Source organism: Kogia breviceps, chromosome 1, assembly GCF_026419965.1.
Source record: "Kogia breviceps isolate mKogBre1 chromosome 1, mKogBre1 haplotype 1, whole genome shotgun sequence".
Taxonomy (NCBI): Eukaryota; Metazoa; Chordata; class Mammalia; order Artiodactyla; family Physeteridae; genus Kogia; species Kogia breviceps.
In genome coordinates this window covers 21,206,716-21,450,508 of record NC_081310.1, presented here as the reverse complement: position 1 = coordinate 21,450,508, position 243,793 = coordinate 21,206,716, and the positions used below count along the sequence as shown (strand labels likewise).

At 40.5% G+C, this 243,793-nt stretch overlaps 3 protein-coding genes and 2 pseudogenes across 14 annotated transcripts; 3 read left to right on the top strand and 2 right to left on the bottom strand.

Moving 5' to 3' along the window:
* The first annotated feature begins 326 nt into the window (after positions 1 to 326).
* NVL (nuclear VCP like) lies at positions 327 to 111,331 on the top strand. 9 transcript variants are annotated; one of them, XR_010839523.1, is made up of 24 exons: positions 561 to 666; positions 4,294 to 4,367; positions 6,078 to 6,130; positions 6,217 to 6,316; positions 9,875 to 9,932; positions 10,904 to 11,176; positions 13,696 to 13,828; positions 14,023 to 14,099; positions 14,629 to 14,763; positions 16,201 to 16,302; positions 19,624 to 19,741; positions 25,110 to 25,254; positions 38,078 to 38,342; positions 40,479 to 40,697; positions 41,508 to 41,612; positions 47,031 to 47,093; positions 52,215 to 52,334; positions 55,744 to 55,843; positions 72,104 to 72,210; positions 85,318 to 85,394; positions 88,074 to 88,162; positions 89,213 to 89,283; positions 101,948 to 102,096; positions 110,076 to 111,331. XR_010839523.1 is itself a non-coding variant. In XM_059069352.2 (23 exons), the coding sequence occupies exons 1-23, from the start codon at positions 610 to 612 to the stop codon at positions 101,990 to 101,992; spliced, it is 2,586 nt and encodes an 861-aa protein (XP_058925335.1). In that variant the 5' UTR covers positions 327 to 609; the 3' UTR covers positions 101,993 to 104,288. The 9 variants fall into 9 exon arrangements, 8 of the variants coding, with proteins under 8 accessions (XP_058925335.1, XP_058925345.1, XP_066884430.1 ...); XM_059069352.2 differs by lacking the exon at positions 110,076 to 111,331 and having other exon boundaries at positions 327 to 666; positions 101,948 to 104,288; XM_059069362.2 differs by lacking the exon at positions 110,076 to 111,331 and having other exon boundaries at positions 330 to 666; positions 38,078 to 38,327; positions 101,948 to 104,490.
* Positions 68,261 to 69,199, top strand: LOC131759968 (serine/arginine-rich splicing factor 3-like; annotated as a pseudogene).
* A 9,133-nt stretch (positions 111,332 to 120,464) lies between the features above and the next one.
* Positions 120,465 to 128,525, top strand: LOC136793472 (large ribosomal subunit protein P1-like; annotated as a pseudogene).
* A 54-nt stretch (positions 128,526 to 128,579) lies between these two features.
* On the bottom strand, positions 128,580 to 138,048 carry DEGS1 (delta 4-desaturase, sphingolipid 1). 2 transcript variants are annotated; one of them, XM_067028312.1, is made up of 4 exons: positions 137,558 to 137,789; positions 131,678 to 132,420; positions 130,924 to 130,949; positions 128,580 to 129,093 (listed from the first exon to the last, which is right to left on the bottom strand). In XM_067028312.1, the coding sequence occupies exons 1-3, from the start codon at positions 137,637 to 137,639 to the stop codon at positions 130,944 to 130,946; spliced, it is 831 nt and encodes a 276-aa protein (XP_066884413.1). In that variant the 5' UTR covers positions 137,640 to 137,789; the 3' UTR covers positions 128,580 to 129,093; positions 130,924 to 130,943. The 2 variants fall into 2 exon arrangements, with proteins under 2 accessions (XP_066884413.1, XP_058925473.1); XM_059069490.2 differs by lacking the exon at positions 130,924 to 130,949 and having other exon boundaries at positions 137,558 to 138,048.
* A 15,330-nt stretch (positions 138,049 to 153,378) lies between these two features.
* Positions 153,379 to 183,574, bottom strand: FBXO28 (F-box protein 28). Of its 3 annotated transcripts, XM_059069477.2 has the most exons (5): positions 183,260 to 183,574; positions 173,061 to 173,170; positions 169,278 to 169,416; positions 159,795 to 159,990; positions 153,379 to 158,059 (listed from the first exon to the last, which is right to left on the bottom strand). In XM_059069477.2, the coding sequence occupies exons 1-5, from the start codon at positions 183,524 to 183,526 to the stop codon at positions 157,665 to 157,667; spliced, it is 1,107 nt and encodes a 368-aa protein (XP_058925460.1). In that variant the 5' UTR covers positions 183,527 to 183,574; the 3' UTR covers positions 153,379 to 157,664. The 3 variants fall into 3 exon arrangements, with proteins under 3 accessions (XP_058925460.1, XP_066884399.1, XP_066884406.1); XM_067028298.1 differs by lacking the exon at positions 159,795 to 159,990; XM_067028305.1 differs by lacking the exons at positions 153,379 to 158,059; positions 159,795 to 159,990 and adding an exon at positions 165,895 to 167,905.
* Positions 183,575 to 243,793: the final 60,219 nt, after the last annotated feature.

Genomic DNA, 243,793 nt, shown 5'->3' with positions numbered 1-243,793 from the left:
ATGGTTTGGTTATCTGGGTAAGCTAATCTTTCCTTCTCTTTAGACACCAAGCCCCTTTGTCGGGTCTCAGTAATGCGCGTCACTGGGTGGGAAGGCAAGCAGCAGGGTGGCGGTGTGTTTTTATCCTGATCTAATCGTCCCAAGTATCTAGTTTTTGTTTTGTTAAGATTCTAAGTCAAGATTAACTTTACATTCGCAAACCGTACGCCTGGAACGCCTAGAATCTCTCAAGCGAAACCCTCTACAAACAGATGGGGAGGGGGGGACCAGCCGCCCGCACGAACCTCCCCGCAGCCGCCTATGCGCGTCGCCGCACAGATGGGAACAATAAAGTTGAGCGTGTTCAAACGGGTCCTTGTCATCCAGGGCCTCTCGGACAAGCCTGTAAAATAATCCTAGAAACTCCCTACTGCTTTCAAGTCTTCTCCGTGTGTTTTCGGTAGTTTTTTTTTCATCACTCGCTATACAAAACTCCTGAGGGGAACGGCACGGGCTAGGCCGGCTTGGGGAGCATTTCTGGGGGAAGCTGGCCCGGCGGTCGCCGCGGGCAGCCTCAGGGAGGCCCTCGGGTCACGTAAAGCCCGGGCTGCGGCGACGGAAGCAGAAGCGATGAAGCCCAGGCCTGCGAGGTTTGTGGATAATAAGCTGAAGCAGCGCGTCGTCCAGGTGTGTATCCTGAACGGCCATTCCTCACAGTGGTGCGCGTTCGGTGCCCAGGGTCACCACAGGCCCCTACTCGAGGGGCGCCCAGCGCGAACCCGATTAGCCGCCTGCTCCAGTCTAGGTGCGGGCGTGGGGCTGTTGACAACTCCACTTCTTCGCGAGCGGTTCAAGGCCTTCCCTTCTCACCGTGGGTGGGTGGGTGGAGGGGGGCGGGTTCACAGAGCAGCCCAAGACCGTGAGAGGCTGCGGCTTGATGGGGCCCTGCCGGGGTCTGCTTGACCTCAGTGCAGATCAGCAAGGAGAGTGCAGATGGCCTTTGAGTTTAAATCTTCTTGTCTTGTGAAGTAGGGACGGAAACATTCTTCGAAAGCCTGTGTGGACGAAGCGCTTTGGGTGCCATAAAGAATACGTTAATTTCCATTCTCAGGAAACTTGGGGTCAGGTTGAGACACAGTAAAAACAGGTACTCTGGATTTGACTTTATAATGGGCACTTTATCTACTGTTTTTTTTTTTTTCATTTTCATAATCACCAGTGGAATGCATTGTGTGGTAAATGTCTTGGAATGGTACAGTCAGCACGCAGTCTTAGTTAGAAAGAGACACGGATACTTTAAGAGGTATATACTCTCCTTGTGTCTCTTTTACTTTTCCGGCCACTGTACTACCTCCTTTTTGGATCTGTCTCTTCCTACCATCTGTTGGAAGTGCCTTTGAACCCCTGTGCGCTTACCTTCTCTTTCGTTATCCTCGTACTTCTCTCTTATCCATCCACACTTCTAGGTGATCTCATGCAGTCTAGTCCTTTAAATACTATTTACACATTCATGACTTCTAAATTTATATTATAATTCAATGCAGATTTTATCTTGAATTCCAGATTGATATATCCAGCTGCCTGCTCAACATCTCCTCTTGAGTGTCTGATATTTCAACTTAGTGTGTCCAAACTAAACTTTTGATACTCTCCTTCAAACCTGTCCTTTCTTAGTGTTCTTTATTTCAGTAAATAACATCCATTTGTTAAGGCCAAAAACCTTAAGACTCATTCTGACTTTTGCTTCCTGTAACCAGTTAATCAGCAACCTATTTGGCTTTACCTTCAAAATATACTTCAAACCTAAGCACTTTTTACTATCTCCTCCAACATCCTAGTCCAGACCACACTCCCTATTAGAGTATTGCAGTAGCCTCCTAAGTGATCGCTCTGATTCTGGTTTTACTTAAAGTCTGTTCCCCAGAGAGCAGCCAGGGAGATCCTTTTAGAGGGAAAATTGGAGTTTGCCAGGGCCCTGCTCAAAACCCTTCGGTGGACTTTCAGACATTTGGAGTAAAATCCATCCTAAATAGCCCTATGTACTTTGGCCCCATCTACCTTTTTGTCCCTTTTGATCTCTCCCTTGATTACACTGTCCTATATACACGGACCTTCTCAAACTTGCCAAGCACAGGACTTTTGCTGTGCAGTTCACTCAGTCTCAGTGACTGTTCCTCTGGATGTTTGCACAGCTTGCTCCTTCACTTTATTCAGGTCTCTGAGCAGTGACTCCTAATGGCTAAACCCAGTGGCCTCTTCTCAATCCTTGCCACACTTGACTGCTCTTCAGCATTTGACATTAGCAGTTTTCCTCTCTTGCTTTTACTTTGGTTCGTTATAAAAGTAATAGGTTCTTATGGTTTAAAATAAAAGGAACTGGAGGGTATAAAATGAAAAGAAAGAATTCCTTTCATTGCCACTCCATTTCTCCACAGATAATCAGGGAGAGTTTCTATTGTATCTTTCTTAAAATTTGTATGCATATATGCACTTATAGATGTATTAATTTTTTAAAAATCATACACATGGGCTCATCTGCATCTATTCTGCTACTTGCTTGTTTCACTCAGCAGTATGTTTTAGACATCTTCCTACAAGTAGTACACTTGTCTCCTTTTAACTAGCGTATTAGTTATCTATTGCTGTATAACAAATTACTCTAAGACTTAGCAGATTAAAGTGTTTATAGTTCTGTTGCGTTTTGATTTGCAGTGGGTATGAGATATACATGTATATGTATAATTCAAGATTAACTGTGGTAAATGACAGCATGTCATAGGAGTTCAGAGAAGGGGAAGATTAACAAGAACGGACCACCTTTGGATACCTAGTCTCTTGTCATTGGAGGCATTTATGCAGAGACTGTTTTTATGTGTTAGGGATCCTTGAGAAGAAATTGCTGTATGAAATGGGGAACCTAGACTGGATAACTAGCAAGTAGTGAAACTTGGGAGTTGATGGTTAGACATTCCAGGTTTGAAATCTGGCGGTATAACTTATGTGCTGGTGAGCAAGTAACTAACCTTTTAAAGCCTCCTATAAAATGGGGGGAGATTGACATCTACCTCATAGCATTGTGAATACTAAAAGAGATAATGTGTAAAAGGCCCCTAGAACAGGTTTACCAGGCCCTTAGTTTCTTAGTAATTTTTTTCACGATGCTCCTAGGCCCAAAGTAATATCTAATGGGTTTGTTTATTAAGTAGTTAGGTTCAAGCAACTTAATAACTATTTAGTCCAAATAACTTACTAGCTTTTTGAACAAATAATACGAAAAGTGCAAGGAAAGTTAATGCATTTGTATTTCATTCTTAAAATAACCACAGTTATTTACTAGTGGGATTTGTGAGTCCACTGGGCACAGCACAACTTCTCATACCTTGCGATCAGATTGACACTGCGCCTCTCATTTCGTGTTACACCTTGATTTTTTCTTTTCTTAAATTAATTAATTAATTAATTAATTAATTAATTTACTTTGGCCACGTCGGGTCTTCGTTGCTGCGCGTGGGCTTTCTCTAGTTGCAGCGAGCGGCGGCCACTCTTCGTTGGCAGTGCGCGGGCTTCTCATTGCGGTGGCTTCTCTTGTTGTGGAGCACGGCCACTTTGATTTTTATTACAGCAAATGCTTAAAAAGCCAGTTTTGCAAAGATATGACATCGTCAAAAGGTGATTTAATATTGCAGCTGTGAATTGTCTCAGGCTGGTACAGCGGACCCTGGAACAAACCGGGGGTGTGGTGCTGACCACCTCCCCCCGCCCACCCCTACTCAGTTGAAAATCTGTGTATAAGTGTGCACTTGGCCCTCCATGTGTGGTTCTGCGTTGGCATATTCAGCCAGCCCTGGGTCACCCAGTACTGTAATACGTATTTATTGAAAAAAATCTGCTGTAAGTGGACTGGTGCAGTTCAAACCCGTGCTGTTCAAGGGGCAACTGCCTGCACTGTTGGACAGATACCGAATATTACTGTGTTCCCTCAAATTTAAAATATCCCTCGGTGCTCTCACAAGTTGAGTGCTTTGTTCTGGTATATTTGGGAACCTAGGGTATAAGAAGCCCTCACCTACTTACTGACTTATAGCTATACTAGTTATTGTTGTTGTGTTGTCATAGTGATTAATAATGTTAATTAAATTCTTTGGTTCAGATTTGGTAATTATTTGGTGATTTTTATTTATATTTCCAGTATACTTTATTAATGGAGAGTTTACATTAACGTAGGACATGTTTGAGTAGCTCAGTCGCTTACTTGTCAATTAAAATCACTGAGTTTGAACTATTGTCTTGTATTTATCATGTTTTCTGTTTTAGTACCTCACCAGTAACAGATGTGGCAAATATGTGGACACCGGAGTCTTAGCATCCGATTTACAAAGAATGTACAGGTAAAGAAATGTAGTCTCCAGATTCTTGCTTTTCTTTCCTACCATTTTTAAAGTTTACATCCTGCCTAAATTTCCAACCGATATTAATAGCCGCTGGCAGTAGTTCACCAGTCCATACGTTTAGAATTCAGTTTATCTATACAAACATTTATCAAGCACTTGTGATATGTAAGGAGCCATCCTTCTGGCTAAGGAAAATGGCTGCTTCTTATGTTTTAGCACCCGACTCTCTGGTCAGGAGTATTAGTGCTTTTCCTGCTTCATTAAAAAATTAAAACCATTAGGCATGATCTCCCTCAGTCTCCTGACTATCTAAAAATGTGTCACCTGAGCAGTCTTTCCACTGAAGATTAAATCCTCCTTTTGTGCCTCTAATCCCACTTCTGCTGTGTTGCCTCTCTAATTGTCTCTGCTTTGTGTATCTCACTGTTTCTATTTTCTTGACTTCCTTGGTCTGTATATTAGTTTGCTAAGGCTGCTATAAGAAAGTACCACAGAGTAGGTGGCTTGAAGAACAGAAGTTTTATTCCCTAATGTTGTGGAGGCTCCAAGTGCATGATCTAGGCATTGTCAGGATTGGTTTCTTTTGAGCTCTCTCCCTGGCTTACAGATGGCTGTGTTCTCGCTGTGTCTTTACATGGTCTTTCCTCTGTGTGTGTCTGTATACTAATCTCTTATCTTATAAAGACACCAGTCATGTTGGATTAGGGCCCACCCATATGACTTCATTTTACCTTACTCACCTCTTAAAAGGCCATGTCTCCAAATGCACCCACATCCTGAGGTACTGGGGGTTAGGACTTAAACATACGAATTTTGGAGGGACAGAGTTCAGCCCATAACACTCTGCCCTCTTGCCCCCCAAATTCATGTCTTTATTGTTTGCAAATATACTCCCTCCATCCCAGCGGCCCTGGAAGTCTTAACCAATTTCAACATCAACTCTAAATCCACAGTCTCATCTGAATATTGTCTAACTCAGGTAGGAGTGTGACTGGAAGTATGATTCCTCCTGAGGCGAAATTCCTCTCCAGCTGTGAACTTGTGAAGTCAGACAACAAGTTACCTGTTCCCAAAATATGATGATGGGACAGGCATACGATAGACATTCTCATTCCAGAGCAGGGAAATTGGGAAGAAGGAGGGGGTCATGGTCTCGAGGAAGTCCGAAACCTAGCAGGGGAAATTCCACTAGACTTTAAGAATAATCCTCTTTGACTCAGTGCTCTGTCCTGTGGGCTCACTGGGATGAATTCCCTGCCATTTGGAACCGAGTGGGCGACAGTGCCTCTCCCTGCACCTGTGTCCTCCGGGCGCATGGTATCAGTGGCCACCCTGCCACCTTCGGAGCCTCCTTTGTAGTCATTCTTTCCTTTTTTTGAAGGATAAATGTGTTCGCAGCTGCATTCCTCTTCTGGCCTGCCCTGTGGAATCCAAGAAGTCCAATGGCCTTCCTTCATTTCATCCCTTCTCTGTCTTCTTCAGTACAAGCTGGCAATGTTGCTGCTGCTATAACCCTATTTCTAATCAAGAAAAATTATAATTGTAAAAATATAAGCTCAGAAGTTGTTTGAAAATAGGTTTATGGTCAGTGTGAATACAGTGACATAATTATATATTCATGCAAATTTATGTTCTCAATTTAGATTGAGCTTAATAGGAAAATATTGGTGGAGACCACTGTACTAAACTTCTGGTTATGTTTTTCAGTATAGACTATGGTCGAAGAAAAAGAAATGCTTTTAGGATTCAGGTAGAAAAAGGTGAGTCTTTTAGTGTTAGAGCTGCATTATTAATAAAGTCACAGAAGGAATTGTTTTAGCTCATGGCATTTTTCTTTTTTTTTCAGTATTTAGCATAATTAGTAGTGAGAAGGAACTTAAGGATCTACCCGAATTAGAAGATGAACATCTGGCTAAAAGAGCAAGACACGGTGAAGAGGATAATGAGTAAGGATTATAGAATGGAGGGGTTTTTTCTAAAACATGAACCTGATCACGTTATATTCCTACCTGTAAAGCTTCAGCGGCTCTTCATTGCCGTTGAGGCCCGGCCTAATACTTACCTGTCCAGACTTTTACCTCAGACTGCTGAATACTCACTGTTCCCCAGAGCGCTCACCTTCTTGCTTTGTGCCTTTGTGTGGGTGGTTTTCTGTAGCTGGAGTGTTCATTACCCCTTTATGAACTTTCATTCAGCCTTCAAGAGTTAGCTGTCTTTTGGGGGGCGGGTGGTTATAACATCTTTATTGGAGTACAATTGCTTTACAATGGTGTGTTAGTTTCTGCAAGAGTCAGCTTTCAAAAGGCTATGTTATTGCCTTTTCACGCCTTTTTGGAATCCTCCTTTCTCAGCATTTCCTTAACTCCTAGTTATAGATATTTAGTGTAGTGCTTCTATCATATGATATTGAGAGTATTTGTTAACGTGTTTGCATTACTAACAGAACTGTCTCGTTAGCTCTGTTTTTCTCTGCCCTAATACAATGCCACGTACTTAAAAATGCAAATTAATTTTGTGTTTAAGAAGTAATATTGTTGAGTTTTTTATGACTATTTTGCAGTAAAATTGACGAACAGTAGTAAGCTGTACTTTTTTTTAAGTTCCTTTTCTCATTTTTTTAAAATTTATTTATTTATTTTTGGCTGCTCTGGGTCTTGGTTGCTGCACATGGGCTTTCTCTAGTTGAGGCGAGTAGGGGCTACTCTTCGTCGCAGCGCACGGGCTTCTCATTGCAGTGGCTTCTCTTGTTGCGGAGCACGGGCTCTAGGTGCGTGAGCTTCAGTAGTTGTGGCTCGCGGGCTCTAGAGCGCAGGCTCAGTAGTTGTGGCGCATGGGCTTAGTTGCTCCGAGGCATGTGTGATCTTCCCAGACCAGGCCTCAAACCCGTGTCCCCTGCATTGGCAGGCAGATTCTTAACCACTGCGCCACCAGGGAAGTCCTAAGCTGTACATTTTTAAAGTGTACAATTTGTTGGGTTTTGACATATGTATATACTCATTAAACCATCACCATAAGCAAGTTACTGAACATATCCAACCTCACAGGTTTTTTTTTGCCCACTTGCAATTCTCCTTACATCCCTGTTCTGAGACAGCCGTTGATTTGCTTTCTGTCACTATATGTTTACATTTTCTAGAATTTTATATAAATGGAATCGTAGACTATGTACTTAAAAAATTTGGATTCTTTCAGGATAATGATTTTGAGGTTTATCAATGTTGTGTTTATCAATATTTCATTGCTTTTTATTGCTCTGTATGTATGCATAGGCCACTATTTTTTTACCCATCTCCCTGCATTTGGACAGTTGGGTTCTTTCCACTTTTTGGTTATTACAAATAAAGCTACTGTGATAACATGTCCAGGAATTTGTGTGGAAAGTGTTTTCATTTCCCTTGGTAAATACCTGAGAGTGGAATATCTGAGTCACCTGGGAACTGCATATTTAACTTTATAAGAAACTGCCAGACTGTTTCCAAAGTGTTTGTGCCATTTTACCTTTATATCAGTAGTCTGTGAGAGTTCCACTAGTTCCACATATTACCAACATTTGGTATGGTCAGTTTTTAACTTTAGATAGTCTGTAAGTATGATGTTAGCTGTAGGTTTTTTTAATAGGTGCCCTTTTCAGGTTGAGAAAATTTCCTAATATTCCTAGTTTGCTCAGAGTTTTTATCATGAATGGGTATAACATTTGTCTAATGCTTTTTATGCAGGTATTGAAAGATTTTATTATTGGTTTTTCCCCTTATTAATTTGGTGAATTACATTGATTTTTGAGTGTTAAGCCAGTCTTGCATTCTTGGGATAAACCCTACTTGGTTCTAATACAGTATGCTTTTTATATATTTAAATATTTTTAAAATAAATTTATTTATTTATTTTTTGGCTGCATTGGGTCTTCGTTGCTGTGAGTGGGCTTTCTCATTGCAGCAGGCAGGGCCTACTCTTCGTCGTGGTGCACGTGCTTCTCATTGCGGTGGCTTCTCTTATTGCGGAGCATGGGCTCTAGGCGTGCGGGCTTCAGTAGTCGTGGCATGCGGGCTCAGTAGTTGTGGCGAAGGGGCTTAGTTGCTCCATGGCATGTAGTATCTTCCCAGACCAGGTATCAAACCTGGGCCCCCTGCATTGGGAGCACGAAGTCTTATCCACTGTGCCACCAGGGAAGTCCTGATTTTTGCCAGTTTTATGGGCAAAAAAATTGATTGTATTATTTTTATTTGTAATAGTTTTGAAAACTAGTGAGGTTAAGTTTTTTGATTGTTTCATGTTTCCTTTGTGAATTTCTTGTTTATGGGCTTTATCTCTCATTTGAAAGCTATTTGAATTTTCCTTATTAGTTGTCAGAGCTCTTTGTGTAAAATAGCACCTCTTTTTATATGTATTACAAATGCTTGTCACAGTTTGCCATTTGCCTTTTATTTTTGTTTATGGCATCTTTTAATTAGAGGAGTTTTGCATCTTTACCTAGTCAAGTCTTTTTACCTATTTCTTTATGGTTTATGCTGATGTACTTAGAAAGACCTCTTATCACAAGAGTGTATAGAATAATTACCTATACATTTTTCTTGTGTCTTTATGGTATTTCATTTAACTCTTTATAATTAATTTTGTTAACATAATTAATTTCGTTTGTAGGGCATGAATTGTAGGGCAAAACAGTTTTTTTTCCAAGTACTTGAATAATCCACCTTTTTTAACTTATTAGAAATGCCCCAGATTATACTAATTGAATTTAATGAATAACAAAAGAATTCATGTCTTAATTATAAAGGTGGGAGTAAAATTTATATAAATCTTTTTACTTAGGAAAAGTCCATTTCTTGTTTATTTTCTAAAGAAACTACATTAAATACTAACAGAGTCCTCTGGTTAGTTGAAGCTATTAGATATCAGCTGTCAGTTATAATGAACTGAGATTGCAACTTCAGTTTGTAGTTACTAGGATTTATACTTGTTTTTGGCCGTATTATATGAAAAACTCTTTGTACCTTCATTTCTCATGAATGGACTTGGAGAAGTTGCATTTGGTTACATGCCTTGGTCCAGTTGAATTTGTTACTCAAACTGCTTTATCATGGCTTGCTGGAATATTTCTTCTATTGGCATCTCACGTTCCTAAATGAGACCCTTGGATCTGATGGGAATTTGTATGTCACTTTGCTAGAATAAAGATAACCACAATTTATTAAGCATTTACTATGTGCTAAGGACTTTGCAAGCTTTCATTTAATCCTCTGTTAAGCCAGTGAGAGACATTGTTTATTATCTCCATTTTATAGATAAGGAAGCTGAGGCTCAGAGAGGTTCAGTAGAAGCTAGTAACTTCTAGAAGCTAGAAGCTAGTAAAGCTGGATTTTGAATCCAGATTTCTCTAATTCCAAAGCCTGGACCCTCACTACCATAGTATTTTGCCTCAGTATATTTTTTTTGTTTTGGGAAGTAATTTTTTTAGGATGTGGGAGAAAAGCCTTTACAATGTTTCTTTTCTTCTTTTTACCGAGATATACTGAAAGCTGTTCTGATGATGATTCAAATATGGAAGATTACCCAGATCCACAGGTAAGTCAGATATTTAATGCACCAACTTTGATTTTTAAAAAATCATTATGAATCCTTCTTAGAAAAGATCAGTAAGGAATAGAAAAAGAGACTGAACATCTTCATCAGTAAATAATTGAGTATTTCTGTGTACAGCCTTGATGAACCCTTGGATTGGCCATCCTTCCATTATTTGCATGTATAGCCTATTATATAGTGGAAAGAAGGGAAGAGAATGGCCAGAAATATGGGCAGACAAGAAGAGAAAGGGCAATTAATAGTAAAAATGGAGAAGAGAATACCTTTTCTGCCAAAGAGCTGGCATTACCAATAAATAGGCTTGGATTAAAGGGAAGTATGGGGGCTTCCCTGGAGGCGCGGTGGTTGAGAGCCCGCCTGCCGATGCAGGGGACACGGGTTCGTGCCCTGGTCCGGGAGGATCCCACATGCCGCAGAGCAGCTGGGCCCGTGAGCCATGGCCGCTGAGCCTGCGCGTCCGGAGCCTATGCTCTGCAACGGGAGAGGCTGCAACAATGAGAGGCCCGTGTACCACACAAAAAAAAAGGGGGCGGGGGGAAGTATGGGAATAATATGTGAAATTATTTATAATTTTCTTTTTTTTCCGTTGATAATTCAGCTTTTGAATTTATTAACAAAGTCATGATGATACTGTTATATTTGATCCAGTTTTGAATTGATATTTGATCCAACTCATTTTCATACTTCTATTATATTTTTTAAAAACAACCATTCTTATTTGGTTTTATTTAACTGCTAATTATGAATTTGTACATTAACTTGGAGTGGAGGGGGTACATCTTTTTGAATAGTAAATGTTTGTGAATTATCCTATTGTAAACACCTGTATTTTCTGACTGTAGTTGTTTTGAGAAGAGGTGTTGAGAGGAAGATGTAGAAAGCTTCTTAATATAGGTAATCAAACTTTCATGAGTGCCTATTGAGTAATTTATGCTAAAATCATGTTTCTACAGTCAGCAAATCAGATGAACAGTTCCCTGCTCTCCTTATATCGGAAAGGAAATCCTGATTCTGTTTCAAGTACTCCTGAGCTGGAGCAAAGAGAAACCACCATTTCAACACCACGGATAACTTCCAAAACAGGCTCCCTTCCTTTGAAGACCCCTGCCAGAGGTTCTGAAGGAGGATGGTTTATTGACAAAACCCCGAGTGGGAAGAAAGACAGTTTTTTCTCAGACCTATCAGATGAGAAAAGTAATGATAAGAAGCCGATCTCTGAGATAGAGGTATTTTTATAGTGGAATTTTAGCCCCATGTAGTTGGAGTACATTACACCCTTTTCACTGAACTTAATATCAGGGAGATTCTTTTGTTTTGTAAAAGACTTAGGAACTTTGAGATACATGTAGAATTTGATCACTTCCCACTACCGTCATCATTTTCATCCTAGTTCAAGCCTCTACTCTTTCTTTCCTTAACTATTGAAATAACCTTCCAACTAGAGTCTGCTTCCATTATTGTTCCCCTAGTTTATTCTTCACACAGAGATAACTTTTTTAAAAGTTAAGTCCGATCATTGTCATTCTTTTATTAAAAACTCTCCAGTGGCTTCATTCATTCTACAGTCAGAGATCTTGCAGTTGCCAGGAAAGCCCTGTATGATTTGGCTGTCCTGCTGCCCTTCTCCCCCACCTCCCAGCTTTGCTTCAGCCACAGCTGGGCTGTTTCTAGAATATACCAACGAGGGGACTTCCACGGTGGCGCAGTGGTTAAGAATCCGCCTGCCAATGCAGGGGGCATGGGTTCGAGCCCTGCTCCAGAAAGATCCCACATGCCACGGAGCAGCTAAGCTCGTGCACCACAACTACTGAGCTTGTGCTCTAGAGCCCACAAGCCACAACTACTGAAGCCCGTGTGCCTAGAGCCCATGCTCTGCAACAAGAGAAGCCACCACAATGAGAAGCCTGCAACAAAGAGTAGCCCCCGCTTGCCACAGCTAGAGGAAGTCTGCGCACGGTGACAAAGACCCAGTGCAGCCATAAATAAATAAATAAATAAATAAATTTATTTTTTAAAAAAGAAAGAATATACCAAACCTTCTCTCACTTGGGGCATTCATACTTGCATTTTCTGTTTAGAACATCTTTCCTGAGATTCCTGTGGCTCACTCCATCATTTTTCACATCTCTTTTCACATGTAATCTTCGCAGAAAGGCCTTCCCTGACATGTAACCTAACACATCATTGGATACTGTTTCCTAACCCTGCTTTATTTCTTTTTTCTTTTTAAGTACTTAAAAAATTACTTTTTAATCCCTTGAGGGATCTGACATAAGTGGATACACTATGAAAATGGACAAAATAAGTAGACACTTTAAAAAAATCTTTTTAAATTGAAATCTACCATATATAAAGAAAAGTAAAGCTTGATGGATTATCACAAAGCGAGCACAATTGGACATCATTCTTTTTTTTTTTTTAAATTTATTTATTTATGTTGGCTGCACTGGGTCTTAGTTACAGCATGTGGGATCTTTAGTTGTGGCACGCGGACTTCTTAGTTGCGGCATGCGTGCAGGATCTAGTTCCCCGATCAGGGATTGAACTCGGGGCCCCCTGCACTGGGAGCGTGGAGTCTTACCCACTGGACCACCAGGGAAGTCCCCGGGACACCATTCCTACCTGATTCTTTTAATGCATGGCAGAGAGGGGGTTTAAGGTAATCTGTCTCCCAGTAGAGTGGCTGTGTGTGCTCTGGGGCTTGCTGTCCATTGTGGGAGATGTTAGCTACATGTGGCTGTTGAGCCTTTGAAATGCAGTTAGTGCAAATGAGGAACTGAGTTTTTAATTTAAATTTAAAAACTAATAGTTCAGTTATTAGAAAACTTCTAAGTATACTTAGAATAACTTCTACTTTGCAGCTGTAAATTTTATAAAATCTAAATACAAATCAAGTATTTCCCATGAAAATTTAGTGTCTGACTTGAGATGTGCAGTAAGCAAGAAGTATCCATTGGACTTTGACAACTTACTACAAAAACAATGTAAAACATCTCAATTTTTATACTGACTATATGTTGAAATAATAATGGCTTGAATATATTTGGTTAAATAAAATAGATTATTATTTTCCCCCAAAAATTATTTTCCCTTGTTTCATTTTTCCTTTTTTAAATGTGGCTACTAGAATATTTAAAATTACATATGTGGATGGTATTATGTTTCTGTTGGATGATGCTGCTCTAAGTGGTTTTCAAGCACCAAGCCCTTTCATTTGGCAAAACCTCTCCCCTCCCCTTTTGAATTATTAGTGGGCCTTTTCCAAATCTATTTACTTTAATCATTTGCCTCTAAAGAACATTATTATAATTGGCAAGGTCACAGGAAAAGCTTGACCCTTATGTTGAATTATACTCTTTTATGGCTGTCAGAGCAGCTCTGTCTTCATATTTAATTTAGTGATTGATCAGACATCAAATGAACACCAACTATGTAAAAGGTTCAGTGAGGAATAAAAGATGAATGTTAGTGTCTTAACTTTAGAAGCACGCAATTCAGTGACGGAGACATAGGTGAGTCACTCAGATACAAGGCAGACTGTGGTAGGCTGTACTACGGTTGCAAATTTAGTGTTCTGAGTGTGAAGAAGAGATTAATTCTAATTAGAAGAATTTGGAAAGGAGGTTTTCAAATGTTAGGATATAAACTGAGCATTAAGGCTATGGAAAAGGACATCCCCAGTATATATTGGCATTATAATTTCAAGCATGGCACATTTAAATTTCCTTCTCCATCCCACCCCCAGAATTCAAAAGATTCTTCTCTTCTGGAGAGTAATAAAAAAAGAAAAGGCAGGCTAAACAGCAAAAGAGGCAAAAGGAAGAAAGAAGATCTTCAGGAAGTAGATGGAGAAATAGAGGGTGTCCTGCAAAAGAAAGGTGAGACGCCAGTCTTGTGGGTGGTGGCAGCTGTGTTTGCTCTGAGAGAGGCATTGCGATTCCAAGCTGTTTTGCATGGGGGACCTTCTGTGTGCAGAGACATTTACTAGACTTCTTTACTTAAAGATTATTCAATATAGTTCTGATTTGCTGCTGAATCACTAATCCTTTCACCTCCTTTTTTTGTTTACCAGCTAAAGCCAGGGGGCTAGAATTGCAGATCTCCAAGGTGAAGTTTGAAGATTTTGGAGGCAATGATACGACATTAAAAGTTAGTTCAAATTCAGAATTTCTACCTTTGATGGATATGGCCAATCAGTTATTCAAACAAAGCCTTTCTCTTTTTATCTAATAGGAACTGAGTATAGAAAAGGAAGCCAGGAAGGTGAGAAGGGCAAGCCTGGCTGTACCCTTCAGGGTAGTGAGGGATAAAAGAAACATGTCTTCAACTTTTTTCACCATTTTAATTACAGTGTACATAAGATACATGCTCTATAAGGAGTATTACTTTAACAGTTGTAATAGTTACTATTTTTTGGTGTTTGTTTCAGTTACAGTCTAGTTACTATTCACTGTATTTGCAAGGTAGATATTATTACAGCTTAGGAAATGGAAGCCCAGAGAGGTATTGCTAAAGTCACAGGACAGGTACTAGAGCTGGGATTCAATCTCAGGTGTAAGCCTAAAGCCTGTTTTCTGTCTACTGTACTTTGCTACTCCAAAGAGTAGGTCCTTTCATTCCACATTGATTCTTTCTCTTTGGGGCTATGAAGGACATGTTCCTCTTTATTCCCTAACAGGAGGTCTGCAAGATGCTCATACACATGCGTCACCCAGAGGTATACCACCACCTGGGCGTCGTACCCCCACGCGGAGTTCTTCTTCATGGACCACCCGGCTGTGGGAAGACATTGCTTGCACATGCAGTTGCTGGGGTGAGGTTTGCTGACACTTGCTTGCTTTTGTTATTTTTGTTGTTACTCGTTTTTATTTTTTCTCTTTGGTCAACTTGAACCAGACTTGGCATATTCTCAGGAGGACTGATCCTTTCTTCATTGTTTTACCTCTTTTCATGCTGCTCTTTGTGAGATGCTGTTTTCTCTTAATATATCCAGTTATTTATATGGCAGGGGGGTTGGGTGGGAAGCAAAATAATACAGCTGTAAGCAACTCTTTTTTTAACACATAGTTTACATTTTAGTCACTTCTCTTTCTCTTTAAGCCAGTGGTTCTCAAGAGCAGTAAAATAAGAAAACTGAGGATTGTATTTTCCATATAACTAAATATTCAGAATTTCCATTCAGAGTCATGATTTTATCCTTTTTAGTGTTAAAATATCTTTTCTAAAATGGTGATAATAGATACTCACTTGGCAAAATAAAAAGCAATCTTAATTTTAGTCCCATCAGATTACTTGGAAACTGTTGGATGGTAAAATGCGAAATGTCCAAGTAACTTCAGTTTGAAGAATAGCATACTATGCCAATCGTTAACAGATAGTGCTCTATGAAAGCAAATTATTTTTATAGGAGAACTTGATTGATTTGCCTCATTTATTCATTTGTTGAATAAATCTTTTGTGTGACTGCTGCATGCCAGATGTTGAAATATAGTGATAAGTAAAACAAACTTGGTTTTTATCTTTAAGGAGTTTTTCGATCAAATATGAGAGACAGACATTAAACAGTCTTTCACACAAATAAATGTTGCTCATGGTTACAATTACAGTGAGTGAGTGGGAGACAGAAGTGCAGAATGCTATGTGGTATGTTGTTGGTATGTTGTCTTAAGCCAAGTTAAGAGTTAGAGTCAAAGAGAATATCATTGAGGAAGTGAAATTTCAAGATAGCCAGAAGAATAGTAGGGTTTAGGCAGGGTTGCTGCCATTTGTATTGGTGGAACAGTGATGGTTTCTCTTCCTTTGCTTTAAGAACCTGCCTCCTCTGACTAGTAACTGGCTACTTCTGTGGGTTCAGGGCGGGAGAAACGCCAGTGGGGTGTGTGGGCGACCACTGTGTCACATCCCCCTGCTGTTTCCTTTCCAGCAGATAAATAACAGATGAAGTTGTTTTGGCTCAGCTCTAAGTGGGGGCAAACGTATTTCTTAAGATTCAAGACCCTTTATTCAGAAGAGATAATAACAGTTTTATAGTGATATCTACAGAGTAAAAACAAGTAGAAGGTATCCAATCAAAGTGTTGGATTAAATTTTAGATTTTTAAGTAATGTTTTTCATTGGACCAACACAAGATGAGGTTCCTCAGAAAACTGGTCATTTAAAAACTGTAATTTTGAGAGGGCGACTGAGTGAGGAAAAAGTAGGGAAGTGAAAATTTGACAATTTGGTCATTCTTTTATATATTTGTGCATAGGAACTTGACCTTCCAATATTGAAAGTAGCTGCTACAGAGATTGTATCTGGAGTATCTGGAGAATCAGAACAGAAGCTGAGAGAACTATTTGAACAAGCTGTGGTGAGTCAGCTAACGGCTCTAATTTTAGGTTTTCAAATCGTATAAGGCTGCATGGAAGACGCTGTTTTCTCTAATGCTGGTATTTGTTAACCTGTTCACTGGCCATTCTTTTCTGAACATGGTAGTTTGTTACTCATGGTGGCTAAATGTTTAAAGTAGATTGACTAACATAGACTGTTGGATAAAGTAATCTGTTTAATCTGAAAATAACGTAATTGGTTAGAAGTTCTGGGCTGTCATACCCAATAGCGATATGCTGAAAGGAGATTATCTTTGTGATATTTTTTTCACTTTTACTTTCCTTAACTTAGGTTTGACCGAACAACCTGTAAGCAGTGTGAACATTTTTAACATTTAAGGGTTATCACGTTATAAAAGTACCCATGGACATGTCAGGATAAACTCTTCTCTATTTGTATAATTGAAGCTGTGAAAAGAAAATTCTGTTACCAGAGAAATTACAGATTGGATTTTATTCTTATTATAATTCATGTTATTAAAATTTGGATGCTTAAGAACTTGTGAGGAAGATGACATTTGTATCCCATTAAAGTTTTATCTTCAGTATAGTGTTATGGTTACATGTACTTTCAAGTCAGAAACATGGGTTCAGATCCTTATGCCACCACATACTAATTGTGTAATCCTGGGCAAGAGATTTAACCACTCTAACCCTTAGTTTCCTTACGAGTAAACTGTTAATAATACTACTCAAATCTCATGGGGTTGTTGATTGTATTAAATGAGAGGGTTCATATAAAATCTTTAATGTAGTGTTTAGCACACAGCAAAAGCCAAAAATGTTAGCTATGACATGCTCACTTGAGCAGTCGCTAGTCATCACTGGTTGAAAACTAAAAAATAGTAAAAAGTTTAATTTTATGTTGTCACCATTTGCACCCCAATTATATAGGGGCTGGTGGACATGGCCAGTGCATCTGAAATGCAAAGCTGATGTGAAATTAGAAGAGAAAGTATATTTTATCAGTACTTGAAACTTTTTTTAAATAGCAAGAATGTGGCAAAATTCATTACCTAGTCCAAGCTAGTATTGTTTGCTGCTGTAGGCCAGTAAATGGAGAGACAAGTTGTTGGAGCAAGGAATAGAGACTTTATTTGGAAAGCCGGCCAGCGGAGAAGAAGGCTTCTTTTATTCTAAAACGGGGAAGAGGTAAAGTCCTGGTTCTGGTCAGACTCCAGAAGGGATGTGTTAGTTTTTTCCTTCCTGCAGTTATTCACACAGGTGAGCCTGGTCAGGATGTTTCCTGTGAGCTAAACATAGACTGGCATTGGAAAAGCTGTGGATGCACAAAGAAGATGCAGAGGAAGGGTGGGAAGGGTACTGTGCAGAGCAAAGCTAAATTCTTTCAGGTGTTACCTGTTTTCCAAAATGAGCTTGATTTAATTGTTAATTGGCATACAGCTAGAAGACAAGAAATAACTTTCATGTTTATGGTAAACACAGTGATGAATGAGGATAAAAGAGACAAAGGGCAAAATTAGGTTGTTAGCTGTGTGTTTATATCTTTCTCGGAACCAGTACTGAGCTGGTACTATGCCTAACAGCAGATGCTCAGTAAATGTATGGTCTAGCTCCCCTGTTTCCTGGACCCCCTGTTTCCTAATGAAAGTCAGTACAATAAGATATGTGTGGATCAGAGAGCAAAAAGGTAAAATCGGATCAAATGGTTCTGTGTTGAAAACTTTATTCTTGCTTCAGGCTAAATTCTGATGACCATCATTTATTCTTTTTTCCTTTTTTTCTCATTCAGTTTTCCAGAACATTGACAAATACTATTGCCCTTGCTTTCTGAGACCTTTGCTGTCTATAACTTTACTCTTTCATGAATGGGGTAATGTGTCGAGCAGTCAGAGGTTCTCCTTTGCAAACATTATCATGAAGAGGATTGGAAAGAGAGGCAGCTAGTGGCAGGCCAAATTTCTTTCCCGTTAAAATTCAGTGGTTCACACACTTTTTAGATACTTTAGCCAGGCTGACAGTCTGACTCTTAGCATGATCAGAGTCGCTCCTAACTAAATAACTAAGGATGAGCTGTGCTTTAGATTGTAAATCTACATCTTTTTATTTAAATTTCTCATTTTAACTGATTCTTAATCTGTTTGTTTTTTATTGTGGTAAAATACATTTAACATAAAATGTGCCATTTTAAACATTTTTACAGTTTGGTGGCATTAAGCACACTCATATTGTTATGTGACCATCACCCCCATCCATCTCCAGAACTTTCCATCTTCCCAAGCTGAAACTCTGTACCCAGTAATCACTAACTTCATTTTCCCCGGCCCCTAGCCCCTGGCAACTGCTGTGCTGCTATCTGCCTCTGTGAATTTGACTATTCCAGGTACTTGTTGCTTATATTGTATCTTAACTTACTCTCTCTGAACTCTATCTAGTTTATGTTTAAAGAAAGACTGAAGGTGATCGTTGTCCACACTGAATGTATTGGAACTTTACCCTCCTTTCTTACTCAATGTAGTCTTCAAACTAAGCCTCTGGTAGTTTCAGTTTGGGATGATGAAAACAACGTAAATGTATTTAATGCCACTAAACCATACACTTAAAATGGTTAAGATGGGGCTTCCCTGGTGGCTCAGCGGTTGAGAGTCCGCCTGCCGATGCAGGGGACCCGGGTTCGTGCCCCGGTCCGGGAAGATCCCACATGCCGTGGAGCGGCTGGGCCCGTGAGCCATGGCCGCTGAGCCTGGGCGTCCGGAGCCTGTGCTCCGCAACGGGAGAGGCCACAACAGTGAGAGGCTCGCGTACCGCAAAAAAATAAAAAATAAAATGGTTAAGATGGTACCACAATGAAAAAAATAAAAACAAAGCCTCTGGCGCTTCTTAAATTCCTCATATAGCAGATTCTAGGGAAAAGCTTGGATATTTTTATGTTGGTAGGAACATTCATGAAACGTTTGTAGTGAACTTAGTTTTTCTAGTTTAAAATTTATAAACTTACTATTTTTAAATTTCAGAACATAGCAAATGTGCCTAATTTACAAAAGAATTTCAGTAGTTTTATCATCACAGAACATGGATTGATGAGAAGACTATAATATGGATTGATAAGAAGACTATAAATGTATTATCCTATATGTAGTCTCTTACTGTTCTCTTTTAATCCTCTCACTTCTCCTAAGTCAGATAAAAATCAGAAGTAAATCACTGTGAACTGCCTTCTTTAGGGTTATTCTTTTGGTGAAAGATCCTTGAAGTTTAAGACTGAAAAAAGTGTATATACTTAACCATGCTGCAGTATAGGGATATATTTATGATTGTCTTTTTGTGATTCTTATTTCTAGTCAAATGCACCATGTATCCTTTTTATTGATGAAATTGATGCTATTACCCCCAAAAGAGAAGTTGCTTCAAAAGATATGGAACGAAGAATTGTAGCCCAGCTCCTAACCTGCATGGACGGTCAGTTTGAAATAATGAATTCATTTTAAGAGAATGAATTTTCTTTTTTAGTGTAAGATGTGAAGATATGAAACATTCAAGTAGCATAAAACTCAGAGTAAAAACAGAAATCTTTTTCTTTTCATAAAAGATTGCATCATTAATTTTTGGAGTATATCTTACAGTTATTTTTAATGCATTTACACACATGTATAAATACAGTAACATTGTTTTGCTTTTTACAATACTCTGATTGCACCATACACACTATTCTATAACCTGTTTGTATCTTAATATTTCTTGGAAATGTTGCCATTTTAATGCATTTATATCTACCTCTTTTTAATTGCTACTTGGTATCCTTTAGGATAAGTTTATCATATTGTACTTAAATATTTCCATTTTGATGGATATTCAAGTTGTTTTGGTTTTTGCTTTACAACAAGTTGTAGGGAATATCCTTAAATGGGCCTTTTTGGTACACATGTATTTTTCTAAGACAAAGCAATGGTTAAAGAGTGTACATTTAAAATTTTTATAGGAAATGGCAAATTGCCTTCCAAAAAGACTTTGCCATTTACATCTTTACTGGCACTATACGAGAGTCACTCTTTCTCCAGATCCTTCACAACATTGAATTGTTTTAATTTTTGCCAGTCTGAGGGATGAAAATTGGTATCTTTGTTGTAATGTGCATTTCCCTGATTACCATTGGTGTAGATATCTTTCCATACTTTTTTGGCTATTCACATTATTTCCAAATCCCTTTTCTCATCCTTTTCCCATTGTTCTATTGAATTTTTTAAAAATGTTGAGTGAATATTATATTTTAATATATTATGGAGACAAATCTTTTGTTAAATATATTGCAGTTACTTCCTATCTGTAATTTGTTTTTCAATTTTTTTTAATGGTTTTTGGATACAAATTTGGAGGAAAGGACTCAGCATGAGTAGAACTTTTGGAACTAAATCTTACCTACTGTGAAATAGCATGTTTTATGTACATAAGAAAATTTGAAGTAATACATATTTTGCATTCCTTGGGATGCTAGGTTATAGATTGCTTATTCTGCTGTTTTATTTTTATGTAAAATTTTCTTGCCATGTTTTAAGGACTGTGTTCTTTTTTTTAAATATCTGCATCAGTTCTTTTTTTAAAAAATTAATTTATTCATTTATTTATTTTTGGCTGTGTTGGGTCTTCATTGCTGCATGCAGGCTTTCTCTAGTTGCGGCAAGTGGGGGCTACTCTTCGTTGCGGTGTGCGGGCTTCTCATTGCAGTGGCTTCTCTTGTGGAGCACGGACTCTAGATGCGTAGGCTTTGGTAGTTGTGGCATGCGGGCTCAGTAGTTATGACTTGCAGGCTCTAGAGCGTGGGCTCAGTAGTTGTGGCAAACAGGCTTACTTGCTCCGTGGCATGTGGGATCTTCCCAGACCAGGGCTCGAACCCGTGTCCCCTGCACTGGCAGGCGGATTCTTAACCACTGCGCCACCAGGGAAGTCCCAGGACTGTGTTCTGAATTATCATTATTTTATTGAAGCTAATTTATTATCAGTTATAAGATATACCATTATTTTATGTACCTCTGAGAAGGAAAATGGCAAAACACCAAAGTATGACATAATGCTTATCCCATTGATAGTATAAGCATTCTGATTTCAGAGATATTAAAATGTGGAAAAATGAACAAGTACAGGAATTAAGCAGACTACTTATTATTAGAACATTACTGAAAGCCCTGTTAGTTGGGATTTTTGGTGTGTCTATGTGTGTGTTTTAGGTTTCCCCTTTATAAACCAAAATAGGGAAAACAGTAAATAATTCAACTTACATAGTCATCCTTTTACTGAACTGAACTTGGATCTAGTTGCCCAATGCCCAGCAAAGCCAATTTACTGACACTGGGTTGTGGTGAAGGAAAGAACAGTGTTTATTGCAGGGCACCAAGCAAGGAGAGTAGGCAGCTAATGCTTAAAAGTCCCGAACTCCTGATGCTTTCAGGCAAGGTTTTTTAAAGGCGACATTAGGGGTGCGGGTCGCAGGGTACATGATCAGCTCCTGGGCATTTTTCTGATTGGTTGGTGGAGAGGTAACAGGGTAATGTTTCGGGAATTTTAATCACTAGCCAGTCTGGGGGCTCTGTGCTTGTGGTCAGCATGTAGTCACCATCCTCCACTGGGCGGAGGGTCTTCGTTTCTGTAGAACCACTGAGAGGTATGCGTCAGATTGTTATCTATATATTCCTTCTGGAGGAACTAGGAGCCCTGTGAGTCTGTTGTTGTAATTGTTAGCTGCTTGAGTTCACTTTTTAGAATTCTGGGAAGACCAGACAAGAAGCAGATGACACAGAGGGGCTTGTACGCAGGACGGCTCTGCAGAGTCGTGCTCGGTCTCAGTTCTCACTTTTCTTTGATACTCCTTAATCCTGAGGGGAGCGGGTGGGACAAGAAAGGGAATAAAGTTTTGGATAGAGATGTTAATCATAAACTTGGTGGAGGAACTCAGTTTTACGGGGACTTCTTTCTTTCTCTCTCCCCAAATAGCTTGTACCATGTGGTCATATTTTTCCCTACGGTTGGAGAACTTTTCTTTGTAAAACCTTATTATTAAATCAGGGTTTATAAATCTGAAATTGTAAGAAGTTAACACTTTTAGATAAATTAATATGAACAAGATAATTAAGGAGACCACTTAAAAAAAGCTAATGTCACCTAATTTTAAAAACTTAAACTCAGACATAATTCTAATTATTAAGAGCTGCGAAGGATCTTAAAATATCATTTGTTTATGAGGAAACTGATGCACAGAGAGCTAAGGGCCAGATGCATACAGTGAGTCATTAGCAAAGCATAGGCCAGAATCCAGATGTTTATTTATACATATGCAATTAATGAGCTACCACAAATACTTTATTTATGAGAGCTATTGTCCCAGAAGCATGTTAACTAGTTTTTGTTTTTGTTTTTTTTACTCTGTGTAAAAACAAGTAAAACTTCATTTTTTTAGTAATCAGAACTTCATACTTTTGCCTAATGTAACTTCAATTTAAAATGATCAGATCCTCTAAAAGTGAGAAAAAGAGTGGGATTTATCTTGTAGTAGGTGGCCAATCCTAGCTAAGGTCTGATTTTTATCTTTCTAGCTTTTGAAACAGCACTTGTGTTACTAAGTATTGACTTCCTGTGGAAGGATATTTTCATTACTGAAGATTTAACAGATTTCCATGATTGTTCTTGTTGAATTATGTTATTAACCCTTGCTGTGTTCAGAGCATATCACCAAGACTGTAGTGTCTGAGCAACGTGAACTAGAAAAAGGAGGCAGACTCCTACCCTTGGTCATTGTTTTAGCTGTGAGACTGAAAGCATCCCTGAATCAGCAGTGGAACAGCTTTGGCTCTATACCAGCATTAGTGCAGGAAGGGTTCAGCATAGGAACATCTTCCTGTGACTGCAAGTTTGTAGCTCGTGGTGCTACATCAATTCTGAGGTGTCACCTCGTTTTCTGTAAAGTAGTTCTGCTTGTTCAGGGATCTCCTCTTGTAGCATGAGTGTCTTTTTTTAGCTGATTCCTTTTATTCAGTTTTCAAAAAGTATTAAAGAGCTTTCTTGTCTTGCTCAAACGTATGCCTTATGCCTCTTTTCTTTTCAATCCAAATTTATCCGAAGAATAGTCACTGCCAGTTAAATGTTTCTATTTCAGTTCTATTCTGTAACCCCACCCCTACAATTGTCTGTCTGCCTCTACCATTCCACTGAAACAATCATAGAAAACTCGTTGATGATCACTGGTGGCCACATCTTTTGGTTTGCTCTTAGCCCTCACCCCTCTGAACCCAGCTCTTACAGTTGTTATCTGAGGGGTAGGGATTGTATCTAGAGTAGTTCCTGGCACGGGGCAAGCACCCCGTGAGTGTTACCAGTGGTGGTTGAGAGCATTTGATACTGTGATCACCTTGTCCTTGTTGTTATTATCACGCTTGGCTTGAGTAACACTCTGTCCTTCTGTTCTCTGACAACTCCCTACTGCTTTCCTTTACTTACTTGCCTCCTTTTCTCCATCCCTTAAAGAAAGATACGTCCCATAGGTTTTACACTTGATCTTCTTTTCTTCTTGCCCTCCCCACTTCCCGACTAACTCCTGTTCAATGCATTGAAAAACTGTCAAATTACATCTCTAACCTTCATTTCTGATAGGCTTGCAACCCATCTTCACAGCCACCTGTCAGAATCTTGAAGGTGACTGTACCACGTCCCCTCACACTCGGTGTGTCCAGAGCTCCACTGGCTTCCCCTGTGGCCCTTTCTGCATGTCTGACCTCCCTCCTGTATTCCACATTTCAGTTAACAGCATCCAAACTGAGTTGTCTTTGTCTCTTCCTTCTCTTCCGCCTTCACATTGAATCATTTGCTTAGTGCTTTTAATTCTATCTACAACTTGGACCTTAAATTGGGCTTTTTGTTTTCATCTCCTGTGTTCCTGCCTTCACTCGTCTCTCACCTGATTATTGTATTCAAATCACAACAAACTGTTTTTGCATTTATTCCTCTTTACTCGATTCAAAATTATTAGTTATCTTTCTAAAACATAAATCTTACCAGAGGAACCTTTCATGGCTTCCTGTTGGCAAAAGAATATACTCTAAATTCCTCACAACTTGGCTGATAGAAGACTTAGTTACCTGTGAGGGGGTGTAACCTCAGACTCTCTGCTAGTCACCCCTGGTTCAGTTGAGAGAAATAATACTTGTGGAAAATACACTTTAGGCCCTGCATTCTGTCCATTAATAAAAATCTGTATCTGGATTAGGCCAGAGCAACTGGAGACTATATTGTATTCCCCCATCTCAGTGCTGTGAGTCTGTTTTGAGATACACACTACTCTGTCTTGCCAAGACTCCCTATTGGTAGACCACTCACCTTGCCTTAACATGCCACACCTGTTTGTACCTCTGTGCTTCTCGCTCATTCCATTTCTTCCATGTAAAATTTCATTACCCTATGTTTCAGCTTATCAATATTCTATTTACCCTTCAAGCCTTTTCTGGAATGTTACCTCTTCCCTAAGTTCTCCCTGATTCCTCAGTCTGAATTCATAATATCTTCCACCATATCACTGTGGTGCTTTGTTTATGCTTACTGAGCTTCAAATAGATTGAGCTGCTTGAGGACAAAGTTTGTATTTTCCTCACATCTTTCCCATACTAGACATTTAGTGAATGTTAGTTTTATATACATACACATATATATATATATATATATATATATATATTGCTGTCAGTGTGTAATACTCTCTCTCTAACCACGTAAATGACTTGTGTAAGCATTATTATCCTTAATGTCAAGTGTCTTGTTCACCACTCATCCTGTGTCTGGTTCTTACTAGATCTGAATACCATGGCTGCTACAGCTCAGGTCCTAGTCATCGGAGCTACTAACCGACCAGACTCCTTAGACCCTGCTTTGAGACGTGCAGGAAGGTTCGACCGAGAGATATGCCTAGGTATCCCAGATGAAGCATCCAGGGAAAGGTATACTTTTAGAGAATGAAGTTTATATGCCACTACATCATCTGAACTAAATGCTTTGAAAATGAGGGGTGAGAAATACCATGTAGCCTTTTCTTTCTCTCTCTCTTTATGTGTCAGTGAAATTGATTTGGAAAGGAAAAAGCCCACATTAAATTAATGCTTAAGAAAACAATTTACTCATTAATACGGCAATTGTTTCAGGCTGCTTTTTTCAGTAGTGATATTGGACTTATGTATCCATATTCATTCATCTGGTCTTATTAACAGTGTCTTGTGTTTTTTAGGTGGCCAGTCAGCCTAGGGCGAGTGTCTAGAGCTATGGAATAGTGCTCACTGGTCCGAGTTTAACAAGTATTTTATTTTATTTTATTTTTATTTATTTATTTATTTATTTATTTATTTATTTATTTTGCTTTGGGAACAATGGGTTTATTTGAGGTGAATTCACAATGCCTTCACTTAAAGTAAGATTCTGGACTTCATTATGAGCTTCTGTATACCATGTATGAACACAGAAAACCTTTAGAGAGCTCTTCTCTAATGATCTTCACCCAAAAATACATGCCACAATTTTCAAAAACAGCACACGTACAATTGTTGGGGTTTTTATGTTACCCTTATAAGATTTGTTTGTGTGATACACTAAACGTATATATTTTAATGACAATAGAGGAAGCAGATTATTACTGGCATTAAAGTACAACCATTTCTAGACGGTTTTAAATGCCACAGAGTCCCCTGGTTAAAATGTAAAGCTGCACAGCTTGCCTATGTCATCTTTATGATAAAGTTAAAACAGCAAGAGGATTTAACTTTCACTCTACATTTTACTGCCAGGTTTTTATTTAGATCAAGTATCGCTGCAGCATTCTGACCAGCCCAGATTTAGCAGCAAATGGCAGGAATCATATAAAATGCAATTTTTTTTTTAACAAAGTGCTTTTCTAAGATATACATACATATATAAATAGGTACAAAATAAAGTGTCAACATTAAAAAGCTCAACTATTTAAAAGCTTTTACCTATTTAACTTAAGTAGTACATATAAAACACTGAAATGCAAGGATATGGAATCTACTAAACAGATTCAAAGTCTTTTTTTGAAATGCAAGACCAAAAAATCAAATTCTGGTTTGCAGACAAGAAAAAGGTATAAAAAACCAGAATTCCTAACAGAGCAGCTAAAAAGGGGCAATTTTATAAACCTCATCAGCTGAATCTCTATCATGAAGTGATTTTTCACCTGATTGCAAAACTGCCATATTTTGGAACATGTTTCAATTTCCCAGACACATTCTGTCAAAACTTCATATACCGCCAAGTTACAAACCTGTGCTTTGCCTTCTCCCACCTAAAAATGAAAAACTTTAAACAATAAACTTACATTCTATTAAACCATTAGATCTAAGCTTATCTGTTTAGTGTGAATGCACTAACCAGGTACATTTCCACCAAGCACACAGGGTAATCTTGTGCATCACAGTTCAGCTAAGGTGTTAAGACAATCCTTCTTGGAGTTTCTTTTTCATAATGTCAAAGAAGCATGAAAGCAACATTGCTCACTTGTTACTGTGTGTTTTAGAATCAAACAAACCTTTATAAGCTATAGCTTCATGTGCTATCACTTACAAATGGGAAAGTGTGGTGGGGAGGGAGAAAATAACAGGAAAGGAAACACACTGTATAGACAAAATATAATTAAAAATAAATTCTCCAAGGGGTAATGGAGAAATAGTTGGAGAAATAGATACTTTCCCAGCAGCTAGGTCGGAAATTTTTGGTATTTTTTTTCTGGCTAAATAGGATTTTTTTTAAGGTATAACTTTTAAGCTATCAGTTTTCATTGTTCAAAACACAAGATATGAAAATAAAACAGTAAGAGAGACAGGACGGAAAGATCTGTAGGGAAGGTTTATAACGTTGCCTTGACATAAGAAATTTCTCATCAAAAGGTAAAGCTTTAACATAGTTAAAACACTGACTAATGAAGCTGTTTTATGTGAACAAAAAAGAGCACCTAAAAACTAAATGTGTTAATATTTCTCAGTTCTAGAAACTATAGAAGAAGAATAAGTCACATGTTAAGTTTGAAGTAACAAGTATTTTAACTTGTTGCACTAATCTGCCTAAGGTCACAGGTTCCCTGACAAATAATTAAATGGTAGCCAGAGAGTTGAAAGCTGACTGTTTGCTCTAGGACCAACCTTTCCTAGTAATCGGGGTTGAATGTCCATAGAGCAAAGAAACGTCCACCAATATCTCAGTAACAAAAATATCTCGGGAGGCACTGTTCAGGCAATGGAGTAAAGAAAATCTAGTAATGTGCTGAAATACCGGTTTTGTTTTGTTTTTAGCTGAGTTGGGTCTTCGTTGCTGCGCACAGACTTTTTCTAGTTGCGGTGAGCAGGGGCTACTCTCCATTATGGTGCGTGGGCTTCTAATCGTGGTGGCTTCTCGGATTCTTAATTACTGCGCCACCAGGGAAGCCCTGAAATACCGTATTTATAATGACTTTTGGCTTAAGTTAATGACACTAAATTGCTGTACAGGATCGCCAGTGGCTTTTAGAGGAAGTGGTATGTAGTGAAAGGATAGTTATGGGGACAGTGGAGAAGGGAGGAGATGAAGGACAGGAGACTTCATGAATGCAGGACATAAAAGTGATCAGAAGACACTTTGGACAGGAGAAAGCATTCGGAAGGAACAGGTCATCCTTACCTTCTTCCCAGTGATTAATGTGACTTCAGCTTTTGATTCATTGGCGTTTTCTTCTTCAGCTGTTGTATTCAGTGTCATCTATAGGTATGCTCATTGCATTCTCACATATATAATCTTTAAATAGTTACTCAACCATTCACGTTTCTTTGCTAACATGTTTATACCCACAGCAAAATAATATTATTTAGTATTTAAGTTGTTTGTATTTATTCAGCAAACATGTATTTAGTATACAGTATATGTATATACCACTGGGGTAGGTAATTTGAGGATATAAAAAATTGTAAGTCCTTGCTTTCATGATGCTTACAGTACAGAAAGAGAAATAAGGCCTGTATCCTTTATCAAGCCTTTTTTTGATTAAGTGCCAAACTTAATGGTAGAGACATAGACACAGTAGAGCCCATCATCCCTGCTAGATAAAATCCTTTGTCCATTGATCACTATTCCATCATCAACAAAGTTCTTAAAGGGCTTTTCTAGATAGCCATATTTTGAAAATTTTCAAGCCTACAGAAAGGTTGAAAAATAATACAATAAATATCTGTATGTCCTTTAGCTGAATTTACCACTTGTTAACATTTTACCATATTTAACTCTGTATATAAAAACATCATATATTTGTATGTGTGTGTATATATCTTTATTTTTTTTTGCCAGCCCATTTGAAGGATAGTTGAAGACATCATGACACTTTAGCTGTAAATACTTCTTTTGTGTAACTCTCATACCATTTTCCATACTAAAGAAATTTAACACTGAGAATAATATTATTTAATACACAATCTATTCTGATTTTTCCAGTTGCCCCAAAACTGTCCATTGTACCTTTAATCTTTCATTTTGTTTAGCTTTTTTTTTTTACCCTAGATTCAATAAAGAGCAAACCTGCTATGTAGTTGGCATGTCCCTTTAATCTCCTTTAATCTGCCTTTTTGGGGAGAGAGTACTTTCATGACATCGACATTTTTTAATTGTCTAGATAAGTCTTTTGTAGATCACTCTACAACTTAAATTTATCTGATTGCTTTTTCATGATTAGATTCGGGTTAAATATTTTGAGCAAGAATACTACATTTGTGGTGAGGTGTCTCAGAACATTTCAGGAAGTTCGTAGTGTCAGTTTGTATCGTTGTTGATGTTAAATTTGATCACTTGAAAAATTTGTCAGAGTTCTCTATAAAGGTACCTTTTCTTTTGTACTTAATAAATAAAATCCATCTATTTCTAGTATCTACAGTTATTTATGATTGCCTTTTGTCGGTTTGTTCAAACTCCATTTTAGATTCAGGAAGTAAATTCTGTAGGCATACATTGGTGTTTTATGTAAGCTGTAATGGTCTAGCTAAGTCTTAGACGGCTAGGGGAAGAGTTATTTCTGAGACTGAAGAGGAGTGTTAAATGTTTACTATGTTTAAGGGCAATTGGGAAGAGCAAGGTCAAGCCTGAAAGAAGATAGCTCTTGAATATAATTATGAGGTAGAATTTTTTAAGGAAGACAATTTTTACTTTTTTAAAAATTTTTTTGTGGTAAAAGAACACATACGAACTTTGCTATTTTAACCATTTTTAAGAGTACAGTTCGGTAGTGTTATATGTACTCACATTGTAGTGACTCTCTAGAACTTTTTCTGTCTTACAAGACTGAAACTCCATACCCATTAAACACTAATTTCCCCTCCTAAGGAAGTGTATCTCTCTTTTTCTTTCTTTTTTTAATAGTTTTTAGAAATTAGTTAATTAATTTATATTGGCTGTGCTGGGTCTTTGTTGTGGCTCTCAGGCTCTTTGTTGCAGCTCACAGGCTTCTCTACTTGCAGTGCGCGGGCTCAGTAGTTGTGGTGTGTGGGCTTAGTTGCCGTATGTGGGATCTTAAGTTCCCCGACCAGGAATTGAACCCGGGCCCGCTGCATTGGGAGCGCAGAGTCTAAACCACCTGGGAAGTCCCAGAAGAGTATTTCTGATTGAGTCTTTGACAAAGGCAGAATACAGTTTTCTTATTTTTATACTTTTGTCTAGCTCTGAAGGCAGAAGCAAACTAGTTATATTATTATATGCAGATGTTAATGAGTTAAATTCTAAGATGGGGAAATTATATGAATAGAATTAATATATTAATAGAATTATATCAGTGTTTATTTTATCAATAATTCTTAGGAAGTCATTAATTGAAGAAATATTTAAGCACCTGTTGTTTACCAAGGAGACACAGTGGTTGGCATTTCAGTCACCACTTTATATAATCAGAAGTGTGATGAGTACAGAAAGACAAAGACAGGTCTTACAGAGGATATATCAGGCAAAGCTAACATGGTCTGGAGGTTCTTTTTTTTTTTTAATTTAATGTTTTTTAAATTTGTTGTTTATTTGGTTGCACCTGGTCTTAGTTGTGGCATGGGGGATCTAGTTCCCTGACCAGGGATCGAACCCGGGCCCCCTGCATTGGGAGGGTGGAGTCTTAGCCACTGGACCACCAGGGAAGTCCCCATCTGGCGGTTCTTCAAGGCTTCTCTGAGGAAGCTGAGACTCAAAGAATAAATAGTGGGCTTCCCTGGTGGCGCAGTGGTTGAGAATCCGCCTGCCGATGCAGGGGACGCCGGTTCGTGCCCCGGTCCGGGAAGATCCCACATGCCGCCGAGCGGCTGGGCCCGTGAGCCACGGCCGCTGAGCCTGCGCGTCCGGAGCCTGTGCTCCGCAACGGGAGAGGCCACAACAGTGAGAGGCCCGCGTACCACAAAAAAAAAAAAAAAAAAAAAAAAAGAATAAATAGCAATTAACTGATCACATGGTGAGAGTGATGACAGTATTGGTAGGAATAGCATGTGTAAAAAGGCCCTAAGGTGACTGAGAGCTCAGTGTGTCCAGGGGACTGGAAGAAGAATGTGGCTATAGAAATAGAGACAGGATGTGGAAAGGCTGCAGAGGTGTACAGAATCCAGCTCACAGATACCTTGGTAAGGGTTTTGGACTTATTCTGTAAGTGGTAGGAAGCAATTAAGTTAAGCAGGACAGGGATGGAAACAGATTTTTGTTTTGAGAAGGTCACTGTAGCTGCAGTGTGAATAAGGAATGACAGGAGAGCAAGATGGGTTGTGGTAGCCCAGTGAGGAAGCTGTTGTGACATCCAGGGGCGGTGGTGGGTGGGCCTAAAGAGGTGGGAGTGCAAGTACAGATAAATGGAGACATTTAGGAAGTAGAATCAATAAGTTATGTTTATCAATAGAATATATGTGTGGAGAGATGGGGGCTATGAACAAGAGGGAAATATTCCTAAATTTCTCGCTTAAGCACCTGATGGTTTTCAGGTGCTTAAGGGGTGGGAAATACTGGAGGATAAGCAGATTTTAGAAGAGGATTTGGGGATAGATGGAGTTTAGAGGCAATTGCAGGATGTCCAAGTAGAGATGTCAAGTTGGCAATTGGACAAATGAGTCTGGATCTCCACAGAAGCCAACATTTAGGAATCATCAATGTATTGATGGCAGTTGAAGTTAAGAATGTAGATGAGATTGTCCAGAGAGAGTGTGAAGAGAACATGTCAGAGGTTCTGGGACAGGCCCGAAGAGGCTAACAGGCTCAGGATGTAGGAAGAGCAGCCAGGAGCATTGGGAAATTGAAGAGAAAGTTGCGTAATGGAAGCCAAGAGAAGTCTATGTTTCCAGAGGGAGGAATGAGAGGTCCAGGGAGGGAGGGCTGAAGAAGTGTCTTTGAATTGAGCAGCCTAGAGGTCACCAGTAACCTTAACAAAAAGCTGTTTGAGTGGAATGGTAGAGGTAAACTCCAGGTTGGAATGGTTGAGGAGTAAAGGGAACCTGAAAAAGCGAGAGCAGCAGACTTCCACAGTTCGCTCAGGAGAGTCTGCAGCGAGGGAGAAGGCAGAAGGTGGTGGCTTCATGAGGGGGTAATGGGGTGTCTAGAGAGGACTTTTCTAAGGTGGGAGAAGCTTGAGTGGTGTCTTTACGGGTTGATGGGAAGGAGAAATGGGAGGATCAGAGAGTCAGAGCTTATGTATCGGTGCTGGCCTTAGCACGAGGGCTAATTTGTTGACGTGATAGTAAAGGGAGAAAGAACAGATATGCAGGCAAGAAGGATTATCAGTTTGGTCCTGGAAAATTGAGAGTGTTGTCTCTATGAATTAAAAAGTGAGATCTTCTGATGAAAGTGAGACTACGATGGTTAGGTTAGAGGTTTGAGGAGGATGAAGGTCTGAAATTACTTCCTTGGCTAATTTGAGATGAACTGGCTATAGGGTAACAGGATTTTCAGGCAGTGTTTAGGATTGGGGTATGGAATGGTACCAGTAGGGCTGGTTTAATGATTTTTTTTCCCATAGCAGTGCTCAACAGTCTAGGTTCAGGCACAGAGAAAGCAGAGATTTAGAATTTAGATTAAGAAAGAAAAAAGAGAGTATGGACTCTTAAATTGTAAAAATAGGACTATTTGATGAGGCGGTGGTGAATCCAAGAACCTACTGAGGTTTGAAAACAGGTGTGTGGGAGACTGAGCGAAGAGGAGATGCTGGAGCTAGTGATTTCAGAGGTGGGACAGATCCAGGTGCTGATAAGGTCCAGGGCATGACGGTCCATGAAGTGGAGAAGAGGGCAGAGACAGGTGAGACAGTGGTGCAGAGGCCTTCAGTAGGTGCCGGAACTTTGAGTCACTGAAGGAAATTATCTGGGAATCCCAGCGCTGCCCATATGTCCTGTGCTTTTTTCTAGATGTTTAACGTTTCCCAGCTTTAGTTTATTTATCTGAAATACAGTAATAATAACAAGACCTTACTTGATCTGTAAAATGATAATAATACTTTAACTTAAAGGCTTCTCATAAGAATTGCATCAGTGGACCTAGCACATTTGGCACATAGCAAGAAAAGAAGTTTTTGAGGTAGCTATTGGTATTTTTCTGAACTTTAAAAGCATTTTATTATGTAAAATGTGTACACAGAAAGAGTCTAATATAATTGTTTTGGTTTCTATTCTTGCCAAAAAAAGCATCCCCAAGTTTATTTTTATTGTTTCTCACCATTTCTGTGGATAAAGAATTCAGAGAGGCTCAGCCAGCTGGTTATGTCTCAGGCTCTCCCGTGGCTGCAGAGACTCTAGCTGGAGCTAGAACATGTGGAGGATTAGGGCAGCGGGGCTGTGCTTGTCTGCCTACTTAGCTCTCTGTATACCTATCATTTGATCTTGTCTGTTCTTGCCTCCTGCCCCCCCAACCCCTTTCTCGTCTTCTCCGCTGAAGGCCTCTCATGTGGCACCCTTTACAGGATAGTGTGGGCTTGCTCAGAGTCGGGCAGCCTCAGGGTGCAAGGGTTCTTCCATGGCAGGTTAGGGCTGCAGCATGAGGATTGCAGGAAACAGGCTGAAGTGACACTGCTGTTCATTTTATGTTATGTTTCGTTATGCTGTGTTATAGTTGTGCTGGGTCTTAGTTGCGGCTCATGGGCTCCTGAGTTGCAGCTCACCGGTTCCTTAGTCATGGCATGCAAACTCTTAGTTGCAGCATGCATGTGAGATCTGGTTCCCTGACCAGGGATGGAACCCGGGCCCCCTGCATTGGGAGCTTGGGCAGCACTGCTGTTCTTGACCTCAGGATTTGTAAAACATTACATCAGGGCTTCCCTGGTGGCGCAGTGGTTGAGAGTCCGCCTGCCGATGCGGGGGACGCGGGTTCGTGCCCCGGTCCGGGAGGATCCCGCGTGCCGCGGAGCGGCTGGGCCCGTGAGCCGTGGCTGCTGGGCCTGCGCGTCCGGAGCCTGTGCTCCGCGACGGGAGAGGCCACGACAGTGAGAGGCCCGCGTACCACAAAAAATAATAATAATAAAAAAAAAAAAAAAAAATACATTACATCAAAAGGAGGAGAAAACAGCAGTCAAAACCAGCCACTCTTAACACACCCCAGCCAGTCCAGGAAGAGGCAGGTCCTGGGAGCAAGGCTCTCCATCCTCCAGTCACCAGTCCACCCAGGGCCATGCCAGAGGGGCAGCTTGGACTCGGACACTGAGGTCTAAGCTCTTTCTACAGCAGATCTTCTAGCCTTGGAAGTGAGGTCACATAACGTCAATTCCACTATTCTTTATTAGTTGATTGCTCACTCAGGTCAGCCCAGATTCGAGAAGAGGAGTCATAGCCCCACCTCCCACTGAGAGGAGGGTTGAGAATTTACAAACATGCTTAAGAATGGTCACAATAATGAACCCCCATGTTTTTATCACCCAGTTTCAATAATTATCAACATTTTCACAGTCTTATTTTATTTATCCTCCACTTTTTTTTTCTTGGAGTGTTTTAATGCAAATCCCAGGCATTATATCATTTCAGCTATAAATACGTCCATATCTAATGAATAAAGACTTTTTATTTAGCATTACACAATGCCTTTATATACCTAACAAATAATAATTTATCTGACATCCAATCGTGTTCATATATTTGTAGTATGTAGTTGTATTATGAAGTTTGACTATATCCATGCTTAGCATTTTCATTTCTCATCTTTATAAGTATTGTTCCTATATGAGGATCACATTTCATTTATTCACCTTTGTAACTTTTCTGAAATTCATAATTGCCAAATTTTTTTCATTTGCTAGCCCTCTTACAATTTTTTCTGCACTGTTTCCTCCAAGTTTTTTTTTTTTTTCTTTGTGTATGTATATGTCTGTATATGTGTTTGTTTGGGTCTGTATATTATACTGCAGTGAGAAAGGCTATCTTTATAAGGTCGTAATAACAGGACCTGGCATGTGGTAAGTCTTGACAGTTGAGAGCTGTTACTATTACTATTTCTATGCTGGCAGCTTAAGAGAGGCTAATTGCATGTGTGCAGTACAGGCTACTTTGTGGAAATGTGAGTGCTATTGTAAAACAGTCATATGACCAGCTAACTTTTGAGCTAGAAAACTCCAAATATCTATTTCTGTAGATTCTTGCTGTTGAACCACTTCAGATTTTTCAGAAAAAGATCTTCAGACAACACCGTGGGGCTGTCCGTCTAGCTGCTGGTCTTCTGACAGGGGCAGGGGCAGGAGGTTGGGCGACTGGACACAGACTTTGACCTTTTTTTCTGACAGAGTTGATCTAACTGTTGTCCACAAACCTGGGGCTTCCCTCTCCTGGTTCAGTTTCACCTGCTGGTTGACAGGGTGGAGGGTATGTTGGGTCTTCAGACTTCTTATGCAGATTTTCAGATAAGTTCTGTGCTTTGGCTCCCTGCTGTTGCCCTAATTTCTGTAGTTTAACATTTTGGTGCCTCTGGTTCATGGTCTTTGAGGTTCCACCAGACAAATATATTTCCTTCTCAATAGCGCACCTCTCTGCAAAATGTTAATTTTGACTTTGTGCCCTCTGCAGGGCCATTTACCATTCTCCACAAGTTTCTTCATAAATTTTGGTTCAAGATTACAGATAGTCAAGTATTTGTTAGTCTATACTGATAGAAATAAATGATTGAATAAATAAATGGGTGAGAATAGGCAAGTCTCTGATGCAAAAGAATTTCAAATAATTTGTGTGGTTGCATTGCCCTGAAGGAGGTGGAGTACAGATCCCTATTTCTTAAATGTGAGCCAGGCATAAGTGACTTACTTACAGAGAGTGTAGTATGGAAAGGGAGGGAAGAGTAACTTCAAAGTGAAAACCCTTTCAAACACTGTCTCAAACCTGATAGTCAAGGTTCACATCTACAACAATAAGTCGTGTTGACAGTATGTATCTTTGATAACGATATAATGAGAATGTCACTTTACCTCTGTGGTCTTCTTCCCGAAAATGATTTACCCTAGTCTAATCGTGACAAAAATATCAGACCAATCCCAGTTGAAGGACATTGTACAAAATACTGGGCCAGTAATCCTGAAAATTTTCCTTAATGACAGGAGAGGTGTATGAGGTGTACAGAGAGGTCTCTGAACTATCTTTGCACTAATTCTATAAATCTAAAACTTTATAAAATAAAAGGTTTATTTTGTTTTAATTAGTTAAAACTCATCCCATTTACAGTCAAATATATTATTAAACCTGAGTTTTTATTCTGGGAATTCCTAATACTTGAATTTTTATAGGGATTTGTAGTTCTTAGGGCACCAGCTAGAGCTGACATGGAGAGACCCATGTTGGGTGGCCTTTCTCTTCTTTGGTAGTAAAATATGCATATATCAGCACCCCCCCACACACAAATATCTGTTTCCTTCAGTATCTCATCAGTGTAGATACCTGTCTTTATTATAGAGCCATACTGAAGCCTAAAGCCTGAGACAAGTGTTGATAGCTTTTTAAGGACCTCATGGAGATAAAGACTGATCCTCTTGTTGCATATTCTTTGCCGTACTTCCAGGATAGGATGCGGGGAGGTTGGGGAGAGGGAGTAGAGTACAGATAATTTCCTACGTTCTTTGACCATGGAGTTTGTGTTCCTGTTTGTTGTTCTTGTCTTGTTTGTTTGTTTTTGTTTTGGAGGTGGGGTGGGGAGTAAATATTGCTGAAACACTTTTACTCAACTGTGTTGAAACTTGAAATCTCTTAATGGTTATTTTCTCCTCCTGTGGAGTTTCCATAGTATGATGACCAAAATTACATTTTTTCAGGAGTATACTATAACTGAAAAAAGGATGATATTTATTTTATCTTAGCTAGTTTTCTTAACATTCTAAATTTCTTAGTATTCTTATGCATAGCAGCAAATCAGGTCTGTATCTTTAGGAAGTAGTTCTATAATGGGACTTCTTCTTGGCTCCTATTGTTTACAGTATCAAAGTGAATTATTTTTCATTTGTCAGAAATGTTTATCTGCTTCTATTCTATTCACTTACATGATCCCAAGTGACATTTGTATAGTAACTTATTCTCCAGTAACTTGACATTTGAAAATATTAGTCTCCTACAAATTTGGAAATTTCAAAATATATTTCCTTGTCGAAGTTAATTTATAATATCAAAATATATAAATAATAACAACGAACATTTATTGGGCACTTATTGTGGATCAGTCACTGTTCTAGGATCTTTGCATGTATTCACTTAACATCCCTACTATAAGTGCTACTGTAATATATATTTAACAAATGGAAAAACTGGAGCACAAAAATGAAATAACAGAGAGTGGCAGAGCTGGCATTCAAACTCAAGTGGTCTGGCATCAGACCTTTTTTTTTTTTTTTGGCTGCCTTGGGTCTTAGTTGTGGCATGTGGGATCTTTTGTTGCAGCGTGCAGGCTTCTCTTTAGTTGTGATGCATAAGCTTCTCTCTGGTTGTGGCGTGTGGGCTCTCTAGTTGTGGTGCATGGGCTCAGTAGTTGTGATGCACGGGCTTAGTTGCTCCACGGCATGTGGGATCTTAGTTCCCTGACCAGGGATCGAACTGGCGTTCTCTGCATTGCAAGATGGATTCTTAACCACTGGACCATCAGGGAAGCCCCTGGCATCAGATGTTTTGTCCTGAATATCTTTACTGCTTTTTAAGTTTTATTCAGTAAATCTTACCAGAAATTGTTTAAGATATTCCTTTAATAATAATAATTATCCAGAGTCCATAGTTCATTGACACATACCATGTTGCCAGTTCAGTTGAGCAAAATTTTTCACACATACAGTACAAAGGATGAGCAGTAAATAAAGATGAAGTTGGAGAAATAACTGTCCTAATATAAAATTGGATATTAAAGTTTGTATCAGCATAACTTTTCATGATGAATAAAATTAATGGTTGATTTTGAGTTTAGAGACTTTTTTATTGCTGGCAGATGTCCATTTAAACTACTCTAAAAGTAGAATTTACCTTATATCCTTGTACATCATTTGTCTTATTTCCTCTGTAATATTGTAAAATTCTTAAAGGCAGAATACTTTTTAAAAACCAATTTTTTATTCTTCACAGAATTTAATATAGTTTCTTAAAAACAGATATGTGTATACATTAGCCCCTATTGAGATAAGGTGGGATATATTATAGCGATTTAGCATTTGCTGAATGAGTGAGCTATTTGATCTTATTACCTGTTATGATACCATTGACAGAGAGGAAAGGCTTCAAATAAATATATTCCGTGACTTGTTTTTACTAATAGGTTAGGAATCTGAATTTCTTTTCCTTGTCTTTTCTACAGAATACTTCAAACTTTGTGCAGAAAACTAAGACTTCCCGAAACTTTTCATTTTCGTCACTTAGCACACCTAACGCCGGGCTTCGTTGGTGCTGACCTGATGGCGCTCTGCCGAGAGGCAGCCATGTGTGCAGTCAACAGGGTCTTAATGAAGCTGCAGGAGCAGCACAAGAAAAATCCTGAGGTTGAAGGTTTGCCCTCTGAAGGAGGCCAGGAAGAAAGGATTGGAGCTGGACCCACTTCTAAAACACAGGTGCTTTCTCTACAGGTACCATAAACTGTCATTTAAACATTTTTATTATTATTATTTTTTTTTTTTTTCCTGGTACGCGGACCTCTCACTGTTGTGGCCTCTCCCGCTGCGGAGCACAGGCTCCGGACGCGCAGGCTCAGCGGCCATGGCTCACAGGCCCAGCCGCTCCACGGCACGTGGGATCTTCCCGGACCGGGGCACGAACCCGTGTCCCCTGCATTGGCAGGCAGACCCTCAACCACTGCGCCACCAGGGAAGCCCTAAACATTTTTAATATGTGTTATCTTATAAGCAGGCAAGTGTCAATATAGTTGAGGTTGGGCTTCCAAATGTTTAGGGCTTCCCTGGTGCAGGGGACGCGGGTTCGTGCCCCGGTCCGGGAAGATCCCACGTGCCGCGGAGCGGCTGGGCCCGTGAGCCATGGCCGCTGAGCCTGCGCGTCCGGAGCCTGTGCTCCGCAGCGGGAGAGGCCACAACAGTGAGAGGCCCGCGTACCAGGAAAAAAAAAAAAAAAAAAAAAAAATATATATATATATATATATATATATATAGTTGAGGTTTATGATTTTCTGTTTCATTGGCATTGTATCTTTAGAGTAATTATCAGTTATACCCAGAGTGTCAAAAGTACAAGTTGGTTTACTTTTTTCAGTTGATTCTGAATAAATTCCTTTTACAATAATGATTACGAAATCTACAGCAGGTGTTGGCAAACTATGGCCCACCTGCTCACTGCCTGTTTTTGTAAATTACAGTTATATTAGAGCACAGCCATGCTCCTTTATTTTATTTTTTAATACTTTTTTTTTTCTTCTTGGTTGTGCCAGGTCTTAGTTGCGGCTCACGGGCTCCTCAGTTGTGGCATGCGAACTCTTAGTTATGGCAGGCATGTGGGATCTAGTTCCCGGACCAGGATCCAACCCGGGCCCCCTGCATTGAAGCACAGAGTCTTAACCACTGTGCCACCGGAGAGGTCCCCATGCTCCTTTATTGACACGGAGTCTTTTTCTACTTTCACACTTCACAGCAGAATTCGCATAGATGTCCATACAGCAGAGACCACATGGCCCATAAAGCCTTTGGTGTTTACTTTAATTCTTGACAGAAAATATTTTCTAGCTCTTAAGAGAACATTGGCATTGTTGTATTTCCAGGTTACCTTTTGGTTTGATATACTAAGATATTCTGCTGATACAACCATATCTTTGTCCCTAGCTGCAAATGGTGCTGGAGGACAGTGCTGAGAATGTGAGAGGGACATTTATTATCCAAGATCTGTTAAAATTTTGAGTTTTGTGAGTCATGAAAACTCAGTATGTAGCATTTTATTGCTGGCACAGGGCGCTTTTACATATTATATAACTTGCTCCATGTAACTTTGTTAAGTAAATATCATTACTTTTCCCATTTCATAATCAAAGAAACTAAGCTTAAGAGATTGTGACTTGCCCAAAGCCACACGGCCTCTACTTTCCAGAGCAGAAACTTAGATCCAGGTCTTTTGTTTTCAAATCATTTGTTTGTTCCGTACTCATTTGCAACCACAATGATATCTGTTAAAAATAATAGTAAACTCATTCCTTTTATAATATTGCATATAAATTAGACTTTTATAAGTTGAATTATTCAGTTACTTTTTACACCTGTCCTTCCATATTCCTCGCAAAGCAAGAAATCTGCCTTTGAAGTACAAGATTCACTCGTACTAGGAAAATTGCCTGCTTTCTATTTAGTTGATAAACAATCAAGGAGCCGTATTATGAAATTAAACTGCCACCAGAGTAACTTTGTTTTAATTTCATCAAAATTCAGCTGTTTCATGAATATTTGTAAATGAAGAATGGAAATAACATGATTGTTGAAATGAATATTTGCCAACTGCTTATGTTTGCTATAGCTAGCCCTAGCAGAGTAACTAAAAATCATTCTTCTATATTTGATGATCGTCGATGTATCTTTGCTTGACTAAATCAAATGGTCCATTTGGAGCAAAATAAATGACCTATGTCAATGGAGAAAATTATTATAATGCATAGAAGTTCGTGTAGTTTACAGAAATATTGCAGTAATAATTTTTTTAAGTACAAACAATAATGTTTTCAACAAACTTTGTGGTTTTTCATTTTCTCCCCCTCATTTGTTCCCTTTCAGGATGAATTGCAAAGGCTCTTGGCGTTGCTAAGGAACCGAGATCCCCTCTCAGAGGAGCAGCTGCAAGGGCTGTGCCTTGAGTTGAATGATTTCATTGTTGCTCTATCCTCTGTCCAACCCTCTGCTAAAAGGGAAGGCTTTGTCACTGTCCCTAATGTGACATGGGCAGATATTGGTGCCCTGGAAGACATTAGAGAGGAGCTCACCATGGCAATATTGGTAGGCATATCTGCCGCTAACTGTTGTTGGTGTGTGTGATGGGTAAACAACCATGTGTGTGTACTAGGTTGTATGTCTAAATTGGCTTAACTATATGTTTTCTTTTATCTGTTGTATTATTATTAAACCCCCAATGATGGTTTTTCATTCTTCTGAGATCTGCTGTAGATTTTTTCTTTTGGTTGTGCTTGAATTCTATGGCAGTGAGTTTAAAGAAGAAAACATTTTAGGTTTTAACCAAGAGTAAATTATTTGAGAAATACTTTCTGAACTTGATCATGTTTATAAGGGTCAAAGCAGTTTTAATGCCCGTGAAACTTTGGATTTTCATTTACTCTTACTTTTCCACTTCCCTGAACATTTCATGGTTCATTAATGATGTATGATCCATTTAGAGGTGGGTAACTACTGAAAGAGAAAATACGTGGAGATGATAGTGAACAGGTGTCTCTTGCTTTTGATTACATAGAGTACCGCTGCTTCTGATTTCTTAAAGGGGGCCATTGCTTAAAATCTTTATAACCTAGAAATCTAGGTACGTTTTCTAAAAACTGAGTTTAAAATGTTGAAATACTGTATCTAAAATGTTTTCAGAACTTACATTTAAGTATGAATTTTTCAAGAGCAGGGATTTTACATTTATCACCATTTACCTCATGCTTGTAACAGAGGTAAGCACTCTATGCCAGGCACTGTTCTTATCTTCAGGCCTCACAATTAGTGTTGAAAATAGGCATCTAGAGATGATTTGAATATGCAGTAGAAAGTGGACATTTGTGACAGATTGCTGTTGGGATTTTTTTTTTCCAGGCACCAGTACGTAACCCAGATCAGTTCAAAGCTCTTGGGTTGGTAACTCCAGCCGGAGTCCTCCTTGCTGGTCCCCCTGGCTGTGGGAAAACTCTGCTGGCAAAGGTATGGAATAATTCAACTGCATGTATTTTATTTCTTACTGTCAGTTAGGATAACATGAATTTAACTTTAAATGTTAGTGAGATATTTTTGCATATTTTCTATTAGAATTTCATTTTGGAAAGACAGTTTTCTTCAGGAAATTTTCCCACTTTTATTTTAATTACACAAGGTATGTATATCATTGAAAATTTGAAAAAGAAAATTTTTAATCAACCATAACCCCATCGATTTTAACATAGAAATTTTCATTTTTCTGTGTATTATATTCTAAGTTTTTAATGAACATTATTGCATAGTTGTAGTTTGTAGCTGACCTTGTTTCCTGCTTTGGTATAGTTATTATTTATAAGTTAAGTATTTTCCTCTATGTTCCTTATTACAAATGTTATTTTGAAAAATTAGTTTTTTACAATAGAAAATATAGATAAGCAAAAGGGAAAAGCATTATTTATAATCCTCTCACTATTGCTTACTAGTAAACACTGTTTCATTTTGTTGTTAGTCCTTCCAGATGTTCTTTTGTACATATATATCAAGATAATATGAATAACTTTTATACATATATTTACAACTATAAGGTGTGGTTTTTTTGTTTTGTTTTTTTTTTTGTGGTACGCGGGCCTCTCACTGTTGTGGCCTCTCCCGTTGTGGAGCATGGGCTCCGGATGCACAGGCTCAGTGGCCATGGCTCACGGGCCCAGCCGCTCCGTGGCATGTGGGATCTTCCCGGACCGGGACACGAACCCGTGTCCCCTGCATCGGCAGGCGGACTCGCAACCACTGCTCCACCAGGGAAGCCCCAACTATAAGGTTTTTAAACATGCGTTTCTCACTTATCAATATTTCTTGAACATCTTCCCATGTCAGTATATACAGATACACATTGGTATTTTTAATGCCTGCGTAGTATTCTACCATAAAGATACTCTATAATTTATAGAAATGATTCCCCTATTAAAACAACACTGCATGAAACAGTCCTGTGCTTACATTTTTGTACCTTGATGGGTAATTTTAATAGAATGCATTCCTAAATAAGTTTTTAATAAAAGAATGCATGTATTTAAAGCTTTTGATCCATTACCACTCAGTCAAAATGATCCATTACCCAGTTACACTTGATCCATTACCAAAGTGTCTTCCAAAAAGTTTGTACCAGTTTCATCCCTATAGGGTATGAGTGTCCATTTCCCCAACACCCCAAATTAGCAATAGCCATTAACATTGTTTTTAATATTTAACAATCTAGTAGGTAAAAATGGTTATCTTACAGTTTTTAAGTTATGTTTTAAAAGTTACCAGTGGGCTTTTTTTTTTTTTTTTTTTTTCGGTATGTGGGCCTCTCACTGTTGTGGCCTCTCCCGTTGTGGAGCACAGGCTCCGGACGCGCAGGCCTAGCGGCCATGGCTCACGGGCTTAGTTGCTCCGCGGCATGTGGGATCTTCCCGGACCAGGGCACGAACCCGTGTCCCCCGCATCGGCAGGCGGATTCTCAACCACTGCGCCACCAGGGAAGCCCACCAGTGGGCTTTTAAAAATAATTTGTGTTTATTGGCTTTTTTCTTTATGAATTGTCTGTTTGTATCTTTTGTTTTCCTAACATGCTTGTGATTTTCTTATTTATAATCACTCTTCATATAGTAAGATCTGTTATATTTGTAGTTTGTCAGTGTTTTTGGCATTCTTACTTTATTGATCATAGTTTTGACACTTTTTTTTTTCATATTTATGTGGGCAAATTTCTCAGTCTTTTGGGGTTTTTTCCTTTGGAATCATGCTTACTAGAACCATTTTTCTTGTCTGTATCTTATATTAGTTATCATTTTTAATGTCTGTATAATATTCCATCTATAATTTACTTAACCCTTATCAACTTTTTAAAATATTTGGATTACTTGTAAATAAGAAATCAAAATTAATGGCATTTTTAATAAGTTTCACAGCAGCCGAATAATCTGTGGCTCCTCAGTAAATACCAAATATCCAAAGTGCCATTTTTCCATGCATATATATACATATATAATATACATGTAAATTTTAAAAAATTTTTTACTTATATTACTAAATTTCCTTGCTTATTGCTTTCAGTACTCTTACAAGGCATTGCCGTAAGGGAGTTTGGGAACAAAGGAGGGAAAGGAGAACACCACAGTTGCTGGTCTATGTTTTTTCACAACAGTTTTAGAAAACCGTAGCCAGAAAGAAGGTCCTGCAAGCTAATATGTGAATTCACTAGGTGGATGCAGTTCCCTTGCCTGAATGCCTTGTAATGTTTGCTTGTCTTTTAGTTATATCTGCCTTTGACTAGTTCTGCTTGCATCAGAAAGGAGATCGCTTAGATCATTTGAAATCCCTAAATAATGTTAAGGCATCATAGATCAAATTTTTCCTCTTCTTCCCACCCCCCGCCTCCCCAAATTGCCAACATTTTGGTCCCTCTCTGTTCAGTCAGATTTCTGGTATCTGACCATTTAGAGCAGGGACTCTTACCTAGGACTCCATGGATGGACTTCAACAGCTCACTGGATCCATGGGCCCAGGCAGTATATTATGAGCATATGTGTTTTTTCCAGGGAGAGAGTTCACACTTTTATTAGATTCTTCAAGAGATTCATGACTATATGCCCTAGAATCTAGAAGTAATAGAAAATGTCCTGGAATGGCAGAAGCAAAGTGTTACTGGAGTAAAGTTATGGAACCACTTATCAGTCAGAACCTGGCAACCTAGAATTGGTTATAAAATTAAGATTTTGGATGACCTTGGTTGTTTTGTTTACTCATGATAACAATAACATAATGAAAATTTTCTAAGCACTAGCACATACTATATAAATAGCATCAAGTAAAGGCATGGGATTGCTGGGGGCCAGCACACTGAAAATTGGTGACTAATAAGAAGGAAACTGGAAAGAGAACAGTAAAAATCATTTAGTCATCTGCAACTATATAGTATGGAAACAAACAGCTCCTAACACTGAGTACAAGATTCAGGATGATATCCATGAAAAAAATTAAATTATATTCACTGTATTTCATTTATCAATAGAAGACAAAAGATTTCTGATAATTTCAGGAACTCTGTTGGGTGTTTTAATGGGTGAAATCTTAGTTATCTCGCATATGGATGTTGAAAACCTAATGTAGATGAGTCATGCTTTATTAGATGTGTATCCTGACTCTACTTAGAGCTTGAGAGGTAGGAAAGCTAAGAAATTGGCAGCCAGAAAGACAGAGATTTCGAGATGTGGATAAGCTACATAGTGAGCAGTTTTTGCCTGGCAGAGCCTGCATGCGTTCATTTGTCCAACCAGTAGTTGTTGAGCTACATACACTTTGCCAGAACTTGTGCAAGGTGCTAGGGATGAACTAATGAACATGACACCTACTCTGATGGAATTTACTGTCTGTCTTGAAGAGGCAGGCAGTAAACAAAACAATAAAATTGCACATTCAGCTAAGTTATGATGGAAATAAACTGTTGTGGCTATTTTAGGTTTGGTATTCAGGGGATGGTGATATTTAACAGAGTCCTGAAGGACTAGATAGCCACATGAAGAGGCAGGGAAAGAAGGGGAAGAGTCTTCCAGATAGAGGGAACAGCAGTTGCAAAATCCCTGAAGTGGGAAAGGGCTGGGTGAATTCGAGAACCAGAGAACGATATAGTGGCTGGACTAAGAAGAAACTGTCATGTCGCAAAATATAGGCTTGCAAGCCATGGTGAATATTTCAATTTGTACTTGAAAATAAATGAGAAACATAGTAAAGCTATATGATCTCATTTACATTTTTAAAAACTATTTTATTGGATTATAGTTGATTTACAGTGTTGTGTTAGTTTCAAGTGTACAGCAAAGTGAATCAGTTATATTTATATATATAACCACTCTTTTTTTTTTTAGATTCTTTTCCCATATAGGCCATTACAGAGTATTGAGTTCCCTGTGCTATACAGCAGGTTCTTATTAGTTATCTATTTTATATATAGTAGTGTGTATATGTCAGCCCCAATCTCCCAATTTATCCCTCCCCCCCTCATTTACATTTTTGAGTTAAGTGGAGAGTGGATTGGAGGACAGCAAGAGAGAGAGGAAGCCAGTTAGGGTTTTTTTGGTTTGGTTTGGTTTGGGTTTTTTGCATGTCCAGACAATAGGTTATGCTGGTCTGGATGAGGATTGTAGTATAGTGGAGAAATAGGAAGTATCAGACTCACCTACATTTTAGCATTAGAGCTAATAGAACTTACAGATGGATTGGCTGACCTGACAAGACAAGAGATCAAGGGGAGACACTGTGGTTTTGGCTTAGAAAATAAATTTACTGAGATAGGGAGAAAAACAGTTTGGGGTATGGGATTTGAGGAGAGTTGGGAGAAATTCAGGAGTCTTGCTTTGGAAACGATAGATTTGAAATTCCTATGAGATCCAAATGGGAAAAGAAAAAAAGAGGGCTTCCCTGGTGGTGCAGTGGTTAAGAATCTGCCTGCCAATGCAGGGGACACGGGTTCGAGCCCTGGTCTGGGAAGATCCCACATGCCATGGAGCAACTAGGCCCGTGAGCCACAACTACTGAGCCTGCACGTCTGGAGCCTGTGCTCTGCAACAAGAGAGGCCACGATAGTGAGAAGCCTGCACACCGCGATGAAGAGTGGACCCCGCTTGCCGCAACTAGAGAATGCCCTCGCACAGAAACGAAGACCCAACACAGCCAAAAATTAAATAAATAAATAAATAAATAAATACTTTTTAAAAAAAAAATCCAAGGGGAGATGCTGAGGAATGTGTTGGACATAAATCTTGAGCTCAGGCATCAGGTTCTAAGAATAGTAAAGAACTTTATTCCCTGATCATTTTGAAGTTGTGAGTGATTTTATTCGGGTTTCATCTCTACATTCTCAGTGTAATTTTTGTATTCTTCTACACATATAACCATATATTTCTCCTTTGTTATCTTCTTTGGCTTTCAGCCATGCAGTTTAATCTTTATTTATTAAACAAAATAACCTGTAAATACTGTAAAGACTGATACCGATGCTTTTGACTTCTAGTTTATGAATGAATGAATGAATGATTGCTCTCATTGGGCACGGCATTTGTTTATACAGAGATTATGATTTCACTAGGATTCCAAGCTAGGACTACAAATATACTTACGTATACCATGTTTATGTAAACAAAACATTTACATAAATGTTTCAAGTCATTTCCATCTGATTTCTAGTCTGTGGGAAGTTTTAGGTTCACATTTACTTCCTTTGATTTTCTTTTTATTCCCATTTGTCTCCTCTCCTTCTAATGAGAAAGAGGCAGCTATAAAAAGGGGGAACTAGAGTATAAACCACAAAAAGTCCTTGCATTATCACAAATGATTGTTCTTATTATTTTATTATATGTTTGTCTTGTGTCTTTTTTCTCTTACTAGGCCGTTGCAAATGAGTCTGGGTTAAATTTTATATCTGTCAAGGGGCCTGAGTTACTAAATATGGTAAGTTGATGTGGCATTAACCATTATTTTTGATTAGGAAAAGTAATGGTCATTCAAATTACAGGGTCCTCAGATCATTGAAACAGTCGGGTTTTTTGGTAAAATCACTGCAATAGGAGTGAAGAGATTGAGCTTTGCTCTCCTGTACTATTTACTGTGTATAAATGCTTTCTTAATTAAGTCTGTTAACCTCTGAGCCTAAGGTTTCTCACCAGCAAAATGGAAATAATCGAAATAGTCAACATTTAAAGTGTTAACTCTGAATTTGTCAAGCCCTTTATATATATATTATTCTTCAACAGCCCTCTGAGAGACAAATTGTTGTTTTCTCTGATTCACAGATGAGGAAACTTAAGTTTGGAGGGATCATGTAACTTGGCCAGTGTCCAACAGCTTGGGGATAGTGGAGCTGACATTTGATCTGCTTTCCTTGTCCTGTTGTTGTATAGCTCAAATGAGTTAAGGATTAGTTTCAAAAAAATACTTAGGGGGGAAGAAATCACTAAACTACTATATAATAACTTCTTTCTGCATTTAAGCAGCTTATATCTTAAATTTAAGAGACTTTTAATTTCTTATTTCTTGTTCATGCCTATGAAGAGCAAAATGCCATTCCATAATATTCAAAGAAGAAATGAAAGTGGTATCATTTGTTTTAAAAGGCTTTTTCAATTTATCCACCCTCTAATATTTTTGTTTCCTATTAAATATGTTACTTTGCTCCTAAAACAAGGATTTATACTTTTATCTTTACTCTTCTTACACTTCATTTTGGCTTTCTAGTGGACGAGGTACTCAAAATAAGTGCTGAGGGGAAGGGATTGATGGTGGGTGAAGGGTGAGGCTGGAAAAAAAGTAATAGCCAGGCAGTGCAGGGCCTTCATACCAAGCTAGAGTCAGAATGTTACCTTTAGAATATTAGAGAGCTAACAGAGTGTAACATTTTTTTAAAGAGTGTGATATTTTTAAAATTTTAGTATGAAATATTTCAAGCATATAAGAAGTTATAAAGAGTAATATAATGACCCCTCCATGTATCTAACATCCAGCCTTAAAAAAAAAAAAAAAACAATATATACTCGAAGCCCCCTGCAAACCTTCCCTAATCATGTCCTCCATTCTCTTTCCCATAGAATTTACTGTAATCCTGAATTTGGTGTTTACTAATTCTATACACTTTTTTCTACATATACTGTATATGTTATATATTTATCCCTAAATAACATGTAGTATTATTTTACATGTTTCAAAAAATAAGTTTATGAGAATTGGAAATGTGAACACCTACTGGACATTTTATATTAAGAAAATAACTTTTAAGTGTGATAATGATGTAGTTATGTTAAAACCATTATCTTTGGACTTCCCTGGCGGCTCAGTGGTTAAGAATCCACCTGCCAACGCAGGGGACACAGATGCGAGCCCTGCTCCGGGAAGATCCCACGTGCCACGGAGCAACTAAGCCCCGTGTGCCACAACTACTGAGCCTGTGCTCTAGAGCCTGCGAGCCACAACTACTGAGCCCGCATGCCACAGTTACTGCAGCCCACGCGCCTAGAACCCATGCTCTGCAACAAGAGAAGCCTCTGCAATGAGAAGCCCACACATCACAACAAAGAGTAGCCCCCGCTCACCGCAACTAAAGAAAGCCTGCACACAGCAACGAAGACCCAACGCAGCCATAAATAAATAAATTTATAAATGATGGGATTTTAAAAATATATATTTTTTAAAAACCATTATCGGGCTTCCCTGGTGGCGCAGTGGTTGAGAATCCGCCTGCCGATGCAGGGGACACGGGTTCGTGCCCCGGTCCGGGAAGATCCCACATGCAGCGGAGTGGCTGGGTCCGTGAGCCATGGCCATTGAGCCTGTGCATCCGGAGCCTGTGCTCCGCAACGGGAAAGGCCACAACAGTGAGAGGCCCGCGTACCACCAAAAAAACCCCCAAAAAACAAAAAAACCATTATCTTTTAGAGACAGTGAAATATTTACAAATAAAGTTATGATGTCTGGGCTTTCCATCAAAATATCAAGTAGAAAGAAAAGTGGACAGAGTATAGATGAAGCAAGGTTGATCATGAATTGAGCTGATAATAATGAAGCAGGGTGATGGGTATATCTGGGGTTTATTAAACTATTAAATCTGCTTTTATTATATGTTTGGAACTCCTTTTATAAATGGTAAAGCAAAAACAAAGCCACATTATATAAATGGTATGTGTTCTTTTGTAACTTGATTTTATTGTTATTTTTGTTGAACATTATATTTATAATATTTATCTTTGGTGATATATTAACCTCTAGTTATTAATTCTCTGTGCGATAGTCCATTGAATGAGTATAACCACACTTTTTAAAAAATCAGTTTTTTTCTTTTTTTAAAAAAACAATATTTATTTATTTATTTGGTTGCACCAGGTGTTAGTTGCGGCAGGCGGGCTGCTTAGTTGCTGCTTGCCGGTTCCTTAGTTGTGGCATGTGAACTCTTAGTTGCAGCGTGCATGTGGGATCTAGTTCCCTGACCAGGGATCGAACCCGGGCCCCCTGCACTGGGAGCGCGGAGTCTTAACCACTGTGCCACCAGGGAAGTCCCTTAAAAACATCAGTTTTTTTCTTGATTTATGTTTAGGTTGAACATTATATACATATATCCTTAGCATATTTGTGAGAGATTTTCGCCCTAAGGTATGTACTCAGCAGTAGAATTGCTGTATCTTATACAGTATATACACTTTCAAAGATATTAAGTATTGCCCACTTTTTTCCCAAAGTGGTTGTTATTGAGTTTTACTTTCACCAGCAGTGAATGAAAGTTACTTATATTTTTGCCAGTCTGATGAGTATGAAATTTTATCTCATTGTCATCTGGTTTGTTTTTTAGAGGTAAATGTGGGAAGAGGTCTGTGGAAGAGTCCAGAATGACTCTGAGAGATTAGGTGATCTAATGAGGAAGATAGACATCTTGGGGTTAGAAAATGAGTTTGCTCTAGGACATGTTAGATTTAAAGAGCCATTTGGAGGGATTCAGCAAACTATAGGAAATGTGAATGTGGAGCTCTGAAGAGATTTTGAGAGTAAGTATCACCTAAATGGCACCTAAAACCTAGGGAATGGGTAGGGTTGAGTAGTATTGTAAGGTGGTCTCTGACAGAACCTTGGAAGACACCAACATTTACGGGCCAGGGAAGGAAAAGCTGGCAAAGCAGAGTGTTCCAAAGGTGGAGGATGCCCAAGACTTTCTAAGCCTGAAAACCTAGGGAAGGTAATTTTTTTCCACCTGTCAATATAACCAAACAATAGAAAAGAAATTGAAAGTAGGACTCTGGGTTTAGCAATTAGACTGTCACTAGTGACTTTAGGGAAAATATTTTCAATAATTATGTTTGCAAAAGCCAGATTATAATGGTTGAAAACTGATGGCAAATAAGGAATTAATAAGTATCGGATCCTTACTTGAAATAGTTCTTAAAGGCCAAGGTAGTGGGAATTTTAATCATTGTTACCTTTCTTAAGATGAATTGATTTTAATCTGTTCTTTTGAAACTTTAGGTTTACCTTCCCCTAAATTAAATTTCCTTTTACTTAGTCATTTTGGTTAGCTGTATCCAAAGTCCCTTTGCCGGCTGTATTGATTCTTCTCTTTCATCCCTGTTTGAAACTCTCTGTCCCAACCCACTGATATCTTTTCTTTAAAAATATCTACTGAATGTCTTTTCAGCATTCCAAATATAATTTTTGCTGATTTAGATTTTTCAGAAAACTAAATAAGTCTGCTGCATTTGTACACTGAGCAGGATGTTATGATCAGAGAAAAATTTGAAACTGTCAGGACTTCTGCTTTCCAAGGACTTTATGATGTAATATAGTGAAGGTAGAATAGCTCAGAAGTTATAATAGTAGGAAGTGCTGTAAGAACAAAGAAGAGAGGTTGGTGGGAAGAAAGATTAGTGATCTTGATCTAGAATGCAAGAGCTGTTTTAGAGGTAGGTTGGAGAAGCAGTTCAAGTGAGAGAAGCAGAATAAGCAAAAGTACAAAGAAAAGTTACAGGACAGATCTGAGGAAAAGAAGTTCTACTCAAATAGAAAATAAAAATACTTTAATCATTGTCATCTGTGATGTATTCTGTGCCTTAATTACTTTATTATGACCATATAGTCATAAAATAACATAAAAGATAACCTTATGATATAATTGGCACTGTAAAGATATTTTCAGATTGCCTTATTTAGCAGCACTATTAGAAAGTTTTTCTTAGTTAACTAATTTGAAATTTTACAAGAACAATTTCTTGTGCTTAGCTGAAAGTAAAGCTGTATTTTTACATATAACTTATTATATTAATTAGTCCTAATGTTATAGCTGCTTGTGAATTGCTTTGTATTTTGATTTTACCATACATTATGCATTATGAAACCTGGTAGATGTCTGACTGGCTCACTTTGCCTCATCTGATGCTGTATGACCGTTAGCTCTTCCTTTAGCAAGATGACTTGTGTAGAAACGACAGTAGAACAGTAAATTGTTTTGTTCACATTTAAAATACTGTTGAATTAATGAAAATTACTGCTGGGTATTTTATATGCATAAAGCTTTGATCCGTTCTAAAATACCATAAAATTATGGAATTTTTTTGAGCTAGAAGAGACCTTTAATTCTATTTAGTCTTCATTTTATAAATGAGGAAATTTATAATAAGCTTAAGTAATAGCTAATCTTATTAAGTTGAACCACATATAACTGGCTATTTTTATTTTATTTTATTTTATTTATATATTTATTTATTTTTTTTGCGGCACGCGGGCCTCTCACCGTTGTGGCCTCTCCCGTTGCGGAGCACAGGCTCCAGACGTGCAGGCTCAGTAATTGTGGCTCACGGGCGCAGCCGCTCGGCGGCATGTGAGATCTTCCCGGGCTGGGGCACGAACCCGCGTCCCCTGCATTGGCAGGCGGACTCTCAACCACTGCGCCACCAGGGAAGCCCTAACTGGCTATTTTTGACCTAATACTTTTTGGACTCTGACATATAAATGTCATTTAAAACTAGTACTACTATAATTTGGCCCAAACTCCAAAGTTGAAACATCTCTACATTTTATTTCCTTTCTGTATATGGCTAGTATGTTGGTGAAAGCGAGCGCGCTGTGCGACAGGTTTTTCAGCGAGCCAAGAATTCAGCACCCTGCGTGATATTCTTTGATGAAGTGGATGCCTTATGTCCTCGAAGATCAGTCCGAGAGGTAGGTATCATACTTTAATCATTACAGATTTTTTTTAAGCACCATAAACCTTTTGTAAGTTCTATGTGAAGTTCAAATAGCTCTTATAAAGTCATTCATTGAGAACACTGAGACTCTTTAAGTGAAGAAACATAGTAATTTGAAAACAGGGCCTAGGGATAACAATTGTATTTTTATTAGCCTCTGTATCCATTTTTCTTTCTGTGTATTATTTTGGTTGCACATATCTGATTCACACAAATGAGTTTTTGGGAATGGAAGTGATTATTAGTTTTGGATAGCCTGCCTTGTAATCGTATGATTCTCTTCAGAGTTCTTGGAGAAAATATAATTTAAGACATCATGCACTCAAAGTAGGGTCAGATGATATGCTTTAAGACACAGCACCATTTCTGTCTGGGGAAGATACAACTTGGTGTGCATTAAAGACCACTTGCATTACTACACTGAGTCACCATTCTTAGAAATTTTGGTACAGTGATTGCCTGGAAAACAGTTACCAGGAATACTATGACTATGTTTGAGTCGTAGTGAAGCATAATATAAAGAATATATTTAAAATATATATAACCTTTTGAAGAGGATAGCAAAGACTGTGTAGTAAGTACATTTATTACAAGATGATTGAGGAAATGATTATATTTCATATGTGATTTGTTTTCACATAGTTACTCTGTGTTCTTGGGTTGTGAAACATTTATTAGGTGCCTCGTTTTGCTTAAAATTCCCAGCATTCAGAAGTTGCAAAATAAAACTTGACTAGGGTAAGGGTGCTTCATATCATAGCAATTTTGTTTCCTCACCCAGCAGTCAGTGGTATCACAGGAAATCCTTATTACAGTCTTATCTCTGATAGTGATGTCAGTGGCCAGGGCAGAGATCCTTCCCTGGTTCTCCTGCCAGCCATCACGTTCCAAAATCTAATGTGGGATCCAGAGCAAAGTCCTACACACTATATCCAGCTGGTGGGGGCATGGTATGCTCTGGATTTTACTCCCTTTTATTCCCTTTTGCTGTGAATTAAACCCTTTGTTCATTGACAGCCCATTTCATTGGTTTGCATCTCTCTGTTATCAAGTGGTAATTTAAATTAGGAGGAGTTCATTGAGGTATATGCAGTCAACTCCTTGCCCTCAGAGAAGTCTGCATTCTTATGAACTACATTTCTAACTTCTAGGTTATCTCTCTCGGCTGTCAGCTACCACACATCTCTGTAATCAGATATATGTGTTTTGCTTTAACATTTTCACCTGAAGGGGATTCTGAAAATATTTTAAAATTGAACGTATTTTTTTTTAATGATGCAAGTTATTCATGAATACATGCTTGTGAAAAATGCAAATAAATCCAAGTATAAAGAGAGTCAAGTCTTTCTTCCAATTCTCCTCCCTGTTACTCTTCTTGGAGGTTACTTCTGCTGACAGTTTAGTGTTTTGCATTTGTGGTCTATAACTTTTTCTTAAGCTTAAAAACATGTATGATTTAAACTTATTTTTTAATATAAATGTGGTCATTCTATCTGACACTTTACCCATGTACTTAATAACTTATTTTGTAATTATTGAATAAATATTCCACAGTCTGGATAGGGAAGAATTAATTCAACAATTCCCCTGTTTTGGACATTTACAATGTTTCCAGTTGTTTCCCTTATAAACACAACTGTGTTAAACATTCTTATCACATGTTTTTGTACACATGTGGGAATATGTGAGAGTTTTAGAAGTAGAATTTCTGGGTAGAAGATGTATACAAATATTTTGAAAGCTAACACAGTCATTCTTCGCAAAAACTACCAGTTACATATACCTACCAACTAAAAATAACCCTTTTCTACACCTTTGTCAACAATGTATAATACCCATCTTTTTATTTTTCTCAATTTTATTGGCCAAACATGATGTTAAATTTTAGTATTCATGTCTCTGACCCTTTTGCTGTTGAAATGTTTTTCTGTGCTCACTTTGGCAGCACATACACTGAAAATAAAATGTTTCCCCGCTTTTTTTTAAGATTTATTTTTTTTATGTGGACCGTTTTTAAAGTCTCGATTTATTGAATTTGTTACAGTATTGCTTCTGTTTCATGTTTTGGTTTTTTGGCCCCAAGCACGTGGGATCTTAGCTCCCGCACCAGGGATTGAACCCACACCCCCTGCATTGGAAGGCAAAGTCTTAACCACTGGACCGCCAGGGAAGTCCTGTCTTCCCCTTTTTTTGTTGTTAATTTATAAGAGCTTTTTTATATGTGATGGAAATTAGTCTATTGTCCGATTATGTGTGTTGGTACTATTTTTCCCAGTTTTATCACTTATCTTTTTTTATTATATAAAATTTTATATATAGTAAAGTCTATCAGCCTTTTCCTGAATTGCTTGTGAGGTTTTTGTCTTGCTTAGGTAGGACAGTGTTTTGGGGTTTTTTTGTTTTTTTTGTTTTTTTAAAACCAGTACTTCTTTATTTTTTTGAGTCGTGATTATAATTCTTTTAACCTCCTAACTGTTAATACTGTGTCTCCAAGGGGTGATAATAAGGTGCACCAAATTTTTTTTCTGGAGAAATCAGTATGTTAAACTCATTACCACCTCTGTACATAAAATTTATGTTGAAGAAAGGCAATTAATGACAAAAAAAAGCACAGCACCACTTTTCTCATTTCCTACATTGTGCATTTTTTAAATTTCTGCATTTAAGGGATAAACATCCCTCTATTCACCAACTCCCTGCACGTCTTAGATATTGCCCTGAGGTAGTTCAGCTTGGTACTGCATGCTTCAAGGAAAAGAGAAAAGGCCTCAGTGTCCCAGCTGAAAGCTCTGGAATATCCAGTATCCTGGGGAGTCTGATCTGGCATTCAAAAGCTGAGTCTAGATTTGCCCAAAGGGAAATTCATTGTGGCTATTAGATCTTTTTTTTTTAATGTATTTTATTGAAGTATAATTGATTTACAATGTGTTAATTTCTACTGTACAGCAAATTGATTCAGTTAGACACATATATTCTTTTTCATATTCATTTCCATTATGGTTTATCACAGGATACTGAATATAATTCTCAGCTCTTAGATCTTTGAATAGCTCAGAGGCATAAGACTGTGGGATCAGCTAAGCCTGAGATTGAATTTCATCTCTACACTTATGTAGCTTTGAGACCTTTGACAAACAGCCTTTCTAAGCCTCAGTTTCCTCATCTGAATTGTGGATGATAGCAGGATTGCTGGGGAAGCACACTGATGAGAACATGTTTTGAACAGTGCTTAGATACAGTGACTTCTCAGGAAATAATTGTTATTTCTTTTGACAAAAGCTTTCATTCAAGTTAGCAAATGTATTATTTTGCATGGAAAAAAATAACGGTGATGTATTTTTCTTTTATTGGGAGCTGATGTAGCTGTATTTATTTGTTTTTAGACAGGGGCAAGTGTCCGGGTGGTAAATCAGCTACTTACAGAGATGGATGGTCTGGAAACACGTCAGCAGGTTTTCATTATGGCAGCCACTAACAGACCAGGTAAGAAAGAAGAATATAAAACAGATGAGTCTAAAATCTTACAGCGTTTACAAACAATATAATTTATATACGTCCTAGTAAAGGAAGAGTAAGTTTGGGAAATCCCTTTTTGGTTCATAAGTTGGAATAAAACCTTAGAAAGCTTTTATGTAAGCCATAGTATTTAAAAAAAAAAGCAGTATAACATTATTGCTTGGATTCTATGAGATTTTTTTTCTGTGTTGGTGCGTAGAAAATTGTCTTGTTAGCAGAGAACCCTTGTAACATACACTTTTGACCACAAAGTATTATCAGAATTTATGTCCTATGGTTTCTCTCAAGCTTATAGGAGACAAGAACCAGTCTCTTTTTCACTGTATCTGAAGGTTAAAGATAGGTTTTTAAGGTTTTATACTGGAAGCATGTCCATATACCTGCACTTAACTATTTTTTTTGGTTTTTTTTGTTTGTTTGTTTGTTTGTTTTATGCTGTACGCGGGCCTCTCACTGCTGTGGCCTCTCCGTTGCGGAGCACAGGCTCCGGACGCGCAGGCTCAGCGGCCATGGCTCACGGGCCCAGCCGCTCTGTGGCGTGTGGGATCTTCCCGGACCGGGGCACGAACCCGTGTCCCCTGCATCGGCAGGTGGACCTTCAACCACTGCGCCACCAGGGAAGCCCTTAACTATTTTTAAAAATTGTTAAAAAGCCTAAGTAGTAGTGAGGGATTTAGAAAAAGTCTCAAAACTTCAAAAGTACCGAAGGTGACTTTTACTTTGCGTCCTCACTTCTCTTCATATTGTTTAATACTTTGCCATCCATATGAGCCGCTGTATCATAGCTGCTCCTGCATTGATATTTGTGTTAACTATGTCTACCGGCAATGACTTGGGACTTTAATTGCTTAAATGGATTTTTCAGTTTTCAAGCTGATGTAATTTTTCTTGTAAGTTAGTACAGATACTAAAACCTTCATAAATTATATACCATTTCATTTTAAAATGAAAAATCGAAAGGTTTGAATTAGACTATTATCTTTGAGTTAGAAATACTCTGAGTTAGGCAGAACTGGTTTTGAGTCCTGGCTCTAGCACTTCATATCTTACTAACTGTTCTCTTTCAATCCTAACTAGTGTATACCAACTGAGTAGATTATAATTCAGGTCTGACACTAACCACCTGAAGTTAATGTCAGAACCTTCAGGTTAAGACTGCCCTGCTTCAGATGCCAGATGCAAGTAGTGTCTCCAGGACACATGCACTTCTGACCAGCCTGCTACAAACTTGGGGATTCCCATCACCCCTTTCAGGTTCAATCTTTTGCTAAAAAGACTAACAAAATGAAGAAAAGCACTGTACTTACAATTACAGTTTATTATAAAGGGTACACTTAGGGCTGGGTCTCAGAGGGAGTGCAGAGCTTCCATGCCCTCTCTCCATGGAGTCAGGACACATCACCCTCCTGGCACATCACTGTGCTCATCAGCGAGGAATCTCCCTCGAGTTTGATGTCCAGAGTTTTTATTGGGATTTTGTTATGTATCCATGATTGATTGACTCATTGGCCATGTGATTGAACCCAGTCTCCAGCCCCGACCTACCTCCCCAGATGTCTGGCTCCAAGTTCCAACCCTCTAATCAGATGGTAAGTCATTCTGGTAACCAGCCCCATCCTGAAGTTATCTGCAGGGCCAGCCTTGAGTCATCTCATTAGCACAACAAAGACACTCCTGTTACTCAGAAAGCTCTACCAGGAACCAGGGGCAAAGACCAAATGTATTTATTCCTTATTATGCCACATTAATCCTGGGCATGTATTACTTCATCTTGCTAACCAGTACTTCTTCATCTATAAAATGAGGATAATACCTAATAGGCAGTATTGTCCCAAAGCTTAAGTGATATTGGTAATGTATCTATCGTAGTGCGGGGCAAGTAGCTGCTTAGTATTATTATCATTATCATGCGCACTTTGGGTATTAGCAGTCATTAGTCCATAAAATCAGAGAGTCATCCTAGAAGGAACCTTGAAGGTCTGTCAGATTTGGACAGAATCACATCCTACCTTTCCTGAGCAGCTGGATTTTTCTAGCAGATTTCAAGAAGACAGTCTTTGGTGTGCTCTAATAACCTATTCTTTCTTTAACTGTACTAACCATTTTTCATAATTGTTTATTGTAAACACTCTTACCTTTTAGTTTAATCTCTGTAGATTAGAAAATAGCAGGTCCTTCAGTGTTACTCAAATAATAGGTCCTTCAATGTTACTGCTAGGTTTTACTTAAATCCTTTCCTTCGAAAGGGTTCAGGTACATTACCTTTCCTCATGGGTTTTTTTTTTTTTCCTCTGATCTCTTTATTCATCTTTGAATTCCTTAGGATTCTCCAGATTCTCCTTAGTTGTAAAACCCAGAACTGAGTACAGTAGCCTCTTGAGTTTAGCCGGTGAATGACAGGATGAATGTGGTGCCTCTGTTTTGTTCTTTCCGGTGTTCTTGAGTATTGTCTTCCTCTCCGCTGTACCTCACCCATCCCTTTCTCCCCATAACAAGCCCCATTACGTTGAGGATCCACATAAATTTTAAAATAGAAGTTTTAGCTATTTTCATTTATATTGATGCCTATTTGGCAGTTCTGTTCCATTGTATTCTGTCCTGTGACGTTTTGTTTGATTGTTTATAACTTGGATTCTGCTCAGCTTTAAGTAACCCCTTCTTGCCTGATGTCCTGGTCATCTCTTGCTGCGTGGTGAACTGCTGTGATACTTAGTGGCTTAAAATCACCGTTTTTGCATTGTTCATAATTTTGTAGGTCAGGAATTCAGGGAGGGCTTGTCCAGGTGGTTCATCTCTGATCCACATGGCACCAGCAGGCATGGCTGGCTGGGCCCGAGGATCCCCTTTCAAGGTCACTTGTTTACTCACATGTCTGGTGCTTCGGAGTGCCTCAGCATTCTGCACACCCCCTCCCCCGGCCCCTCCCCACCACCAGCTGTCATCTTCCAAGGCCTCTCCATGTGGCTTGGCTTCCATTAGAATGGTTCTCTGAGTACTCACGTTTCTTACTTGACAGCTGGATTCCAGGAGGTTAAGGTGGAAGCTGCCATTCCTTTGAAGGCAAGGCCCAGCACAGACAAATTCTCTTGGTCAGGGCAGTGACAGGAAGGGCCAGATTCAAAAGGAGAGAAGTTGAAATGTAAAAAAAAAGGGGAGTTATCTTTAATCCTTCTTATGTATATTTTTCTTTCATCACATTCTTTGTTTTATGGTTCAAGTTATACATTCCGCCTTACAGTTTGTTGTTGTAGGTCAGTCATATCAGTATAATTTGCCTTAGTCTCTCAGATTTACTCCTTCACTCATCAGATATTTATTGAATTTTTATTATATGCCTGGTCCTACTGAGCTTTGGGAATTCAAAAGTTAACAATTCAGAAAAATTCTTTGCCTGCATGTATTCTGATTTGGGGCTGGGGAACAGGGGGTAAATAATAGACAATCAAATAAATAAAATAGAACAGGGTAAGAGGATGGAGAATGACTGGTGTTTGGGGAGAGGAATGCTAATTTAGATATCATAGTCCGGGAAAGCTTCTTCTTCAGAAGTAATGTCAGCATGCACCCAAATAATGTGAAGTATCAAGCCATGCAAAAATCTGGGAGAAGGCATTCCAGGTAGAGAACAAACAATAAGTATCAAGGCCCTGAAGTGAGAACAAGTTTGGAGAACCAGCAAGAAGGCCAGTGCATCTAGAGTGAAAAGAGTTGTGGGGCAGTGATGGAGAAGTGCAAGGGGCCTTTTAGGCCACAGTAAGGGGTGTGGATTTTATTCTGCCATGAAGGATTTTTTTAAATTTATTTATTTATTTATTTATTTATTGGCTGCATTGGGTCTTCATTGCTGTGCACGGGCTTTCTCTAGTTGCGGCAGGCAGGGGCCACTCTTCGTTGTGGTGTGCGGGCTTCTCATTGTGGTTTCTTCTCTTTGTTGCAGAGCACGGACTCTAGGCATAACACGGGCTGCAGTAGCTGTGGCTCGCGGCCTCTAGAGCTCAGGCTCAGTAGTTGTGGTGCACGGGCTTAGTTGCTCCACGAAATGTGGGGTCTTCCCGGACCACCTGTGTCCCCTGCATTGGCAGGCGGATTCTTAACCACTGCGCCACCAGGGAAGTCCCATGAACGTTTTTTGAGTGGGGGAGTGAAGTGATCTGATTTTCTTTTTCTTTTTATAAAATATGTGACTTTTTTTTTTACTTTGTATTTTGAAACAATTATAAATTCACAAGAAATTAGAAAAATAATGCACAGAAGTTCCATGTACCCAGTTTAACTCAATTGTTACATTTTACATAACTATGGTACAAAATCAAAACCAGGAAATAGACATTTGTGTAATTTGTCTATTTTTTGCCATTTTAGCACACGTGTAGATTCATGTGATCACCACTACAGTCAGTACAAGAACTATTCCATCACCACAAAGGTGTCCCTCATGCTATCCTTTATAGTAACAACCACCTCTCTCCCACCATGTCTAACTCAGGGCAACCGCTAATGTGTTCCCCATCTCTATAATTGTGTCACTTTAAGAATTTTATATAAAAGTAATCATACAAAATGTGACCTTTTAGGTTGGCTTTATTCACCTTATTCTTACGCCCTTGAAATCTGTTCAAATTCTTATGTGTATCAATAGATTGTTCCTTTTCAGTACTGGGTAGTATTCTGTGGTGTGGAGGTTCTAGTTTGTTTAACCATCCTCTTCTGGGGGCATTATGATCGTTTCCAGTTTTTGACTGTTTCATATAAAGCTACTCTGAACATCTACATATAGGTTCTTATGTGGACATAAGGTTTCATTTCTTTGGGATAGATGCCCAGGAGCATGATTGCTGGGTCATATGTTAAGTATATGTTCAGTTTTTTAAAGAGGTTGTCAGAGTCTTCCTGAGTGGCTATAATTTCTATCAGTAATGCTAAGGGAGATTCAGTTTCTTTGCATCTTTGCTGGTATTTTGTATTGTCACTGTTTTTATTTTATCTTTTCCAAGAGATGTATAGTGATATCTCATCATGGTTTTATTTGTATTTCTCTGATGGCTGATAAGAACTTCTTTTCATGTGTTTCTTTGCCATTCTTGTATCTTCTTCAGTGAATTGTCTCTTTGTGTCCTTTGCCCATTTTCTAAAAATGGAATGTATTGTTGAGTTTTGAGAGTTCTCTATATATTCTAGATGTGAGTCCTTTGTCAGATATGTAATTTGCAACTTTTTGTCCCAGTCTGTGTCTTGTCTTTTCATCTTCTTAATCGTAGAGATCCAAATTATTAATATTTACTTTTATATATTACACTCTGTGGACCATGTCTAAAATCTGGTTTTCAAAACTATGTCCCAAAGATTTTCTCCACTGTTTTCTTCTAAAAATTTTATGGTTTTAAGTCTTACATTTAAACCTATGATCTGTCTTTAGGTAACATTTATGTGAGGCTCAAAGTTTAGGTCAAGGGGTTTTTTTCCTATGGGTATCCACTTGCTCCACCATCGTTCACTGAAAAGACTATTGTACCTTTTTCAAAAATCAGTTGGTAAATACTAGCAATGAACAATTGGAGTTTGAAATTAAAAACACAATACCATTTATATCTGCACCAAAAAGAAAGAAAGAAACAGAGACAGACAGACTTAGACTTAGGTATAAATCTAACCAAGTATGTATAAGATCTATATGAGGCAAACCTTGACTCGCTGATGGAAGAAATCAAAGAAGAGCTGAATAAATGGAAAGATATTCCTTGTATATGATAGGAAAACGCAGTACTGTCAAGACGTCACTCTTCCCAATTTGTTTTGTAGATTCAAAGCTATCCTAGTCAAAATCTGATCGAGTTTTTTTTGTGAATATCAACAAATATTCTGAAGTTTATATGGAAAGGCAAAAGACCCAGAAGAGCCACCACAGTATTGAAGGAGAGAATAGAGTTGGAGGACTGACACTGCCCAACTTCAAGACTTACCATAAAGCTACAGTAGTCAAGAGAGTGTAGGGGACTTCCCTGATGGCCTAATGGTTAGCATTCTAGGCTTTCACTGCTGTGACCTGGGTTAAGTCCCTGCTCGGGGAACTGACATCCCACAAGCTGTGTGGGGCAGGCAAAAAAAAAAGTGATTTATTTAAAAAAACGAAAAAAGTGTAATATTGATGAAAGAATAAGGTAAATAAATCAATGGAACAAAACAGAGGCCAGAAATAGACCCGCACAAATACGTCGACTGATCTTTGACAAAGGAGCAAAGGCAACACAACGGAGAAAGGACAATCTTTTCAACAAATGGTGCTGCAACAACTGCACACTCACATGCCAAAAAAAAAAAAAATCTAGACACAGACCTTACACCTTTTACAAAAATTAACCAGAAATGGTGTTCTTAACCTTGGGGATCTGTGGTTAGAATTTAGGGGGTCTGTGAACCTGAATGTGAAAAACTTTGATCTCAGTTTCACCAACCCCTAACTGAAATTTAGCATCTCCATGGCAACAAGCCCAAGTAGTGTCTGTAGCTGTCAACCAGTAAAGTCATAGCTATTTCTCTATCACCTTACAATCTTTGCAGATATCACAGAATACCCATATTACCCATTATACCCATGTCACTCCAAAATTACAATTCTATCAGACCTGCTGCTTATGGTCTGCCTGAGTCCAAATAATCATAATTATCGTGTGAGTACTTGTATTCCAACCACTGCAGTGAGTGCTTCCCATGTTCTGTCAGGTAATCCTCACAGTAAAGCTCACAGTAATTAGTAGATTCTAATTAGTTTGCCACCAGATAAGTTAGCAGTGGCAAAACCAAGATTTGACCCTGAGGCACCCACCAAATTATATTTTCTTGAAAGCACAAGTTCATTTCCTCTACATTCTGTACCATAGTCACCTCTGCATACTGAAGTTTGTTTTGTTATGTCTCAGATTTTGAACGGTGTTTGTTTTGTGTGACACGGCTCTGGTAAAGACAGACTCCATAAGAGAATGGCCATAGTAAGCCTCGAGGTTGTGGATCCAGTTGGTGAATGGCATGAAGAAGAAAAACCCACACAGGGAGATATCAGTTAAACATCAGATGACACCGAAAAGCTTATAACAAAAACTGTTGGTCCTCTGCGCCCCCCAGCCCCCATCCCAGAGGCTTCTACTGGTAAAATCCTTGAGCTATTTTTTTTTGCCGTGTTTCCTCCATATTTTCAAATAATATGCTCATACTGCTATGTCTTATCAATTTCACACACTACCCATTAACTTCTTTTCAACGTATGAAGATTCATTATCTTACATTCACCCTTTCTCCACACACATAGCCCAGCCCACCATCACTGCCACACCATGCACACCATGTGTTTTTGCCACTCCAGCCTCCCAATATTATAATATAGATTTATTACAACTTTTGGTTAAATCACTAGTCAACACTTACATTACCGTGACTTTGAAAACATTTCTCTCCGCTGACCCAAGAATCACACTGTGATTAGGTTTCCTTCTCCTAAAACCTTTTTATTCTTAGATGTAGTAACCGTCATTTTTTTCTTTTGCTTTGTTTTCTGTGTTCCCATTCTTTATCAACTATGTTATACATCAGTCAGTATTTTTTATCTAGATGATGTATCTATTCCATTTGACGTTTTGTTTGTTTTTGGAGACCTCCCTTCTGGAGGTTTCTATCCTCATGCTCCAATCTGGACTGGTGCCATCCAGGTCTGATTTAAATGGCTGTCATTTCAGGACTTCCCTTTCCTGCTTTCCTTTGTTTTGCACTGTTTCTGATCTTATGTTTGTCTCTTGGTTTACTCTTTCATTTTTCTAGAGCTTATCTTTCAGTGGCTTTCTTAAGAAAGGTCATGTAGGAGGTAAATTTTTTTTGAATTATTATATATGTGAAAATATCTTTATTCTAGTCTCATTATTGATTGGTAGCCTGGCTGGATATAGAATTTTGAGTTGAAAATTTTGTTTTTTTGTAATTTGTAGGCATTGCTTTTTTTCTTTTAAAAGTTCTATGTCATTCTGATCCTTTTTTTTTTTTTTTTTTTTTTTTTTTTTTGCGGTACGCGGGCCTCTCACTGCTGTGGCCTCTCCCATTGCGGAGCACAGGCTCCGGACGCGCAGGCTCAGCGGCCATGGCTCACGGGCCCAGCCGCTCCGCGGCATGTGGGATCTTCCCAGACTGGGGCACGAACCCGTGTCCCCTGCATCGGCAGGCGGACTCTCAACCACTGCGCCACCAGGGAAGCCCCATTCTGATCCTTTTTATGTGACTTTTTTGTTTGTTTCACTTGTATGCTTCACACTTAGTGGGTTTTAAACCTCTTGAATTGATCTACTAGAACTCTTCACATATTTTCCATCTCTGTCTTTATCCTTTTTCCCTAATTTTTTGAGGTACTGATTTTTAGGAAGTAAATTAAAATCCTGTCCTCTCACCATTCTACCTCTGGTTGTTCTGAGGAACTGTGACAGCCTTCTTCTAATGTGTGGTATACCAAAGACCATACCCTGTTCTGGAACTAAACCAGTTCCCTGTGCTCAGCCAAAGGAGATGGAGCTCCTGGCGCAAATTACATCTTGAGCACAGATGCCCTAAATTTAACTCTCCTGTACACATCTTTGCATTGCATTCTTCAGATACCAAGTCCTGTAAAGGATGTTCTCATTTGAGGAACAGTTCCCACTTAACCCCTGTCTAGCTGGTTAAAAACACTCCTGAGCAGCACGCATAGGTTATGTAACCCAAATGGCCACACTAGCTTATTACTTTTTCTTCTATTGAGTAGGTGTCTGTTTCTTACCAGTAGCAATTCAGTATCTAGAATGAGTTTCTGCTCTCCATATATGGTGCAGTCCAAAAAATAAATAAGTAAATTATGATGTGTAAGCTTCTTCTAGGCAAGGAGTAAGTCTGCAGTCTTATATTTGAGAGAGAACTTCAGGTTCAGGGTTTCTACCTATTGTAAGCCCACAGTTATTTGTCAGATGAAAGAGTGGGTGACTTAAAAGAAGATACTGATTTTATTATAGTAAGATATTCAGCCACTTAAGTACCAAGTCAAATGCAATGCTCCCTTACCTATTTATTCTGAATGGCCTTGGATTATGGTTGAATGCTTCTTGAAGGCAGTTGAACAATGACTTGGTGCCATGGTCAAGCCAGTATATCTTGCCCTTTGGTAAGTACTGCCCTTATAAAATTAACATAGGCCCTGGCATTACTTCTGCTGATATACAGGTACCCTGGTGCATCCTAGAACTCAGTAAATATTTGTTTATGAATCATAAGAAGAGATCTACTTTTGATTCATGAAGCCTGTCTGATCTTATGATTTTTATTTCACTGGACATACTGATAATCTCTTTAGTCTGAGGATCTAATTTTTAAAAAAAACAGCTTTATTTAGATATGTGGTATACCATAAATTTTCCCCGTTTTAAGTATACAATTCAGTGGTTTTGCATATATTACAGAGTTGTGCAGCCATACCAATAATCTAATTTTAGAACATTTCCATCACCCTAAGAAGAAAATCTGTGTCTCTTAGCAGTCACTCCCTATTCTTCCCCCACTGCCAGCCCTAGGCAGCCACTAGTGTACTTTCGGTCTCTGTAGATTTCCCTATTCTGGATGTTTTATGTAAATGGAATCATACAGTATGTGGGCTATTGTATCTAGCTTCCTTCACTCAGCATGCCTTCAAGTTTCATCCATGGTATAGAATGTATCAGTACTTCATTCCTTTTTATTGCTGGATAATATTCCAGTGTATGGATATACCACATACTATTTATTCACCAGTTGATGGACATTTAGGTTGTTTGTACTTTTTAGCTATTATGATAATGCTGCTATGAACATTCATGTACAAGTTTTTGTTTGGATATATGTTATAATTTATCTTAGGCAGATACCCAAGAGTGGAATTGCTGGGTCATATGGTAACTCTGTGTTTACCATTTTGAGAAACTGCCAAATTCTTTTCCGAAATGTCTGAATCGTTTTATATTCGCACTAGTAATTGTGACAAGGCAGGGTATGAGGCTTCCAATTTCTCCACATCCTCACCAACACCTGTTATCGTTTGTCTTTTTTATTATAGCCATGTAGTAGATGTGAGGAACTATTTCATTGTAGTTTGATTTGCATTCCCCTGATAATTAATGATGCTGAACATCTTTTCTTTTGCTTGTTGGCTGTTTATATATCTTCTTTGGAGAAATGTCTGTTTGAATCCTTCCCCCAGTTAATTGGGTTAATGCCTTCTTGTCATTGAGTAGTAAGATTTCTTTATTTATTCTAGATACAAGTCCATAATCAGATATGTGATTAACATATATATTTTCTCCCAATCTGTGAGTTCTGTTTACTTTCTTGATGGTATCATTTGAAGAACAAAAGTTTTAAATTGATAAAGTTCAATTTATTTTTTTATTTTTTTAATCATATGTACTTTTGATGTCATACCTAAGAAATCACTGCGCGTAACCCAGGATCATGTTTTCTTACAAGAGTTTTAAACTTTTAGTGCTCACATTTAGGTCTTTGGTCCACTTTGAGTTAATTTTTTGTATGTTGTGAAGAAGGTGTCTATTCTTCCTTTTGTGTGTGGATAGTCACGTGTCTCAGCATCCTATGTTGCAAAACTGATCTTTTCCCCATAGAATTGTCTTGGCACCATTGTTGAAAATTGAGGGTCCATTTGTAACAAAATACTGTTTCCTAAAGTTGAAGGTTGCTACCGTTAGCTCTTAAATTTTAGCGTTTTTTTGGTACTTAATAGAATAGTAGCTGCTTTTTAATCAGCAGATCTGAGGGAGAGTTCCTCCTCTTCAGGCATCTGTCTCATTTGTAAGTGAATGGATTTTGTCCTTATCTTTGGAATTGTTGGTGACTTCTTCATTGCAAAGATAAGAATTGTTATCTTGAGTCTTCCACCTAAAATTCTGACACAATTAGGTAGGGAACCACTTAGGAAGCTGTAAAAATAATCTAAGTGCTGCAAGATGCTTTGAACCAGGTGACACCTGGGAATGTAGAAGGAATCTGAATATACTGTGTCATACAGTTGACAGGATTTGCTAATGGATTGGATATAGATGTGGGGGAATGGAATCAAACATGACTCCAAGTTTTAGGCCTGAAAAACTGGAAGGATGAGTTGCCATTAACCAAGGTGGGAAGAACAATGGTAGGGCCCTGTTTGGGGAGGTGATGGGAAAAGATCTGTATCTCAGTCTTAAGTGTTTAAGATGCCTGTTAGTGAAACAGAATTGTTGAGTATGAGCCAGCTTTTCTTTGAGAAAAGATGTAATACATAGAATTTTGTAAGAGCTTTTGGTGGAGCATAGTTTAAATCATCTAACACATATATACACACACACACACTTTATGGTGTATAGATTACTCAGGATGCTTTTTACTGTAAATAAAATAAGTAAATAATTTCTTAAAATAGTAAACAACAAAATACTAAATGTGATGTTGTCAGAGAATTTAAATGATTTCAAAAGTCCTAAACTAAGAATGCTTTCTAAGTACAGTTGGGATTCTTTATATCAAGCTTTATTTGGGGGCATGCAGATCTGGCTTTAAGATCTCTGTTTGTATATTTAGTATAAAAGATGTTTTCACAGCATGGTATTGGCATAGACATAGACATATAGATCATTGGATAGTAGAATTTAAAAATGTTTCCACAAATATCTGGACAATTGATTTTTTTTTTTTTTATAGAGCACAAAGGCAATACAGTGGAAAGAGGATAGCCTTTCAATAGTGCTGGAACAGTTGGATATCCATATGCAAGAAAAATGAACTGTAATCCCTATCTTTTGCCATATGCAAAAATTAACCCAAATGAATCAAAGACCAATGAAAACCCAAAGCTATAAAACTGCTGGAAGAAAACACAGGAGAAAGTTTTTTCTATCTTGGATTAAGCAAAGATTTCTTAGATGGATAAACTGAACTGCTTTTCAAAAGATGCCACTAAGAGAATACAGAGACAAACCACAGACTGAGAGAAAATACTTGCAAAGTATATTATTTGTTAAAGAATATATAATGAACTCAACAACAACAAAAAAGACATTAAAAATAGGCAAAAGATTTGTACAGACACCTCACCGCAGAAAGTATACAGGTGGCAAATAAACACATGAAAAGGTGCTCAGCATCGTTAGTCATCAAGGAAATGCAAATTAAAGCCTCAGTGAGATATCACTGCAAACCTTAGAATGACTGACTAAAATGAAAAAGACTAACTATAGGCCATTTCATGGACGCTGGGTTTGCGAGAGCATCTGCGGGTGCCCGGCGGGAGGGGACCAGAAGGACCCAGGTGAGGGTGTGTGGATTTGAGCCTCCATGTTTCTAGCCCAGGATCTCGAAATGCATCATGATTTCTGTCCATTAGACTATAAACTTTATGTAGGTAATCTTAGAAACAATGGTAGTGACCGAATTGGAACAAACTTTTGGCTATTGTGGACCCATCCAAAGTGTGTAGGTTGCTAGAAACCCTCCTGGCTTTGCTTTTGTTGAATTTGAACATCCCAGAGAGGCAGAGCTAGATGGGAGAACACTCTGTGGCTGCCGAGTAAGACTGGAACTGTTGAATGGTGAAAAGAGAAGTCGAAATCTTGGCCCACCTCCTTCTTGGGGTGGTCACCCTCAAGATGATGATGATGATGATGATGATGATGATTTATTTAATTTATTTTTGGCTGCATTGGGTCTTTGTTGCTGCAGGCAGGCTTTCTCTAGTTGGGGTGAGCGGGGGCTACTCTGTTGCAGTGCGCAGGCTTCTCAGTGCGGCGGCTTCTCTTGCTGTAGAGCACAGGCTCTAGGCGCGTGGGCTTCAGTAGTTGTGGCACATGGGCTCAGTAGTTGTGGCTCGTGGGCTCTAGAGTGCAGGCTTAGTAGTTGTGCTGCATGGGCCTAGTTGCTCTGCGGCATGTGGGATCCTCCTGGACCAGGGCTCGAACCTGTGTCCCCTGCATTGGCAGGTGGATTCTTAACCACTGTGCCACCAGGGAAGTCCCTCAAGATGATTATTGAAGGAGGAGGCCTCCCTTGCCACAGAGCCACAGATCTCCAAGACAGAGAACCTTCTTCTACAGCTGGAGCAGGTCCCTTTCTAGAGATAGGAGAAGAGAGAGAAATCGCCATCCTGGGAGAGAAGTCACAAGCTGTCCCGAACTTTCTCTAGGTCTTGTAGCCGATCTAGGTCAAATGAAAGGAAGTAGAAGACCAGTTTGCAAGAGGAGTGTTGTACAGGAAATAACTTCATTTGACAGGAGTATGTACAGAAAATTCAAGTTTTGTTTGAGAATTCATAAGCTTGGTGCATTTCTTTTTAAATAAATTTATTTATTTTCGGCTGCATTGGGTCTTTGTTGCTGCACACGGGCTTTCTCTAGCTGTGGCAAGTGGGGGCTACTCTTCGTTGTGATGTGCGGACTTATTGCGGTGGCTTCTGTTTTGCAGAACACAGGCTCTAGGCACGCAGGCTCAGTAGTTGTGGCTCGCGGGTTCTAGAGCGCAGGCTCAGTAGTTGTGGCACACAGGCTTAGTTGCTCCATGGCATGTGGGATCTTCCCAGACCAGGGCTCAGACTCGTGTCCCCTGCATTGGCAGGCGGATTCTTAACACTGCACCACCAGGGAAGTCCAAGCTTGGTGCATTTTTAAGATGTTTTAGCTGTTCACATTTGTCCGTCTGTTGGCACAGTGACGCATAAAGTTGTAATTCTCTATGGTTTGAAATGGACTATATGAGGCATGTAATATCAAGAATTGTTACTTTACAATGTTCCCTTAAGCAAAATTGAATTTGCTTTGAATTTTAGTCTTGCGTAGACTGATAATAAATCTTCAACTCCTGCCCAGCTAAAGTATGATGTTTAATATTATGGAAACAAAACTGACAAAAATTGAAAAGACTTTTTCCATAGCTGGGATATGGTATGCAGCTGTAGTTAAGCAAGCAGTCTTTAAAACCTGCTGTGAACACAAGCCAGCAGGTAAAAATTAAAGCTGCACCCTTAAACTAGATTAGAGGTTTAAAAATTCCACTAGTGTTCACACTGGACAAGAGGTTGTCCAGTTGGTGTAGAATCGAAGAAGTTTCAAGAAATTAGTTTACTTTTGCTTTAGGTCTGAAGTTCCTTCTGTGATTGCTGTATATGAATACATAGCTCTTTGTAACATTATTTATTTGGAAATTTGAGACTATTTAAGATACCAATGTCCTGCCAGTTTAAGGGTACATTGTAGAGCTGAACTCTGAGTTGCTGTGCAAGATTTTTTTTCATGCTATCATTTGTTACATGTTTTGTGAGAATCCTTGGGATTAAAGTTTTGGTTACAAATTGTTGTTTAACCTGAAAGCCTGGTTTTCCTTGCAAAACTAAAATTTGAGCTTGGTACCAAGTCCAAGTATAACATTCCTATTGGAAGCCATACTTATATTTTCTTGTAAAGTACTTCTGAAAATAAAATATTAGCATAACTGTAATAGGTGAACCCACCATTACCATAGTTCTTGTCCCGTAGAAGGCAGTTGGTTACACAAATCTTATTTTGTAAGAAACACAGTTGTGGCTTTTGAAGTGAAGGGAGTTTTTGGTTGTCCACCTAAGTGATGATACATTTTTAGGAGTAGAAGCCAGTTCAAAGTCCATGATATTCAGTGATCACCATTTTAAGGTAGAGCCACCTAATACATTATAATCCATAGTTGCCCGTTAAAAAAAAAAGGCTTTTATCATTAGCATGAAAGCTTTACACAAAGCTTTAAAAATTGCTTCCAGGGGCTTCCCTGGTGGCGCAGTGGTTGAGAATCCGCCTGCCGATGCAGGGGACACGGGTTCGTGCCCCGGTCCAGGAAGATCCCACATGACGCGGAGCGGATGGGCCCGTGAGCCATGGCCGCTGAGCCTGCGCGTCTGGAGCCTGTGCTCCACAACGGGAGAGTCCACAACAGTGAGAGGCCCGCGTACCGCCAAAAAAAAAAAAAAAAATTGCTTCCATTTTATATAATTTGAGGTGTTTCATGGGAATTCTAAGTTGATCCATCATGATGTAAAATTCACTATATGGTTCAAATGTAAGTGCAGAATTGAATATGGAGGCATGCATAACCTTGCTCTTAGAAATCTAGAGGAGGTGTAATTTCAAATTTTTGTGCCATTAGATTAAATCATAATGCAGCAACAACGACAAAAGACTATACTAAGTATTGACAAGGATATGGAGGATCTTGAACTCTCATATACTACTGCTGTCGGGAATGTTAAATGGTACAACTCATTTGCAAAACAGTTTGTTGATTTTTAAAAGTTAAATGTACACCTACAGGGTGTTATAGCCGTACTGCTTTGCATCCCACACTTAGGTATTTACTAAAGAGAGATGAAAGCACATACAAAGACTTGTACTTGAGCGTTCATAGTAGCTCTGTTTGTAGTAGTTCAAAACTAGAAACAAACCAAATGTTTGTCAACAGAAGAACTAAAAAACAAATGTGGCATACCCATACAATGGAATGCTGCTCAGCAATAAAAAAGAATTAAGTACTAATACAAATAACAACCTAGGTGAATCTCAAAGTAAGTATGTTGAGTAAAAGAAAGCTGAAAGTATATGCTGTATGATAAAGTGCAAAGGTTTCCTGAGACCAGAATTTTGAGAACCTTTGCCCTGTAGAGTCAGGTGACCCTTAGGCGTGTCACACGCATGAGGGTGCAAGTGTTAGGCCTCAATCTGCAGTGAGAAGTAGGAGTTGAGAGAATTGAATATGTATGTTAGGAAGATAACCTTGGCAGCATTCTAAGGGGTCCCAGAGAGGGGAAGTTTAGAAATAGGACCAGTTAGGGGGGCATTACATTTGGCCTTGACTTAGGGTCTGGGTAGTGGGAGGTGGACTCCATAGAACTGATAGAATGTATCTCCAGTAAGAGGGAAGGGAGAAACCTGCCTGGTATTTGTGGGGGCAGGTGGGGGTCATCATCTGAGATTGAGAATCCTGAAGGAAAAGCAGGTTTGGGGCGGGAAGGAGGCAGGTGGACTTCACTTTCTTAAGGATGAGCAGAATCTTTTAACTGTAAAAAAGTCTAAATTATCAACTTTTTCTCTTAAAAATGTACTCTTCCTAGCTCTCATGTGAATTATGTTTTGTAAAAGATTCTGTTTCATTTATTTAAGCCTTTTTCCTTCCTCCCTTTGTCTCTAGATATCATTGACCCTGCAATCCTGCGCCCAGGCCGCCTGGACAAAACACTCTTTGTGGGTTTGCCACCTGCAGCAGATCGTCTCGCCATCTTAAAAACTATCACAAAAGTGAGTAAAGGAAATGGTATATTTTTGTGTATGTTTCTTGCATTTTAAATACAGATAACTAATCATTTAGGGTGCCTAATCACTGTCTTTTCTGTAGCTTTAAATATTTGCCCAGCCTATAAGATCTTTGTTACTTTAAAGGAATTGTTCTCAGAGCATATTTGAAATGGAATGGAAGCTTTTGGAGATGAAAAGTAAATAGATATAGGCCCATTTTAAGTATCCAGAGAAAAATTGAGTTTTGAAGCCACAACGTTGAATTCTGTCCTCCATGTTGGAATATGCCAACTTTTAAGATGCTTGTACAGTATTGACTTTGCTCTTTTTATAAAAATCATAAGCAGTGCATACAAAATACAAAGAAGAATGCAGATCACCTAAACTGAACTACTGCAGAATAATCTGCATTAACATTTAGTGCAGACATCTTTATACATAATGGGTTGTTGGATGGGTGGATGGTTGAGCGAATGAGAAGGAGGAAGGGGAATAAATTTAACACATTATTTAAATAAAGTTAAATTTATTTGAAATTTAACAGAAAACAAAACTAAAGGAATTATTGAACTTCCAAGTACACGTTTCATTTTAGATGGCACCAGTTTAATTTCTGCTGTGAAAAGTTAGATAATTAGCATTCTTGTATTTCCCTTTTTCCACTTACCAGCTTTTGTTCCCAGTATATTTTTTATTTGCCCAGTGTCATCAAGTTTATGTTCTGTTCTAGAATCATACTCTTAGTTTCACATTTAAATAGATAAGTACTCACAACCAGCACTTTTGCCACAGCTTTTATGTTATCTAGTTTATTTCATTTTGTCATTTGGTTGCCTGTATTTCCTCATCAGGTTTATTCCATTTATTAATAGTTTATTCAACTGTATTCCTCAAGTTCTTTTCATGATTAAGAATGTCTGTCTGTTGTCTTTATAATTAAATGATATATTAGCTTTATACTTAAATGATATATTAAAGGATATAATTTTTCCTTGGTCACACAGTCTTTCTGGTCTTTGTAGAAACTGCAGCATGATTTGGGGCATTGAATGTGTTTGTAAAATGTCTGAGGTCAGTCTGATCTTTGTTTTCTCTTTGGTAGGTGACTTGCTTTTTCTGCTTGGATCCCTGAAAAATTCTTTATCTTTGAAGTTTAATAACTGAAATAAGATATGTCCCTGTCAATTTTTTGTTGTTGCTGGTGGTGGTGATAGTGGGGTTTTATATTGAGTAGTGAAGAACTAAAGTCTGGTGTGCCTTTTTATTTTGTAGGTGCAATTCTTCCTTCATTCCAGGGAAATGTTTCTGTGTTTTATGTATGAATACTTTTTCTGTATCATTTGTTGGATTTATTTCTTCAAGGTCACTGATTATTCTTATATTAGATACCCTTTGTCTTCCGTATCTTTTGTCTACTTGCTTTATTTTTTATTTATTTACTTTTTAAATTAATTTATTTATTTAATTTTATTTTTGGCTGCGTTGGGTCTTCATTGCTGCGTACAGGCTTTCTCCAGTTACGGCGAGCTGGGGCTACTCTTCGTTGTGGTGCGCAGGCTTCTCATTGTGGTGGCCTCTCCCGCCGCAGAGCATGGGCTCCAGGCACATGGGCTCAGTAGCTGTGGCTCGTGGGCTCTAGAGTGCAGGCTCAGTAGTTGTGGCGCAGCGGCTCAGCTGCTCCGCGGCATGTGGGATCTTCCCGGATCAGGGCTCGAACCCACGTCCCCCGCGTTGGCAAGAGGACTCTTAACCACTGCGCCACCAGGGAAACCCCTGTCTACTTGCTTTAATTTGTCTTTTTCTACTGCACTCACTGTGATTAAACTTGAAGTCTTCTCTTTTTTTCCTTTTTTCCTTCCTTTCATTGGAACTCCCAAGTTCATGAAATGAACTTGATGGTTACATCATCCATACCTTCTCTTTGTCCCAATGTAGAGTGAATGAGTTCTCTCATCACCTTCTCACTTTACCTGGAACTAGTTTTCCTACACTTCACACATTACAATTTGAGGTCTGGTTAATTGCTTTCTGTTCACATTGTTATAGCATGAGGGGTGGGAAAGAGCGCTAAGCTGGTACGGATTTGACCATTATAAGGAAGCCTGAACTTATTCTCTTCTGAAAGAGACCCTGTGAAATGCCTGATGCCTGGACCTGCTCTCTTCATGCAGAGCGTGTCTCACTCCCATGTGCTTGTGCCCCCAGTGCTGCGCAGCTCCTGGGCAATGGCATACCTTGGCGGTTCTTCCTGGTTCTGCTGAAATCCCCTGATAGTATATCTGAAAGTTTGTGTTTAGCTTTTCCCAGGGATATCAGCTCCAAAGACTGCTTTTCTCCAGATTGGAATCTTAATGGACATTCATAAGATTTTGTTAGCTTCTTTCCTCAGAGCTGCTTCCCAGGAATGGAGGCCTAATTACTAGCCACTCCAGAATGATCTCTTTCCTTGGAACCCACTTTTCAACATGTACAACATAAGGTTTACCCCCTTTCTTTATTTGGTTGCCACTGGTAAATTTTTAAACTTAACTTTTTTTTTTAGTATTTTCTTTCTGTGTTGGCAAAGGAAGATTCTGTGTTCCTACTTCACTGGGCCACCCTTACTTAAAAGTGCATAGAGCAGTGTTCATAACTGTCTCCCGCAGGAGGGGGAACAGGAGGATAATCAGCTCTGCGGGTTAACAAGACCCCACTGACAGCAGTACGGAAGCCAGCTTGGAGCAAGGTGAAAGTAAAGGTTGTAAGATGAGGCATGCCATAACTAAGGCAGTATCAGGGGAATAGCAAAGAGGACATAGATGTGGGGACTATGTAAAGGTTTTAATTAACAGGACATTGGATTAACTATAGAGTTAGGGGGGTAAAGAAAAAGGAAGAGGACTTCTCAGCTTGAGCAGCTGCATAGATGGTGGTGTCTCTCAACATGAGAGGCTTAGGAATGAGGGGCTGGTGTTATCTGAGTTTCAGGTGCTTGGGCACCATCCAAGGGGGCGCACGCAGCAGGATGCTAGTCCTGCGGTTGCGAGTTCAGGGGAGCCCTCTGGCTGCGTGGTCATCAGCACATAGCCGGTGGTCAGAGCCATGAAAACACATTGCTTTAGTTCAGTGGCTCTCAACCTAGGGCAGTTTTACCATAACCAACAACCCATCTCACCCCAAGGGCAATGTCTCGGGACATTTGTTGATCACCAAAGCAAGGGAGTGATGGTGCTACTGGACATCCTACAACGTACAAAACAGCCCTACAGCAAAGAGTTTTCCAACTCAAAATATCAATAATGCCAAAGTTAAGAACCCCTTCTTTAGTTATACGTACTTGTTTCTTTGTATCAATCAAGCTTGATAATGAATGCATCAAGGCATTTCTCTCCCTTTCCTTGGCTCTCTCGTTAGAGACTATGATAGTGAGATTTTGTTTGCTTTGGTTAATGTCTCTTTAGATCTTCCACCCATTTTTTGTTTGGGTTGTTTGTTTTTTTTGATACTGAGCTTCATGAGCTGTCTGTATATTTTGGAGAGTAATCCCTTGTCGGTTGCTTCATTTGCAAATATTTTCTCCCATTCTGAGGGTTGTCTTTTTGTTGTGTTTACGGTTTCCTTTGCTGTGCAAAAGCTTTTATGTTTAGTTAGATTTGTTTATTTTTGTTTTTATTTCCATTACTCTAGGAGGTGGATCAAAAAAGATCTTACTGCAATTTATCTCAAAGAGTGTTCTACCTGTGTTTTCCTCTAAGAGTTTTATAGTGTCCAGCCTTCCATTTAGGTCTTTAATCTATTTTGAGTTTATTTTTGTGTATGGTGTTAGGGAGTGTTCTGATTTCATTCTTTTACATGTAACTGTCCAGTTTTCCTAGGACCACTTATTGAAGAGACTGTCTTCTCCATTGTATATTCTTGCCTCCTTTGTCATAGATTAGGTGACCGTAGGTACGTGGGTTTATCTCTGGGCTTTCTGTCCTGTTCCATGGATCTGTATTTCTATTTTTGTGCCAGTACCATATTGTTTTGATTGCTTTGGTAAACCTATGTGTGTATGTATACACACACAAGCACATTTATACAATCCTAATTAGTTTCTGTAAATTTCTTAAAGTTCTAATGATATAATGATGATACTTTCACACTTGCCTGTGGGAGATCACTGATTAAAGACAAAGATTGGAGTAATAATTCATGAGGTATTTGGTGTTGAGGGCCTTACAGATTTGGACCCAGAATAATGACTGGCTCATTCTTCCAGACGTATGTCATCCACTGTATGATACTCAGCACCGTGGAACAACTTTACACTTCCTTCATCTAGAATTTCAGCGCTGTTTGCTAAAATTGTTAGCTCTTGGACTCAGGGGTAAAGGCCCTACTTCAAAGATAAAATTATTAGGAAAATAAGGTACTAGAATATTAACCTAAATGAATGATCTTCTGGTCAGTCAACAAGTATTTATTGTAAACTAAATATATCCCTGGTTGTGTGTATACTATGGGGAGACTAAGACACATAAGACATAGTCCTTACATATAAGGAGCTCTTCTTCTAGATGAAAAGATAATATGAATGTTTGTAAAACAACACAGGCATATTAATTCGTTCCTGAGAAAGGGAGAAAAATGAAGGCAACTGAGTAACCTAAAGATTTCAACTATATAAAGAAATATAAAGGAAAAAGTCAAGAAGAAAACATAGCAAAATATGAACAGTGCTTGCCTCTTGGGGATGGGCTTACAGGTTACTTCTCAGTGCCCTCCAGTCAGAGACCAGCAACACTTGGAGTTGAGCAAGCAGGGCGTGTTTCTCTTTGAAGTGAGGGAGGACCCGCACCACAGAGAACTGTGGGGCATCTCAGTAAGAGGATGTTAGAAAGGACTTCAGTGATTTGTGTTTGTGTTAGGTTTGGGAAGAGTTGAAGGGGCTTTGCTCTGAATTGCTTTCAAAAACCAGGCATTATTTTGTGATTGAGGGTCTTAACAAATCTTACCAAGAAGGAAGACTAGACCAAGGCTAAGGCTGTGATTGGTAAAGAAGCAGCTGTCATTTACATTAGCCGGGACAGGCAGTGTTTGACTCTGTGGTTTGGACAGTGTTCACGTTTTATCTGTGTTCAGACATGATTGTGCGGGAACCTTGTTTTTCTCTTGATCCATCCTGGTCACGGAGTGGCCTTCTCTGATGTTGATGTTCTGTGAAATTGTTTATGTTCAACAGGAGAGCACCACTGCCTTGCTGTGAGGGCCCAGCCGGCTCGTAGCAACACCAAAGCCCACTTGCTGGATGTCCGGGCCTGCTTGTCTCTGTCTCAGTGGCTTTATATTTCCAAATTTTCTATCATGAGCATATATGCATATAGCAGGGGGAGGGGTACGGAGAATGTTTTGTGGGTTGTTTTTTTTTTAAACAAAAACATAAATGTTGAGGTTAAGGAGGAAGGGCCTAGAATTAGATAGAAAGGCCCTTTGGGCAGCCTCCATGCACAAAGTTGTGACTATAGAAAGAAAAACCAGAAAAAGACATTTTGATAAAAATCTATTTGATTTTAAAAGCAACTTTTGTGAGATTGTGGTTTAGACTGTTACATAGTCAGTTCTCAGCATCTGTCTATGCTGAAGGCAAAGGAGGGCTTTTGGCTGTTTATTCTTAGACTGTACTTTTGCAGCGGTTATGGGCATGTCGTGTTCTCAGACCCGCTCCAGAGGAAGGGACCCGCACTGGCCTGAGTCACAGTGCACTTTCTGTTGCCCTCTGAGGAGAGCTGCTTGCACTGCATTTCACATCCTTATCTTACCTTTTCCCTCCAGAGGCCTTGAATGTTTTTGCTCAAAGATCTTTGTTGATGGCTAAAGCTAAAGCAGGGTAGAGGGAGAGGAAGCAGAATCTCTAATTTCAGGGCAGAGTCCACAAGGCAGACCTGCTGCCCGTGGTAGTCTTTACAAAGACTCAGCCAGAAGTGAGAAAAATTGGCCTTTATAATGTTTTGGTTTTTTGTTTGTTTTTTTTTTGCCGTACGCGGGCCTCTCTCCGCTGTGGCCTCTCCCGTTGCGGAGCACAGGCTCCGGACGCGCAGGCGCAGCGGCCATGGCTCACGGGCCCAGCCGCTCCGCGGCATGTGGGATCCTCCCGGACCGGGGCACGAACCCGCGTCCCCTGCATCGGCAGGCGGACTCTCAACCACTGCGCCACCAGGGAAGCCCTATAATGTTTAATAAACCTTTCTATTTCAAAGTTTGCTGGCTTTTTACTTGAATTCCCCAGATTGTTTTATATATACTATTTCCTCTTTTTCCAATTAATACTTGAAATATTTTGGGGAGATTAGAATAAAATTCTTTAGTCTTGGTCCTAAAAATCTAAAGATCTGTGGCTCAGAGCAACTTCTCAGTATCTTTTGGGGTCTAAGTTTCTTAAGAGAAAAACGAGCAATGACATACTACTTTTTTATATATTCTATTTGGTGTTTCTGGTAATGATGTGGTAATAAGAGGTTTATCACTAAAAACCCCTTGGACAAGTAGAACTTTTTTTTTCTTAATTTCTGTTTCTTCCTATAAATGTCATTAAAACTTACCCTTATCTCAGAAAGCCAGAAAGGTTATTTGATGTCTGCCAAGTGCTTTGAGGTAATATGCAGTCTTTAAAATAGTGATAGGGCTTCCCTGGTGGCGCAGTGGTTGAGAATCCGCCTGCCGATGCAGGAGATGCGGGTTCATGCCCTGGTCCGGGAAGATCCCACATGTCGCGGAGCAACTAAGCCCGTGAGCCATGGCCGCTAGGCCTGCGCGTCCGGAGCCTGTGCTCCGCAATGGGAGAGGCCACAACAGTGAGAGGCCCGCGTACCGCAAAAAATAAATAAATAAAATAAAATAGTGATAAAAATTCCACTAAGAGACCCAAAATTCTCAATGTTTTTTAAAATGTGCCCCATAAGACTAAAACATATAACATCTCACCAAGAAACATATCTGTTAAATTTTCATGAGCTAAGATAAGAATATCTGATATAATAAAACGTGATATTTATTAAGCACTTAACTGTGTTCTACGTACTTTACAAATATGAATATGCTTAATCCTTGCAACTGCCTTTTGAACTGTTTGAATTGAATATTTAAATATTCAAATGAGTATTATTTCCATTTTACTGATGAGCAAACTTTATCTCCCAAAAACAGGATACAAAGATGTGTGGGGTTTTTTTTTTATTTTATTGAAGAAATATAGTTGATTTACAATGTTGTGTTAGTTTCTGCTACACAGCAAAGTGATTCAGTTTTTTATATATTTAAAAGAATATATATATATATTCTTTTTCGTATTCTTTTCCATTATGGTTTATCACAGGATATTGAATATAATTCCCTGTGCTATACAGTAGGACCTTGTTGTTTATCCATTCTGTATATAATAGTTTGCATCTGCTAATCCCAAACTCCCAATCCATCACTCCCCCACCCCACCCTTGGCAACCACAAGTCTATTCTCTATGTCTGTGAGTCTGTTTCTGTTTCATAGATAAGTTCATTTGTGTCATATTTTAGATTCCACATACAAGTGATATCATATGGTATTTATCTTTCTTTTTCTGACTTCACGTAGTATGATAATCTCTGGGTCCATCCATGTTGCTGCAGATGGCATTATTTCATTCTTTTTTATGGCTGAGTAGTTTTCTGTTGTATATATGTACCACATCTTCTTTATCCATTCATTTGTCAGTGGACATGTAGGTTGTTTCCATGTCTTGGCTGTTGTGAATAGTGCTGCTATAAATGTAGGGGCGCATGTATCTTTTTGAATTAGAGTTTTATCCAGATATATGCCCAGGAGTGGGATTGCTGGATCATATGGCAACACCATTTTTAATTTTTTGAGGAACTCCATACTGTTTTCCATAGTGGCTGCACCAATTTAACATTCCCACCAACAGTGTAGGAGGGTTCCCTTTTCTCCACACCCTCTCCAGTATTTGTTATTTGTAACGTTTTTAGTGATGGCCATTCTGACCGTTGTGAGGTGGTACCTCATTGTAGTTTTGATTTGCATTTAGAGATGTGTGTTTTCTATGTATATATTCAAAGACTGGCAAGAAATTGCAAAGTAACAGTCACCATGTTATGGTGGTACAATTATGTTAATTTTCCTCTTTATTTGTTTTCCACTCAACTATATGAATAAAAATCATTGCTGATTCCAGACTCTGTTATGTGCTATAAGAATAGATTTCTGTGACTCAATATAGATGTAATTTTTTTTTTTTTTTTTTTTTTTTTTTTTTTTGCATTACGCGGGCCTCTCACTGTTGTGGTCTCTCCCGTTGTGGAGCACAGGCTCCGGACGCGCAGGCTCAGCGGCCATGGCTCACGCGCCCAGCCGCTCTGCAGCATGCAGGATCTTCCAGGTCTGGGGCATGAACCCGTGTCCCCAGCATCGCCAGGCGGACTCTCAACCACTGCGCCACCAAGGAAGCCCTAGATGTAATTATTGAAATAACATAAAAGTCGTAGCACATCTTGAATTTTTTTTTTTTTTTTTTTTTCGGTGCGCAGGCTTCTCACTGCTGTGGCCTCTCCTGCTGCAGAGCACAGGCTCCGGACACACAGGCTCAGCGGCCATGGCTCACGGGCCTAGTCGCTGTGTGGCACGTGGGATCTTCCCTGACCGGGGCACAAACCCGTGTCCCCTGCATTGGCAGGCGGACTCTCAACCACTGCGCCACCAGGGAAGCCCCTTGAATTACTTTTTGAACCTGAGTTTTCCATAATGTATAATGCTTAATCAGAATTATAGGATTAAACATCAGAATAATAGTGTAAATGGGTCATAACTTCCCTTTTTTAAAATTATGGTAAGAGGACTTCCCTGGTGGTGCAGTGGTTAAAAATCCACCTGCCAATGCAGGGGACACGGTTTCAAGCCCTGGTCCAGAAAGATCCCACATGGCACGGAGCAACTCAGCCACAACTGCTGAGCCTGCGCTCTAGAGCCCACGAGCCACAACTACTGAGCCCACACATCACAGCTACTGAAGCCCACACGCCTAGAGCCAGCCCGTGCTTCGCAACAAGAGAAGCCACCACAGTGATAAGCCCTCACACCGCAACAAAAAGTAGCCCCTGCTCACCACAACTAGAGAAAGCCCACGCACAGCAACGAAGACCCAATGCTGCCAAAAATAAAGAAAGAAAGAAAATAAATTTTTTAAAAATAAATTAAAAAGATAAATAAATCACAGTAGGATATGTCTAACTTAAATTTACCATTTTAACCATTTTTAAGTGGACAGTTCTTTGACATTAGTGCATTCACATTGTTGTGTGCAGTCATCACCACTGTCCATCTCCAGAACTCTTCATTTTGCAGCCTGAAAATCTGTACCCACTAAACAGTAAGTCCCCATTCCCCATTCCCCATTTCTTTTCTAATTCTAAGAACTAGAAAATTTCTGAGAATCTAAATTTCTAAGAATTAATTATTTTTCTAAAATATTACTTTTAGATAAGCATTTGTTTATTGTGTTCCTTTACATACTGAGCTTTCTCAAAAGATTTAACTTAAAGAGTGCCCTAAATATGGCATGTTGGCAGTTGCTCCCCATATGCAGTTGTGAGAAAAATTTCTCCTCTGGGTTCTGATAAAGAAGACACTCAGTTGTGATAGACGTTTTTGCCAATATCCCTATCATAAACACAATAATAAGCCTTTCAGGACTGAAGCTGGTGGTTCTCCTAATGTAAGCTGCGGACATAACTAAAAGCCAGTTCATTAAAAACAACTTCATGAAAGGTCAAAGAAATGCACTTCGAGGATGTTTGAGCCTTTATGAAAGTCCAGCTTGACCCAAGAATAGAATTTAGATATTGAGAAGTATGAAAGAATTATCTTCAGGCAGTCCTCCATGAATCAATTTCTTACGATAGAGCTTTTGATTAAAACAGGACAGTAGGGACTTCCCTGGTAGCACAGCGGTTAAGAATCCACCTGCCAATGCAGGGGCATGGGTTCGGTCCCTGGTCTGGGAAGATCCCACCTTCCGCAGAGCAACTAAGCCCGTGCACCACAACTACTGAGCCTGCACTCTAGAGCCTACGAGCCACACTACTGAGCCCACGTGCCACAACTACTGAAGCCCATATGCTCTAGGGCCAGAGAGTCGCAACTACTGAGCCCAAGTGCCTCAACTACTGAAGCCCGCATGCCTAGAGCCTGTGCTCCGCAACAAGAGGAGCCCCCTCTTGCCACAACTAGAGAAAGCCCGCATGCAGCAACGAAGACCCAACACAGCCAAAAATAAATTTTAAAAAACAAACAGGACAGTGGTAGTTTGAGGTAAAGTTCTCTAGCAGCACAGGGAACATCCATGTGCTGGGTGACCATCTAGGTAGGGTTGATAGTGCCTTCCTTCCTCCCTTCCTTCCTTTCTCATTGCGGTGGCTTCTCTTGTTGTGGAGCATGGGCTCTAGGTGCGTGAGCTTCAGTAGTTGTGGCACATGGGCTCAGTAGTTGTGGCTCATGGGCTCTAGAGCGCAGGTTCAGTAGTTGTTGCACACGGGCTTAGTTGCCCCGTGCATGTGAGATCCTCCCAGGCCAGGGCCCGAACCCGTGTCCCCTGCATTGGCAGGCGGATTCTTAACCACTGTGCCACCAGGGAAGCCCTAATAGTTTTTTAAGAACATTAAGAATCTCAAAAGGGTTCATGCCTTATGAGGTAACCTCTTGCCCCACCCCCTACCTCCTCCTACTGGTTGATTGAGGGACTCAACAGGGCAGTATCCTCAGGCTTTCCCACTTCCGATGTAGCTTGCAAAGTCCAAACATTTCTTTTCTCCATCATGATAAATCCTTATTACCTGTTCATCATCACTATTTAAACAAGATTTCCCCTCCCGCTCCCACTTCCCCTGCCAAATATAGCACCAAATATCTCTACTTGGGGCTTCCCTGGTGGCGCAGTGGTTGAGAGTCCGCCTGCCGATGCAGGGGACACGGGTTCGTGCCCCAGTCCGGGAAGATCCCACATGCCGCGGAGCATCTGGGCCTGTGAGCCATGGCCACTGAGCCTGCGCGTCCGGAGCCTGTGCTCCGCAACGGGAGAGGCCACAGCAGTGAGAGGCCCGCGTACCACAAAAAAAAAAAAAAAAAAAAAAAAAAACCAAATATCTCTACTTATCTGGAGATAAGATACTGAGTTTTGGGGGGAATTCCCTGGCGGTCCAGTGGTTAGGACTTAGTGCTGTGAACCCGGGTTCAACAAGATGTGTGGCCAAAAATAAAAATTTTTTTAAATTAAAAAAAAAAGATGCTGGGTTTTTTAAATTACAAAAATACACAATAAAGATTTGGGGCCTTACCAAATGTCCATTCAGTTGCAGATTTGAACTTCAGAACTCAAGTTTTTAAATTCCTGGTTCAGTGTTATTTCCACTTTTCAGACCTTTTTATTAAAGTATAATAATGCACATACAGAAAAATAGACATATCATTAAATGTCCAACTTCATGTGTTTTTATAAACAAAACCTTCAAGAAAGAATATTAGCAGTTAATTTCATGGAGACAGGAAGTAGAGTGGTGGCTGCCAGGGGCTGGCGGTGGGGAGTAGGGGAGGCGAGGGTTGTCCCTTAACACAAGCAAATGTCTACTTTGGGAAGGTGGCTGATTATGTTTTAGATTGATGATTGCTCAGTAATGTGAATGTAATTAATGCCACTAAACTATACATTTTTAAATGGTTAAAATGATAAATTTTGTTACATAAATTTTACCATAGTAAAAGAGGGAACGTTACCAGAGCCACAGAAGCTGGCGTCCTGCTTCCTTCAGGCACTGCCCACCTCTACCCGCACAAGGTTAACTGACGAGATTGAGGGAAACTTAGGGATCACGCAGTCTGACTGTCTAGTTTTACACAGAACTAGAGGGAGAAAAGAAAAAAAGCACAAAGATTGTTTCCTAAGGTCACACAGAAAGTTTATTTTCCCATGTTTATTTCGCAGGTCACAGTGGATTGAATGGAAACATAACTTATTTCTTGAACCTGTGTTAGATGAACATTTGCATTTTATCAAATAATAGCAGCTAGCAGATGTACAGTTTATTAAATTCTTAAACATGCCCAGCTGGGAGGACATGAGAGGACACCCTCTGAGCATGGACCAGACAGAAGCCGGTGATAGCTCAAGGTGCCGGGTCATCTGACCCTCTGCTTTGGAGCACCTGCCGAGCTAATATTTACACCTAAGGCTTAATGACATATGTTTATTTACTTTTTTCCTGTGTGTTTCTTCTTAAACTGTTTTTTCCATGTAATATTTGCTACCAAGGAAAAACAATATGCAATGTAGATTTAAGTTATGAATCAGAATAATAAAGCAAATACTCACAAACCTACCATCTTGACAATGTCCTATACTTTAAGTCACTAAGAACTGTTTTGTTTGCCTCTGCAGTTTAAGTCACTAAAAATGTTATTAAATATGTACTGTATGCGTGCAAGGTACCGTGTTAAGTGTTGTTGGAATTCTAAGGCTGTTCTGATACTTGTCCTTTCTAGCGTCTCTTGGTATGAGCTGAAGGGGAATTGGCACCGAAGTCAGGGTTGGGTTTTAGATAAAGGGTTAGGGAAGGACACATCGAGCACAGAGGGCTTTTGGCTTTTTTTTGTAGAGCAGTTTGCTGATTTGATTGTTCTCTCCTGGCCACGTTCAATGTTATTTCTCCCTTCCTAGACAGGCTCACACCAAAACTAAGCACATATGCACATCAAAACTAATCCGCTTATGTACTTGCCATATTTAATCAGGCAAAGGCAATGTGATTCTTCACCTTTGGAAAGATTGAGGGTGGTGGGTTTTGATCTTGGTGTTTTGTTTTTGCTATAGTACTTACAGATTCTTCAGACGTCACCAGCATAAATTGTTTGCCTTCAGCTTTCCCAAGTTTGGGATCTACTTCTTAACCTCATTTCTCAAAATTGAAATTCGTAAAAATCTGTTACACTAGTCTGGGAGTCAGTTACATTCATTTAGTCAAGCAGCCATTACTATTTATTTAGAACCTATTATGTGGGAAAATACAGATCTTTAAAGCCTCAGTGAAAGTGGATTTTTCTCTCTTACTCAGAATGGCACCAAACCCCCACTGGATGCAGATGTAAATTTGGAAGCAGTTGCTGGTGACCTTCGCTGTGATTGCTATACGTGAGTATCTCCATCTCCACAATCAGTTAACTCTCTGAGGCTCAGTTTTCTCATGTGCAAAATGAGGGAGAATGATGTTGGGAGGATTAAATTAGGAATCCTGTGAAGCACCCAGTGTCTGGCTTTTCCTCCTCCTTCCTTCTTAGAGGAGGGACTGCCCATTTTGAGGCTCTGAGGAGTTCCCAGGAGTCAGGGGAATCCTCTCATAGGTTCACTCTTGCTACTCAGCTACCCGGACCACCACCACTGCCTTTCACAAATTGTCTCTGTCGTTCCAGAATATTAAAGCAGACATTTCATTACCAGCTGCCAAATTATCGAGGTGCTTCAGCATTTAAAAGAAAGTAATCTACAAGTTTTTCAAGCCTCAGAATGCATTTTTCACAGCACACCTGTTAATATTCACACAGCCTGTAGTAAAAGGAGGAGGTCAAATATTTCTGCCTTCAGCTTTCATGTGTGTGTGGTGGTTGTTGTTTTTGTTGTTTCCTTCATGTGTTTTTAAGTAAATTTGTTAACTTCCCTAGTTTTGGTTCACAGGGAAGAAAATGAAATTCACGTTGGACTAACAGGGGACATCTCTCCCTCTGGCTTATTTTAAAAACCCTGTTGATTGTCCACAATATACTAGCGTGTTCATGATATTCCTCTAGGTCAAGGTCAAATAATGTGCTTTCTGAAGCTAAGTCAATCAAGGAAAGCAGTGTTTTAATCTCTGAGGTCTTCAGGAGTCTGTTATTCAGCAGTGTAAATTTATATCCAAGGAACATAGCCACCGGTACTGATATAGGCACTCAGTTCTTTCCAGTTCTGGTTAAAGAATTTCACATAACCGTCTCTCTCTCTTTTAAAAGAAAATAAATTTATTTATTTATTTATTTATACATTCATTTTTGGCTGCGTTGGGTCTTCATTGCTGTGCACGGTCTTTCTCTAGTTGCGGCGAGCGGGGGCTCCTCTTCATTGCGGCGCGTGGGCTTCTCATCGCGTTGGCTTCTCTTGTTGCAGAGCATGGGCTCTAGGCGCACGGGCTCAGTAGTTGTGGCGCACGGGCTTAGTTGCTCCATGACATGTGGGATCTTCCTGGACTGGGGCACGAACCCGTGTCGGCTGCATTGGCAGGCGGATTCTTAACCACTGCGCCACCAGGGAAGCCCGGCAGGCAGATTCTTAACCACTGTACCACCAGGGAAGCCCACATAACCGTCTCTTATTAAGATGATTCCACTTGAAACCGTGCTGGTCATTTTTAGGGCATGTGGCCAGGATCCAAAGTTTAATGTCCAGTTTTTTCATATATGAACATCTAAGGATCTGAGTCTTGATCTTTGTTCTGCCACCCCAACCACAACGCGCCTGAGAGATTTGCCGCACTCTGGTCAGGACCCTGGGCTCAGTTAAGAAAGTAGTGACTGTCTCAGTGAAAGCGAAATGGTCCCCCAGGCCGTGGTGGTGAGGGCCGTATGTAAAAGCCCTACCTTACCTTTAAGGAGAATGTCTCTCTTCCCCTCATTGGGAATCAAATGCATTCCACTCTATAATTAATGAACTTACTGCTAAAGAAAATAAGACTTAAGTGAGTAGTTTACATGTTGGAGTGCTAAAATCTGAAAAGAGTTTCAGTTGGTAGCAGAGGCAGTTTTGATGGCAGAACTTACCCTGGGCCAAATCTTCTGGATTATACCACGTAAGGAGTCAGTTAATAAATGGGTTAGGCTTAAAGTTGAATGTTGTATGTTTTGAGTTTAATGCCACTGTCTTCACAGTTTGAAAGGCAGTATAATCCTGCAGTCTTCAGCTGCTTGTTACATTATTGGTTAATGTGTGTGATTATTAAATAATGTTACAAACCTAATAGGTAACCAACAGAAAGATTGGATTCAGTTAATAATTTAAACTCTGTGGGTCTTTAATTTTATTAGTTATGCGGATTGTCGCATTATATGTTAAATGTTTGTCTAGAAATGAGGTTTTTATCCCCCAATTCAAAATCTTTCTCAAAGCATCTGTAAGAATCCTGTTAAAGATGTAATGTATTGAAACACCAGTCAGCCCCAATGTCTTTCATTGAACTCGAGAGCCATACTGACTCAGCATATTACACAGAAGCATTAAATGAAGGTTTGTTAGTTCTTGTCATATTTTAAGTAATTTATGATGTGTCCATTCAGCTTGAGCCTGAATCAAGTGCATCAAAGACTTTTTAGCCTTTGTATTTTCCTTTTTTGAACTAAGGGTCATAAATGATCTTTTATATAAGCTTAGTTTAGACATTAGGTAATATACTAATGGTATATACTGGTAATGGGCCAGTTAGCACTTTAGCATGGACCTTGTGAATGAAAATTTTACAATAAATAATGTATAAGTTGCTTTCTACTGACTGGTTGTTTTAGACTTTTTATATTATCATTAGTATCTATAGTGATTAGCATGGGAATATTTATGGTTCATTGCATTGTTTCCTTCATAATTTCCTTTCTTCTGAAAGTTAGAAATATTTTAGGTGAAAGCTAAAAGCTCTTTCCTACTGACCATGATCAGTTTATCCCACCTTTATTGGTTAGTGTCTTTCCTGATTGTTTAATATGTGACTTAAAAAGAAATTGCTGTCAGACTTTTTTCTGGGCTTTTGCAGTGTCTAAGAATAAATGAATACGAACAGTTCTTTTATTACAGGGGTGCAGATCTCTCTGCTTTGGTACGGGAGGCTTCTATCTGTGCCTTGAAGCAGGAAATGGCAAGACAGAAAAGTGGAAGTGAAAAAGGTACAGTTCTCTACAGAATCTCTCAGTCCTAGTTAATTATGACTCTGGATACCTAAAATCACTGTTAACCTGGAAAATGTCCATTTTCTAGCATCTGTCATCTGTGATATTAAAATGGGGAGATACTGGTCAGAGGTTACAAGCTTCCTGCTACAAGATGAATAAGTTCTGAGGATCCAGTGTACTAATTAGCAATACTATGTTATATACAGTTAACCCTTGAACAACATGTGTTTGAACTGTGCAGATCCACTTACATGTGGATTCTTTTCAGTAAATATGTAGTAAAGCACTACACAATGCACACTCAGCTGAATCCGCAGATAATGGAACCACAGATTCGGAGGGCCAACTTTAACATTATATGCAGATTTTTGACTGAGGGTCGCCACTCCTAACCCTGGCATTATTCAAGGGTCAGCTGTACTTGAAAGTTGTTCAGAAAGTAGATCTTAAAAATTACCACCACAAAAATAAAAAAGCTATCATGAGGGGATAGAGGTGTTAACTAACCCTACTGTGATAACTGTTTTGCAATATATTCACCCATCATATCATCACGTTGTACTCCTTAAACTTAAATGTATTATATGCCAACAATATCTCAATAAAGCTGGGAGAAAAACGAAGTAACAAAACACATGATCTGTTTTCTTTAAAGGATAAGAATCTTTCTCTAATTAATTCTGGAGAAAGTACTTTTTGGTATAATTTGTTCCATAATAAACTGTTTTGATTGCTGGGGGAAAAAAGATTACAAATTAAAAGATTACACTTTTTAATATAGGATATTATAAACATTACATGTTTATGTAAAATTAAATGTGGTCAGGTATATGTAAATTAAATTAAAATTAAAAAGTGTCTAAAAACTCTTGAGCACAATATATCTGGCTTGAATATTGTTCTGAAAAAGAGTAGAACCAGTGTTATCATTAATTTCCTCAGTGTTCCCCTTGAATGCTTAGAAGTCTCTCAAGAGAAATTAAGTTGTAAATCACAATTAGCATACTGTACCCAGATATGTATATTTATGCATTTGCTCCACAGGTGAACTCAAGATTAGTCAGAAGCACTTTGAAGAAGCTTTCAAGAAAGTGAAGTCATCTGTATCAAAAGAGGTAAGCAATGCTCTTAAAGGTATAAGAGAAAAGCGACTAGAATTGAGAGTAGTAGGTATGTGAACTCATGAAAACGAGCAAAACAGTTGCCTCTGTGAGAGTGTTCTTGAGACACTGTAATGTTGAATGTTTTTAGAGACTAAACACAAAGAGAAAATGACCTCTTGTGTCTGTTTCCACAAGCTCAGAATTTTTAATCAGTCTCATTCAAGTATTATTGGAACTGCTTCACCCATTTAAACAAATAATTTCTTATCTTCTTCAACCTAAGCTACCCAGACTAAGCACTATAGACTTACCTGTAGTTTCAGGAGACTAAAAATACCTTCACCATAAGGTCAGAGAAGGGTTAAAAATCACTGTGACTTGTCCTTACAAACAATACTAGATTTTCCCATATTTATTTCTTACTGTGTTGAGGTATTCTGTTTGTAATAAGTTCAATATATCCTATTAAGTGAAGTCAGGTTACTATGACACTTACAAAGAGAGCAACAAAATATCCAACCCTAAGAAATGCATAAATTGAAAACTGTTGTGATAAGTTTTGTTCACTTGGGTATCTTGTGTTTCTGAAACTCCTAGAATGTGCCTTAGCCACAAGATCCTGTTTATTAACTACACTAAAAATTCCTTTAAATCGTTTGCCATTTATTACCGCAGGCTCAGTGTTTATGACTACTCATTGAAAACACTTAAGTCCAAGTTCAAACACTTACTGGGTTGGCCAAAAAAGTTCGTTCGGGTTTTTCCTTAACATCTTACAGAAAAACCGGAACAAACTTTTTTGGCCAACCCAATATATGCAATGGGTTGCTTTGTTCCAGTGCCTCCGGTCTTGGTGTAAATGCTCTAAGTTAGTTGACCATCTTATCACTTTTAACTAAAATAATCAGTTAAGGGGTTTGGGCTGGTGGTGGTATCTTTTAGGCCTATGACTTACTTCTTTTTCTGCTAGAGTAAAGTCAAGTCTGCTGAACTTGGACTGGGTCTTCTACCATATTTGGAGAAACGAAAGTCTGCTTTGACCTCTCAGGCATTTTTGTATACTAGAGGAAATGTTTTTATTTTATTGAATATCTTTGAATAAGATAATCTTATTAATTAAAATCAGAAACAGTTTTATAGTTAATCTTACTGGAAGTTTTCATTCTGATCAACAAGAGAGTACTGATATGTGTCCTTCCAAAGATTTAGTCATTAAAAAGTATCTTTTTTAATTGAAATTGTTTCTTATCTACAGCCAAGTTTTGAGGCTTTTCAAGAATTAGGACATACTGACATAGCTTCACATTTGGCACTCTCATCCTGTAACCTTACTTTTTTAAATTGAAATTTAATTTACCTATGTAAAATGCACAAGTACGGTTCTGTCAGTTTGGGCAAACGTAACCAGCACTACAATCAATATAGAGGACGTTTTACACTTCAGAAAGTCCCTTGTGTTCTTTTGTAGTTGTCAGTCTCTTTCTAAACGCTGCTCTAGGTAACCCCTGAGCTGACTTCTGTCGTCATGCTCAAACTTTGCCTGTTTTAGAACGTTATGTAAATGCAGTCGTACAATATATACTCATTTGTCCGGCTTCTTTTGCTCCGTGTAGCGTTTTAGAGACTCATCCACTTTGCTCTGGTTTTCACTAGCTTGATCTATCCTCTTGCTGAGTAGTTTCCCGTTACATGAATATACCACAATTTGCTTATTCTTTCCCCTGTTGGTGGACACTTCAGTTGTTTCCAGTTTTTGGCTTTTATGGATAATGGTGCTCTGAATGTGGGGGGGGGGGGGGGGCTGGGGAAACATGTGTTTTTATTTATCTTGAGTAAATAACCAAGAGAGGGGATTTCCTTGGTGGTCCAGTGGCTAAGACTATGCTCCCAATCCAGGGGGCCCCAGTTCGATCCCTGGTCAGGGAACTAGATCCCTCATGCCCCAACTAAGACCCGATGCAGCCAAATAAATAAATAAATACATATTAAAGGAAAAAAATGACCAGGAGAGGAATTGGTGGGTCTTATGGTGAATTTATGTTTATAGAGAACTGCCAACCTTCTTTCCAAAGTGACTGTAATACCGTTTTACATTTTATGAGAGTTCTGGTTGGCTCACAGTCTCACCAGCACTTGAATATTTTCAGTCTTTTAATTTTAGCCATTCTGCTGGATGTGGAATAGTATCCTTTTGTGGTCTAAATGTGTGTTTCTCTAATGACTAAAATGTTGAGCATTTTTTCGTATGCTTATTGGTCATTTGGATATCTTATTTTGTGTCCTCATCTTTTGCTCTTAAAAAGTTGAGTTGGGAGGGCTTCCCTGGTGGCGCAGTGGTTGAGAGTCCGCCTGCCGATGCAGGAGACACGGGTTCGTGCCCTGGTCCGGGAAGATCCCACATGCTGCGGAGCGACTGAGCCCGTGAGCCATGGCCGCTGAGCCTGTGCGTCCGGAGCCTGTGCTCCGCAACGGGAGAGGCCACAACAGTGAGAGGCCCGCGTACCGCAAAAAAAAAAAAAAAAAAAAAAAGTTGAGTTGGGGGCTTCCCCGGTGGTGCAGTGGTTGAGAGTCTGCTTGCCAATGCAGGAGACGCGGGTTCGTGCCCCAGTCCGGGAAGATCCCACGTGCCGCGGAGCGGCTGGGCCCGTGAGCCATGGCCACTGAGCCTGTGCATCCGGAAAAAAAAAAAAAAAAAATTGAGTTGTTTCCTTATTATTAAGGAAACAACTATTATTCCTTATTAAACTAAATTCTTAGTTTATCTTAGGTAGAAGCCTTTATCAGATATGCATACTGAGGATATTTTCTCCTAACCTGTTGTTCACTTTTTTGTTTTCTAAAGGCATCTTTTGAAGAGCAGTTTTTAATTTAGATGAAGTTCAATTTATCTTTTTTCTTTTTTTTATAATTTGTGTTCTTCTGTCATAAGAAGTCTTGACTATGCTAAGTTTGCAAAAATGTTCTCCTTTGCTTTTTTTCTAGTAGTTTAATAGTTTCTGCTTTATAACAAAGTGAATCAGCTATACATATACATACATCCCCATATCTCCTCCCTCTTGTGTCTCCCTCCCACCCTCCCTATCCCACCACTCTAGGTGGTCACAACATCAAGTGGTTTTTATATATTGACCTGGGATAGCTCCTCATTTGTCACTGTTTTACTTTCTTTACCTCTAAAAAGATCACTTCAGTTTTCTAGAAACTTGTTTGTGTTTGCTTGCTGTAATTTTTTTTTAACATCTTTATTGGAGTATAATTCCTTTACAGTGGTGTGTTCATTTCTGTTTTATAACAAAGTGAATCAGTTATACATATACATATGTCCCCAGATCTCTTCCCTCTTGCGTCTCCCTCCCTATCCCACCCCTCTAGGTGGTCACAAAGCACCGAGCTGATCTCCCTGTGCTATGCGGCTGCTTCCCACTAGCTATCTGTTTTACGTTTGGTAGTGTATATATGTCAGTGCCACTCTCACTTTCCCCCTCCCCATATCCTCAAGTCCATTCTCTAGTAGGTCTGTGTCTTTATTCCCGTCTTACCCCTAGGTTCTTCATGACCTTTTTTTTTTTTTTTTTCATTAGATTCCATATATATGGGTTAGCATACGGTATTTGTTTTTCTCCTTCTGACTTCATGCTCTCCTGCCAGGTAAATCATTCCTACCAGCTGGTGACTTCTCTTTCCCCGAAGCACTTGGCTCCCTGGTGCCACATGGTTGTTAATTTGAGGTTGGACAACAATGGCATGTGAAGTGGATTCTGTGTCCAGCAATTGACTGACATTATAGTAGGGTGTAGTTTAGTTAGAGGCCAAATGCAGAACTGTGTCACCTGACCCAGTAAATCCTTGGTAAGCAGTTGAGGGTGGAAAGTGAACACATGATCAAATATTCTGTCTCTGAGTCTCTACCTGTATTCTTCATTCATTCCCACTTCATTGGTACCAAACTTTTAGGCTCCATCTGAAGATACATGCCCTGTCCTAGTTTCTGGTGAGAGAAAAGCCCTATTGTGGTCCTAAGAAGACTTAATAGACTGGTAATTTGTTGTGACAGATATCCCAACAAAGAAGATTGAACTCTTTTTGCCAGTTGCTTCTCAGTCACTGTTAATTCTCTCCCCTCTGTGAGGTCAAATTCTCTTTTCCAACATGTGTCACTTCATAGACCTATGAAGCATAACTTATTTTGCTGGTTTGGTTTTTTTCAGTAATAACTGCTCACCACAGACCTGAGGCTAGGCTAACTATTAATAAATGTTGAGACCTTGAGATTATTTTCCCAGCTACTATCTCAAATTATAGCCTTTTCACTCTGCCTACTGTGGCATTGTTCAGATGTCAGGAAGGAAACCTCACTCAAACATGAATTATAATTTTTTTTTCCTCCTCTATTAAAGCCACACCATAGAAACTCTCCTGTTTTATTAACTCGTCATTTTAGAGTTTTTCACACCCACTGGCCAGAACACATTGATTCTCTTCTTCACACTCAGGATTATATAGTTTATCCATTTGCTTGATCAAGTCTGTCACTTTGACATTTATGAGAGAAAAGCTTCCCAAGTATAGTCCCCCTTGCCTCTGGCTGTGTATTGAGTTGCCTAAGATCCCATCCATCCATAAACATCACATACCTACTGTACATATGCCAGTCTCTGTGCTAGACTCACAAGATATAGTTAAAATCACATAAGACGTGGATTAGGAACCATTTTGAGCAATTAAGGGTTGTATGGTAAGCACTACCATAGATGTATACATAGAATACGTATTAACCTGGTCACTCAATTCTGTTAATGCTAGAAAATTGTTTGCAAGCAGCTTTTGCTTTGAAGGTATCAACTACAGTTTGACAAAGGCCATATGACTGATTTTATTTAAAAACTGGACCTATAATTTCACACACGGTAGAATTTCTTTTATCCTCTTAGGAACATTCCTTGGAAGGCTACATGTATGTCCTAGTGATGCTACTTGATTCTAATATATTCTCTTTAATATTTTTGGTGATCATAAATCTTTAAGTATTTGATCTCTGGAAACTACACTAGTGAATAAGAAGGTATAACTTCTCTTTTGGATGTAGGCATGGTATGAATTTTGAATAAATGATGAAAGAGACAGATGACCAAGCTGATTATTACTTTGTTTGATCTTTTAAAAAAATAAGGCACAACATTAAGGTAAAGAGACTACTTTCCTTGTTTGGCATTTTAACTGGCCCTTATGAAATTATTACTTATGAAACTAACAGTGGTTGCTTGTGGGAAGAGAAACTGAGTAACTGGAGGACAGAGGTGTGAAAGTTGACCTTTCATCCTGTTTGAATTTTGAACCACGTGAATGTATTACCTATCTTTAAAAATTATATACTTAAAAAATAAATTTAAAAGATCTGTAAGACCGAAATAGTAATAATAGTTATCTCTGGAAATTAAGGATTAATTTTTATTTTTTTTTCTGATCTGTATTTTCTTTCTATTTCTACAAAAATATTGTTTTATAACTTAAAATGTTATTTTATTATTAACAAAGGAATTGCTGGGCTTCCCTGGTGGTACAGTGGTTGAGAGTCCGCCTGCCGATGCAGGGGACGCGGGTTCGTGCCCCAGTCCGGGAGGATCCCACATGCCGTGGAGCAGCTGGGCCCGTGAGCCATGGCCTCTGGACCTGCATGTCCGGAGCCTGTGCTCCGCAACAGGAGAGGCCGCAGCAGTGAAGAGGCCCGTGTACAGCCAAAAAAATCAGGCTATAAGCAAAGCAAGCTTAAAATGTCTTTACTATACATATATTATTTAGCAGTGGTGTTGAAATACAGAGGCCCTTTTATCCTATTTCAGAGTTAATTCAGCATTTCACTAATACCTATTTTCTGTTCACCTTTGACACGGTTTGAGAGGTACTTGAGGGGTGTTGGTCCAGTGTTTAGGACTTGGTGCTTTCACTGCCAAGGGCCTGGGTTCGATCGCTGGTCAGGGAACTAAGATCCAGGAAGCCATGTGGTGCAGCCAAAAAAAAGGAGAGAGAGAGTGGTGCTTGAAAAATCACTGAAATAAGTATATAGACATTATTTTTTTTAATTCATCTTCCAAACCAGAGGTAACCTTCCTGCAGTCAGAAAAGGTTTTCCTTCTTGAATGGTGTATTTGCCCTTTCTCTGTTTCAGTGTTCTGATTTGTTAGAGAGAGATAACATCTGTTCTGCCTTTGTCATGGGATTATCATTAGAATAAAATATAATGGTGGTAAACTCATTTTTTAAAAAGTCAAAAACATAATACATGTAAAGGAATATATTACTGCTAATTTCCATGCATTTAGCTTGCAATTTCTGTAAATGTTTTTAAACTCTCCACTCCTCCATACCTTCCCTCAAGTCTTACTTGCATCATGCTAGAAGAGAGAACACTGTGATCAGACTTGAGTGCTGTTCCCTTGGCAGTACAAGACGATCTTGTTGATTTGATTTTCCCCAGTCTAGTAGACAGAGAAGAAACCATCAGTGCTACGGCCACTTGGTATTATTCAAAATTATTTCAATGGCTCTGCTCTTGGCCTTTTTATTTTAATTTTCCTTGCTTTGTTTTTGAAACCAGACAGAGGCGACCTAAAGTTGATATTGAAAAATAAGCAAACTGAAGAGCCAGGAAAACTCCAGAAAGATCAAGCTGGGGGTGGGGCCTAAAAAACCACTAATGTGTTTTCTTTTTTTTTCTTTAACATCGTTATTGGAGTATAATTGCTTTATAATGGTGTGTTAGTTTCTGCTTTACAACAAAGTGAATCAGTTATACATATGTTCCCATATCTCTTCCCTCTTGCGTCTCCCTCCCTCTCACCCTCCCTATCCCACCCCTCTAGGTGGTCACAAACCATCTAGCTGATCTCCCTGCGCCATGCGGCTGCTTCCCACTAGCTATGCACCCTACGTTTGGTAGTGTATATATGTCCATGCCACTCTCTCACTTTGTCCCGGCTTACTCTTCCCCCGCCCCATATCCTCAAGTCCATGCTCTAGTAGGTCTGTGTTTTATTCCTGTCCTACCCCTAGGCTCTTCATGACATTTTTTTTTCTTAGATTCCATATATATGTGTTAGCATATGGTATTTGTTTTTCTCCTTCTGACTTACTTCACTCTGTATGACAGACTCCAAGTCCATCCACCTCACTACAAATAACTCAGTTTTGTTTCTTTTTATGGCTGAGTAATATTCCATTGTATATATGTGCCACATCTTCTTTATCCATTCATCTGTTGATGGACACTTAGGTTGCTTCCATGTCCTGGCTATTGTAAATAGAGCTGCAATGAACATTTTGGTACATGACTCTTTTTGAATTATGGTTTTTTCAGGGTATATGCCCAGTAGTGGGATTGCTGTCTCGTATGGTAGTTGTATTTGTAGTTTTTTAAGGAACCTCCATACTATTCTCCATAGTGGCTGTATCAATTTACATTCCCACCAACTGTACAAGAGTGTTCCCTTTTCTCCACACCCTCTCCAGCATTTATTGTTTCTAGAGTTTTTGATGATGGCCATTCTGACCGGTGTGAGATGATATCTCATTGTAGTTTTGATTTGCATTTCTCTGATGATTAATGCTGTTGAGCATTCTTTCATGTGTTTGTTAGCAATCTGTATATCTTCTTTAGAGAAATGTCTATTTAGGTCTTCTGCCCATTTTTGGATTGGGTTGTTTGTTTTTTTGTTATTGAGCTGCATGAGTTGCTTATAACTTTTGGAGATTAATCCTTTGTCAGTTGCTTCATTTGCAAATATTTTCTCCCATTCTGAGGATTGTCTTTTGGTCTTGTTTATGGTTTCCTGTGCTTTGCAAAAGCTTTTAAGTTTCATTAGGTCCCATTTGTTTATTTTTGTTTTTATTTCCATCTCTCTAGAAGGTGGGTCAAAAAGGATCTTGCTGTGATTTATGTCATGGAGTGTTCTGCCTACGTTTTCCTCTAAGAGTTTGATAGTGTCTGGCCTTACATTTACATCTTTAACCCATTTTGAGTTTATTTTTGTGTATGGTGTTAGGGAGTGTTCTAATTTCATACTTTTACATGTAGCTGTCCAGTTTTCCCAGCACCACTTATTGAAGAGGCTGTCTTTTCTCCACTGTATATTCTTGCCTCCTTTATCAAAGATAAGGTGACCAAAAGCCTCAGTAATTAAAACTCTGAAGTAGTGACACATGAATCAACAGACACATGGAGCAGGGTATAAAGTTCAGGAACGGATCCTAATACAATACATAATTTATATAAAAAGTTCCTCACACCAGTACCAGTAAGGAGACAATTCAGTGATTAATATTGGGACAATGGGGAAGCCATCTCAGAAACTTAAAGTTGAACTCATACTTTGTACCAAGATAAATTCCAAATAAATCAACAATTTAAATGTAAAAACTAAAACCATCAGAATATTAGAAGAAAGCAAGGAGATTTTTCTATAACCTCAAGTAGGGAGTTCCTTTTTTTCTCTCAACATAAAACCCAGCCACCATAAGTGAAAAGGTGGAAGAATCTGGTACGTAAAAATAAAAACTTTAGTTAATAAAACGTTTTCAGAGGACAAATGACCAAATGAAAAATATTTGCAGCTCATATCACAAAGGGCTAATCTCCTGCACACATAGAAGATGACTAGAAATTGATACGATTTTCTTTTTAAAGAAGATGTTGGGGGTAGGAGTTTATAAATTAGTTTATTTATTTTTTCTGTGTTGGGTCTTCATTTCTGTGTGAGGGCTTTCTCTAGTTGTGGCAAGCGGGGGCCACTCTTCATCACCTTGCGCGGGCCTCTCACTATCGTGGCCTCTCTTGTTGCGGAGCACAGGCTCCAGACGCGCAGGCTCAGTAGTTGTGGCTCACGGGCCTAGTTGCTCCGCGGCATGTGGGATCCTCCCAGACCAGGGCTCGAACCTGTGTCCCCTGCATTAGCAGGCAGATTCTCAACCACTGCGCCACCAGGGAAGTCCCTGATAAGATTTTTTTTTAATGGGCAAAGAATATGAACAGGCCCTTCACAGAAAAGAAAATGAGCTTGTTAAACATATGGAAAAATTCTCCATTTACTGGTAGTAAAAGAAAAGCAACTAAGATACCACTTTTTACCTGTCAGTTGGCAAAAATCTCAAAACTTGATCACACCCTGTTGTCCAGGATATGAGGAAACAGTTGCTCTTACATAGCGGATGAGGTGTTGCTCAGTATGGCCCGAATTATAATCACAACAGAGCTTGGCCCAGCAACTTTCCTCAGAAATATAGTCATTCGTTGGAGTGTTATATGTAGTAATAGCTGAAGTTTGACTCTAAATGATATAATAAATTACGATGTAACTACTATAAAAAGACTGAAGACTATCTCCTAAATATATTGTTAAATATGTTTATATTAAAGAGTACAAATCATGTGGATGAAGTGCCACCGTTTGTATAAAAAAAAGAAAAAGGAAAGAATAATGACTATTCCTGTTTGCTTGCATATGCAGAAGGAGGATACGTTGATGGGGGGCAGGGCAGGAAAGAGACATTCTTCACTTTATAACTGTTTCTATATTTTTGAATCTTATGAACATTTTACTTATTCAAAAGAATAATTTAACAAAAGCAGATGTTTTCTTTAAGATTTTAAAGGGTTGGAGAAAGAAAAACATACTGCAAACATTTCTTGGGGTTAAATGTACAGGAATGGAATTGCCTTCCAACACTTAAAATGTTAGTGTGACCACAGAGAGTGGCGATCACTTTGCAGTATACACAAGTATTGTATTATGTTGTATATCTGCAACTAATAGAATGTTATATACCAGTGTTACCTCGGTTAAAAAAAAAAAGTTCATTAGAATTCAACAGTGAAGCCATCTGGTCCTGTGGGGAGGTTTTTGATTATAGCCTTCTTAGTAGTAATCAGAAAAAAGAATAAATGGTGGAGAGTCCACAGCAAGATTGACTTGCATCCCAATGACGGCTCTGCTTTGTTCGAGCCATCCTCAACTGCTGCCTGATGCCTTGAGTACAGATGTCAGTGTTTGGATTCTGTACTTGAGGTTTGCCAAAAAGTGACTGCTACCACTGCTTCAAGTATTTTGCTGTATAGAATATAATTTGGTTTTGTTTTAATAAATTTTTTTTAACAGTTCTAGGCTTTCAGAAAAATTGAGCAGAAAATACAGAGTTCCCAAATATTGCTGTGCACGTGGCACACATACCCCAATTCCCCTACTATCTGCATCCTGTACAAAGAGTTTTACGTTTGTTGAACTTACGTTGACACATCTTGATCCCCCAAAGCCCATAGTTTACATCGGGATTCATTCTTTGTGTCGTACATTCTACGACAGCGGTCCCCAACCTTTTTGGCACCAGGGGCTGGTTTTGTGGAAGACAATTTTTCCACGGACCAGGATTGGCAGGGCGGGGTATGATTTGGGGATGATTCAAGTGCACTACATTTATTGTGCACTTTATTTCTATTATTATTATATTGTAATATATAATGAAATAATTATACAACTCACCATAATGCTGACAGGAGGCGGAGCTCAGGCAGTAATGCGAGCGCTGGGGAGCGGCTGCGAACACAGATGAAGCTTGGCTCGCTTGCCCGCCACTCACCTCCTGCTGCGCGGCCCGGTTCCTAACAGGCCACAGACCAGTACCAGGGGTTGGGGACCCCTGTTCTACGGGAGTTGACAAATATGTAATGACATAAATCTACCACCGTAGTGTCTTACAGTATAGTTTCACTGCTCTATGCTCAGAACTCCCTCCCCCAACCCCTGATATTTTTACTGTCTCTATAGCTTTGCCTTTTCCAGAATGTCATACAGTTGGAATCATACATTAGAGTTTTCAGGTTGACTTCTTTCACAATGATACGCATTTAAGGTTCCTCTCTGTCCTTCATGGCTTGATAGTCCACTTCTTTCTAGCACTAAATATTCCATTGTCTGGATGTGCCATAATTTATCCATTCACATACTGAAGGCCATCTTGGTTGCTTTCAGGTTTTGGCAATTATGAATAAAGCTGCTGTAAACATTTGTGTGCATGTTTTTGTGTGGACATACATTTTCAACTCAATTGATTAAATACCATGGAGCATGATTTCTGGATTTTCTAGTAAGAGCATGTTTAGTTTTGTAAGAAATGCCAAACTGTCTTCCAGAATGGCTATACTATTTTGCATTCCCACCAGCAATAGATGAGAATTCTTGTTGCTCCACAGCCTTACCAAAAAAAAAAAAAAAAGTTAGTGTGACCACAGTGAGAATCTACTACACATCTACCAGAATGACTAAAATTTAAGAGACTGACAACAGGACTTCCCTGGTGGTACAGTGGTTAAGAATCCTCCTGCCAATGCAGGGGGCATGGGTTCGAGCCCTGGTCCAGGAAGATCCCACATGCCGCGGAGCAGCTAAGCCTGTGCGCCACAACTACTGAAGCCCTCATGCCTAGAGCCCGTGCTCCACAGCAAGAGAAGCCACCACAATGAGAAGCCCGCGCACCGCAACAAAGAGTAGCCCCTGCTCGCCGTAACTAGAGAAAGCCCGCGCACAGCAATGAAGACCCAACGCAGCCAAAAATATATACATAAATAAATAAAAGACTGACAGCACCAAATAGTGGCAGGGATATGAAGCAACTAGAACTCTCTACATTGTTACTGAAAATGTAAAATGATACCACAAATTGGAAAATGCTCTGGCAGTTTCTTACAAATGTTAATGTAGTATAAGAAGCCTCTGCTTCTGCCTCCCATTCTCATCTGGACCCAGTACAGTTTAGAATTTTGCTTTCTTCATTAAATATATATAAACATAAGAATCTTTTAATCTGATTTTTACAGCAAACTTTAGTCAACAATTATAAGAGTCATGGGCATTCCCTGTAAAAAGGAGTGTGTATGGAATTTAAATCAGGGAGGTAAAGCCATCTTTCTTTGTTTGCTCCGGTTGCTATAACAAAGTACCACCAACTGGCTGACTTAAACCACAGACATTTATTTTCTCACAGATCTGGAAATTAGAAGTCCAAGATCAAGGTACTGGCAGGGTTGGTTTCTTCTGGGCCCTGTTTGGAGATGACGGTCTTCTCCCTGTGTCTTTACATGGTCTTCCCTCTGTTCGTGTCTGTGTCTTAATCATCTCTTCTTTTTAAATTTATTTATTTATTTATTTTTGGCTGTGTTGGGTCTTCGTTGCTGCGTGTGGGCTTTCTCTAGTTGTGGCGAGCTGGGGCTATTCGTTGCCGCACACGACTTCTCATTGCAGTGTCTCCTCTTGTTGCAAAGCATGGGTTCTAGGCGCGCAGCCTTCAGTAGTTGTGGCTCACGGGCTTAGTTGCTCCGCGGCATGTGGGATCTTCCTGGACCAGGGCTCGAACCCATGTCTCCTACATTGGCAGGAGGATTCTTAACCACTGCACCACCAGGGAAGTCCTTAATCATCTCTTCTTATAAGGACACCAAGTTGTATTGGATGTAATAGAGCCCACCCTAATGACTTCATTTTAACTTAATCACCACTTTTAAGACCCTGTCTCCAAATCCAGTCACACTCTGAGGTACTGGGGGTGAGGACTTCAGCATCTGAATTTTGGGGAACCCAGGTAAACCCATGTCAAACAGTGAGCAGCTCTATTTTCTGTCCTGTCCTCTCAGGATCAAGCGATGTATGAAGCTCTGCAGTGGTCCCTCAGCCGGTGACTTCTCCAGCAGCAGGCCTTCAAGGAGTCCAGTGCATCGAGCTGCCGGAGATACCCACGTGCTCTGAGCTGTCCACTTTCAACTTGACACAGATGTGGTCTCACGTAAGCATTTTATCCTCAAATTAATGAGGCCAAGTCAGAGCTAAAGATTCTTCCCATCTGGCCAACCTTGTACGGAAACACCCTATACCTCCTGTTGAAGGAAAAGAAAAAAATTTTTAACTGTTAAAATAAAATAACAGATACCTTTTTAAAATAGAATGTTTATTTTGAAACAGCCTTGACTGTACTACAGGAAAGTTGCAGTGACAATAGAAAGCACTCCCCCGCCCCCCGAACCGTCTGAGAGTATTTGCCAACCCGATGCCCCATCACCCCCAAATACTTTAATGTACACTTCCTGCACACCAGGATATCTCCCTACATAACCAGCCATCAACATCAGGACATCAGCTGTGATACTTTGCTACCATGTAATCCTCAGGCTCCAATCAGGTTTCCCCAGTTGTCCCAATAATGTCCCTTATAGCAAAGGGATCTAGTTTCGCATTAGCTATTGCAACCGGCTGCTGTTTCTCTTTAGTTTCCGTAAAGTCTGGAACAGCTCCTGTCTTGACTTTTGACACCCTTGAAGGTTATAGGCCACTTACTTTGTAAAATGCCCTCAGTCTGGATTTGTCTGATGTTTCCTCGTGATTAGACACGGGTTGTCCTGCATCTTTGGCAGGAACATCATGAGGCGGTGCTCTTCTCGCTGCGTCGTGTCAGGTGATGTGCAGTTTTGATTTGCCCCAATACTGGTGATGTTCACTTTGGTCACTTAAGTAAGGTGGTTCTGCCAAGCTTCTTACACTGTGAAGTTACTCTTTTCCTTTGTAATTCATACGTGTGTTGTGTGGAGGTACTTGGAAACTATGTAAATATCCCATTCCTCATCAAACTCAGGTATTACTATTTCTGCAGTGTGTTATCCGTCACTCTCATTATATGATGTTCAGACTGTCCCAGATTCAGCCAGTTGGGAGCCCCTTCACACTGTCCTCTGTGCACCTTTCACAAGTCTCTAGCTGGTACTTGTGGGAAGGTTTAATTTGTGTCATGTTTCATCTCATTCCTCGTTAACAGTGCTGCTCACGGCGTATTCTTAGGTTGTATAGATGGCTTTGATTGCCTACTTTTTTTCCTTCCAAAATTTCTACTCCACCTCAGTCTATAAAAATGTTTATGCTACTTTTAAGAATGTAACTGGTAAGATGGAGAAAATATTAATAGATCAAATCAAGTCAGGTAAGTAAGACACAGTCCTTTTTTTCAAGGAGTTCACAGATGGATACAGACATCTAAACGGAATATCACAATGCCCAAGGAAGGGGCATAGAAAGGAGGGTGCTGTAGGACCCCAGAGGAAGGAAGACCGAAAGAAAAAGCACATCAGGATCATGTCCTAGGCATAGATGATTAGGTGAAATGAAAGTTAAATTAGAAGTGTGAGCCAGAAGGTCTTAAACAGTTTTTAAATTTGAGTAGTAGATTTGATTTTGCTTGATATCAGCCAAATCAAAAGAGAAACATGGGGAGTTCCCTGGTGGCCTCATGGTTAGGATTCCAGGCTTTCACTGCCATGGCTCGGGTTCAATCCCTGGTTAGGGAACTGAGATCCCGCAAGCCACATGGTCAAAAAAGAGAGACACAGTCTGGTATATCATATATGTAGGTTATGAGGGAAAGCAAAGATTTTCTTGACAATTGAATTTTCTTGACCATTTCTAGACAATTAGGTCTACCTACTGAACTTTCTGGTAGTTTAGCTTAGCCTAAACGTACAATGTCGACCGCATCAGAGATCAGATAGGCTGCCTGTCCATCAGCTTTGCAAATCAGCTTCTATGTAGGTTGGACAGTGGCAGTTATGGGGCAGAAAGCTAACCAACTAACATCACAGTGGATATTGCCAGCCCTTCTCCATAAGGAAGGAAAGATAACATGTTCTAAGTACCATCTGTGGCCTTGACACTGTCACATGTTCTCTTTAATCCTCCCAACTCGTACTCCCCATACAGTGGGGATCGGATGGCATCCCCATTAAAAAGAATAAGGTTCAGAGCTTGTTCAAAGTCACCTGTGTATATACATGCATAAGAAGAGTCTGAATTCTGGTCTACAGCTGTCCAGCTTTTCTTTCTTTTGTGAACAACGTCCAGTTCTGTGTTGAGAAACATCTGGAGTTGTATCCTGTGTTCTAGCATCATGAAAGATGAGGCATTTTCATTAAATGCTTTGTACTGAGCACTGATAACCTAATGGTGAACAAACTCAGAACTTATTGCCTAATTTGGCCTAGTTTGTTGCCTAGTTTCTGCCTAATTTGTTAGCAGAAGTAGCTGCTTGTCCCATAATATCCATTCGTTCCCTTCTTCCTTTTAGTAGGAGAGTGATAAAGTTCTGGATAGTGTAATATGAACTCAGGTGATGAGTGCAGCTTCTGGTCACATCCTTAAAAAGAAGCAGCAGCTTGGAGACTTGGCAGTCCGGTAGTTAGGACTCGTCACTTCCATTGCAGGGGGCGTGGGTTCAATCCCTGGTTGCAGAACTAAGATACCGTGTGCCACCCAGCGAGGGCCACACACCCCCCACCCCCCCAAAAAAAGAAAAAAGAAGCAGCTTGGACTGTGAACCCTTCGTTAACTGGGGGCGGCCTGCCTTGAACTCATGCATCTTAGCCCATAGGCAGACTCTGGGAATGTCCTCAGAAACCACAACTGGTTTAAAAAAGAGGACAACTCTGCTTGTTCTCTTAATTCTTTTCCTTTTCCAGGGCTAGAATGTGATGAAGTGATGATGAACCAGCTTTGACCGTGTAAATGGAGACATTCTAGGTAGTGACAGAGCAATAAGACATAAAAAACCAAGGTCCCTGGACACTTGTGGAGCAGTTTTCTCACTGCTCAGACACAGTTGGCCCAGACTTTTATGTGTGACCTTTATCGTGCTTAAGCAATTATATTTTGATCTCTGTTAAAGCGGCCAAATTAATGTCCTAATTAATACAGTGAAACGAGTAAAGAGGCAGTTGCAAAACAGGCTGAGAATGACTGTGAAGGGATAAGAATAGATGCCATTCATTCGGAGGAGCACAGAGGAAGGGCAGCGGGGTCCAGGGAGTTTCCCGGAGGAAATGATGTCTCAGCTGAGCCCTGAAGGCTGAGAGGGAAATGCAGGGAGGGATACACGATCTAACTGACAGTAGAGACCTGCAGATGGGAGAGGGGCTGGTGTCTGAGAAAATAAGGACAGGTGTGCTCTCACGTTCATCCACAGGATATTGCTGAAAACACATCAAAGTTGTGTGTACAGGAGGATCTTATTTCCAAAAGCTAAAATAGTTAGAAAGCACCTAGTTACATGTTTGGCACAATCTTTAGTCATTGCTAATCTCTCTCACTGTTGAAGTTCTCACTACCTGAACTCAGGAACTGAATGGATTTGGATACATTTTTGCACTGCTCATGTTCCAAAGCTGAGAGGCCAGATAGATTTGGGACAAAATGGAATCCCACGTCATTCAGAGGCTACCCCTAACTCCATTGCTTTAGGTCCATGAGACCTATGCTAATCACTGGCATCAGCATTTTTAATTTTCAACTTATTTTTACAAAATAAGGACAAACAAAAATATTCAGTTAAATATGCAGGCATTATAGTTGTCTGACTTGGGGTGTCCTGCTAAGTTTCATGAGGAAGGGATCCTGTCAGTCTTGTCTCCTTAGCATCCAGCCCAGTGCCTGGATTACAGGAAGCATTTAATAAATGTTAAAAGAATTACCTTTCTGAGACAACAGGACTGTCAAAATTAGACTGCTGGCTGTGCCCAGCCCCTCCCTCCACGTGAGAACTAAAAATGTTGATTCATTGGGTAATAGAAATCTCACTTGGTCATATGAGAAAAGGTAAGGGGACATGTGAATAGCCTATAACCCAGCAGTTCCACTCTGACATATGTGTCCAACAGAAGTGCATACACCAAAATAGAAAAATTCATAATTGACCAAAAATGGAAAAAACCTAAATATCCATCAACAGTAGAATGGATAAACATGGTGTCTTCATGCACTAGAATACTACACAGCAATGATGAACTGTATGCAATAGCACGGGTGATTCTCACAGATATTGAGAGGAAGAAGCCAGTGTTGAAATCATCTTGTGCGATTCTACTTATTAATGTATAAAATTCAAAAAGGCAGCTGATCGATACCATTAGAAGTCAGGTTGATGGTTACTATTGGAGGGGCAGTGCCTGGAAGGAGCATCAAGTGGGGCGGCCTCTGGGCTGCTGGCCACGCCCTCCTTGATCTGGTGATGGCTTCATGCATGTGTTTTCTTACTGATGATTCATTGCACCGTGTGCTTATAGCTCTTTTCTATAAGTATGTTCACCTCAGTTAAAAAGTTTTTTTAGGGCTTCCTTGATGGCACAGTGGTTAAGAACCTGCCTGTCGGGCTTCCCTGGTGGCGCAGTGGTTGAGAGTCTGCCTGCCGATGCAGGGGACGCGGGTTCGTGCCCCGGTCCGGGAAGATCCCACATGCCGCGGAGCGGCTGGGCCCGTGAGCCATGGCCACTGAGCCTGCGCGTCCCGAGCCTGTGCTCTGGAACGGGAGAGGCCACAACACTGAGAGGCCCGCATACCACAAAAAAAATTTAAAAATAAAAAAAAAAAAAGAACCTGCCTGCCAACACAGGGGACACAGGTTTGAGCCCTGGTCCGGGAAGATCCCACCTGCCGCAGAGCAGCTAAGCCCGTGAGCCACAACTACTGAGCCTACACGCCGTAACTACTGAAGCCCACGTGCCTAGAGCCCGTTCTACGCAACAAGAGAAGCCACCGCAACAAGGAACCTGCGCACCGCAACCAAGAGTAGCCCCCGCTCACCACAACTAGAGAAAGCCCATGTGCAGCAACGAAGACCCAACGCAGCCAAAAATAAATTTATTTTTTAAAAAGGTTTTTTAAAAACTTACGAATATTTTTTTCTGTAATTCATGATTCTTCATCTGATTTTATTTATAATAAACATTTCAAAAATTTAAAACAATAGGAGTATCAATATTGAAAACGTGGGTCACTTAAAAGTAAAAAGGTGCATAGAGCCCAGTATACTTGAGGATAAGCCAGCCACTCTTCTCTTTCCTTTTCCCCTAAAGCACCAGGCATTTTGCTCATACTGTCCTCGCATCTGGTCAGTGGTGAGAAAATTAAGTTGAAGAGGTGAGTGGGAGTGGACTTTTGTTATTTAAATTAGCCCAACACTAATATCATTCTCTCTTCCTGGGAGAATGTGAGCTTCAAAGATGCCTGCAGCCATCGAGGTTGTCTGGACCAATGCTGCCTTCTGGAACGTTTCCTTAGATGGCATGTTGGCCATGCAGTCTGGTTCCACTGCCAGGTAGGCCTTGCCCCTGAGAGGGGGAGGGAGGGAGGAACTCACCGAAGTGTGTTCCAAAGAATTCTTTCTTAGGTGTGGAGATAAGCAGTCCACGTTACATCACAGCCAAGGACGTTCTGTTTTCCAAGACCACAGTAAGTCTCAAGAGGGAGAAACTCAAGAGCTCCTTAGCTTCCCTCCCCTCTGTCTGAACACCTGCTCTGTCTTCCCACAGTCCTCCTCACCCAAGCTAGAAATGTGGAAGGCATCTTCAGTTCTTCTGATCAGTGATCAGGCATTTATTATTTAGATGAATTTATTCTCACAGACACTGACCTAGCTCAAGCTGTCATCGCCTTTCATATGTTTACTTTGGCCTCCTGTTTAATCGCCTATTCCAATCTCTTATACACTAAAACCAGGGTTGCCTTCAAAAGGTACTAATTAATCATGTCACTCCTCAGCTTAGCATCCCCCTGTGGCCTAAACACATTGGTCTAATTATGCATGGGCCTTTGTACTCTGACATCAGTCCACCTCTGGCACCTGGCCTGCCCCCTCTCCCCTGACTGGGCTGTAGTGCCAGCACAGTGGACCACCGTGTTCTTTCACATCTCAGCCCTGGCTCACGGCGTTCCCATTACCCACCTCTGCCCTCCACCCAACACAAGACCCACTTCTGGGCTTGAAATACCCATCGTGAGAAGCCCTGCCCAATCCTGCACTCCACTTCCTGCCCAGACTGTGCTGACCTGGACTGTGGCCGTTAAACACCCTCTGCTTAAGTACTAGATTCTCAGTGGCAGAGTCCTTGATTCATTTTTGCATTACAGCCCTTGACACATAAGAAGAACAAAGTAACTTTTTAATGGCACAATTGAATCACTTTGCTCTATGGCACAAAGTACAGCTAACATAGGGGAGATTTGCTGGAGATTTTATGTTTCCACCCCAGGAATCTGCCAGACTGGAACTTCACGGCTCATGGTTCTGTGAAGAGAAATCAGCTAAGCTTTGGAGGTGGGGCTTCCACAGGCCTTTAGTTATTGCTGATCAGAAGTCCTTTTAGCAACACTTCTCCGTGGCTAAGGAGGCCCTGAATGTGCTCAAGGCATTCAGAAGAAACTGGTTGGAAGAGCTTGGCCCACACAAGCATTCTCTCTCTGAAGCAGAAAGTTTTAAGGAGATAATATATATTTACTACAACCGAAATTCTAATTACCACCTTTGCACAGACAGGAAAACCTCTGCTCCTCTGGCTGTGAGTGAGCCTGGTAAATGGACAATGGGTCTTCCTTACAGATTCCAGGAACTTTTGCTAGCTTGAAGTTTCTCAAAACTAATAATGCAGAAAGCTAAATGAGTTTCACAATAACCGAGGCCTTTAGAAGTGGAGATACCGGGTGACGGAAATAGATTAATTTAGGAAACTGTAGAAGCCCTGTTTTGCAGCGTATGTATAAGGAAGTCTGTTTTTCAAATAAAAAAGCCCTATCTGAAAAGGAGTCAAAAGCAAATTAATTAATTCAACAAATACTTTTTGAGCATCTACTTCATATCTGCTTTTTTCCAACTGCCTCCTTTATTACTCTCAGCTCACTTAGAACTTGGATGTTGAAGCAGCATTCAGATTCTCTGACCCTTTATTGCCAAACTCAGTTTGTAGTCCAGCTTAGATTCATTTATTAAAAATGACATTATTTGTGCCACTTTAATTTTGCACCTTGCACGGCACAGGTTTGGAGCATCTGTGCCTTGACAAACAAAATGTCACAGGCTTTGTTATTATTGCTGGTGGCATGGGATGGGGGAAGAAGAGGAAGGTGGACTTATAAAGTGTATCTTTACTAATACATTAAAACAGACATAGTATCTTCACTTTATATTTGAGAAAACTGAGGCTCAGAGAGGTTGAACAACTTGTCTTGGTCACACAGCTAATAAGTGGCATCTGGAAATTCAAACCCGAGACTTAACTCTAAAGACTTTGTCCTTCTACTACATCCTACTGGCTTTGGGGGCAGGAGATGGACTTCTGTGTCATGTCCCCTGGGGAACTACCAAAATGCCTTCTAAATCATTAACTAGTGTGAGTTGTAATAATAATAATCTTTATTAAATAGTGAATAACATCTTTTTCTTTGAACTCAAGCAACTAGTATCAGAAACCTCTCTACACAGTTGCCACCCAGTAAACTCTGATGTTCTGACAGACAAGATTTTATTTATTTATTTATTTTTGATCGCACCGCACAGCATGCGGTACTTCCCTGGCCAGGGAACGAACCCGCGCCCCCTGCAGTGGAAGCGCAGAGTCTTAACCACTGAACCACTAGGGAAAGTCCTGTCCATGTATATTTTAAATAGAGAGTTTTAAATGGATAAGGTGGAGGCAAAGAAATAGCTATCGTATTGCCCAGCCTCAGAAGTAAAAGATTTAAGAACATGGGCAAATGTTTTAACTCTAGGAACCTTAAGAGTATGCTCACATCCCTCCTTAGGCATAATCTGAAGCCAGTGTTTGCATTGTGCTTTTCAAATGCCTTTGAATCCTAGAGAACAATGGGTATTTCTCCACATCGCAGGGGATCTCAGGTTATCCAGCGTCATTAGCATGTGTTTTATCTTGCAAAATATTACCTACTGTTTACTTACAGGCTCCTTCTCAAGACTATTGAATCGTAATGCTACAAAAGGCCTTTGAATCCTCTGTCAGGATTTCTCAACTCTGGATGACACAAGAATCAACTGAGGCTCTTAAAAATAGGCTACCTGGCAGTCTCCCAAGTCAATAGAAATGAAAGCAAAAATAAACAAATGGGACCTAATCAAACTTACAAGCTTTTGCACAGCAAAGGAAACCATAAACAAAGTGAAAGACAACCTATGGACTGGAAGAAAATATTTGCAAATGTTGCAACCGACAAGGGCTTAATTTCCTAAATATATAAACAGCTCATACAATTCAGTAACAGAAAAACTCAAATGACCCAGTCAAAAAATGTGCAGAAGACCTAAATAGACATTTCTCCAGAGAAGACATACAGATGGCCAATAGGCACATGAAAAGATGCTCATCGCTAATTATTACAGAAATGCAAATCAAAACAATAATGAGGTACCACCTCACACTGCACAGAATGGCCATCATTAAAAAGTCTACAAATAATAAATGCTGGAGAGGGTGTGGAGGAAAGGGATCCCCCCTTACACTGTTGGTGGGAATGTAAATTGGTACAGCCACTATGGAATACAGTTCCTCAAAAAACTAAGAATGGGAGTTGCCATATGATCCAGCAATCCCAGTCCTGGGCATATATCCAGACAAAGCTATAATTCAAACTGATACATGCACCCCTATGTTCATAGCAGCACTATTTACAATAGCCAAAACATGGAAACAACCTAAATGTCCACTGTTAGATGAATGGATAAAGAAGATGTGGTACATATGTACAATGGAATATTACTCAGCCATTAAAAAGAATGAAATGCCATTTGCAACAATGTGGATGGACCTAGAGATTGTCATACTAAGCAAAGAAGGTCAGAAAGAGAAAGACAAAATACCATATGATATTGCTTATATGTGGAATCTAAAATACAATACAAATGAGCATATCTATGAAAATGAAACAGACTCACAGACATAGGGAACAGACTTGTGGTTGCCAAGGGTGGGGAGAGTGGGGAAGGGAAGGATTGGAAGATTGGGATTAACAGATGCAAACTATCACTTATAGATGGAGAAACAAGGTCCTACAGGGAGCTATATTCAATACCCTGTGACAAACCATAATGGAAAAGAATATGAAAAAGAATTTATATATATAACTAAATCACTGCTGTACAGAGAAATTGACACAACGTGGTAATTCAACTTTACTTCAATAAAATTTTTTTTAAAAATGCTACCCAGGCCTCACTGCAGACTTGTTGAATCAGAGTTCCTGGATGGGGCTTGGGGAGCTGCAGCTCATTACATTTCCCCAGGTGATGTTTTTCTCTTATTGAAATATAGTTGATGTACAATATTATATTAGTCTTAGGTGTACAACATAGTGCTTTGACATTTATATGCATTATGAATTGACCACAATGTCTAGTAAGCATCTGTCACCATACAAAATTATTATAATATTATTGACTATATTCCGTGCTGCACTGAGGTAAATTACATGACCAGCTAAAGCCTCAGTCACGTTGAAAAAGAGAGAAAGCAAAAGCGAGATCTGCCAACACTGGCTTCCGGATGATGTTGACTGAGCAAGCGAGGCCACCCTGGAGATCACGTGCAGTCCAGATGTGCCTGCCACCCTCGTTCTCAAGGTGAAGTCTTTGGAGAGTCATTAGCCCAGTGACAGCTTTGGTGCCACACTTTCCCCGCTCCTTCCTTTCCTTCCCCTGCAGCCAAGTCCAAGCAGCTGGCTGTGGGATGAGCTGACACACAACAATTAAAATTTGCCCCAGTGGAACTTCACAGGCTCCTTTTACCCCTGCAGGAGAGCAGTAGAGGCACTTGAGGTCAAGAGGCTGAGCCGGGTAGGGAGCACAGCATGATAAGCAACAAAGGGGTTGAGGGACAAACGCCAGGAACCCTCCTTCCCGCTGCTTAGTGTGTGACAAAGCTGGAAGAAAGGGAAGACTTCGGGATTTACGTGAGGTCTCAAATCTTGAAGGATGCTAAATCTGTTCTCACTTGGGACCTGTAACAGGTTCAAATGCCAGATGAAAATCAAGTCAAGTTCACTTCAGGTGAGTCTAAAGATTGATTTTTTTTTTCTTTTAATCGGCATCAGGACACAATAGATATAGTAGTTTGCAGTCCATAGTCCACTCGTCACTTGAAGTTAGAAACTGAAAAGCAGTAATGTAAGTGGGAGGAGAGATTTCATTCACTCATTCAACAACTATTTCTTGACTGGCAACTGTGACCAGGTTCAGTGCTAGTTGGGACAGTACAGCTCAGAGCAAAACTCAAGTCCCTCCGCCAAGGGCGTCTCCCCCTCCCACGGTGGGGGAGGGCATGGGGAGAAGAAAAGGGCAGAGTCGGTAAGTCCTGGTGTGTCTATGTTATGCACACACACACCAAACAGAACAAGTGGTAAGTGCTGTGAAGAAAAAGGAGGGAAAGGGCTGGCGAGAGCTGTGCGTGGGTCTGTGGGTCGGTGGTTATTTTACGTGGTGGGGAGGGAGGGGGGACAAGGAGCGAAAGAGAGGCAGGTAGCCTTTGGAGGAGAGGGTGCTCTGCCCCACGAGACCACAGAACCTAAATGTCCGTCAGTCAAAGGCATCTACTCTTAGCTGTGCCCCCGTCCCTTCATGTTCTACCAGCCTCTTCATCAGATCCATGACACCTGGTCAGCCTCTTCCAGGTTGACCAGCAGACCCTCAGGTACTTTCAAACCCCATAACAGGCCAGGTTGGTGATCTGGTCTTGCCTCTGTCCTCCTCACTCTCCAGGGCAGGGCGTCGCAGCATTGCTCCTGTCCCAAGCTCCATCTGTGACATTGATGACCCCTGACCTCTGCAGAGGAGGTACCATGCAGAGCCGTCATACCTGCACTCCGGTGGCCTCACGGCTCATTACCTCGAGGCTGAGGGACAGTGGCTGTGAGCCGCCAGCCTTCCCACACTTTAACTCATTCACTTCTCACTGTAGCCCTGGGAGGGATGTGTGACTGTTTATCCTCAGTTTGCAAATAAAGAAACTTGCCCGTGGCTAGAGAGAGGCAGAGCTGGGCAAGTCTTATCCACTGAAAAACCCTTTCTTTAAGGAAACAAAGCACAATTATGGGAGGTTTAAAGTCTAGGGTTTAAATAACGCCCCAAGCGTAGTCACAAGGCAAAAAAACGGTGACTCAGGAAAGGAGAGAGGACTTAAGTACTCTTAAGTGCTGGCTATTGGTTGGCACAAAAAAGGATTAAGTGTGGAACTGGCCACCAGCTTCGCTATGGGAGAGCCATTTAATACATGTGTGGATAACTTTGTTCATTTATTTTTCTGTTGCGAAAGGAATTTGTAGAAATTTACAGAAAGGCAGCCAAAAGGTATATGAGTCATCCATAATCTTGCTTTTCAGAGACTGCCACTATTAACAGCTGTCAAATGTCTGCCTCTAAGAGTTTCTCTCATCAGATGGATTGGGGTGATTTTTGTCCCTGGTAAGATGTTAACATTACTTCCCCATGAAGCAGGCCTTTTTGGGGTCCTGTCCCAGTGCCCCACCTTCATTCCTACAAGGAATGACTCCCCAAGGTGAAAGTGAGGCAGGAGATAGATGGGCTCCAGGCTAGACACTTAACAACTGGCCTCCTGTTCACACTTCCTGGGGTGAGAAGAAGATGGGCTCCAGGCGGCGGGACATTCATTACCAGCCCCCTGTTTACATTTCCTGAAGCAAGAGACAAACGGGCTCCAGGACTACATATTTATGACCAGACTCCTGTCTATATTTCCAGATCTGCACCTCAGTATAAAAACCAGCAACAGAAATAGGGTAAATAACCAGACATTGGACATTTTTATGGCAGGGATAGAGTGGGACTAAACCCTGTTAAAAGATGAAGAGGTCATACATACATTTCCCATCCTTGGGGCAAGGGAAACATTGCACACGTGCAGAAAGGCTCCTCGGGGGCAAAAAGGAGAGGGCGCCACTCCATAATATGTGATGCTAAGGCCATCCCATAGGCCTCTGGGCTGTAATCCATTTTGGAAAAAAGTTGCGCATGCATGCTGGAGAGGGTCCTGAGGCAGATCAGGTGTGGAAAAAGAAACCAGATAATTGCACAGAGGTAAACAGAGGCGGAAGAACTGCCTTATATAGATGACTTCAATGCCTCTTTACTGTGCTCCTCCTCATTAGGGAGGACGCCCACACCCTTTCTCTCTGGGTGTGCATCTCTGCCTTGCTTCTGTCTTAAATAAACAAACTGTTCTCTGTGTGCTTTCCCACTTCTTGTGCTGTGTCTCTAATAATAAACTTTCTGTTTTTACAGTTTTTGCCTCGTGAGAAATGCATTTTTCACTGGGGGCAGGAGCCATGGGTTATGGTGGCTCGGATTCCCGGTTTTCATCCAGGCGCCCCAGGTTCAATTCCTGGGCAGGGAACTAAGATCTCACTTCACGCCACCACACCCTGCTGCCTCTCCGAGATCAAAAGGGCCCCCTGGCAACACCTGACTCCAAGGCCCCGGGACCAGAATCCTTTTGCGCCATCTCTTACTGGGAGGCACCATCTCTTAAGAAGCCCCTGCAGAGAGGGGCACCTCACTGCTTTGCAGGCCGGCCCAGGCCTTTCTGAGGCCATTCTGATTGTTGGAAAGCTTTTCTCTCTTAGAGCTAAACCCAAGACTCCAGGTGAGGTCTGGATACGTATGCTGAATAGGTAACCCAAGTTGCACTAAGTTTCTTTTTTTTGTCTTTTTTTAAAATCACCTTCCTTGCAGTCAGTTTAAAAAAATCCAAGATGTTTCTTACATGAACTACTTGATATCATCTTTCTCAGTCAGCTGTGGCTGCCTTAACAAAATAGCACTAACTGGGGGGCTTAAACAATAGACACTTATTTCTCACAGTGCTGGAGGCGGGGAAGTCCAAGACCAAGGTGCCGGCAAGGTGGGTTTCATTTTGACACCTCCTCTCTTGGCTTGTAGTGGTCACCACCTCACCATGTACTCACATGACCTCTTTTGTGTGAGTGGAGAGAGGAAGCTCTGCTGTCTCCCCTCATAAGGGCGCTAATCCCATCATGAAGGCTCCCCACACCCACCTCACCACCTCATCTAAACTTTATACCTCTGGGACTTCCCTGGTGACACAGTGGTTAGGAATCTGCCTGCCAATGCAGGGGACACGGGTTCGAGCCGTGGCCTGGGAAGGTCCCACATGCCGTGGAGCAACTAAGCCTGTGCGCCACAACTACTGAAGCCCGCATGCCACAACTACTGAAGCCTACACACCTAGAGCCCGCGCTCCTCAACAAGAGAAGCCACCGCAATGAGAAACCCGTGCACTGCAAGGAAGAGTAGCCCCCGCTCACTGCAACTAGAGAAAGCCTGCGCGCAGCAACAAAGACCCAATGCAGCCAAAAATAAATAAATAGATAAATAAATATAAAATAAACTTAATACCTCTCAAGGCCCCACCACCTAGTGCCATCGCATTGGGGGTTAGGGCTTCAACATATCAATCTCAAGGGGACACAAACATTCAGTCCATAGCACCATGCCAGGTCCACCAACCCTGAATGATTTTGTGAACCAACCCTCATCCAGAAAGGATGACTTTTGAAAGGTCTTTAAAGTGAGGGCTGCCAAGCAGCTTCTCTGGACTCCATTCTAGGATTGTCTGCCTTATGCTGGTCTTTCTGGGACAGACCCCTCCCATCCATGTCCTCTGCCTGGCTCTTGTTTATAGAAAAACTTTATCCTCCTAAGCCTTCCCTGAGTTCTAAAGAATAAATTTAATCAAAGAAGTGATAAAATGCAGAAGCAAAGGAAAACAGTCAAGCAAGACAAAATAATAATAGTTTAGCCACTAAACAAGGTCAGGGATCTTTAGTTGCTCCTCAGGGGCTATAGATAATATTCTGAGCCATGTCCTTTGAGCTGTTTTGCAGATACTGAAATCTCCCCAGGTGGAAGAAGTTAACTGTATGCTGCCCTCAAGCATGCAGACTCCAGAACCCGAAGGTGGATGATATTGACTCCTGATGACCTCACCACCAACCCATCAGAAGAATGTCCACGAGCTGATCATGCACCTCACCCCAACCCTCCCTTATCCTGTCTAAAAACCTTTCCTGATAGCCTTCAGGGAGTGTGGGCCTTTTAAGCACTAGCCACCTGGACTCCTTGCTTGGAGCCCAGCAGTAAATGCATACTTTCCTTCACCACAACCCAGTGTCAGCATATTGGCTTTACTGGGTGAGCAGACCCAAGTCTGGTTCGGTAACAATGCCGTGCTCCATGTATCCAAACTCCCTTGGAAGCCAGTTAAATACTTATTACTTAGCAAAAGTTTAGTGAGTACTTCCAGGCTCTGTCAGAGAGCTGGGGACATGGTAGCAAACAGACAAATACGGCCCCTGCTCTCACAAAGCCCATGTGATGGTTCATGACTGAACTGAACAAATATCTGGATAGGATGATTTCCGGTAGAGAGATGTACTAGGAAGAAAACAAGGGAAATGGACAAGGACAGATTCCAGTTTTGCGGAGCCTGACGCTTATTTGGGGACCCTCTTTTAGAAAAAGAATACATGGGCTATTAGTTTCCCAGGGCTGCCGTAACAAAGTATCATAAACTGGGAGCCTCAACAATTCTCTCACAGTTCTGAAGGCTAGAAGTCCAAGGTGTCGGTTCCTTCAGAGGGCTCTGAGGGCACATGCGTTCCAGGCCTCTCTCCAGTCATTCCTTGGCTGGTAGATGCACTCCCACCCCCATCCTCACCTTCACATGGCATTGTCCCTGTGTTGACGTCTTCTTATAAGTCTTGTTAGATCAGGGGCCCACTCCTCCAGAATGACCTTGTCTTTTTTATTTTTTTAATTTTATTTTTATTTTAGGTTGAAGTATAGTTGATTAACAATGTTGTGTTAGTTTCAGGTGTACAGCAAAGTGATTCTGTTTTATATATACATGTATCTATTCTTTTTCAAATTCTTTTCCCATTTAGGTTATCACAGAATATTGAGCAGAGTTCCCTGTGCTATACAGTAGGTCCTTGTTGGTCATCTGTTTTATATATAGCAGTGTATAGACGTTAGTCCCAAAGTCCCAATTCATTCCCACCCCCTGCCAGCATGACCTCATCTTGGCTAATCACATCCACAATGACCCTATGTCCAATAAGGTCCAATTCTGAGGTATGGGCGCTAGGACTTCAATGTATCTTTTTGGGGGGACAAGATTCAACCCCCAGCACAAGGCTAGGGCTCCTCCAGGGCTTGCAGGGGGCCTGTGCCAGCGGGGGTTCTGAGGCGTAAGCTTCTTCAGCGTGGCAGCAGCTCTACCCCTGGGATGTGGGTGGCGAACTGTGTGGCAAGGGGCCCAGCAGACCCATCAGTGCCCCTCCTGTCCTCTCCACCCACTCTGGAGGTCCCAGTCCCCCTATTGCAGAAGCCCTCCTGGGTCTCTCAAGGGCTTTCTCTGTCCACCCCCGGCAGACTAGAAGTGGCCTCAGGAGACTCCACCCACCAGAGAGGAACATGAGTTGGTGAATGTACACCTCAGCTTCTTCCTCCCTCAGAGGGACTTTTTTTAAAGATCTTTTATCGTAAGTGCAGATGCAGGAAAAACACAGCAAAGACATCGAGGGCTTCTTGAGTTACTCTAAGGCAGACACCCCGTAACCACTGGTGGGACGTTCTGCAGCGTGGTCCGTCCAGTCTCAGGAGCCGCAGCACCAAGGTGACCTTTATCTGGCTTATTTCCCCATCTCGTCGTGCTCCTGGGACCACCTTCCAAATAAGTGGCTTGCACCAAATTCTTGTTTCTGGGTCCGTTTTGGGGGAAACTCAAAAGCAGGCAGTTGGTAAGGAAAGGCATCTTTAAAGAGATGGCATCTGTAGGCTTCCCTGGTGGCGCAGTGGTTAAGAATCCGCCTGCCAATGCAGGGAACACGGGTTCGAGCCCTGGTCCGGGAAGATCCCACACGCCACGGAGCAACTAATCCCGTGTGCCACAACTACTGAGCCTGTGCTCTAGAGCCTGCGAGCCACAACTACTGAAGCCCACGCGCCTAGAGCCCGTACTCCGCAACAAGAGAAGCCACCGCAATGAGGAGCCCACACTCTGCAATGAAGAGTAGCCCCCGCTCGCCGCAACTAGAGAAAGCCCGTGTGCAGCAACGAAGACCCAATGCAGCCAAAACTAAAAATTAAAATTAAAAAAAAAAAAAAGATGTTATCTGAGGTGAGACCTGGGTCTTGAGAAGAGGCGTTGGCCATGCAGGGACACGGCCTAGTGTTGGGGGGCGGCAGGGTGCAGCAGGGTGCGGGGAGGCGGGACACGACGACCGCAGAGGCCCAAGGACAGTGGGCCCCGGGGTGCATGGGGAACAAAAGGAAGCCCGCTGTGGCTGCAGCACAGGCACGCGAGAGGCAGCGGAAGCCTGGAAATCCTGCGCGCGTGCGTGCGTGCGTGCATGCGTGCGTGCGCTGTTTGTCCGCAGGTATGCGAGTCACGTGGGAGGTGGGGTGAGGGGCCCCTGTGGGGAGAGGCCGCCTCCTTCTTCCCTTTTCACCCCTGCGGCCTGACACGTCCCCACACTCACAGGAAGCTGTGTTTTGAAAACCCCATTTCATGTGCCCATTCGAGTCCCACAACAAGTATCTCTTCAGATCAGGTCGTTACGAACCAAATCGTCTCAACACGAGGTGCGCTAAGCGCGGAGATCCCTGAATAACCAGACCCAGCTTCAGCTCCCCTGTGTTGGCTAATGATGGAAACACAATTGCGGTTGCCCAACAGCGGCTCCGAAGCTGGGGCACCCTTTCCAGGAGGAAAATTGGCAGCTACTTAATAAGCCCCAGCTGCAAAGCGGGGGTGAGTCAGGGTGTTGAAAGCCGCCCTCACCTGACGCTGGGGTGGGTGTGGCTCCCTCTCTGACTAATTATTACCTGCCTTTGTTACTGTAGTGTGAGACAGGCCTGCCGTGGAATGCTGGTGGTGTGGATTGACATACCCAGTGACGAGTTTTGCTGAAAAGAGAAACCCACTCAAGTCAGACTCATAGAGACAGAAAGTAGAATGACAGATGCCGGGGGCTGGGGGAGGGTGACTTGTTCAATGGGTACAGACTTTCAGCTCTGTAAGATGAAACGGCTCTGGAGATTGGTTGTACAACAATGTGACTGTACTTAATACTACTTAAGAACGGTTAAGAAGGTAAATTTTGTTACGTGGATTTTACTACAATTAAAAAGAAAAAGCTCTTTACAAAACCCAAGTGATAGACCACAGTTGGAGGTAGCAAACGTTAACTGCTATGGTTCGGAACAATTGTGACATCGCCTTTGCTTTCTGGCACTGTTCCAAATGACCCATCCAGCACCTTGATGTTCCCGGGGCAGTAGACGTCATCACAGCCAAAACCCTCCCAGTGACAGTGCCTTAAGTATCTCATCTCCACAGTCCATCCCTGGGACCCTGGCGACTAGGCTTTACAGCTGAGGCTTATTAAGTAGCAGCCAGTTGTCCTCCTGTTCAGGAGGAGGAGTCGCCATTTTGAGGAGCTCACAGCATCCCGCTGTCACCTTCTTTTCTTGTTGGCAAACTGGGCCCAGGTTTTGCCTGCTTTTCTATACTTTTTTTTTTTTTTTTTTTTTTTTTTTGCGGTACGCGGGCCTCTCATCGTTGTGGCCTCTCTCGTTGCGGAGCACAGGCTCCGGACGCGCAGGCTCAGCGGCCATGGTTCACGGGCCCAGCCGCTCCGCGGCACGTGGGATCTTCCCGGAACCGGGGCACGAACCCGGGTCCCCTGCATCGGCCGGCGGACTCTCAACCACCCTGCCACCAGGGAAGCCCTGCCTGCTTTTGGTAAGATGGCAACTGGAGTATCTAAACTGGGCTTTGCAGGGTTGCATTATTTGGAAAACCATAGCTTCTGAGATAGTTCTTAAAACTGTGTGGTTAAATGTGAGCTCCAGGCCACAGGCTCCTGTTCTGACTTCCACCTAAGTACCCTGTGGCCCAGTCAAATGTGGAAATAACTTGAGGGGGTTACAGGCTATGCCACCCATTCCCACTCCCACCCTTTTGGGTGCCACCCTGTCGCTGGGGCTGCTACCCAAATTCCTGGGAGTGTTGGAATTGATATTATCTTTAAAAAAAAACTTAACACGTTACACTAATTAGGAGAGGGCTCTGAATTGAAGAAAAATGTTCATTGTAAGTCCAAATGCAAAAGTCATGGACTTTGAATTTAGACCCTGGACTTGAGTTGACTGTGGCTTTAGACAAGTTACTTATTCTTTCCTATTCATTTGTTTTCTTGACTGCAAAATGAGGCTGATACCAATGGGAAGATTAACAGGGCATGAAGAGACCAGCCCAGGCAACAGCCCAGTGCCTGGCACATGGCAGGACCCCCGTCAATACTGTGAGGCCCCCAGTTAGTGTTCTCTGGGAACAAGCAGGTTTGTCGCCCTTTCGTCCTCAGAAATAGTTTCGCTTCTTACCGTATCATTCTGTGAAGTAGATTAAATTTTTCCTTCACCTGTGCTTACATTATGAGTTTACTCAGTAAACGTTTACAGAGCCAGGGTAACCCTCAGGGCAGGCAGGTCCAAGTGTGTCTGGAGCAACGTCACTTTTCCCTAGAAGTTCAACCATGGGCCTGAGCTGGAATACGGGGAGGGCACTGGGGAGCGGGTGGGTTTCGGCCTTTGTGGTAGAGCATTCAGAGACCCCAGGATGCCAGACTGCATGGCACGGTAGCCCAGCACCCTTGTTTCACACACGAACAAACAGAGGTTCTTCAGAGATAAGTAAGTAACTTCAGTCATGAAGCCTCACGCTGTGTGGGCTTGGGCTTGGGCTTGGGCTTGGGAACAAGCTACTGAAAGTCTGGGTTCTGGGAGATAAAAAGCTGGCTAGCCTGAAACAAGTTACCTAACTTCTTGGATTCTCTGTTTCCTCCTCCTGTAAATGGAAGTAAGATTGCCGACTTTACATTGTGAGATTTAAAAGGAAATAATGATGCTAAATTGAAATAAGACACTGGGACTTCCCTGGTGGCACAGTGGTTAAGTAAGACTCCGAATTCCCAATGCAGGGGACCTGGGTTCTATCCCTGGTCAGGGAACTAGATCCCACATGCATGCTGCAACCAAGAGTTCGCATGCCACACCTAAAGGAGCCCACGAGCCACAATTAAGGTACCCACGTGCCACAACTAAGACCTGGAGCAACCAAATAAATAAATTTTTTTTTTTTTTTTTTTTTTTTTGTGGTACGCGGGCCTGTCACTGTTGTGGTCTCTCCCGTTGCGGAGCACAGGCTCCGGACGCGCAGGCTCAGCGGCCATGGCTCACGGGCCCAGCCGCTCCGCGGCATATGGGATCCTCCCGGACCCGAGCACGAACCCGTGTCTCCTGCATCGGCGGGCGGATTCTCAACCACTGCGCCACCAGGGAAGCCCAATAAATATTTTTTAAAAAAACCGTTCTTGGGCTTCCCTGGTGGCACAGTGGTTGAGAATCCGCCCGCCGATGCAGGGGACGCGGGTTCGTGCCCTGGTCCGGGAGGATCCCACATGCCGCGGAGCGGCTGGGCCCGTGAACCATGGCCGCTGAGCCTGCGCGTCCGGAGCCTGTGCTCCGCAATGGGAGAGGCCACAACAGTGAGAGGCCCGTGTACTATAAAAAAAATAAAAATAAATAAAAAATAAAAAATAAAATAAAAAACCATTCTTGTCAGAGTGTAGGGTTTTTATTTAAAGAAAGAAAGAAAGAAAGAAGACAGTGACTTTCCTAATACATGATCACTCTTTTTTTTTTTTTTTTTTGCGGTACACGGGCCTCTCACTGAGGTGGCCTCTGTAGTTGTGGCTCGCGGGCACGGGCGCTAGAGAGCAGGCTCAGTAGTTGTGGTGCACAGGCTTAGTTGCTCCTTGGCATGTGGGATCTTCCCAGACCAGGGCCAGAACCCGTGTCCCCTGCCGTGTCCCCTGCATTGGCAGGTGGATTCTTAACCATTGTGCCACCAGGGAAGCCCCTATGATCACTCTTATCTCTGATCCTTTAAGAAAGGAGACAACAAAGGAATCAAAGGGATGAGTGAGACCATGGGAGTCCACCCAGGCGCCTCCGAGGGAGCCTGCCGGAGAGCTCAGGGGCGAAGGAATCTCACACATAGTTGGAGAAATCTCCTGACTCTACAAAGGAAGAGAATCAGGGACTCTAGATCAGTTAGCTAAACGCCAACTGAGTTCCCAAAGGACTAAGGAGGTTTTTGGAATTTGACTTTTGCCCTTTCCTCTGGCCCAGCTCCTCCCTCTGGTGGAAACAAACATCTCTGGTCAAACTGCTTTAGACCCAACTTATCTGGTGGCCCTGGGCTGGGGCCCCAGAGGGAATCGGGTACTCTGAAGGGAAAGAATGAAAAATGAAATCTTCAGGAATTTGATGAATCTGTCGTTCAGAGTTGATTTTTGGTGAATCCTCTTGCTTTTATAGCTGGAGATGAAAAACTTGCTTTTACGAAATCGAGGGATGGCAGAGTTTGAATTAGAATGTGCAGTTGTTTTCAATTCTAAAAGTCCTTAAAGTAGAGTGCAGTGGGTGAGCTACCAGATTTATTTATGAACCCATGAAGAGAAAGCAGCGACCCTGGTGGGGGCACTTGGTCAGGTGTGCACAGAGCCAAGGGGACATGCAGGGTTTAGAAGCCTGGCTGGTTAGGCCGGCACTTTCATTGTCAGCGCTGAAGCAGACATGACAAAGCAACGGAAAAGTGATAAGAAAGTGCTTTCACTCAAGACAATAGCAGAAAAGAACCACTTTCTGGCACGCTTAAGGCCCAGCCTGGAGGGGAAACCAGTTGTCAAGACGTGTGGTTATTAAATCAACTATACTCCAATAAAAATTTTTAAAATAAAATTTGCTTGCAAAATTGTAAAAAACAAACCAAAAAAAGTGTGGTTATGGCTAAAATCGGAGACTGCTGTTCAGGGGGCCGGAAACCTCAACCCTAACCTCCATGTGCCAAAAAAATCTCAGCTAATAAGTGGAATGGAAATTGGAGGCTTCAACCACTGTGAAACAAAGGACTATCCCCTTCCCTTTTTGACCAATGAAGGGTTACTCTGGGTCCCAGGGCGTGTTCCAACAGCCTTGCATAATAACCTCACAGGGGAGGAATATCAGTCACCCTCCTTGGATTGGCAAATTGCTGACCTACAAGGATTTAGAACCCAACATTAAGGGCAACTCAATTCCTCCAGGTCATTTCACGATGCAACGATTCTGTGCCTTTGCTGAGGATTACAAATACAGGGATGTGTGCCTGGTAACACGTAATCCACTCTTTTTTTTTTTTTTTTTTGCTGTGTTTGGGTCTTCATTGCTGCACGTGGGCTTTCTCTAGTTGCGGCGAGCGGGGGCTACTCTTAGTTTGCAGTGCACGGGCTTCTCATCACGGTGGTTTCTATTGTTGCAGAGCACGGGCTCCAGGCGCGATGGCTCCGTAGTTGTGGCTTGCACGTTCAGTAGTTGTGGCTCACGGGCTCTAGAGTGCAGGCTCAGTAGTTGTGGCTTGTGGGCTTAGTTGCTCCGCGGCATGTGGCATCTTCCCAGACCAGGGATCGAACCGATGTCTTCTGCACTGGCAGGTGGATTCTTAACCACTGTGCCAGCAGGGAAGTCCACGTAATCCACTCTTAACTCTAGAAATGCTGCTTGGGTTTCTTCAGGTTCTGCCTTTGGAAGAAAATTCTAAGTGTGTGTCCCAGACCCCCTCGGACCCCTTCCTTTTGATCTTCGTGTGCCAGTTCACACACGCCTGTTATAGCAGCTACCTTCTGAGCGGCAGTGATGCATTCACTTTTTAGCATCTGAAAGCTTCCCCTCTGCTGGGTCCAGTTACTTGCTTTATGAACCATCTGCCAATTTGGATTAAATTTGGCAAAAACAAACTCCGTTTTCAGATGACGTTTCCCATTCTTCCTCCTCCTCTACCATGTCATCAATTTTCCAACCAAAAAGTACTGGCATGCTCTGACCTGCATATCTTTCTGTTGTCAAATCCTGCTCCTTTTTCCAACGGGCACCCTCCCTGGGTTGTTACCACACTCTGTTTTGCTAATCCCCGGCGCAGACCTCACCCTCAGCCCGGTGGGGATCTCTGGCTTTGATGTCTTCGGGCCTCTGCTGCCACCTCGCCTCCACTCTGAGCCCCCGTTGCAGGTGCCACCCTCATCCTTGTCCTATCTCAGAATCAGATACACCGAGACGGTCTCAGGGGTCTAGTGCTGTTGGGTTTCTGAGTGTAAAGATTTTTCAGGGCCTTCCCGGCCCTAGGATTAGACTATCCTTGCTTCATTTCAAATGACTAAGGCTCCTGGAGAGTTTTCCTAAGAAGACAAGAAATAACACATTTCCTTCCTTATCCAAGCAAAGAAACTTTTGAGTCAGCTGGGCCAGTGGAACGGCAATAGCAGCAAGAGCACAGGCACGGACAGCCCTGCCGCGCACAGCGCATATGCCCTCACGCTCATCTCTCGGGACCTCCACGTCTTCATGTGAACATGTGGGATATGGTATCTCTCCCCCCCAGGCCAACATGGATTGAAATGCGAGCCTGTGGGGACAGTCTGGCAGAGTTCATCGTGACTCTCCTATGTAAGGCACTGAGTCCTTCGTTACTGAATTCTTTCTTTTTAAATTTAATTCTTTCTTGTAAAAAAATTTTTATTGGAGTACAGTTGACTTACAATGTGTGTACGTTTCACGTGTACAGGAAAGTGATTCTTTTCCCATATAGGTCATTACAGTATTGAGTAGAGTTCCCTGTGCTCTACAGTATATAGTAGTGTGTGTATGTCAATCCCAATCTCCTAATTTATTGCTTCCCCTCACGTTTCCCCTTTGGTAACCATAAATTTAATTTCGAGATCTGTGAGTCTTTCTGTTTTGTAGAAAAGTTCATTTGTATTATTTTCTTAATATCATGTAAGTTTCAGGTATACAATGAAGTGATTCACAATTTTTATTTATTTTAAAATAGTTATTTATTTATTTTTGGCTGCATTGGGTCTTAATTGCGGCACGCGGGATCTTTCATTGTAGCACACGGGCTTCTCTCTAGTTGTGGCGTATGGGCTTAGTTGCTCTGCGGCATGTGGGATCTTAGTTCCCTGACTAGGGATCGAACCCACATCCCCTGCATTGGAAGGCGGATTCTTAGCCACTGGACCACCAGGGAAGTCCCATTTGTATCCTTTTTTTATTAGATCCCACATATAAGTGATATAATATGATGTTTGTCTTTCTCTGACTTACTTCACTTAGTATGATAATCTCTGGGTCCATCCATGTTGCTGCAAATGGCTTTTAAAAGAATTTATTTATTGTATTTGTTTATTTTTTGCTGTGTTGGGTCTTCGTTGCTGCATGCGGGCTTTCTCAAGTTGCGTCGAGCGGGGGCTACTCTTCATTGCAGTGCACAGGCTTCTCACTGCAGTGGCTTCTCTTGTTGTGGAGCACGGGCTCTAGGCACACGGGCTTTAGTAGTTGTGGCACGCAGGCTCAGTAGTTGTGGCTCGCGGGCTCTAGAGCGCAGGGTCAGTAGTTGTGGCACAGGGGCATAGTTGGTCCGTGGCATGTGGGATCTTCCTGGACCGGGGCACGAACCCGTGTCCCCTGCATCGGCAGGCGGACTCTCAACCACTGCGCCACCAGGGAAGCCCAGTAAGTGCATTTTTACTTTGGATTTAAACCTTAGTATTTCATATTAGAATTTAGAAGGGCCCTTTCCTCAGCTTCTGCTAAAATGCTTGATCTTTCCGAGGAAGCTAAGGCAGTGTTGAAGTGAGGGAGGCCCTCATTTCTGGTGCTCACTGCACCTGGCAGCCGCCCGCTTGGCATACACCCCTCCACAGCCTCTGTCTCCGAGCTCACCTGCATCTACCCAACCCTTATCCTGCACGAGGATGAGGTGCCACTAACGTCGGGTATGATCAACGCCCTCATTAAAGCAGCCCGTGTGAATGTCGAACCTTTCTGGCCAGGTTTGTTTGCAAAGGCCCTGGCCAATGTCAACATCAAGACGCTTATCTGCAACACAGGGCTAGTGGCCCTGCCCAGCAGGAGGTCCTGCCCCGATGGAGGACAAAATGGGAGCAAAAAAAGAAGGCTCTGAGGAGTCTGACGATGGCATAGGCTTTGGTCTTTTTTTTATTAAATCTCCTTTGTGTTATGTTCAATCAAAAGCTGACCTCTTAAAAAAAAAGTTAAAAAAGAATTTTAGATCATTAAGTCAGAAACCCCCAGAGATCTAGCCAGAACTGCTGGCACACAGGAAGGGATGGACAAGACAGTGGAACGAAAGCACATTTGGTAACGCGTGGGAACTATATTTTCCTTCCCGCTCCTGTCGCAGGACTAGGCTCATGAGACAAGCCTTGTGAAGCATGGTCAAGAGTCTGGGTTCTGGAGTCACTGTCTCAATCTTAGATCCTGTCTCTGCAACTCACTAAGTGTGACCTTGAGCCAGCTACTCTCTGAGCCTGTCTTCTCGTCCTTAAAATGAAGATATTAATAGTACTACCTACATCACAGACATACTGAGAATGAAATAAGATAATGCATAAACTTAGTTCAGGGCTCAGTGAATAGTAAGAATTCTCAATAAATGGCCACAGTGTTCAGTGGACTGAACACACATTTACTTAAAGGTTATTCAAATGCCCTCCATCTTTTGTTTCTGTTTTTTTTTTTAAATTAACTAATTAATTTTTGGCTGCATTGGGTCTTCATTGCTGCACGTGGGCTTTCTCTAGTTGCGGTGAACGGGGGCTACTCTTTGTTGCGGTGCGCGGGCTACTCACTGCGGTGGCTTCTCTTGTTGCGGAGCACGGGCTCTAGGCGCGCGGGCTCAGTAGTTGTGGCGCACGGGCTTAGTTGCTCTGCGGCATGTGGGATCTTCCTGGACCAGGGCTCGAACCCATGTCCCCTGCATTGGGATTCTTAACCACTGCACCACCAGGGAAGCCCTTGTTTGTTTTCAATGAAAAGCTTCTCAAGTTTCAGGATAGCCTCTGTTGGTCTCTCTCCATTCATTAAGCATTTACTTTGAGCCAAGCAATGTTCTTGTTAGGGTTGGGGAACAGAGAAATAAAAGATCATCCCTGCCCTTAAGAAATTACAGCCTCAGGGGAAAACAAACTATGTGTATTTACAAAATAGTATGTGGACCACAAGTGAGATAAACACTGGTTGGAGAGTCCAAAAAGCGGCACCTGACCTGCTGGCGAGAGGGATGGGCTACAAAATACTGGTGTGAGCCCAAAGGACCCAGACCAGGAATGGGGAAAGGGAATCTAGGCAGAAGGGAGGACTCGTGCAAAGCTACTGAACCATAGGTGTCAGGACCTATCCTTGTGTCTTCAAGGCTCTGCTGCCCAGCCTTCCTACCGCCCTGACTTGTAGGTCTCTCTTCGGAAAAGTCACCGCCAGTGACGGAAAGAATGGCCCAAGCTGGCAGCTGGAAGCTAGACTGGCCTGGAGACCGCTAGGAGGCTGAACCTCCGTCAGGCAAGAGGTCATGTAAGCAGAGCTGGCAAGTTTTCGGAAGGACAATGAGTCACCCCCTTCTACGGACGAGGAAGGAAATGGAGCTGAGGTGGAGCTGAGCTGGCAGATCTGGGGGTTTTCAGCACTTGCCCGGCAGCTGAGCCACTGACTGAAGTTCTGCAGCTAAAGGGGAGTGAGTGGAGCGCTCAGTTAGTATCAAACCCAAGGGGAGGTTTCACAGATACTTTTACTGACTGAGCCCGTACATCTGAATTGTAAAGTTGGTTCTATTATCACTCCAAACGTTAAAGCAGAGGGTCATTAAGCAATAGTTCGAAGACAGTAGGAATTTTCCCAGGCAAGAGGATAAGGAAGGGAAAGCAAAGTACTCTGTCTCCCCGGATTAGGTCTGTGAAAACCCAGTCCTTCTGAGGGTGAGTGCTGTACTCTTCACCACCAGATGTGAAACTGCAATACAGCTGGGAATTATGCAAGTAAGAATTTTATCATATCTTGTATTCAGGATGACAGAGGGTTGGTGTTGTCTACAAATTGTAGACTCTTTGATTTTTTGATACCACGGATTACTTTAAGATAGTTCACCAGGGACATCCCTGGGCGGTCCAGTGGTTAAGACTCTGAGCTCGCACTGCAGGGGGCACAGGGTTTGATCCCTGGTCGGGGGAAGATGCCACATGCTGCGCGGCCCGGCCAAAAAAAAAAAGATAAAAAAAATAGTTCACCATATTACACTAAATTTACCCAAATGACACGTTTCAGGTAACCAGGACTGCCAGCCTAACAGCCCTCGATACTGGCTACTTGACACCAACCATCTACCATCAGACCCAACGAGCTTCCGCTGAAACAAAATGACAAGAAACTCTTTATCAGTTAGTTGAGTTGCTTGATAAACACTATTTATTGTGATCAACAGCTCAGTCTATTAGGTGTTTTAATAACGTAAATCCTTATAGTGAAAACAAACTAGAAACAGCTTTTGAAAAGCTTTTTTTACGATATGCTTACAAGGTGTCAGACCTAAGTAAAAACATCCACCACGGTGGTGGTGATACAACGAACGAGTTTCCTGTGAGTAAAGCTGAATGCTGCGCAGATAGGCTGACTGTTTACAGCCAAATTAGCTTCTTGATACCATGAAGATCAGACTTCGTATTTGTAGGAGGGCAGCTTCTAAACATCGCTGGTCTTTTTAGTAATGCAAAAATTCCACTTTCTCAGCTATTCTGGAGTTTCAGAGAGGAATTCCTTTGGCCTTAATGACATTTACTCCAGAACCACACTGCCTTTTTGATGCCTCTTCACCCTCGAATAGGGACTTATTGTATCATCCATCACAAAATCATACAGTACTTTTATCCAGGAATTGTAGTGGGGGAGGCTCTCATAATACTCAGCTGCTATCTTCCTCACCTGGAAGGGAAAATACAGCAAGATGAGTGAGTGCCAACTGAGTCCTGTTACAGACGACAGATGAACGTCTGACACACACACTCGGGAGAAACCACGAGACTTTCTCCTGCCTCCCTCTCAAATAAATAAATAAATAAAAGCAGCAGCTTTGGGAATTCTAAACAAAAAGCAGCTTACATTTCAGCAGTAACATATACTTGATCCTCTAGAATTACTGACGTTCCAACAACCCCTGAGGGACTAAATATACTGGTTTACTTGTAAAAGTTGGCGGCTGTACTCGTTAACAACAAATACTTGCAATCCAATCAGCTTGCTGCTTTTTAAGTGTCGTACTGCATGGCCGCCACTGTAGGGTTTAAAGGCACCACTTGATCCTCTGCCATTGAGGAACCTACAAAAACTGATCAATTTTTGTGGCATGCCAGTTAGAAATTAATCACTTATCAAGTGTGCAGTTCAGCCATCTCAAGTTGAGAATGTCTTTTTAAAAAATTACTGCTGCCAGGGTGATGAGCAAGCAAAACTAGTTGCTGCTGCGTAAGAAAAAATTCTGTGGCTTCAACGACGTGTACAAAAACTACCCTAATAAATCCCAAAGGAAAACAAAAACACAGACTCCAAGATGTTGAAGAGAGACAGCACGAGAAACATAGAAAAAATTAAAGAACCTTGTTGTTGTGATAAAAATATTCTAAAATTGATTACAGTGATAGTTGTACAACTCTGAACAATCTATAAACCATTAAATTTTAAGTGGATGAATTGTATCTGTGAGTTACATCTCGATAAAGCTGTTAAAAGAAACCTCGCTATACATACCTGTTAACTAACCACGTGACAGTTATATGCAACATAACTACTGCAGCACAACAACTGTAGAACAAGATACTCCTTGGTATACATCATAGAAAAAGCAGGAAAAGGAAGACTTAAGAGAGCTCTGAGAATGTTTGTTAGTTTAGTTAAGCAACAGGAAAACAGTGTGGAATGGAGTGGGAACTCAATACTCACTGATGAACCATGGGCCTTAGGTCAAGTAATGTTTAAGTTGAACAGTTCAGGGACTGTTCAAGAAAATTACAAGTCAAAGTATGTGGCTTATATTGGAAAAAATTAATTATTTTGCTCCAAAGATGACTGGCTTTCTCCTTAAACCATAACCTCTTAAAATATAAAAATGTACTGTCCTAGTCAGGGGAGAGGCAAGCAAAGGCGGGCGCACTCTTCGGGCCAAAATGACACAAAGTAGCTGCACTAGCACCACATTACACCGGTTTCAAAGCTGTCTTCGGCCAATTGTGTGGTGTTTTCCCTCATTTTATTTTGAAAAATGTAAAACCGACAGAAAAGTTGAAAAAACAGAAAAACCAACACCCATATGCCCTTCACCTAGGTCCACCAACTGACACTATGCCACGGCCACTTTCTCTCTCTCCATATATAGTACACACCACATACTTTGCTCTTTCTTTGACGAAAGGAAGCTGCAGACATTATATGAAAACTAACCCTGAATACTTCACCCCTAAATATTCTACACGTATCTTCTAAGAACGAGGACATTCCCCGACAAAACCATAATACCATTACCACACCCAAGAAATTTAACACTGACACAGTATTATGTATTACACGGTCCAGATTCAAAATTTCCCCACTAACTCAATGTCTTTTCTAGATTTTTCTTTCCTCAATTGGCAATCCAATCAATAATCAAACGTTATATTTCATTGTCATGTTGTATATGAATCTGCAGACAGTCAACATTTAAAAACTGAAGAGGAAATCTATAAAATTTGGTTGGGTGGATATGATAGCATAACATACCTGGCTATGGTTCCCTTATATCACAGCTAAAAAAAAAAAAAAAAATCAAAAAACCCTGATATTACATATCATACCACTTCCCCTTTTTAGAATTACAGAAACATTTTTATGGTAATGGAATTGTAAAAGCTATCCATTCTGAGGATGGCAAGTCTAATAAGAGAACTCATCAGAAATACAACTGAAGTTTGGAGAGGATCATCCTTTTTCGGGAAGGGTGAAAGGATAAGTGTCAATGTGCTGTCTTTCATTTACTCCACAAACGACACACTGAAAGTCTACGTGACAGGAAACAGATGGTCGCTACCTGTGGGAAATCTGTGGTACTGGAAACTGAAGTTCACTTATTTTGCAGAGCAATTATGTAGGACCTCTGTATTTCACAACAAACCGAATCAAAGCTTAGCTAAGTGTATTCAGTTTAACAGTGATAAAGGTTATGTGAACTTTCCCTCCCTTCACAGAGGGAATTCATTCTCTATTTCTGAATTACTTTACATGTGAGCCAATTCTGCAGACCCCCCAACATTCTAAACCAGACGTGTTACCGCTAGGCTTAGGGATCCAGGACAGTGAACTCTTTAGGAGTAAAGTTAGGCTGTGGCCAACTCAGGACTTGGACTCTTGCTGTTTTCTTTGATGAACAGCCTAGATGGACGAAATATACTAGATTCCAATTTAAATGAGCAGGTCAAGAGTAATTTTGATCATATAACCATCAGAAATTAGAATATGTATCAAATCCTTTACTTACCAGGGGAAGGCTTTTTCCGGGAATGCTGGGGAAGTCGTGGTGTTCATTATGGTAACCCACATTGAAGGTGAGTAAATTCAGAGGCCCGTAGTATGAGTAAGTTTCATGTCCTTTTAAGAACATGTAATGTTCAGCTATAAAATGTCCGGAGATTGGGTGCAAACCTAGGCCAAGTAAGGATGCTGCCAACATGTAGACTAAAGATTTAATTCCCAAAACGTAGTAAATCACAACATCAAAAGTGATCTGGATCACAGTATTGATAATTTCCAGATAAGAAATTGGTTTGGGGTTGATGAACAGAGGTCGAAAAGCATAAAAGAGAGGTTGAAGAATAACCCATATAAACTTTCTGAAAGTGGTACAGAAGAACCAGCCTTCAAAATCAGTTGGAATATCCACATCGACACCATCACCTCCGAGGTATCGATGATGATCCATGTGATACCTCTTAAAGGAAACTGAATATGGAACACCAATAGGGAGATTAGCAAATATTCCAAACCAGCGATTCCACATAGGTTTGCATTGGCCAAAAGCACTATTGTGGGAAACTTCATGAATAGCCAGAGTCATTGAATGATTAATGCAGCTGCCAAAGGCATATGCCCAAAATAGGACCCATTTCCAGTCCAAGTCCTTTACTAAGTAAAATGCAACAAACTGAGTGAGAACCATCAAAATTACAATCCATATCAAGTTGGAATCAGGTTTCATTAAGGATTTTATCTCTGGATACTTTGCTGTAAGGGAAAAACAAACAAAAAATCAGAGACTGAGAAAAGTGCACAATAGTTCTGCAATTACAATTAAACTAACATCAATTAAATTAATACATCGATTAATTTTTTTCTTTTTCCAAGTCATTATATGCCCTCTATTAGAGACTTTATCCAATATTTGTCTACTTCAGGGAAGGAGTGTATTCAACAGTAAAGTTACTAAATACTATGTCACAACAAATTGAGAATTTATGTGGAAAAAAATGAGCCTCAAAATGTAGACTCTCCACAATAACAGAAAGATAGTCACAAATGAGTAAAGATTTCATGTTATCTAGTTGCCTTTTCACTCCTAACAATTTTTTGTACATTAAATTTGTAAGTTTTACAAAGTGGTAAACATAATGTGGTAAACCCTATGTGTCTGACAGATTACAGACTATTACAATATACTTTTGTATAATATATATATACAGTATACTATATATGCAATATACTTATATATAATATATACATATTATATACAATATATTATATACTTAGCTTTCATAATTTCCTTTTTAATGACTAAATCACTTCTAGTTGCCAGTTGTAACTTCTAACCATTTTCCTATTTTTAGACATTTAGATATATAAATTTTTGCTAATGTAGATTTTTTCTAGTCATCTGGAAATTAGGGTAATTTCCAAAAAACTCTATGGATTCACAACACCACCACCCCTTCTTTCTTTCTTTCTGCATTAGAACTGAACAATGCTAATTTGTGTTAGATTATTATTTGTTGAATTCACATGCAAATATCCAAGTACTATGAAAAGGGCCAGTAATAAAAATCTCTGCATTTCAGGCAAGTGTCGCCTACAGGCAAATGCAGATTCTTCTCTGTATCTCGGCACTCCAGAGATGGGAAGCCCAGATATAATGAACATCTTTTGTTTTGTGTGTTGTCAAGTATGTTTGACCCAGGACAGCAAAAGGAAGAAGGACCTTTTTCTTGGGACAGGTCATTCAGAGTGTTCTTGAAAAGATTCAGAAGAAAGAAGAGCAGCTTCACCCTCTTTTCTCTAAATGTGAAATGAAGAATTCAATAAAAGCTTAAAATGCAAGACAGGAAGTTATTTAAGTCTAGTTTTATATATAAGAAATAAGGGTAGTGTTAATTCGAGGTAATTTTTCTTGTTTCTTTCCTTTCTCCTCTTCTGTCTCCACTCCCTAACCTCTCATCTTTGTTGGTATTAGTTCATTTCATCAATGTTAACAATTATGTAGGCAACAGGCCAAAAAAAAAAAAAATCCTTTTGAGGGTTACTTTTTGATTATTGATTACTCAATAGGTTTGAGTCTAAAACTAATTACCCTGGGATAAATGAAAAACTCAAGTCATTCATTAAAATATGGGCATTTTGAGCAGTCCTCCAAACATAGAATAGTTCATTGGTGGGTAAGTAGTAAATCTTTTGTATTAAAATGTGTTATCTGTTTAGAGCTCCAGCATTTTTACCTTACATAAAACTAGATTAAACTGACACGTCTGACAAAGGACAGAAGATAACACACAGTTCGTAGTTACTCTAAAATCATGAAACAAAGATGGCACATTTTTCTCAGACAAATCAACTTCCTCCAAGTAATTCTGTACCAAATTTTTGCAAAGCTGTAATAGTATATAAAAACCAATACTAGCATGCCAATGTAATTAAATGGGGGGAAAGAATAGTCTTTTCAACAAATGGCGCTGGAACAACTGGTCATCCATGTGTAGAAGAATAAAACTGGACCTCTCTCTTACACCATACACAAAAATTACAAAAAGGAGCTGAGGGCTTCCCTGGTGGCGCAGTGGTTGAGAGTCCGCCTGCCAATGCAGGGGACACGGGTTCGTGCCCCGGTCCGGGAGGAACCCACATGCCGCGGAGCGGCTGGGCCCGTGAGCCATGGCCTCTGAGCCTCCGTGTCCGGAGCAGGTGCTCCGCGACGGAAAAGGCCGCAACAGTGAGAGGCCCGCGTACCGGAAAAAAAAAAAAGGAGCTGAGTAATGATACATGCTACAACATGGGTGAACCTTGAAAACATTATGCAAAGTGAAGGAAGTCAGTCACAAAAGACCAAATATTTTATGATTTCATTCATATAAGAAACGTCCAGAATAAGCAAATCTATAAAAACAGAAAGATTAGTGGTTGCCCAGGACTGGAAGATATGGAGACTGCTTATGAGTATAGGGTTTCTTTTCAGGGTGACAAAAACTTTCTAAAAATTAGATTGTAGTGATAGTTTAAAACTCTGTGAATACACTAAAAACTCACTGAATTGTACACTTTAAATGAGTGAACTTTCAGGACTTCCCTGGCGGTCCAGTGGTTAAGACTCTGGGCTTCCAATGCAGGGGGAACAGGTTTGATCCCTAGTCGGGGAATTAAGATCCCACATGCCCTGCGGCATGGCCAAAAAAAAAAAAAAAAAAAGATGAACTTTATACTTTGTGAATTATATCTTAATAAGCTGTTAAAAAATGCTGTTTCACTGTTGGGGAAGTACAGCAGTAAAAGGAGCACTTCTTGTGATTATCTGACCCACTAATAATGGTCTAGTCCCTAGCCTTCATTAATTTCGTACATAAATTTTGTAAATTTAGCGTACAGATGGTGGTTGGTTTTTTTTTTTTAATTTATTTATTTTTGGCTGCGTTGGGTCTTCGTTGCTGCACGCGGACTTTCTCTAGTTGCGGGGAGCGGGGGCTACTCTTCGTTGTGGTGCGCGGGCTTCTCACTGCGGTGGCTTCCCTTGTGGAGCACAGGCTCTAGGCGCGCGGACTTCAGTGGTTGTGGCACGAGGGTTCAGTAGTTGTGGCACGCGGGCTCTAGAGCGCAGGCTCAGTGGTTGTGGTACACGGGCTTAGTTGTCTCCCAGACCAAGGCTCGAACCAGTGTCCCCTGCATTGGCAGGCAGATTCTTAACCACTGCGCCACCAGGGTTGTTAAACAACATATCCATATTCTCTGGTGCTTCCCCCCCCACAAAACCTGATACATTTGAGAAATATCTCATCATTTAAGTATAATTTAAACAAGCCTCCAGATTTTTATCTTTCCTGAGGGTATTCCATCACCACCCCTGAAATGGAACACTGAGCGGTATTTATTTACACCTGCAGGGAAAATGACGTTTTCATTGAGAAATATGTAGTCCTTTTACTTTCCAAGTGAAACGGTCCAGTGATGATAAGTTTGTGGAAAAAAGGTTCAGTGTTGAGATAAGCATGAACAAGCACCTTTTTACTTCCTTGATTTTCTGAACTTTAAATAGATAGCTAAGTTCCAGTATTCAGGAGTTGGTTTTTATAGTGTGGATACCAGATTATTCTTATGTAATGTATTGATCAGGCATAGATAAAATGTACCATATGCTATCTCCTATGTGTGATTTGCAAAATACACATTTTGATTAAAAATAAAAAGGAAAGCATCCAAGAACCAAACTCTCTTAAAAGGATACCCTTAATAGCAACTATAAACGTTCAAGCTCCCACCTTACTGATTCAATTTTTAAAAATCCATTTCAAAGGGATCTACTAACTCTTTTTTTAAACAATTTATAAAGTTCTTTAACAGTGTAAAATAGTCCCTAGTGTCAGAAGGATATGGGTTTAAATCTAGGTTCCTCCATTTACTAGATCTGTGACCACGTGCTACCAAACTCTGGTTCCGCTGTTTGCGGAACTCAAGAGACAAGTATTGGCTGGAAAGGAAAGGTTGCTTTATTCAGGAGGCAGGCAACCTGGAGATGAACTCCAGTCCAAGAGACAACTATGAAGAGTCTGCTCGACCATGAAAGTTTTTAAAGGGTGAACTCCTTTCTTTTTGTGAAAACATGAAATTTCTAACTTACCCAACAAAAATCAGGGGCTTGCTTTTTCTTTTCACTGCACAAATGGATGCAGAGGAAAAAAAACTAGGGGAATACTGTGTATGAGAAAGAATTCCTCCTATTCAATTTACCACCCATTAGTTTCCAGATCTTTGAAACAACAGCAAAGAGGTTAAAAGCAATGCTTTGGAGGTAATCTAACCCAGATCAGAATCCCCCTCTAACATTTACTTATTCACTCTTACTTCATCTTTAAAACAGGGATAATACCTAACTAATTACTGGGAGGATTAAATTGTGTAATGTTTGTAAAGCACTCAACACAATGCCTAGCTTACCATTAAGAGTACCCTGGGAGAGATGAGAGAATTCTCTATATAATATAGAAGCAGCAAATAGCTGAGCGCCTTACGCCTCTAGAGAGTTGAATAAGGCCTAGTTAACCTTGTGTAAAGGCCCTAAACTAGCAGTCAGGGGACCAGAAGGCTAATCCTGGCAAGTCTTCCATAATTCAGCCTTTTCGTCCACAAAACTGGGATGGATGAAGAATATATATGAATCTGCCCTTCTTGCATGAGCCTCGTTGCGAGGATCAGTGAGAACACCGTGAGCTCAGCAGGATCCGGACCCTGGAACGCTTACCCTTCCAGCCCGAGAAGACCCCGGAGTCAAACGGGTCGGGTACCACGAGTCCCCTCCCCGGCCCAAGGCAGCAGCCGCCAGCGGCAGGATGGCCTGCTGGCTCCGACCAACGTCAGCGCGCCCCGCGCGTGGGCCGCCAGATGTTCCAGGACCACGCCCTGCCGCGCACACGCTCGCAGCCCGGCTCTGCCGGGGCCGGCTACCGGGAGAGGGAGGAGGAGGGAGAGGAGGAGGAGAGGGGAGAGGGAGGACCGAGACGGGGACAGGGAGGAAACGGTGCCGACCGGCGGCACGAGAATCTCCAAGCGAGAGGATCTACCCAAGGGTGGCCTAGTCGCGGGGACCCGGCTGAGCAAACCCTGGCCCCGACCGCACGCCCGCGCTTGGGGGCGCGCCTGCGCCTCCCTGCCGAAGGGCAGGGGCCGCGCGGTGGGACGGGGGAGCGCGGGGATCCCTCCCTCCTTCCCTCCCGCTCCGGCCCAGCGCCTCGCCCGGCTTTTCCCGCGCGGCCAGGCGGCCGGGGCGGCGGGACGCGGCAGGGAGTCGACTCTTAACCGGCCTCGGGCGCGCAAGGGCCGCGCGAGGAGGGCGCGTCCCGGTGGCGGGAGGCTGCGCACGCACATAACGGGGCGCGGGCCCGGACCTCACCCAGGATCTCCTGGCGCCGACTGGCGTGGGGCTGGTCGGTGTAGACCCACTCGAAGTCTTCCCGCGAAACGCGGTTCCCCATGGCGGCGGCGGCTCGCGGGTTAGCTGCCGGCTCTCGCTCCTGGCCGGGATCCTCGAGGCGGAGGCGGAGATGAAAGCGAAGGCGGCGGCTCCGTGACTGGTGTCAGCTGGCTGCTGCGGAGCCGGAGAGCAGTCGCCGACCGGGGCGGAGCCTCGAGGCCCCGCCCCTCCGGCCCCAACCACCACCACCACCACCACCCCGCCCCGGAGCGTGGCAGGCGGGGCGGAGGCCCCCGCGGTGGGCGGGATTCCGTGGCTCACTGGCTGGGGGTTCTGAGGTGCTGAGACTCGGCGACCGGCTGAGAGGCCGAGTTCCTCCAAGTCCCGGGCTCCTTGCGGCCTGTCCTGCGCGGTGCCCGTGCCCAAGGCCGGAAAAAGGTGAAAAAGAAAAGAAAGGTCTCGAGTTAAATAAGACTGCTCTTTAGCGCCTCGGGGAAAGGCCGGAGCTCAATCACGAGGATCCTTGGTCATAAATAAATGGCGACTCGCCCAAATTTTGTTTGATTTTGAAAAGCAGCTTATTCACGGAGCTGTTTTTGGCTGCCTCCTGGAAATAATACCTCAGGAAAAAATGCGGAGCTTGTGGTGATTTAGAGCTAATTAAGAAAAAGGAAATCACTGTTGTTGAGAGTGAAAAATGATGAGGAATTTGTTGTTTTGCCTGAATTATTCTTGTGTGACCATTTCTCTTACAAGGTGATTGCTCAGCCTTACATCTGTCACAGAAGTCGTTTGAACCACCACCTCTTTCTCAAAGAGGGGACATTTTGTTTCAAAATTAATTACCACTTTTCCATTAAAAAAGAAACTTTGACTAAGATTACAAAAATGAAGATAACCAACAGGGTGTTCTTATAATAAAAGAACACCACACACACAACCACAACGAAATCTGATGAAACCCCTAGATCCAGCTACTAATGTATAGAACATAGAAAGAACAGAGGAGCATGTTAAACTACACCATAGAGGTAGAATCAGCAAGATCTTTTTTTTTTTTTTTTTTTTGGAGCACAGGCTCCGGACGCGCAGGCCTAGCGGCCATGGCTCACGGGCTTAGTTGCTCCGCGGCATGTGGGATCTTCCCGGACCAGGGCACGAACCCGTGTCTCCTGCATCGGCAGGCAGATTCTCAACCACTGCGCCACCAGGGAAGCCCCAGCAAGATCTTGATTGTGCGAAACTCTATAGGACAACATCCTGGGTACTTTCATAAATAAAATGCAAGGGAAACAAAAGAAGGAAAACCTACAGATTAAAAGGGGCTTTAAAAACATCAATCGACTGCAACGTATTGATCTTATTTAGATTGTGATTCAAATTGTCAAAAGCTTTTAAAATTGACATGAGATCATTTAACTCAGATATCGATTAGATGTGTGATGATATTGAGAAATTATTGTTAATTTAAGTGTGATAATAGTGTTATATTATGGTTACAGTTGTTTTTGTTTTTGTTTTTTTTGAAGTCCATATCTGTTAGCGTTTCATACCAGGGGGAAAAAAAAACCTCAGACAAACTAAAACAAACACATAATGGCACATGAGATTAACCTTACAGTGTCATGCTATGCCACAGTAAAAAAAAAAAAATGAGGAAGGTCTTTATGTCAATACAAATTGATCTCCAAAATGTACTGTTAAATGCGAAACACTGGGTATGGGCTGGGGCGTGGAGTATATATCATACACAATACATATATAATATGTGTTTCCTTGGATATGGTTTAAAAAGACAATATAGGTTTAGAAAGACAACCAAGAAATGATTATTATTGTAAGAGAGTAAGTGGGAATCTAGGGGAAAGGGTTGGGAGGGAAAGTTTTCACTTAATCCTTTTCATCTTTTACATTTGAATTGAATGTGGATTTTGACATTCTAAAGAAAAGGAAAAGAATTCGGCTACAGGATTTTTGTGGGGATTACAAGACAAGTATTTTCATTACACGTAGGCATGTTTCTTTAGTGTGGACTTTTAAAAGTTCTTAATGTGTTATCTTTCATATCTTTTCCTTGCTCCTGCCAGGTAGTTTAACTTGAAGCAATCATACCAGTTATTCTGGAAAGGCACTATCCAGTCTGCTGTTAAAAGCTGTGGGTGAGGACTTCCCTGGTGGTGCAGTGATTAAGAATCCACCTGCCAGTGCAGGGGACACGGGTTCGAGCCCTGGTCCGGGAAGATTCCACATGCCAAGGAGCAACTAAGCCCGTGTGCCACAACTACTGAGCCTGCGTGCCTAGAGCCCGTGCTCTGCAACAAGAGAAGCCACCGCAATGAGAAGCCCATGCACCGCAACGAAGAGTAGCCCCTGCTCTCTGCAACTGGAGAAAGCCCACACACAGCAACGAAGACCCAACACAACCAAAAGTAAGTAAATTTTTTAAAAAAGGAAAAAAAGCTGTGGGTGAATCCCAGTAGTTCCTGATGATATTGGGAAATATCAGACAATGTAGTTTTCAGAAGAGGGCAGTCATACTTTGGAAATCAAGGTGTTCTTCCATGTGGATTTTTCATTTTCCATTTTTTAAAATTTTTGAATGGGCAATTCATTTTTTAAAAATTGAGGTATAATTGATTTGCAATATTGTTAGTTTCAGGTATACAGCAAAATAATTCAGTTATATATATAAATATATTTTCAGATTATTTTCCATTATAGATTATTACAAGATATTGAGTATAGTTCCCTGTGTAAATTCTTGTTGCTTATCTATTTTATATATAGTCGTATCTGTTAATCCCATACTCCTAATTTATCCTCCCCCTCTCCTTCCCCTTTGGTAACTATAAGTTTATTTTCTATGTCTATGAGTCTGTTTCTGTTTTATTAATGAGTCTGTTTCTGTTTATGAATCTATTTTTGAGATTCCACATACAAGTGATATCATATAATATTTGTCTTTCTCTTTCTGACTTCAGTTAGTATGATAATCTCTAGGTCCGTCGATGTTGCACCAAATGGCAATATTTCATTCTTATTTACGGCTGAGTAATATTCCATTACATATATATACTACATCTTGTTTATCCATTTATCTGTTGATGGATACTTAGGTTGCTTCCATGTCTTGGCTATTATAAACAGTGCTGCTGTGAACATTGGGGTACATGTATCTTTTTTTTTCCCCCTCAACTTCAAACATATCTTTTATTTTTTATTTGTTTGTTTATTTGAGTTGTAATGAACAAGAAACTTTGGGAAGGAAAAGCAAATAACATTCTTACCTGAGTAATCAGATCATAGTATTAATGGTTAATTAAATTATACTTAATACCTTTGGAGGTTACAAACCCTTAGAGAATATTATGAAAACTATCTTCTTTCCAGAGAAACACAGGTACACAAAATGTTGTATACAATTTTGGGGAGCAGGTAGTATTTACATACTTTTTGAAGCCTATCACAACTTAGTTTTCTGAGTTCAGGTTAGGAACTCCTGGTTAAATAATCTTTAAGATCCTTTCCGATTGTGTTCTCCTAAGATAAGACAAGTGCCAGTCTTGTATCCTTACCTGTATATGGCACCAATCACTTCTTCTTTGTCTTCCCAACAAATCCTATACAGAAAGAAAAAAATTGAATGGCAAGTCTTCTTGTCTATTTCACACTTGGGAAACTTGGATCTGCAGCTCTACCTTGGTGAGGTCCAACTTTCTGGATCAACTTTTGATTATTTTATTTTTAAATTAATTTTTATTGGAGTATAGTTGCTTAACAATGTTGTATTAGTTTCTACTGCACAGCAAAATGAGTCAGCTGTACACATACATATATCCCTTCCCTTTTGGACTTCCTTCCCATTCAGATCAGCACAGTGCATATACGGTATGCACTATATATATATATATATATATATATATATATATATATGCACTGTATATATGCTATACAGGTATAGCACCTGTGCTATACGGTATGTTCTCATTAGCTATTTATTTTATACATAGTATCAATAGTGTATATGTGTCAATCCCAATCTCCCAATTCCTCCCACCCCCTTCCCCCTTGGTATCCATAGATTTGTTCTCTATGTCTGTGTCTCTATTTCTGCTTTGCAAATAGGATCATCCATACCATTTTTCTAGATTCCACATATATGTGTTAATATACAACATCTGTTTTTCTCTCTCTGACTTACTTCACTCTGTATGACAGTCTCTAGGTCCATCCACATCTCTACAAATGACTCAATTTCATTCCTTTTTATGGCTGAGTAATATTCCATTGTATATATGTACCACATCTTGTTTATTCATTTATCTCTTGTTGGATACTTAAGTAGCTTCCGTTTCTTGGCTATTATAAATAGTGCTGCTGTGAACATTGCAGTATATATATATATCTTTTTGAATTAGAGTTTTCATCTTTTCTGGATATGTGCCCAGGAGTGGGATTGCCAGATCATATGGTAGCTCTATTTTTAGTTTTTAAAGGAGCCCCATACAGTTTTCCAGAGTTGCTGCATCAATTTACATTCCCACCAACAGTGTAGGAGGGTTCCCTTTTCTCTACACCGTCTCCAGCATTTATTGTTTGTAGACTTTTTGATGATGGCCATTCTGACTGGTGTGAAGTGATTCCTCTCTCTAATAACTAGCAACATTGAGCATTTTTTCATGTGCCTGTTGGTCTTCTGCATGTCTTCTCTGGAGAAATGTCTATTTAGGTCTTCTGCCTATTTTTTGATTGGGTTGTTTGCTCTTTTTGATATTGAGTTTTATGAGCTGTATGTATATTTTGGAAATTAACCCCTTGTCGGTCGTATCATTTGCAAATATTTTCTCCCATTCCATAGGTCGTCTTTTTGTTTTATTGATGGTTTCCTTTGCTGTACAAAAGCTTTTAAGTTTGATTAGGTCCCATTTGTTTATTTTTGCTTTTTTAAAATTTGCTTTGGGAGACTGATCTAAGAAAATATTGCTATGATCTACGTCAGAGAATGTTTTGCCTATGTTCTCTTCTGGGAGTTTTATGGTCTTATATTTAGGTCTTGTCTTATATTTAGATCTTTAAACTATTTTGAGTTTATTTTTGTATGTGGTGTGAGGGAGTGTTCTAATTTCAGCAATTCATTTTTTAAGACTACAGCTGACCCTTGAACAACATGGGCTTGAACTGCACTGGTCCACTTATGCATGGATTTTTTTCAATAAATACATACTACAGTACTACACAATCCACAACTGGCTGAATCCAAGGATGAGGAACCAGGGATACAGAGGGCCAACTATAACGTTATACATGAGTTTTCAATTGCACGGAAGGTTAGCACCTCTAACCTCCATGTTGTTCAAGGGTCAACTGTATTTTGACAATGACACAGCTGAGATCTAATAATGGTATTAAGAGGTATTAGCCTGTGGGTAGATTTGCCAACTTTAATTTGTAGAAGAATAATTACAGAAGACATTCTTTATTCCCTTCAAGTGAACCTTAGTCATAATAATAACTTTAGGTCATCCATTCTTTGACAGTAAATAACAAAGACAACCCTTCAAGTCAGTAGTTAATTGCCAATAAATATCATTTCTTACTTATTTTGTAATCTGTTACTTAATTGGTAAACTAGCACATATAAATTGACAGTTACAGCAGTTCACACATTCATCTATAACTAAAACTGACTTTGAATGCTGGGGGCAAAACTACACCCTGCCTGTTCCATTCTTTGCTCTGCTGGCCTCACTCAGTGTGTCTGGACCTGCTCAATTTGGGCGCATCGTGTTCTCCTGTTTACTGATGATATCTTTAGTCCCACAGTGCTCTCCAGTCTGAGTCTAAACATCACGCCCATCTTCCCAGACTCCAAGTTTCTTCCAGCCATAGCCTTCACAAGGCTTTTGGACCTCACTTCTTTGGAGGGATGATATCTCAGCTGATTTCATCATCCCTAAGGAGTTGGTTGTACAAGATTCTGTGTGTTTTTCCTCAGGCCCATTGGATTTACATATTTCCCCTAATGACTGCTAATCTTTTGCTTCAGCATCATGCCAAAAGCAGGGCCTCCCTATGAGACTTCAGTCTCTCTGATTATACCAAGAAAGCTCGGCAGTCATGCCTTTTTCCTGTCTTCTCTCAACTTACCTGGAATGCAAGAAAGGTAGACAAGCTGATTAAAGGAGGAAACTATATGATTATCTCAAAAGAAGAAGGAAAAATTTGATACAATTCATATTTATTGGCAATATCTATATAGAAAAACCAATCTAATTGAGTTATTCAAATAAAATAAGAGAATTTAGCAAGGTTGGTAGATGGAAAATCAATGTACAAAGATCTTTCATGTTTTTTGAAGTATAATTGACATGTAACATTATATTAGCTTCAGGTGTACCACATAATGATTCAATATTTGTATACATTGCAAAATGATCACCACAGTATGTCTAGTTAGCATCCGTCCCCATACATAATTACAGAATTTTTTTTCCTGTGATGAGAACTTTGCTCTCTTAGCAACTTTCAAATATACATTACAGTATTATTGGCTATTATCACCATACTGTACATTACATTCCAATGACATTTCTTTTATAACTGGAAGCTTATACCTTTTGACTCCCTTCATATCTTTTGTGTTTTTATACACCAGTAACAATCAGTTAAGTAATGCAATCAAATAGAAAGATACATTTGTTTATTTATTATTATTTTTAAAAATAAATTTATTTTTATTTATTTTTGGCTGCGTTGGGTCTTCGTTGCTACACGCGGGCTTTCTCTAGTTGCGGCGAGCAGGGGCTACTCTGCGTTGCGGTGTGTGGGCTTCTCATTATGGTGGCTTCTCTTGTTGCGGAGCATGGGCTCTAGGCGCACGGGCTTCAGTAGTTGTGGCACGTGGGCTTCAGTAGTTGTGGCTTGCGGGCTCTAGAGCGCAGGCTCAGTAGCTGTGGCGCATGGGCTTAGCTGTTTCGCAGCCTGTGGGATCTTCCCAGACCAGGGCTCGAACCTGTGTCCCCTGAATTGGCAGGCAGATTCTTAACCACTGCACCACCAGGGAAACCCGAAAGATACATTTATGATAACATTAAAAAAGTACCTAGAAACAAATCTAACAAAAGATGTGTAAGATCTTCAAAAGAAAATAATAACACTTTATTGAAAGACATAAAAGACTTAAATAAATTGTGAAATAAACCATGTCTATGGATTGAAAGACTAAATACCACAAAGGTGTCAATTCTCCCCACTCCTACAATTGATCTACAAATTCAATGTATTTTAATAAAAATTCAAATGGGTTTTGGTGGAACTTGATAAGCTGATTTTAAATTTATATTGAAGAGGGGCTTCCCTGGTGGTGCAGTGGTTGCGAGTCTGCCTGCCGATTCAGGGGACACGGGTTCATGCCCCGGTCTGGGAAGATCCCACATGCCGCGGAGCGGCTGGGCCCGTGAGCCATGGTCGCTGAGCCTGTGCTTCCGGAGCCTGTGCTCCGCAACGGGAGAGGCCACAACAGTGAGAGGCCCGCGTACCACAAAAAAAAAAATAAAATAAAAAATTATATTGAACAGTAAAAGGGTCAAGAATAGCCAAGGCATATCAATAAAAGAACAAGGTAAGTGGACTTAGTTCACCAGATAAAAAAATTCTTATAAAGCTTTAATATATAATTTAAGATAACATATTAATAATACAGTGTAGTATAATATAGATAGTATAGTATTAATTCAGGGATAAATAATATAATAATGGGACAGAATAGAGGGTGCAGAAATAAATCCTATCAGTATATAGAAATATAAGATCAGTGAGGAAAAGGGAAGATTTTCAATAAAAATGGTGCCTGGATAATTGGTTATCAATATGAGAAAACATGAGATTGAACCCACCTCATATTTTACACTAAAATTAGTTCAACGTATCTTATAGACTTAAGTGTGGAAGGTTAAACTAAGAAGATTTTGAATTAGGAAGAAAATATTATTTAGGGAAGTTTAGAAAAGTGGTTTCTTAAAAGAAGACACAAAAGGCACAAACCATCAAGAAAACATATTTTGAAAGTAGACTACTTCATTAACTGTAGAAACTGTTCATCAAAAGTCATCATAAAGAGTGAAAAGACAGGATTTCCTTGGTGGTGCAGTGGTTAAGAATCAGCCTGTCAATGCAGGGGACACGGGTTCAATCCCTGGTCCGGGAAGATCCCATAGGTTGTGGAGCAACTAAGCCTGTGAGCCACAACTACTGAGCCTGCACTCTAGAGTTAGTGAGCCACAACTACTGAGCCTGCATGCCACAACTACTGAAGCCCACGCGCCTAGAGCCCGTGCTCTGCAACAAGAGAAGCCACTGCAATGAGAAGCCCACGCACTACAACGAAGAGCAGCCCCGTTCACCACAACTAGAGAAAGCCCGCACACAGAAATGAAGACCCAATATAGACAACAACAAAAAAAAACGTGAAAAGACAAACCATAAACAGAGAAGAGTTTGTATGTATAAATGTATAAATACATACATTTATTGATTGTATGTTTTTCCAACACATACAATCAATAAATGAGTAGTATTCAAAATATATAAAGAACTCTTAAGAATTAAAAAGAAAAGGAGGGCAAACTATTGAAAAAAAAGAAAAAATAAATAATTTAACAGAAAAGGAAGCATTAATGGTGTATCAGTCAGACTCTAACCTGAAAAACAGACACCGCATCAAGTACTTACAGCAGAGGGAATTTAATGCAAGGCACTAGTTATACAGGTGACGGAGGAGTTGAGAGGCAAATGGGATAGTGAGGACAATGTGGGAAACCACTCTCATCCCCTCAGCTGGGCCGACAAATGTCGGAGAAAATGTTCTAGGACCCCAGAAGGCAACATTATCCAATGAGAGCTGAAATCGCCGTGGGCATGTCTGGGAAGAACTCAAGTCACAACCACAGCAGGCGAAGCCCAGGGTAAAGAAGGGAGGGGAGAAATCCCTGGCTTCACTCTCCTGCCTTCAAGTGTCCTCCACAGTGGGGGGGACACTATTAGCCAAATTCAGCCAGAATCCAGCTGACATGGGAGCCCACAGGGGTGAGCCCCTCTGCAGTGCATTGCAGGAAAACACGAGGAATGGATCTGAGGGCAAACAGGCATAAACTAGCACAAATGACCCAAGATGAGGTGAAAAATGTTCAACCTTATTACATATCAAGGACAGGCAATTAAAATCCACAATAAGATACTATTTTAGAAGCTCTCCTTTCCAGCAAAACAACTATAACTTGTGAAAGTTTTAGAACACAACAGCTATTTAAAGTCTCTGGAAGGTGCCCTAAGGGTGTACAGCAAATGAAATATTTATTCAAGAAAGTCTACTAAATCTCAGTAAGAACAACAAATGTCTGTGGCACCTGAACCATGACCTGCTCTTTCTCCCCTTAACCCAAGCTCAGCATAACAGATGCTGCTCTCCAGGTAGCTGTGGCCAAGAAGATAAGGCTCCCTATTCCCCCGGCTCCCAGTCAAGGGCTATGGTGTCTTCGCAGGACGGGCAGATTTGCCAGCATTTCTCATGCTTCCACCTCAAGCCCCTCACCTCAGTTCCACGTTGCAGAGGCTAAATTCCAGGAGAATGTAGCCAGGAAGTGAAGGGTCCATTCACCCACTCAGCCATCTCATAGAGTGGAGGCTCTACAACAGTTGTGGCAGACAGAATACTAGGCCCTCATTTATCCTCACTTCAGTTTGCTTGTATCCCTGGAAGGGGACTCAAATTTAACTGGATCAGATTGTGGAGCAACTTATGCTCAAGGACACTGCCAAAAATAATAGAGCTATCAGCCAGCAATTAGAGAGACCTAACAGCTGGGTGTAACACAAACAGAAGCAAACATCTTAACAGATCAGGGAAATCCAAAAAAGAGGGGATATATGTATACGTATAGCTGATTCACTCTGCTGTAAGTAGAAGCTAATACAACATCATAAAGCAACTTTTTGGATTTCCTTTGCATTTAGGTTGTACACTTTTCTTATTTGCAAACTCATTCTTATTGCTGAATCAAAGTTTATGCTAAAACATTTTCAGACTCACTTCGGAGAGGTTAGCAGCAGATGACAGATTGGTGCCTGTAGTAGTAGTTTCTAGCGCAAACTCACCGACTGGATGTTTTAAAGAACAGAAATTTGCTGCCTCACAGTTCTAGAGGCTAGCAGACTGAATTCTATTTCCCCATCATTGTGAAGGCCTTGATGTTGTTCACCAGGGGAAATAGAATTCACTAAAACAGCCCAGCCAAGTCACTTAACAAATAAACAAGCAAACAGAGACCACAGCCAACCCTGAGCGACAGGGGGAGGAGACATAAGTATTGAAAGTTGCTACAAAATATTATCTGAACAGCCCATTTTTCAGGAAACAAAACAAAACAACAACAACAACAAAAAACAAGGCATGCAAAGAAACAGGAAATTGTGATCCATATATGGGGAAAAAGCAGATGACAGAAATTGCTTGTGAGAGGGCCCAGATTTCAGACTGAATGACACCTCACAGCTGTGACAATAAATATGCTCAAGGAACTAAAGAAAACCGTGCTTAAAGAGGAAAAGGGAGGTATGATGAAAGTGTCTCATCAAATAGGGAATATAAATGAAGAGATAGAAATTACAAAAAAGAACCAAAGGGAAGTTGTGGAGTAGAAAAGCACAAGAACTAAAATGAAAAATGCACTAGAGAGGCTCAACATTAGATTTCAACCGGCAGAAAAAAAATGTTGAATTTATAGATAAATAGAGATGATATGATACAAAGAACAAAGGTTTCTGTATTTAATGAAGAAAAATGAGGAGATACAGGGAGAATGCTGTGTGAACATGAAGATGGCCATCTACAAGCTGAGGAGAGATTTCTAGAGCAAACCCTTCCCTCAGAGCAAAAGAACCAGCCCTACCAACAGCTTGATTTCATGCTGCTAGCCTCTACAACTGTGACACAGTAAATTTCTGTTCTTTAAAACATCCAGCCGGGGAGTTTGCGCTAGAAAGTACTACTACAGGCACCAATCTGTCATCTGCTGCTAATCTCTCCGAAGTGAGTCTGAAAATGTTTTAGCATAAACTTTGATTCAGCAATAAGAACGAGTTTGCAAATAAGAAAAGTGTACAGGGCTTCCCTGGTGACGCAGTGGTTGAGAGTCCGCCTGCCCATGCAGGGGACGCGGGTTTCTGCTCTGGTCCGGGAGGATCCCAAGTGCCGCGGAGCGGCTGGGCCCATGAGCCATGGCCACTGAGCCTGCGCGTCCGGAGCCTGTGCTCCGCAACGGGAGAGGCCACAGCAGTGAGAGGCCCGCGTACCGCAAAAAAAAAAAAAAAAAGTGTACAACCTAAATGCAAAGGGAATCCAGAAAAGAGGGGATATATGTATACGTATAGCTGATTCACTTTGCTGTAAATAGAAGCTAATACAACACTGTAAAGCAACTATACTCCAATAAAAATTAATTTAAAAAATAAATTAAAATTATATTTTTAAACGCAAAAAACAAAACAAAAACAAACAAAAAAAAGAAAAGTGTACAACCAGTTCAGGTTGGCCTTTGAAGTGATGTTACTATATGCAAAAAATGCTGACCTATGATGGGTCCATGCACACTACAGAAGATACAGAACAGAGTTGCTTGTGTCTTCTTTCACCTATGTCACTTTTTGGAAAATAGGGGTAAAGTGATACTTTTCTGTAGACAAACACTTTAGAAGAAACTACTCTTGTGGCAAAATTGCTGAAGGAGCAGACTGGTGGAAAAGGCCATCATATTTCCCAAATGTATTTCTTTCTGTCAACCCTAGAGGCATTGAAGAGACACGGGCTGTAAGTTAAAGCAAAAAAATCAGTGTGTCAGGAGGGAATCTTATGAGAAAGCCCTGCAAGCATGACTCTGCCTCCCACTCACGTGGGCTTTCACTTGTTTCTGCTGAAAGGAGCCAGACACCTTTGCTTCCTGATAGTGCCACAGAAAAATACATATGCATTTTCAGTGTATGCAGGAATCAATGTCAAGTCTCTCTGCTCACCTGCAGATGTGAAATCAGAGAGAGGGAATTCAAACTTGTGGAATGTGTGATAGGTTTTGTGAGAACACCTCTAGGCAGCAAGTTTAGAAGTATAATCCTAAATATATGAAAGCTGGATACAAATTTGGCTTTTCCTTTTGTTTAAGAGTTTTATCAGAGGCTCCAAATCTGTGAACAGAAGGGGGTCAGATGTGCCATGTAGGTCATGCTCAAAGATGATGAATATATTTTGCTGTTATTAGCTTATCACCCCTCTGAAGTGTAAGAAGAATCCAAGAGACTAATCCTGAAAGGTAATAGAGGGGAATTGCCTGGCGGTCCAGTTGTTAGGACTTGGCGCTTTCACTGCTGGGGGCTGGGGCTCAATCCCTGGTCTGGGAACTAAGATCCCATGAGCTGCATGGCGTGGCCAAAAAAATAAAATAAAATAAAGAAAAACAATTAAATCATTGGGAAAAAAAGAGGAAGGTAATAGAATTTCTTTAGAGTGAGTTGGTGGTGGGCTGGGCGTCTCTTCTCTGCACGCTTCGTTAATCCTGGCCAAGTGAGGAGGGTTTCATGGAACCAACGCTAGAACTTGACTTTTGTGTCTGGGGACACACGAGGCTGGTCTCCGGCTTGAGGCTGACAGTGCCTAAAGGTGAGAGGTACTCGGGAGCTGTCTGTGGACAGAGGGTCTCTGCAGGTTGTGGCTTTGCCAGGAAGTGAATCAGGCGAGGTGAGCCAGATTACCACCATTTGACAAGGGCTGGATTTGCACCTTCATGGTTGCTGGCATGGCAGAGGAAAATTGTACCAGTAATGTGGGACTCTGTCCTTTTTTAAAAAATCATATCACCACCCCTCCATCTCCCCACCCTCCTCTCCCCTAAGTTAGATGCCACAGAGTCCTGCAAGAGGGGGCAGAGGAAAAGCCAGGAAGAGAGAAGAAACAGAAGACATCCTCCTCCCGGCCCTTCTCCATTGTAAACATCTAAGCCTAAATCAGGCCTGACCAGTAGAAAGAGCAAAGAAGCTTTTAGTCCAGTGAGACAATATCATGTTTATTTGGATCAGACTGCAGTTTTAAATACCCACATAAAGGGAATTAATTTGGTTAGTGACCAAGAGAAACTGAAAGGCTCTGGGCTCCGCTTGAGACTTCATCTGAGTCAGGGGCAGTACAATTCAGCAGAACAGTGTAAATGACAGTTATCGAAGAAAACGTAATCTGCTCCCGTCAGCACCCTTCCACGTCCAGCTCATCCAAAAGCGGTTACGCTCTGATGACTCTTGCATCCTCCAGCAGCTACGGCTTATGCAAAAGCAAAGTCATGATTTGGAAGAGGCGCAAAGGGCAAAGGCAAGAAAGAAAGGTCCTGGACTTCAGACTTCTGATGAGAGATATGTCACATACTCCCTGTGTTCTACGTATGAGGAAGTTAGCACCTGGAGAGGGTAAGTGATGTATCTTAGATCACACAGCTTACATAGTGGCAGACGCTAAGAAGCAACCAAGGATGTCTGGCTCCAAATCCCAAATGGAAGAGGGAATGATCTGGAAGGAACTTGCACTGTGGCGAAGGCAGGGCTTAAGACCCAGTAAACACCACGAACTGGTGACAGAACAGTTCATAGGGTGAAGTAGTTTTTGTGTTTTTTTTTTTTTTTTTTGCGGTACGCGGGCCTCTCTCTGCTGTGGCCTCTCCCGTTGCGGAGCACAGGCTCCGGATGCGCAGGCTCAGCGGCCATGGCTCATGGGCCCAGCCGCTCCACGGCATGTGGAATCTTCCTGGACCGGGACACGAACCTGCGTCCCCTGCATCGGCAGGCGGACTCTCAACCACTGCGCCATCAGGGAAGCCCAGGGTGAAGTAGTTTTATCATCTGTGTGAAGCCAACCATACACATGAATGGAGAAAATGGTGTGTAGCTTTTTAAAAAAAATTAGTTAATTAATTAATTTATTTTTGGCTCTGTTGGGTCTTCATTGCTGTGCATGGGCTTTCTCTAGTTGAGGTGACTGGGGGCTACTCTTTGCTGCGGTGTGCGGGCTTCTCATTGTTGTGACTTCTCTTGTTCCGGAGCACAGGCTCTAGTGCACACAAGCTTCAGTAGCTGTGGCTCACGGGGTGTAGAGCGCAGGCTCAGTAGTTGTGGTGCACGGGGTTAGTTGCTCCTCAGCATGTGGGATCTTCCCGGACCAGGGCTCAAACCCGTGTCCCCTGCATTGGCAGGAGGATTCTTAACCACTGTACCACCAGGGAAGCCCATCCTTTTACTTTTAAAGCAACAATATTGGTAAAGATTCTTGGTTTCCCAACAATGTGTTTTTTGCATAGCAACTGAACCATCTGAAGGAAATAGGAATAAAGATCTCCACCCTGGTCTACCCTTTGAAGACTGGGAGGTACAGCAGCTGTTTTTATTTTTCTAGGTTTCTGTGATATCTTTTTTTTTATTATTTTAAAAAATATTTATTTTTGGCTGCGTTGGGTCATCTTTGCCGTGTGCGGGCTTTCTCTAGTTGCGGCGAGCAGGGGCTACTCTTCGTTGTGGAGCACGGGCTTCTCATTGCAGTGGATTCTCTTGTTGCGGAGCACAGGCTCTAAGCGCCCGGGCTTCAGAGGTTGTGGCTCATGGGCTCTAGAGCCCAGGCTCAGTAATTGTGGCACACGGGCTTAGTTGCTCTGCGGCATGTGGCTCTTCCCAGACCAGGGCTCGAACCCGTGTCCCCTGCATTGGCAAGTGGATTCTTAACCACTGAGACACCAGGGAAGTCCCTATGTTTCTGTGATATCTAGATGACTAGATTGCAGTGATGGTGTTGGGGTAACTGATACCACGGCTGTCACCCTCATCTTTCAGCATAAATTCATCTGTGATCTCTCTTCTAAGTTGTAAACAAAGTGGGTAAAGTATGTATCAAAGAAGAGTGTGTTCTTCCTCAGAAAATTTCATTTCCAGTAATTCCCTATCAGTTACATCTTTATGAAACAGAGATGAAATAGATTTGTATAATTTTATTGCATTGAAATTTTGAATAGTCTTGGAGCTGGAAGGAATTTTGAAAAGAGAACTAGAAGAGAACGAGTATTCTTCCCCGGCAGGACAAGAGAATTAGTGGTCACTACTTTTGTATTGACTGGTAGCCAACATTATAGTAAGGCAACTACGGACGTGTGCTAGTGGCCTCCAGCTACATCTCTTGCCAGGACTGCCTATTTAAGACTACAGGTTCTTAGAAACCTTAAAAATATTTTACCTGTATGCCTAGTGTAAATCCATTGTCAAAGAACTTTAGGACAAAAGTTGCCTCCTTCAAGCCTAGTCTTCATGATTTTAAGCTCTGTACGTTACTCTTAACATTAGTGATTTTTGGCATAGACTGCTTCTGGTAGATGTATGAAATGTTCATCTATATATTTATTGAGCTTAAAGAATTAATGTAATCTAGAGTCTCATAGGTCCCAGCTGTTTTAGAATGTAGTAGAGTGTAGCAGAAATACATAAGATTTGGAGGCAGGTAGGTCTGGGTTCAAATCCCACTTAGGCACTCACTTGTATAACATTCTGGATATGTTGCTTAACCTGAGTTTAACTTCCTTATAGAGAGTAAAACCTGCTTTATAAAGTGGCTATGAGGATTAAACTAACACAATACACTGCTTTAAGAGGTGGTAGCTATTAGCATGGCATTTGTTAGACGAAGAGCTCCATAATCTTTGTGCATGAAATACAAAGAAAACAAGTAACACTGGTAAAAACACATTTATTTACGTACCCTGTCGTGTGCCCGGGAGGTGTTTTTCACTTTCCAGTAATTGAATTAGGTTATAACAATTAAAATTCCAGAAGGTAAACTATTGTAATTTATTGTTGCTCATGACCTTAAGTAAACAGACATGGTACCACATAAAGTACTTTTAAACACGTCTAAACTTTTGGTATCGCTTTGATGTATACTTTGGCAATGGACCTAATAGATTACCAATATGCTTCTAAATTCCATGGTTCTCTTCAGACACAACAGGAAAAATTTCAATTTAATGTTTCAATTTCAGAAATTTAACAAAGATTCTTAGGAAGCTGGAAAAGGCCATTACTTAAGCCTATAGTGTTTACCACAAATATAAATGTATTGCTATTAAAAATAAAATCATGGTAGGCAGCAGTCAACTAATTGCTAGTTTCATTTTTTAGATTATATAGGATTTCTTGAAAATAATTCACCTCAGATGGCAGGCTATAGAAGTTTGTTATTTTAAAGTAGTTCTTTACTCATTAACTTTTTGAGGACTAGTTAAAGGAATTCCGATCCCAAGTCAAATCATTGAATGGCGTATCAAATTGTATTTTACACTAGAAACTGCCATTTCCAAGAGACTGCATCACACATGGCATTTCCTTCGAGAATGCCTTTATCCCTGGCTTCAAATCTTACTTACAGCATATGATTATTTTTAGAAGGTTTGGTAAGTGTTAAAAAATGGGTACTCATTTTGCTAGAGCAGGATATAAGAATGTGCTGATCACCAAGTATGAGATTTTACATTACATTAAATTAAAATTATATACTGTTGGAAATAGACAAGATAGGGAGTTCCTAGATCCTAGAAAATATTATGGCTAAGGAAATAGAGAACTCAAAAGAGGAAATCTACCTCCAAGAAACTACTTCAGTATAGTAAAATAGAATTAAGTGCCCTGTCTTAGGAAAAAGTTTGTTAGTAATAAGGAACTGGGACATCATACATTGTTTCTTTGGAGATTAAAGTGCAGGCTATGAAATGGCATATAAAATAATGCATAAAATAGTGCAATCTTAAGGTGCCATTATTTTTATTACACATAGCCTATGTTCATATGTCCATTTTCGCTCAAAAATCCAGCTGTAGTGACACCTTTTAGCTTATTTATTTAGGCATTACTTATACTCTGTTCTACCCACCTTAGGGGCTACATAGACTATTTTAACATTTTAACAAGTAGAATAATAGCGCGTACATTTGAAAACTACTAAGTAGAGATTAAGGCAAGCCCCTGTGAAGTTCAGTACTCCAAAAACACGTTTTACAAAAAAAAAGTTGCTTCCAAAACCAGTGGCTTTAGATCTGATGGCACCCCAAGTTTTTAAAACAGTATGATTACTCTGATTACATTTGTGTTTGCCCCATTATTTCCAGGCTCTGTACATCAAGAGGAGCTCAAAACAAACAAACAAACAAAAAAACCAGGTTCTATATCCTCATGTTCTAAAATAATACATAATTCAGAATATGTGAAAGCCAAGCCAAGTCCACGTGGGAGATAAGCTGAGGATCCTGTTGGGGGTGAGCAGGAGGCAGTCCTCTCCATTTCTTACATAGGCCCTTCCACATTGTATCTGTTAATAGTACTGTACCATAATCAATTTGTAAGTGGGACGACTTATTAGGGAAATCTCCTCTGAAAGACAGCCAAGGAAGGTGACAGGAATACTTTATATAAAATGTTGTTCTAGGACAACACAATATTAACATACAGCATTTAAATTACTGACCTATAATCCAGGGCAGGATGGGTTCTCTCTTGGGAGGCTACTTTACAATTTTCCTGTAACATATGTCAGTTCTAGGTGAAGGAAATATTTTGTGATTTGGTGAAACTTAAATACCGTTATACTACCCAAATGCAAGTATAACAGCTATCAAATGGGCCAAGGCAACATCCTAACATGTTTTAGCTAGTAGTTAAGATTTAAGACTTAAAACAAACTGAACTGTCGTGCTTTATCTCCTACTGTTATGCCACATTCGTGCATTAACAAGTGCAACTCATTAACCTTATGGGCAGATGACTACAAGTGTATACTGTAGAGATTTGGATTTTGAAACAGAAAATCTTTTAATAGTGAGTGCTTATTATGGAAGCCAAATACTCATGTTAACTAAGACTACAGATACATTTAGGGTGTCCAGATGTAGTTTTAAGAGACCCAGGGAACTTTAAATAATTCATTAACAACTATTAAAAAGATCATCTGAGGCTGTATCCCTTTGTAAGCCTGTAAACATGTACTCTGTTACTTACAAGTCTTCCTATTACCAGGAAAGCAGACTATTAAAGGCCATGAGCACTCCAGCAGGCCTCCTCCAAAGCTGTGACAATATGGCTAAATCCTATGATTAAACAAATGAGACCTGCTGAGAAAATGAGTTCCAGACAGGGACTTTTATGGATGACCTTGGCTGACAAATGTTTTTTGGAAATTGTTTATTTTAAAATTACCTTCCCAACAAACCATGAAACACTTGGATGTTATTTTATGGTTTTTCATTGAAAACATACTACATTGTAAATGGAGTTTCAAAGTTAGACAAAGAATTGATCAAAATCTAAGGACAATATTATGTAAGGACAATGTTAAAAATTGATAAGAAAAAGTTTCATTTGGTGAGATTAATCTCAAGGATGCATAACCATGTCATGTTGGACAGATAAAAAAAGGTAGTGACCTTGTGCTTTTATTCAACTAAGGTACTTACCAAAACCTTAGGTTTTATACAGGTGTCAAACTCCCACCTGGAAAGGGATAGTATTCTATACTACACCTAAGTTTACCTTAAATAACTGAAGCCCAAGGCAACAGTTGTTTAAAAGAACTTAACAGGCAAATAATGACTACATAATTTAGTACATTAAAATAAAACTAGGACAGTAATAGTTGACTGTTTCAAAAATATACAACCGGGGAAAATAACCACTGTACACAATTTGGAGGTTGTTAAAGTGACCACTTAGAAGGTTGAACAGTGCAAGACATGCTTTTCCAGTTACAAGCTCAAAACAGGAGTGCAAACGAAATTAAAGCTTTTGTTTAAAGTTGCAGGATAAGGAAAGCTTGAAATTAATATTAAAAAGCTTCCCTCAGGTCATTCCCCAGAAATGAAATGATCAAAATGCTTTTTCATAGTATAATTCTCTTCACTGAACTTTCTTTCAATGGCAAAACTGCATCCCACAGGTTGGGTTCCCTACTTATACCACTGGTCATGACCACATTTGATCAATAAGCATACACAGTGGTGAGTAAGTAAGGAAGAGTACTAGTTGCCAGAAGTCTGACATCAATGTAGAGAATTTGGGGTTCTGCCTTAGCCAGTGTACCTGAACCCTAGAGAGAATAAAGCAATGGGCTTTAATACTCTCTTATTCTTGTAAAACTGGAGGACAAATGGACATACAAATACCACCCCGCCCCCAGAGGCAAGCTGTTGTGGTGGAAGATGTTAAGCGCTTAAATGAACTAAGACGCTGCTCTAAAAAGTGGAGAAGTATAGAGGTTCAAGATAAATACCAGTGCAAGAGCTTTTTAAGTGAGTTGACTAGGCAATGCATGCATCCATCCATGCAAATGTAGGACATGGCCCCAAAAGTGAACCAAAAACATGTATATAACAACTGGGTAAGTCCCTTGCCAGTAGTTTATAAAAATATATAGTCAATACTGTAGAGGCCCCTTCTACAGCCAATACTATGGAAGTCCGTTTTAGTTACCCATTACTTCAATACCAAAAAGCATTTACTACTTTTCAGACATTCCAGACAAAGGTCACTTATAACAAAAAGTCAACTTTTTTTAAAAAAACAAGATACTGTCCATTTAAAAAGTAGGTCTTTTCTTTCAAGTGAACAGGACATTTTATGTATTAAACTTCTAGTCTGTCAAGACTGGTTTAAGATCCTTATGTAATGTGCATATATGCAGAAACAAATAAACTTGCTTTAAACATTATCTGCACAGAAATAAAGTTAACTTCTCAAAACATGATAGGATAGGTCTGGTTAGTACAAATCTATTGCAAAATAAAAGGATTCTGTGCATCAGTTCAACCAGGAGAAGCGGGAAAAGACTGTCCCAACCATGAGAGTTCAAGTTTACGTTGTGTTCTGAAAGCCTAGAGCTAAGGGACACCACGTTGCTCACAGTGTCCTGATATGCAGAACTGCTCAAGCTACGAAGTCAGGGCTTCCTCTGGAGCTAGAAGCGCATTCTGGTTTACTTTCTATTCCGGAGACGTTTGGATTTCCTAAGAGAGTCTATGGCTTCTGCGGCCTTTTTGCGTTTCCGAGGAGACTCTTCATTCTGCCCAGACCCTGAGGAGTCTCCTACTGCACTTTCCATTACTTCTCGCAGCTTGCGTTCCAGCTCTGCCAACCGTGCGTTCTGTTCACCTATGATCTGGGTCTGCTCTAGCAGTTTCTGGTCCTGGTCTTGAAGCTGTTTCTGCTGTTCTTGCACTTTGGTGCGAAGCTCAGAAATTTCACGCCTGAGAACAGTCACCCCAGCACCATTTGTCTTAACCTGCTGCTGGAGTTTGGTAACCTCTTGTCTTGAAGGGTTTTGCTTGGAGAAGAGTTGCATTGTTGTCAGGGCTGCAGAAGGCCCTGGAACTGTGGAGAAATAGTAAAATGGTCAGTCACTTAAAATGTCTCACTACCAGTAATACTTCATTAATTACACTTACTCAAAAATAGAATATCCTCTATAATATCACTTCTGCTAATTTCTTCCTTGCAATCTACCTGACCTAATGGATTAGTGAGACACTTTGTCTTAACTATAAATGAGTTTGAATTCTGATTCTCATGTTCATGTGGCAACATGTGGAATGCAAGCAAATGGAGATGGACATTTAATGGCATAAACTTGGATTTAAAATATTATAAAGCATTTTTAGGACCTAGTAAGAAAATATAAGTAGTAAAATTAGAGTTGAATTATTTCACACAAGCAAACATACACATCTGAGTTAGAAGTACAGACCTATCATGTTCGCAAATCCTCTGCACTTAGTTATATGCAAAGGCTTCAACATTAGCCAAACAACAGGGACACCATCAAAAAGTGGGTTACATCACATGTGATGATCAGGAAGAACTTCTGACATGGTGTAGGAAGGCTTTGGAACTATTCTGTTTTAGGAATGACAGAATGTAACATGGGCATAAAAATCATTATTTTAAACTAATAACCTACTTTTTAAAAACCCTATCCCCTGAAGCTTTTCTAAAAGGACCAGATGGATCCATCCACACCCTAAAACCCATCTTGCTAATTTTCTCCTTATACATTTAAATACTCAGAATAATTTCCTTGGCTGATGCATTCTTCCTTCTCTCTCTGCTTACCTTTAGCCAACTAACAAGGCTCAGATCAATTCTCACCTCTTGTGAAGTCTCAATCAGACCAGCCAACAATTATTTTATCTTCCTTAAGATTCTCTCTACTACTCATTTGACATGTTAATGGACACTGCTTTACTACTTCTCTTGCCTACGATAATTTGAGTCTGGATATGTCTTACCTTCTGAAATAATAAGATTCTTGAGAGAAGACACCATGTATTATACCTCATTTTAGTCCCCACAGGACACAGTACAGTGCTGTGCGCATAACAGGTACTCAATAAGAGATGTGTTAATGCTGAGATGCTGTAAAAGCTTTCTTATTAAATCACAGACAGCCACTCAGTTACCCACCGAGTACTCCAGGGAGCTAACTAATATGAATAAAATATTTTACTAAAAATTTGTTCCCAGATTTAAAATATTTGCAAGAGTTGAAGATACTGAACAATTCATTCTTTCAGTAGATAAGGACACAAATCTCTAGGATCCGACAATGTTCAAAACAGCCTTATGCACCCTGTCTTCTAAAGTAGCAGCCAGATACTCCAGGGGCTGAAATAATTAACTGGTTATTTCCATGAAGAATTTTTTGGGTTTTGTCTGGTATATTTGATTCCGTTACAGGATAATGAATACTGACTAGTCAGAAACATCAAAAAACATTCACATATATATAGCTTTTCACTCAGCAGTTTGCTCTAATAAATTTATGCCAAGTTATAAGTTGTGGATATGTACAAAGATTTAGCCACAAGATTGTTCTTCAGAGTGTAGTTCAAATACTGAAAATCTGGAAACAAATGTGCTTAACAGCAGTGGATCAGCTACATAAATTATGGTCTGTAGCCCAATCTGTCATTAAAAATTATGTCGCAGATACAGTTACAGACCCAAAAAGTTCAAGATACACAGTTAAGTGCGGGGGGTGGGGGGGAGCAAGTTACAAATCTATGTATGAACATTATGATAAACTGAACGTATTATAAACAAAAGATACCTGGAGGAGAGCCCATGAGTCTTCCAGATACATCTGATCCTGGTAATTTCCTCTTTAGAATTGGAACAATCTTTTCATCAAAGTATTCCATTGCCATGGAGGAAATATCCCTTAACTCTTGAAGTACTTCATGAGCTCGCTGAGGGGCTCTGGTAGAATTGACATATCTCAACACACGATAAATCTCATCAATCACCTAAAATAATGAGCTCTCATTAGCATTTTAGATTTATTTTTTTTAAAAGAAAACAGCTAAACAGGGAGCAAAGTGACTGCTAGTTTTGCAATTCCTATAAAGACCTACAGGTGACTTAACTGATATACTGACCACTGATAACATTACCATCTGTAACACATGGCTTTGGGCTTGTTATAATACTTTATACATTTCATATTTATATTTATTTAAACATCTTTTCTGTATTGTACTGGTGCTACAGAATCAGGATGATTAAAATACAGCTCCTGCCCTGAAGGAAATCAGTGTAACTGGGGAGAGAGATGTGTAAAGAAGTGACGTAAAGAGGGATATACAAATTGCAAAAGAAAAAGAAACTAGAAGACTAAACTAAGAGATGAGATCTTGTATGCACGTAGGGGTCGGGGTGGGGGAATTACCCAAACCCATATTCTACTAATCCTCTGAACCTACTTCACTCTAGTCTGAATCTGTTTCCCAAAGCCCCAGGGACTCAGCCTGATTTCCTCTCTTTCACACCTCCACTATGTGCTCTACCCTTGAAGTTTTGTTTCTCTTAGACTTGCCGTGGAGTGGAATGAAGTCTCCTCAGAGCCCACTTTCTTGTTATCACCAAAGGGTAGCAAGAGATCCTTTTTCATTTTAATAATAATTGCCATGGGGAAACCCAAGGCATAAATACATGGAGAAGAAAGCTGACAATCCTGATTCCTAATTCTCTTGCTGGAATGGTAACTGAACCTCCCTTAGGCATTCTGCCCTCAGCTTTAATCCCTGTGAGGTCAGCCTTACTTTCTCCTGTGGCTTCAACGTAGACCTGAAGATAATAATGCACATCTCTGAAGATCTCCAGTCTGGATGACATCTGTTCCAGTGGGTCTTCACCTCACAAGACTTGTGGGTTAATCAGCCAATCCATTCTGTCACCGAAATACCTCAAACCACCTTGAATCCCACTCATTTCCACTACTGCATTGACCTAGCCAGTACCCAACTACGGAACAATCTTATAACTGGCCTTTTCTTTTCCTGTACTCAGGCTGCTGAGTACTGCTAGAGAAACATAAAATCTTGCAGAATAGTACCAGGACAAATTACAGTCTTAACACGTTCTAGACTCTCAGGGCAATGAGAAGATCCTTGTCAGTCTAGCATCATGTGTGCTAAATAAATGTCAGCAAAATTAAACTGTTAGGATGTGTCTTTATCGTGAATCAGAGAAGACTTCACAGAAGAGGCCATGTCAGTGGGCCTGGAGAGATGACTAGGAATTGGCTTGGCCTAAGGTGGTGTATATGTAGGCAAATGTAATAAGAGAGGAGATATGCTAGTTTTGAATTACATGGGCCATGCAGGTGATACTAGACAGGTAGGCATATCTGGAGATACAGGTTAGGAGATCAGGAGAGAAACTCCAAATGATGAAGAGGCCTCAGTAGCCAATGGCGTAACAGGGACTGACATTGCTAAGGGAGAAGATACAGAATAGGACAGTCAAAGGCAGAATCCTGAGGCACTAGTGGTTAAGTGATACATTTATTTTTGGCATTACTACTAGATTATGAACTCATTCCAAAAGAAAATAACATTTTTTTTCAATAAAAACTTACTGAACTACCATGTTAGGAACTATTACGTATATTAAAAAAAAAAGAAATGAAGAAAACAGCACTTTCTCTTGGGCTTACAATTTAACTATGTGAACAAACCCTAACCTGTAAGCATTTACTGGTCAGGAGAGGCTTCTTTGACATATTTAAGGTAAAACTGAATGATGACGAGGAACTGGAAGATCTGGGAAGAAAAGTATTTAGGCAGGAATAACAATGGCAATAGCTTCAAGGTCTGAGTCAGTTTGGCTTGTTTAAGGTCAAGGGTTAGAAACATGCAACCTATATCTGTATCTCCAAACAGTAAAAATTTATGGAAGCTAGCATAAGCTCAATGCTTTGAAAAAAAAAAAACAAACCCTAATATTTATATATGATTACAAAATGGTTAATTACAAAACATATGAGCTAAAGTAGTAACAGAGTATTTTTTTTAAAGGTCCTTCATATTGACGGAGAGTCTATGTACTAGTGCTAGGATATTAACTGACCCACAGTAGCTCTGTGTTTATCAGCGTTTAGATGTGTGTTATAAATCAGTACTGCGATGCTCCAGTATCATTTTATGCTGGCCTCAACACCCGTATACTCCAGCTCCAGGTACAAAGTAACCATGAGCTCTTCGAACAGCATCAAACCCTCTCTCTCTTTTTTGCTCAGGGTTTTTGCACATTATGATCTCTTTTCTGGAATGTTCTCCCTGCATATCTCCCCTGCCTTCTCTAGCCCCAAATTTCGTACTCATCCTTGACGTCTCAGTAACACTTTCTCAGAGTAAGCAGTCTCTTCTGAACCCTCTTTCAGTTTAAATCATGTTAACATCTTCATCAAATCCTTTATTTTACCTTCAGAATACACATTACAAGTTTTAAGTACTACATTTTTCTGTTAATGTCTGTCTTCCTATAATACAGTAAGCTCAATTAAAGAGACCACGCCTAGTTTCACTGTCAGATCCCCACAGTCTAGCAGTGTCTGGCACAGAGCAGATACTCAATAAACGTCTGTTAAATGAGTGATAAAGATGGTCAAATATCATAAATTGCTTAATATTGACACATCTAAATAAAACTGTTTAGGGACAAGCCACAGCGGTAAAGTCAATACAAGAATATCATTTTTAGAAGGTGGATTTTGAATATAAAGGTCACCGTTAACAGAATCTTTATTGAGAGGAATTTTTAAAAAATACATAATACTTGAAAGAGTATTTATCCACAGCTTTATTAATGGATCTATTTATATTATGTTTAGGTACATAAATACTGGTAGACAGAAGAATATTTACAGTATATTTGAGCTAGACTAGAAATGACTGTTATAATGATTCAAGCATGAATAAAACATACATCTTATCCAATGCAAGATGACTTAGTGAAAGACCCATACACAGCAGAGGCTAGCTCAAACTGAATAAATTCAATGTACAAGCAAAGTGCTGTGTGAAAAAGAAAGTAGAGAGAAATAAGATCTGTTTGAGAGAACTGAGCAGGCCTAATGAAGGACTCGGCAATGAGAAATAAGCAGCATTTCAATGGGGAAGAGAAGTCTGAGCAGGAGAAGGGTATACGCGACTAAAGGAGGAGTGGACTGAGGAGATGCGTGATGTGGATGGACAGGTGATGGCACAGGAAATCAACATGTACGCAGTGCTACTACGTACCATGCCTTTATTCTAGGTTTTTAAAAGAAATTTATTATGCAGTGAATCCTCTTCCATAACCCTGATTCTTCAGAATTAATTTCGTATCAAACTATCCCATAGGGATTACTAATACTAAATCACATCTGTGAACCAATTTGTGAAATAATCTTATCTTTACTGTATTCAGCCTTCTAAATATAGTGTGAAAGCAAGGTATCTCTCTCCATTTGTTCAAGTCTTCCATTAGGAAACAATGTTTTCAAAGCTTACTATATAGAGGTTATTTTAGTTAAATGGACTCATCCATGTTTTCAATAAAATTTAAAATATTTTCTTTCCTCTGTCCAAAAGTTATAAGCAAAGGACAATGTGAAGAAAAAAGGACACAGCATGTTAGAACCAAACTGCTTCTAGCATTCAGAGTTATCAGTGTACAATGGTTTTAGAGGCACATATTAAGAAAGCATAGTATTTACCCGATTTTTAAAATATTTCAATTTCTGAGTAGGTTTAATCACTTTCTGAAAATTACTTTAGCAACAAGAATGTAATGTGTGAGTATTGTGTCCAGTGTAAAGATCACAGGTTTTAGGCAGGTCACCTAAACTCTTTAATGGCTATTTGTACACCTTTCAAATAATATGCCACATGCCGAATCCTACCCAAGTTTGAAATAATAAAATAATAGTTATGAAAATATTTTTAAGTTTTAAAAAAGTAGGGTAAGAAACCAAATATGAACAACTATCATATTTCTAACACATGCAGTTTACTATATCATGCTTATGTTGAAATTGGTACAGTAATAAAGACATACTATGAATATCTTAAGTATTTCTACTACTGTAGATGAGAGAATTTCTATCTTGTTTAATCTACTGTTTAGCAAACAAAGCTCCAATTAAAATACTGAACCTCATATGTTCTCATTTTGTCTTTTTGTTCCACTTGAGATTTCCTTAATTTTCCTTTCTGCCCCTTTTACTTAAAATTGTTTCTTCCACATTTGTAAATATTTCTTTATATGGCATGTGTTTGACTATATATTTTCTTATTTCTCTTAGACTATTAGTCACAGTTTAAGTTTCATACCCTTGTATTGCTTTCTCAAAGGTGTATTTTTCCCCATTTGATTCATTCTGTGTTTCTTATTAGTCTGGCAATTCTCTACTCCTTGCTCCTTGCTTACACTTAAGAATGGAGCACACAAAAAGCTGATCAGAACTCCTAGTTAGCCAAGATGGTGGGAAAGGTGGGGTATAGGGGGATAAGAGCAGGGACCTAAAAAAAAATATCAGTGAGAATAGATTGATTCTTCTTTTTTCATTTTAAAGGTTTGTGGACTGTATATATTTACTTGGGGACCAGCATAGTGAAAGGAGGAAATGCTTCCAACTAATAGATTTTGTGGTACGCGGGCCTCTCACTGCTGTGGCCTCTCCCATTGCAGAGCACAGGCTCCGGATGCGCAGGCTCAGAGGCCATGGCTCACGGGCCCAGCCGCTCTGCGGCATGTGGGATCTTCCCGGACCGGGGCACGAACCCGTGTGCCCTGCATCGGCAGGCGGACTCTCAACCACTGTGCCACCAGGGAAGCCCCAAGTAATAGATATTTTTAAGAATGTCTTCACATTAAAACCAATTTTAAGAGAAACAAAAATACAACATTCTGGAAGCATTAGGTAAATTCAAATTGAAGAATATTTATTCCTCGAAATAACTGACCTATGACCTTCAAAAATGTGAAGCTCAAGAAACACAAAGTGTAGGGAATTATTTCACATTAAAGAGGATTAACAAGTCCATGTGTAATCCTAGACTGAATTCTGGACTCAGAAATAAGAATAGTTAGGGGAACTTCCCTGGTGGCGCAGTGGTTGGGAATCCGCCTGCCAATGCAGGGGACATGGGTTTGATCCCTGGTCCGGGAAGATCCCACATGCCACGGAGCAACTAAGCCCGTGTGCCACAACTACTGAGCCTGTGCTCTAGAGCCCATGAGCCACAACTACTGAGCCCACATGCCGCAACTACTGAGTCTGCATGCTGCAACTACTGAAGCCCCTGCGCCTAGAGCCTGTGCTCCACAACAAGAGAAGCCACCGCAATGCGAAGCCTGCCCACCGCAACCAAGAGTAGCCCCTGCTCGCCACAACTAGAGAAAGCCCCCACACACCAACGAAGACCCAATGCAGCCAAAAGAAAAAAAAAATAGCTAGGAAAACTATTATTGGGATAAGAAATGAAATTTAAATACAGATTACTGAGTAGATAACTGTATTGGATCAATGTTAAATTTCCTGAGTTTGATATCTGTACTGTGGTTAAGTAACAAAAATGTCCTAGTTCTTAGGGAATACACTGAAATATTTAAGAATATAGGGTCACAGTAGCTCCAACTTATCTTCAAATGGTTCAGAAAAAAAAACCACGTATGCAGAGAGAGAATAAAAGCAAATGAGACAAAAGGTAAATAACTGCTGACCTGGATAAAAGATATATGAGAATTCCTTGTAATATTTTTGCAATTTTTGTGTAAATGTGAAAATGTATCAAAACAAAAAGTTACCCCCCAAAAAAGGAATAAAGAAAAGTGACCACCACCAGTTATTCTTCATCAAAAACATTAAAAACAAACCAATAATGCATAATATGTAGATTTTATGTTTGTTCAGGGAAATCTAGCTTCATGATCTTACGTAATCATTTACACTGTGAAAACACTGACTTTTGTGTTTCAATAAGCACGAAAGGGTTACTGGGGCTGTTAGTAATGGTAAAGAGAAGAAATTATTCATGTCTTTTTTTCATTATTATATCTCCCAGAATGGTTAGTTGGCCTCTGCTCACATGTGTTTTTCAGTATGTGTGAACTTCTGATATTGACCAAGAGCTTACTATAAAAAGTTTGACTTCTACATGTCAGACAGAAGATTTGAGAAATGTATACAGGAATAAGCTAAGAATCTAAACTCTAGTTCTGAGAAAAGATGAATGCAACATCAATGTAGTGGTCAGAGTCTGCAACTATGGCCCTAACTGACCTGTGCCTGTTTTTGTAAATAAGGTTTTTACTGGAACACAAGCACACACCCATTCATTTACCAAATGTTGTAGAATCACGGCTGTTTCTCAGAGTTGAGTATTCATGACACAGACCATGTGGTCCACAAAGCCAAAAATATTTATTATCTGGCCTTTTACAGAAAAAGTTTGCTGATCCCTGCCATAGCCCATAGTGGCAAACTCCCAACTAGTCTGAAATCTTTAGATAGATTTTCTTTTAATGCCCTTGCTATTAGTATGGTCTCCTTGTCAAGAGACTCCATTTTAAACCCCTCCAGTGAATAAGCCTTAGGTTTTCACTGAGTAGAAGGGCAATGATCTAGCTTGTTTAGAGTTGGAGAGGGGACCTATAGGTTTAAATCATTCTTAAATATAGATTCTCAACCAACCTTCCTGTTTTAGCCCCATTTTCAGAAATGCTTGGAGCTTTCGACCTAGAATTTTCTAGAGGTTCAGTTGTGCATACTGGGTTGCCTCCCAGCTTCCCCACTCCCACTTTAGGAATTAACTTTCTCAGTTCTGCTAAATCAGTTACCATTTATTTATCTACTCTCCAGCTTCTAAAATTCTGTTGCTTACTGTCTACTTTCTGACCTTTTAAAGATTAGATCATTTACTCCACTCCATTGACTGGATTTCTGGGAGAAATTAAGAGGTAAACATATATTTAATCTTCTGTCTTCATCCTGCCATTTAATTTTATGAACAAATTCAACTGTTCTTTCAGAGAATAATTAAAAGAAAAAAATTTTCCCAACTGTTAAAGGTGCAAAATTCTGGTACATATCAGGCAATCTAATTTAAACTAGTGTGGATATTACCCAGATTCACTTAAGTGACTTGTGAAAAGTAATTTGTGAGATGAAATCCCTACTGGAGACCTGAATTTTAACAAAATGGATATATTCTATACAAAACCACAAAAAGAGTTCTCTTACAAAGTATAAGAGCACCTGAACTTTTAAGTATAACCCGGGAGCAAGATCCTGGGAAAACCAAGAATAAACTACTACAGAAATCACATACCAAATCAAGATTATATGCTAAACTGAAAGAAAATTATTTTTATAAAATGTCTTCACTTAAGGATGAGAAAATTAATGCCACATCCTTATGTTCTGAAGATTGAATGTGAAAGTTTAAGGATGAGAAGTTCAAAAAGGAACAATCATAAAACAACCCAAATACTGCAAACTGTGTAAGTTAGCAGTTTAGATTTAGTCTAAGCTAAAAAGTACCAGCTACATAAAAATAAAAAGTAATAATCTGAGTATACAGTGTTGTTTTAGGCAAGGTATAAGCTATATAGATGGCACTTGTAAGAAAGAGAAGAAGCCAAGGTGATAAGAAAACCAAAAATTATTTGTTTTCTGGGGGTTGTTTGTCCAGTCAAGTTCAGATTTCTAAGAGAAAAATAAATCAGGATAAGATCTTTGGAAGAAATGGGTACTATGAAGGAAAAATGGAAGACGTTTCCACTGCAGGCAAGGTGAAGGTCTCAGTTAAGGAGCTGTCCAGAGCAAATGCCCTGGGTGATACACATCAGCTTGAAAGCTGAAGACATTCTCCATTGCTACCACCTCAGTTGGTACTAGAATTAAAAGCAAAAACAAGTGGTTTCCAAAAAACAGCAGGACTCAACTGGATTCAACTTCATTTGTATAGACAGTAAATATCATTCTAATCACATGATCCTGATAAATTAGAACAAAAGATGGGCAACTTCTGCAAAGGTCAGGTACCAAAATATCTTTGGCTTTGCAGGCCATATGGACTTCGCTGCAAACTACTCAACTCTCATGAACAACTGACTGAATTGTCTCTAAGGTTATGAAGCTTGGAGATGTGTCTGAACTATTCATAACCTTATGAGATATGCAATAAAAACTACGAGGCTACAGGAGACAACCTATTCTAGTTCAGTGAACATCCCAGGAACACCTAAGAGTTAAGGCCTATGAATCAGACCTGGATAAAATCTGGCATAAGAATCAGAATCTAAAGTTTCTAACTGGTCACCCTTGTATAGTACCGTACAGAAGCATCGGTAGCTAATATGAGGAAAGTGAGCTATACCAAAGTATATTTTAAATAGGAAACAGGACTCCTCCAGCTCCCAACAAACGTCACAGAAAATTGAAAATGGAGAAAGTACATTAAAAATATTGCCAATGTTAATTATCTATGGAAATAACAAAAAGAGAACATTCAAATTTTACTAGGTATTAATTAGTTCCAACCATGTTAATGGAACCTTTTGACAGTATCAACTAAGCAGCAAAATGACCTTTAATTCTACCTCCATCTCTTCGACATAAAAAGATACAGACATTATTTCATACTGAATTTACAACTCAATTCAAGAAGCAAGACACTAGTGAAAGTATGAGTAGCATGTTGAATGCTGGGATCTTTATTAACTTAGTAACAATAAATATACCACAATATACTTATTTCTGTGTTAAACAGCACTATTACTTAGCTCTGAGTATAAGTTACACAGTAATTATCTATTCTTGTCCAATCTGGAAGTTTGTAAGTTGTCTTCATGAAACATTTCTCAAACAAAACCAAACCAGCTTGTCCTTCCTACTCCGCCTCCCCCAAATTATAACAATCTTGAAGGCAGGGACAATACCTATCCTATTCATTGCTGTCTCTCTGGCATCTTAACAAAAAGTAAAAGCGCAAAATTTTTTCTTGAGTATGAACCCTTAAAAAGCTTTTCTAAAGAACAGTAGCGCTTCTACAGTATATTTCAAAATCATAATTTTAAATATAAAGATCACATAAATGATACATATTTATATGTTACTGCACAGAAGCTAAACAAATCCATTCATAGAAATGCATTCAAAGAAGTAGAAATAAGTCTATTATTTAAAAAATCACTCTGTAACTTTATAATAATTTAAAGTTTACATAGTGCAATCCAGCTGTTCTAGGTAAGGGATTCTATTTACCTTTCCTGGGATGAAGCAACAGAGATTGGAGTCCACATACTTCATGAAAGTCATATTTAAGAGAGACAGCCTTGTTTCAACAGCAGCGAGGATGTCTGCATGACGAGCTAATGAATGGTTTCTCCTTTCTGACTCTCTCCTACAAAACAAAAACAAAAACAAAAAAGGCAACCATTAAAAGAAGTACTGTGGACTACAATGTTAACCAAAGTGCCTTAATGTAAGTCCAACATTTACATGTTAATTTAGAAATCTACAATTGGGTCATAATTTGTTTAACTGTAATGATAAATGAATCACTATGGTTAGAAATCCTTGCCAAGGATTAATCCAATACTCACTGATAAAATATTTGAAAAAAATCAGGTTTTTTTTGTTTTGTTTTGTTCTTTGGCTTTGTCAAGCCTAATGGCTATTAGAGAAATTAATGAAAGAATTACACATGGACATAAAGACAAGAGACCACATATTTTTGCCTATAAAATCAGCTCATTTAAACTTTTAAAAAGTTTTATTGAGACATAATTCACATACAATAAAATTCACTTTTAAAGGGTACAAGTTAGTGATTTTTACTATATTCACAGTTATTTTCCCATCACCACTATCCAATTTCAGAACATTTTCATTATCACAAAAAGAAAGCCAAGGGGAAGCCAGGATGAAGGGAGAGAGTAGCACTGACATATATACACTACCAAATGTAAAATCGATAGCTAGTGAGAAGCAGCCGCATAGCACAGAGAGATCAGCCTGGTGCTTGTGACCACCTAGAGGGGTGGGGTAGGGAGGGGGGGTGGGGTAGGGAGGGAGGGTGGGAGGGAGACGCAACAGGGAGGGGATATGGGGATATATGTATACATACAGCTGATTCACTTTGTTGTACAGCAGAGACTAACAAGACATTGTAAAGCAATTATACTCCAATCAAAGTATTAAAAAAAAAAAAAAAAAAAAAAGCAAGCCTGTAACCATTATCAATCACTCCCATTACCCAGCTCCTGGCAAGAACTAATTTACTTTCGGTTTCTATGGATTTGCCTATTGTGGACACTTCAGATAATTGGAATCATAATATTATGTGGTGTTTTGTGTCTATCTTCTTTCATTTGGCATAGTTTTCAAGGTTCATCCATGTTGTAGCACGTCTCAGTAGTTCTTCATCCCCTATTATATGGACATACCGTTATTTTGATTATCCATTCGTCTGTTGATGGACCTTTGGGTTGTTTCCACTTTCTGGCTATGATGAACAATGCTGCTATGAATATGTGTGTATAAGTTTTTGTGTAGACATATTTTCACTTCCCCTGAGTATATACTTAGGAGTGAAACTGCTGGGTCATTTGGTGACTCTATGTTTAACTTTTTGAGAAACTGTTTTGTAAAGTGGCTGCACCATTTTATAATCTCACCAGTAACATGTGAAAGTTCCAATTTGTCCACCTCCTTCCCAACATTTGTCTTTTTAAATTTTAGCCATCCATCCTAGTGGGTGTAAACCAGTATCCCATACTATTTTGATTTGCAATGCCCTGATGACTAATGATGCTGAGTATCTTTGATGGGCTTTTTGGCCTTTAGTGTATCTTCTTTGGAGAAATTTCTATCAAATCCTTTGCCCACTTTCAAATTGGGGTTATTTATCTTTTTACTGTTGAGTTATAAGAGTTTCTAATACAATCTGGATATAAGTCCTCTAACAGATATATGAGCTGCATATGTCTTCTCCCATTCTGCAGGCTGTCTTTTCATTTTCTGGATGGTGTCCTTTGAGGCAGAAATTTTAAACTTTGATGAATTCTCGTTTGTCTACTTTTTTCTTTTGTTACTTGTGCTTTTGGTGTCGGATCTAAAAAACCACTGCCTAATGTAAGTTCATGAAGGTTTATGACTACGTTTTCCTCTCAAGGTTTTATAATACAGCACTGACATTTACACTTAAGCCTGTAATTCATTTTCAGTTAATTTTTGTATATGGTTTGAGAAAGGTTTCCAACTTCATTCTTTTGTCCCAGTGTTATTTGTTGAAAACACTAATCCTTCATCATTGAATTTTCTTGGCATTCTTGTTGAAAATCAATTGACTAAAAATTTAAGGGTTCACTTTCTGGACTCTCAATTCTATTCCATTGATCTGTATGTCTATCCTTTTTTAAAAAAATTAATTAATTTTTTGGCTGTGTTGGGTCTTCATTGCTGCATGTGGGCTTTCTCTAGTTGTGGCGAGCAGGGGCTACTACTCTTCATTGAGGTGTGCGGGCTTCTCACTGCGGTGGCTTCTCTTGTTGTGGAGCATGGGCTCTAGGCGCGCAGGCTTCAGTAGTTGTGGCACACGGGTTCACACGGGTTTAGCTGCTCCGCAGCATGTGGGATCTTCCCAGTCCAGGGATCGAACCTGTGACCCCTGCATTGGCAGGCAGATTCCTTTTTAAAAAAAATCATTTATTTATTTATTTAATTTTTGGCTGTGTTGGGTCTTCATTGCTGCACACAGGCCCTCTCCAGTTGCAGTGAGCGAGGGCTACTCCTTGCTGCGGGGTGCGGGCTTTCCACTGCGGTGGCTTCCCCTGCTGCGAAGCACAGGCTTCAGGCTCATGGGCTTCAGCAGTTGTGGCTCGCGGGCTCCACAGTGCAGGCCCACTAGCTGCAGCACACAGGCTCAGTTGCTCTGCGGCACGTAGGATCCTCCCAGACCAGGGCGCAGCAGGCAGATTCTTAACCACTGCGCCACCAGGGAAGTCCCTGTATGTCTAACCTTATGCCAGCACCACACTGTTGATTATTGTAACTTTGTAGTAAGTTCTGAAACTGGGAAATGGTAGTCTTCCAATTTTGTTCTTTTTCAAGATTGTTTTGATTGTTCTGTGCCTTTTGCATTTCTATAGGAATTACAGGATCAGCCTGTCAATTTCTGCAAAAAGACTGCTAGGATTTTGACAGGGGTTGCACTGAATATATATATATATATCAATTTGAGGAGTATTACCATCTTAATATGAAATCTTCCAATCCATGAACATAGAATGCCTTTCTGTTTATTTAAGTCTTCTTTAATTTCTTTTAACAGTGTTTTGTGGTTTTTAATGTACAAGTTTTATACTTTTTTGGTTATATTCATTACTAAGTTTTTAAAATTCTTTTTGATGCTATTGTAAATGGAATTGTCTTAACTTCATTTTTGGATTGTTTATTGATAGTGCATAGGATTATACATACATTTATTTGTTTATTTATTTGGCTGTGCTGGGTCTTAGTTGTGGGACATGCATGGGATCTTTCTTTAGTTGCAGAATGTGGTAGATTCTAGTTCCCTGACCAGGGACTGAACCTGGGCCCTCTGCATTGGGAGCACGGAGACTTAACCGCTGGACCACCAGGGAAGTCCCAATACAATTGATTTTTGTGTATTAATCCAGTATCCCTGCTGAGCTCATTTCTAGTTCTAATAATGTATTTTATATACAATATCATGTGTATACAAGATCATATCATCTTTGAATAGAGTTTTACTTCTTCCTTTTCAATCTGGATGTTTTTTATTTCATTTTCTTGCCTAAATGCCCTAGTTTGAACCAAAATGTTGAACAGATATGGTGAGAACTGAACAAGCCATAGGAAAATGATTTATTGTGATATGTGTACCCTTTGCTACAAAACCTTGGAAACCATTTAACCCAAGTAAACCCTTACTGAGATTAAAAAACAAACAAACAAACAAAAAATCAAGAAACAAACAAAATCCCCAATTGTAAATTATTGCCAATGCTAACCATAACATACCTTGGGAGTTGTGCTTTAACTTGTTTCTGACATAGATTATGGTACCTCTCCACTTTTAGAAATCCCTGATTCAACATTCTCTGGCAGACCAAGTCCATTCTTTTACAAACCTATGGGAAGAGAGAATGAGAAAGAAGAATTTTTAAAAGTAAAAACCAAATTGGCAACTATTAAATTAGGCTCATAACTGATGGTTCAAAATTCTCTGTGCCAGTATTGTTCCCCAGTTTGCTATATGAATCTTTGAATCAGTAAATGTGGGTGAATCCCTCATTGTAAATTACAATATTGCATTTAAAAATTAGTATTATGTGTAGGCAAGGAATACTTTACTCCTTTATATATATATATAAAATTTTTTGGGCTGTGAGACATGCCTTGCAAGATCTTGGTTCCCCCACCAATCACCAAGTGATTGAACCCGTACCCCCTGCAGTGGAAGTGCTGAGTCTTACTTTAGGTATTTGTTGAATGTTCTGGATGTATCCCTGCTACTATGCTCAGAGACTATAACCTTGATGATCATTAAAACAACACATTTGAAAGTTTTTAATAGTTTGAAATAAGAAAATTCTCCTTTGGCCAAAAACATATTCAAACTTGAGTGTAACTGCTCACAAAGTTTTTATGATCTATAACCAGAATGAGAGTTTTAAATTATTTTTTCTAGTTATTTGGGTTAAGTATGACAGATTATGATGGCCAAAGCCTATACCAGAAACTGTCATATCCTCGAAAATATTTCAATGTGTACAACAGAAACTTAACTACTTTGAATCTTTTAAAAACATGGTGTCTTGGGCTTCCCTGGTGGCGCAGTGGTTGAGAATCCGCCTGCCGATGCAGGGGACACGGGTTCGTGCCCCGGTCCGGGAAGATCCCACATGCCGCGGAGCGGCTGGGCCCGTGAGCCTGCGCGTCCGGAGGCTGTGCTCCGCAACGGGAGAGGCCACAACAGTGAGGCCCGCATACCACTAAAAAAAAAAAAAAAAAAAAAAAAAAAAAAACATGGTGTCTTTATACAATAAAAGTACAGGATCTGAAGTCAGAACACCTAAATTTGACTCCAACCATTATACATCCTTGAGCAAGTCAGCTTCTATTTGAAAGCCTGAATCAGACATCTGTAAAATATGGATAGTATCTACTATACAGAGATGTCATTAGGATTAAATAACACATACTAAATCACTTGGTAAATTATAAAGTGCTATATAAAAATTATGTTAAATAAATTTTGTTTAACTTACCACTAATTTGAAAACTTTGCTTCATATACTGCTTATATTTCTGAGATATCCCAGTATCTCTTTTATCTTAATGAAACCTACTACACAAAATACATGTGTTCTTTGTTTCCTGAGTATTTTGCAGTGACTCAAAGTGATCAACCTGGACATTAATTCTCACTGTATAGGTGTTGCTGAAAGTGCAACACTGAGATATTATTGAGATACATCTACATCAAGGCTAAGTCAATTAGGCAAGGGCTGTCTTATGCTTCTATCTCTCATAGCACCTAAAAACAAATGCTTGACAAATACTTGAAATGAAATACTGATGAAACTTTTGATACAAGTTTGCTTTCTCCTGAGATTATAGGGACAAAAATTCTGGTAAACTGGGTTGAGCTAATAAAGGTTTTGATACTCTAATATTAAATACTAGCTAGTCCCTAAATCCCAGTATACCAAATGAAAGGTATGAAGATAAACAGTTCTTTTCGTTTCAAAGTAAATGAAAACATAATAAGGTTTAAGTACTAAGAGTAATTCTAAAAAATTATATTTTAAAATATGGTGGAATCTATTTCTAACTAGTAAGTTATAAACATTTGTTCAGTGTCTACTGAAAAAAAAAAAAACCCAATATGTATTAACATAAATAACTGTTTCTAAAACAAAATATTTAATGAGTTACATTTTTACAAATCTCTGATCCGTGGTTTAACAGAAACAAGGGAATTTTCATATCTGCTTCCTCTGCATTAAAGAATGAGAGTGAAAATGGCAACTAATATATTAGTAAAGTAATGAAAATATTTTAGATTGTATAGACTCCCTGAAAAGGGTCTTGGAAACCCCTCTGGTAAACCTGGACCACATTGAGAACCAGTGCCCTAAACCTGCGTAAACACGTTGCCATGAACACTGGTATTGAACTTTATGTGAGGAAAAAAGAAATTTTATCATGGTACTGGAGGAAGGAAAAGAGAGTATGTCTTTTTGTGTGTGATGAGGGGGAATAAAGCAGGCTAAATTCTCATCTTTCGTAGTAGGAAGTCAACAGATGTTATCAACAGAAGACAAACAACCCAAAGACTTGAAAGTGGTGCCTCTGAGGAATAAAAATTGGGGGTTGCATTGTTGTTAACGTTGTTAAAACTACTTGATGTGAGACACCCTCTAACACAACTTTGTAGAAAAATACTTTTTCTATTTGTGGACTCTATAACCTCTTTGATAATTTCTGAGTTAAATACTGGAACTAAACCCACTGTGGTGATGATTTCCTAATTTGTTTAAAGTCAAATCATTATTCTGTACACTTTAAACTTATACAGTGCTATATATCAATTGCATCTCAAAACTGAAAAAAAAAGTTTACTTACAAAGTGAAAAATTAAGGTCAATTACTGCTATACTAATTTCCAAGGTAGTTTCTACATTATTTTATTATACTAGAATTTTGCTGCACTGAATCTAGCTAAATACTAGAATTTAGGTATCTCTTAATAATCCAGAAATGCAATGAAATGAGTACTGACTAGTGTGAGTATACAACGGACTGGGGGATGAGAATATGAATAAATAACCAGATAAGGTCAACCGAGGGACTTCACATGATACAAGATTTGAACTAGGCTTTAAAGGAAGAGAGGACTAGGACTGCCAAGTTAATACTGACAGAACAAAGGCACAAAGCCTGGAAGGAATAAACCATTAGCAAGCAAACTATTTCTGAAGACAAATCAGATATGTAGGCAAAGCTGAGAGGAATAAAATCTCTCATGTTTTGAGCAGGAAAATCAGACAGTAATGAGAAGTAAGTTCAAAAGGAAAAAGATCACCCATTTTGGGAGAGATCTAGGATTGATACAGTTGATTGGTCATCTTCTGTAAGCAACTGTAATGTTAAGACTAAAGTTATGGTTCTGGAAATTTCACAAGAAGATAGCTGAAACCACTGCAGATGAATCCCAAATGAAGTAAAAGACAAGAAAATAAAGGCTTATAAATGGAGCCTCAACTGACCATTATAATTAAAAGCTGGTAAAAAAGATCAGAAAATATACACCTAAAACGAATACTGTAAATCAACTATACTTCAACTAAAAAAAAAAAAAAATTAGAAAATAGGAGGTCACAAAGACAGACAAACTAGAATAGCACCACAAAAGCCAAAAAGATTTGAAGCATTAGTCGATATTGTAGGAAAAGAACAGTATTTAATGTGGTATTCTTTCATTCATAAATGTTCTATAAGCACTGACTGACCGACAGCATAAAAACAAAGACACGATAGAGGATGTATCTATCTTTTGTTTAGGATTCAGAAGGAAGCATGGTGACCTCTGAAAAACAGCAATACACTAATTTTCCCCAAGGTGAGCAGTTTAATGTTAACTGCTGACAATGTATGTTAACTTGCAAAACAAAATTATCTTATTTAAAGTGTAGCTCTAAATTTGGGGATATTTTAATTATTTCCCAAGGCTAAAGGGAAGAAATTTCATTTCTCCAGTTATTAAAACAAAACAAAAATTCTAGCAATTTGGCAATTTACCCAAGACAGAAAAATAAAATTCTAGAATCTGATATACAAAGATGATGACTACGTCAAAAACAATCAGTGTATTTAGAGATTAGGAAAATATATACTATAAAAACAAAAGGGAACTAATGGAACAAATCAGTCTACAATGAAGACATTTAGCTTGGCCTCTCTGTTATTTGCTGTTCTAGTATGAAGAACAGATTTGTTTCTTTCTTTGTTAATTACTTCAAGATTTAAAATGCCATGTTTATTCTTTTTATCATTTTCTAACTTAAGTGGTCAGTAATAAAAATTTTTCTTCACTTGTGTTTATTTAGAAATCTTTTTAAATTTGTTGTGCCACTATGGCCCTTCTTAATGCAAGACACGTACGCCATAAATCCATGAAATCCACACTTTTCCTGTCAAACCTAATCTTAATATCAAATCTTAGTTGATTCTAAGATGTACATTTTTCATCTTTTAACATTTGACAGTGGAATGGTCTTCCAATATATGATATATTACAATATAATTGCTAGCATTTCATTCTCAGATATCTTAGATGCCTTGAAATATAGTATGCTGGGCTTCTTCAATTTTGTTTAAGACGCTGTAAAGACTTTAAGATATGTTACCAATTTAATAAAAGCTCTTCTGGAAGAAAAAAAAAGTACTGCCAAAATAATATACATGCAATTTGATAAGGATGCATTCTCATTTCAAAAATGTTAAAATGGGGACTTCCTAGGCGGTTCAGTGGTTAAGACACTGCACGTCCACGGCCGGGGCGGGGGAGGGGGGCTTGGGTTCTATCCCTGGTCGGGGAACTAAGATCCCGCATGCCATACGGCGTGACCAAAAAAAATAGAGGAAAAATAAAAGGTTAAAATATGAAACTATACCTTGGAATCAAGGAAATACTGTAATGGAATCACATTTTTATGTACTCATTTTGTGCTCTACAGTTTTCAAATGAACAGTTCATGTTTTTCTCCAATTAATTAGGAAGTTATTATCAAAGCTTAGGCTGCTTATTAGACCCTTGAACTGAAAGGGATGTAGACACCAGAACCTGTCCTTTCTTTTTACAGTGAGAAAACTGAGGCCTTAAGAATTTATATGACTTGTCCAAGGTCATCCAGCTACTCAGGGACAAAAAATGAAATTAAGAATCAGGGTCCTCTAGCAAATAGATACTTATTATATATATATATATATACATATATATGTATCAGTCTAATGTGGACTTTAATCTAATATGGATTACTCTCAGTTTCCTTATTTTTTTGTATTGGCTGCACAAGATTATTTGAAGGATTGGAGAAGTGCCTAGGACGGCACCTCAATAAAAACCAAGCTATGTAGGGAAAAAAAAAAAAAAGAATCCAGGTCTCCTGATTTGAATCTTTTTAAATTTAGTGAACAGTAGCTGTACAGATCGAAATGATTATCCTAATTATTCTCAACTGATTAGAGTCTCAAATAATACTCCACTGCTATAGAAACTGTTGGCACTAGTCTAGAAAGTAGGACTTCTTTATTTTAAGGACATTAGTGGGGGGTTCTTACCACACTACTAAAGTTTAGGGATGGAGCTAGACCAAGATCTTCCTATAATCCTCTCAATCAGACAAATCGGCTGTGTAGAACATTTGACAAGCCATCTGGGCTGGATTCTTCAAAAAGTCATGAAAGAATGAAAACAGTGAAAAAATGGGAGGAATGTTCTAGATTAAAGAGTCTAATGTTTTATTAGATTTAAGAACCTTAACTACCTCCCCAATCCCTCCAAGCTATAAAAAAACATTTTGAGGACAACTAAAAAATCTGGATATAAAATGTAATATTAAATCCCTTGGAAGTGATGATATTGTGATTATATAGAAGAAGTATTCAGGGGTAAATGTCATTATATTTGCACCTTACTTTCTAATAGTGAATGAGCATACCAAGTGAAAGAGGTAAAGCAAATGTGGCAAACAGTTAATGACAGGTGATAAAATCATTTAAAAAATGAACAATGAATGAGCCAGGCCTATTTGTTTTTTCAGTGAACTCCTCTTAATTTCCCTTACCTATTAAAAATATTGATACAACTTGCCCCCTCTTTTGTAAGAATACTTTAATCTTTTATAAAAAAAAATTCTATCTACCTGGCATGGATTGAGATACAATACTATATACAGAGAGAGAGAGTTAACTCTCAATCATCTGCTGGTAAAATTACAACAAATTAAAAATTCTCTGGGTGTCCTCCCTAAATATTCACTTGGAAAGAAAATATAAATTTATTTTAATATTAGCCTGAGCAAAACAATTAGGATAATTACATGCCTTTTTTCTGCTGGGAATGTTCTACCTCTGACTGGATGAAAATTCATGATCTTGAGGCAGCCTCTCCTGATTAACCTCAACGTTCTTGTACTTACTACCATGCATTTGTTGGCCTAGTGCTTTGTAAAGGTGCTCAAGGTAGGTGTTTACGTTCTGTCTCAATGATGATACTGTGGACAGGGTTACTGATTGAACACCTTTGCTTTGAGATTGAGCAGGAGTGAACTGTCCCCAAAATATTATAATTTCTTACCTATACTTAAGCACCTGTTAATAATATCAATAACCTGATGATGACATGGTAGGGGAAAAAAAAACCCCAGCAACGCAGAGAGTGCATTTTCTATAATACAGCGATACAGAGCAGTGGTCCTCAAAGTGTGTGACCCTTGGGATTCCCAAGATCCTTTCAAGAGTTTGCAAAGCTAAACTGTTTTCATAATACTAAGATGTTATTTGCTATTTTCATGCTTATTCTCTCACAAGATACAGGAGAATTTTCTAGAGGTAACATGACATGTGATGACAGCTAAGGGAATTATGCATTGCGTATTCTTGTGTTTTCTAGACTTTTCAAAGGTAAGCTCTTAGAGTCCTCAATAACTTTTAAGAGTGTAAAGGGGTCCCAAGACAAAAAAAATTTGAGAACTACTGGTATAGAGCAAGAGATAGGAGGAAGACAGCTTGCCTACTTAAAAAAACAAGTAATGGTTTCCCATTTTCCTTCATATTTTCTACCAATCAACCCTCTCTACAACTGAAGTTTTCAAATTCATTTGAAGAAAAGATGTGAAAGGAACTAGAAATGAGTAATAGACAACTAGATAGAGTGCTTTAGAGAAATATCTTGGGACAAAAGCATATATTTATGTACCTTGTTACCAACTGGAAAATTTCATTCCAGATAATAAGCAGGACTTCTGAATTCAACTTTTAGTTAAATTTGTCCTGAACCACTAATAGGATTCCATTAAATTTACAGGAGCTCCACTAGAATCACAGAGGAAAAAATATGACAGGATCTCTCTAAAACAACTTTTTTTTTTTTGGCTGTGCCAAGCAGCTTCCAGGATCTCAGTTCCCCGACCAGGGACTGAACCCCAACCCCCTGCAGTGAAAGCGGGAGTCTTAACCATTGGGCCACCAGGGAATTCCCTAAGACAACTTTTAAAAAGCTTCCCATACTCATTTTTTCAGTGAGTGAGGACACTGTACTCATGAGTCAAAGTTATACGTTCAAAGTTAGCTTTGATCTGCTCTCTAACTAGCTGTAGGACCTCACTTCTTAACCTGTGCCACTTGTTTCAAAAACTCTAATACCTGCCAAGGAGGCCTAGATGACAATCTAATGCTGCATCAGCACAAATTTGTGTGATTTACTGGCAGAACAATTCAAAGTACATGTTTTGTCATTTCAAAAGCTGTGTTCATCCAATTAATTTTAAATATATTGGAGAAGTTAAATATTTAAAGAGCTATTTTTGTGTAACCAGGATTTCCAAGTTCCAGGTACATTTTTGGAGCAAACAGTCAATGGCAGAAAAAACAAAACATAATCCAATTTAATAAGGCATTTGGACAGTCCCTTGGAAATAACTAAACTGGAGAGTCAAACTTCAATAATTCATGGCAACAGGAAGCAAATTATCAACTAAACTGCACAAATAATTGAGAAATGTTATTTTAGCCATTTCAACTTAGAGCAAATCTTTTCAAGAAAAGACAGAGTAGTTACGTACATGGATCAAGCACCTGTCCTCTAATTTAGGTGCTAACAATAGTTATGACTGAGGTCCTAATAAGGCAAGTAAATTGGGAAGGAAGAAAACAAGAAACACCTGAAAAATAAATAAACTAGCTCATCAACCACTGAATAGTTGACATTTAGCTTTATGGAAACCAATTCTGTTCTTAATTAATATCACTCTCTTCCAATCATATCTAACCTAACTCCACTCAAGAAACTACGTAATTTATATGCCAGATAGCAGCACACACACGGCTACTGATTTTCTGGCAAACAGCATTTAGGTATAAAGGGTCACTTAAATGAGAAAAGGCATGTAAAGGACCTAACAAGCACTATCTCCAGGCAGCCAATTTCATTAAATGATTGTAATTAAATTAATGCTGACATCTAGTGGCAAGAAAGAATCTTTCATGTTACTTGAATTGTACCTTATGACATCAAACCAGTGAATCTACAACCAAAGACACTTCCAAATCCCCACAAAAGGTTATCCATTTAATCTAAGAATTATCCATTAACCTTAAGAAAGGAATAAGAAATAGTTCCCCATTACTAAAGCAGAGGGGAAAAAAAAAACCATCTTTAAGATGTAAAACTGGCAGCAGAATCTTTTTGGGGGGTAGGAGTGGACGGGTGGTAAGGGACTCCTTATGGAAAAAATCTTTGAAACTACAAATTTGTATCTTTAAAACACTAGAATAGACAAGTGCTTAAAAATTAAGAATGCAGCTGAATATTTCACTTGAAAGAGATGTCATTTACTAATAAATTGTGGGGTGTGTTTTTAACTTTGTCCCCTAGGACAGGCTGGTTTTCCCCCCTTTAAAAACGTTTTTAATTTTTTAAAAAATAAAATGACCAACAAATGAACAACTCCCCCCACCCCCCAGTTTTCCTCAACACTTATAAAACAGAACTGTGAACATCCCAAGCTTTACAAAGGCATTGTTTGGCTGAAAGGCTCAATTCAATCAAATGCTATGCCTAATTTCCAGACACCAGGAATGTATACCATGAATTCTGATCAAACATCATCCTTTATAAAAATTTGAAGGAATATTTAAGATTCTACAAGAAATTCTGGATGACATGTCCTGGAAATTAAGGGACAATCATTTTGAAATATCACTTTTCAAATGAAGAATTTTCCATCCTGCAGACTGGCATGGTTAATGTGCTGTGTTGACAAGAAAAAACAACTGTCCACCAGTTTGAATGAATATTTACAAGCTTCCTTTAAAAAAATAAGTATACTTTCATTTCAGAAATACAATTATAATCAATTTTAGATTGGAGGTGTACACCTAAAATATGGCATATTGATTTTTAAGAAAATGCTATACACAGCACATTCAGCAATATGTCTTTGTCCTCTTAAAATCAACCCGACCACAGATTTAGCTTCCACACAGAATCGGTCTGCAATCATTTCAAAATGTCCACCTCCTTCAATTTCCTTACCACTTAAATTCACTGAAAGGAAACAAAATACCTGACTGAACTAAGATATTCAACAAACCTCCAGTGAAACCTCTGGAATGAAGAAAATCCCAATGGCAACTTATTTTCATAAATCATGGACTGAACTACTGTGATTTTAAGGTATAAAACCTCTCCTAAATCTGGCGGGTGGGAGTAAATCACTAGTTAGAAAAGGAATTGCAGGACAGAAAAAAAACCTTCTCAAGGGGCAAGTTGCTTCACTATGGGTGGGAAGTATCAGGGGTGAGGCAAAGCCGGAATAGTCACTTCTCAGGGCTCTACTTTACCGGTCAACTAGGGCGCTGGGGTTGAGGCTACGTTTCAATTCCTCCAAACCTCTACCGCCTTTTGGGAGGACCGACCGATCCGACTTTATTTTCTGCAACAAGAAACTTGAGGGGGGGCGGCGGCGGGGGAACAATACGTTATTCTCGCAGACAAACCAAACCTGGCTGGGATCATCTCGCCTACTTCGGAGTGCTGGCCCAACTCCGGCCGGAGGCTGGAGGGTGATATACAAAAGACAGGAGGCGAGACCCCTCCGGCGTCCACATTCAGGTCGGGAGGAGGTGGGAAGCGCAGCTCCCGCAGCTTCCCCGGCCGCGGCCCCGCTTCCGGGTGGGGGTCACGGAGCCCCCCCAAGGCCAAGTTCCCGCAGGCAGTCGCCCCCAGCCCCTAAGCAAGGGCAAAATCCGGACGAGACCCGCGGACCGGCCCCGACAGAGACTTTGGGGCGGGAGGGGCGCGCTCGGTGCTCTGGCGCCGGCAGCGGCTCCCAAGGGGCTCCCTCCCCGGGGAACGCTCTTTCCCTCTCGGGCCCTCCCCAAACCTCGGCCCGGTGGAGAGGGCGGCGGGGGTCCCGTGGGGGCCTCACCAGGCGGAGCTGGCTAATTTCGTCGTAGGACATAAAGCTGAGGATGTTTTCGATGGCTACGATGGGCAGCGCCACGAGCGTGTTGTTTTGAGGCAGCTGGTCCGGAGCCAGCGCCGGGGCCGGGGGAGCCTGGGACCCCGGCTGCGGGGGCTGGGGCGGGGGAGGTGGGGGCAGTCGCTGGGTAGAGCCGATGGCCGAAGGGGAGCCGCCGTCGCCGTGGCCACCGCCTCCTTCCTCAGCCATCCGCTCCTCCGACGCCGCCGCCATCTTGGGGGTTTGATTCCTTCCTCCCACTGCAAGGGGAAGAGGGACACTTCCTGTGCGTCACTTCCGCCTCTTGAGCCGCCGGGGAGGGGCACCTGGAGAAGGGGGAGGAGCCCGTGGATGACAGACGGAGAGAGACACATTGCTGCTTGTTCAAGTGGGAAGCAGAGAAGAAAGATAGTCTTTGTAAGACCTTTCTTCTAAGATTGGAAACGACTTGAGGGCAAGGGAACCCTGTCTAAAATTAACTTCATCGTGCAATTTTCTTAAAGTGCTTCCAATTTTCTTAAAGTGCTTTCCTGATAAAGGGAGATAAAAATTATGTTAACTAGTAAGTGTCAATGGAATGATGTAGAGTATCATCATTTTTCAAGAACCATAGTAATAATTGATTTAGGGAAAAAGGAATAAGGGATTGATTAAAACTACCATATGAATGAACTTTGAACACATGTTCAATTAAAGAAACCAGACACAAAGGAACACATATTGTATGAATCCGTTGATATGAAATGTCTGAAATAGCCAAATCGACAAAGACAGAAAGTAGGAGGGACCCCCCCGACAGCTTTCATATATCACCTCTAGCAGTGTTAATTATATTTCTCACATTGTACATTACGTATCCTTGTACTATCCTGTGACAAGGATTAAAGGTGCACAAATCACTAAATTTTGAAGCTTTCTGTCTTTCGTTCTGGGTCTTTAATCTTTAAGTTTGCAATGTGTCCTTTGTTTTCCTGCTTTGATTTGGAATTTAATTGTTGCATGGTAGAAACTGCAGAAGAAGCTAGGCATGACTAAGGGCTAAAGGAAAGGGAGTGGCAACTAAAGGAAGGAGATGAACTGGAGGTGGTGGTAGTGGTTAGCTTGTTAGAATTGGCGTCCTTTCCCCATTCATGGGTATGTAAACTATTGGTCATTTTACCCATCATTGTTGCAGATCATAAAATTCTTTGACGTTACTTCTTTAGTTCTTCTACCCTAGGATTGCTTAGCATTCAATTATGCCTAAGTATGTGCATATTTATAATCTGTTAATTTTATCTCCATAATAGATTTTAATGTCATTTTTCTACCTAGGGTATTGCTATATCTTCATAGAACCTGTTACAATTTGATCTGAAATGAGTTCATTTTCTACCTTGCTTTATTAGAGTTATATACTTTCTTGATAGGTTGGATTGGAACTGAATTTCTGTAAATGGAATCATGCTTTATCTTTATAAAGAAAACCCCTAGGGGCTTCCCTGGTGGCGCAGTGGTTAAGAATCCGCCTGCCAATGCAGGGAACACGGGTTTGAGCCCTGGTCCGGGAAGCTCCCACATGCAGCAGAGCAACTAAGCCCGTGTGCCGCAACTACTGAGCCTGCGCTCTAGAGCTTGCGAGCCACAAACACTGAGCCCATGAGCCACAACTACTGAGCCCACGTGCCACACGAAGAGTAGCCCCCACTCACTGCAACTAGAGAAAGCCCGCACACAGCAATGAAGACCCAACACGGCCAAAAATAAATAAATAAAATAAATAGATTTTTTTTTAAAAAGAAAATCCAAGACAATAAAAATAAAAAAAAGAAAAAAGAAAATCCTTTAAGAAGTGAATCATCACTCCTGTCGTCTACTGGATAAATCGACTAGTTATATGCAATTTTGTTTTGTTTGAAATGGACCTGTGAAAAGTCTTCCTACTCCCTTATCTCTCCACATGTGGTCAACTAGTTAACATCTAGGCCAGGCTGACCCCTGCTCTAAACAACAGAATAAAACTTTGGAAACAATTTAAACCACTTCCTGCCAGTAAGCCCATTTAACTTGTCTTCTGTTTATGTATATTGGATCTGTGCCCCTATGTCCCCTACATATTTTTTTTTAAAGAGAAAGTTTCAAAACAAATGATTGCTATGTTTCAATAATTGAAAACAATGCTTGTTTTGTAGATGTTTCCCAATCAAAACAAATACTTGTAACTAAAACAGATATTTGAACTTCTAGGAGTTCTGAGTTCTAAATGTGGTTTTTACCCCATCAGCCTACCATAGGATCGTTGCAGGATAATGATCTCTAGTACAGGATGGACCTACGCATCTTAAGATCTGTGTTTCTAGTTTCATATTTAATGAAAGAATAATATTACCTTCCTTCTTTATTTCACAAAGTTAATATGAAGATGAGCCGAGATAGCAGGGTGGACTTTTGAATTCCTTAGATTAAAGATTTTCAAGTCAGTTTACTGTAATGTAATATAGTCACTGTACATTATCCTGGCCCCATTATCCATCTGCTTTCCTGGTTAAGGTGTGTTCTGAGAGGATAGGATTGGGTTGGGTGCAGTGAGGTATGCTGGGGGCTAAGCTATTCAGTGGCACCTCCAACAGGAAGATGAACTTTATATATGAAAAGAGGAAACTAAAACCAGACATTGTTTTTCCTATTTGTTAGCAGATTTGTAACATATAGAAAGAAGAGTGAACTCATAGACTAACTAAAAAGAGTTTTGAGGGTTTCTATGGATTCTAATTAACCATGTATTTTTTTCTTTTTTAATTGCAGTAAAAAAAAAACCAGAAAATTTGTCATCTTAACCATTTCTAAAGGTACAGTTTAGTAGTGTTAAGAATATTCACATTGTTGTGCAATCTCTAGAACACTTTCATCCTGCAAAACTGAAACCCTATGCTCATTAAACAACAACTCCCCATTCCTCCCTGCCCCCAGCCCTTGGCAACCTCCATGCTACTATCTGTTTCTATGAATTTGACTATTCTAGATACCTCATGTAAATGGAATCATTCCAGTGTTTGTCTTTTTGTGAACTGGCTTATTTCTCTTAGCATAATGTCCTCAAGTTTCATACATGTTGTAGCATGTGTCAAAATTGTCTTCCTTTTTAAGGCTGTATAATATTCTATTGTATGTATATTCCACATTTTGTTTATTCATCAACGGACACTTGAGTTGCCTCTAACTCTTGGCGACTGTAAATAATGCTGTTATAAAAATGGGTATGCAAATATTTCTTCAAGATCCTGCATCCAGTTCTTTTGGATATATGCTCAAAAGTGGGATTGCTGGATCATATGGTATTTTCATTTTTAACTTTTTGAGGAACCACCATACTGTTTTCCATAGCAGCAACAGTACTTTACATTCCCAACAACAGTGCATAGAGGTTCCAATTTCTCTATATCTTTGCCAACACTTGTAATTTTCTGTTTTTTTTTGATAGTAGCCATCCTAATGAGTGTGAGGTGATATATCCTCATGGTTTTAGTTTTCATTTCCCTAAGTATTAGTGATATTGAGCAGATGCTTGTTAGCTATTCATATGTCATCTCTGGAGAAATGTCTACTCAAGGCCTTTGCTTAGCTTTTAATTTTTGTTGTTGTTGTTGAGTTGTAGAAGCTCTTTATATATTCTGGATATTCACCCTTTTTCAGGTCAATGATTTGCAAATAGTTTCTCACATTCTGTAGGTTGTCTTTTCACTCTGTTTATTGTGTCCTTAGATGTACAGAGGTTTTTAAGTTTGATGTAGTCCCACTTACTTATTTTTTCTTTGTTGCCTGTGCTTTTGGTGTCATATACAAGAAATCATTGCCAAATCCAACGTCATGAAGCTATTGCCTTTTTTCTTTTTGGAGAGATATAGTTTTAGATCTTACATTTAGGTCTTTGATCTATTCTGAGTTAATTTTTGTATACGGTACAAGGTAAGGGTCAAACTTCATTCTTTTGCATGTGGATATCCAGTTTTCCCAGCACCATTTGTTGAAGAGCCTGTCCTTTCTCCATTAAATGATCTTGGCACTCTTGTCATAGATCATCTGACCGCATATGAGTGGGTTATTTCTGGGCTCTCTATTCTATTCCTTTGGTCTACATGCCTGTCTTTATGCTAGTAGCACCCTGTTTTGATTACTGTAACTTTGTAATAAATTTTGAAATCAGAATGTGTAAGACCTCCAACTTTATTTTTCTTTTACTATTTTTTTAAGACACATTTTTGGACTAGATGAGTAGTTTCCTGTCATGGCACATGTCCAAAATTTTATTATTAGATGCATTTTTTTTAATTTAAAGCTTTGACTCTAGGGAAAGTTAGCCCACTAAACTTTCAATTCAGCAAGTGCTTATTGCTTGCTAGATGGAAAAGGCACCGGGAAGATACTAACGTAAATGATGTTTCACATCCCTGAGAGGATGTGAATCTGACTGCAACATTGGTTACTACATGAATCCACTGAACTGATTCCATTGACCTGGCTGGCTGGACTGGCGTCTCCTTATTTCCTCATATACAGTCTTTCTAAAGTTTATTTGGAAAGAAAAGTTGAACTTCATGGACTATTTTTCATACAAAGTGATTCAGCTTTCTCCTGCCATTAGAAAAGTGTATAAACAAAAATTATAGGAACATGTAAGTAGTAGTTAATTCCAACTTTAAGGATCAGGGAAAACTTCACAGAGGTTACATTTCAGCTTTACCTAGAAGGATGATGGTATTGGGATACTTGTGGACGCTTTCTTAATTAAAAAGTGACGAAGGGTATGAGGACATTTCAAACGAGAAGAACAGTAAGAGCAAATAACACAAACTATGTAAACAACCAGAAGATCAGGAAAGTACATGTGTGTACAGGATTTTGGACTTTAATTCTGTAAACTAGTGGTGATTATTTTTGCTCTTAATTCTTTTGAAATGCTTGTGCCAGTTATCAGTTTATTGCCTCTGAGCTCTAAATTCACCCTTTTTGACTGCTTTGTGAAAACAGATATGGGCCCTGTAAATATTTTTCCTTCCCAGAGAGATGTTGCAACAGGAAAGGGTTTTCTTACTGGTTCCAGTGTGCTTGCTTGGCAGGCTCCTGCAGCAAGCACGTGGGTGGCTTCTCCTGCACCAGCTCCCGCACTGCATTGCAGTTAGGAGCACCCAGTGGACACCAGCTCTCCCTGGAACCTCATCCTCCCTCGGATGGTTTTGTGGTAAAGTGCCTCTGGTGAGACACCTCCCGGAGGTGTCTTTCAGTAAGTCTCAGAGGGTGGATTATTTCCAGCAAGTTTTGCCAGCACAGCACGACACAACCTCAACTTCTCTGCTGTCCAGTGAGACACAGCTGTGCCCTCCAGCAAGGTCTGGGTCTCAGGCCCGGAGGAGTTTCTTTGGCACTGCTGTGTCTTAGTTCAGAGGATATGGCTGCTCCTTATATTTGCCATTTGTATATTCTTTAGAGTTCTCTTTATACTGCTTACTATCCAATCTCTTATTGTTCCAATCTGCTGCTAGAGGTATTAAATCTATATTTTAAAGTTTTCCTGTTCAAAATACTGTATGGTTTCTCTCTCTTGATTGAACCCAGACTGATAAAGTAGTGAAAATGATTTCTTACAGTGAATACCTTTCAAGAACCCTAATACAGAGAACAGGTAAAAACAGATCTTTTCTAGTTAAAGCCAAGTGAAAGACTCAAGACTCACCCCGTTCAACCTTTCTCTTGTTGCCTGAGGCAGCTTCTCAAAACCTACCACTCCGCAGACATGCAAAAACTATTGCTGTGGGCAATTGGAAGCCATTTTGAGATAGAGAAATGACTTGATCATTGGTGTGTTTCAGAAAAATGGTTCTAGTGATAATAGGAAGACTACATTGGAAGGCAGAGAGTTGGTAGGTAGTGATACTGTAACAGGGAAGAACAAAATCTGACTCCAGGTTGGATCTGTTTCTTTTACTTTAATCTTTGCTCTCTGTTGCTCTTTGTTACTATAATCACTAAAATGATGTTGTCTATAGCTATTGATGTACATAATGGCCTCCCTCAGGAAACACTGCCCCTCTGCCTAAATGTTAAACTAAAGTGCCTTTGTTCAGCTCACAGGGAAACATTCTGACCCTGCCCATCTGTGAATGGCTGCAAGAAAGAAAAAAATAATACATCCCCTCCCCGAGGCTGGCCAAACTAGGAGATTTTTTGCAACACTTATGACATTTTAACTTTTCATCCTCACCTCCTCCCCCTCTCTGTTCTACAAAAGAAACTAGCATCCAGACCCCGATAAAATAGTACTCTAGGATGCTAGTCCGCTATCTTCTTGGATGCCCTGCTTTCCAAATAAAGTCGCTATTCCTTGCCTCAGCACCCCGTCTCCCGATTTACTGGCCTGTCCTGTGGAGAGCAGAGTGAACTTGGACTCGGTAACAATATCAGTTAGGACGATAGTGTAGTAGTTAAGGAAAAATAAGATTTTGGGGCCTGAAATAGAGCAGTGACTTTTAGGATGGAAACTAGAAATGCACAGAAAGTTAAAAATTGTTAAACGTGACAGGACTGAAAAAAACCTGACAGTACTTAATGACTGGATGTTGGAAATAAGGTATTGGGAAAAGTTAAAGATGACACTGTTATACAAACTCAGCAATGGGATGACCGGATGGGCCGTTAATGGAGATGAGGATTATAGGGAAAGGCTCAGGCTGGGGGTGGGAGGAGAGAAAGTGAGTCTGATTTGGAGCATGTTGAGATTAAGTGCCTATGAGGCAGAAGGAACAGAGGGGAAGTATGGCCCAGGGCCTTTATTGTGGTTTTCGGGGGAAGGAATGGGTGAAGCGAGATAGGCAAGTTGACCAAGTTTAGGATTGGATAGCTTGAATAACTTTAGCAGGCTCTGGGCTGCCAGGTTGTCTCTAGTTGTCCTGTACTTGGCCCTGGGGTGATTTAGGGCAAGGGAATAGTGTCCTGAACTGACAGAGGCTGGTAAAAGGAGGTGGTTGGACTCTGAATTGGTTGGTGTGCATATCAAAGACATGTTCAAAGGCAAGTTGTTTTCTATCTCTAGGAATATGCAAATCCTGGGAGAGGCAGTCCTTCCCCAGGTTGAAATGCCCCAAGATGTCAAAGCATCGTAAAATATAGAAAATAAGACACATGATTAATGCACCTTCTCTAACCTCCCCTCTGCTCCAGTGGTCTTGTCTTCCATTCTGTCTCAGCTACTTACTCTCATAGTCATGTGGTAGACCTTGGCATTATCAGTAACTGGAACTTGTTATGTATGTTTCAAACGTCCCAGTCTCTGGCCATCTCCTCCTGTCTTTGCAGCTCACTCTCTCTAATACCTCAGTGCTAATAATCGTCTGAACACACTGGGACCTACCTCCATTGGTCATGCTAGTTTTTTTTCCTGTCCCTCATCCTTCTCATAACATCGCTTCCTGCCTAACTCTGCTCAAGTTCCATTGATAGTCATTATCATTACTGCCTTGTAGAAATCCTCTACTCGCTTGCCCTTTCTTGCTTTATCATGCTTCTGGCTAAACTATGGTTTTAATATGGTTAAAGTGTGGTTAGATCCAACTCTCTACTTACTTCTGCCTGCAATAGAGAGCTGAATGTGGCTGCCAAAAAAAAAAAAAAGTAACCATGCTGACTGTTCTCATTTTAAATTCATGATCATGACCCTCAAGTGGGCCTTACTGCTGCTCTACAATCACTGTACATTTCCCAAGTTCACTTCCTCTACCATTTTTTCTAATGATTATTTCACAGCTTCTCCTCTCTTCTCAAACCTTCAATACCCCTCCACCTCCCCACCTGAGTTCAGTTATTGATCCGGCTTCTTAACTACTTCAATGACAAAATAGAAACAATCAAAAGAGAACTTCCACAAGTACCCACTGACCTGTACCTACCCATGTACTCTGCCTTCTCTTTTGTTACTTTGGATGAATTTTCTAGTTCCCAGAGAGGGCTAACCTTTCTGCTTCCCTAGTAGATCCCACCTTCCCTCCTCTACTCAAGGAATCACTCCTGCAATTTTCCTTTCTCTCCATTAAAATTTCTCTCTTTTTTTTTTTTTTTTTTTTTTTTTTTTGCGCGGTATGCGGGCCTCTCACTGTTGTGGCCTTTCCCGTTGCGGAGTACAGGCTCCGGACGCGCAGGCCCAGCGGCCATGGCTCACGGGCTTAGTTGCTCCGCGGCATGTGGGATCTTCCCGGACCAGGGCACGAACCCGTGTCTCCTGCATCGGCAGGCGGATTCTCAACCACTGCGCCACCAGGGAAGCCCTAAAATTTCTCTCTTTACCTAATATTTCTCCTCAGCATACACACATGCCATTAGTTTTCCCATCTTAAAAAAAAAAAAAACAAAAAAAAACAGCTCTTGACCTCACATATCCTTGCAGCTACTACTCCATCTCTCTCCTTCCCTTCACTGCAAAACTTCTTGAGTTGGCCACGCTTCCTGCCTCTAATTTCTCTTCTCATATTCTCTCTTGATTCCGCTCCAATCAGGCTTTTACCCTGGCCACACCTTCAAAATTGCTCTTATTAAGGTCTCTAGGAGCTACACATTGCTAAATCCAATGGCCAATGTTTAGTTCTCATCTTGCTTGTCAAAAGCATTTGAGAAGGTTGTTCTACCCTCTTTAAAATACTTGCTGTGCCTGGCTTTCAGGTCATACATCATCCTGGTTTTCCTTCTACCCGACTAGTCTCTTCTTTCATTCTCTCTTCATTTCCCCGATCTCCTAATATTGGGGTGTCCCAGGGCTCAGTCATTGGCCTTCTTCTCTTTATTATCTATATTCACTCTCTAGGTGGTCTCATCTATTGCCTTCTAAAACAAACATATCTCCAGCCCCATCCACTCTTGTGAACTTGAGATTTAAATATCCAACTGCCTAAGGAATATTTCCATTTGGATGTCCAATAGGCATCTCAAATTTAGTACATCTCCAAATGACTGTATCCCCAACTGAGCTCCATCAAACCTGCTCTTTCCACAGTGTTCCTCATCTCAATGAATGGTGACTTCATCCTTCATCTTGCTAGACCCCAAACCTTGAAGTCATTTAAAAAAAAACAGTTGTATTAAGATATAATTTAAATATCATACGTCACCCATGTAAAGTGTACAATTCAATGACTTTTAGTGTACTCACAGAGTTGGGTGACCATTACCACAATCAATTTGAGAACATTTTTATTACTCCAAAAAGAAACCCTGGACCCCTGAGTTGAAGTCTTTCTTAACCCTTCTCCTTCACAGCCCACATCCAATCCATCAGCAAGTCCTGTAGGCTCTACCTTCAGCATATATTCTGAATATTCCACTTCTCACCACTTCTACGGCTTGTTCAAGCCACCATCACCTCTTGTCTGGGTTATTGTAATGGCTTCTTAACTGGTGTTCCTGCATCTTCCTTCATCTATTCTCAACCCAGCAGCCAGAGTGACCCTACTATAACATAAGTCAGATCCCATATCTCTTCTTCATGGTTTCCATTACTCGGTAAAAGCTAAAGTCCTTACAAAGGCCAACAAGACTGGACAAACTCTGGCCCCCATGACAGCTCTGACCTCATTATTTACTGCTCTCCTCATCACTCTTATGCTTCAGACACACGGCCTCTTATTCTCCTCACGCCCAACATTCGCCTGACTCAAGGTCATTCCCTCTCCCTGGAAAGTCCTTTACCTAGATGTTTCCATGGCTCACTTTTTTTTTTTGGTTTAAACCAAAAAACTCCTTTATTTCTCACAGTTCTGAAGGCTGAGGAATCCAAGATAAAGGTTCTGGCAGATTTGGTGTCTAGTTAGGGAACACTTCCTGGTTTATGGATGCTTATCTTTTTGTTGTATCCTCACATGGTGGAGAGCAGAGAGTTGGCTATCTTGTTCCTCTTTTAAGGAAACTAGTCTCACCATGGGACTCCACCTTCTTGGTTCACTTCTTCACATAAGTGGATTTACCATAAAGCAAAGGAAGCTTAAATGTCAGGCTCCTTCACTTGCTATAGGCCCTTTATCGCACATTCAGACAACATTTTAATGAAGGATGGTGAGAGATGATGAGTTGATAGCAGAGAAGCAGGATATTTGAATCTCGATATTCCAATTAAGTGTTGGGACAGCTAGGCATGATCTGTCCCTATCTCCTGTTGCTATGGGTCAGCGTGTCTCAGAATTGTGGTCAGAAACTTGCATCAGAAGAATCTGGAGCGGTTGTTAAAAATGAGGTTTCCTAGGACTTATCTAAGATCTACCAGATCAGAAACGCTGAGAATCTTCACTGTAAATAAGCTCCACACCTATTCCTTAGGCGTGCTACAGGGTTGGCTTTTCTGTATTTATGTGTCCTCCCACCCCAACTCCCATGGCATAATCTATGAGGAGGCTGCTGTTTTTAGATTGCATAATTGTGTACTCAGGTTCATAGTACTGTTAGAACTCAGATTTTCTCATCAGTTAACTATTTAAGAACTCTTCTTTTCTCTGGCTTTCAGGCACTGGCCTCTATTTCTGTGATTTTCATAAAGCATTGTGGGGAATAGGTCATCCCACTTTTTTTGATAAATACTTTTGATTTCTTTCCCCTTAAATTTGGATTCGTAATTCTTTTTTTTTTTTTTTTTTTTTTTTTTTTGCGGTATGCAGGCCTCTCACTGCTGTGGCCTCTCCCGTTGCGGAGCACAGGCTCCGGACGCGCAGGCCCAGCGGCCATGGCTCACGGGCTTAGTTGCTCCGCGGCATGTGGGATCTTCCCGGACCAGGGCACGAACCCGTGTCCCCTGCATCGGCAGGCGGATTCTCAACCACTGCGCCACCAGGGAAGCCCTGTAATTCTTTTCAAAGCAAACTTGTCTCATTTATCTTTGTACGCCTCGAGCAGCTGGCGTGGCGCCCTGGCAGAGTAGATGCTAAAAAATATCCAATGAATTAGATTAAATGATAATGATGCGGAGTGGAGGGGGGTGTTTACAGTTCTTAGTCATTGGAATGTAATGGCGGGTCAGCTCTTCAACGTCTGCAGGGGTTGGGCAGTGGTAGAGGAGCTGCCACCAGTGTGAGCCACGGCAGTGTGAAGTCTGAAGGAAATTATTCCCCAAGGCAGATCCTGATCTACAAAGCTTCAAGATCAAACGTGGTTCTGATTCAAGACTAACTAGAGACTCCTACCTACAGAGGCTTCAAAAGAAATGATGGCCCATGACTCATTAATAACTTCTTCATACTTTCCTTGGCTTCGTCGAAGTGTGGCACCATGGTTTGGAGTCTCAAGACCTAAACAGCAGCTAGAATGATTCTGAAGCTTAAAAGAGAGAAAAGCCTGAAAACTTTGGATGGAAACACCACACACAGCATTTCTAATGTCTTGATTATCCCCTGGTCATTGTCCCATACCTACTGGTGGGGGCACATGTTAGGACATAGGTATGGGGAGCAGGTACAGTGGTGCCTCAGAGCCAGATTGGGAAGTGAGGGCAGAGTTAAGGAGCAAAGCCAATGTACTGCATGTCAGAAAAGAAGATGCCAAGAGCTGAGAGGGTGGATGGCAGAATTGGGAGCATGGAATGGGAGTTAAAGTCAAGAATTTATCCAAGAAAATGAGATGGCAAGAGCTGCGGACTAGGGGTGCCGGGTATATTTCTGAATCTGATGGGGTCTGAACTAACAATTGTGGTTCAGATCCCATCTGCTCGATTCAAACACATCTCAGAAAGCACAAGGCCAGTGAGAAGGGCTTTAAAAATTTTTTTTTAAATTAAAGTATAGTTGATTTACCATGTTGTGTTAACTTCTGTTGTACACCAAAGTGATTCAGTTATACATATGTACACGTTCGTTTTTACATTCTTTTCCATAATGGTTCATCATAGGATATTGAATATATTTCCCTGTGCCATACAGTAGGACCTTGTTATTTATCCATTCTATATATAATAGTTTGCATGTGTTAACCTCAAACTCCCAATCCATTCTCTCCAACCTCCCCTCCCTCCCCCTTGGCAACCACAAGTCTGTTCTCTATGTCTGTGAGTCTGTTTCTGCCTTGTAGATAGGATCATTTGTGTCATATTTTAAATTCCACATACAAATGATATCATATGGTATTTGTCTTTCTCTTTCTGATTTATTTCACTTGGTATGAAAATCTCTAGGTCCATCCATGTTATCGCAAATGGCATTATTTCATTCTTTTTTTTAAATTGCTGCTCAGTATTCTATTGTATATATGCACCACATCTTCTTTATCTATTCATCTGTTGATGGACATTTAGGTTGTTTCCATGTCTTGGCTATTGTGAACAGTGCTGCTATGAACATAGGGGTGCAGTCCAGATATATGCCCAGGAATGGGATTGCTGGATCATATTGCAACTCTATTTTTAGTTCTGAGGAACCTCCATACTGTTTTCCATAGTGGCTGCACCTGCTTACAAAGAGGAAGGGTTCCCTTTTCTGCATACCCTGAGAGGGGCTTTTAAAGAGCTAGATGCCTGCCTTCCTGCTCAAGTTCTGAGCTTCTTGAGGCTTTGTTGTCTCTGAAGGAATTAAGAAATTGTTACCTCTTTGAGGGTATCTTTATCATTGGCCCTGCTACAAAATATTAAGTGCATGCAAGTAACTAAGGTCCTTGAGCATCATTCAGATGTTCTTTGGGTATTGGTCATCTCTTTTATTTTTGGCTGCAACGGGTCTTCGTTGCGCGTGCGGGTTCTCTCTAGTCGCGGCAAGCTGGGGCTATTCTTCGTTGCGGTGCGCGGTCTTCTCATTGTGGTGGCTTCTCTTGTTGTGGAGCACGGGCTGTAGGTGCAGGGCTTCAGAGTTGCCGCGCGTGGGCTCAGTAGTTGGGGCTTGTGGGCTCTAGGGCGCGCGTGCTTCAGTAGTTGTGGCGCACGGGCTCAGTAGCTGTGGCGCACGGGCTTAGTTGCTCCGCAGCACGTGGGATCTTCCTGTACCAGCGATCGAACCTGTGTCCCCTGCATTGGCAGGCGGATTCTTAAGCACTGTGCCACCAGGGAAGTCCCTGGTCATCTCTTATGTTGAATCAAGTATAGTGTCAAGGGCTGGGATGAAGGCTACTAGGTGGAACCAGAGCTGGAGAAACTGCCCCCAAGGACGGGCAGCCAGCCGTCAAGGGGCTTGGCAAACTGGGCCCACCATTCTTATCAGAGAACACTGTGTCTCGTGGGTTGGGGCAATATTTGGCAGAATCAAGAAGTAGTTCTAAGTTCTAGGAAGTCATCTCAGAGAGCAGGAGGTGAGGGGGGAGGCTAGTGAGAGGAAGGCACATGTCAGAATCTCTAGCTGAGCTAATAATGTCCTGGACTGGACTCTGCCACTAAAGGTGAACTTGCAGAGTTAAACAAGAAACCAGGGCAGTCAGGGACCTAATCTTACAGGTGGGACCAGCACGGTGACTGGTAGGAGGGCGCTCTTGTTCAGTACAGTGAAGGGCATTTAGGAACTCTGCTGCCCTCACCATCAAATTTGCGTTGTTGTCTAAAGAAAGAGTTTGCTCCATTCAAGGACCTAGCCACTGAGCCACTTGACCTGTTTTGTCCTTTGTTCTTTCTCTTGACTCCCCTGTTATACATCCTTAGTTCATTTGACAGGCTCTCAAAACACCCTTTCACATTGTCGCACGTTGGGAATAAGTATATGAACACCACCACCCCCTTGGGAACTTCTTCCCAGCATTTAGCCCAGTAAAACTTGAGCTGGGTCCCTGGATAGGGTCTGGGCCTCTCACCCTTACCCTGGGCCAGGGGTGGGGAGGAAATGAGAAACAGGGGCACATAGAAAGGTCTATTTGGTGTTCCTATCGATTTCCTTCCATTAGTACTCTCTCCCTAAACTACCATCACAGTCACTTTAATGATACTTTAAAAAAAAATAGCTTCCTTTGCTCTGTCTCCAGATCTCATAAACTATATCATGGTCTACTTTCTACCTGTAATTCACTGAGTAATCCAAGTCAGCCTCCACATTTCTTTTCTCTTACCATGTGTTGTTTGAAAACGTTGCTACTTTGTGAGCACATAGAAAAAGTAGGTTGAGAGGCTTATTAAGATGGTTCACTGAGGTTCTTCAATAAGAGGGAACGCAGAGGAATGGGAAACATATACCTATGGATGGGAGCAAACCAACTGGAGGACTGAAAACTACGTTGAATCTTTCAGGTCACGATGATGTTGTTTGCTGCCCTAAATTAGTGGTTGCCAAATCATCAGTGCTTGTTAAAAATAAGGATTCCTGGGTACCTTCTCTGGAGATTTGGAGTTGGTGGATCTGGGATGGGGCTCAGGCACCTTCATTAACAAGAATGCTAAGAAATTCTGTTTCCAGCAAGTTTGGAAAATCTGTCTTCAAATATCTATTATTGAACAGTCCCACGAGATCTGAGGGTATACATTATTTTGTTTTGTATAAGAAAGTTCTTATAAAAATTAATTGATTCAACATAAAAGAAAAGTTTGAAAACATAAACTATCTCTATTTCTGTCATTCTAACACAGTAGTTTTGCCCTTGCAATTCCCTGTGTACTGCACTCACATTTTACATACTTGTAAATAGAAAGGTACAGAAAGTTGTGTTCTGCTGTTTTTTAACAAAACTGATACATTTCTCCTTGCTATTAGAGAAGGTTGGTAGTTTTAATGTGAAATGTCTATAATTTACCTACTCATTTACCACGTATTAGCCATTTTGGTTGTTTGTAACTTTTTATTTACATTATAGCTGAGGTATAAACATTTTGTGTATATAGCTTTTACCTTAAAAAAAAACTTTAAGGTAGTTTCTCAGGAATGATATTAGTGAATTAAAGTGTGGATATTTTAAGGTTAAAGGGTCGAATATTGGAATATAAAATATTTCGTCTTTGGTAGAAATTGGTTAACTGGTTTCCTGTTTAAAACGCTTGCAAACTTTTGTCTCTACCTCTTTCTATTTAAAAGTGAATTTTCCTTTATTTGTATAATAACTGTTTAGTGAGAACCTCCTGTATGACAGTTACTCTTCTAATCCCTAGGCCATGCGGAGCAAGAGAGAGAAGGTCCTTATGGCGCTCATTGTGGAGCAAGACAGACAGTAAATAATTATACAAATAAGGAGACAAGGTAGTCTTAGATGGCAATGACATAGAATGTGACAGGATGCATGCAAAGTGTAATTGAGATTGAACAGTTCAGGAGGATGGTAGAGTGGAGGTGAGGTTGAGCTGTGGCCTGAATGACAAGAAGGGGCTGTAGCCAAGTGAAGGGTTGAAGCGACAGAATGCCAGGCGGAGGGAACTGCAAATGCAAAGGCCCTGGGACCAGGATGAACTTGGTGCTTCTGAAAGAAAGCCAGGTGGCTGGGCGGTAGTGAGAAGGAAAGTGATATGTTGGGGAAATATCACGTAGGATCTTCCGGGCCATGGGAAGGAGACTGGATTTTATTCTAAGTGCTCCAGGAATCTACTGTAGTCTTTTCAGCGGGAAGTAACATGTTCTGATTTGAAAAGGTCACTGGCTGCTGTGTGGAGATTGAACTGGCAGAGGATTGGGTGATGTGAGTGGAAGAGTCAGGAGCTATTTTAACAAGCCAAGCAGTGATGCTGTTGGCTTGGACTATTATGGTGGCAGTGGAGATACAAAGAAATAGATGAATTAAGGATATATTTTGGAGGTAAACCTAAATAAGGATCTTTGATGGATTGAAGGTGGTAAATGAGAGAAAGAGGAATCAAGGATGATTCCTTGTTCCTTGCTCCTAGCAACAAGGTGAATGATGGGGCCGTTTAATGGGAGGGAGAGACTAAGAGAGCCGCAGCTTTCAGCTTTCAGCAGAGAGAAAGCTTTAGCTTTCTCTTTCTAGAGTTGAGCGTTAGCAGTGTCAATTTTAAGATGTTTGTGGGCTCAGGACTTTCAATGAGAAGAGGAAAGAAAACCGGATTCCTTAACTTACTCTGCAGAAATGTATTGAACATCTTCAATGCGCCATGTACTGTTCTAGGCTCTTGGGATACGGCAGGGAACAAACCATACAAAATACATTCTAGCTAAGGGAGATAAAAAATACATATATAATATGTAAGATGGGGATATGTGTTATGAAGAAAAATAAAGCGGGATTGGGGGATAGAGAGTGAAAAGGAATGCTATTTATCGAGGATGGTCAAGGATGGCCTCTCTGATGAGAGCTTGGGGCTGAAAGAATGCAGTAGACATTTCCTGAGATGGGGAACACTGGAGGAATGTTGGGGTGAAGGGGATCAAGAGTTCCATTACCTGTTAAGTTTCCCTTTAAAATCAGCTTTATAGAGGTAGGATTTGCATGCAAAGTGTGCACATTTTGTTTTTATTTATTTATTTTGGCTGTGCCGGATCTTAGTTGCAGCATGTGGGATCTAGCTCCCTGACCCGGGATCAAACCCGGGCCCCCTGCATTGGGAGCACAGAGTCTTACCCACTGGACCACCAGGGAAGTCCCTAATGCACACATTTTGATGCATTATGTCAAATGTACATGCTCCTGCATGCACTACCACAATCAAGATATAGAACATTCTCTGAAATCCCAAATAAAAATATGGTACTTTAAAACTGATTTTTTTCCCCGAAAAATGATGTAACATCTTAGAAATGATTTCAAAACATAAAAATAAAAAGTTATTTCAGAACACGAAGAAGTAAGGACAAAGATATAACCGAATTGGCAAGTATATGACTACGTACAAAATATTTGTGGTTCTACGAGACAATGTTTCTGAAGCTTGTAGCTTTTAGCTTTTAGCAAACATTTTTTTTTTTTTTTTTTTTTTTTTTTTTTTTTTTTTTTTTTTTGCGGTATGCGGGCCTCTCACTGTTGTGGCCCCTCCCTTTGCGGAGCACAGGCTCCGGACGCGCAGGCTCAGCGGCCATGGCTCACGGACTTAGTTGCTCCGCGGCATGCGGGATCTTCCCGGACCGGGGCACGAACCCGTGTCTCCTGCATCGGCAGACGGATCCTCAACCACTGCGCCACCAGGGAAGCCCTAGCAAACATTTTTTCACACTTACTTGTGTTAAGTGCTTATGCCTGAGATACACTGCTGATCCAGGTTCACAGGTTTCATGCCTTCATTAATCTTATGGTCTAGCAGGAAAGAGAGAACTACCAAAAAAGTTTACTAAGTATAACTTGAGAGGAATTAGGTGGTATAAGTACAAAGGAAAAAAACCCTAAAACAAAAAACAAACATATGTTTATACTAATTAAGAAATAAATTTGACCTGAAACCATAAATAAAACGTCCAGAAGAAAACATAAGCAGAAGGTTCCTTGATGTCAGTCTTTGCAATGATTTTTTTGGATTTGACACCAAAAGCAAACACAACAAAAGTGAAAAAAGAAAAAGTGGGACTACATCAAACTATAAAGTTTCTGCACAGCAAAGGAAACCATCCACAAAACGAGAAGGCAACCTATTGAATAGGAGAAGATATTTGCAAATCATACAGCTGATAAGGGGTTAATATCCGAAGTATATAAAGAATTCATACAACTCAATAGCAAAAAAAACAAACAATGCAAATAAAAAATGGGCAGAGTAACTGAATAGGCTTTTTTTTCCCAAAGAAGACATATAGGTGGCCAATAGGTACATGAAAAGATGCTCCACATCATTAACCATCAGAGAAATGTAAGTCAAAACCACCATGAGATATCACCTCACACCCATCAGAATAGCTAGCATCAAAAAGGCAAGAAATAGGGCTTCCCTGGTGGCGCACTGGTTGCGAGTCCGCCTGCCGATGCAGGGGACCCCACATGCCGCGGAGCGGATAGCGGGCCTGTGTGTCCGGAGCCTGTGCTCCGCAACGGGAGAGGCCACAACGGTGAGAGGTCCCCGTACCACACACACACAAAAAAAGACAAGAAATAACAAGTGTTGGTGAGGATGTGGAGAAAAGGGAACCCTCTTGCACTGTTGGTGGGAATGTAACTTGATGCAGCCACTGTGGAAAACAGTATGGAAGTTCCTCAAATCATTAAAAACAGAACTATCATATGATCCAGCAATTTCATTTCTGACTATTTATCCAAAGAAGATGAAACCAGGAATTCAAAAAGATATATGCTCCCCCACATTTTTTGCAGCTTTTCTTTTTACAATAGCCAAGATATGGAACCACCTTAGTGTCTACGGATGAATGAATGGGTAAATAAAATGTGGTACAGGAATACCTTGTTTTGTTGCACTTTGCTTTATAGTGCTTCACACATATTGCATTTTTTCACAAATTGAAGATTTGAGACAACTCTGCATTGTCAGATGACGGTTAGCATTTTTAATCAATGACGTATTTTAAAATTAAAGTAAAAACGAAACCAAACATTTTCATCACCCCAAAAGATTCCCTTGTGTTCCTTCCCGGTCAATCCCCACTCCTCATACCTCTTGCTCCAGGCAACCACTGGTATGCATTCTATAATCACAGATTGGATTTTTTTTGTCCTGGAGTTTGGTGTAAATGGAATGATAAGTGCTGGGGAGAGGAAGAGGAATCAGTCATGGTCAACTGTCCGGCACGTTTCTCAACTTTTAAGTCTGTGTCCTCTTTGATAACGATAGAAATCTCAGATCCTGTACTGATTTACAGGGTATGTCCATAGCGATGCATGCCCCCACGTCCCCTACTGTCTTATGACCTTGAGAAACAGTGCTTCTTTGTGTTCTCTGCAGCAAAGAGCTTGTTGAGAATTACTTTCAGACATTTTCATATCGAAAATGTACACTTTCCTTTTTTCCAATGTAAAATAATATTAGAACTTTATAATGTGATTTCAACTTACATAGTTCACTTCTCCAAATTCTGAGAAGTCCCCATCTTGGGTGGGGGGATGGTCCTTACCTTTGAGAATCACTTGTCTATTTTTTTGTCTGAGGGGGTGGCTTGTGGGATCTTAGTTCCCCAGCCTGGGATTGAACCCCGGGCCACAGCAGTGAAAGTGCAGAGCCCTAACCACTGGACTGCCAGGGAAGTCCCATCGCTTGTCTATTCTAACAATCACATGGAAATTAAATGGTTAACTATTGGCATTGATCTGCCAAAGGACATTCTGGGAAGAAGTACAGCGTTTTGCGTCTCCCTGCCTCGATTTAAAGTGCTTGTCCTTTTATGGAAACCAAACATTTAACGATCACAGACCAAAGCAATTACTCATGTCTTTGTTTTATATCCCTTGGCTTCCTGATATTATTTTTAATAGTTCTTCCATAATCATATAATAGCTTCATTTATAAGGTCATTGGGATCCAGGAAATAATGAGTGTTCAAATAGGTTATCCAGAGACTTCAAATAGTTACAAGAGGCAGGACATTCCCAGCTGGGCTGTTGTAGGATTTAGTTTTCACAGCAACGAAATCAAATAGTATCATACTGCAGCTGCAAACGGAGAACATACAAGTGTTGGGATCTAATGTGTCCTAATAGCACATTTAAACGTTGACTAGTGGGATGGCAGAATGCAGGGCACACAGCTATGGAGGAGAGTTAGTTTGTCCAAAGGAAAGAAGCAGTTCATTTACTTAGGGAACTACATCCTCTTCTTCCTCCTCCTCCTCCGCTTTATGATAACAGTAATTGTCATAGTGCTTTTGTACTCGGTTTTCATTTTCAGCCCAAGATTTCACAGCTTTTTCTCTAATGCTCAAATTACCAAAGAGCAGGTATCAGAGTAGGAGGAATAAAAAAAATACTGAGAAAGAAAAAAAAATGAAAGAGAGAGAAGCTAGGCATTGCATCCGTTTTTCGAGTTACTCTAAAATCTGTGCATGTGTTGAGCCATCAGCAGGAAGCTGGATAACATTATTTTTGTTCTCTATAGATGTTTTTGTGGCTGTTGATGCCTCTATTACACACTCTTTCCTTTGTGAGAGCCTGCAGGAAAAAAATTTTCTCTGATTTTAATAGTTGTTCTTTTCCTGTGCAACAAATTGCTTTAAACTTCTGAGAGCACCGTGCATCATGTAATTGATCATATTTTGTTCTTCTGTCCTAGAATCCTGAATATTCAGAGTTCAGAATTTGTGGCTTCCACCTCTACCCAGTGAATAAACCCTCCTAGCTTCCATTTTTTGTATCCTGATAGTCTCTTCATTCTGATTTCCTCACTAGATTTTATTTTAATTTTATTACAGTGTGTTGTAGGATTACTGACACTCTATATCCTCTTTGGAAACAATGGCATATAAATAAGAACTTGTGGGGGAGAAACACCTTGATAGTAAGGGACCTTGGGCAGTTATCTTGTGGTTTTGCAGTTTGAATTTTTATTGCACAGGTTCTGGACTCTGGCCACTGGGGGTTCAAATCTTCACTTTACTACTTCCTGTTTGATCTAAGGGAAGTCACTTAATCTCTCCATGCCAGTAATTTTCTGCTTAAGCAGATCCATCTCATTTTTTTCATTTACTTAGCATTACTTAGGAAATCCATTTATTTGGTTTAACCTTCTAGGTTCTCTGTGTTCAGGACATCACTGTCTTTTAGTCACAATGTAGTCAGTATATTAGTTATGTGTATTTTTACATAACAAATTATCCCCAAATTTTAGCAAATTAAAACAACACATTTATTATTTTATAGTTACTGTGAGTCAGAAATCTGTGATGGGCTTAGCTGGGTCCTCTGCTTCAGAATTTCTTATAAGGCTGGGACTTCCCTGCTGGTCTAGTGGTTAAGACTCCGTGCTTCTACTGCAGGGGGCACAGGTTCAACCCCTGGTCCAGGAACTAAGATCCCACATCAGCGTGGAAAAAAAAAAAAAAAAAAAAAAAAAAAAAAATATATATATATATATATATATATATATATATATATATATATATAATTTCCTACAAGGCTGAAATCAGGGTCTTACCTGAAGGCTCAACTGGGGAGGGATCAGCTTCCAACTTCACACAGAAGGTTGTTGACTGGATTCAGTTCCTTTTGGCTTTTTAAAAAATTGAGGGCTTCCCTGGTGGCGCAGTGGTTGAGAATCCGCCTGCCGATGCAGGAGACACGGGTTCGTGCCCTGGTCCGGGAGGATCCCACATGCCGCGGAGCAACTAAGCCCGTGAGCCATGACCGCCAGGCCTGTGCGTCCGGAGCCTGTGCTCCGCAACGGGAGAGGCCACAACAGTGAGAGGCCCGCGTACCACAAAAAAAAAAAAAAAAAAAAAAAAAAAAAAAAAAAAAATTGAAATATAGTTGATTTACAATATCATGTTAGTTTCAGGTATACAGCAAAGTGATTCTGATATATATATATTCTTTTAAGAAATTATTTTCCATTATAAGTTATTACAAAATATTGAATATAGTTCCCTGTGCTATATGGTAAATCCTTGTTGTTTATCTATTTTATATATGGTAGTATGTATCTGCCAATCCCATACTCCTAATTTATCCCTCCCTCTCCTTCCCCTTTGGTAACCATAAGTTTGCTTTCTACATCTATGAGTCTGTTTCTGTTTGTAAATAAGCTCATTTGTATTATTTTTTGGAATTCACATATAAGCAATATCATGTAATATTTGTCTTTGTCTGATTTGCTTCACTTAGTATGATAATCTCAAGGTCCATCCACATTGCTGCAAATGGCATTATTTCATCCTTTTTTATGGCTGAGTAATATTCCATTGTATATATGTACCACATCTTCTTAAACCAATCGTATGTTGATGGGCACTAGGGTTGTTTCCATGTCTTGGATATTGTAAATAGTGCTGCTATGAACATTGCAGAGTATGTATCTTTTCAAATTAGAGTTTTAGTCTTTTCCAGGTATATGCCCAGGAGTGGGATTGCTGGTCATACAGTAACTCTATTGTTAGTTTTCTAAGGAACCTCCATACTGTTCTCCATAGTGGCTGCACCAATTTACATTCCCACCAATAGTGTAGGAGGGTTCCCCTTTCTCTACACCTTCTCCAGCATTTATAATTTGTAGACTTTTCTTTTCTTTCTTTTTTTTTCTTTTTTTTGTGGTACGTGGGCCTCTCACTGCTGTGGCCTCCCCCGTTGCAGAGCACAGGCTCCGGACACGCAGGCTCAGCCACCATGGCTCATGAGCCCAGCCGCTCCGTGGCATGTGGGATCTTCCTGGACCGGGGCACGAACCCATGTCCCCTGCATCAGCAGGCGGACTCTCAACCACTGCGCCACCAGGGAAGCCCTATTTGTAGACTTTTTGATGATGGCCGATCTGACCAGTATGAAGTGATACCTTATTGTGGTTTTGACTTGCATTTCTCTATTAATTTGGATTCAGTTCTTTGAGGGTTGTTGGACTGAGGCCTCCCTCAATACCTTGCTTTCTGCTTCATCAAAACCACTAATAGATTTGATCTGCTAGCAAGATGAAAGTCACAATCTTTTGTAACCTAAAGTATAATAAAGAATTTTTCTCATCTTTGCTCTTGGTTCCTGGAAGATAATGTCTACATCCTTGGAATTTCCTGAGTTATAGGAGTGTCTTTGCTATTCATGGTGGGACCCTCGACCATATCTGAGTTTATGAGATGAAAAGGATTCAAAGTCAGATTAGAGAGTTGGAATTTTTAGCTCAACCTCCAGAGAGAAAAAGGGGTTGGAGACTGAGCTCAACCAATGATTAAATCAACCCAGGACAAGTAATGAAACTGCAATAAAAACTTTGGAAACTGAAACTCAGTGAGCTTCCTGGCTTGTGAACGCACTGATGTACTAAGAGGTTGCTGTGTCCTAATTTTACAGGGAGAGGACATGAAAACTCTGCATCTGAGGCCCTCCTCAACTTTGATCTGTGTGCCTTCATTTGCCTGGTCCTAATTTGTATCCTTTACAGTAAAACTGTAATTCTAAGTATAGCACTTTCCTGAGTGCTGTGAGTTGTTCTAATGAACTGTTGAACCCTAGAGGGTAGTGAGAATCCCTGGATCTGGAGCCAGCTGCTCAGAAGGGTCAGTGGCTTGGGGGTGCCCAAACTTGTGGCTGGCATCTAAAGTGCGGACAATTTTGTTGGGATCTGTGCCCTTAAATCTGTGGACTCTGTAGTCACTCCCAGCGGTTAGTGTCAGATTGCATTGCAGTATCGCACCTAATCATGAAATGACATCCCATCACTTTTGCTGTATTCTGTTGGATAGAAGGAGTCACGAGGTTCGGCTCACACTGGAGAGAAGAGGATTGCATTAGGGTGTGAACCCCAGGAGGCAGAGAATGCTGGCAGCCTTGTCAGAAGGTTTTGATGGCAGTCAGTGTAGACCCACGGAGTAAGGTGGTCTTCTTAGAACATCTTGATCGATTAGATGCACGTGAGATCATGAATTATGAAATTTTAATGCTGGAAAGGACGTTAGGTATTGTCTAGTCTAGTTCAACCCTCTTGTTTTACAGATGAGAAAAGTCAGGCTTAGTGTGTGTAGGTGTCTTGTTTGAGAGCATGTGATGAGCCAGTGTCAAAGTCAGGACAAGAACTCAGTGCTTTTTTCCCAATACCATGCTGACTAAATTATTTAATCTAGCCAATAAGTAAATCAAAACTGCTATAGATAAATAGTTACATTCATTAAAGTACATTCACAAAGCTTATGAGCTCCTTAGCCAAGACAGAAAAAACTCCCAGGATGAGAAGATTCAGGTAGGGGTCAAGATGGGCTTTTTTTTTTTTTTTTTGCGGTACGCAGGCCTCTCACTGTTGCGGCCTCTCCCGTTGCAGAGCACAGGCTCAGGACGCACAGGCTCGGCGGCCACGGCTCATGGAAGCGCAGCGGTCAAAGACTTTGCAAGGCAAAGATTTTAACTGGCAGAAAGTTGGAAAAGCTCTTTGTTTCCAGTACATGATGCAGTGATTTTTTAAAAATTAGAAAATCAAATTAAGAAGGAAGCGTAGAATTTCAGAGGTTAGAAAACGAAATGTAGAAGCAAAAGGGAATTAAGCTTCAGACTCAGAGTTCACGGAGTATTAGTCATGTTCTCTAGACTGGTCCATACGTGAACGGAGCTTCTTGATGAGTGTCATGACCAGTAGCAGAGGAGTTCTAGAACCAGTACTGAAAGGAATGTTGCACAGCTCCCAACAGGCTGGCAGAAATTATGTGATGAAGTGGTATGACCTCACATAAGATGGGCAGAAAAAAATGCTATTAGGACATAATAAAGGAGCTAATTGTGGCTTCTCTAACTGGTTTACAAAACAGCGTTGATTCTGACTTCTGAGCAGGTTGCCAGGGAACAGCAGACTTTGGCATTGTTGGGGTTGGAGGGAGTGGGTAAGAAGCAATGGTCTGCTTCATTTTCAGCAAAGGCAGCAGGCAGCTTGCAAAGTCAAGTTAAACTTCAAACAGCGATTCAGGACTAACAAGGGCTCTGGCTTCCAAAGGCATTACTGGACAAAAGGACTTCTTACAGCAGAGTGTGGTCATGTCACTGACCACAAACAATATCACTAACTCTATTATCTTCGCCAATAAGACCGTGCCCTTCAACGTGTAATTCACAACGGATTCTCCCAGCAGTGTTGCCTCCCTTGCCCCACTCAGAGTGAATCCTTTGTTCCATTCCCACAAGGTTACTCAGGGCTCCTCAGTCAGGCTGTGACATTTTTGCCCTCATGCCTTTCCCTATTCCATCTAAATCCTCCTCATTTTTCTGGACCAGATAAAGTCTGCTCCTCTCTGGGAAGCCTTCTCATACTACTACCACTTTATCATTGCACAAAAGCCTAGCACTGTGCTAAGTGCTTTATAAATATTAATTCAATCCTTATAATAGCTTTAAGAGGTGGGTACTATTGTTACTGTTAAAGGAAGGCTCAGAGACAGGAGCATTTCAAAAAGGAAAGAACAAGTTTACTTGCAAAGAGTGCAGGAGAGTCAAACTTCAGAAGGTCTGGCACAGCAAACCCAAACACAGGGATTTAAAGAGATAAAACCTACCAAGTTGCCAAGGTTACAAATCTGTTCACAGTAAAAAACAACCCTCTCAAGTGATTATCATATTCTCAAAAGTCATGATGTCTGTATAAAAAATAAATAAAATTCAAAAAAAAAGTCATGATGTATTTTCAGGCAACAACACTGCATGAAATAGAATTGCTTTTTACAGGGAGTTTATGGGAAATATTCAAGATTTCTTTATTTGGGGGGACAGAATCGGACATTTTTGGTTTATCTCGGAGTCAAAGTCGTTTTTGTTCATCTGACTATGGACCGTAAAGAACCTAATCATGTGGAAAACAAGGCAAAGTATCAGTTTTTCCTTCTACATATCCCCCAATTTTACAGGCCCTCCAATTATCTTGGCTAATTACAGATCAGGAAACTGAAGCAAAGAGAGGTAAAATAATTTGCTTCAGGTTGTAGGGGAGGCAGATGGAGTGGATTTGAACACAGGTGGCCGGGTTCCACGGGCCTGGGTGATGGTACCTGCCCATTCTCAAGGGCACCTCCATTCTCAGAAATTACTAGCTACTTCCTGCCCATCCATTTATTTATCATTTAATGATTCATGGCCCTATACTCTTATTTCATTTTGCAGATGTAATTGTCCTATTTCCCCACTGGCCTGAAGGACCCTTTCTAGCTGGGACTTTGTGATGCTGGCATTTGATAGCGCTGCATACACAGTTGTTGTTCTATAAATATTTGAGAATGGTGAGTGACCTTCAGGCCCATTTCCATCGGTACAAGTTGGTGGGGGACTGCTCATTATTTATCAAACTTTACTCATACTCATGGTTATTGGAAATATGTGCAGCGTTATTTTGAACAAAAGCAAAATATTGAAAATTGAGATTTTTGTGAGGATCCAGAAAGACTTGCTCTAGGCTTGGGAATGCCAAAACTTAAGGTATTTTTCTTCCCGTTTACATTGAAACACTTCCCAGGCCTTCTGAAATGTCATTGAAGGTCAAAATTTGAGGTGGCAGCAAAGAGCTGCTGCCATCCAAGGACACGGCTCCAGCCAGTTCCTATAGCAGTGACCGAGGAAAAATGGCTTAATCTTCCTAGGCTTTCATTTCCTATAACACAAGCTTAAGAATCCATCAGTATAATGATCTCCCCGAAGAGTTGAGGTGAGAAACGTCAGAAATAAGCTTTTCAAGTGAACGAGATTCACAGTAATAAATTTTTGCTAAAAAAGCCATCAATATATTTAACAGGCTAGAAAAATAACCACCTTTTCTTTTCCAGCGAAAAATAATGTGTTCTTAGCATTATCGAGAGCTGACTGCTGCTTAGGCATTCAGTATTTGTGGGTTATTTTATGACTGCATTTTAAATTCTTGCAATGAATGGTTTCTGTCACAAAGCTTGGCCCATCACCATACCACAGAGGTATCTCCAACAGTCCCACCTTCATCTCTGTAGCTTAAAAAAAAAAATCTAACTTCCTCTAAGTATTTACATAGTGTATAGTATTCTTTCCTCTGCAAAATGTTGGCTTCAAAATGCATACTTTGGATGTCATTCTGCTGATGCAGAGAATTTTGTAATCTTATTTGAACATACTAGGATATGGTACTCCTTTCCCACTTGGATAATTTTTTTTTCCCAGTCAGTAGAAATCCCTTTTTATGAGAAGTAAAGAAAACCACACAGACTGTTCAGTTTCCCTCTGAACTTATTATAGTAGCATGCTTCCTAAATTTTTTTGTTTTGAATAAGCCAGGTTCTAAACAACACACAGGCAAACAAATAAAAAGAAAACGAATTATGGTACAAGGAAGCCACAAAAACAAGCCATCATTCTAGTTTGGGGTAAGTCAAGAGATGTGGCATTGTCAGCCAGTGAAAGAGTTGGTTCTAGGCTTAGGCAGTTATTGAAATTGTTACGTTTTGCCCTTGACTCTTGGTTTTGGCCCTTATTTTTTCTTTATTTTTCCTCTTTCTCTTCAGGAACTGTTTCATGTTCCCTTACCCCATGATCAAAAATTCTCCCAAATGTTCTTGGAACTAGGGTGTCTTGAGGCTGGGTTTTTTGGCTGCCCTCACTCCTAGATTGTTAAGTGTCTAGGCTCTGCTCAATTTCATGACTGGCCACTTGATTATGGCTCAAGCTGCTCCATGGAATAGGTCTGATGAGCCAGGACACTGCACATAGAGGGGACACAATGTGAGCACCTACAGAGAGGTTCAGCGGCAAGTGTTGTTCTGAGAACACTGTTAACCTTTCCATCTTCTTTTTTTAAAATTAATTAATTAATTAATTAAATTTATTTTTTGGCTGCGTTGGGCCTTCGTTGCTGTGTGTGGGCTTTCTCTAGTTGCAGCAAGCAGGGGCTACTCTTCGTTGCAGTGCAAGGGCTTCTCATTGCTGTGGCTTCTCTTGTTGCAGAGCATAGGCTCTAGGCGCGCGGGCTCAGTAGATGTGGCTTGCGGGTTCTAGAGCACAGGCTCGGTAGTTGCGGCGCACGGGCTTAGTTGCTCCGCTGCATGTGGGATCTTCCTGGACCAGGGTTCAAACCCGTGTCCCCTGCATTGGCAGGCGGATTCTTAACCACTGCGCCACCAAGGAAGTCCCTATCCTTTCCATCTTCTAATAACAGATCCAGGCCTTGCCCAATCCCTTTAGCCACAATAACTCAGGCCTGGCCAGAGTACTCTGTTCCTTTGTTCAGGGATTGGAGTAGATCCAAGCAAGGAAAACCTGAGTTTTTCCCAGGACTCTTCTCTGGAGCCAGTAGAGAAGACTTCCCCCTTACTTTGAATCCCAACATGGAGAAAGCCTGACCGTTGTAGGAGAGAATAAGACCAATTCACAGACAGAATCTGAATGGATAGAGGTAGAGGATGAGAGCTGAGGACTCCAGCTATGGTTGAGACCTACTCCACTCCTGAACACTTATGAGGCAATCAATTCCCATCTGTGTTAGCTGTTTGGAATTGGAAATCTCTCATCTGCAACAAGTTGAGTCATGACGAATAGGGGCATTAAGTCAGACATTGCCTCAGTTTTGGTGGAGCTTACTGTCTAGTGGGAGAGTTCTAGAAAGTGGAGTACATGTGTTGAATGCTGCGATGGAGTCCTATAGAAACTCCCAGTAGGGGAAACCACCCTAGTTTAGGAGGTCAGGGAATGTTTTGCACAGCTACATCCTGAAGGATTGTGTAGGAATTAGGCAGGTAAAGAGAGGCAAGAGTGTGAAAGCTCAGTGGAGAGAGGGTGGGGTAAAATGGAGAAAAGATACCATTTTCATATGGTTGAGTAGTGGGGAGAAATGAAGCCGAAGAGGCCGTTAAAGATATATAGTTCCTGGAACTTCCCTGGTAGCACAGTGGCTAAGACTCCGTGCTCCCAATGCAGGGGGCCTGGGTTTGATCCCTGGCCAGGGAACCAGATTCCACATGCATGCTGCAACTAACAGTTGGCATGCCACAACTAAGGAGCCCACATGCAGCAACTAAGGCCCAGCACAACCAAATAAATAAATATATATATAAATATAAATAAATATATAGTTATAAATAAATATAAATAAAAATAAATAAATAAATAAATAAATATATATATATAGTTCCTGCCGAATTACTTGGTCTTATGCTAAAAACAATGAAAGTTCATTAAAGCATGTAATCAGGGGGATGATCTGATCAGACTTCTAGTTTAGAAAGGGCCACCCAGCTGCTATGTGGAGGGTGGATTGGAAGGGACGAACCTGGAGGCAGAGAGGCTGTAGCCTGGGAGAGTGATGCAGCCTGCCTTAATTGGATAGCAGGGATGGCGTTGGATAAAAGTGAATAAAATCGCCTTTCGGGTCCACTGTCTGCAGTGGTACTGCCGCCAAGATGCAGATTTTCATGAAGACCCGACGGGGAAGACCATCACTCTCTCAAGGTCAAACCCTCGGATACAATAGAAAATGTAAAGGCCGAGATCCAGGGTAAGGAAGGAACTCCTCCTGACCAGCAAAGACTGATCTTTGCTGGCAAGCAATTGGAAGATGGATGTACTTTGTCTGACTGCAACATTCAAAAGGAGTCCACTCTTCATCTTGTGTTGTGACTTCGTGGTGGTGCTTAGAAAAGGAAGAAGTCTTACACCACTCCCAAGAAGAACAAGCATGAGAGAAAGAAGGTTAAGCTGGCTGTCCTGAAATACTATAAGGAGGATGAGAACGGCAAAATCACTTGCCTTCTCTCAGAGTTCCCCTCGGATGAAGAAAAAAGTGAATAAAATCAAGAAACATCCAGAAAGTGAAACTGACCATCCTTGGTGACTGATTTATGTCCTCTTTCTTCCAAATCCAATGATATGTTCAAGTGGTGGTCTTTATTCCTTTGCTGCATTTCTGGACCCTTTTCTACTTGGCTTTGAAGTGTTGGATGAGTTCTATTTCCTCTTCACTCATCATCAAAGCCTTTTCTTAGCAAGGCTAAATGGCTTTCTCAATTCCTTTTTTTCCTTTATTTATTCATTCTGCTTTCAAATTAGTTTTTATTTTTATTACAATTTTTTGTGCACATAAAGAGTCAATTTTACAAGACTTGTTACAAATAATACTACTTTCCTCTGCATCCTATTTCTTTCCTTAGAGGCAAGGACTTTCAAATCTTTAAGCTGCTTCTTTTTTGTTGTTGTTTTATTTTTTTGGCTGTGTTGCTGTGCGTGGGCTTTCTCTAGTTGAGGCGAGTGAGGGCTACTCTTCATTGCGGTGCACAGGCTTCTCATTGCTTTGGTTTCTCTTGTTGCAGATCACAGGCTCTAGGCACGTGGGCTTCAGTAGTTGCAGCACATGGGCTCAGTAGTTGTGGCATGTGGGCTCAGTAGTTGTGGCTTGCAGGCTCTAGAGCACAGGCTCAGCAGTTGTGGCACATGGGCTTAGTTGCTCCACGGCATGTGGGATCTTCCCACACCAGGGCTCAAACCTGTGTCCCCTGTATTGGCAGGCGGATTCTTAACCACTGTGCCACCAGGGAAGTCCTAAGCTGCTTCTTTTAATATTTATCTTCCTATCTCTAAATATTGTCATTTAGAAATATTGTTTATATTGTTATTTCTTGGTATTCCCACTTTAGACATTATCTGTTGACTTCCTTCCATGAAAGGTAAAGATTTAATTCTCTTTCACCACTGCCCTCCACTACCATATATATATATATATATATATATATATATATACACACACACACACACACACACACACACACACACACACACACACTTCCCATCACACCATCCCATCTTGGTTAGAGGATGATTCCATGTTTTCATTCTTATAACTTATAACTATGTAAATACTATTCACAGATTAGCCAGGGAGCGTACTATGTATCCTTTTTTTTTTTTTTTTTTTTTTTGTGGTACGCGGGCCTCTCACTGCTGTGCCCTCCCCCGTTGCGGAGCACAGGCTCCGGACACACAGGCCCAGAGGCCATGGCTCACAGGCCTAGCTGCTCCGCGGCATGTGGGATCCTCCCGGACCGGGGCATGAACCCGTGTCCCCTGCATCGGCAGGTGGACTCTCAACCACTGCGCCACCAGGGAAGCCCCAGGGAGCATACTATGATTACCCTTTCTTGCAGAACTTTTAATTTTCCCTGAGGTTAATAATCGTCTTTTAAAAAATTGATGTTGTTCCTTGGTTTTCTTTATACTTGTATTAAATCAACCACAAACTTTCCACAATTGTCTAAATCTCCTCTTAACACTTTCAACCTCATCTATCATTTTCATCTTCTTGAAGAAATCTTTCCCTGAGCTTTCCAACATGCTCCGATCTGACTTGGTTGCTCTCTGTGCCTGCAGGACGGCTGTCTTCCCAGAATATCTCTGCACCATAATTCTAGAGAAACCCTTTGCCTTCCTGTTGACTCGGAACTTCTGTTTCTTGTAACTTCCCCTCCCATTGTTGACTCCTTGTTTTGGTGGCGTACATACTTCAGGAGCTTCCTGAGAAACTGTATGTAGGAGGGAAATTTTTGAGACTATTCATATCTAAAAATGTCTTATTTTGTGTTTATACTTAGGGCTTCCCTGGTGGCGCAGTGGTTGAGAGTCCGCCTGCCGATGCAGGGGACGCGGGTTCATGCCCCGGTCCGGGAGGATCCCGCGTGCCGCGGAGCGACTGGGCCCGTGGGCCATGGCCGCTGAGCCTGCGCGTCCGGAGCCTGTGCTCCGTAGTGGGAGAGGCCACGACAGTGAGAGGCCCGCGTACCACCAAAAAAAAAGAAAAAAAGAAAAGAAAAGAGTCATGTACCAAAATGTTCATTGAAGCTCTATTTACAATAGCCAGGACATGGAAGCAACCTAAGTGTCCATCATCGGATGAATGTATAAAGAAGATGTGGCACATATATACAATGGAATATTACTCAGCCATAAAAAGAAATGAAATTGTGTTATTTGTAGTGAGGTGGATGGACCTGGAGTCTGTCATACAGAGTGAAGTCAGAAAGAGAAAAACAAATACCGTATGCTAACACATATATATAGAATCTAAGAGAAAAAAAAGTCATGAAGAACCTCGGGGTAAGACGGAATGGAGACACAGACCTACTAGAGAATGGACTTGAGGATGTGGGGAGGGGGAAGGATAGGCTGTGACAAAGTGAGAGAGTGGCATGGACATATATACACTACCAAATGTAAAATCGATAGCTAGTGGGAAGCAGCCGCATAGCACAGGGAGATCAGCTCTGTGCTTTGTGACCACCTAGAGGTGTGGGATAGGGAGGGTGGGAGGGAGGGAGACGCAAGAGGAAAGAGATATGGGAACGTGTGTATATGTATAACTGATTCACTTTGTTATAAAGCAGAAACTAACACACCATTGTAAAGCAATTATACTCCAATAAAGATGTTTAAAAAAATAGTGAGTAAAAAGAGTAGACTAAATATTAATTTTTTTATGGGTAAGATGGCTGACCACAGATGAAATGCCCTGTAACCCATGACCAGGCCACTGAGTCATCTAGTTTGAAATGACAGGCTACTATTAAAGTAAATCACACAGTGATGAAAGGAGACCAAAAAAAGAAGTACTGAACTTCTTATTTATAAACCTTTTCATTTTCTTAGCTTAAGCTTGTTTTAGGAAGTATAATTGTTCCTCTTGATCCAATCAAAGAGGAGTTTCTTTTCTTACATCTTTGGCAAGACTTGAATATGATAACCTTATCCTAGGAGACTTCCTGATTATCTTTGAAATGAGAGAGAGGGGGAAAGCCTAAGAGAATTACAAAAAAAGCCCCAATGGTTGGAAAAAAACTTTTAGAGGTTATTTAATTTAACTCTCCTGAGTAGCAGCTTCACTTGAAACCTGAACTATTTCAGGAAAAGGAATTTCTTTTCTTAAAAACTCTCAGGGAAGGGCTTATAACCATTTTAGGCACTTAGGCAAGTACTTAAGTGTTGGATTTCAGTTAAATTCATCCCGGTGTTTCTTGCTTCTTCAAAAGATTAAACCCAGAGGTAATCTGTAGAGCCCTTTTGGTTTTTAAGTGATTCCACAGGGAGATTAATTCTTAAAGAGGAAGCTACAAGTTGTATTACTCAACTCTACCAAAAGTTTCTTTTGGAACTCATCTTAATATTTGTAGTACACTTTAAACACCAGCCCTAGGGCATTCATTCAACTGTGCATGGCAGGTACAGATGAGGAAACTGAGGTACAGAGAGCTCTGGTAACACTATTTGACAATCTTGCTTTTGCAACAAAGATGATGCTTTCTTTCTGGGTAAAGATTTGTCTAGACAGTGGTTTTTTGCAGATGGAAAATGAGTTCAAGAAGAGCCTCCAGCCTTTCATTTGCTCCTAGTGATCAGAATCTAAGATGTAAACCTGACAATGATGAGTGAAGCTTGGTGTATGCTGTTGCTTGGAATAAATTTATATTTCAGGGAATTTTTCATTATAAAGGGTGATAACTGACTTTGAAAAAAATTAAGTAAAAAAAAAATAGGAAGAAACTTGCCCTTAGGATTTCCCTGGGTGCAATGGTTAAGAATCCGCCTGCCAATGAAGGGGATACAGGTTTGAGCCCTGGACTGGGGAAGATCCCACATGCTGTGGAGCAACTAAGCCCGTGTGCCACAACTACTGAGCCTGTGCTCTAGAGGCCGTGAGCCACAACTACTGAGTCCACGTGCCATAACTACTGAGCCCATGTGCTGCAACTACTGAGGCCCGTGTGCCTAGAACCTGTGCTCCACAACAAAGAGAAGCCACGGGGCCTTCCCTAGTGGTGCAGTGGTTAAGAATCCGCCTGCCAATGCAGGGGACACGGGTTCAAACCCTGGTCCGGGAAGATCCCACAAGCTGCAGAGCAACTAAGCCCATGCACCACAACTACTAAGCCTCCGCTCCAGATCCCACGAGCTACAACTACTGAAGCCTGCGCATCTAGAGCCCGTGCTCTGCAACAAGAGCAGCCACCACAACGAGAAGCCCGCGCACCACCATGAAGAGTAGCCCCCCCCCCCCGTCACAACTAGAGAAAGTCCGCAAGCACCAAACGAAGACCCAACGCAGCCAAAAATAAATAAATAAATAATTTTTTAAAAAAAAGGAGAAGCCACTACAATGAGAAGCCCACGCACCGCAACAAAGAGTAACCCCCACTTGCTGCAACTAGAGAAAGCCTGCGCACAGCAACAAAGACCCAACACAGCCCAAAATAAATAAATAAATAAATTTTTTTTAAAAAAGAAAATTGCCCTTAAAAATGATCAAATAGCAATGGAATTTTCACAGACCAACTGCCTGTATTTGGGACAGTTTAGTGGTTTGCTTTGGTTGTAACTTCCTTCTCATGCTCTTTATCTTTTACTTCCTTTCAACATCCTCCCCAAAAGATGGCATGAGGAAACTTTCTGGGAAGTGAGAACACACTCATTGTTTACTTTTAGCAATCTGTTTCTTACAGAAGGTGATTAGATGCCCTTTTAGGCTTCTGAAGTACTTGCCACCCATTATCTTTTTATTTTATTTTATTTTATAATTTTATTGAAGGATAGTTGATTTACAATGTTGTGCTAATTTCTGCTGTACAGCAAAGTAACTCAGTTTTACATAAACATATATATATTCTTTTTCATATTCTTTTCCATTATGGTTTATCACAGAATATTGAGTGCAGTTCCCTGTGCTATACAGTAGGACCTTGTTGTTTATCCACCCTATATATAGTAGTTTGTCTCTGCTAATCCCAAACTCCCTTTCCTTCCCTCCCCTATGCCCCTCCCCTTTGGCAGCCAGAAATCTCTTCTCTATATCTGTGAGTCTGTTTTTGTTTCATAGATATGTTGATTTGGATCATATTTTAGATTCCACATATAAGTGATATCATATGGTGTTTATCTTTCTCTTTCTGACTTACTTAGCTTAGTATGATAATCTCTAGGTATATCCATGTTCCTGCAAATGGCATTATTTCATTCTTTTTGATGGTTGAGTAGTATTCCATTGTATATATGTACCACATCTTCTTTATCGATTCATCTGTCCATGGACATTTAGATTGTTTCCAAGTCTTGGATATTGTAAATGGTGCTGCTATGAACGTAGAGGTGTATGTATCTTTTTGAATTATAGTTTTGTCTGGGTATATGCCTGGGAGTGGGATTGCTGGATCATACACCCATTATCTTTTTTTTTTTTTTTGCGGTACGTGGGCCTCTCGCTGCTGTGGCCTCTCCCGTTGTGGAGCACAGGCTCCGGACGCACAGGCACAGCAGCCATGGCTCACGGGCCCAGCCACTCCGCGGCATGTGGGATCCTCCCAGACCAGGGCACGAACCTGCGTCCCCTGCATTGGCAGGCGGACTCTCAACCACTGCGCCACCAGGGAAGCCCCCGTTATCTTTTTATATCTTGACCAGTGGGCTTTTGCTTGATGAGTATCATTTTATAATGTATGAGTCAAAAACTTAAGAGATAGATTTGCTGAAATGTCTCTCTCCTTTTTGTATTAGTCTATATTCTGCATTGCACATTATTGGAGGTAAAAAAATCATGATTGTTATTGTTGTCATAAAGGTAATAATAATAGTAATAATAATATCAGACAGACTTTCCAGTCACTATTCACAGATATGTTGAGAATACTTTTACAAACAAAAAGCCAAGGAAACCACTCTTGTTGTCCTGGTAGATTGGCTAGCAATTGCTCTGTGTTAGAATGAGAGGTCTGCCTTTGCTAGCCATCATTCAAATTCTAGGCCAAACCTCACTTTACATCTCATTTTTCCCAAGCCTCTTTTCTAGGTTCCTTGGTATCTGAGCTTACTGAAAACCACGGTTGACTTTGAAATCCTTCAGGATTCTCTTCCATAGTAAAAGTGCCAAAATGATATTACGATAATCCTTCTTGGATTATCGTATTTATTTAGTATTTATTTCGTTTATTTAGTTTAAAAACTAAATTAGACTAAAATCAAACTTGCCATTGTAAAAAAAAGAAAAGATTTAAATCCAAATGGCTCACAATGAAGAACCTCTTACATAACAGCCTATGAATATGAGTGGATGTGAGTTCATACATTAGCCATGAATGTCAGTAAATTTGTCTCTTGAATCATTTACCTAATACATTAGATTAGGTGGTTTGAAAACGGAAGGCCTCAAATTACACAAAACAGGAGCCCAGCACAACAGCCTTTCCCCTCCTCATCTCTAACTCAGGCACTGATGGTCAAATTTACTGGGGAAGGTGGGAACCCTGGATCCACCCTCTCTTCCTCCTCCACTGTCAACCCTTCCTTTGTTTCCCCAGCAGTTACACAATGGCCTCTCCACAGAGCTACTTTTTCTCTTTTTTTAAAAAAAAAATATTTTTTTAAATAAAATATAGTTGATTTACAGTGTTGTGTTAGTTTCAGGTGTACAGCAAAGTGAATCAGTGATACATATACATATAGCCACTCTATTTTAGATTCTTTTCCCATATAGGTCATTACAGAGAATTGGGTAGAGTTCCCTGTGCTATACAGTAGGTCCTTATTAGTTACCTATGTATAACAGTGTGTATACATCAATCCCAATCTCCCAATTTATCCCTCCCCCCACTTTCTGCCCTGGTTACAAGTCTGTTTTCTATATCTGTGACTCTATTTCTGTTTTGTAAATAAGTTCATTCATACCATTTTTTTAGATTCCACATGTAAGCGATATCATATAATATTTGTCTTTCTCTGTCTGACTTACTTCACTCAGTATGACAATCTCTAGGTCCATCCATGGTATTATTTCATACTTTTTTAATGGCTGAGTAATATTCCATTGTATATATGTACCACATCTTCTTTATCCACTCCTCTGTTGATGGACATTTAGGTTGCTTCCATGTCCTGGCTATCGTAAATAGTGCTGCAGTGATCATTGGGGTGCATGTATCTTTCTGAATTATGGTTTTCTCTGGATATATGTCCAGGAGTTGGATTGCTGGATAATATGGTGGTTCTCAGAGTTACTCTTTGAAAAAGATTTGACTCAGAATTCATTGCTTTAATTTGGTTTCCTTATTCTGTTCTGTCTTGAGTTGGCCATTAATGTTTATATAAACTCTTTGACTCCAATGTCCTAATAAGATTATTCTATTTTCTTATATCACTGGATTTAGAAGAGATATCCTCTTTGATTCTTTTTTTAAAATTAATTAAAAGAGGGAAGTCCCTCTTTGATTCTTTAGTTCCAATTCTTGCTCTATCTTATGAACAAATTTACCATTTCTTTTTTTTCTTTAACCTTTTAAAAATAGAAATATATCTGACATGTAACACAGTGTAAGTTTAAGGTGTACCACACTTCTGTAATGCAATATGATCACCATTTTAACATTAGCTAACACCTCTATCACCTCACACAGTTATCATTTCTTTTTTTGTGGTGGGGATAATTAAGATCTAGTCTCTTAGTAACTTTGATGTCTATCTACTTTCTTCCTCATATTTGACTGGGCTCTTTCTGTAGTACTACTATATAATAGGTGCTTCATAAATATTTGTTAAAATTTGGACGGAGTTAAGTCAGGAAGCTGTAATAAGATGAGCTTATTACTTGTGAGCTGTTGGCAGCTCTAATACAATAGATGAAAGTACACTTGTGAGAGGAGTAGGAATGAGCCAGTCCATTTGATTTTGCACAGTTTTTAGATTTCGTTCTCCTTTGGTAATTAGATGTCACCCCCATAAAGCCCACATATTTCTAAAATCAAAGAGTCAGAACTTTAGTTCATTTAAAAACCTCTCAAGGGGCTTCCCTGGTGACACAGTGGTTGAGAATCCACCTGCCAATGTAGGGGACACGGGTTCGAGCCCTGGTCCGGGAAGATCCCACATGGCACGGAGCAACTAAGCCCATGAGCCACAACTACTGAGCCTGCACTCTAGAACCCATGAGCCACAACTACCGAGCCCATGTGCCACAACTACTGAGGCCTGCGTGCCTAGAGCCTGCGCTCCGCAACAAGAGAAGCCACCGCGATGAGAGGCCTGCGCACCGCAATGAAGCATAGCCTCCGCTCACTGCGACTAAAGAGAAAGCTCGCGTGTAGCAACGAGGACCCAGCACAGCCAAAAATAAATAAATTTATTTTTTAAAAAAACCTCTCAAAGCTCAACTGCTGACAGTATTCAATAAACATGTTTTATTGATAACAATTTTTCTTAAACTGTAGAATAGAATGGCTTTATAAAAATACCAAGAATGATGAAGATGATAATGCAGTCTTCCATTATTTGATAATTGTCCTACAAGTAATTTAGATGTTTAATAAATACCGTCTTTGTGCTTGGGAATTTGGAAGGCCTCTGTAGCTGAAAGAGTTGGAAAGCGGTAAAGGGTTTTTTTCTTGAAGACGGAAACAAAACTTCACAGAACACTTGGGTGAAGGCAAAATGTTGCAATTCCTTGCGAATCAGAACCTCTCAGAGAGCTCATTGGTCTCAGTTCTGCTTCTGGCAAGTTCCCTTGGGAGAGCAATATTTAACACTATGTTCACCCTCTTTTTGTTCACCCTCTTTTAAATGGGAGGAATAGTAGTAGAAATAATACCACTGGGGGCCCCAGCACCTTTAAATTAAATGCCCCACTCCCCGTGGGTGTTTCTACTAAGAAACACACAATTTTCTGTCCAAAAGTGTTTTAAATATTCAGAAGGAAAAAGGTACATCTTCATTAAAAGGAAATCTCTGGAGGGGACAAAGGAGGAGTAGCCCCCCCGCTGCTGCATGTAAATTTCCTCCCTGGTACTCTTCATTCAAACCCTACCTTCCCTGCCAAGATCTGGATTATTTTTCTATATCTGCAACACCCTTTTCCCTCTGAGCCTATAAACATGTTCAAATTTTCTCCCATCTAAGAAAGCAGCTTTCTCCACACTGCATTTCTCTGTTTCTGTTTTCTCCTTTACATCATTACTCAAAAGAGTAGGCTACAAAAAAAAAAAAAAGCAGGTGCACAGTGTTTGACACAGGGTAGGGCACATTATACTTTTAGAATTTGTTGTTGTTGTTGTTGTTGTGGCTTCTTCCCGTTGCGGAGCACAGGCTCCAGACGCACAGGCTCAGTGGCCATGGTTCACGGGCCCAGCCGCTCCGCTGCATGTGGGATCTTCCCAGACCGGGGCACGAACCAGTGTCCCCTGCATCGGCAGGTGGATTCTCAACCACCGCGCCACCAGGGAAGCCCTTAGAATATTTTTTGATGCAAGTTTTATAAAGGTTTGTTTTGTAAAGAAAAATATTCTCTCCTTGAAAAGTAGGCTTTGATAAGGAAGGGAGGGGAGTTATGAGCTCTGGCAGTATTCAAACATGCCCTCCCAAATTCTTGGACCCTCCTCTAATTGAGAGGTGGGGTTCACGTCCCCTGTCTTTGAATCTGGGCTCTGTGACTGCTTGACCAATAAAACACGGTAGAAGAGAGTGGTGCCAATCTCTGGGCCCAGGCCTTAAGAACCTGGCAGTTTCCACTTCCTGTCTCTTGGTTGCTTGCTCCCTCCTGGAACCCAGCCATCCTGCGGTAACCAAGCCCAAGCCACACAGGGAGGCTTTGCTTAGATATTCCAGCCTAAGCTTCCAGCTGGAGGTCCCAGCGGACAGCCAGCATCTCTTGCCAAACGTGAGTAGAGACGACTCCAGGTGATACAAGCCCCACTCATTGAATCTTTGGGCCCAGGCATTCTGGAGTAGAGACAAGCCTCCCCTATGTGCCTGGTCAGAGTTTCTATCCCACGGAGTTTATGGGTACAATAAAAAATGGTTATTTTGGTATTCCCTGGTAGTCCAGTGATTAGGACCCTGAGATCTCACTGCCGGGGGGCCGGGTCAGGGAACTAAGATCTCACAAGCCGCATGGCCAAACAAAACAAAACAGGTTAATTGATGACATATAGGATTTGAAGTGGTGTATTACTAAGTCCTAGATCACTGGAGTTTAGCCTATCTGTTCCTTTCCTAATCTCATTTCCCTTAATCCTGACTGGCAGGTAGAATTTCTTTAACTGGCCTGTTGTCTCTCATACTTCACATCTTCAGCCCTATCTTGCCTCTAGGCAGGGGCCACCAACCCAAATGAATGCAGGATGTGTAGGGCAGAGTGCAGGAAGGATCCAGACCATGGAATTTTCTGCGATGATGGAAATGTTCTAAACCTATGCTGTCCAATACACACTGTCTGGCACATGAAATGTGGCTAGTGCGATTAAGGAACTGAATTTTATTTTATTTTCTTTTCTTAAATTGAAGTATAGTTGATTTACGATGTTGTGTTAGTTTCTGGTGTACAGCACAGTGATTCCGATATATATATTCTTTTTCATTATGGTTTATTACAGGATATTGAATATAGTTCCCTGTGCTATAAAGTGGGACCTTGTTGTTTATCTATTTTATATATAGTAGTTTGTATCTGCTAATCCTGAACTCCTAATACATCCCCCACCCGGAACTAATTTTAAATTAATTTTAATTTAAAATGTAAAAGCTACACAGAGCTAGTGGCTATCATATACACCAGAACAACTCTAGACATTAGGGGATAAGATGCTTGGACCAAAGATAACAACTGCCTAATTACATGGCGTTAGCATTTTTTAAATCAAAGTTTAATTCCCCTTAGATTTGTAAAGGATTCTTTTTTTAAAAAAATTTATTTATTTTATTTATTTATTTTTGGCTGCATTGTGTCTTCGTTGCCGTGTGCGGGTTTTTCTCTAGTTGCGGCGAGCGGGGGCTACTCTTCGTTCCGCACGGGCTTCTCATTGCGGTGGTTTCTCTTGTTGCAGAGCATGGACTCTAGGCGTGTGGGCTGCAGTAGTTGTGGCACTCAGGCTCAGTAGTTGTGGCTCGCAGGCCCTAGAGCGCAGGCTCAGTAGTTGTGCACACGGGCTTAGTTGCTCCATGGCATGTGGGATCTTCCCGGACTAGGGGTTGAACCTGTGTTCCCTGCATTGGCAGGTGGATTCTTAACCACTGCGCCACCAGGGAAGTCCCCCCCTTAGATTTTTAAAAATAGCTCTAATGGTGCTAAAAAGAGCAGACCCTGCCCTGCCGTGCCTTTTAATCTCACTCCCCAGTCACCCACTTTCACTTCATTTAGGCTTTTCTTCTGGTATTTATCTCCATGTATAAAGAGTATGCTAAACTGTTATTTTTTGATTTATTGATTTTGGACATTACCTATTGATTTTCTGTTATGATAGAGGAAGATTTAGTGAATATTAGGGAAGGAAATAGAAAGTATTCAATCTTTTTAGCTTCATAAATGTGGCACCATCTCTCACTTTATTAGATTCCTATTGCTATCTGTACAAATTACCACAGATGTAATGGCTTAAAACAAGAAAATGTATTATCTTACAGTTCTGTAGGTCAGCAGTCTGACAAAAGGCCGACTGGACTGAAGTCAAGGTGTCAATGCACTGTGTTGCTTTCTGGAGGCTCCAGGGGGAGACTCCTTCTCACCTTTTCCAGCTTCTAAAAGCTGCTAGAACTCTTGGCTCATGATGATTCGTGCTCACAAAGCATTATATAAAGCTCATATAAAGATGGCCCCTTCCTCAATCTTTATAGCCAATGATGTTACATTTCTCCAACTATTCTTCTGTTGTCACATCTCCCTCTGACTTTGAACTTGGTTGAGAAAGTTTCTCTGATCTTAAGGAGCATGTGGTTAGATTGTGTCCACCTGGATAGTCCAGAATCATCTTCTCATCTCAAGGTCCTTAACTTAATCACATATGCAAAGTCCTTTGTGCTGTGTAAGTGTCCTATGTTTATTCACATGCTCTGGTGATTAGGAGATGCACATGTATGGGGGCTATTATTCTGCCCACCAAACTTACCTTTCCTCTTCTCTGTATTCAGGGTTGACATTTTGACGTGTAACCTTTTAAAACACTGTGCTGGTGGGTTGTGTGTGTGTGTGTGTGTGTGTGTGTGTGTGTGTGTAGTACGCGGGCCTCTCACTGTTGTGGCCTCTCCCCTTGCAGAGCACAGGCTCCGGACGCGCAGGCTCAGCAGCCATGGCTCACGGGCCCAGCCTCTCCGCGGCATGTGGGATCCTCCCAGACCGGGGCTCGAACCTGTGTCCCCTGCATCGGCAGGCGGACTCCCAACCACTGCACAAACCAGGGAAGCCCTGGTGGGTTTTTTAAGTCATCAAGCTGGTTCCTTGTGCACTTTACTGCATTATGTATTTTGCTGTGCAGAGCGTAAAAAAAAAAACGAGTCTGCAGGACCTGTGTAGAGACTGGCCTCTAGTCTGTAAGGGTTGCACCAGAGGTACTGTAAAGATTTCTGTTTCAGTGCTTTCTCATCGATGGTCAAATGAGTCCTGTTTCTCAAGACTCCTTGAGGGCAGAGACTAGTCTCCATTGTAAACCAGTGCTTGGTACATACTGAGTGCTCAGAAGACACTGACCACATGAATGAAGGATCTCTTCCTGACAGTGGAGAGCCCAGATTGAAGCCATTTCCCTGGGTTTACAGTCCTTGCCATGTGTGACCTGGAGCATCAGTCTCTAGGACCTATCATGACCTTGTGGAGGGGCATTTGACCTTCTAGCTATCATTCAAGGACTGCTCCCAATGCAACCTTGCTTCCAGGCTGCAGGAGCCTGATGACTGGTTCAACGTGGTCCCTGATGTGCTTATGTCTGCCTGCTACCCTCTCCATCAAAATCGGGGTACTTTGCCTTCTTCCCACCAGTACTGTCTTACCACCAAGTGCTAGAATTTGCCCAAGAGGCACAGTCTAGTGGTTGGTGCAACCTTCTGACAATTACCTGAGGTAAACTCCCTGGATTTCTGACTATTACAAGTGGGGTTCCACCGGCCTATCAGGGCAAATGACATATCATGGTAGTCACAGATACTGGCTGTGACCTGTGTACCCCCTAAGTCAATGCTCTGCCCTTCCTGGAGACTGTCTTCTCTCAGACCAGATGCTGTCCAAATGCTGCCATACCCCAGCTGACAGATCCAGTTTAGATCTGGGGCCTCCCCACCTGCCCATCCTGCTACGGTGCCAAAGCCTAGAGCTCAGAGTGATAGAAATCTGACTACGTGCAAAACAGGCGCGGCCCCGAGCATGCACAGAGTATGACTCAAGTGTTTGGAAACAAAGATGACCAAATGGGATGGTGTTAAGTTTAAATGTTCTATTTTGGTGACTCATTTGTGGGTTATACATAATTGGAGAACAAATGGAACAGTGTCATCAGGAATGGTGAACTTTCTATTGATATAAGGCTGATTTCATGAGCTTCCAACAGTAGTATTATTTCCAGGTCATTGTAAGTTTCTCTCCCTCTGGGAGGTTGAAGGGACTGGGTCTCCCCTCCCACTCCATTACACATTCCCTACACTTTGCTTATGGGTTTCTGCATCCAGAGTGGGTTTTGAGTGGTATTAGTCAGAAGGTGTCACAGGCATCCATGCTTCTGCTTGGCAGAGCAATCTGTTTTCAGCTTGAACTCCCTTCTATAATTTTCTTTTCCTGCCCAAAGTAGTGGAATAAAAAATACCTCTCCTGTTGCCCCAAGGAGGAGAGGGCAGGGGACAGAATGGTGGAACTCAGTGGTTACTGCCAGGGAATTATAGAGACATGCAGGTTGGAGGGAGACAGAACCTGTGATGAGCTGTGGGTGTTTTGTATGGCGTGTGTGAGGGAAGAACCATCCCATCTGGAACTTCAGCAGAATTCTGAGTTGATGTGGAACAAAGTGAGGGGAGAGCCAGTGCCTCCTCTCCTGTAGAAGAGGCTCAAGGGAAAGGGATGGGGGAGGCACGCATGGAAGGAGGTGTAGAGACCCTGAAAAGCAAGGGGGAAATCCAAGAGGGGGCACGTTAATGTCAGAGTTCATCTCTGCCAACTTCATGTAGATTTCATTCCACGGTGTGAGTTTGTTCATCGTCTTGGCTGTCTTTACAAGCCTGAGTTAAAGCCCCCATCCAGTGCTTGTGTACAGGGTGGAAGGTGGAAAAAATGACTGGGGTCAGGGCAGGGGATGAGGCCCTTCCTCTGCCTTTAAAGTCTTCATAGCCTTCTCTGGCATGTGATGGTTAGGGAGATACCCAGACTTACCATGGTATCCAATCCTAGCGCCAAGAGTAGGCACAGCAGATAAATGCTACTTCTGACAAGACGCTGGCTTAGCAAGGGCTCCTTGTGTCTGGATGTCTGGTAGTAGCGCAACAGTTAAAAGCATCAGTGCCGGAGCCAGCTAGACCTGATTAATTCCCGGCTCCTCCATGGAGTAGTTTTGTGACCTTGTGAAATGTATTTACTGTCTCTGTGCCTCAGTTTCTTCATTTGTAAAAATGGCTATAATAATAGTACACATCTCATAGGGTTGTTGAGAACCAAATGTCCCAATACCGTTAAAAGATTAACTCAGTGTTTCATACACTTCACACATAAACACTTACTACTCATCAACTATTATTATTTGTGATCATTGAACATCACACCCTCCCTTGGACTGAATGTGTAGAATAATTCGGGATTAATTAGGAGAATCTATGAAGCAAATCAATGCCTTCTTTCTGGTTAGAGAGCAACCTAGCTAGGGCCACCTAGAAAAATAATCTAACCCCACTATGGTCGACCAGTATTATTCTCAACTTAAAAACGCGCTTGCTGTAAGAGCTACATGTAAACTCTTCTCTTTTACTTGCATGAAGAACTTATCAAAAGATAGAAGTGGAAGACCTGATTCTTGAATGTTCTTCTATTTTTGTGTTTCCTCTTTTCTCTTTCTTTCTAAAGAAAAAAATTCAAATTTACAGAGGAGTTCAAGAATAATACAGAGAACTCCCACATTTTCTTTATCCCAATTTTTAACATTTTGCCACTTTGGCTTTATGACTGCTCTCTCTCTGTATGTTCACATTATTTTGTTCACTAAATTATTTGTGCCCTTTTGCTTCAAAATACTTTAGCAAGAACAAGGACATTCTCTTGGATATCAATAGTTTATTTATAAAATCCAGGAAGTTTAACCTCGATGTAATACTATTACCTAATACTATACAGTCCATATTCAAATTTTGCCACTTGTCTCAATAATGTCCTTGAGATGACTCTTTAGCCTCCTTTGATCTGCAACAAACCCCTCAGCCTTTGCTATCTTTCATGACTCTGCCATTTTGAAAAAGTATCAGTCCGTAGTTTTGTAGAATGTCTTTCAATCTGCGTTTGTTTTATGTTTTCCCATGGTTAGTTTCATTTTTAGAAGAACAGCACAGAAGCGGTGGTGCACCCTTCCAGGTGCATTACACTGGGAAACTCAGACTGTCACTTTGTCCCACCAGTGGTGATGTTAACTATTTCTGGTGTTTTGATCACTGACAAGCACAGTAAACACTGAGGGAACAATGAATAACCAATGTGTTGGAACCCAGTTAAGTGGAGGACTTCTCAGACTAATGCCATAAATTTTCTGAAGTTTTTTGTGTCTCTGCTTTCAAGTTTCTTTTTGTCCACATCTTCTAATTTTCAATTAGTTTGGAAAAAGCAAACAATTGTAGTGCTGTAACAAGACGGATTTAGGGAAAGAGGATTTGAAACAATTTGAGGCTGGGAGAAGATGAACTGCAGGGCTGATGGGCGCCCCACTTTTGAGTAGAGAGGGCGAGCTCTGGTCCTGGGACTCATCAAAGCCATAGATGGACCTGAAGATTGGAAGGAGGGGCCTGACATCCCCACCACGCACACTCACCTCCCCCGACTTCACATCCTGTATGACCGGTACTCGCCATCCTGCTTCATACTTCTGTTTACACAAGTGTGCTGGATCAGCTGGATGAGAAGCGAAGGGCCTGACGTTTATTGAGCTCCTGCTATGACCCACGTTCTTTCATGATGCAGAATGGAAAGCTGAGTACTCAGGAAGTAGAGGTCACCGGAAAGAGCAATCAAACAAAAGCTAAGGTAGTCAAGTGTCAACAGCCGGAAGTTCATTCCAGAGAGACTTTCCTTACCATTTTAAAGTCTTTCAAATGTCGGAGCAGAATGTGTCACCTGGTGGGAGGGGGCTGTCCTTTCAGGCAGATAGATCCTCTCTGGCGAGAGTACTAATAACAACAGTAACAGAAATAGACCTGAGACTAAATGCTGCTCTTTTTATTACCCAGACTATCCCAAAGGATAAACAAGAGTTGACAATGGGGCTTCCCTGGTGGCGCAGTGGTTGAGAGTCCGCCTGCCGATGCAGGGGACGCGGGTTCGTGCCCCGGTCTGGGAAGATCCCACGTGCCGCGGAGCGGCTGGGCCCGTGAGCCACGGCCGCTGAGCCTGCGCGTCCAGAGCCTGTGCTCCGCAACGGGAGAGGCCGCAACAGTGAGAGGCCCGCGTACCGCAAAAAAAAAAAAAAAGTTGACAGTGATGAGAATAATGTTCTATAGTGATTGAGCCATTAAAAAAAAGGACAGTGAAACATAATATGTATTTATCTTTGTGAATCAATTGCCACTTTATTATGTTTATTGTTTAATACTAAAATATATTGCTATGTTTCTGGAGGAGAATTGGAGAATGTGCTGCGGTGAAGGGGTGGTTTTCCTGTCATTAAGGACTGAAACTTGATCTCTCACGTGCAATAGTATGTGGTATTTCCAGAGGAAAGATGATAAAGAGAGATATTATATTGACTGAGGGTGACAGAAGGCGTGACTAAGAACCCTGACAAAGATGCGAGGAAGTAGTAAGATTTGTAGGACATCGTGGTGATAAACCAGGAGCCAGTAAGGTGCTTTTGTGTACATGCAAAGCTGGCCAACAAATGGTGGTCAATCCAAGTCCTACTTAGTTTGTCTTGATACATCTGAACTCCAAGAATCAATTGAGGTGTAATTTTCTGATACAGCCACCAGGTGGCCTTGAATTCCCTGGGGTGTGCATGGGCCAAGTCTAGCTGGCCAGTTGGACTGCCTGGGTGCCAAAGGTGGGATATCAGTAGCCTGATCGAGGTATTGTTTCCTCGGCCGGTACTGACCTATTACTATGCCCATCTGCTCCTCCTTGTTCCGCCTTAATCCTTGCCAGGTGGATGTGCTCTTTTCTGAGAACTGAAGCAACCATTCAACCCAAGCCTAATGAAGACTTCATTATAAACTGTCTCCACTCCTCCAAATTCATTTCTTTGATAATGCCTCTACACAGGCTTTATAGAACAAGTTTTTATCTACTATTTGGTGTTCTGCTTTTAATTCAATGTTCTTTCACATATTAGAATTAGTATAGTCTACATACATATATTTTAGAAAGTTAAATATCGTTTCAGTGCATTTCACATGTTTTCATCATTATAAATAGCATGGGTAGGAGCATGAGACTTTTTGATCCAAAATAGAAGTAAAAGATAAAGAATGATTTTACAATTCTTTTTTTGTTTTCCTGTTTTTATTTTTGGCTGCATTGGGTCTTCGTTGCTGCATCCAGGCTTTCTCTAGTTGCGGCAGGCGGTGGCTACTCTTCGTTGCAGTGCGTGGGCTTCTCACTGCGGTGGCTTCTCTTGTTGCGGAGCACCGGCTCTAGGCGCGCGGGCTTCGGTAGTTGTGGCACGTGGGCTCAGTAGTTGTGGCTCGTGGGCTCTAGAGCACAGGCTCAGTAGTTGTGGCGCACGGGTTTAGTTGCTCCACTGCATGTGGGATCTTCCCAGACCAGGACTCAAACCCGTGTCCCCTGCATTGGCAGGCAGATTCTCAACCACTGTGCCACCAGGGAAGCCCTACAGTTCTTGTTATAAGGACTTCCCTGACAGTCCAGTGGTTAGGACTGCGTGCTTCCACTGCAGGGGGTGCAGGTTCAAACCCTGGTGGGGGAACTAAGATCCTGCGTGCTGCGTGGCATGCCCCCAAAAAAGAAAAACAAATTCTTTTTTTTTTTTTTTTGTGGTACTTGGTCCTCTCACTGTTGTGGCCTCTCCCATTGCGGAACACAGGCTCCGGACACTCAGGCTCAGCGGCCATGGCTCACGGGCCCAGCCGCACCGCGGCATGTGGGATCTTCCCGGACTGGAGCACGAACCCGTGTCCCCTGCATCGGCAGGCAGATTCTCAACCACTGCGCCACCAGGGAAGCCCGAAAAACAAATTCTTGTTATATATTCCCACATGACTTTACAGGAAAAAAAAATTATTTTTTCAATTGTCACTTTTCCTAAAGTCTCTAACTCCTAATAAAAAATAAGTTGCTGGTATTTTGAGAAGTTGAAATATGCTCCCTCACCTTCCCCACTTTATGTATGATTTGCTACCTTCTCTATTCAATTGACTGTGAACTTGTTCCTTCTGAAAGATTAGGTAGGATGAGAACGTAAATGTATTTCAGGTGATACATATCAACAATGCTTGGGGAAAAGCGTTCAGACTCCATTCGAATGATAGAACCATTTCAAAAGTTCCAGGTTTATTGATTTTCATCTTTTATAGTATCATGTTTTCTGCTTTGCCCGAATCTTTCTTTCTTTCATTAGTAACACACGTTGGCCCTCCCCTGCAGTGATTACCTGTTTTCTATTTACTTGTCTGAAAACGACTCACCAGCTCTAACCACTCGTCACGGGAAATCTGAGCACCAACTTTGTTTTTTTAATATTTTGTTGGTAAGTTCCGTTTTTCCTTATTTTCAATTTTCATCAAAATTTTTGTTGCATTTTTCTTGTGAAGAAGCTGTTTTTTTAAAATCAGATGATCATCAATTTTTAAAATTTTTATTTATTTATTTAATTTATTTTTTTGGCTGTGTTGGGTCGTAGTTGCAGCACGCAGGGTCTCCGTTGAGGCGTGCAGGATCTTTCACTGTGGCTCAGGCTTCTCTCTAGTTGTGGTGCGCGGGCTCCAGGGCACGTGGGCTCTGTAGTTTGCCGACTCTCTCACTGAGGTGTGCAAGCTCAATAGCTGTGGCACGTGGGCTTAGCTGCCCAGGAGCATGTGGGATCTTAGTTCCCCAACCAGGGATGGAAGCCGCATCCCCTGCATTGGAAGGTGGATTCTTTACCACTGGACCACCAGGGAGGTCCCAAAGAAGCTGTTTTGAAATTCAATAATTAATTGCTTTCAAGTAGGTTAATAAAATCCAAAATGATCAATAGATTATAAGTGAAAAGGAGGTGTCCACCCTTCACCAAGTCTCCCAATTTCCTTTGCAGGAACCAATCACTGTTCGTGGTTTTTTTATATTTCCCAGATATAGTCAGTGTATAAACAATGTGTTTGTATTTGTATTTATATATTTACATATGTGCTTTTGTTTTTTAAACACTGAGAATAACTACATATATACGATTTTAGTACCTTGCTTATTTTTAAATTTTATGATATATCTTGGAAATCTTTCCATATCAAGATGTATGACCTGTCTCATTGTTTTAACAGCTGAATAGTATTTCATTGCATGGCTGTATCATAATTTATTAAATAATCTCCTTTGGATGGGTATTCATGTGATTTCCAAACTTCTGTTACTACAAACAGTAGTGCAGTGAATAAATATCCTGGTATTTATGTTTTGCATCCACTTGCAGGTGTGACTGCAAGATAAATGTTAGAAGAGGAATTGCTGGGTCAGAGTATCTGAATTTGAAATTTGATAGCTATTGCCACTTTTCCCCCAGGGAATTTTTAATTTGCGATTTTAACATTATGAGTAAGGTCAAGTATTTTTTGATAAATTAAGAAGCCACCTGTTTTTTCTCTTCTGAGGAATATCTATTCTTTCGTTTTAAAAATAATTTATTGATGTGAAATTCACATAACATAAAATTGACCATTTTAAGGTGAGAAATCCAGTGGCATTTGGTGTATTTACAATATTGTGCAACCCCACCTCATCACGTTCCAAAACATTTTCTTCACCCCAGACAGAAATCCCATATACCCATGAAGTAGTCACTCCTCACTCCCCTTCTCCTCAAGCCACCCCTGGCAACCACTAGTCTGTGTTCTGTCTATGGATTTATCTATTCTATGTAAGAAATATCTATTCTTGTCCTTTGTGCTTTATTGGGTTAAAAAAAATTGATATATAGGAGTTCTTTTTTTTTTTTTTTTTTTTTTTTTTTTTGTGGTATGCGGGCCTCTCACTGCTGTGGCCTCTCCCGTTGCGGAGCACAGGCTCCGGACGCGCAGGCCTAGCGGCCATGGCTCACGGGCTTAGTTGCTCCGCGGCATGTGGGATCTTCCCGGACCAGGGCACGAACCCGTGACCCCTGCATCGGCAGGCGGATTCTCAACCACTGCGCCACCAGGGAAGCCCAGGAGTTCTTTAAATATTAAAGAAATGAGCTCAATGTCATATGTGTTATAAATATTTTCTTCAGTTTTACACCTGTCTTTTGTCTTTGTTCATCATATTTTCCTGCAGAATTTTAATATTTATGAAATTAAATATGTGCAATTAAAATACATATGTACATTTATATGTATATATATTATGTATATCATGAGTTTATATTACCATCCAAATCTGACATCACAAGTTTTTTCCCCACCTTATCTTATTCCCTATTGTATCTCCCTTTTCCTACAGAAAACCTTGTTCCCTGAAACATTAATGAATTTACCCATTACCCTACAATATACACAAGATAGTTCTGGAGCTATATCACCAATGCAACTACTAAAAATAAACCTATAAAGTTCAATATTTCTTTCTAGTTCTTTTTGTCCTTACAATATGTCCCACTAATGGTATATTGTGTTAGTAATTTCTTTTAATAAATTCCTTTCTCTGTGTCCAATAGAATCTCCCTTTTTTTTTAACATCTTATTGGAGTATAATTGCTTTACAATGGCGTGTTAGTTTCTGCTTAGAATCTCTTTTTGAAAATGTAATTTAATTCATCGATCTTTTTAAAAAATGGCATCTGGGTTTTGTGTCACACTTAGGATAGCTTCTTCCACTAAGATCATGTAGAACTTTCCCCGTGTTTCTTTAAGTACTTTTAATTTTTTATTTTACATCCAACTGCTATAAGGAATACAAAATTTAATAGACTAGTAACAGAGGGGAAAAGAGACTTTAAAAAACAGTTACTGGGGGCTTCCCTGGTGGCACAGTGGTTGAGAATCTGCCTGTCAATGCAGGGGACACAGGTTCGAGCCCTGGTCTGGGAAGATCCCACATGCCACAGAGCAACTAGGCCTGTGAGCCACAACTACTGAGCCTGTGTGTCTGGAGCCTGTGCTCCACAATAAAAGAGGCCGCGACAGTGACAGGCCCATGCACCACGATGAAGAGTGGCCCCCGCTCGCCAAAACTAGAGAAAGCCCTCGCACAGAAATGAAGACCCAACACAGCCATAAATAAATAAATAAATAAATTCAAAAAAAAAAAAAAAAAAAACAGTTACTGGAACTTCCCTGGTGGTGCAGTGGTTAAGAATCCACCTGCCAATGCAGCGGACACGGGTTTGAGCCCTGGTCCAGGAAGATCCCACATGCTGCGGAGCAACTAAGCCCATACGCCACAACTACCGAGCCTGTGCTCTAGAGCCCGCGAGCCACAACTACTGAAGCCCGTGCGCCTAGAACCCGTTCTCCGCAACAAGAGAAGCCACCGCAGTGAGAAGCCCGCGCACTGCAATGAAGAGTAGCCCCCGCTTGCCACAACTAGAGAAAGCCTGTGTGCATCAACACACACACACACAAAAAAAAAAAAAACAAAAACAAAACAAACAGTTACTAATAGCTACAAAGTATAGACAAGACAGATTCCCGGTCTTGCAGAACCAAGATAGTGAGGACATGAGCAGAGCAGAGAAGAGATCTATGCTGGGGAACCAGATTCCCCTGCCATGAGCAGGAGGATAGGGAAAGAACTCTGTCTCAGGAATGGATCAGGCCTGGGAAACGTGACACTATTACAACACAGGTGTGACTTCTAAGCATTCTGATGTGTAAAAGTCTTTTTTGGGGGACGGGGGGGTGGTTGTCACTGATGGGAATCCAGCAGGTCACACAAAGGGCACCTCTGAGAGGTCCCTGAGTTCAGGGCTCAGCTCAGTCCTCGGATTTTTAGGTCCAACCTCTGGATTTTCTTTGTCTACCCAGTGATAGACTCATGCCTGTTAAGCTGACAGCCGACTGACTTGTTCATTAGAATTTCAGCAGAATGATTTGCAACAGGGGTTTCCCCTTTGCAGTGACCAGGATGCGTGAGTCTCCAAGCCATGCCTGTGGGAGCAGAGCCATCATTTGTAGTAGAAGGGCTCTTGGGTGACTGTATTATTAGTCAGAAGGCTGTTTCCTATGAATACAGTATCAACAAGAAAGCATTACAGCTGTGGGGAACTCTTCGCCTACGTTCCTGTAGAGCCCGATGAAAAATCCCTTATCTTCATCAGAGAATACTTCTCAGGTGACAGGGCTGTTTGTCCAGTGACCCCAGGTGCAGGGTCTTGGATAGAAATAGATGCTATTGGTTTCTTTTGTCTCCCTGAACCCATTCTTTCTCCCTAACTCACCTCCTCTCTGACACTTTCTTCTTTAGATGGTTTTAGTATCACTGATTGAAGCTACCATCAAGGGCTATTTCTGTCAGCCTGGCAGATGCTGCTGGTCAAGCTTTCCAGAATTTCAGGGGTGGATTACAGTCTCAGCCAATAATGTTTATTAAATCAGGAGTTTGGGAAGGATTTCAGCTACCCTGAATTTTTTCCAAGTTGACTAATCTGTTATTTGTGCTGGGAAATCAACATGACCCCCTTTCCCAGCAGCCTTGACTACTCTTCTTTCTGCAGCTCCAGTAAGAGGGGATAAGCCAGACTGGATGGAACATTCTGGCTCCTCCTCCAACTCCTACAACACGCCTTGGATTCCCTTCCACTGATTTCCCATTTCTTCATCCACAGGAGGAGTAGGTGGCTTTGCTACTAAGCATGGTCCCCGACATTTTTCTGGACCACTGTTTCCATTGTGAATTGTTAGCTCACATTGCTCTGGCCCTGCTCAGGGGCCCCTGATGAAGTCCTAACCTTTGAAACCTCTTCCAGCACTCCACCACCTTGCAGGATTGTGTGTATATGTGAATGTTTTCCCTATGAGAACTTTAGATAACCGTTTGGTGAGAATCCTCTTTTTCAATCCCACTGCAAAGCCCTCACAGGCACCAAGGGGTGAGCCTTCAGTGAACACTGAGGCAGAAGGCCTTTCAAGTGAAAATCCCAGGGGGTGGAAAGATGCAGGTCAGTGAATGAATGCCTTCAGGGTTGCTGGCAGGTTGCTACATGGATGAGGACCAGAGAAGATGAGTCATCTCAGGAAACGTAATACACGGGTGGAGATGGGAGGTAATGTCACACTGGGCACACTTGTTTTCGAGTTAACTTATTAGTTTTGATCCCCAGGGATTTAAGCAAATCATTTACCTCTGTTTTTCTGGAAAATAAACATGGAAAACCCCATGTAATCACAAGGAGGAGATTAAGGGTCATTGACCCAAAGGAAATAGTGCTGACCTGTCTTCTCCTTTGTGGCCTATCGCTCTTCAGCTACCAAGCCCACAGGTAGGTCAGGATTACATAGCAGAAAGAGTGGGATTTGGAATCAAGCAGATCTGGGTTTTAATTACAGCTCCACTTACCTGGCTCACATTACCATACCTTTTGGAGTGGTTGAGTTTTTTTCCTCTGTAAAATGGAGATCTAATAACTACTTCCCCAAGTTGTTGCGAGAATTTAATAAAATAATATCGTAAAAGTTCTCAATAAATTGTAAGCACTCAAAGAATGAGAGCCCTCATTATTTGGAAGCGCTAACAATGTTATTTTTTAAAAATATTGATTGATTGGTTGATTATTTATTTATTTGGGCTGCGCCGGGTCTTAGTTGCAGCATGCGTGATCTTTTAGTTGCGGCGTGCATGTGGGATCTAGTTCTCCGACCAGGGATCGAACCTGGGTCCCCTGCATTGGGAGCACAGAGTCTTAATGACTGGACCACCAGGGAAGTCCCTAACAATGTCACTTTGTTCTTTTAGTCATTTGGAGGAAAAGATATTTGGTAAACCTTAAGGTTTCATCTTTGGTTTTATAAGAATCTTGGGGACTAGATTTTATTTCCACATAATTGAGGTTGAGTTATAATACTACAGTTTTACTGGAGGCTCGGAAAATATACACTTTTTGTTCTTGTTATTTGTTTGCACGTAAGGATAAGACAAAAATCTTGCATCTTCCTACCCAAGAAAGTAAGTTCTACATTGGTTCTAGTAGATTGTGAAAGTCCAGTGCTTGGTACATTAGGTGCGCAGAATTCCACTGGGCATGTGATAGTGGGCAAAGGCCAGGGAGAGGATGTGATCACTACAGGCAAAGACACCAATGGGGCCCATGGAGGTGTGTAATAATTTAAGAGCTGTTGGTACCATCTGGAGCTTTTTCCTCCAGATGGTGGTGGTGGTGGTGTACCGCCACCCCTTTACACAAATAACAATTGGCATCTATGACATACTTTATGACAAAGGGCAACAGGATATAGAACATAAAACATGACATTAATTGTGGTATATGGCTCTATAATTTGTATATATATATATATATGTTAATGCAAATGTTGGTCCAAGAACTGCACAAATTATACATCTCCACTCCACGCTTGACTTCTCCTGCCAATGACCTTCAGGTTTGAAACATTGGTATCTTCTTGGGCTCTTCTCTCTTTGTTCCCTTCATGTCCAAAAGGTGAAGTGTACTGCAAGGTTAGCCATGCAGTGTTTCTATCCTTCTATCCCTTTCTCATCCACACGACCAGCCTGGGTTAAGCCCTGTTTGCCTGAATTTATTGGTGTGGATTTTCCCCAAATAAGAGCCTAATAGAAGGACCCGGGTGCAGGGAGTGGGAGTGAGGGGGAGGGGAGAGAGAGAGAGAGGAGGAAAAGCCAATATCAGGGCACGTTGCTGAGGGTCTGGATTGCTTTGAGCAATGGAGATGTGATTCCACTGGGACCTTTTAAGAAGGGTAGAGAATACCTCCCAGAACAGTCTACCTAAAGGACGGAAGACAGACAGACATTCAACGCTTCTGTCTCCCTTTAGTTGAGGGGAACACTGCACTTTTGAGCTGCACTAGCGCAGGGCCTGGAGGGCTCTCGGAGCCTTAGAGAAAGCCTGGGACTGTCACCTGAAATCACAGGTGGGCTGAGGGGTTGGGATGTGGGCACCATGGTGTCTGGTTCTCTGGGCAATTGTGATAACTTCCTAATTAGTCTTCCTACCTCAGTATCTTTGTCACCGAACCACCCTACCTACAATGTCAGCTTAATCCTCCTCAAGAACAGCTCTTATCATGTACTCCTCTGCTTGAAAATCTTCACTATCTCTCCATGACATCCTGGAGAAAAGATAAACTCCTTGGGATGGCATTCCAGATCCCTGTAAGCTGACTGCAAACTCTTTAACCTCACAGGAAACCTGGCGCCAACAATGTTATTGGCTGCTCCTTGAATGCTTCCCGACATTTCCAGCTCTTACCTTCGGCCATGCTCTCCCCTCTGCCTGGAGAGCTTTTTCCTCCTCTTCTCTAGATTGTGAAATCCTGTCCACCCTCAAGGGAAAGTTCAAATGTCACTGTATTCGTTTTCTATTGCTGTGTAACAGATTAACTCAGTGGTTTAAACCAACAGCCATTTATTTCCTCCCAGCTCCGTAGGTCTGACGTCTGAACAGGCTCAACGGGGTTCTCTGCTCGGGGTTCACAAGCTGGAAGCCAAGGTGTCAGCTCGGGTGGGCTTTTATCTGGAGGCTCTGCGGTAGAATCTGCTTCCCAGCTCATCCAGACTGTTGGCTGAATTCTGTCCCTTAAGCTGTAGAAAGAAAGTCTTCTTTCTTGCTGGATGTTGGCTGGGGTTGCTCTGAGCTCCTAGAGGTTGCTCTCGGCTCCTTCCACGTAGCCCCCTCCATCTCAGCGACAGGGAACCTCCCTTGAGTCAAATTCCCCTCACCTTTTTAAGTTTTCTTCTTCTAGAAGATTCATGTGATTAGACCGGGCCCACCTGGATAAGCGCCCTTTTGCCCAATAAGGTAACCTAATCACGGGAATAATATCTCAACATATTCACAGGTTCTGTCCATACTCGAGGGGGATGATGTTATATAGGGGTGAGGTCACTGGGAGTCATTCTTAGAACTCTGCCCACCGTACCACCTCTTCCAGGAAGCCTCTTCTGATCCCTTCTAATGAGAGCTATCTCCTTCCTCCGCACCTCACAGCGCGTTGTGGAAAAGAATTCATTGTGTCTGCACTGGACTTATCGTGATCTGTTCTCCTCTCTCCACAGAGAATAAGAGCCCATTGGGTCTTCCTTACCTCCCATTTGTCTTTCATAGTCTTGGTTCTTCAAAGTGCCCGAATTACTTTTGTGCCAGAATATATTCTGGTATTGTACTATATTTAAATACGGAAAGACCCATGAAGGACAAAACCTTAAAATGTTTTTAAAAAAATGTACAGAGCCTTGAAATAAATGAAGTTCTATAGAAAAGGAAGTCCTTGAATATAATTTTTACAAGAGCTTTCCAGGACATTTTTAGTTATGTCTTCTTGGTAGGTTAAGTATGAAATATCCCTCTTTGTTCCTTTTACTGCTATTTCCTTAAAGTCTCTAATGTGTTTATTAAGGTATTAATTTTCTTTTTATAGGTAGTAAGCTGTATGTCCTATAAAGAACATTTAGTTGGAATTTTAAAATCCAGTCTAAGAGTCTGTCTTTTATTTGGTGTGTTTTACCATTTACATTTATCATGATTACCAATATAAGTAGACTTGAAACTGCCATCCAATATTGTTTTCTTTTTTCCATGCGTGTATTTACTACTTTCTTCTTTCCTGCCTTCTACTGAGTTGATAAAATTTTCTTCATGTTACTTTTTAAAATTCTGGGTGTAATATTTTTGTAACTACCTTAATTTTTAACGTGCATCCCTAGTATTTTTTCTAATAAAGTTTGAAGTTAATCAGTATTTATATCCTCTTCCTGCATCAGGCAAGAATTTAGTGCCTTTCTTGCAAACTCTATTCCCATTCATAGCCTGATATTGATATTTGTTTTAGTTTGTTTTTAAACATGCAAAAGCTATTTTATTATTACTATTTATGATTTAGATTTAGATGTATTACCATATATTACCAGTTTCTCTGTTCACTCTTATTTTTCATATTCTACATCTTCTTTTATTCTTTTGCATCCTTTGGAAATTTTTCAGTGAGAATAGTTTGGCAGTAAACTTTCTAAGTTATTGTACATTTTAAAAAATTTACTTTTTTTTGTTTTTTCATTTTTTATAACACAAAATTTCAAACAAAGGCAGAGAGTTTTTTTGTGTTATGATCTTTCATGTGTTCAACACAACTTGAACAACTCTCAATGCATGGCCAACATCATTTCCTCTGTATATCTTCACCTACTTCCACTCACTTCCGCAGTCTACTGATTATTTTGAAGCAAATTCCACATTATCATCAAACTGAAGACAAAAAAATAATTCCTTAGAGCCATCAAATATACAGTCAGTGTTTACATTTCCCAATTCTCCCTTTTTTAACTCTCTCTCTGTAGTTTGATATTCAAATCTGTATTCATATATTGTGATAGTAATATGTCTCTTGTCTCATTTATCATAGGTTCTCTCTTTCTCTTTCTCTCCCACACGTTTTTCTTTGCAATGTAGTTTTAAGGACATGGGACCCTTTGACCTATAGTTTCCCAGAGTGTGGATTTCACTGATTGTTTTTCCTGGATGTCACCTAACCTGTTCTTCCATCCCCTGTATTTCCTGTAAGCCAGTAGTTAGCTCAGAGGCTTGACCTTCTAGGTTCAATTGATTTTAGTAATGACTTATATGCTGAATATATAAATAATTCTCAAAACTCAATAATACAAACAACTGAATTTTAAAAATGGATAAAGATTTAAGTAGACACTTCACTAAAGAAGATATATAGTTGGCATGAAAAGATCCTCAACATCAATAGTCACTAGTTATTTGTATTTTAAATACAAACAAATACCACAACAAGATACCCCTATCTAATTAGCGGTCCAATTAGGATGGTTAAAATGAAAAAGAGTGGCCATACCAAGTGCTAGTGAGGATGTGGAGGAATTAGAACTCTCATACACTGCTGGTGGGACTCTCATGCACTTTGGAAAACAGTTTGGCCCTTTTTTAAAAAAGTTAAACATACACCTATTAGGGCTTCCCTGGTGGCACAGTGGTTGAGAGTCCGCCTGCTGATGCAGGGGACACTGGTTCGTGCCCCAGTCCGGGAAGATCCCACATGCCACGGAGCAGCTGGGCCCGTGAGCCATGGCCGCTGAGCCTGCGCATCTGGAGGCCTGCGTACCATCAAAAAAACAACAACAACAACAAAAATACACCTATTATATGACCAAGCCATTCCACTCCCAGTTATTTACCCAAGAGAAATGAAAACATGTGTCTATACAAAGACTTGTATTCTAATGTTTATAACAGCTTTATTTGTAAGAGCCCCAAACTGGGAACAACCCAGATTTCCACTAACAGATTAATGGATAAACAAATTGTGGTGTAACCAGACAATGGAATAGTACTTAACCAAAACCACAACAAAAAAATTGGGATAAAATATTGATACACATAAGAACACAGATGAATCTCATAATTATTCAGAGTGGAAGAAGCCAGACAACCCCCCAAAAGTACATACTGCATGATTCCATCTATATAAAATTCTAGAAAATGCAAGCTAATTCTATACTAACAGAAATCGGGTTGGTAGCCACATGGGGAAGAAGGGGGAAAGGGAGAGGAAGGAGGTGGAGATTATAAAGGGGCACAAAGAAGCTTTTGAGGGTGATGGATATGTTTATTATCTTGATTGTGGTGACAATTTCAGAGATTTGCATATATGTTAAAACTTATCAATGGTACACTGTAAATATTGCAGTTTTTAGCATGTCAATCATATCTCAATATAGTTGGCAGAATAATGGCCCCCCAGAACCAGTGAATATATTACATGGCAAAAAAGGAATTAAGGCTGCATATGGAATTAAAGTTGCTAATCAGCTGACCTCAGAATAGGGAAATTATCCTGGATTATATGGGTGGGCCCAATGAAATCACAAGGGCCCTTAAAAGTGACAACCCTTTAAATATTTGAAGACTTTTCTTAGCATTTTATTATGGAAAAATTTAAACTTATGCAAATAACAACTTATTAACAAGTTATACAAATAATTTGTAATAAAATACAAATAACGTCGAACCCTGGTCTGGGAAGATCCCACATGCTGCAGAGCAACTAAACCCATGCGCCACAACTACTGAGTGTGCGCTTTAGAGCCTACAAGCCACAACTATTGAGCCCGTGTGTCACAACTACTGAAGCCTGCGTACCTAGAGCCCATGCTCTGCAACAAGAGAAGCCACCGCAATGAGAAGCCTGTGCACTGCAGTGAAGAGTAGCCCTGCTCGCTGCAACTAGAGAAAGCCCACGTGCAGCAACAAAGACCCAATGCAGCCAAAAATAAATAAATAAATAAAAATTTTAAAAAACAAACAAATAACATATATAGAGAACAATATAGTGAATTTCCATGTTCCCATCACTTACCTTTAGCAGTTATCTACTTCAGGCAAATCTCGTTTCAATTATACCCTCATCTACTCCTGCCATCCTTTATTATTTTAAGCAAAAGCCAGATGTCATATCATTCTATCCATAGCTATTTCAACATGTATAACTAGAAGATAAGGACTTAAAAAAAATAGCCACTATAGTATCATTATCACTCTTAAATCTGTAATAATCTCATGATATCATCGATTATCCAATAACTTACTCTTAAATGATAGTTTGGTTGAACATATAACCTTTTTTTTTCCTGAAAACAATTCACATAAAAAGACCTTTCTGGTTTTTTATTTTTAAAACATCACACACTTGGAAGAGGAGTATATAGTTTCACCTCTAAGTTGCATGTGTGACAAATTTTGTGCATATGATAATTAGGAAAATGGCTTGGGACCTCCCTGGTGGCCCAGTGGTTAAGAATCCCCCTGCCAATGCAGGGGACACGGGTTCGAGCCCTGGTCCGGGAAGATCCCACATGCCGCGGAGCAACTAAGCCCGTGTGCCACAACTACTGAAGCCCGTGCACCACAACTACTGAAGCCCGCGCTAGAGAGCCACTTGGCTTGGGGCATGAAGGACCTGAGGAAGACCATCACAGAACCAATGGGGCCTGGGGGCCGGGAGCGACATGGCCCCCAGACAGAGACATTCAGGTTTTCCCAGAGGGTTTGCTCTGTTTAATGAACACCAACAGCCAGTGGTCTAGGGTGGGGAAGGTCTGACTTTGATACTATGTAAAAGTACAAGTAGCCCCCTTATTGAATGCTTACCAGGACCAGGTTCTGGGCTAAATCTTTTACGTATACTACCTCCTTTGATTCTCACAATAGCTTGAGAGAGCGAAATAATATTTTCCTCATTTTACAGCTGAGGAAACAGAAGTTTCCAGAGATTTAAATAACTTGTCCAATGCCACACAGCTATTTAGTGGCACAGGTGGCTTCCAGTATGGTCCTGTGTGACTCTGAGTCCATGATTCTATCCACTCTGCTATATTTTCTACAAGGGCTGAAGTTCTTAAACACAAAGCAGGCTTTATTTCAGGGGCAGAGTTAGACAGGTGAACCCGGGTTGTCTCTAGTTAGAGACTAATTTTCTCCTGCCTGTGGCTGAGAAACATTTATTAACAGAGACTCAGATGCTCTTTGATTTCTTGACAAATCAATCTGTTGCTGCCCTGCAGTTCTTGGTACCCAAGAACCAACATGCTTGGTCGAGGTTTTTGTTTAGCTTGTGGAAAGCACTTCTATTTATTATTGCCCCATACCCCCCTTTCTTTTTTTAAAAAATAAAACTTACTCTTAGACTGACTTAAGATTCATGACTTAGGCTGCTGGCATTATCCAGAATGAGCCATTTACCTGATCACTGTCCACCAAGATCTGCAAACATCTCTTGCCATCCCTAGGTTCAACTATCTTGGGT

Bases quoted from the DNA above. Each gene is read 5' to 3' on its own strand.
- NVL (XM_059069352.2), top strand. From the start codon at position 610: ATGAAGCCCAGGCCTGCGAGGTTTGTGGATAATAAGCTGAAGCAGCGC. The intron at 667-4,293 runs GTGTGTATCCTG...TTTCTGTTTTAG, and splicing joins TGAAGCAGCGCGTCGTCCAG to TACCTCACCAGTAACAGATG. The intron at 13,829-14,022 runs GTGAGACGCCAG...TTTGTTTACCAG, and splicing joins GGGTGTCCTGCAAAAGAAAG to CTAAAGCCAGGGGGCTAGAA.
- DEGS1 (XM_059069490.2), bottom strand. From the start codon at position 137,639: ATGGGGAACCGCGTTTCGCGGGAAGACTTCGAGTGGGTCTACACCGAC. The intron at 132,421-137,557 runs GTGAGGTCCGGG...TTTCCCTTACAG, and splicing joins TCGGCGCCAGGAGATCCTGG to CAAAGTATCCAGAGATAAAA. The intron at 129,094-131,677 runs GTAAGTAAAGGA...TTTCCCTTCCAG, and splicing joins CCGGAAAAAGCCTTCCCCTG to GTGAGGAAGATAGCAGCTGA.
- FBXO28 (XM_059069477.2), bottom strand. From the start codon at position 183,526: ATGGCGGCGGCGTCGGAGGAGCGGATGGCTGAGGAAGGAGGCGGTGGC. The intron at 159,991-169,277 runs GTAAATAGAATC...TCATTATTTTAG, and splicing joins GTTGCTTCATCCCAGGAAAG to GTGATTGATGAGATTTATCG. The intron at 158,060-159,794 runs GTATCTTTTGTT...ATTTCTCCACAG, and splicing joins ACTCATGGGCTCTCCTCCAG to TTCCAGGGCCTTCTGCAGCC.